General features: G+C 49.2%; 1 protein-coding gene across 2 annotated transcripts; it reads right to left on the bottom strand.

Moving 5' to 3' along the window:
* Positions 1 to 64,135: 64,135 nt before the first annotated feature.
* ESRRB (estrogen related receptor beta) lies at positions 64,136 to 231,894 on the bottom strand. 2 transcript variants are annotated; one of them, XM_054513809.2, is made up of 8 exons: positions 231,758 to 231,892; positions 134,887 to 134,965; positions 119,798 to 120,207; positions 101,086 to 101,202; positions 82,462 to 82,572; positions 81,814 to 81,975; positions 73,512 to 73,781; positions 64,136 to 67,245 (listed from the first exon to the last, which is right to left on the bottom strand). In XM_054513809.2, exons 2-8 carry the CDS (start codon positions 134,922 to 134,924, stop codon positions 67,001 to 67,003), a joined length of 1,353 nt encoding a protein of 450 aa, XP_054369784.1. In that variant the 5' UTR covers positions 134,925 to 134,965; positions 231,758 to 231,892; the 3' UTR covers positions 64,136 to 67,000. The 2 variants fall into 2 exon arrangements, with proteins under 2 accessions (XP_054369784.1, XP_045757245.1); XM_045901289.2 differs by lacking the exon at positions 134,887 to 134,965 and having other exon boundaries at positions 231,758 to 231,894.
* Between the last annotated feature and the right edge of the window lie 56,464 nt (positions 231,895 to 288,358).

The following is a 288,358-nucleotide window of genomic DNA, read 5'->3' as shown; positions in this document are numbered from 1 at the left end:
TGACTCGACCACTTTCTGGCTGTGCAACTATGGGCAAGTTACTTAACCTCTCTGGTATCAGTGGTTTGGTTTTATGATTGGGATAGAAATTGTTTCCTCATAGGACTGTTAAGAGTTAGGTAACATGTGTAACGCACAGAGTCCACTCTCTGACACATAGTAGGGATTCAATTAGTAGACATGATTATTAGTGTATGAGTGGCAGCATTATTAGGAGACCTAATGACAGTGCTTTGGAAACATCCAGGCTTGTAGTTGATATTGTAGACTCAGGAGGCACCTGTTTCTCGACCTATTACTTGCTGGGGGATTTTGTTCAAACCACATAACTTTCCCGTGCCTTGGTTTCCTATTTGCAAAAAGGAGATCACCTCATAAGACATTATACAAATTAAGGGGGGTAATGCATGTTAAGGTTAGCACATGGTGAGTGTGTAGACAAAGTAAGTTATGATTCTCTGTTAGGCATCTGGAACCCCATCTAAGTATGTGGGATTCATCATTATCACCACCCTCCCAAGCACGATGGGATGAGTGTGGCAACGTACATGAATCCCCAGGAATCTTGCTAAAATGAGTTTCCCATTTAGCAGTTCTGAGGAGTCTGAGATTTCTGCATCCCTGTCCAGCTTCTAGGAGCTGCTGCTGCTGGTCCATGGACCACACTTTGAGTAGCAAGCCATTATTTTACCTCCATAATTGATGGGCAAATGGAATTTCAAAACGGTCATGCTCCTTGCACCTCTTGACTAAGACTAAATGATAGAACTGGGATTCAAACAAAGGCATTTTGACTCCACAGGACCCTGAAGAAACCTGTTTGGGATCTGACAGGTATGAATAAATAAAAACTTGTTTGTGTTCCGAGTCACTCCTGATATACTAACCACATTTGCATGTCTGAATCCTGGCTCTCCTCTCTACCCGAGCTAACATGTGGTGAGTGCTACACATTTAAAGTGCATTTTCTCATGTGTCCTTTGCCTCAGTGGCCACCTCTGTAAAATGGGTATAATAATGGTTCTTATGTCCTAGGATTGTGTGAGGATGAAGTGAGCTCTTTCAAGCAAGGCCCTTAGAACAGGGGTCCCTATGAGTGACAATGTGGCACAGAGGTTAGGCACATGTCCTCTGGAAGTAGAAGGCCCAGCTGTGCTATTTATTAGCTGTGTGACCTCTGGCAGTTGAAGCTTGTTACTGCGTGCCTTAGTTTCCCCATCTGTAAAAGGAATGATAATAGCTGTTGCGAGGATTAAATCTCTTAGAATAGTTCTGGTGTAAGTCTTATTGTTATTAGTCTTTTTAAGAGACCTCTGAGATAGTTACTATTGTCTCACCTGTGTTACTGATGTGTAAACTGAGGCTCAGAGCTTAAGTCTGTTGCCCAAGGTCACGGAGTAAGTAGCAGGTGTGGGATGGGAAAGCGGGCATTCTGACGCCAGCTGTTTCACTCCGAGTCCGCACGGTTGGGGGTGGGGTGGGTGGAAGCTAAGAGAGGGCTTCTCCTTCCTCCTCTGCGTGGCAGGCAGAGGTGGCTCCAGCCTGTGGGAGTCCCCAGGGCACAGTGTGTGGGCAGCACCCACCACAGGAGGGGGCCTCTGGGGCAGGTTGTGTTGGCTATAGCAGTTGGTGGGAGCTCGTGGTGCAGGAAGGGTGCCGGATGCTTTGGGACGCCTGGGTGTGGTCGGCCACCAATGCCAACCTCTCTAAAGGCGGGTTCTGTGCCCACGTGGCACGCTCTCAGCCGCCACCAGGCAGTGGTGGTGAGGGTGAGTGCTTCCGTGGTCCCTGGGCTGCACCCAGCCACGGAGGCGGCCAGGCGGTGCCTGCTGGCCAGAGGGCTTGTTCATGAGACCATAAGACATATCTGCTAGGAACTCCCAGAAACCTCCAGGAGGGACTTCGGCCAATAATGGGTAGAGAGGAGAGCCAGGAAAGTACTGCTCATTGCTGGTGATGCTACTGCATTTTTATGTCCAGATTCTGAGGAAGGGAGGGAGCGGGTCTTTGCACACCCCAGTTAGGTTGTGAATTCCTGGAGGACAGGAACCATAATCCATTCATTTCTGTGTTCTCCACAAGAAGGACCACACTGTCTTACAATTAATGTGGCTCCTCTGCTTATTGAATAAATTAATCTAAAGCAAGGTATGAAAGTGCTAATGGACTGAATGTTTGTGCCCACCCTCCCCCTCCCCCCACCGATTCATACCTTGAAGCCTAATCCCCAGTGTGGTGGTATTTGGGGGTGGGGCCTGTAGGAGGTAATTAGGTTTAGATGAGGTCTTGAGGGTGGGCCCCCATGGTGGAATTATTGTCCTTATAAGGAAAGGAAGAGAGCAAAGCTCACACACTCTCCTCCATGCGTGCAAAGACACAATGAGGAGGCAGCTGCCTATGAGCTAGGAAGAGGAGGGCCCTCATCAGAACCTGAACTTGGACTTCCCGCCTCCAGAACTATGAGAAATAAATGTCTGTCATTTAAACCACTCAATCTATGGTATCTGTTCTAGCAGCCTGAGCTGACTCAGTAGAAAGGGAGAGGCCAAAGGGCTAAAATACTTTTGGACAAATCTGGCTGACACTCCAGCAGTGCGAGGCGAGAGCGTGGGGATGCTTAGGGAGCTGTGGTTGACATTCAGCCTATCAGCTCTTGACCCAAGTCCTCGCTTCCACCAAATATTTTAGTGTTTCCTTTAGCACTCTTAACATGAACTCCATAAATAACATAACCTACCTAAATGCATAATTAAAAAATAATATTGCAGGTTCTGAGCATAATATAAAGAAGAAATAAAATGAAAGTCATTTATGTAAAAAATAATGTGACTTTAGGTATAATTTAAAGAAAAAATAGAATATGAGTGATTTATAACAAAGCCATTTATATTGTGACCAGGTTCAATGACACCAGCTGACATAAAGGAAGAGTCATTTGGAGAAATCTGAGTAAGGTCTGTGGTCTAGTTAATCACATTGTGCCAGTCAGTCTTCTGATTTTGATAATGAACTATAGTTAGGTGGGATGTTTCCATTGGGGAAGCTGGGTGATGGGTCTATGGCACTTCCCTGTACTATTTTTGCAGCTTATCGTGAGTCCATAATTATGTCAAAATTTGAGCTAAAAATGTTAAAAAGAAATTGGAAGCTTGCACCTATTTGTAGATTCCCTGTGAATTTGACAGCTTCAAATACAGACAGATCCATCCTGCCAGACAAGCGGAATGCTGTGAGTGCTGTTCCCCTTCTGTGATTTCATTTTCTGAAATGGTGAGCAATTCTTGGCAAGGTCCTGAACAAAACAAAGTCCAGTTTCACCTTGATTTACAAGAGATGAATTGCTGGGAAATTTGGCGGTATTAAAACTTTGCAAAAACTTACTTTGTGTTTCCATGTAAAAAACTGTTAGGTCCAGACTCAGATCACTCAAATTAGGGTTTTCACATACATGATGATCCAGTGGAATGTCCAAAATTCACATGGGACAGGAGACCATCTTTGTTGTTCAGGGTTATGCTGTATGTTTTTGGATGCCAATGTCCCTGGACGTACACTCATAATACCAATGTGGAAAGCCGATCACTGGAAGAACCAACCCTTCCCCCTCATATGCAAAGAACCATTATCATTATCATGAACGGGCTTCCTAACATGGGGTAGAGGAAGGAGGCTCATTTAATATTAATTGTCTTGAATTTGGGCCTATAATGCCAGGCCTCCCTTGTCCCTGCCACTCCAGGAAATGACTCGCAACCCCCTCCCTGCATATGTTTCTTCAACTCTGTTTTCCTTTAGTCTGGCCCATGTCAATAACATCATCCTTCTGAAGCCAGGGAGCTGAACTCTTGGATACAGCCCCCAGCCCCCTGAGACAGCAACCATCCTCTCGCCTTGGTGCAGGAAGAGAGGAGGCCTAGCCACAGTCCCAAAGACCTTCCCCACTGTGCAGCCCAGCCCCATGCCTGACACACACCCCAGCTCTCCAGTTAGCTTTCTGGGATCTAGAAACTGGGTAGGACTTCCTGCCATCCTAATACATCCTCAAAGAAGGAACCGTCCAATCAGGCTTCACATTTTCTTACTAATAAAAGGAAAGTGCAGAGCTGGGATATGCTACCCTTGACAGAACTGATCTCAAACAAAACCAAAACTGCTTATGAGCTATGCAACTCTAAGCAAGTCTCTTAACATCTCTGAGTCTTTATGTGCTCAAATTATGTACCATCACATGAAGGAGTTTATATGAAAGAGCTCTGCAAACTGTAAAAGTTATATTAATACGATAAATATCTATCACTGTTAATTCTTATTTGCACCAGTCCAATGACCCATTTGAATATGCCAATGAAATGGGGCGCCTGGGTGACACAGTCATTAAGTGTCCGACTCTTGGTTTTGGCTCAGGTCATGATCTCAGGGTCGTGAGACTGAGCCCCGCGTTGGGCTCAGCATGGAGTCTGCTTGAGATTCTTTCCCTCCCCCTCTCCCCCTGCCCCTCTCCTCACTCTAATTTTTTCTCTCTCTAAAGTAAATAAATAAATAAAATCTTTAAATGAAAAAAATATGCCAACGAATAAAAGAGCAGTCGTTGGGAATCCACATGAATTACAGGAACACAGACAACACATGCTCTTCAAATCTGTCACCTAGACCAGGGGTTGACAAACCATGGCCTATGGCGAGAATCCGGCATGGTCCAGTCCTGGGGATGGCTTTTAACTCAGGATCTTATGAAGGCAAGAAAAGAATTATTTGAGAAAACTCGAATCTCCATGAGAAGAAACTGTGGTTAGTTTTGTTAAACGTAGAAATATGTAGTGAATTAAGAATAATATTATGGAGTCACCTCAACTCATTTGAAGTCTTGCCAACTAGCTGAATAGTCAGCCAGTCTCCCTCTTTGTCTCTGTCCCTTTCCATAGCTGCCCCTCACCTTCTCATGCAGACACCCAGGTTATGGAGAACAAAGAGGGGCCCCGTCCAAGGAACCCTCCGTGGCTCCCCCAACCCTAGGACAGCCTATGCCCTCCTCCACACTACACCTCCATAAAGAGAGAGAAAATGGACGTATTTTGAAAATAGAAAAGTTCTCTACACACGGGGGGTGGGGGGTGGGGTTGTTTTTAATTGCTTCATGGCGTTGTTGAGGACCGAGAAGTTCTTACCTGTGAAAGAGGAGATTTGGAAAGTGTTAAGCACCGATCACAGATATTATTATGAAATAATTATCCTGTTATTGTGAAAGCAGAACTGATTCTGATCACTGGCGTTTTCTCCCTGTGCACAGGCTTCTGATAATTTCTTAACCATTGACATTCCTCTCTCTGCCTGTTTCTGTCTCCCTTCTTCCTCTTGAATGCCTCGCAAGCAGGAAGATGCAATCGTCCCTGACAGCCCAGTTAGGGACACGGGACGGGTTAACCCAGCTCCGAGGCAGGCAGCGCACAGTTACCACTCCCCGCAGGGGGCTGGGAACCCCTATCTCCCTCCGGGTGTGCGCGTGTGCACTCATGTGTGCCCCCGGAGCATAGGGAGAGGATCCAGTGATATTTCACACAAATGAGAAATGTTATTCTGCAGATTAAAGCCTCGCCGAGCCTGGTTTTGTCTTTATTTATGCTTTTCCATTTCCCTCTGCACTGACATGGGTGCCCACGCCGGGGAGCACCGAAGGACGTAATTGGCGTGGTGAAGGATTGTCGCGGCAGCCCCGACGCTCCCTCGCAGGGCTCCCCCCCTCCTCTCCCCCATCTGTCACCATCTAATGTGACAAAGTTTTTATCGGGCATTGAGGCACAGGAGATTAAAAGTAAATACTGCAATCAGGAGGCAGCTGGGGAGAAAATGCAACGCATTTCACAGTAAGCTGCACAGCTCATCAGGGTAGCCTTGTGGCTCCAGGAGGCAAGAGTGGTGGTGGTGGTGGGTGGGGGATGGAGAGCTCCAGGTGGGGGTGGAAGGGGGAGACACAGGCCCCAGCAGCTGCACTTTCACAATTTGGCCAGTAATAATAAAATGAGAGCAGCCACCATATATCAAATGCCTCGTGATGATCATGTAAAGTTCGAACAGTCTCCTTCTTTAAAAGAAACTGAAGGCCAGAGGGGTTAAGAAACATGCCTCGGGTCACCCTGCTGGTGAGTGGCCAGGATCCCCTCTCTCCACCAACCCCTTCCTGCCCTCTCTTTCAATGAACAGGTATTGGAGTTTCAGTTGGCAAGATAAATTGTCGCAGGAGAAATTTGGTTTTGTTGCATCTTCATTACTATGTTGCACCAAACCATAAGCGGCCATCATTAATTCAGTCCTATATTGTTTCATTGTTCTGTTCATTTTTTTCTATTCGGTATCTCTAGCACTTGGAACATTCATTGCCTGGCATATAGTAGGTGCTCAATAAATATTTATTGAGGGATGCCTGGGTGGCTCAGTCTGTTAAGCATCTGCCTTCGGCTCAGGTCATGATCCTGGGGTCCTGGGATCGAGTCCCTCATCAGGCTCCTTGCTCAGTGAGAAGCCTGCCTCTCCCTCTGCCTGACGCTCCCCCTGCTTGTATGCTCTTTCTCTCTGACAAATAAATGAATAAAATCTTAAAGAAAATATATTTGTTCAATGGTTGAATGAATGAATGACTATTGGTCCAGTCCAATATGGTAGCTAAAGTATGGTTCATAGACCAGTAGCATTGGCATCAGCTGGGAGCTTATTAGGAATGCAGAATCTCAGGTATCACCCCAGACCTGCTGAATCAGAATGTGCATTTCAACAAGCTCCCCAGGTGATTCATATGCATACCAAAGTTTGAGAGACATTGGCATATATATAAGACCCTTTGTCTTGATGAACCAAGCTTTCTTGCTTCATCATCATGGGTGAAGGGAGGTTGAATTTCACATTTACTTCTGCGATACTGCTTTATGCCATGCATCATTAAATCCCATTGTTAAATCACCACCATTATATGATTGTTTGAGGTGGTCTGAATCAGCCATGGATGGGCACCTGCAAATCCTTTCTTTGTTTCCCTGCCCCTTTACTTTTTCTCCCCCTGCCCTCCCTACAGATCCCAGCTTTGTAGTCCTGGCCAATAATGGATCCTTGAAACCTTCAGATTGGGCACTGTCCTTGGCCATGATACTCTCTTGAAGAGTTGATCCCCTCTCATGGGGAAGAACAAAGAGAGTGAGGAAAAAAAGAGAACTCTATCCTGCCAAACTTTGAGTCAAATAAGTCTTTACTTATTGTGGTTCATTGAAAAATAGAGTCATATAGTTTGGGAAACTGAGGCCCGGGAGGGAGGAGAGGCCCCATATAAACTGATGACACCAAACACTGGGTGGTATCAGGTCCTTGATAGGAAGATGCGGTGTTGGGCTAGATAATGCCTACATGCTACAAAAACAATTTCCGTTGTTGAACCTGGGTGTTGTCTCTCCTTTTCTGCCCAGGCTTGTGGGCCCCACTGCCTTGGGGGCAAACATGCACGGCTGTGACACTAGTCTCATGCTCCAGCCTCTACCATTGCCAGCCTCTGGCTGCCAGCCTTTCGATGATGTAGGATTTAGAGCCAAAAAACATTACGTCAGCTACTCAATAGCATCCATTATTATATTACCACAAATAACTCTATCAAGTACTGTATATTTAAATGTGTTTTTCTCATTTTAGTATTTCCAAAATTAGAGTGCAACTTACAAGAGGTAAGTAACTTTGATGTATTGTTTTTATTTTTAAAAACTTGTATTGAATTGATGGTGCATGTTACAATTGATGGCATCTTGGAGTTGAGAGAATATGGCATTAAGGCTGCACTAGAATGGGACACACACAGCAAAGGTACATTTTGATAGATGGTCAGGAGCTTAGGAAATGTGGAAATGAGGATAAATTAATAAGCACTGAATAATCATAATTGATACTACTTACTGGGGTGCTTATTTTATGCCAATTATACATTTTTCTCTAATTCTTAAATAATCCCCACAAGAAGATAATGTGACTTAATCATTTTAAACATATGTAGATTATAGTCTCCAAACTGTAGTCTTTTTCTTTCATAACAGCTTTATTGAGATCTAATTCACATGCCATAAAATTCACCCTTTTGAAGAGTACAATTCAGTGGATTTTAGTATATTCACAGAGTTGTGCCTATAGTCTCTTTACCTGAATTTCTTGAGGATCTGATCTGATCTTGTCTCATATCTGCCATCATTCCTGCATGGTGGATTATTTCCACATGCGTTTTGTGATTTTGGATTGTGAGCTTATCTTTCGTGAGGCTTTATGTGTGAAAATCCTCTTTCGAGTGGATAGAGGGTATATCCCTTCAGAGGGGAACCCGACCCACAGGGTCCAGTGAGGGAATCGGTGATTCCCCTGCCTGGGCCCCCCATCCACCCCACATGGTTATTGAGGAATGCCAAAGACCACGAAGCCTTGTGCGTAAGTTCGCATTGTCAGTGGTACCGATGCCACCTCCGCACTAGGGTACAAGCTGCCCGAGAGCAGGAGTTTATCTTACTTTGTTCACCACTGTTCCTCCTATGTTTATATCAGTGCCAGCCTTGGTGGGTGTCCAATAAGTAGCTCTTAGAGGAATTAGTCATCCCCTGGGGATTAAAACAGGACATCTTTGGGGTACCATTATTCAGTCTACCTCAGAAGGGATCTTATAAATAATTATAAATAAATAATCTTTTCAGCTTTCTTAACATTATAGAAAAAGAGAAGACAGAGGTTCAAAGAGGTCTCCTGGCATGCAGCCTCATCCTCTTTCCATCCTACCTACTACCCTGGAAAGGAGGGGCAAGGCTTGGTAGGGACAGAGTCTTAGCAGGAGGAGCAGTGGGAAATGCCAGTTCACTAAGGAGTTTCCAAATAGTCCTCCATCTGTATACCAAAGCCAAGGACGGAAGGAGTGATGGTTCTGTTCAGTTTACAAATATTTATTGAATACCTCGTGTGTACTGAGTGTTGTGCTGAGCTCAGCCACGAGAGGAGTAAGACCCAACACCCACGTAGGGGAGAGGCTCCTGAAGCCGCATATTATACGTTGGAAAAGAGGCACAAGCTTTGGAATAGGACAGGCATTGAGTCTGAATCCACTTTTTCTACTTACTAGCTATATGACCCTGGGAAAATTAATCTCAATGATAATTTCCTCATTCATAAAATAGTAATTGTCATTAATTCTTTCTATTACATGGTGAGCATCAATCTGCTTTAATTATTACCTAATCCTGGAACCAGCACTTAATTGTGGGCTTTGTAACTGCCAGGCCTCCTGGGTCTCAGTTTACCTATCTTTGTAATAGGGATATCACTCCCAGCAGGAGAGATTTTAGAGACTGAAGGAACCCTTGCTAAACACTTTTATGCTCAGCTCCGGCCACTTTGGCAAGAGCCCAGGAGGAGTCTGTAAACAGCCAGGGGTTAAGTGAGCCCAGGGGCCTTCCCAGACCTCCCTGTCTGCCTCAAGGGGGAAGCAGAGGTTTCACTGTCTGTAACCCATTTGTGCCCCTGGCACCCGGACTAGAAAGACATGATCCAAGGTCGTGTCTCTTAACTGCTGCACTACTGACATTTTAAGCTAGAAAGTTCTTTGTCGTGGGTATTGTTCTAGACTTTGTACAATGTTTAGCAGTGTCTCTGGCTTCTACCCACTAGATGCCAGTAGCAACTCCCAGTTGTGACAATCAAAAAGTGTTTTCAGACATTGCCATCCTCTGGGGGACAAAATCGGTGCTGGTTGAGTTATATGGAAAAGCATTCTGTAAATCTAAATGTGTAAGGTGTCCTTCTTGTGAGGAAGTATTATTATTATATGGCCAAATGCTGACAGTATGCTACCTTTGAGGCATTGTGTGTCCATTTTAACCAGAGCCCACTGGAGACAGTCTGAGATCAAGTTTAAATGGGAAATTTTGTGAAAACCTTAGCAAACAGGCAAAGAAAGTGCTTTTGAACAGCCGGACAGCATGCTCGGTGCTGTAAGCAGGGTCTGCTATACCCCCTCCTGAGTCTCACCACTGCAGACGGGGCTGGAAGAGGCAAGAGACCCCGTTCTGGTCTCAGCTGCTTCACCATCTGCTGGGTGGCCCCAGGCAAGTCCCTCTCCTCTTGGGCCTCTGTTTCCTCACAAGATGGACTCTTGAGATCCCACAATATGTCCACCTGCTCTGACCCTCAAAATGGCCATGGATGGGGGAGTGTCCCTGCAGGCCCCTGGCAGAGTAGCTAGTCTCAAGAGTCCTTAAAGAAGTGCAAGCCCATCTGCATGATGCCTTCATCAGATATTTTTTGAGTGCCCATCTTGTATTCGGCTGGGGAGGGGCTTAGATTAGGGTGGTGGCGGTGGAGATACAACAGAGGGCAGTGGTAGGTAAAACCAACAGAATTTGGTCTAGATTGGCCATCAGTGATGTGGGAAAGGAGGTGTCCTGGCTGGGTCCTAGGCTTCCGGTTTGCGGATGGAATGGCTGCCTTGGTCTGAGATGGGGGACGTTACAGATGACCAGGTGTCTGGGGACGAGGATGGTTTCGACCGTGTTTAGTGTCTCATGCCTTCCCAACTTCCAAGTAGGGGTGTCAGATAAGGAGCCAGACACCCAACACTGGGGCGTGGAAGAGAGGCTGGGCTAGAGTTACCTGAGTAGTCAGTCTCTGACCTACGGATGCAGCTGAAGCTCAGGGTGCAGGGGAGTGGCTGGAGATGCTACAGAATGAGACACAGAGGCCTTGGGTTGGGTGGGGCCTTGCAAGAGCACCAGCAGGAGGAGGGGCTCACAGCCAGAGCCATGCCCTACCCTGCTCCACCGGATGGAGGGCTGGCTCTGAGCCGCTACTGTCCTGTCTCCTCCCCTTGACTCCCTGGTCTTACTCATCTGAAATAAGCTTCTTAGAGAAAAGGACTGGGTCTGTCTTGTGCACTCCTGAGGAGAAGGATGCTGGTGTGGCCTACCCTCTGCACCCCCTTTGTGCTCACCCTGCGGGTACTTGCTGAGGACCTGATTGGCCGAGGAAGCATGCTTGGTCGGCACTGGGTTAGGCTGGAAGTACCAGGGAACTGACTCCCCTGGGACCAACCCTTGACTCTCCCTGATGACCTTCAAAGGAATCCAACTGAGGAACCAGGTCCCCGTGGCCCACGGAGCACCTCCGCACTGGGCCCAGCAGCGGGGGCTGGGGCCAGTAGAGCAGGCCTCTTGTGTCCTTGGCAGTGGCCTGCGGGTCCACCCCCGGGATTTCGCATCCACATCCTCTTCCAGGGCCTCCCAAGCTGTGGGCAGCCCCGGCAGCCCGATCTGCGGGTTGTTTCTGTGCTAACAAGCTGGGGCGGAGCAGGTGAACGCGTGTCTGTATGCCTGACACTTGTGTGCGCGTGTGTAGGTGTTCCGCTTCCGTGTGTGCGTGCATGTACACGTACCTATGTTTTTTGCTTCCATGTGTATCTGTGTGTGCGCGGTGGTTGCTGTCATTATGCTGCTAATGGAAATACTGCCATGGATCGCGACTCTCAATTAGCTCCCGGGGCGATCGCTGTGACAGCAGTTACCGAACAGCAAGGCCTAAAGGAATGAATTAATTTGTAGTACACGGCAGTTGGAGTCACCGTGTTAGCAATGGACTCCGCAGCCAGAGACCCTGATTAGAGGAGCCGGGACCAGGGCGCACCTTGCGGGTCCCTGGGACGTGTCTTCCTCGTGGGCCTGACCTGGGAAGGGGATCAGAGGAACATCAAGGACCTTCGTTGAGCTCGGGCCCATGCAGCCTGTCAACTGTCCAGGGCTGCACTATCCGCCCTCGGCGGAGGAGGACCCCGGCTGGCACAGAGCCAGCCCAGAGGCCGGGGAGTCAGGAGCTGGCAGGGGTGGGGAGGCCTTGTTCCCTCTCTCTCTCTGCAAACAGGAATTCCTGTCCAGACTCATTTAGCTGCAGTGGGGCCGGGTCTCAAGGAGGCATTCTTCCTGGGCCTGCTCAGGGAAACCCTAGGGCACCAGGGAAGGACAGAAGCCCCCCCACTCCCTCCATAGGTTAGCGAGGATTCTTTCCTTTTTTATTTTTAATTGAGGTGAAACTCATACAACACACAATTGGCCATTTGAAAGTATGCAATCTGGTGGTGTGTAGTACAGTTATGATATTCTACAGCCACCACCTCTCTCCAGCTTCAAACCTTTCTCATCACCCCAGAAGAGCACCTCATTCCCTCTATCTACACCTTCTGGCTTTCAAAGGGAAGAAAGAGTCCAGTGCCTTACATTCAAGAATCTTCCTTAGGGCTTTTCCTCCTCATCGGGATTTGGGAATAACGATAATCTCTTATTATGTAGAATAATTGCTCTAAGTCATGTACAGTGGGCTGGGCACATTGCTAAGTATTTTTGGACACTTTATCTCATTTTCAACAACCCTGTAAAATGGGTTCTATCGTTGTCATTCCCATTTCACAGGTGGAGATACTGAGGCTATAGATGTTACCCATGCATGGTGCCCACAGTCACAAGGCTAATAAGTGGCAGAGCTGGAACTTGAACCCAGGTCTGTGGGACTCCAAGTGCTCCCCAGCTCTACATTGTGCTGCTTCTTATGTCCTGAAGACCTTTCATTTTCCACTAGGTAGTTCCGGGGACCTGCAGACACAGCCAGGCAGGCCTCACACCCTCAGTACATTGTCATTATTATCACAATCAGGTCATGGGATTTTTAAAGGAACACAGAATTCAAGACTAATGGAAGACATCTTTGACCAACAGAGTCCTGGGTGAGGAGATGAGGAAACAATTTGTTCCTTGTCACTGCCTACGTATGATGCGTATTTGTCACTATTTTTCTGCTTCTGGCTGAGATACCTGTTATTTTCTTCTCTCATTAATGTCTTCTTGTAAAGACATCGTCTCTTTGTCCATAATCTAGAGCTCTGGTGAGTTCAAGTATCCATATTGGTGACCAAGTACAAGGAGACATTGGCCATGCCCATAGATAGCACCATCCCACCATTCCCTCAGGCAGAATGCAGCTGCTGTGGGGGCCAGATAGCAGGATGGCTGTGCACACCCAGGGGCCCCCCTGACCCAGAGCAGTGTGCCTGTCCTGTGAAAGTCTTACAGAGCAGCAAGGAAAGGGTCTGCTCCAGCCCCAAAAGGGAATTAAAATATCCCTCGGCCCCATTTTCCTCAAGTTTTACTTCCTCACCTTCCTCTCATCATACCACCAAACCTCTCCAAACTTCTCCAGTAGCCTTCACCCACTACCTCGATTTCTTCCTTCCAGCCTGGCTTCCCCTCCCCTGCTCCACAGAACAGGATGCTACAGCATCAGTAAGAACATGACTACCATGTCCCAAAAACCGGACCCAGCCTCCCAGCAGCACCCACACCTGCTGGCCACTGCCTGCTCCTCATTTGTGATGCTTCTCCCCACAGGTCTCTAGGACCTTGCCCCCTTCTGGCTCTCCTCCTCCATCCCTAATCACTCATGTCTCCTGCCCCGGCTCTTCTTTCTCCTCCTGCCCCCTAAATTCAGGTACTTACCAAAGTTCATCTGTTTCCCGACCATTTCTACTTCTTCCCCTTGACGAGTTTTCTTAATCTGCTGGGGCTGAGATAACAAAGTACCGTAGACTGGGGGCTTCAACAATAAGCACTTATTTCTCACAGTTCTGGAGGCTGGAAGTTCAGGATCGAGATGCCAACAGATTCGGCATTGGGTGAGGGTTCTCTTCCTGGTTTGCAGATGGCTGCCTTCTTGTTGTGTCCTCACCTGTGCGGAGAGAGAGGGCTCATCCTCTTCTTATAAGGACACTAATCCCATCCTGGGGGCTGTACTTTCATGACCTCCTCTAACCCTAATTACCTCCCAAAGGCTCTACCTGCTCATACCATTGCTTTGGGGATTTGGGCTTCAACATTTGAATTTCGAGTGGGGGGCACAAACATTCAGTTCATAGCGTAAGTCCACTTGCTCCCATAGCTTCAAAGAGCAACTCAAAGCAGATGACTCTCTGTCCATCTCTTCCTATTTTCCTGGTTCCAGATTCACAAAATATGTGTGTTGCCACCCTACTTTTGCAAAAATCTCTCCAAGTCTAGGTTCCGTACCTTCTAATACAACCTGAACATGTAGCCAGAGTCATTGTCCCAAAGTTCAGCTCTATGTCACTTTCCTGCTCAATAGCTCTCAATGGCTTCCCTTTGCCCTTGAACAAAATTAACACTCCTTACTATGGCATTTAAGGTCCCTTGTAATCTGACCATAACTACCTTTTAAGTCTTATTTTCCATGACTTATTTGCTACAACCTTGACACGTTTAAACCTCAAACCACTTGCATATCTCACCTCTGTATGTTTATTCAATTTTTCCCCCTTCTACCTGGAATACCCTCCCAAGCTTTAAAAAAGTTAATTTTTTTTCTGATTATAAAATATATAGAAATTATAGTAAATGGCCAATAAAATATGTGGGGTCCATTAATCCAAGGCATGATATTACCCAGAAAATGCCCCCACAGCCCCATATAACCTCACTTTAGAATTCAGCCCTATGGAGAGCTTGATTTTAAAGCCCAACTTTGGCTTATGAGGTATTTCCTATTACCAGAACCATTTTTTTTCTTTAATCCTAAATACTGTTGTGGTTTTTTTTCTAAGAACAAAGACATTCTCTTACATAACTTTAGTATAATTATTAAAATTAAATAACATCATAATTATCAATTCATTTAACATTGATATGACACCAGTCTCTAATTCCCAGTTCATATTCGCATTTCATCAGTGGTCCCTTCAGTACCTTTCTAGCTATCTGTCTCCTTAGCCCAGGACCCAGGACTATAGAATTACATAGTGCATTCAACTGTCATGTTTCTTTCCCTCTCCTTTGATCTGTAACTAAAAGGCTGATCTTCTTCAGCCTCTCCTTGCATTTCTTGATCTTGACACTATTTTTTAAGAGAGTAGACCAGTTATTTTGTAGTGCCTCATTTTGGGTTTGTCTGATGTTTTTTCATGATTAGATGTAGTGGATGCATTTGGACAAGAACTTCACTGAAGTGGTACTGCCTTCTTCTAGTGTATCCACTAGGCACGTGATGTTGATTTGCCCCAATGTTAGCGATACTGACTGATCATTTGGTAAGGGGATGTCCCCCAGGTTACGCCATTGCAAAGTCACTACGATTCCCTCTGGAATGAATCAGTAATTTATGGGAAGGTGCTTTGAGGTTATGAAAATATCCTGTTCCTCCTCAAACTTTCACCAACGGGTTTTAGCATTCATTGATGGTTTCTAACTCCATCATCCCTTCCGTGGTTATTACTTGGCTTGCCATTACAGGGAAACACTTTTCTTTCTTTCTTTCTCATTTACTTGTTTATCTATTTAAATCAGTATGGGTTGGGGGATTCTTATTTTATTCATTGAGCTATGATTCATTGCTATTATTAATTTTGATGATCAGATTGTCCCAGATTTGGCCGGCCCTTCAAGATGGTTTCTGTGTCTCCATTATTCTTCGAGCACTCCTTATGGTCTGGTACAACCAGATGTTTTGGGCCCTTCTGGTACTTTCCTTGTTCCACAGCTGGAATCAGCTTTTTCTCCAAGGAGGCTTCCGGGCCCAGTTTGAGTTCACTTATCTGAAGAGCAATGGTGGACCTCAAAAGAACCACTGTCATGCATCTGTCATTGTCACCGTGGTCCAGTTGGCATGTGTTGTATTAAGCTCTCTCATGGCATTTGTGGTTTAGTAATATATAGTAATAATAATCATTTATTATCTACATTATTTTCATTTTTAACTTCTTGTGTTTACTTCCTTTGTTAAAGATTCAAACACACACACACACACACACAATGATATGAAATGTAAACCACAGACCATCATACTGCAAGAATAGACACTGAAGGATTAGCAAAGTCTTCCTCCAGAGAACCGGATGAAGAAGCAGTCTAGAGCAGGGGGTCAGCAAACTACAATGTTCTCCTGTTTTTGTAAGTAAAGTTTTATTGAATACAGCCATACTTGTCAGGTTACCTATTATCGGTGGCCGCTTTCACCCTGCTCCACGGAGTAGAGTAGTTACAACAGGCTGTGTGGCCCACAAAGCCTCAAATATTTACTATCTGGGTTTCTACAGAAAATGTTTGCCAGCCCCTCGTCTAGATGAACAGATGTTGAGAATCCAAACCAATAGGAAGAGCTAAACATTGCTGAAATAAATGAGGACCTCAATGCCTATGAATTCGGGCTCCCACATGTGAATGCTTAGAAGAGCCTTGCTTCTTCCACGGGAGACAGCTTGTGAAGTCAACATGTAAAGTGAAAATCACACACACAGTCAAACTCACCCTGGAGAGTCTCCCGAAAGTTGCCATGTTGGAGACTGATCCCCTCTTGCTCATGAAGTCCAGCACAGACACCAGCCTCTACAAATCCGCGTGGAACATTTGGACAACGCATACCCCGCAAGGTGCAGGGAGCTGCTCTCGGCAGCATCACCAGCCCTGAGCCCAGCAGGCTTGAATCTGCAGCGTAATCAGCTGCCATTCTGAAACCAAATCACATAGGGGCTGGCAGTGTTTACAGGGAATAAATGATTAAAAACCCTAGAATAGCATTCCCCAGAAGCGCTCTCATTTGGAAAATTGCAAAAGGAAATTGAAGAGAAGTGGAAAATGTTTTGCCAACATTTTAGCTAGAAAAAAAAAGCCCTCTTGAACATATGTTGAAAGAGACGTTATATTTTATATCTGTGTCTTTGCAAATTACCTCAATTATTAGTGAGCGCGATAAACACCATCTAACTATGAGTGATTAGAAAACTGATTTGAAAGACCATTCCAAATATGTTTGAAATTCCACGCCCTGATTAATACAGGGACGAGGCACTATTTCACACCCATTGGATTGGCACAATATAAGTTGGATTATGCGTGATGACCAGGATATGAGGAGTCAAGAATGCTAATCCATTGCTGGTGGGATTAAAGTTAATAAATGCCCTGAGGAGCGATTTGGGAGTGACCAGTAAAGATGAAATGTGCCCACGCAACCGGTTACCCAGCAATTTGTCTTGTGGCTAGACACCCCAGAGCAGCAGTTCTCAAAGTGGGGTCCCAGACTCCTGGGGATCCTTGAGGGGCTGCCAGGGCACCTGCAAGGTCAAAGGTATTTTCAGAACGATACTGAGACGCTATCCGTCTGTTCTGCTGTGTTGACGTTGGTACCGGGGGCCAGTTCACTTATCTGAAGAGCAAGTGTGGACCTCAAAAGAACCACTGTCATGCATCTGTCATTGTCACCGTGGTCCAGTTGGCATGTGGAAAAGCAATGGGGTACCTTACAACAAAGCAAGGCAGGGGCCCTAAACTCTACCAGCGTCCTTGTATTCCCACTGCCATGCACGTTGTAGGGAGAAGACCGGTTCTCCTGAAGAATACTCTCAATGGACAGTAAAATTTTTAAAAATCTTGACCCAGAGTCCCTGTCTTTATGATAGTCCGTGTGATGAAATGGGAATTGTGCATAAAGCCCTCCTGCCGAATGCTCAGGCACGAGGGCCTCCAGGGAACGCATGTGTGTCACTGTCTCAGCTAAAAGATGAACTGGCCACTTTATCCACAGGACATAATTCCTCCTTGAAAGAACAACCCACAAATGATGGTTATGTGGGTTTTGGGATCTCTAGCAGCTCTTTTCCCCAAACTGAAGGGAGACTGTCACATCAAGGAGAAACAACTGACAATATTTGTTGCCAATAATATTTTAACTTTCAAAAGTTAGGACACTTATGTCTGCCACTGTGAGTGGCCCAGCTGCCCACTACTCAGGCTTTTCCAAGATCAGAGGTGATATTAGTGAACAAAAAGTTTTGATGTTGTCTAATGAAGTGTACTAACACTTGGAAGAGCTCTAAGACTCGGTGAACCAATATTCTGCCAAATGGTTAGTGTAAGATGTTACAAAAATTATGAGTTAAAGATCCATTCAGGGGCGCCTGGGTGGCTCAGTTGGTTAAGCGACTGCCTTCGGCTCAGATCATGATCCTGGAGTCCCTGGATCGAGTCCCACATGGAGCTCCCTGCTCGGCGGGGAGTCTGCTTCTCCCTCTGACCCTCCTCCCTCTCATGCTCTCTGTCTCTCACTCTCTCTCTCTCAAATAAATAAATAAAATCTTTAAAAAAAAAAAAAAAGATCCATTCAAAGTACAAGAAAGATCAATGCATCTTAACATAAGAGTACAGAAAGTTCACTGATAGGGTTTGAGATTTCACATTGCAGCTGATCTTTAAGAAATAATACTTGTTGAGTTTTGGTGTATTATCAGAGAATACCCACAATTATCTGAACATTACTACCCCCTTTTCCAATTATGTGTTTATAAGAGGACGAGTTTTCCTCATAGATTTCTACCAAAACAATGTAGTGCAGCAGATGCTAAAGAGATTTGCAAAAATGAAGAACATTATTTATCTTTTTTTTTTTTTAAGATTTTATTTATTTATTTGAGAGAGAGAGAATGAGAGACAGAGAGCATGAGAAGGAGGAAGGTCAGAGGGAGAAGCAGACTCCCTGCTGAGCAGGGAGCCCGATGCGGGACTCGATCCTGGGACTCCAGGATCATGACCTGAGCCGAAGGCAGTCGCTTAACCAACTGAGCCACCCAGGCGCCCAGAACATTATTTATCTTACCATATTTATCATGGAAAACAGTATTTTTCATAAAAATATGTTATTTATATTAACATGCAATGGGTTTGTTATTATTGTTTTAAATTAATTAATAAATAATGATTTTTCAAATTCAGTTTTCATTAATAAATGGTAACTATGATACTTATTGATAGATATAATCCCCTTAAGCAAAAGGTCTTTGGGGTCCTCAGTAACTATTAAGAATATAAAGGCATTCTGAGATCAAAAAGTTTGAGAAGTGCTACCCTAGAAATCAGTCTCTTCTACAAGTACAAGGAAAAGTGTAGAAGGAAGTTCACGTGGCAATGCATGAAATAGTGGAAAACCTGGAAAGAACCGTCTTCCAGTAGGAGAATGGATAAACTGTGGCCCAGTGATATAATAGCATATGAATTAGCAGCTGAAACGAATGAATTAAATCTGTATATATAAACATGGACAAGTTCAAAAAAATCACAAGGTTTAAAAAGGGAGTTGCAAGAGACTATCAAAACACTTTGATACTATTTATATAATTTTTACTTGCAAGACAAAATTATTGGTGGAGACATATGTAGTAAATGTATTAAAAATATGGGAGGGGCGCTCCTGGGTGGCTCAGTTGGTTAAGCAGCTGACTCTTGATTTCGGCTCAGGTCATGATCTCAGGGTGGTGAGATTGAGCCCCCTGTGGGGCTCCACGCTGGGTGTGGAACCTGATTGGGATTTTCTCTCTCCCTCTCCCTCAGCCCCTCCCCACCCATGCAGGAGCTTTCTCTGTCTCTCTCTCTCAAAAAAAAAAAAAAAAAAAAAAAAGCATGGGTGGTGCACCTGACCGACTCAGGTGGTAGAGCATGTGACTCTTGATCTCAGGGTCATGAGTTCAAGCCCCATGTTGGGCATGGAGCCTACTTCAAAACAAATGCATGGGGATGATTTACATCACCTTCAAGACAGAGATTTCTCTGAGTACAAGTAAGAGAGAAAAACCTAAAAGAGTGAGGTTTATACTCTATAATGTTACAAAATTTCTTAAAAACTGAAAGTTCTAAAGCAGATGAGTTAAAGGGCATAAGAATTTGTTTATATTGTTTTCCATAATTCTCTGTATGTTTCAAATATTTTGCAATAGAAAACAAAAAAATCTTTCTTCTTTTCAATACATGATTTATTTCAGAATAGAGGTGGATAATTTTGTTCCATAAGTACCAGTTGCTCCCTGCTCACACTAAATCAGGGTTAAATGTGTACTTAAAGACTGTCAGCATAACCTGTGTTCATTCGTTCTCCGACTGGGAAGCCCTTACACCTTTGCCTGGCCATACAATTGAGGAGTAGGATGTATAGGGGAAGCTTTCACTTTCTCTGTATGGTTTTTTAAAAGATTTTATCTATTTATTTGAGAGAGAGAGTGTGTATAAGTGGGTGGAGGGAGAGGGACAAGCAGACTCCCTGCTGAGTGCAGAGCCCCATCCCAGGACCCTGAGATCATGACCTCAGCCGAAAGAAGTCAGACACTTAACCAACTGAGCCACCCAAGCACCTTGTGTGTGTGTGTATGTTTTTTAAATTAAACTCTACGCCCCAAATGGGGCTCCAACTTGTGACCCTGAAGTCAAGTCACATGCTCTACCGACTGAGCCAGCCAGGCGCCACTGTCTGTATCCTTTTAACTTTTTACTATAGTAATGTTTTATCAGGAAAAAAATTAAATTTATGTTTCCACTGGAAAACAGAAAAAAGTTATGTCTATTTTCACTTTTAAAATAGTATTGAGACCATACTCATCATTTCACTGTGGAGACTGATATTTCTCATTAGACCCTGAATGATTTTTTCTGTGTCATTAGTTAATTTTCAATATCACTATTTCCCTGGCTACTTAATATTCCACTATACAAAGTGTTGTAAGTTTTGAAAAATCGTTCTTGTGTTTTTATTCACTTTGGCTGCTTCCAGTGTTTTGCTATTATAAACAATATTATGATACATCTCGGTTGTACATAGGTCATCTTGACTTTTGATTATGAAGGAGTTAGCACTCCAAAATATGCTACTCTGGCATGTCAACTATTTTAAATTAAAGGCACATGAAAAACAGCAAATACAAGAAAAACATTCTGACTTTCCCTCTTTTCTTAAAAGCAGGAGATGTATTCCCATATGAAAGATATCTTTCTCTGACTGGGGAGCCCTTACACCTTTGCCTGGGGAGTAGAATGTATAGGGGAAGCTTTCACTTTCTCTGTATGTTTTTTTTTTTTAAGATTTTATCTATTTGAGAGAGAGAGTGTGTATGAGTGTGTGGAGGGAGAGGGACAAGCAGACTCCCCGCTGAGTGCAGAGCCCCATCCCAGGACCCTGAGATCATGACCTGAGCCGAACCAGTAGGAAGGAAACATTCTTGTTAAAATAACTCTTAGCTTTCATTCACCTGCCCACATAGTTAAGTCACTTCCACAGTCGCCTCTCTTTGTTCAACCTAATATAAAAGCAAGTAGGTTTCGCCATTTCTTGGGGCCTTCACTCCTTATGAAGGCTCCCACCTCGCGTAAAATGTGCATTAAATAACTCTGTATGCGTTTCTCCTCTTGACCTGTCTTATGTCAACTTAATTCTCAAGGCTGGCCAAAAAGAACCCAAAGTAAAGGTAACACTTGCCTGCCCCACAATTATGTCCTGAAATCTTAGCTGTGTAACTTCCCTCGGGCAAAGACTTTAGCCTTTCTGAGCCCCAGGCAGGGTTGGAATCTGTTCTAACCAGGAGCGATTTTGTCCCTCAGGGACCATCTGGCAAAGTCTGGAGACATTTTTGGCTATCACAACTGGAGGAGGGAGAGACTGCTGCAGGCACTCAGTGGGTAGAAACCAAGGATGCTGCTAAACATCCTATTATACCCAGGACAGCCCCCACGACAGAGAATTTTCAGGATCCAAAATGTCAGTAGTGGGAGATTAGAAACTCTGGAATAGAATGATCACTAATGTGGGGCGCCTGGGTGGCTCAGTCGGTTAAGCGACTGCCTTCGGCTCAGGTCATGATCCTGCAGTCCCGGGATGGAGTCCCGCATCGGGCTCCCTGCTCGGCAGGGAGTCAGCTTCTCCCTCTGACCCTCCCCCCTCTCATGCTCTCTGTCTCTTAAATAAATAAATAAATAAATAAATAAAAATAAATAAATAAATAAATAAATAAATAAATAAAAAGAAAGAATGATCACTAATGTGCCTTTGGGCCCTGAAAATTCCTGGAGACTTCTGGAGTGACTAACTGTTTGAACAGTTTTGGAGGAGGGGTCCTCACCCCACCTTGGGAGCCCATGAGGAGGATAGGCCAGAGCACAGAGGGTCTTTGTTAACCGTTCTGACTCCTCCAATGGCTAGGGATACTTGTTAACCACAGACTCTCCCAGGAGAGTCCTGCCCAGTGGGTTCAGGGCGGGGCCCAGGCAAGTGCCCAAAGTGAGTCTAATGAAAACTAAGGTGGGGGGGGGGGGGGTCTTACTAGCTCACTGTCAGAATCCCCTAGGGGCTTTCTAAGTAAGGTTGGGGGTGAGGTCCTGGAATCTGGGTAGTTTTGTTGTTTGTTGAAACTCCAAAAGTGATTCCGCCTGGGAGCCTGGGAGCCATCTGTGGGAGTTGCCTGGGCACTCATTCATTCATTCATTCATTCATTCGTTCATTTATATTCTTGGCGATAGCATTAAAGAGATGAGTTAGACACAGAGTCCACCTGCAGGGTTACTAACAACTCATTAGCGATTCAACTGCCTGTGACAAAGGTAGGAGCAAAATTCTCTGAGAGCACAGAGGAGGGAGGGACCCACTGTGCCTGAGGGCTTCGAGGAGGAGGCTGACTTCCGAAGTGGGTCTTAAAGGAGGAGACTGAACCGTAGGGAGGAAAACCTGCATTCTTGACTGCACAAAGCAGTAGAAGGAGGTCTCTTGGCAGACAGAAGAGGCAGCAGGTCCAGAAAGAGGATGGGAGGGAACTTGCCCTCCCCTGACTCAGCATTCGATACAGTTGCACGGCAGAGCTGCATTTTCAAGCATCTTTGAAACTGGGTAATGCAAGCAACATGCGTGAAGTCTCGTTTGTCCAAAATTTGAAATAATGCAGATCCTGCTTTGTATCTATTTCCATAGGAAAATTAGTCTTGAATTCTGTGAGTTTGAAATTAGGAGAGGTTTTCAGGAATGCATCTCTCATATAAAACCTGGCCTGCTTGGAAGTGAGCACCTGCTGCACGCAGCCCCCCACCCCTGCTCTGGGTTCCAGAGAAGCATAAGGCCCTGCCCCATCCTGAAGGAGCTCAGGGCCCGATGCATGTCCCCAGTCTTCCTCCCCACCCTGTGGAAACCTTTGATATGAGTCAGTTGGGGGCGGGTGGGGAAGGCAGGTGGAGGATGCTAGGAGGAGCCTGGCAAAGAGAGGCAGTCTGGGGCCAGGTGGGGACAGGATAGGATGGGTGGCTGGGGGAGCGACATGGGCATTTTCAGGAGGCCTCCAGAGCAGAGAACAGACAATGGGCGGGAGGGTTAGAGCGGCCTGCCACCGGAAGCCACAACTGTCCCTTCCCGTCCCACTGTTCTTGTCCTCGCAGCATGACTCTTGGCAGCTGAAGTCAGTATCTACTGAGAGTCTACTATGTGTTGAGCATTGCTCTATGTGCCAGGACCACATCAGGGAACGAAACAGACCAAAATTCCTGCCCTCCTGATGCCTACATTCTTGCAGGAGACAGATCACACGCAAAGTCAACAGGCAGTTTACATAGTGTAGCAGAAGGTGATAAGTCCACCGGAGGAGAGCCTAGTCTAGAGGGTGACAATGAACGTCGGTAAGTGTGCGTGCATGAGGGTGCGTGCTTAGCTGCACAAATTTTAAAAGGTTGTCAGGGAAGGCTTCTCTTTGAAATCTCACATACCTGTCTCAAGTTGTGTTTACACGTGTATGTCTGTACGAGTTTTTTCATTGCTTGTATGAGTGGGTTTTTTCCCACCGTAAACTCCTCTAGGGGCAGCGACTATCTTGTCTCTGACATTGTCCACAGGACCTAGCACAGGGTTGGGCCCTTCGTGAGTATTCAAAAATACTTTCTGGATGAGCAAATTAGAAAGAAATGAATACATAAACAAAAATGCAATGAATGAATGAAAGAAATAGGAAAAGGGTCCTGGTGTTCTGCTGTCTTGAATTTGGGCGTCTAGGCCAGATGTTAGAGAGTCTCTGCGTGCGTCGCCCCGGCCCAGCCCCGCAGAGACCCTCCCTCTGCTGGCGGGAAGAAAAGGAGGTGTCTTGGGCAGGGGGGAGCCCAGGGTGGGGTGGGGGAGGGTTGGGCTGGGCCAGAAGGTTCGGAGGGTGCGGTGGGATGGGGTGGGGTGAGGCGGAGGGGGTGGAGAGGAGACGGAAGAGCAGGAAGAACAGGAGGGGAGAAGACAAAAGATCAGTAAGGACCATCAGGAAGTGACAGCCACCAGCCGGGGAGCTGGGGAGTGCTCCTCCCTTGATTAGAATTCATGAACTCCTTTCTCACATTAAGTCTTTATATGACACCTGGCCTTTAATGCAAAGCTGGCTGCGAACATTAAAAATTAAAAGCCGAAGGTAGGCTACATCCATCTCTGATAGCGCAGCTCCCCTCCTATCTGAGGTCTGCACAAAGCTATTACACATTGATAAATTATTTTGGGTAATAGCCGAGATATTACATTGTTTCTGAGTGAAGGTAAAATCCCTCCCTGACACGGGCATTTATCAGGAGTGCCTTTCATCTTATTTATTATGGGCCAGGTGAGCATGGGACTGCGGCCAGCAAGGGTGCGGGCAGGGATGTGGGCTGGACCCCCTTTCCCTCCCCCACCCCTCCTCCCTCTCCCTCTGGCTTTCCCTCGAGGGGGGATTGGTGGGCCTGTGACAAGTTAATTATCAACTAGAGATACACACTACACCTTAAAAGGGGCAGGGGCTCCTGGGGAAGAGGGAGGCTGGGTTATTGAACAATCACGAGGTGGGGGAGGGGCTGCGGACCTACCTTGGTCCCACCTGGTGTCCGGCCCACGTCACTGGGAGGAAATCAGACCAGCCAGTGCCAGGCTCCCCAGGGCCCTCCCCACCCATTCCGACAGCAGGCAACCAATCAGAGTTGTTGCTGAGTGTTGGCTGTGGGAAGGGACGGAGGCCTGGAGGTCCTCACCTGCAGCCCGTTCCCAAAGGTTCATCCTCAGAAGCCACTGCCTCTGGCTGCGGAGTTCCCGAACTGGTAATCTCTGCTCCGCCCTTCCTTCCCCCTTTCCGACCTCCACACCCTCACCCCAGACTCCTTCGTAGTAGAGTCGTCTGTGCTAACAGTTCCAGGAAATGCGGGTTGACTGTAGGCAAGTCATTTAAACGTTCCGAGTCGCCGTGGCCTCAGCCGAAGCAGGAGTGTAACCGGACCGCTGACCTCCCGGGGTCGCCGTTATAAAGGGTCACGGCAGGGCTGGCTGGGCGTCGGTGTGGGGCCTTGTGGGTGGTGTGTGCGAGGTTGTGGGTTGACATACGTGGCGGACGCCATGCCACGCGGAGTATCAGCTGCCGATATGGGCCATTTGGTTTGGAGTACTCAGGGGTCATCCACCCACTTTCCCTTTTGGAAAAAACCTTCCTTCTAGAAATGTTTGCCAAGTGCCTTTGTCTTCCAGGCACTGTGCTAAGTGCTGACTAGACAAGAATGAACATAACAGGGGCGCCTGGGTGGCTCAGTTGGTTAAGCGACTGCCTTCGGCTCAGGTCATGATCCCGGAGTCCTGGGATCGAGCCCCGCATCGGGCTCCCGGCTTGGCAGGGAGCCTGCTTCTTCCTCTGACCCTCTCCCCTCTCACGCTGTTTCTCTCTTGCTCGATCTCTAATAAATAAATAAATAAATAAAATCTTTAAAAAAAAAAAAAAAGAATGAACATAACAGACCGAGCTCCTGCTCTTCGGCTGTTTACATCTGACAGAATTGGCCTGCTGTTCTCCAGGGGGGAAAAGCAAGTGCTCGGGATGATTTTGTCCCCAAGGGTAGGCTGGCCCGCTGGCCTTCCAGGCCTGGGTCTGTCGGCTTCATCAAGTGCGTGGCACACAATCAGTGCTCAGTGTCTTTGGAATGGACGAATGGATGGCCAAAGTGGCCAGTGCCAACCCCCGGGGGGACAGGCATAGGCTTGCTGAGTCTCACTGGGCCCAAGGTATAGTCAGCTCTGCTTTCTAGCAAACACTGCCAGCTCAGCTCAGGGCAGTGGGCCATCTCAGAGCCCCAGGCAGGCAAGACGACCTCCAGCGAGAAGGAGATCGCCCATTGTTGCCGGGTGTAAGCTAGGCACTGCAGTCCCTACTGCTGCCTATGGAGTCAGGGTGATTGTCTTCTTTCTGGAATTTCTGCCTGGTGACCAGACGTCCATGGTACCTACCACCCAGCAGGAGGGGGAGGGGAAAGTCACCCCAGGACACACACTCCCTCTGGGCCCAGCTTCCCACTCAGTCTGGGAGGTGGCCCATTGCAGAGGCCCGGTGGGTGCTGGAGGAGGCCTGGGAGGTGGCCCATTGCAGAGGCCAGGTGGGTGCCGAGGAGTAGTCTCACTCTATTAACCTGGCTGGCACCTCTCCAGTCTCTCCGGGTCCCTAGCCTGCACACTTGAACTTGGGTGGGACTATCTGACTGCTTCTCATTTTTGGCTTCAGCCTTGCTGGCTATCCTTCCAAGTCTCCCAATTCCATTCTGTGCCAACCAGGACCAGCCGCACCCCTGCACCCAGCCACACTTCCCAGAGTCCAGGAAGGATGCCTGGCCCCTGACGTTGGATGAACTTGGGCATTTCCAAGAGTGCCAGCACCTGTCTGGCTTCTTTGAGGATTTAGTTGCCAGGCTGAACCAGCTCCTTCTCAATGGGGTTTTCTTATCAGGGGAAACACGAGTCTGAACCAGGGACTCCCAGCCCCTGTTGCGAGCTGTTTTCTCTTCTTCCCCATGCGACATACTCTGTTGGTCACACAGAGTCATTGCCGCACACTGCTGAGAGTGGGTCTTATTCCACAAGTGTGACGAGGCAGAATAAAGGCTGAGATGCTGCTCTAAAAAGATGGTGTAAAGTGAAGTGAAAAGAAACGCCTTCTAAGATTAGCTCAGTGATAGAGTTCTAATAAATCATCATCACACGATTAGAAGAGCAGCTAACATCGAGTGTCCACTATGTGCCAGGCACTGTGATAAGCATTTTGTGTTCAGTCTCTCGTTTAAATCTTCATAAAAACCCAGGAAGTTGGTTACAGAGGCTCAGAGGGATCAGCAGTGAGAGGCAGAAATGGGGTCTGATCCCGAGTCTCTTAAGCATTACTCTGGGAAGGATCTTCGTGACTAGCCACTCCATCTCTTACACGAGGGAACTTTTATTTCCTTACTCTCCAGAGAGGGAAACCCATTGCCTAGAACCTGGCAGGGCAGGGACTGGATTCTGCGTACCCTAATTCCAAATCCAAAGCTTTTCTCTACTGCGCCCCCTGTTCACTAGGAATGGCTCTTCCTTCCCCTCCCCTGTCCCTCCCAGGCCGAGGGGGATCATGAAGGCAGAGAGAGAACCCAGAGCCAGGAGAGCTGGGGTTGGGATATGAACAAAATGTTGCCAAACAAACCAGCAGGCATTGCCCGGAGCCCCTGGGAGCTCCAGGAAGCTGGTTTGCGGAGCCAAAAGAGCAGCAGGACGGAGGGAGTGCACAGGGACCCGAGGGCCCAGGTAGGTCAGGCTTCAAGAAATTGGTGAAGGCGGGTGCCTGGGTGGCTCAGTTGGTTAAGCGACTGCCTTCGCTCAGGTCATGATCCTGGAGTCCCGGGATCGAGTCCCGCATCGGGCTCCCTGCTCAGCGGGGAGTCTGCTTCTCCCTCTGACCCTCCTCCCTCTCATGCTCTCTGTCTCTCATTCTCTCTCTCAAATAAATAAATAAAATCTTAAAAAAAAAAAAGAAATTGGTGAAGGCAGCGGCCATCGGGCCCATGGGTTGAGGACACTTTGGAACAGAAGCTGACAGGGCCCGGGGTTTGCTGAGGCAGGAAAGATCCCAACGGGCTTGAGTTAGAACCACCCAAGGAAAAAGGTGCCAGCGACAGGGCAAAGGCAGAGGTTTGGGGGCAGCAAGGCCCGGTGGTGAAAGGAGGCGTGTGTCCTAGTTACTACGGGAGAAAAAGCAGGGGGGCGCTTCGTCGTCGCACTGCCAGCTGGAGTCTTGCGTGCTGGGGGGCTTGGAGGGCTTCTTGGTTTCCAGGTGAGAGTTGGGAAGGAAGAAGATGTCCAGAGCATCTCAGAGGTCTTTTCTTAGCGCCAGATAAATATTTTCTCTCTGTTATTTCCCCAACTGTTGTAAATATTTAACTTGTATTGATCACATTTTTGTTAGACTTTTTTTTTTTTAATGGAAATTTATGTTGAGACTAGACCACACGGGAGCTTGAATTTTTAAGGGCTGTATTTGAAATCAAGAAAAAAAAATCGAAGAGAATAAAAGGACATAATACTACTAGAGCTCCCTCTCTGCATAATGTAAATGTAAAACTGATTTTTTTAAATGTTGCTAAGGAGGGGTGCATGGTATAGGGTATCATTTATCCTCAATTTACCTTTCATCACGCTTGCCAGGGTCCTCAAGAGTCTCTCCATCTCCAAAAGGAGTGCTACAACCTGGTAGGAAGTGCGTTCCCAATTCCCACCTTTAAGAATGCAGAGGCAGGCTTGGAGAGGGAGTTCCCTCATCACATTGGCAAACGCATTGAAGCCATTCTGGATGCATAAGCCTGCCGGTCTTGCATCCACAGTCTTCACTAATTCTGCACGTTCCTAATCTTAGCAATATTTCAAGCAGCTGGGTTTTAGGCTTGGCTCTTGAGAGTTAATGTTGCTCTGGGGGGAGGGAGGGTGTGAGGAGGGGTGATGAGTTCCTGCAAACCCAGTGCCTCTGCACCCAGAGCCTGGTACGGGGGGCAGTGGTCAGAGGGAAACAGAGGGAGAGAAAGATATCAAGTGTAGTAATCAGAATGAAAAATGGAGCCGCGGTTACTTTAAACAAGAGCTAATTCATCACAAGAACGAGTGGATAAGTAGCTGAGTTTCAGGCGTTCAGTAAGTTCCCCGTTCTGCTCCAAAAATTATTCCACCCCTGTCTGCATGCTCCCATAAATCATCCCTTCTTCACATCAGCTCCGATTACCAATTACTCCTGCCTGTAACACGCATTCCTTGCCCAACACCATCTGATGGGGCCCTGCCTTTTAATTTTACAAATGCCTTTCTTGCCCCCACTTTCTCTTTCTTCTTTCTCCTCTAGTCTCTCCCCTCCCCCAGCCTACCATTCTCTTCCCCTCTCCTCCTCTCCCTGTCCTCTGTCATCTCTTACTTGCATAAGGCCCCTTCTCCCCTCCTCCCGGGGCCCCTGCCCACCTGGCCATCTGCAGTGGTCACTTGGGAAGGGAGGGAAAGCCACCTTGGGTAACAGTGGCCCCTGGACGGCCTGGGGAAGGCGTGGGAGGGGGACATGTCGCATCCGTCCCCGGCCTGCTTCTTGGTCTGCAGACCCGGATGGCGTTTGAGTCTTTGATTCTGACAACCTGTTGGAAAGGGCTATCGATTGTCCCTACGGGCCAGCTTTACACCCCGCCACCCCCCATCCCGGCACCTGCCAGTGAGGACAATGGTCACTGTGGATATTTACCGTGATCTGTGTTGGCTGCCAGCTATGTGGGGGCACAGAGGTGAAGTCTCTGCAGGCCTCCGAAATCCCTTAGAAGAGGCTCTGCCTTCTGGCTCAGCTTCCGCTCCTAACCCAGAACGACCCAGCACTGCGATCCCCAGGCTTCACTATGACTGGGGCACTTTCTCGTTCTTTGCCACATGGACCGTGTGTTCTTAAAATCAACTGTCCATTGATTTTGAAACTTAACTTTGACCTAAGCAAAAATTCATGAACTCGTGTGTTTGAAGTGATAGGTCTATTTTCCCCAGTACCTATGAAAATAAATGCTTAGCTACTAACCAACGAACGTCGCTCTATCAAGCAGCACCTGCCCGCATACTACACATTAGAGCTTCACCCTCTCCTGTTCGCTCAGATACGTGCCGTGATGGCCGGCATGGGACCAAGACACAGAAGTCAGAGCAGCTTGGGCCTCCGAGAATGTCGCTGCCCATTTCAGGCCCACCTCCAGGGACCGAATCAGGAGGCATGGCACAGGTCCAGAAACCTGGAGTTGGAAAAGTTCCCCTGGGAGCCTTTGCCCCTGCTTTTAAGAAATACGAGTCTAGCTGTACTTCAAGCCTAATTTGCTTTGTGACCTTAGGAAAATCACTTCTTTCTCCATATCCTAATTGCTTCAGCTGGGAGAACCCTAGCTGTCCTTCCTATTGTATGGAGGTCAGAGAAGACCCCAGCTGGACAAACTAAGTCCAGGATGGATTTTGAAAGGTGCCCAGCTCTGCTCAGGTGGGATAGGGAGGCATGGCTTGCTTCCTACAGCAGCTGCAGCTGCATCAGGACCGGACCCAGCCCTGCCCGCCCTGGGCTTCTGCGTGCTGGCCTCGCATCCCCACGTGGCCATCTGTGTTCATCGGCTTTGAAAACCACGGATTCCCGCAGGCTTGAGAGCCCAAAAGTGGATTCCAAGCCAGTTTCATGGTGGTCATTTAAGTCCAATTGTGTATGGGGTATGGAGATATCGAAAACCACCCGGAAGCCCAGGCTGGGCACCAGAGTGCTGCCATACAAGGATCTAGTGAGCGACATTTAAAGAGGCACCCACTCTCAGGGGCCGGCCCTGCTCTTGCGCAAATCCAAGGTGAAGCCTTCTTTAAATGCTGTGCCCTGGTGTCTGCCTGACTTTGCAGAAGCCACAGTGTTGCTGATGTGAGTCCTTGCAAGGCAGGGTGAAGTCAGGAGAAAGGACCCATAGCGAACTGAACTATGCCAGGTGCATGTCAGAGCCTTTGGTCTCTGGGGCGGCATCATTAATTCATGTTACACCCGAGGACCTCGGGTCTTAGCGAGGTGGAAGAACCTGCCCAGTAAAAGGAGAGGAAGGAAGGAACTGATAGATCTGGAATTCGAACTCAGAACTGCCTATGTTCTTTCGACTTTCCCTTTCTCACCCCGTGTTAGTTAAAATCGAATTGATTCCACCTCACAGATGAGGCGGACAAGACCCAGACCCCTCATGTTTTCTCTGCATTTAATAATTTACCACTTTTAAATCACTCACTGCCCAATAGGGTTTTAGATCACTGGTGCTCATTTAGACCCCTCACCTCCATCCGCCCATTGAACATAACCGAGTAGGCATCCATGCAGACACAGAAAATTGTGGAAGCTTCTTTTTGGGGACCTGAGAAGCCAGTTGGGAGACAAAATTAGCTACGGCTGAGAATCTTTACATAGGGGGCATTGAGAGCAGCAAAGCCAAAAACAATAATAAAGTAGTAATAATAATAATAGCCACCATTTATTGAATAGGTACTTCCAAATGTGACCTAATCGAATCCTCACAGTTACACTATGAGCATTATTGTAACCCTGTAAGTGGGAAACTGAGCCATCCAGCAACTTGGCCACGATCCTATGGTCAGAAGTGGCAGGTGGGATGGAAAGCAGGTTTTTCCAAAGTGGCCAGTCTCCCTTGGCCACTCCATCTATCTGGTCACAGATAGGGCTCACAGACTCTTTCTTGGGCTGTTCCTTGGCATTTCCCAAGAACCCTTGTAAAACTAGACCATAGGATGTGGATACAAACTGCCAAGTGAGTCATTACAATTCATCTGTCAATTCTATCCATCTGCTGGTCACAGGAGGAAAATCACCTCTAACTACTGAAGGGAAATATTAAATAAGTGATACAAACATTGTTAATTCACTGTTTCACCCCCTGCCCTTTTATTTCATAATCAACCTTGTTGATGGAAGGCAGAATTTCTTCATGTCCCCAGTTTATTAAAGTCCGCTCTTCCTGTGTATTTGGGTTGCATGGAGCTGTGGGGGGAGAGCTCCCACCAGGGAGGGGGGACACAATAAGGGAGAGACCCAGCGTAGTCAGGTGCCCAGGAGTGTCTGCATGATTGGGTGGGGTTTGAGTGAGGCTGTCTAGAGGGGCAGTTCTCCAAGTGTGGTCCAGCAGCAGCACCTGGGAACTCATCAGATCCGTAATCCTCGGGCCCCATCCCAGACCTACTGAATTGGAAACTGGGGTGGGGCCCCTACAATTTGAGGTTTAACTGGGTTTAGTAGTTTTCAACTGTGGCTGCCCATTGGCACCACCTGGAGAGCTTTAAGAAACACCCGTGCCTACGTCTTACCCCAGGGTGTGGGATGTGGCCAGGCATTGGGAGTTTTTTTAAGTTCCCCGGGTGATTCTAGAGTGCAGCCAAGATTGAAAAGCCCTGGTTTCGCGGTCAGAGGACCCTAGACTTCACCTCGGGTTGGTGCCCCCCAGTGACAGGATATGGGGGGCTCCCATGGTCTCAAGCGTTCGAAGTTGTCACTTTGCTCTGAAATTCTTCTCAGCTTGAAGGTTTAGAGTTAAGGGACTGGGAGTAAGGAGGTAGTATGCTATCAAGAAGAGAATCTGGAATTGGAAAGACTTGGGAGCCTAATGCAAACCCTACATTCACCACTGATTAGCTATGTGACCCCTTCCAGCCTGTTTCTGATCTGCAAAATAGTGGGATTAACACCTGCTTCCAGCGCTATCGATAAAGCACCAAGGGCAGTGGCATGCCTAAAGTGCTTCCTAGCTGACTGCACCCCTGGCTGCCTCACCCCTGCTGGGGCCACTTAGCTGTGCCCTGGGCTCTGGGATCAAGACTGTGTTTGGGCAGGGCCAGTGTCAGGTGCTCACAGCTCAGATGGTCAGATGGTCAGCTGGTCAGCTGCAGCACAGCAGATAGTCCTGCTGCCAATCTGGTCCTGAGCTGGTGTTCTGGCTCCAGACACTTTCTCCCTGACCAGCTGGGGGCCACTCCAGAGCCTCCTCCATGCTGTAAGAGCTGGCTGAGCCACGAACATGCGCAGTGACTGTGAGCCCAGCTCTTTCCCGTGGCTCACAAGCCCACCTCCACCCTCTCCCGCCATTCGCCTTGGAAGTCACAGTCCGGTCCCCAGACTTCCTGGGGTTCTTGGCCCACTCCATGCTCTTCCCATCTCTATGCCTTGGTTTGGGATGTCTCAGCCACATGGTATGCCTTCCCACCCCATGCATTACTTCCTTCCTCTTCTTCCAATTGACTCCTGCCATCTTAAAGAGTCTGCTCAAACTTCACTTCCACCAGGAGGATTTCTTGACTCTTTCTTGGGCTGTTCCTTGGTATTTCCCAAAAACCCTTGTAAAACTAGACCATAGGATGTGGATACAAATTGCCAAGTCAGTCATTACAATTCATTAGAGTCGGTGAAAATTATTCTGAACCTGGCGGGTGTAAGTGAGGGCTGGGAAAGGATGGAGGTGCCGGGTCTTGGGTGATCTAGGAGGGAACTGCTCTCTCTCCAAGATGGGAGGCAAGCCAGAAATGGGCAGGCAAGCCACAGGGGACCTGCTGGTTCAGGGGGTGCTCCAGGAGGCTGAGCCCCCTCACACAGGCCCCCTGTGCTCAGGGCAGTGGAACCTGGGGGAAAGGGTCAGGCCATTGACATTTCTAAGTGCTTTTCCAAGGGAAATGTTAGGAGAGCCTTACACTCCCTGCCCCCTTCTGTCCGTTCCCATTTCCGATGTCAAGTTCAGGCTCTCATCATTCATTGAATGACCTATTTATAGCCTTTGTGAGTATCGTCTCTGTGCTGTATGAATTCACCACAAGCCTGGTTCTGTTCTATTGGCTTTACAGGTATTAATTTGTTCAATCCTTACAAACCTTTGTGCATAGGGACTGTTATTATGTCCATTTTATAGATAAGGAAACTGAGACAAAGAAAGATTAAATAACTGCCCAGGATTTCATAGCTGGGCAGATCAGAGATTCAAATTCAGACTGTCTGGCTTTGAAGCTTAGTTTTTAACCACTCTACTAAACCTCCTTCAACCATCCTTTTGTTTCTGCCAGGTGGCTCGCTTGGAATGGGCATGGTGACCAGGTTCTAAGTGATCAGGTGACCAGGTTCTACGTAATGAGGTATAAGCTACGGGATAGGGCTTTGAGGGAGACTCTTTCTATCCAGAAAGATGCCCAGCAAGACTAAATGGGAACAGAGTCAGCTAAGCACAAGCCTTTCTGCCTTTGCTCTTTTTCATTCTTTCTCCCTGGAACATGGTAGAGAATTCTGGAGGTGTGGCAGCCATTTTACAACCATGAGGATGAAAGTCACACATTAAGAGAATTATAGCCTGGGTTTTGATGATGTCCTTGGTAGTTGCACTAGCCCTGGATTACCTTCCTCTGGGCTTCTTGTTACAAGAGGAAGATAAAAGCCTTAATTGGCTGAGCAACTGCATTTTGGCTTCTGTTATATGCAGCCAAATGCTGTACCAATAAACACAGAGGATCATGCAACCTTATAGGTTCACCTTAATGGTCAGTCATAATAGTTCACTATTACCAACAGCAGTGTCCTTAAATGTGAGTGTGCAGCAGAATCACCTGGAGGGCTTATAAGAACTTGGTTGCTGGGCCCTACCCCGAGAGATTCTGATTCCATAGGACTGGCACAGGGCCTGGGAATTTGCGTTGCATTACTAAGAAGCCCCCAGGCGATGCCGGGGCTACCGGTGTGGGGACCACACTTTGAGAATCACCACCATACATAATGGGGCTTAAACTGCCACTTTAGGGCCCTTATCAATCTGACCCCAACTGCTCCTCCAGCACTGTGTCTCTGGCTCCCCGCCTCAGTCCCCAAAGTGCCCTATTCCCCAGCCACACCAGGCTGGAAAATTCCCCCAGGCACCCACACTTGCTCACCCTTCCAAGCCTTTGCCCAGGCCAGTCCCTCACCTTGCAATGCCCCTTCTTCCTGTTATTCTGCAGCCAAATGCTACTTGTCCTTGAAAGCTCAGCCTTCTTTTCTATGATCTGTTCTCCTACTTCTCCTGAGAATGAAATATTCTTTCCACCAGCACCTTGCTTTCATCTGTTCTAGCATTTCATTCATTCTGCCTGGAATCATAGGCCATTGTTTGCTCTCTGTCTCTCACCAAGAAGAGAGTTCCATGGGTTGGGGACCAGATAATAGTACTTAGCCCTGTAACCATCCCCTTTGACCTGGCTCAATACTATGAACATTGAAGTTGCTCAGGAAAATAATCAATTACATGAGAGCATTTGGTTGGAAAAGAGCCTTTCTCCAAGCATAGTTAGCGCTTACCAAGCATGGGAAATGTCCCCTGAGCACTTGCTACATGCCAGAACCTGATCTGCTTGCACTGTCTCACTGAGTCCCGCCATAAGGTGTGAGAGTAGGTTCTATCATCCTCCTTCTAGATGAGGAAACTAAGGCACAGGCAATTTAAGTAACATCATGCAACCAGGACATGGCAGAGGCAGGATCTGAACCAAAACCTGTGTGCTTAAGCAGGCATTCACCTGCCTGTCAAGTTCAGACGCCAGACCCATCAGGTCAGGGACAAAGAAGTATTGAGAAAGGTGATCCATTCCTGGATGACTAGGAGGTGAGTGACATTAATCAGGGTCCTTAAGTGGCCAAGAAATTAACTACCTATTAAAACCTGTCTTTAATAAGAAAAATAAAGTTAGGAAATGGGTGCAATTAGTAAGTCATAATAAAAAACAGGTAAAGGGTCACTTAGGAAAATTAAATGCTGGGGAGATACATAAATCAGGGGGTCCTATGGCATGCAAACCGAAAGGTCTGGACAGAATTAGCTAATGAACTTTAGGGACCCTTGACGTCTACTTTCAGAAGTGAGAGTGAACCACGGGGGGCGGCACAGAGAAGGAAAACGCGGGACTGGACTTGAAAAACAGGAAGAAAACCGATTCCAGCAATTTCCCCCCAGGGAAGCCATAAGTTCCGTTTGTAGGCAAGCCATAGAACAAATTTTATGATTAAAAATTTACGATAAATCTTATGAGTAGAAAATCCAGTAAGCGGCTGGAGGGCAACAGAGGCCTGAGCCATAAACTGAACTGGCAGGTTTACGCAGAAGTCATGCCAGGAAACCATAATGCTGTTTTATTCTAACTAATTTGTAATATTAGTGGGAAGAGGGTCCACCGAAGATTTAGTGCTTTTTGATTTTTAGAAAAGCCTTTGATTCAGTGTCTCATGAAATCTGACTGGCAAAATTAATTTAAATTGGCATGGACAGGGACCGTCTCAGGGATGGGGTTTGGCTGAAAGGCTATAAACAAAGGTGTGATGAATGGGAGTCACAAACTGGAGGGGCGAAGGGGCGGGCCCGGCTGCCACAGGCAGCCTCAGTTGAGCAGAAGCAGGTACCCCATCACACTGATGGTCTCCCTGAAGATGAGGTTAATGACTGATCAATTAAATCTGCATGTATAATTTAACCAGGGTGACACAAACGGGGTTGGCGGGGTGGAGGAAGGGAGCCCTGAGAGACACGAAAAGGACAGAATTATTTCCAGGAACGGTGTGTGCTATGTAGCAGGTACCTGAGACCTGAAGACCCAAGGTCCGCTTGGCAGGAGAAATTGAGTCCAGGTGAGTTTCTAGTAAAATCTTCAAGGGATGAGGACACACACAAGTAGTCCATGCTGGAAGGGGGTACAAGTCACAGCAAATCTGCCTGAACAATGAAGAAATGTGTCTCACATGTAGAAATTAGAGACATGGGGTTGGCTTCAGGCACAGAATGATCAGGGCTCTGCCTTAGTTTCTTTGCCATTTGCTGACTCTGCCCTCTCCCACATGTTAGTGTTGTCCTCAGGCTGGCTTTGCTCAAGATTACAAGGGGTGAGTGGCGGTTCCCAAAAAGATATGTCCCTGTCCTGGGACCTGTGAATATGATCTTATTTGGAAAAAGGGTCTTTGCAGATGTAATGAAGGTAAGGATCTTGAGATGAGATCATCCTGGTCAGTGACAACTGTCCTTAAGACAGACGGACGAGGAGAAGACAGAGGAGGAGACGACATGAGGGCAGAGGCAGACACTGGAGTCATGCAGCTGAGGGGCACCTGGAGCTGCCAGAAGCTGAAGGGGCAAGAAGGCTCTTCTCCCAGAGCCTTCGGAGATAGCATAACCCGCCAATACCTTGATTTTGGACTTCGGGCCTCGGCACTGTAAGAGAATAAGTTTCTGTTCTTTTAACCCACCTGTGGTAATGTGTCACAGAAGTTTCAGGAAATGAATACAATGTCTGCTAGGAAGCTGTGTGCTTCCTCACGCTCAGGCAGACCAGCGTTGTGTGACTCTCTGATAAGAGTGAAGGATTTACGTTCCCATAAGCCCCAAGTAAGCCTCTAGTCACATCTCATTGACTAACATTAGCCCAGCCTTGCCCCCAAATCCGTCACGAGCAAGGGGGTGGAGACCCCATTGTGTGGCTTCCACTCATCACCCGGCAGTCTGTGGTTACCCTGCAGGGAGCGGAGCCTCACAGCCTGCGTCCCCTGTGACGGTGAGGTGGGGCGGAGCCTACCAGCCTCTGTGGTAAACGTGCAATGTGAGCGAGAAAGGATCCCTTCCTCTGTATCCAGGTACCACTGAGATCCGGGGGCTGGTTGTTACTCAGGCCTCCCTGACTAATACAGAGATCACTGTGTGATCTGGAGGGATGGCAGTATTTTGACAGGAAGGTACAAGTGACAGTCCAGGCGGGCAGAACTGCATGAGCGAGAGATGTGGGGACAGCCTGTTCTGGGAAAGACGTGGCTGTGAATGAGGAGAAAATTGCTGGAAAGAAGAGCAGGGCCCGCCAGCGAGGGACAGTGGCTCTCCAGTACCATTGATATGTGAAGCAGAGGGAATACAGGGGCCCAGATAAATTTAGAAGGCTGTTGCCAAAGTCCAAGTGAGAGTGAACAGGACCTGACCCAAAGAGGGCCATGAAAATAAGCATAGTAATAGTGAAAGCTAGGATTTATTTATTTATTTATTTTTAAAAAGATTTTATTTATTTATTTGACAGAGAGACAGCAAGAGAGGGAACACAAGCAGGGGGAGTGGGAGAGGGAGAAGCAGGCTCCCCGTGGAGCAGGGAGCCCGATGCGGGACTCGATTCCAGGACCCTGGGATCATGACTTGAGCTGAAGGCAGTCGCTTAACCGACTGAGCCACCCAGGCGCCCGATAGCTAGGATTTATTAAGGCCTCATGATGGGCCAGGGACCAAGCATGCTCCTGTGGCCAGAGAGAGCCTTCTGGCAGCTGTGCACCATAGGAAGTCGCCGATGTGCTTCGAGACTGAGTGCTGAGGGAAAATGGGCAGGCCGTTGTTGCGCTTCTGCTGTAGATAGTCCCCAAGGGAAAATAAGAGGTGATTACCAAAGCAGAGGGCAGGAATGCAGGGCAGGCGTGAAGAACTGACGTCTATGGCCGCCAAGCTCCTGACAGAAAGCACCTGGACCAGACAGGGAAGCTGATTTCTGACCCCACCCCCCAAATTTGTGCATGTTTCTGGACAGAGTATCTGGAGGCTTCATTGGACACTCAAACAAGATTGGATCTTAGTTCCGGAAATATTAAGAACCATTTCTCTAAGGAATAACTGGATAAAATGGAAGGACTCATACTAATAAGGAATGATGATAGAGCCAAACACTGGTCACTAATCACTAATGGTAGAATCGCAGGCTCCACAAGAGTTGTTCACAGGGTAGAGATTCTTGGGAAGAGGGACCTTACCTGGCTTTGATATCCTACAGAGAGTCATCCTCTATGAGCAATGACATATAAGATGATGGGACCACAGCTAATAAGAAACATTGCCAACTTTAGATCTTTTAATAAATAATCTGTAAGGCAGGATGAATAAGTATCATCCCACTTTGTTTGAGGTTCAAAGTGGTCACACAGCAGAACAAGGCTCGAATCTGGCTTATTTAACTGCAGCAAGATTCCCCTGTTGTCATCCCACATGTGGCAAAAGGCTTTGGCAGGGGAGTACTGCGTGGTGGGACTTTATCCCTCCAACTCAGAGCACATTCCTTTAAGACTTTACTGTGGCCCTAAGCCTTCCCTTAAATCCAGATCCCACCCAGGGGCCGCTGTCAAAACGGTAAGGGGCAGAGTGGGAGGAAAGCATGGGGTCCCAGAAGCCAAGTTCAAAAGAACACTACTAGTAATAATGGCCAAGCAGTCACTAGGGAAACAGGACCACAAATATCTCAGTCTCTAAAAGCATCTCATTGTTGACTTGGCAGCCACTTGATAGAGCATGTCTGCCCCCTCTGTGCCCTCTTATATATGCACAAGGTAAAGGTCCCACACGTCCCAGAAAACAGGATCTTTCTGGGTCACTACACCTCTGGGCACTCATGCTGCCAAACTGTGCCTCACCCTCAAACACACCACCCAGTCAGCTCCAATCAATTCGCCAGTGTTGGTGTCCAGAGGATAGCCGCACCCAGGGGGAGAGAAAGGACTCAGAACACCTGTCCGTGCCCACGAGGGACTGTGATCTCCTTGTGTGCGTTCACAGTGACAGTGAGGTCTGGCTCGGAAGTCAGGCTATTTGAGTATGAGTCCTGGCTCTGGGACACCCAGGTTTTATGATCTTTTTTTTTTTTTTTTTTAAGATTTTTTACTTACTGGGTGCCTGGGTGGCTCAGATGGTTAAGCGTCTGCCTTCGGCTCAGGTCATGATCCCAGGGTCCTGGGATCGAGTCCTGCATCGGGCTCCCTGCTCCTTGGGAGCCTGCTTCTCCCTCTGCCTCTCTCTCTCTCTCTCTGTCTCTCATGAATAAATAAATAAAATCTTAAAAAAAAAAAAAAAAGATTTTTTACTTACTCATTTGAGAGAGGGAGAGGGAGAAGCAGGCTCCCCGCTGAGCCAGGAGCCAATGAGGGGCTTGATCCCAGGACCCCAGGATCATGACCCGAGCCGAAGGCAGACGCTTAACCATCTGAGCCACCCAGGCGCCCCCAGGTTTTATGATCTTGGACAAAACTCTTAACCTCCCTTGTGCCTTTGCTTACTCATCTGTAGAAAGCAGATAATAACAGTACCTATCCCTTGGATGGTTTTGAGAATTAAATGAATATATATAAAGTCCTTAAAACTGACGCATAGGAAGTAGTCCCTAAATGTTAGCTATGTGGATGATTAATGAGAGATTGTGTGAAAGGTGCCCAGTTCTAGAGGAGAGGCCCCTGAGACTCATTGGTTGATTGTATTCCATCAACATTTGGTGAACTGGCCGCAGTGCTGTATCATTTCATTGCAGTTTCCCTGCCCAGCTGTGGCTAAGAGATGCCAGGCTGTGGAGTGAGTGTCTTGTGTAGAGAAGTTTTAGATTTGCTTAAATTTCACTCCCAAAAGGAAAGAGGGTGGGCAGCCTCCTGTAGTTTGGCTGGGCTCATTGGACAGCAGACGACAGCCCCTACTCTTCTACCTCCAAGAACGTGTGGAGAGGAAAGTGCTCTGAGCTGAGGGCAGGACTTAGGTTAGCTATTGGTCAGGCATGTTTTGAAGTCTCCTTCCCTGAGAGTCTTGAGGATGAGCATGGAGGCCACCCATCTCCACTGGGGCCAGCCAGTTATATTTGGGGGGTCATCGCTCTTCCTATCTCTACCCATCCTTCTGAATCTTGCTTGGCCTATTTTCTTTCAGGGCAGAAGAATCTCGCTACTTTATTTGATCTTTACAATAGCCGTCCTGAGGTGGGTACTATTTTATCTCCATTCTAGAGTTGAAGAAACAGAAACACAGAGAAGTTAAGTAACTTGCCCAAAGTCACACAGCTATTAAATAGAAAAGTTAGGAAGCAAATCCAGTCTGTGCATCCAGTTCCAGAACCCATGCTCTGAACTCCTGCTAATCAGTAGCCAAAGAGAAGAATGTGATGCCCTCAGCGGCCATCCGTGATCTGCTCCTGAGCAATCAGGACCTGAGCTTCCGCTCTGAGATCCCTAACTCTTGGCTACTCTGATTCTGCCCTTTTGTGATGGCTATGATGTAGGAAGCCCCAGGAGAGCAGGAGCTCCAAGGTTCCTGAGTTTTGTTAATGGGAGAAGAGATCAAAGGAGTTCCCAAAAAGGTTCCCAGTTGGGCAACCCAGCGATGGTGGTGATGCCATGGAGGGGAGGATCAAATGCAGAAAGAGGAAGCCGGATGCAAGAAAGCAAACTTCCCACAAATTCTGTTTGCTAAAGACTGGCTCTGCTTGCACCTTCCTTCCCAGGCAGCCCCTCCCCAGCCTCCCCAGCCTCCCAGCCCCCAGCCCCTGACCAGGAGGCAGCATCACAATGGGCTGTTTTTAATCCTTGCTAGATCTCTTTTATTTTTTTCCCCCTTTGCTGGGCTTCCTGGGCTGTAATTTTTCCCTCTGTGTCATCCATCACAGACACAACGTCGCTTGTGCAAATTAAAATGCACCTCAGAATAATAAAAAAGGGGCCTTCTTCCCCCTCCTTTTCCTTCCCAGCAGCAACTTCTCAACACAAAACATTTGTCTCTGGGCAAGAGCAGGAACGTTAACCCTGCGTGTGCCGTCGCCAGGCCCATACGTTCCTTGCAGCCACGTGCAGTCCGTGATCGGGGCCAGGGAGCAGCTGGAGAAAGGCAGAGAGAGGCAGGACTTCATGGTGTGCTGATTGCGTGCCAGGCACCTTTCATACATTGCCTCGTCTATCCTCTCTACACCCTGATGGGGCAGGAACCATTAATGTCTTCATTTTACAAATGTAGAACCAAGGGTGGTTAAGTGACTTTCCCAGTCATTTGTGCCTCCCCTGGGACTGGAGCACTGCCTGACTCTAAAGTCCACACACACACACACACACACACACACACACACACTCTCTCTCTCTCTACTCTTGCTACTCAAAGTGTGGTCCCCGGACCAATAACATCATGGGCATCACCTGGGAGCTCCTTGGAAATACAGAATCTTGGGCTCCAGCTCAGACCTGCTGAATCAAATCTGCATTTTTTAATGAGAGACCCAGGTGATTCTTGAACAGAATCAAGTTTAAGAAGTGCTACTCTAAACCAGCATGCTCTATTCTTTTCCACTCCCCATTCCTACCACCTTGATGTCCTCACTTTGACACACTAAAAAAGGACCTTTTCTGGGGATGGATTGGGAACTCCTGTGGACTCATCTCCTTCTCCATGAAGCTGGGCTCCAGGAGCATCTGACCAGGCATCACAAATGTAACAGGTAAAATAAATATAATTGCACTTATTTACCTGCATTATCTCTCCAGGGTGAGCCTCCTGAGGCTGGATTTGTGCCTTATTTTGTTTTGTCTCTGCTGTTCCAGTACAGTGCCTGGCACCTAACCTGAAGGCTGACAGCCATGATGTGCCTATATCTTAATGCTCACACACACACAAACACACTCTCATACTTTTTTCCTAATTATACAAGTTATAGTAGGACATTTGCTTCTAGGAAGATGGGCTAGACATACATTTCCCTAGTACTTCCAACAATAACTAGAAATTCTGGACAGTATATATAAAACATAAAAAGATTCTGAAATGTGGAAGAAGAAGGCAGACCAGACTAGGTAGGGATGTTAAGACCCAAAGAATGACATAGTGGTGAGTTCACTGTGTTTTCTATTTGCCTCTCATCCCCCAGACTTGAAGCTGAAATGGCTGGCAACTGGAAACGCCAATGGGCATGGATTTTAAAAAGCCCAAACAAAAGCCTGCTCTTTCCAGCAAAAGGATCAGGAAAGGGGAGCCTAGCAAGACAGAAAGCTTTTAGACTATAACTACTCTATTCTAGCCAAATGCTATAGAAAAAGCTGAGGCCACGCCCCCACCCCAGCAATGAAGACCAAGTGGGGAGCCTAGATTTCTATCCCTGCCAGTTTATGACAAGGCACCCTAACCCCTCCAGCCGGGTGGTGTCAGAAAAGGCACATAGGGAGCTAGGGCTTTCATCCCCAGTTGTAATGAGACCCCTCATGCCATAGAGTCAAGGTGAAGAGCAGTAGTGAAGTACACCTACTCCTCCCAGCCAGGGAGGTATCAGTGGAGGACTGTTGGGACACCAAGCTCTCATCCCCACTCAGAAGTGATGAAGAACACCATCTTCTACCCACATCTGGCAGTGTAAGGGAGCACCCCCTCTTCCCCTGCCAGAGGAGTTTGAGAAAAAAGTAGTTAAAAGAAGTCACAAACAAGATCCAGAGTCTTATAAGACCAACAATGTCCAGGTTTCAATAAAAAGTTATCATACACGGGTGCCTGGGTGGCTTAGTTGGTTGAGCTCTCGATTTTGGCTCAGGTCATAATCTCAGAGTCCTGAGATCAAGCCCCACATTGGGCTCCACATTCAGTGTGGTGTCTGCTTGTCCCTCTTCCTCTGCTCCTCCCCACCCTCCCACCACTCACTCTCTTGCTCTCTTTCTATCTAAAATACTTTTCTTTAAAAATTTTTATTTACTGGGGCGCCTGGGTGGCTCAGTCGTTAAGCGTCTGCCTTCGGCTCAGATCTTGATCCCAGGTCCTGGGATCGAGCCCCGCATCGGGCTCCCTGCTCCACAGGAAGCCTGCTTCTCCCTCTCCCACTCCTCTGCTTGTGTTCCTGCTCTCGCTATCTCTCTCTCTGTTAAATAAATAAATAAATAAATAAAATCTTTTTAAAAAATTTATTTATTTATTTATTTGAGAGAGAGCAGGATCAGGGGAGGGTGGTTGGGAAGTGGCAGAGGGAGAGGGAGAAGCAGGCTCTCCGCTGAGCAGGGAGCCCAACATGGGACTCGATCCCAGGACCCTGGGATCATGACCTGAGTGAAGGCAGATGCTTAACCGACTGAGCCACCCAGGTGCCCCTAAAATACTTTTTTTTTTTAAAGATTTTTAAAATTTATCACACCAAGATCTAGGAAGATCTCAAACTGGATAGAAAAAGATAGTCAATAGATGCCAGCACCAAAATGACAGAGATGTTAGAATTAGCTGACAAAGATTTTAAAGGAACCATCAGGAAAAAAAAAAAGCCTCAACAAGCAACAAACCTGCTTGAAACAAATGGAAAAAAAAAAGAAAGAAAGAAAGTCTCAGCTAAGAAATAGAAAGTCTCAATAAAGTAATAGTAAAAATAACAAGGAAAAAAAGTAGAAATTTTAGAACCAAAATGTACAATAACAGCAGCAACAACAGCAAACCACTCAAGAGATGGGAAGGGACATAGCAGAATGGGGGGGACAAAAGAAAGAACGAATAAACTTGAAGATAAAACAGTGAAAATCACCCAATCTGAACAATATGCCTAAAAAAAAAGGAACAGAGCCTCAAGGACTTTGGTGACCATAACGAAAGAGCTAACGTGTGTCATCAGAGTTCTAGAAGGAGAGAAGAAGGGGGGTGGGACTGAAAAAGTACTCAAAGAAATAATGACAGAAAGCTCCCCAAATTTGGCAAAAGACATAAACCTACAGATGCAAAAGTTGACTGAACCACAAATGGGATGAACCTAAAGAAATTCACATCAATACAACATAGTCAACTTCTAAAACCTAAAGACAAAGAAAAAAACTTGCAAGCAACAATAGAGAAATGGCATCTATAGGGGAAAACCAGCTTAAATGACAGCAGATTTCTCATCAGAAACCATGGGGCCAGAGGAGATAACACAATAGTTTTCAAAGTGCCCAAAGAACCACTGACCAAGAATCCTATTTCCAGCAAAAATAAGAGGGGCAGTCAAGGCATTTGAAGATGAAGGAAAACTGAGATATCTTATTGCCATTAGACCTAACCTAAAAGAATGGCTAAGAAACGTTCTCTAAACAGAAAAGGAAAGAATAAAAGAAGGAATTCTGGAACACCATGAAGAAAAAACATGGTATGCAAAATTATGGGTAAATACCATAGACTTTATTTCTCCTCTTGGGTTTTCTAAATTATGTTTGATAGTTGAAACCAAAATTATAACATGTTCTGATGTGGCTCTAAATGTGTATAGAAAAAATATTTAAGACAATTATATAATAAATAGGGGAAGGTAAAGGAACATAAAGGGAGGTAAAGTTTCTATACCGATAAAATGATGACACCAATAAACTGTGATAAGTTATGTATATATAATATAATAACTAGAGCAACCACTAACAAAGCTATACCAAGAGATACACTAAAAAAAACTACGGATGAATAAAAAATTACAGATGAAATTCTTTTATTTATTTATTTATTTATTTATTTATTTATTTATTTATTTGACACAGAGAGAGAGAGAGAACAAGCAGGGGGAGCACCAGAGGGAGAGGGAGAAGCAGGCTCCCCACTGAGCAGGAAGCCCAACGCTGAGCTCAACCCCGAGACCCTGGGATCACGACCCAAGCCGAAGGCAGATGCCCAACCAACTGACCCACCCAGGTGCCCCTAAAAGTGAGATTCTAAAATATGTCAATAACCCAGAGGAGGGCAGGAAAAAGAGAACAGAGAAACAAAACAGAGAGAACAAACAAAACTAAAACTTAAGGCCTCAGACGTCAATAATAACATTAAATGTAAATGGCCCACAGCACCATTTAAAAGACAGAGAATAGATTTTTAAAAATGACCCAACTATCTTAGCTCAGGCTACTATAACAAAATGACACAACCCAGGCAGCTTAAACAACAGAAATTTATTTCTCACAGTTCTGGAGGTTGGAAATCCCAGATTAGGTGCCAGCATGGTCTGGTTCTGGTGACAACCCTCTTATGAGTTGCAGACAACTGACTTTTTATATTTTCACATGATAGAAACAGAGCTAGCTGGCTCTCTGGCTTCTTCTCCTAAGGATACTAATCAAATTTATGAGGCTCCACCCTCATGACCTAATCACCTCCAAAGGTGATTACCCCCTGCAAATACCAACACTCTGGGGGCATGTGGGCGGCTCAGTTGATTAAGTGTACAGCTCTTGATCTCAGCTCCAGTTTTGATCTCAGGGTCATGAGTTCAAGACCCGTGTTGGGCTCCATGCTGGACTTTGAGCCTACTTAAAAAAACCACAAAACAAAACAGACAAAGAAACAAAAAACAAATATCATTGGGAGGGGACACAAACATTCAGCCCATAACACCAACTGTGTGCTAGCTACAAGAAATTCACTTTATATAGAACAGTACAAGAAGGTTGAAAGTAAAAGGGTGAAAAAGATGTGCCTTGCAAATATTAATCTGAAGAAAACAGAAGTATCTATATTAATATCAGATAAATTAGATTTCAGAGCAAAGAAAACTACCAGACAAAAAGCGGTACATTACAAAATGACAAATGACAATCCACCAAGAAGACATGGCAATCCTCAGTGTGTACAGACCAGACAACAGAGCTGCAAAACACATAAAGCAAAATCTGACAAAAATGAGCAGAGGAATAGGGAAATTCATAATATGCTTGGAGACTTCAATACCCCTCTCTCAACAATTGACAGAACAACTATAAACAGAAATCTAAACCATCAGAATCTGATCAACATTTATAGAATACTCCACAAAGCAGAAAACACATTCTTCTCAAGTGCCCATGGAACATATACCAAGACAGATAATCCTGGACCATAAAATAAATCTCAACAAATTGACAAGAGTTGGGATCATTCAGAAGGTATCTGACAAAAATGGAATCAAGGTAGAAATCAAAACAGAAACATAACAGAAGAGTCTCCAACTAATTTGGAAACTAAACAGTACACTTCCACATAATCTATGGGTCAAAGAGGACATTTCCATGGGAAATCTTAAAAAATATATTGAACTGAATTAAAATGAAAATACAGCATATTAAAATTTGTGATTTTGTTGCTAAAGCCATGCCAACAGGGAAATGTGTAACATTAATGCTTATATTAGAAAAGAGGAAGGGGCGCCTGCGTGGCTCAGTCGTTAAGCGTCTGCCTTCGCCTCAGGTCATGATCCCAGGGTCCTGGGATCGAGCCCCACATCAGGCTCCCTGCTCGGCGGGAAGCCTGCTTCTCCCTCCCACTCCCCCTGCTTGTGTTCCCTCTCTCGCTGTCTCTCTCTCTGTTAAATAAATAAATAAAATCTTTAAAAAAGATAGAGAAGAGGAAAAGTCTTAACCATCTAACCTCCCACCTCAAGATCTTAGAAAAATAAGATCAAAATAAACCCAAAGTAAGCATAAAGAAGGAATTTAGAAAGGTAAGAACAGAAATTAGTGAAATTGAAAACAGAAAAAAAAATTAATCAATGGGAAAAAGAGCTAATTCTTTGAAAATATCAACAAAATTGACAAACATCTAGCAAGGCTGACAAAGAAAAAAAGAGAAAATGCATGTGACTAATACAGGAATGAAACAAGGAATACCACTATGGATGCTGTGGATATCAACAGAATAATTAAAGAATAGGACAAGCAATTCTATGCACATAAATTTGACAACTTAGATGAAATGAACCTGTTCCTTAAAAAACACAAACCACCACAAATCACCCAATATGAAATAATTTGAATGGCCATATACCTTTTTTTCTCTTATTTTTTATTGAAATATATTAACATACAGTGTTACATTATTTTCATGTGTACAATATAATGATTCAACGATTCTATACATTTCCTCAGTGTGCTCTTAATCCCCTTTATCTATTTCACCCATTCCTCCACCCATCTCCCTTCTGGCAACCACCAGTTTGTTCTCTGTAGTTAAGTGTCTGTTGTTTTGTCTTTTTTCCTTTGTTTGTTTTATTTCTTAAATTCCACATATGAGTGAGATCATATGGTATTTGTCTTTTTCTGTCTGACTTATTTGACTTAGCATTATACCCTCTAAGTCCATCCATGTTGTTGCAAATGACAAAATTAAAAATAGAATTATTGCATGATCCAGTAAATCTAATACTGGGGTTTTACCCAAAGAAAACAAAAATGCTTACTCAAAAAGATGTATGCATCCATATGTTTACTGCAGCATTATTTAAAATACTCAGGATATGAGTAGCCCTATAACTTTTGAGAAAATTGACACTGTAATTTAAAAACTCCCAAAACAGAACTCTCTAGGCCCAGATAGTTTCACTGGAGAATTCTACCAAATGTTTAAAGAGGAATTAGTACCAATTCTGTTGTAATCAAAACTGTGGAAATGGCAGAGGGACCAACACATAGCTCAAGAGAAAAGAACAGAAAAACCCAGAAATAGAACTCCAAACAAACATGCCCAACCTTAATTCCCCTTTGTTATGATTTCTAACATATTCTAGGCTCCAAGGATTAGGACATAGACATCTTTGAGAGGCCATTATTCCACCTGCCACAAATATATCTAAGGAAATCAAAGTTTTAAAATAAGACCAAGGAGGATGTAAGGGCCATCTGGCTGCGACATCTGTCACCCCATTGATCGCCAGGGTTGATTCGGCTGATCTGGTTGACTCGTCAGGTATCCCCTTCCTACTTCATTGCTCCATGTGCATCCCTCCTGAAGCGTGCTTGGTCGAAAAGGACAACCTTCCCCAATAGAGAGGAGGACCATCTTAGGTCAAGGGTGTATGAATGGCTGAGCTCCCCTGCTAGAATCTGCAACAGGCTCTCAAGGTCCATTTGTAGGAGAATGTAGGATAGTCAAGCTTCCAAGACTCCAGACACATCCAAATGAGGCATTGCATGTGGCAGTCTGCCTTTCTTTAAAAATAAAAATAATAAAAAAATAAGACCAAGAGAAAACAAGTGGAAGTTGTAAACATGGAAGACATAATAATTAAAGTCTCAATGAAAGGATTAAACAGCAGATTAGATACAACTGAGGAGAAAAATACTAGTAAGACAGATTCAAACATTTCCTAGAATTTAGCTCAAAAAGAAATGGAAAATATGAGAGATGTTACAGAGGCATGGAGGGCAGAGTGAGAGGGTCTAAGATAAGCCTGACTTGGAGTCAAAAAAGGAGAGAAGGGAAGGAGGAAGAAACAATGTTTGAAGAGATTATGTTTGAAGGACTTCCCAAAGCTGTTGAAAGACATCAATCCTACATACTGGAAGTCCAACAAATTCAAAGTACAATAAATTAAAAGAAATTCATACAAAATGCAGCACAATAAAATTGCAAAACATCAGCGAAAAAGATTTTTTCAAAAAGCCAGCAAGAAGACAGATCACTTACAGAAGGACAGCAACTGGGTGATGGTTCACTTACCCATAGCAATAGTGGAAGTTAGAAGACAGTGATGATACTATCTTCAATATGTCTACCTAAAATCTATACCCAGTGAAACTATCTTTTCAGATCTAAAGTTAAGTAATACATTTTCTCATGATTAAAGACTAAGTTTACCTCCAGTAAATATTTTATTAAGTGCCTGCTATAGGCTGAGCATGCTGTATGAACCATCACAGTCTTATGAGGTAAGCATCATAATTCCCATTTTATGTATGGGAAAACTGAGGCTCAGAGAAACTAAGAGACTTGCCCAGATCCCTCTGATTCCAGGGTCCATGCCCTTTACCCTATATCAAGGAGATGCATCTTAATTGATAGTGGTTTTTCCAGGATCCTATTTCAAGGCTGGATTCAGGATGCACATTTTGAAGACAAGCCTCCATATTTGAGAAGAGGTAGCTTCAAACTCCCAGATCTCAAGAGTTTACCACTTCCATCCAGCAAATCTGGATAAAACCATGCAAACAAGGGATCAGGGTTTGGGGAGGAGGAGCTTTCTACATGTGGTGATGTCCTGCACGATGCCATGGGGCCAGGGTTCTGGGAAGAGCAACCTAATCCATTCTCCTGCCTTTTCTTTCCTCCACTTTGTCCTCTTACACCCACCCTGAACTTGCAGGCCCCATGTTCTCTAGTTTGGACAATCCTTCCATGATAGTTGTCATCATTTACCCTGCATGGTTGTCATGAAAACATTAAGTGAGCAAACATACAGGGGAGCACCTCCCAATGTATACACCCCATCATTGTTATTCTCCTCCTCTCTGTTTGATGCCCATCTCCACTGGCAACATTTGATGCCATGTTCCATAACTGGTGCTAAGAATCCAGTGACAAAAATGCCAGAATGGGATGACCATTATGGTTTTACCTAGCCAACATTCTCCCAGTCCCCAGTGGAAGAAATAGTCGAGGAAAACATCATAAAGAAGCAAACATGTAGCTTTTCTGTGGGAGGAGAGAAAAAGGAGGTAGGGGGAGAGATGGGAAGAGAAATGGAAATTGCCATTATTCTTAATCATTACATGGCACATTAGAATAATATGATTATTCAGTGGCATTCTAATTAGGCTTAATGAAGAGAAATGGGTGTGAGAGAAGGCCTGGAACATACATAGTTTTATGTGGTATACGTCCCACTCCCCCCATCCCCCAGCAGGGAAGCACAAGGACCCCATATCAGGACCCAAGGACTCAGAGGCTAGAGCAAGATGCAACCTAGGCCAGCTAGTGTCCATCCATAACTTCTAGTGGGTGTGGTTGACAGGATTGGTATTCAGGGAACCATGTTCACTCAGTATGTCAAAGAATAGACAGCCTTTGGCAGGTGAGGGGTGGGGACTAGCAGAAGGACACTTTGTGAGCTCTGAGTAGTATGGACTCTTGCTATAGAAGGCAGAGATAGGTGGCACAGGTGTGATACTGTGTGAGTTGTGACTCCCTCCCCCCATATACCTATGTATAAAGGGTATCTCAGGATACATATGAGTTAGGAATGGGGCAAGGGTCACATTTAGTGGGAGGTTTCAGGATCCCCAAATAACTGGCTACAGAGAAGACAGAGGGGAAATCTACCCAGCCCTCCCTTTGCTGTCTGAGGTGTAGGGCTGGTCTGCCTTCATGATGATGAACTCACCATGGACTTTGAGGTTTTTGAGGCCATGTCTCCCAAGAGCTGTTCAGCTGGATTCCTGGTTGCTAGTATGGTGGCCTTCCTTCTTGTTTGGGGTGAAAAGGGGACTATTCAGACTGAGGGCAAACATAGGCCATGATCCAGACCAGAATGAGGACAGAAGGGTAGAATATAGTTTAGATTAGGTCTTTTGAGCCCTGCGGGCTGCATGGGTGTGCCAGTTGGGACAGCTAAAGTTATGTCGGTTAAAAAAATTCAGGAGTTTCCTATAACAAAGGCTTATTCTCATTTATCTTACATGTTATTCACAGGTCAACTGGGGACTCTACTCAGTGGTGTCATCACTCCAGGACCCCGATTGATAGAGAAGCTGCCATCTGGGTTATTGCAGGTTGTCAAAGCAGAAGGAAAGAGAACGCTAGCAATTAAATGCTTCAGCCTAGAAGTGACACATGGTAATTCTGCTCATAACTCATTGACCAGAATGATCACATGGTCCCTACCCAACCACAAGGAGGCCAGGGAGTGCAAACCTACTGTGTGCCAAGCAGGTGGGGAGTTAGAAATATATGGTGAACAGCACGAATGAGTTTAAGAGGCCCATGGTCCCAAACCCATTGCCCAGGCAGTTTCCCAGACCTGTAACTATCAGCTACTCAGTCATCAAATATTTGCTGAGAGCCTATTCTCAATCCATCACTGGGCTAGGTTCTGGGAATATAAAGGTGAATAAGTATGGCCTCTGCCTTCAAAGACCATAAGGACTTTATGTGGCAGGTAGACAGGCAAACAAACAACTGGGACCCATTATTGTAAGTGCTATAAGTAAATGCACCTGCTATGGGAACATAAGATCTACACTGAGAAGTCTGGGCTGGCTTCTTAAAGGACATGATGCTTGAGCAGATCCTGAGGATTAAGGAAGAGTGAGGCAGAAGAAGAAAGGGAAGGGCATTTCAAGCAGTGGGAATGGTATATGCAAAAGCCTAGAGGCAAGATGCTTTCAGGAAAGACTAAAATATGGCTGGCACATGGGGTATGGAATACAATCGGTGAGAGATGATGTTGGAGGGGTAAGCAGAGGCCAGGCCATGAAAGGCATTTCCTGCCTTCCTGAAGACTGTGGCCTTCACCCTGTGCGTAACAAGAAGACATCAGATGTTGAGCGGCATTTTGGACAACTCTTCGGCTGTTGTATGAAAAAAAAAATCACTTACTGGGACGAGAATAAAGTCAGGAAGAACAGTTGGGAGATGGTGGCAGATAGTAAGTCCGGTGAGTGATGTTGGTGGCCTGACCCAGGCAGTAGCAAATGAGGATGGATGGTAGCAGACAGAAGTGCGTAGCTTAAAGCTGCCTATCAAATGGATAGGATTGGTTGACCAGTTGGACAGGGTGCACCTGTTGTGAAAGAGGGGCCAGGAGTTGTGTCCTGTTTTCCTTCTCTGCAAGTCTGTTCTGTGTTGTCTGCTTTAACTGTTTTCCAGAATAAGGCAGAGCATAAAACTATTATTCAATCTGTCAGTACTTCCTATTTGCTGGCAGTGCACTAGACACAGAGGATTCGACGTGAAGGAGCCCGGCCCGTGCTTGGAGCATCTCACAGTCTTGTGATAGGATCCTCACCCAGCCATGCTGTGGGGGGACAGGGCTGGCTGGAGGCAGGAGTGGCGCCGGGGGTGCTAGACTTCCCTTGCCCAGCTGCTGTCCAAATTCATTTCTTCTAGTTCCACCTTCACAAAGTTCACCAAACCCATCTCCCCCTTATATTGTTATTTCCTGCATATCTTTATTGAAACCAACTCGCCTTTTTAGCCTTATGTATCTACTTTAGCTTCTTCCTAAGCAAAATATCTGTAGATCATATGTTTGGATACACTAGTGATATTTTATGTAATACACATTGAAATAAAATAAAACAAAAGAAATTTAAAAATAAAATTTTTTAAATGTCCAAGTGCCACCCGAAAATATCTTGCAACCACACTTTGAGAAACACTGTCCTATAAGGAAGGACCTGGATAAGTCCAAAGTTACGGGTTTTTTTTAGGCTTACTCCCTAGGTGGCCAAATGACCTCTATTCAGCATTTTTAGACTCAAGTCCTTTTGGCAAAGATGCAGTCCCTGACCTCTGCTCTTGCTCAAGCTCTTTCCAGGGGCCCAAGCTTTAGACATTCAATAGTACATGTGTTAAGGGCTTCCTGTGGCCAAGGACCACTCTATAAGCCCATGGAGGGCGCCAGTGGCTACTTCCTTGCTGACTTGTTAAGTGCTACTGGACAGTGTTTGGTCAAGGGCAGTTGTTGAGGTTTTGCACACTGTTGATTTACCCGGCCCCATGCTGAGATGGGAAGCATCATTCAGATCGCAGGGGTACCCCCGTTTGGGCATGGGCATGGAGGAATTCACTTGGTGTGAAATGCCAGGAATAACTGACATATACAGCATGTTCTTGGGGCCTCGAAGTTCTCTTCTCCAAGAGCTCCCCGATTGCTGGACATGGGCCTTTTTCTCTCAGGAGGTAGGCAATGAAGCTCAGCCAGGTTACTCCGTTTCTTTACTAAAAGCCTCCTTAGTCAGGAGGCAGCTTCACTGACAAGTTGGCCCACGTCTTCTGCAGTCACTTTCTGATCCTGGATTCAGGAGTCTAACAATATGTCGTTAAGGTCGTTGATTGCCAGCACCAGGCACTGACCCTGGAGAAAGGGGGATTTTATTAAAGCAACACTGGAGAGTTTGCAGAACTAGGGAGGAGATGGGCAATACGACTGCAGGTAGGCAGGAACCTGAGCAGACAGGTTGTTGGAAACCATAGCAGGATCCTTAGGGGGCTGCCATCATGTGACCCCATCTCAGAGTCTGATTGGCTGAGCTCAGATCGTGGCCCCACCCCTTATGGGGGGAGGACAGTATGGTTGACAGGACTCTGGAAAGGGAACAGAGAAGTGGGATGCTGTCGTCATAAAAAGAAAAAAGGAATGCTAAGTTTGAGAAAACCCAGATGTCTGCTGCTGAGTTGCACAAGGAATAACAGAATGAGAAAACTGGAAGGTAATGTAGGGCTCCCTTACTCAACCCAACAAGTTGGAGATTAGGAAATCAGACACAGAGAGGTAAAATAATTGTCTGGGGTCCCTGGTTCTTCCACGGCAAAGCTGGGCCCCAGATCCAGGCAGGCTCCCTGACTCTCAGTGCAGGGTTTCTTCTACTTCACACTCTCTGTCTGTGGACAAAGAAAGAAAATGTGTGACAGTTAAGTTGCTGGGATCGTCTCATCACTCCCAGCAGGTGTATTTCCATTTGCTTATTCTTAGAGCATCTTTACTTTAATATTTCAGTGCTCCATAAAAGAGGGCAGGACAAAGGCCCCACAACTAGAAGCCAACACCATCTAGTTGACCCCAGGCATCAAATGGTCCAGTAGGGTGACTTGAGACCACTACTGACCCAGCAAGGGGACACTGAAGAGGACAGATGGCTCAGGTTGACTTCCCTCCTTCTCACTAACCCCAGGGTACCCATTTCCCCCCCAAGTTCCAGAAGACACCCCAAGGAAGATGAATTGGGCTGTTGACTCTGAGCAGAAGGAGACCGAGAGCCTATGCCTCTTCCAAAGCAAGGCACTGCCTGGTGCCCGCGTCTTGGAATGTGCTGGTTTCATCGCTCTGACAACATGAAGGATGTTTGGTTTTGTTCCCAGTGCTGTTATCATTTATCATCCTTTTGTAAAAGCTGGCACCCTCCACCTGTCCCCTCTTCCTTCTCGCCATCTCCTAATCCCCACCTCCAATCCAACCTCCCCATCCTGCCTGTATCCCCTGCCACTGAGGGGAGCCCTCTCGTATTTCACCCTAGGGAGAATGCTCCCACATTGGTTTCCAGAAGCCCAAGAGACACCCCAATTGAATTCAACTCAAACATTTGCTGAGCAATTCCTGTGGGCAAACTACTGTGCTTTGGATGGTAAAAGACACTAACTTCAGGCACCTTGCATTCCAGTAAGGAAATAACTATGAAGGCCCTGGCAGCAAAACACAGGCATGCACGGGGAGTGAGGGAGAAGGACCACACGTCCGGAGAGCCTGGGAAAGGCGTCACCAAGAGCCTTTTAAAGAGCAGGGGCAGCTGGGTGGAAGACGGTGGAAGACAGAAGGCATGGATAAAGACTGAGTGGGGAGATCTTCAGGAAAAGATGGCTGAGAACACAAAGAAAAAGATCAAGTCACAGCCAGAAGATGAGCTGTCATAGCTGAGCTGGTTTGAAGGTGGGGGAGGAGGGGCCGGTGGAATGGGCAAGGTTGAGGAGACAAGAGAGAGGACATCATCGATGGCACAAAGACCCAAAAGGGGCTGGTGAGGCGGGCCAAGTCAGGCTGGCTACGGAGGGAAACACCTTATTTAAAGAAATAACAAAACATCTTATTTCAAGAGCAAAGGAAAGGAAGACACTGGTCTGTGATTGTGGGGGGAAAACTGGGTGATAGAAGGGAGCTGTATTGGCTCCATCTTCGAGGTGAATCAGGAAGTGATGTCACCTGCTAAAGGACAGGATTGATTTGAGACCTTAAGAATGCTGGAAATTGGAATATCCACGGAGGATAAAATAAAAATATAGGTGAGAATAGAAAATTTAAAAGTTTGAGGAATAAAAGAGCTGTTTAACATTAAGACTGCTGCAGAGATTCATTCTTGCCCCCTGGGCCTTTGCACATGCTGCTTCCTCTACTGGGAGCATGCTGCCACCCACTCTTTACATGGTTAGCATTGTCTCCTCTTTCAGATCTTGGTTTTAATGTTCCCTCCCCATCCCATTATTCTCCATCTCAGTTCCTTTTGTCCTTTCTAGTGCTCACACTTGTAATTACTTCATTAGCTGCTGCCTCTTTTTCACCCAACTAGTATGGAAGCCCCAGGGGAGCAGAGACCCTCCTGTCTGGTTTACTACTGTATCCTCAGTGTCTAGCCACGGGTCAGACACATAGCAGGAACTCAATGAATACCTGTTGAGTTCAGGAATGCATATTGAAGAACGTGTGTTGCTAGGGGAGCTAGCAGCCAGGCTGAGCAGAGCTCCCCAGGGTTGAGGGCTGTAGGCAGAAGCTAAGAAGGAGATGGGAGTGCAAGAAATTTATGGGTGGTGGGAGTTAGGAGATAATCTGTGACAGATAAAAGGAGGCAAAATCATAGCATGTGGCTCAGAAGGCAGAACTGGGATGGAGTGGGGGGGGATGCAGGGGGGTGGGGTGGGGTTATTTGGTGGGGGGAGCGGGGGCATGGGGAGCTGGGTAGAAACAAAAGAAAAGCAGAGGTAAGCTCAACCCACGAGTTAGTGATCAGATGTTTGCAGAAAATGGGATGGATTGTCCAGGAATGTAGGCTTGCCAGATTTAGCAAATGAAAATATGGGGCACCCAGTTACATTTAAATGTCAGACAAACAACAAATAATCCCATGCAATATCTGGGACATGCTTAGACTACAAGATCATTCCTTGTTTATCTGACATTCAGACGTAACTGGGCATCGTGGATTTTCTCTGGGAATCCTACCAGGACAGTACGGTTCTGTCACTGAAGGCATACAAGCCGAGTCTGGAACACCGCACGGAAGCCTCTGGTATGGTGATTGATTGAGATATCAGATGTTGAGCTTAAGTTGAAGAGCCCCACCCCACCCCCAACCAGGATTCAATTTCTGCAGTCTCTCTCCCTGGGACAGAGTGTTCAGGAAAGGGGCATCCTCTGGGCTCCCCCAGAGGACTTAATTCACTGTCTCTGAGCCTGGCAGTTCCTTGTTTAGAGCTCTGTCCTTCAGTGGCTTGCATCCCCCACCCCACATCCCGCATCCACCTCTGCATCTGCACCCATGAGCAGCTAGCCTGGGGAGGGGGTGGTGGTGCAGGGGGCCAAGCTCATTCCTACTGCTGGGCTGGGCACAGATGGGGCCCCACCGACCCACTCCCCAGGGCTTGGCTCCCTCCCCCCCACCCCTTATCAAGGGCCTCTCCTGGGTGGCGAGCTGTCACCCGCCCCTGCGCTGCCCTCTCGGCCTGCCGTCACCACACACACTCGATTAGGGGGATCCAAGTGACTTACAGGGGCTCCTCTTCCCCAGGGTCGGCATTTGCATAGGGTGATGGATGCAGAGATGTCATCTAAACACATCTGCACTTTGCATTTTAAACAAAGCAATTTCCAGAGGAAGCTGGGGGAGCCTTGTCTCCTTCCAGGAATATTTCCTCTGAGCCAAATTCTCTGGCATTTTCTACCACATCTGTCCCCAGTCCCTCTCCTCTACTGGCCTCCTGCTCACTCTCCACATCCCACCCCATCCCCAGCAGGGACCCCAGTGTGGAGCAGGGATGGGTTGCATGTCCCATCGCATGAAGAAGGACATAGGTCCCTGGCCAGGGCCAAGCAGGGATCGCGTGGCCCCCTCATCTGTGCCTGACATCGGCACCCTCTCCCAAGCCCACCCTGCAGGAGACCCGTCCCTAGAAGAGTAACCTTAGCCAGGGCCAACCACCTGCGCAACATGGTTGGAAGGACACAAAATACTCTCTCCAGACATCCATGTCCACCTCCCCCTACCAAAATGCAAGCCAGCGGTCGCCCCGAATGTCCTCAGTATTCTGTCTGGGGGCACTGGATTCCTTCTCGAAGCTCTGACCTCTGATTCCACACAGCTGAGACTTTTCCTCTTCACAAGTCTAAACCTTCCCCCTAGGGACTTTTAATGTTGATGATAAAAATGTCACCATAATATTGGTCCATAATGTTAGGCTGAATTTTTTTTTCTCTCCAAAGACAAGCAGGAAAGAATAAGGTAGGAAGTCCCTGGAATTTTGTCCCCAGTAATGTGGTCCCAGGGCCAGCAGCGTCATCCTGGCTCAGTTACTTACAAGGGGCATGACTTGGGGGAAAGTCTAATGACTAAGGGGCATAGGGCATAAGCAGGGCACAGAAGCCTGCCGAGAATGCTTGTTCATGTCCCCTCCTTCCCTTCCTATCCAGCTGCAAATATGAGGGAGCTGAGCTGGATGGGCGGCAAGCTGTCCTTGGCAGGGGTGGGGGTAGACATCTACAGCTGGGGGTGGCGTCTGTGAGGCTGGGTGCTTCCCTGCCTTGGGAGGAGAGGGCAAAAGGAATCAACACGTGTTGAGTGCCTACTGTATGTCTGCCCCTTTAGATGGTTAGTCTGAAACTCAGCATGGCAGTTAAGAGAAGGGACTTGAACTGAGCCTATACCGATCTGGATTCAAATCTGGGCTCTATGACCATAAGCAAGTTGGTTAAACTTTCTGAAGCTTTAAGCGTCCATAAAATGAAGACAGCAGCATTTATGTCACTTGGGAATGAAGAGGACAATATGAATACTTACCTGGCAGGGGAGATACCATGATCACGAAGGGGACAATATGTGTAAAGTGTCTGGGATACAGCTAACATCCCATTCATGTAGCCTGTTAGCATCGTTACAGGGTCTGATCAGCTTCACTGCACAGATGTGGAGGGAGTTGGCAGGACCAGGGCCACAGCACCAGTAAGAGCAGACCAGGGACTTCTGAGCTGAGGCCAGTTTGAATCCAAAGCTCATGCTTCGCCAGGGGGCCAATCCATTGAGGACAGAAAGCTTGACCCACTCTCAGTGGGAGAGACAGATCTGATGATGTTCCTCCCTTGCTTAAAACTCTGCCAGGGTTTCCCCTTTGTTCTGAGGTAGACAACAATGTCCTGAGCAAGGCTAACCAAGTCCCGTGCAATCTGGCCCCTCTTCTTTGCCTCTCTTCTGCCACCCACCAACCAATCAGATGGTTTTTTCTTCCGGTCTCTTGAGCAAGCCTGGAACACATCAGCCCCTCTTTCTCTTGTCTCGGCCTGGACAGCTCCCCCTCTCCCTGAAACACCCCCCGTGGCCTCCCCTAGCTCCCTCCACTTCTTCAGATCTCAGCCTCCGCCCGCTTCTGCAATATGGCTTCCTTGGCCAGCCCTCCGCCATCAAAAGGCTGCACTGGTCCCCTTGTTACCCACTCCTGCTCCCACGTGTCGCCGAAAGTCTCCTGCATAAGATACCCTTGTGAACCGCTAGTCTGAAGTTTGTCTTTTCTGCCAAAGCAGGAGCCCCCACCATGCTCCCCAGATCTCGCTCTCTGCCACGTGATGAATGAATGAGCAAAGAGAGCAGGCCAAAGTGACCAGAATCGCTCAGGAAAAATGAGGGCAGCTCACCCTGGATCGGAAAAGATTTTCCTTTCTGGGTGTTTGCTGAAAGAAGACACGTCTGCCAGCCTGTGAGCCTGGAGGTGGGTCCCCGGAAGGGCACATCCCGGTTCTGTGCAGCTCCCATGTGTGTGGCCAAGCCTGCGGGCAGGGGAAGGATAGTTCTCTGGGATTCTGGGGGCTTCTGTTCTTTGTGAGCGAAGTGAATTTGCAACAGAGGCAGAATAAAGTATGTGAGGTGGCGAGGTTTTCAGTCTTCCTCTGCTGCCCCCACCCCACACCCTCTGCGAGCGAGGAGATTTTGCTCCCTGGATCAGTTTCTGGCTCTCCTTCAGCTCACGCACAAGAGTGGAAGGAAGCTCAAGAGGCTTAGCTGGCCTAGGTAATGAAGAGCCGATGAAGGTCTGAGGAGGGGCGCCCAGGAGGCTGAGCTGGGGAAGCTGGGGGCAGTTTGGAGGTGCGCAAGAGAGATTTGCAGGAGCGGCTCTGTGTGGGGCAGGGAGATGAAGAAAAGAGGTCTCTGATGTGGTTTTGCAGTGCATTAATAATGCAACATCCCATGAACGGTGTGGACAATGCTTAGGGTAGAGATTTGGGTCACTTTGGGTTATTTTGTGGCTTGCTGGATTGTTGTTTCTTTGACAGTGACTGGCTGGGCATTGGGGCTTTGTCTAGGACTTGTGTTTAATGAGGGGTCTTGAGAATGAGCCCCGGGGGTGGAAGTGCAGTCCATTCTCAAGTCATCCTGGGCCAGCTGGGGAGCCTGGCTGGCCCCCTCCTTCACACCCTATTTTGGCCTCGCTCCAAGCTTGATTGTGGGGGCTTGTCATGTCTGCCTGTGGGAAGAGGGGACGGGAGGGTCTGGTTGTCCCTATTCTCCACAGGGGAAGTGGGAAGAGACTCTTCAGGACCCAGGTGAGAGCCCCAGGGCCTTCGCTTTGCCCTGTGACAGCTGCCGAAGGGCTCTTGGCACAGATGGGCTGGGCATTTGGCTGACAAGGGAGGGATGTCTGCAGAAGTGAGGCCAGTTTCCAGAGAAAAGGTCTCTGAAGATTCCTAACCCCATCTCTCCCCCACCTCCCAGCCCCCTGTAGAGAAGAAGGCTGGCTTCTGACCACCGGACACAGGCTCTCCTGCCCAGCCCAGGCAAGGGAGGAGAGTAACAAGAGAAAACCCACAGATGGAGCAGAATGTGGGGACAGTCATGGGTGCGAGCCATGTGGGGCTAGGAGGAGGCGGATGTGGTCACCTCTGTTCTGAGCACCCTTAAACAGGGAGCACATAGGTCTGCCAGAGGGGTCCCCCCCTTCTCCCAGATAGGAAGCCATGGGTGTTTCCCCCAACCTCAAGTTTCTGAGCAAAAGGAAACTGGTCGTGACCTGACCGCTTAAGGATGGTAGGACCCGGGCACTTCCCTCCCCTCCCCTCCCCTCCCCTGCCCTTCCCTTCCTTTGCTTGGATCTGAACAAGAGCCACTCATGGAGAGCATGGGGGTTTGCCCTGGACACATGTTTTGGGGTCAGAGCCAGACCAGGCAGGGTAGAGGTGGCATCTAGTACCAGGAAGAACTTAGTAATGAGTTGACACCCCCAAATTCTGTTCTGTGGAATCCTGAGTGTTCTTATCTTGATGATGCCCAGAATAGGTGTAGATCAGGGTGTCTCTGCCTCAGCCCTGTTGACACTGTGGGTCGGGTGAGCCTGCGTGTGGGGCCGTCCTGTGCGCTGTAGCAGCATCCCCTGGCCTTACCCACTAGATGCCAGCAACACCTCTAGCATGACAACAAAAGACATCTTTAGACATTGCCAAACATGCCCTTGGGGGCACAGTCACCCCACTTGAGAACCGCTGGTCCAAACCAAGAAAGCAGCTGTGCATCTCCCAGTCCACACCCTGCACTGTTTTCGAGAATTGAGGGCAAGGCTAGAGTCCAGGCTCAGTTCTCCCAACTGTCAAATAATGGCATAAAAAGATGATCCCTAAGCCCCTTCTGCTCCAGAAACCTGTTTCTTTCTCCTTTCTTTCTTTCTTTCTTTTCTTTCTTTCTTTCTTTCTTTCTTTCTTTCTTTCTTTCTTTCTTTCTTTCTTTCTTTCTCTTTCTTTCTTTCTTTCTCTCCTTCCTTCCTTCCTTTCGATTTTACTTATTTGACAGACAGATAGCGAGAGAGGGAACACAAGCAGGGGGAGCGGGAGAGGGAGAAGCAGGCTTCCTGCCAAGCGGGGAGCCCGATGCGGGGCTTGATCCCAGGACTGGGATCATGACCTGAGCCAAAGGCAGACACTGAGCCACCCAGGCGCCCCTGGAAACCTGTTTCTAAGATGAGTTTTACTTTACTGCTTTTGAGGCTAGAGAGCAACGGAGGGCGTTGGCTGGGTGTGAGATCCTGTCTGAACATCTGTTACCGATGAAGTTCATTCGCTGCTCCCTATTTCGCTGTCCCTGTGGCCTGCTGCCTTCCTGGCATCTCTGCCTGGACATTCAACAGCATCTCTAACTTAGCGTGGTTGATTCTGCCACCTAGCCCCCAGGCTTGCCTTCTCTGCGTCTTTCCACCTCGATGGATGGCAACCCTGGTTGCTTCAAATTAGACCCAGGACCCAAGGGCTTCTTCCTACCTGCTCTCCTCTGACTCTGGTCCAAGCCAGCCACCTCATCCGTGGTCTCCTAGCTGGTCTTCCACCCAGGTCCTCCTACAGCTTCATATCCATACGGCAAAGGCTCCTGTTGAGATGTGTGATCATGGCGCTCCTCTATGCAAAATCTTCCACTCCCACTTCCACTTCCACTTCACTCTAAGTGAAAGGCTCACTTACTATGGCCTCACGTTCCCTGCATGACTTGCCCCATTCCCCGCTTGCCTCACCCATTCCACTGCAGCCATACTTGTTTCCTTGATGTTCACTGAACACACGTGGCATACTGCTACACCAGGGCCTTTGCACGTGCCGGTCCTGCTGCTTGGAGACCTTTTTCTCCAGACACCCACGTGGCCCTCACTTTCTTCACCTTACTGTTACATGTAACATTCTCACTGAGGCTGCTCTGACCATTCCTCTTAAAATTATATCCTACCTCCCCATTCCTGACCCCCCATACCCTGCCTTTTCCCTCACAGAACTTATCTAACAAACTATGTAATTTGGTTGTTTATTGTGCTCATTGTCTCTCTCTTCCTCCCACTAGACTGTGTGCTCCATGAAAATAGAGATTGTGCTTGTTCTCTTTACTGATATAGTCTCTGTGCCCAGAACAGTGCCTGGCACAGGGCAGACCCTCAGTAGATTATTTGTTGAATGAATGAATGACCCTAAGTTGTGTTTTCCCCTTTCACTTCTTTGGTAACAAAAAGGGAAGAATATTTGGACAATGAATGAAGAGAGATAAAGAGATGAATGAGGTTTAAGTCTTTTTGAAGATGAGCTATTAGCTAGTCTGATCACAATTATTCATACAGATGAAAGTAGTAGTATAGAAAATCCTAAAATACAGATAGTCCAATAATATTTCTATTTTGGTCATATTATGGGATGTTATGGTTGACTGTCTTTCCTGATTATTTTTTCTTAAGGTGGCAGCATGACTACCCCTGTGTGTGTCTGTGTGTGTATAAGTGTGTATGCATGCACACATGTGAGGTAGTGAGGGTACATTGGGAAATTACCTAAAAATAATCCACAAACTGGGTACTTTCATTCCCACAAAACATTCCCCTAATACATTTCATGCATAAGACTTGCTAAGTATCAAGTTCAAAGACTGCTTGCTATGTGAACGTGATCTTCCAAGAGCTTCAGAAAACTTAGGAACAGCTCATTGAAAGTTGACCAGAGCCTGAACTGTCCATGTATGAGAGTTCTGTGGGCATCATGGTTGGCTGGTGTTCTAGACTTCCAACTCAACCCATTTTGTGTAACAGCTGGAGAGTCAAATGAGACAGATTAGTACCCCCTGAAGCTGGTCCCGATGATCCCTTAAGAGATAAGCAAAAGAGCCATTGGGATTCAGAATGATGCTCAGATACTTTCCATGGTTGTAGGAAGAGATGTTCTCTCTCTCCTTACAATGTGAAATAAAAAGCTGGCAGCCTTGCTACCATGAAAGAGGGTAGCTTGAGGACAAAGCAGACAGAAGAGGGCAGAATTGAGAGAACCAGAGAAGCAGAGCCATTGTGCTATTGACTTTGGGAACCTCTGGATCAAACCCTACCTGATGCTTGCCCCACTTCTGGACTTCACATAAGTCCAAGACAATAAATCCACTAGCTGATATAAATTGGGGTGTCTTTTACTTGCAATGAAAGGCATCCTGATACAGTGCTCCTCAGTTTCTTTCAGGCCATCCCCTCTGCTTCTCACTGCTCCCAAGTGTGGATGACACGTGGGTCCTTTGTGCAGTCAGCATTATGGGCATGCATACACAGATGCATTTCAGAATCCTAAGGCAGTGAACTGTTTTGGTTCACATACATGTGATGTTCCATTTTTCTGGTATAAATGAAGATAATAGAGTGCCTCACATTAATGCCAAAAGTCTAAAAAGTAGCAGGGGACTTCTCAGACCTTACCTATGTATTGTTATTTCTCAAGTTGCATTCCTGAAGCTTTGCTGCTGAACATGCTTTTAAAATGCCTACTTGAACACCCAGAGAACTCTGAGGCTGAGCTCGTTCTCCTGATGGCCAGGCCCAGGACTGGCCTGAGGCTTGAGGGCAGTGCTATCCAGGGGACAGCAAGCCCGGAAAGGTCATGTGTGAAGAAACTCTCCAACAAGCCATTCCTTATTTATTAGATGCCAGATGCATGGGACCGGGACAGAAGAATCCTAGGGCATTTGAATTACACGGGGTCGGGGTCTGGGGGAGAACACACACACAGGAAGAAATACGTACAGAGGGGGATGCAATGAGGGACTGCCATTTTAAAAAATATATACATCTTAAGAAGCCATTCCAGCCATTTAATCATTATCAGAAAATAAAACAATCTTTCTACATCGTGCTTTTCTTTGGTGCTGTTCCGTGGGCACGGGCCTCTGTGTTCTTGTCCTGTTTGTCACCGCCCCCCCCGCACCCCCCTCCGGACTTCTCCCATCTGCACAGGGGGAGGGGAGGGTCTGGAGGAGGGGAGGAAAGCCCCTGCCTGGCCTCCCCACCAATGCCCTGCTCCGGTCTTGAGATCTTCCTACTCGTTTCTTCAATCATCGCCTTGGAAATCATTGGTTTCCTCGATGCAAACACTGGGGGCCACTACCCAGGTTCACGTGCGACAAAACCAGTCTAGAAGCTATAGAAAGGGTGGGGACATGGGGACCAAACAAAACCCAGCCAATACCACCTTCTCCACGGTTGGATTTTTACATTTTATTTCTTGGTTCATTTCAATGACCTGTATCATGAGAGTACAAGTGAGAAGGGCACAATTTCCTCTTTACAGATTTTCCAGGAACAGCAGATTCGGGGTTTGTGTGTGTGTGTGCGTGTGCGAGTTCCATCCCGTTTTGGGGGCAGGGTGGGTGTCCTAAATTCTCCTCGCTTCACCATCCCCCACTAAGTCAGGGCCCCCCTCTTCCCAGGAGGCCCCAAAGCTGGCGAGGCCTCCAACCAAGAAGTTGGCCTCCATTTTTTCTTTGCACATCCAGTGGCTCCGTTCGTACACACCAGGGCCTTTCCTGGTGGCCAGGGATCCCATTGTGCCAGATCCACCTCCCACGGCCACCGGGGTTTCAGGGTACGAGCAGCATCCAGCTCCCTGGCACAGAGCCATCGGGCTCGCCGCCTCCCCCTCACTGTTAGAGGGGGGCTCGGATAGCAGGACACTTGCAGAAGCCCCGGATCCATCCACACACTATGTACGCAACACCCACCCACCCCCAACCAGTTGTACCAGCAGCTGAGATGCTTCTCCTAAAAAGGATGGGCAGCAAACGGTAGCTGCGCACGGGCCCTGGCCTCACGCTCGTGCCGGGGTGCCACCCTCAGCGCCCCCTCCTCAAGCACACAGCACAGCAGGAGGCTGGGGGGAGGCTCCCAAGGAGCAGACCCCGGCTTCTCTCACCGTGAGGGACCTCGAGTTCGGACCTTAGGGCATCGCTCCTACCAGTTGTCAGACTGGGGGCTTTGCTCGGGTCCCTCGATGCTTCGATGCCTGTGCGCCCACCCGCATCGGGACTGCCCAGAGAGCTAGGGATGAAGCATCCTGGGCAGTAATTCCAACGCAGACCGTCAGTGGCTGCGGCCTTGCATTCCCCACAGGCTAACGGGACAGCACACTTCGCTGGGCTGTGAGGCCTCTTGGAACACTTTCTATGTCGTACATGAGGACATCAGAGAGCCCCTGGGCAGCTGCTGGGTCTTGGCCAACCCTCAGGCCTGGGGTGACCTCAGCAGGTCCTAGCACAGTTCAGATGGTGGGGTCTGGGGATGGGGGGTGGGGAGAGGCAGCAAGGCGAAACCAGCATCAGCTGCTCCCATGGAAGCTACAGGGCTGTGGGAGACGGCACCTGGCCCCCGGGTACCTGGCGATGGGCAGGCCGATCCGCCCGCCTCTCCGCGTGCCAGGAGGTCGGGGTCCATGGGTGCAGATCCCCCACAAGTGTCCCAGGTAGGGCTGCTCTGATCCCCGCTTCAAAGGCAGCTGCTCGGAAGGGGCTTTCCCCAGCACGCCCGACCCCCCCTTCATCCTCGGGGGGCCCTGAGCTACCATGGGCCAACCTGTGTGTAGCAGAGGGGGCGCTAAGGGTGCCCCGAGTGGGTTATAACCGACCCTTGAGGCCGCTCACAGAAGTCTGGTGACTGTCCCCATTTGCCTGGGACTGAGGGGTTTCCCGGGACACAGCCTTTCAGCGCTAAAACCAGGAACATCCTGGGCAAACCGGGCTGGTTAGTCACCTGACACAGCAGCTAGGAAGACGGGGGCGTGGGGGGGTGGGGAGTGTCCTGCCACACAGCTGGGCCTTCTCAGTGTACTCGGGGAGATACGGGAGCTACGTCACACCTCGCCCCTCCTGTGACAGATTTGCCCAACCCTCTGGAATGCAGGGCGCGGGGTGACCTGTCTACTGCCCACAAAAGCCAGCCCCTCGGCTGGCTGGCAACTTGCGAGTGCCCCGTCTTCAGGGTTCCCCGCCTGCTTATCTCGCTTCTGAGGCTTTCTGTGCTCAGCAAAAATTGGTTCAAACCTCTCCCCATCTTGCCCCAATCCTCCCAGGACTGCCAGCCTGGAAATCAGTGCCCAGGGTGCCCTCAGAGGGGGCTAGGCCCCTAGACTCCCCAACTTCCCACAGGCCCACCTGCTCCGGACCTGCCCTGAAGGCTGACCGGGGGGGGGGGGGGAGAAGCAAGCAGAAGGGGGAGCTCTGGGGAATATTGCCTGGACCCTGCTCTTCTCCGAGCCAGCACTGTTCCCAGCTATAGACCTGAAGTCACCTTGGCTGGCTGAACCCACTGAGCTCTGAGGTAGGGGCAGGATGCAGCAGGGATCTCTTGGGAGGGGAGGGGAAAGGACGAAGACAGGTGGGCCTTGGTGCCGTGGTGACAGCAGGTGGGAGGGCACCGAGGGGTGGAGCCCAGGAAGATGCACAGGCTCTGGCAGCTGCTCTCTGGACGGTGAGTCCCTAACGGGAGCTGCATGTGCGCCAGGCTGAAAGGCTGCAGGACAGGAGCCGCCTGGACTGGGGAAGGTGTGGGGCCTCTGGAGGGGCCCCAAAGAACCTCAGAGTAGGCGGGGCCTCCGGAAGAAAGCTGGGAAGGGACAATTTCCGGTGGCACCCAGCCTGAATTGGGTGGGGTCCTGGGCGCTGAGCACTGCCCACCCAGTGCATGGGGGGGGGGATGGGGATGGGGCGGGGGTGGGGCTAGGATATGCACTGCCGTCTCTTGGGGGTTTGGAGGCAGGGGGGGGCCGCTTCCTCGATGGTCTCCAGTCTCAAGGGAGTCAGCCCTGGCCCAGACCTCAGCACTGCCCACGGAGAAGGAAAAAACATACCAAAGAAAAAGCCGGTTACAGAGGAGCCCACGCCCTGCCCTCCCCTCCCTGTTCCCCTGCCCCGCTGCACTCGGGACTCGGCCACAGCCCGGAGGCGAGCGCGCCCTTCCTCTGGGGCTGCTCATGGCCATGATACAGGGCTTGAAGGGCGAGGCTGGTGGCCGCAGACGTGTCCGCGGCGGTCAGTCGGCCGGTGTGTCTGCGGGCGGGAGTCGGTCCGGGTGCCGGGCCATCAGACCTTGGCCTCCAGCATCTCCAGGAAGAGTTTGTGCATGGGCACCTTGCCCTGCAGTTTGACGCTGTAGAAGTGCTGCACGGCCTTGGCGGCCGTCTGTCGCAGCAGGGGCAGCGTCAGCAGCAGCTTGCCCGTCCGCCGGGGCTCCTCGTGGCGCTGGCTCAGCTCGTAGTCCTGCAGCGCCTCGTGCAGCAGGTCCTGCAGCTTCTGCACCGCCTCCAGATCCTCGATGTACATGGAATCTGCGGGCACAGGGGGAGCGTTAGCGCGCGCAGCCGGCCGCCCCGGCACGGGGTGGGGGGGGCCCGCGCTGTTGCCCCCCACACCCTCACTTTACAGAGAAGGGGACGGAGGCTCGCAGAGGCTAAGCTGCCAGCCTGAGGTCACAGAGGCGCGGGACGGAGCTGAGGCTTGGAGCCGGGGAGCCATCTGGATGTCGGAAGGTCATCTCCCGGGAAACCACCGGGAGGCAGCGGCGGAGACCCTGAAGGACTCGACCGGCAGCAGACCGCAGTCCCTGCCCTGGAGGTGCCAGGTGGACAGTGGAGTTGGGGTCCTGTGTCCCTCACTTGCCAGCTGTGTGACTTTAGGCAAGTTATTTAACTTCTCTGTGCCTTATTTTTCTCATTTGGTAAATGAGATACTGGCCACACCTACCTCAAGAGGTTAAATGAGTTAGTACAGGTCAAGGACTGAAAACAGTACTTGTCCCAAAGGGAGTGCCCGGCTGGTGGCATCATGACCAGCATCGTCACTGGACTACTGTTGTTGCTGCCACCAGGCACCAGCTCGTCTCCGGGGCGGTCACTGACCTGACAGAATGCTTACACAGAATGCAAACACAAAGGGGCTGAGCTCTGTGCCCAGGTGCCCTGTGGCGGGGGGCCTGGTGGGGGCCTGAGACAGCATGGCTGGACGCATGGGCCACAGCGATGGCGGGTGCTGTTGGGAGTCCTCTAAAAATCCCGAGGAGGGCTCCGGACTCAGGCATGAATTAGGGGTTCAAATGGAAGTTACCTAAATCCAGCAGGACAGGCGGGCACCTGCTGACAGCTGGCTTACAGCGGGGGCTGAGCTGAAGCCAAGGCCGTTTCCTGGCACCCAATCCGGGGACTCAGGGAAAACAACCCGCCTTCTCCTGACATTCCTTAAAGAGCTCGAGCCACCACCCTGCACTGCAGCGCCCAATGCCTGCCTGCCAAAGGCGGGAAGGCAAGGGTGCCTTATGGGTCAAGTGAGCTGGAAGCTCTGGGCAGACTGCCAAGGAAGGCGGGGCGAGGCTGCCGAGTTCCTCAAAAGAGCAGGGCAATGCCTTTGCGTGCCGGGTTAGCTTAGGCACAAACCGCCAAGGGTCACTGTTCTAACTGGCCGACCCCAGTGACTCCTGACCTTCTGCAGCCACACTCAGCCCATGCCTCCAAGGTCCTGCCTCTTCCTCTTGGGAGAAAAGCGGAATGAGGAAGGTAAGACTCTGGAGTCTTAAGATGCTGTGTTATTTTGGCCAAGTTACTTAGGCTCTCTGAGACTGTGTCCTCATCTCTGCAACGGAGCAAATGTCTCCATGCCTCATATAGGGTAGTGGTGAGGATTGATTAAAAGAAACAGCACATTACCAGGCACTTAGTAAGCACCTGATAAATGCAGCATTACCGTCACTGTGAGGACCTAGCCTGGGGCAAATGGCTTTAGCGTGCTGGGGTGCACTGGCCCCCTACCCAAGACGCCTCCACTGTTCTGCCCCTTGTTACCAAAGCAGCGAGGACTCCTTTGCCACTAGGAGATGGAGCGTGGCTCCATTCCTACACTCTCAGCTGGTTCCAGAATGTGTACCCAAGATGTGGGTCCCTCTAAGGCTGGGACGTGGCCATCCGAACTCCCTCCCCCGCCCTCCCCAAGGAGGCCAAAATTGGCAGCTGCCTTCGACCAAAAATGAAATAAAATAACATTGCAAGATTAATTTCTTTGCAATCCATCAGCGAGTCTGTATCGATGGCATTGATAAACTGTTAATTACAAAATCAATGGCTATGAATTTTTCTGCTGTCAGGGAGCCTTGGAGATGGCTGGGACTTGGGGTGAAAGACGGCCAGCAGGCTCCTGAGGGGCTGGGGTTTGGGGACCCAGCCTGTCTCTGACGTGCTTCATGCTTCTGCTTCGCGTCAGCCCCTGGAGCCACTGGAATGGTCCCATCCCACGTGCTCAAGCTCAGCAGTGGCACCCACGGTGGCCCTGGGGGCGGCCACCGGGCCCACACCAATGATGTCCAGGCACCTGTCTCTCCTCCCGCTAACTCTGTCTGACTGGGTGACTTTCCTATCTTGCTGCACCTCCTTTCGCGGCCCCCTGGACCAACCCGATTACAAGCCAGTGCCTTCACAGCCCTAGAGCCTCTGGTCTGACCCCAACCCGCTTTTCTGGCCTTACCTGCAATAGGCCTATTCTTTCCGACTTCCTGCCCCAGGTGATCGCTCCACCCGCAGCTGGGGCCTGTGCGGCACAAACCCCGCCTCTTTGGGAACTACTCGTACCTGCGCACAGCTGCAGGATGGCCTGGGAGATGCCACGGGGGCAAGAGGGGCAGACTCGTGGCGTTTCATCTCATATGACTGCGTACTCAGGCCACGCCTGATGCTAGTGAGGCTGCCAGTGGACTCGTGTTACTAAACCACGGCCAGTCGTCAGGTGCTGTGTGTGCGTGTGTGCATGTGTGCGTACGTGTGTGTACATATCTGCACGTGTGTATGTGTGCATGAGTGTGCATAGGCATGTGTGTATTTGTGAATATGTGCATGTGTGCAAGTATGTGTATGTGTCTATACTTGTGAGCATGCATGTTTATCTGCATGCATGTCTGTGTGTGCACGCATGTCAATGTGTCTGTGAGCATGTATGTGTGCATGCACGTCTGTGTATGTGTAAGCCTGTGCATGCGTATGTGTGCATGCATGTGTGAGCGTGTGCACATGTGTATGTGTGCATGCATCTGTGTATGTGAGCCTGTGCACGTCTGTGTGCATGCATGTGAGTGTGTGCACGTGTATGTGTGCATGCATGTATGTGTGAGCGTGTGCACGTGTCTGTATGTGTGCATGCATGTCTTTGTGTGTATTCATGTGAGCACGTGCCCATGTGTCTGTGTGTACGCACATCGTGAGCATGTGCACGTGTCTATGTGTACATGTCTGTGTGAGCATGTGCACGTGTCTGTGTGCACACGTCTTTGTGTATGTGTGAGCATGTGCACGTGTCTTTGCATAAATATGTGTGTGAGCATGTTCACATGTGTCTGTATGTGTGCATGCATGTCTTTGTGGGTATGTGTGGGCACGTGTGTATGTGTGCATGCATGTGTACGTGTGAGCACATGCACGTGTCTGTGTGCATTTGTGTGTGTGTACGTGTGAGATCAGAGATCAGAGATCAGAGCAAGAGCAGCCAGCTAACCTAAAAAGCCATCTGAAAGCCGGCACAGCCTGATGTGCAGCGGTGGGGAGGAGGTGACCGCTGAGCGGCCTCCCACCTCCTCACTCTCCTCCCCCAGCATGGACCAGCTCGAGCTCTACGTCAGGTGAGAAACGGTCAGGAGAGCCTAAAATCAAGGACGTGCCCTCCAAGGCCTGGCAGCCGTGCTGGTCTCGCCGTTCCCACTCCGTGTCCTCTGCTGCCACCGTGTTCCCTCCGCCCACGCCAACTCCCAGCCCCTCTGCAGGGCTGGTCCCGGTGCTTCCCTCAGAGTCGGTGAGCACAGGCTCACGAGGGGTAAGACTGCTCTGTAGGGGAGGTGATGGGGAATTCTGTCACTACCCATTTGTCAAATCTACAGACCCACACCAACACAAGGAGTAAACCCTAATGGCAACTAGGGACTTTTGTTCGTAATAATGTATCAATATTGGCTCATTAATTGTAACAAATTACCATACCAATACAAGATATGAACAATGGGGGAAACTACAGGGAGGAGGTGGATGCAAGTGGTAGATGTGGGTGGGATGGGGGCATAGAACTGTCGCTCCATCTGCTCCATTATTCTGTAAATTTAAAACCACTTTTTAAAAAACCCAATAGGATTAGCATTCTCTCACAAAGAATACACTACCATTTTGGAATCTTAAAATGTAAATGGTCTGTATAGAAGCCTGTAAAAATTTTCATTATTATTTTGCATTTGTTTATTTTTTATTTTTTATTTTTTTTTAAGATTTTATTTATTTGACAGAGAGAGACACAGCGAGAGTGGAAACACAGGCAGGGGGAGTGGGAGAAGGAGAAGCAGGCTTCCCACGGAGCAGGGAGCCGATGTGGGGCTCGATCCCAGGACCCTGGGATCATGACCTGAGCCGAAGGCAGACGCTTAACCGACTGAGCCACCCAGGCGCCCCTGCATTTGTTTATTAATAAAAGGGAATTAAACTAAAAAAAAAAAATAATAAAAGGCTTGCCTCTCTGGATTAGATCAGGTTCTCCAAAAGCAGAGCCCAAAACCAGGGTTCAGGTGCACGGGACTTCTGGAGGATGTGCTTTCAGGAGAGAGGGAGGGAGGGAGGCAGGATACGGTGAGGGTGGGAGCAAGCAAGGTGAGGACATGGCCTTGGCTTTGGCCTGATCCATGCAAAGCTCTGATCCCACCGTGCCAGGAGCCAACCTTTGTTCCCCTGTGTGGGTCACCACTGGCTGAAGATGCCACCGTACTCAACTCTCCAGGCAAGGCAGGTGAGGGGAGGTCTTGGTGAAGGGGGCAGCTAGGAGCTCTTAGCAGCAAAACTCAGCAGCTGGGGCATGAGAGCACTAACCCAGTGAAGGGGGGCGGAGCAGGGTATCTGCAGCATCCCCTGCATTCTCTATGAAGCTACTTGTTAGGGGGACCAACTGTCTGGGTTTGCCAGGGATGGAGGTTTCCCGGGACACAGGACTTTCACTGAAAGCATAATAGTACCAAGCAAACCAGCTGGTCACCCTATGTGTACTGTCTCCACCTGGGAACTAGCTCTGGTCACCCTATGTGTACTGTCTCCACCTGGGAACTAGCTCCCACTCTTCCCTGCGCTGATAACACTTTGTTTCCTCTAATATTAATAGTAATGATGATAATTAATATTTATTGAACATTTCCTCTAGGCCAGGCACTGGGCTAAGTGCTTTATCTTCAGTCGATCATTTAATAGCAAAGTGCTTGGAGGCGGTACCGGGATGTCCCCACTTCATACCCAAGGACAGGGCTAAGGAAGGTTGCCAACTTGCCCAACGTCACACGGCTACTAAGTGTCAGAGCTGTAATTTGAACCTGGGTCCCTCTGACCCAGACTTGAGCAGACACTGCCCTATAGCAAAATGGCCTGACACTCTCTCTTTAGGATAGGGAGCCTGACTTTCTCCTGCGTTCTCCACCCCGCGCCAACTTGGCACAGTGGAGATGCTCCCTAACCGTGGAGACAGAATACATTTCAGCTCGCTCACCTGCATCGCCAATGCCCAGCCCCTCTCCCCAGAGATTCCAACCAGAAGCTGGAAGGGGCTGAAGGAATGGAGTGAAACCTTTTTATTTTTTTAATTAAAGAAATTTTTTTAAGATTTATTTATTTACTTTAGAGAGAGAGAGCTAGAGAGCAGGGGCAGGAGCAGAGGGAGGAGAGAATATCCTCGAGCAGACTTCCCACTGAGGACACAGCCAGACGCGGGGACCCTGAGATCATGACCTGAGCTGAAATCAAGAGTCGGACGCTTAACCGACTGAACCACCCAGGCGCCCCCTGAAGCCTCCTTTTTAATGACAGTCCAGACAACTCAGTTGGGCAGGTTTTTCTCTCTTGTACCTGAGCAATTTGGGAGATTCAAGGAGAGTCATAAGCTGGGGGGTGATTTTGTAATCAGAGGACTTTGGTTCGAGTCCTAGCTCTGACACCCCTTAACAGTGTCACCCTGGGCAATTTTCTTCACCTCCCCAGGCCTCAATTCCCACATCTGTAAAATGGGGTTAAAATCATGAGAACCTTGCTCATAGGATTGTGTGTAAGAATTAAGTAAGTTCATAGCTAATTTATTTAACAGGCTGAACACTTATTATGCACCGGGCATGTTGTTGAGTATAATATAATCATATATAAACAAATCCCTTCCATAGTCTGGTGGGGTAGGGACTCTTCATTGTTCCCATTCTATTGATGAGGAAAATGAGGCACAGAGGGAAGTGACTTGCCCAAGTGGTCGAAGCAGGATTTGACGCTTAGCAACTTGGCTATAGAATCTGTGTCCTTAACCAGTGTGTCGGGCTAGACATTAGAAGCCGAGTCTAGTGCCCTGCAAATCCAGGGCAGCTGCCTATTGCTGGCCTTCATCACCACCCTCTCAGCTCCACGCCAACCCCTGCCGTCTTTGGTGACTAGAAGCTCCGGCATCTTCATGCCATCCCCCCTTCATGGTGGCCCTGCTCACAGTCCCCAGAGCTGTGCTCCCTGGGCCCAACGAGACCTCTCGAAGCTCCCTCTGTGGGTCCCACACCCGTCTTTACCTGAGTTGGCCAGAGCCAGGGCCTTGAGCGTCACAAACTCCTCCTTCTCCACCTTGAGCTTCTTGTACCTGCGCACCAGCTGCAGGATGGCCCGGTAGAGCTCCAACAGCCCCGCGAGGCGGGAGTGCTCCTCGTCCATGATGTAGTCCTCGGCATACACCAACTTGTCGTCATAGGGCAGTGAGCGGTACACGATGCCCAGGATGAGGATCTCCATCCAGGCACTCTGCAGCAGGCTCATCTGGTCCCCGAGAGAGAGGTTCGAGAAGCCTGTGGGAAGAAGAGGCAAGGAGGGCAGCAGCAATCAGGTGGGCTGGCTGGAGGAGGTGGTCCTGGGCACCTCTGGATCCTGCCCCTCCCTCTGTACCGGCTGGACTCCTTGTCCTTCCCTTGGTCAATGAGTCAGACAGGGAATTCATGGGAAAGACTTACACAACAAGAGCTCAGTCAATGTTGACAGTTGTTATCACTATTACTGTTAGTTCTATGCTCTTTTTCGAATGTCTGTAGAAGTTTTTTGATTAATTAAATGCATCTGTAATTTAAGGAGTTATTAAATTCACAGTAGAATCGAAAGGTGGCAGTACAGGGTCCTCTCCCCCCAGGGGACTTTCCAGATTCCTCTCTCTGCTCAACCAGGGGAGGTTTTGGTGTTTTAAAGTGACACCTGGTCCTCAGTGCAGAGTCTCAGCTGTGTGTGTTGACCCAACGGCCCAACCAGGAAGGACTCAGCTGTTCCCAGCCAGTGATGACCCCCCACCCCGCCAGTGACCGCAGCCTGGGGCTAAGAGCTCAAGAGCCTACAGGGTCAGAGGGCACTTTCTCACAGGCAGCCTGTCCTCCTGGGGTCAGACCCCTGCTGCCCTGGCCATCACTCTCCACCTAACAATGACCCAAGCTGTCCTGCATTCTGTGAGCTTAGAATCATGGGAGTTTCCCCTTCCTTGCTAGCAAGGATGCTTACTCCAGAGCGAAAGGAGGTCAGCAAGGGGGATGGCTCCAGAATTATGTCACCGTCTTGTCCAACGTGCTCAGGAGATTGCCTGGGCCTGAATCCTGACTTCCCCTTTCCTAGCTGTAGGCTGACCATGTGAAAGCTGTGTTAACTGCCCCAAACCTCAGTGTCCTCTTCTATGAAATGGGTAGAACTGTAGCACCCACTTCAGACTCGCATTGAGGTCGAAATGAGACAATGATTGTGGAATATACACTGTGTTCACTGAGCTCGTACAATTGTTATTGATGATGAGATGAAAAGTCTTCATCTACGAAATGAGAATAGTATCTGGAATTGCATTATACCTGCACTTGACTCTAGGCACGAACAATTAACATCTTGATTTGAGAGGGAGGGTAGAGAAAAAGTAGGCAAGGGAGGAGGAGGAGGAAGAAGAGGAGTGGGAGGGGAAGTTGATTTTCAAACATCTCAGTCACTAAACACAAGGTGGTAACTTCAGCCAGAAACTCAGCGATTGGCCGCCGCACTAACCATATGCCAGACTGAAGGAAAGAACGAGCATCCACAAAGCCCTTTGCATCACGCGTCACGGGCAACTAGAAGGAGGGGATTTCTGGGGGTGAGTATGCCTATGTGGGTGGGCCTCTACTTCACTTGCTGACCTGGCACCTCACCCTGTGTGGGCACAGCGCAGATATGGGGGCTTCGAGGGTAAAAAGGTGGTGCACGGACAGCACCCAGCTCCACTCCCCACACCGTTGGCACCCAGCGAGCCTGAGCAAGGCTGATGCCTGAGATGGTCGTTATTATTACTGTTTCTGTTATTAGCATGCTGTCGGCATGACTCTCCTCTCCCTTCTGGGCATGGCTGGAGGCCTGGGGTGGTCCTGAGCTCCTAGACAGGCCCATCACTCTTGGTTTCCATGGAGTCTGTCCTACTCTCCCCTGCTCTCCCCTGAGTCTAAACCCCACTGTTCCCCTTCCAACCAGCACACGAGTGTTCAACTTCAGGGGGCACTCCAGGGTGGAAGCCCCTTCAACCAGGCGGGTCCCCCTCTGCTGGGGAGCAGCCTCTCAGTCCAGTCATCATGGTTCCTGAGTACGATCTGTACACCCCTGGCCTTGGCTCATCACCTGGCTGCCAGCATCCGCGGGTGACTGACAAACAGCTGGGCAATGACACGGACAGACAGGGGCGGGCCTGGACCAACGTGCCTCCTCGGGGAGAGGCTGTGGCACCAGGGGGCCAGGTGCGTGCGTGTTGTCTAGATCCCGGTACGCAAGGGGGTGTGTGGCAGCCTGTGGTGGCAGGGACAGCTGGGAGGTAATAAAAGGCAGATAGAATGGACATCCAATTTCCCTTATCGGGCCTCTGAGCGGGAGAGGCCTTGGGCGACATTAATTAACAGATTCCAATCAGCCGGCTCATGAGGGTGTGTGCCCACGGGGATGTGGGGGGCTGCACTGGAAGCAGACAGACCGGGAGGGAAGATGTCGGAGGCGGATGGGGCGAAATTGACAGACAATTGAATCGGAAGGTGGCAAAAGGGAGGGGAGGGTGGAGGGGGGCTTCTGGAAAGGAAGGAGGAAAGACCCCCGTGAGGCCCATCACACAGGTACCATCCCTAGAGTCAACAGCGTGCTTCTGTCTCTTCATTGGTTCCGCAAATCCTCACTGGGCACCCGCTAAGCACCAGGCACTGTGGACACAACGGCAAGCTCGACCCAGAACTGGCCCCCGTGTGCAAAAGCTCGCAGTCAAGAGGCAAAGGCACACCCCGAGCCCCGAGCTCTGCTGGGATCTCATGGTTAGGACAGTTCGGAGGGCCAGAGAGATGGAGGGGCGCTGAGAACACACCATGGGCGAACATGCCCCAAGCGGGAAAGTGCGGGAGGCTGAGCCCCGAAGGGTGAGGAGCTCCCAAGGGGCTGTTGAGGGTGCTGCCGGTGAGCACACCGGCGGGGGGGGGTTGCTGAGATGGGCTGCCCTGTGCTGCCCATCTTCCTGCCCCCGCTGCCCAGTGCCCGGCCTGGGACAAAGAAGATGCCCAGCGCATATTCCTAGCAGAGTAGAATGAACAAATGTCACTGGGCCCTGACTCCTGGGTGACAAGAAAATGAACCCACAAAGAACTCAGTGAGACCCTCTCCATCCTTTATACACAAGCTCAGATTTCACCGCCTCTGCCCCTCGTGTACAAGCCAAAAACAGGCCTGCCCTCTGGGGGAAGCGCAGAGCAGGTGGTGGGAGGAAGGGAAACGGCACCTCTGAGAGTCTGTGGCTCCCTCCAAGGTTAGACCTCCTCTGCTGGTGGACCCAGCCCTGACTTCTCTCCTCCTCCTTCAAAAGGAGCTGGAAGACGCTTTGCAAATCCAAATGTCCTCTCCAAAGGGCTGAATACTATACACAGGCTGCTTCACTTTGTGCAAGGCAGGGGAGAAATATGCACTATGGTCTCATATTTGAAAGAGCCCAAAGATTTTCTAGTACCTGAAAAAAGAAGCACTAGAAGGGAAAATGAAAAGTAACAGCTCCAGGAGAAAGGAGGGGAGGCGATGGAGGGGGTGGGGAGGGATGGAGGGGAGGGTTTTGTGGGCACATTTTTATCTAGTTTTGGCTTTTGAACCTGTCCATACTTAAGATGTTCCCAAAATAACACTAAATCAAGCATAAAACAAAAGGCTTGCTCCCTTCAACCTATCAAGTCCACCGCTAGGAATTTGTCCTGTAAACACAGAGATAAATGGGAAAGGGTGTTTGTTAGATGAGTCTGTAATGACCCCAACCAGGAAACAACCTAAATGTAACTAATGTGATACATGTAATTACTATATAAACGTAATTATTAGCTAAGTGAATGGCACATTAGAAGCCACCAGAAAGAATGAGGTAGAACTGTTTTTGTGGGTGTGGGAAGATACCCAAGAGCGTAGGAAGATGTAACTATTAAGGGCACAGACACCAGAGCCAGACTGTCTGTTGGCATCCTAGCTCTGCTGGCCACTGGCTGTGACCCTGGGTATGTCCATTTCTGTGTGACTCAGTTTCTTCGTCTGTAAAATGGGAGTAGCAACAACAATACTTTCCTCATGGGACTATGGGGATGAAATGAGTAATGTGTGGAACAACTTGGTACAGTGCCTAGCACCAGGGCATTTTTATATAACATAATTAGATGTTATATAATTAAATGAAAGGAGCAGATGTAAAGCAGTGTCAAAGAACGGTCCTATGGTGGGGGGAGAATACACACGCGTGCACATGCACACACACACACACACACGAAATTCCCAGAAAGATGTTTAAGAAATAATATCCATCTCTCTGTCACATCTGACAGCTTTACTAGAAGCACATATTCTTTTATTTAAACCCAAACGAAGGGCTGAAGCACTCCTCCCTGCCCTTCAGCCAAGCACCCTCCACCTCTGCTCTTCTCTGCTGGGCTGGGTCTCCTCCTCCATCAAGCATCCAGCAATTCTGGGCCAGGGCTTGCTGCTGAGAGAGGCCGGTGTGGCCCAGGCCCCTGGGCATCTCGCGCTGCCCCCTTGAGGTCCTGCGCTGCCCAAGCTGGCTGCCCCTGCCCATCTCCCCAGGTCTCCCACTTGGAGCTCTGCTGCCCTCCCCCCCAAAGCTGCTTTATCTGCACCAACTGATCTGATAACATTCAGGCTCGTCCCAAGCCCCCATCCCCCAGTGATCTGAGAGCATGAGCTCCTAGAATTTAAGAAAGAAAAAAAAAAAAAAAGAGCACATAATTTGTGGCAAGTGGAGTTCATAATCTGTTAATTTATTATCGTTTCTGCCGACCTGGAGGGCCATTAGCAGCGGTAATAAAGGGAGATGTAATTATAGGATCTGAGGCCACTCCAGACGCAGCTGCTGTCACTCGGCAGCTCATATTTCACTGGCCGTTGGCGTTCTCCCCGCAGCGGGGGCCAGACGGCGGCTACCTGGGAGCGGGGCCGCTAAGGAACCCTCCGTGGGAGGCGTCTGGGGGCTCCCCAGCAGAGCTGTGCACCTGTCAGCCTGGGCCACGCAGGGCCGGCAGGAGAGGGCCTGGGCTGGGGCAGCCTCCGGGCCGCCTGGGGTGGCGGGATGACCGGCTAGTAACGTCTGGAGGGTGCAGTTCTTCAAGGGATACCCACTGCCTCTTAAAGGCTGCTGCCTCTGGGGCACACGTGTCGCTCACGGGGAACATGACAGGGGAGTCTAAAGACTTGGGCTCGTCCGCTGAGCAACGCAGGACTCGGTAAATTCACTCAAGGTAAAAGCCTGCGTGCGGCGTAGGGCAACTGCGGACGGACTCGAACGAACGGCCGCTATTCTGAGTCGCCATCAGCCCCAGTTGCCCACGGAAGTCACCCGTGGGACAGTGTCCTATGTGCTCAAAAACAGGAGTCAAAGGAGCGGCTGCTGGGAAATGAGTGTGTGTTCAGATGATCCTTCCTCCTGGCCACGCTGGTCGCTCAGTGCCCGTGTGCACAGGTCAGCTTCTGGGCTCAGCCTGAAAACTTGCATTCATGACGCCCCGATGCCCTCCTGATGGCCACCGCCCATCGTCCTGAAGGCCTGGCTCAGGTTCCGCTCTCTGCCCCTGCCACCCCTGGCATCCCTCCTGCCTGGGGCCCCTGTCCCGTGGTTCTTCCTGCTGCATTCTAAGTGTGCAGGACAGGAGATGGCAAACAGGGTAGAGGTGAAGTGTGACGGGCCGTGGGGAGATAGCGTTCACGGAGGTTCCTGATACCATTCGGTCTCTTTTTGTATGTTTAAACTTTTCCATGAAAAAGTATTTTGTTTTTTTTAAAAAATTATCTATCTTATTCCCAAATGAGATCCTTGGGGCAGAAATTAATCGAATTCTTTATATCAGCCCCAACTCCTAACAAGAGACCTTACATATAGTTAATGCTCAATAAATGCATGCAAAGGCAAGTAATGAAGGGCCCTCTGTGCCAGGCTCCGAACAGATACTGACAGGCTAGTCCATACTGAGCCATGGGATACGGCTTCCTGTGCTTCAGTGGGCTGGGCGCTAACCTGAGCCGCCTTAAGGAGCGAGTCCCTCTGTGGTCCAGGGCAGGATGGGAAGGAGCTGTCAGCAGTCCCGGGGGGACCCTGGCTTGTACCTACCCTGCTAAACCTGCTCTTTCTGGCTCGCTCTCTCCCCCTCTCTCTAAGGACTAGTGAGCAGGTCTGCAGGTGAGTTTTCTGTCTAATCTGAGATGGAATTAACTCGATTAGTTTCAATGTATCAGGCACTTGATATGTCATCGCCCCTAATATGAGGTTTACATACAGTGGCAGGAGACTCTTAATTAATTTTACCTTAAACACTAGAAGGTCAGGCCCAAATAATCCAGCATGCAAATTTATGCAAAATAGGCAAATTAGTGTTTCAGACAGACAAATGAGCCCCTATGTTTATTTTATTTTTTAATCAAAAAGAATTCAGCTTTGGACAAGGAAAAATGAAGATGGGCAAGGAGGCTTTTCATACTATTAGCAAAGACAATGACACGGTCCCAGTCCCGCCACTTATCAAGCACCCACTGTGTGCAGGGGCTGGACTGAGTCTGCCGTACCCTCTATTACGGGTTCACAGGCTAGGACACTAAAGCTCAGGAAAATGAGATCCCCTGCAAGGCCCTTAAGGACAGAGCTGGGATCAGAGCTCAGGTCGGCCTGAATCCGAAGTCTGTGCCCCTAACAACCACCCTGCTCTGCCCACTGCCCTCTTGGCGGGCACTGATGGGAGACGGAGCTGGGGGGCAGGAAGACGTGGGAGAAGAGTGGGTGAAAGGGAGACAGCGCCTCCTGGTTCCACGCCTCCCCTCAGAGGGGGACTGGTGGCAGAAGGAAGCAGTGACCTGGGGGGCCGCCAGGAGCCACTGCTGAGCCATTGCTGGGCTGCAGGGAGGAGGAGCGCGTGATGCTGGGGAGGGGCAGGGGGAGCTGTACCAGATCTGGCCCTGGGTTAGTGGAGCAATCCAGGCTGAGGTGTCTTAAGCAGTGGCTTGACCCCACATCTGTGCTGAATCAGCACAGGCCAGATTCAAAACTACTGAGTGTGTCATCCAAGAGGCTGAGCTCCTTAGTAAGGGCGCTCCAGCTCAGATCCCCCGTGAGCCCACCCTGAGTCAGAATACCAGCGGCCACCAGGGAGTCCCTACGGAAAGAATTCTATGTGTCCTCCCAGCTAAGTGACACCAACATCACCTCCTGAGCCCTGGTCTGCAGGAAGACTCCCTCCTGGAGGCTGTGCACACATGTCTTAGATGAGGACATCCTGACTCACCCCAATCAACTGCAGGCCTTGCCATCTAAAGTCTAGGACACCTTTACTACATTCCCATGCATGCTGTATTCATTTCTCAGAGCTGGCGACAAACACAAGAAGGATCTGTAGGCAGGAAGATAAACTGCCCCATGGCACAGAGCTAGTAAGAATCCAAGTCCACGGTGGGTCATTGCCAGAGGAAACCAGGATGTCCCCACCACACCACAAGACAAGCTGTTAGAACCGAACGAGGAATAAACCACACGGGCTTTGGAAAACTCCCCAACATGTGTGTAATGCAACATATGTGGGTATCGGTGTCTACAAAAATAAAACTAAAAATCAGCTTCCACCGTTTATCCAGAAGGAGGAAGCTGAAGACAGGTTTGGGCCACATGCGGTGAATGAAGTCCGTATCACCTGAAGCGTATTTATTACACGTACTCTCTGTGCCGCCCTCACGATCAGGCATGTGGCAACAGTGAGTCTGCAACAAACACTCGCATCCTCCGTACAGCACACTCATCCTTGCAGTTCTCTTCCTCATCGAAGCCCACGCAGGGAGCACTGCTGTTATTCCCTATTCACGGGGGGCTCGCCCGCTCAGGGTGACACCGCTAGTAAGATGCAGACCCAGAACTTGAATCCCAGTCCCATTCCCCAGCCCGTGTCCTTAACCACTCCAGTCCACTGGCCTCTCAAGGAAGCAAGAGACTCCATTCTCTCCTGCATTGTTTCCTAGTGCATTTCCAGTAAGATCTACGAGAAAACCCTTCTTTGGCCTTCAAGGAGTCAAAAAAACTTGCTCTTTGAATCTTAACCTAGCGTAGATGCAATCATCACCCCTCTACAATGATAACTGGTTCTGAAGAGCTGCTAGAGGTTCAAGAGCATTACTGGACCTTCCCACACCTGCTCACCTCCAATCCCGCAAGGAGAGAAAAGGAGCCCAGAAGAAAACATGGCTCCTGGGTCCCCAGCTCCCAGGCGTCAGGACCATGGCCGTGGGGACAGCGGCTGAGCATCCCTGGCTCCACCCTCCTCCTGGCCCTACTCGACTCACCTGGGATGTGCTTGGCCCAGCCGATGATGACCACGAGCTCCCTGTCTGCCAGGTCACAGAGAGTGGTCAGGGCCTTGATGTCACCCTCGGGCATGCCAGGGGGAGGCATGGCATACAGCTTGTCCGGCTCGGCCACCAGCAGGTAGGAGACAATCTTGGTCACTGCCAATGACCAGAGGAGGTATGTAAATGCTGGGGAAAAGAGGAAGGGGCCAGGGTGCAGCCTGGGATGGCTCAGGAAGAAAATCTGGGTTCTGGGGAGTCCCAGTAGGTCATCTCCCCTCCCTCTCTGACTCCACAACCTGCTGGCAGTGGTGATTTGGGCTCTTGACAAATATCCTTCCAAGGGAAGCTGCTGGTGAGTTCTCTCGAGAGGACCCTGCTTTGAGTGGGAGGTGAGGGGGGCATGTTCTGGATGCTGGGGTTCATGCCTTCGTAGGTTCATGCTTCACTTGGAATCATATCCCACATGGAAAGGCCTTCTAAATGAAGCCGGAAGCACCCAACACCAAGCCAAGCACTGAGGCCACCTCCCCAGGATGCACACTATCCCAGACCCAGCAGTGGGAAGGTGGCACTGCCCCCAAGGATGCCAGACGTTCCAGGCACGGATGCGGACAGAGGGGCACGGGCTACCCTGGCACTTACATGGCTTCTTAGCGGGTGGAGAAATCTGTAAGCTCAGGTACGGGCTGCTCTCAGAGTCCAGCCGTCGTTTGTATTTCTGGCGGCCTCCACGCACTCGGTCAAGGCGCACACCTATGGGGGAGGGAAGGGGAAAGGTGTCAGGCTGTCCAACATCAGGGGTGTTTGCACTAGTTCTGGCATTTTAACACTGGCTTTGGCCCCGCGACTCAATGCCTTTCCAGGTGCCCCGGGGCCAGCCTCAGGCCAGGGAGTCGGACAATCCTCACTCAACTGTCTTAATGGCAACAGCCCACCCCAGCTGCCCTGGGCCAGGCCCCGCCTCTGGGCTCAGCATCCTCCTGAAATCTATCCCGAGCAAGCTTCAGCTCTTGAGTCTTTCTGTCTCCAAAGGGAAAATACAACAGAAGCTCTCCTCTAGGTGTTGGGGAAGGAAGACTCCTTATTGTAGATCTGCTGGGAACCCAGGGAGTGTTGAGTCTCTGCCTCTAGCAGGCACCTCGAAAAGAATGAAAACAAGAATTTTCAAACTTTTTACATAAGCAGCATCCGGATGGAGGTTCATGACAAATGGCAATTTCTGGATCCCACCTTCCAAGACTGTAGGATGACATTCTACAGTCTGTCTTCTAGAACAGAGGGAGGGTGAGGATTGGTCAGGGCGGCAGGAGTACCCTCAGAAGCAGAGGTGTGGTCAGCCCTGGGCCAGACGCTCCTGGATGGGGATGCAGGTGAGGTGGTCCTGGCCACACCTGGAAAACGAATACCTCAGAGTCTCCCAGTAGCAGGTGCAAAAGCAGGTGTGGCCACGCCACACTAACATCCCTCCCCAGGAGTGAGGCCCTCTCCTAGAGAGATCTGCTATTTCCCTGGGTCTATATGGCCTTCCAGAAACCCACCCCACCCCTCAGCTCCTGCTGTCTAGACAGACATGTTGGTACCATCTGACACGCCTAACCAGCCTGCAGGGTAGACAGGACCTCAAATGGGCTCATCTAAGGGCACACAAGCGCAGACTGGCTACCAATCTATGTGGCCTGGCCTGAGAGACTGGTGGGACCCAACAAATTAGCTCCAAGGTATGAACGAGCACAGGAAGCTCCCAGGTATGAACGAGCACAGGAAGCTCCCAGGTATGAATGAGCACAGGAGGCTCCCAGGTATGAACGAGCACAGGAAGTAGAGAAGCTGGTCCCTTTTCCTTACCATGAAACAGGCCTTGACTGAAACATAAAAAGTCAGACACAGAGCCGGAGTCCTGAGAGGAGACCTCCAAGGTGACAGGCCCAGTTCAACGGCCTCTTCCTTTCCCCAAAGGTCAACACATCACCCTCACGGAGCCCCAGCAGTGATCTTCATCAGGGCCCCATCCGGCACTTTCCCCCCCACACCTCCTCCTGCCTGTCCTCCCAGCGGGGTGGGGGCGGCCACTGGTCCTGTGCTCCTGTCGGTTCGGGCCCTTCTTGCTCGGGAGAGGCAGGAGGAAGGCAGGAGTAACGGTAACTCAATGGCACGAGGACTTGGATCTCATTCATGCCAGGGGTGATTTTCTGGCTGTTTCTTAGAATGTACAGCTAGTCCATTCAGTCCCTGGGACCAGAGAGGAGTCCCCTAGAGCAATGAGGGCCACTGAAAGTAAAATCACGTTGTCTACTGAATGGGAGGGACCAGCCCTTCAACTGCCAATTGCCCTAAAGGAACTTGGGGTGAGGAGTGCCTCCAGTTAAGGGCTCAGGCCACCTCCTCCTCCAGGGCCACCAAGCCAGATGGCCCAAGGGGACGGTCTCTTTGAGGCCAGTCACTGCTCAGCATTTCTGTCAACAGTGTCCCTTTTTACCCCCCAGACCGACACTCCTATACTTGATGCCGGACATGGCTGCAGGGAACATTTTGGGGGCAAGTCAACCCTGCATCCCACCCCTGCTTCCTGTGTAAGTAACTCCCCTATTGCGAGTCCTCTCAGAGGAGGCCTGTGCCCACCCCCGCTCTGGATATCCAAGTGGGGCAGGTCCTCCTGCTCGCCCCGGTCTGGAGGTCGAAGCATGGTCTGGTGGTAACACAGGCCCAGTCGACGGGAGGCTTTGATCAAATGCCACGTGGTCAGGGCAGCAGGGGTGTGGGCAACCCCTGGCCTACCACTCATCTCCTGCACCTGGACTTCCCCGGGCCTCCCTTGGCCCTTGTCTGGCTTCTCAGTGTGTTCCTGGAGCCTCCTGAGAAGCTTCCAGTGAACTCCCCTTCTGCTCTGAGGGGCGGAAGGGATTGCAACGGACCACACCCGCACCTGGGTTCTCCAGGACCAGGCATGGGGAAGAAAACCAGTAACAAGTGTGTTCCTGAGTAGGTGAGCAGGCTCTTGCTGTCGGCCACTGAGGCTCAGCCTCACCGAGGACCCCAGGAGACAGGGTAGGACACGCCCCAGTGATCCCCTGCTGCAGATGAGGGCCTCGGGGCATTTCCCACCTCTCCGGGCGGGGCCCGGCCACGCAGGCTCTGGTGCCCCGAGAAAGCCTGGGGCAGAGCGGCACCTCACAAGGTAGCACTTCGTCAGCATGCATGTGACAGAGTGCTGAGTGAATGCAGGCGGGACACCGGCTGGCTGCCACCCTCCTTCTCAAAGGGTGGTCCACGGCTAGGCATCATCTGGAAGCGTGTCTGAAATGCAAAAATCTCAGGCTGCCCCTAGGAATCCGAATCAGCATGCTGACAAGGTGACTCAAGGCACGGAGGCACGTTGAGAGTTTGGGAAAGGCTGCACTTCAGCATCCGAGCGGACCCGCTGTGCCTCGGACCTTGAAGGGGACAGCGGAGGCCTATCCCACGCAGGACCTAAACCCACGTGCTGGTAGGACTTCGGCTCCCACCCTCCACCCCTCCTGGCCCCTCAGTGAGGGCAGAAGGAGCAGGCCCTCCAAGGCAGGAAGGACGGCTCCTCCCTTGAAGGTTTTTGGGGCAAAGTTCCCTGTTTTCCTGACCCCCTCCTATGACCGCGCTACAAAGCAGCTCACCCCTGCCTGCGACACTGGAGGTGAGCCAAACCCTCTACCAAGCTCTGCTTTTTCTTGAAAAGCTGCTAAGACTAAAAGCGAAAATGCCGAGCTTCATTCACACAGGACGATGAGGACGCCCATTTCCTGTGCACCTACTATGCGCCAGGATCTGACTGGAGTCCAGGATGAGCCCCTCCCCCACTTCTCGGACTTTCTCTCCCGGAAGCCAGTCTCAAGAGCTCACCCCTCCACCCGGCCTGCCTGACCACAGGAGTGGGAACTGCTCAACAAAACAAAGAAAGAGGCAGGCGTCCCTTAGCAAGGCAAGGAGATGGGCACTTGCCACTTCGGTCACTACTTCCATCTGGAATGTTCTCTGTCCTGACGCAGGGCCTGGCCCTTAGTGGGTGTTCAAGAAAGTCTTGATGCATATAGGAACGGATGAGTCTCCTGCCCCTAGACCCCCAGGAGGGCTGGATGCTTCTTCCAGGACTCCAACAGCCCCCTGGCTTCCCCTACTGACCAGGCACCCCTGGCGCCAGCGGCTGTTCTCTGTCCCATTCCAGGGTCTTCATGGCGCCCAACGCCCAGCAGATGCTTAGAAAGCCGGGGCTGTTACTAACGTCATCCCCATTATTACTACTACTCTTCCCGACACTATGTACATGTCTCTGTTAAGTCACAGTAAGAACAATCAGGAGGCGGTGCCTGCCTGGGTGGCTCAGTTGGTTAAGCGTCTGCCTTCAGCTCAGGTCATGATCCCAGGGTCCTGGGATCGAGCCCCAAATCGGGCTCCCTGCTCAGCGGGGAGTCTGCTTCTCCCTCTCCCTCTGCTCATGTTCACTCCCCCAAATAAATAAATAAAACCTTAAAAGAAAAAAAGAACAACCATGAGAACAGCCTAATTCATGGAGGACTTTGTCTCTGTGTTGCCCTTTTTCATCTATAGCATATAAAGCCGGCACAATTATCCCCATTTTATAAATAAGAACCACTGAGGCTTGGGCGATTGAGTAATTTGCCTAATAAAGGAGCCAGTACCCACACTCTTTGCTACTCCGGGGTACTGCCCCCCAGGGCCCTGAGGGTGTAATCTTTCCTCTAAATTTTCTCCTTCAGATCTTCACAGCAGGATGGTCAATGGCTCCAATCAATACATGCACTCATCAATTATCAACTTACTCTGTTTTCTTAAGAAAAGTAGCCCATTGGGTTTGATTATGCCCAAAATGATGCCTGACGTGAGCCAGGCTTGTCTCCTGGCTTCCTGCCTGCCTTCCTGCCTGCCTTCCCAGGTCTCACCCCAGCTACAAGCCCATAAGGGCTCCAGCCCATGGGATCCAACGGGCAAGGTCCCATGCCCCTCTTGGCCCTTATGGCCCACGCGGCCTTGGCCCAGTTGGCTCTCATAGCCTCAGTCTCATCATCAGGTACGGGGGAGGGGGCAATCGTAACACTAACACTGTTCACTGAATATGGCTTTTGTGACAATCGTGGGAAAATGCTTGGTAAATTGAGTAAAACGATGTACTGGTTCAAATGCAGCCTTCACACTTAGGAAACAAAAGAATCTTAGGGTCTGGCTGGTCCTTTCCCCAGCCTCCAGAAATCCACTCCCTTAGGACAGCGCATATCCCTCATGAAGGTTTCCCCTTGTATTGAGCTAAATTCAGTCTCTAGATCACTTTCTATCCTCCATCCCATCCAACGAGACTACCCCCTTTCACAAGACAACCTTTTATGGACTTGAACATCCTTGGGTACCCTCCTTCTCTAGCCAAGCACTCTTTATTTTCTGTATCTGTATATACTTTCAGGTCAGTCACCTCCCTGCCTTCTACACATTTGTCTTTATCGATGTGGTCTGCTCCGAACTGAGCATGGTCAGCATCTCAAGGGCAGAGACAGTGGACAGAGGTCTGAACTCCTCCGCGCTCTGCCTGAACAGACATTGGTCAACTATGTTTATACTTACTATCTGCCAATGTGTTCTTGTATTTTCTAGAGCACCCCGCTCACAATTTTAGTAAACAAGATAATGGCATGGACTGGGTTCTCATCCTGAGCACTGCAGCAAAATGCTGGATCACAAATCGTTTAAAAATAAATCACCGAAGGGCGCCTGGGTGGCTCAGTTGGTTAGGCGACTGCCTTCGGCTCAGGTCATGATCCTGGAGTCCCGGGATCGAGTCCCGCATCGGGCTCCCTGCTCGGCAGGGAGTCTGCTTCTCCCTCTGACTCTCCCCCCTCTCATGCTCTCTCTATCTCATTGTCTCTCTCAAATAAATAAATTTAAAAAAAATCTTTAAAAAAAAATAAAAAATAAAAAAAAAAAAAAATAAATCACCGAATTCTAATGGTTGGGTCTGGCAGACATTATTAGTTGTCTACTCAATTGTCTTTCCATTCCCTGTCTTTCATGCTAAGGGAAGCTGGATTCTGTTTGTAGAGGCAACGTGTCCTAGCCAGTCCTACCAATCCTGGTCCCTCCCTATTTCCCAGTTTCCGTGATAGCAAGAGCTGGTCCTATGACCTGGTTCTGGCCAATGGACTATAACGGGAAGTCCACGGTGGGGCGCTTCTGGGAATGGTTTTGCTTTTCTGATACAAGGGACAGACATGTTTGGTGCAGCCCTGCCTTTCTTCTGCCCTGACCTGGAAGGTGACGGTCAGAGCTATGGCAACCACCCTGCAACCATGCGGCAGCCAAGCAAGGACCCCAAAGAACACCAAAGAAAGACAAAAAGATACTAAGTCCTTGATGCTATGGCTGAGAAGCCTATAAAATGCCAGCAATCTCCCATCTCCAGAGTCCTTGGTAGGTGGGGAAATCAATCTCATTTATTGATGCCTAAGCCACTAACAGTCAAGTTCTCTGTAACTTGCAGCAGAAAGCAATTTTCACTGATAAAATGGGCAATTACTTTCTAAATTAGGATGCTTAAGTCTTACAAACACCCAGTGGTGGGGGAAAAACAGAGAAGGCAACTTGAACTTGAAATGAGAGTTACCTTATTGTTTACATTCTTATAGTTTAGCAAAATATCTAAAAAGTAGGCTCAGGGAGCATATTAAAATACTACTTAACTTGTAATTACTGTCTGGGATTATAAGACTGTATCATCTCATTGATATACTTTCTGGATTTAAAAAAGCATTAATAATACTTACATGCAAAGTGTTCCAGATCTCTAATACTGTAATAAATACATAGCCTTTGTTTTAACCACTGTTCAATATTGTTAATCCCCGAACATGTGCAGGCCAAAATTTAAGTATTCATAAATTTTCTAAGAATACAAAAAGATTGATAATCACTGGAATCCATGTTCCTATGCAGACTGAGTCCTGTAGTTGAGCCCAGGACTGGAGAGGGAGCTGTCCTCCTGGGCCAACACGGTAACACCCCTAAATTTTGTAGACACGAGGGTAAGAAGTTCACATCTACTGACCAGTTGTTACTCGGTGCTGGCCTCTGCTCTAAGAATTGTTAAGTATGTTATTTCACTTAGGGATTCCGACAACCCTATGAGGGAGATTCTATTAGCCCATTTTATGGATGGAGAAACTGAGGCTAAGAGAGGATGAGTAACTCACCAAGACCACAGAGGTAGGAAGGCAGTCTGACTTTGACCTCTGAGAACAGCTACAGTTCTGTCCTGCTTACTGGGCCAATTCCTGCCAGGCAGGCGTTCTTAAGGGCTCCTCACTGTTGCTAGTTCTGGGGTGCATCACCGCTCCTGACTGGTTCCCTCCATCCTGCCCACCCCTCTGTAAATAGTTCCTTCATTACATCCTCTTTGGTGACCCTGGGAGGGGACATCTGTTCCTTCCCAGCCCTGACCAAGACAGTGGGGAGGTGAGATGTGCTTGGTCACCCTTTCGAGGAATAGGGGGAAAGGCAGTGAGAATAGGAAGAGTAGCCAAGTCCACGCTGAGATGCTCCATCACAAGGCCTGGAAAGCAAAGACCCAGGGCCCTCCTGGCTGTGGCTTGCTAGGCTTGCCTGGTGACTATGTTTGTTTTTGATTATGTTTATTTTGAGGGTAGCAACTGTGCAGACGCCCAGAGAGGTCTGTGCCTCCAAAGCAGAAGAAAGAAGCACTAGCCTCAGGGTCAGACCTGGATGTAATCCCTGACTCTACCTCTTAGCACCTGAGTTACCTTGAGCAAGTTTCCTCACCTTTCTGTGCCTCGATTTCTGCACCTGTACGAAATAATAGTATGTACCTTGTAGGATCGTTGTGAGGACTGAATGAGTTAGTACGTGTAAAGCACTTGAAATCCTGTGAATGGCACCTGGTAAGTGATCAGTAAGTGTCAGTTAATATTATTATTTTTATTAAAAATCCTGTTCTCTATTTCGACTATCACTATCAGCATCGTGATATTGTGCTCAGTTTTGCAAGATGCTACTATTGGGAGAAACGGGGTAAAGGGCACATGGAATCCCTGTGTATTATTTCTTACAACTACATGTGAATCTCCACTTACCTCAAAAATAAAAAGATTAATTAACAAGACTGTTAGCTGCTTGTGGAAATATAAAATGGTACAGCTGTTCTAGAAAGCACCTTGGCAATTCCTCAAAAAGTGAAACAAGATTATCATCCATATCATACATATCGTATGGCCCAGCCATTTCCTTCCTGGGTACGTCCCCAAAGGAACTGAAATCAGGAACTCTAACAGGTATTTGAATCTCAATGTTCACGGCAGTTAATACTCCCAAGAGTCACAAGGTGGAAGCAACCTAACTGTCTCTTGGCAGAAGACTGGATAAACAAAATGTGGTGTATCCATACAATGGAGTATTTTTTTTTTTTTAAAGATTTTATTTATTTATTTGAGACAGAGAGAATGAGAGAGACAGAGAGCACATGAGATGGGGGAGGGTCAGAGGGAGAAGCAGACTCCCCGCCGAGCAGGGAGCCCGATGCGGGACTCGATCCTGGGACTCCAGGATCATGACCTGAGCCGAAGGCAGTCGCTTAACCAACTGAGCCACCCAGGTGCCCCCATACAATGGAGTATTATCCAGCCATAAAAAGGGATGCTGTTCTGACCTGCCACAGCATGGATGAACCTTGAGAACATTACGCTCAATGAAAGAAGCCAGACATGAAGGGAGAGATGTAGGATTCCACTTGTAAGAAATACCTAGAGTAGACAAGAGGGCAGATTGGAGGTTACCAGGGGTAGTGGGGCAGGGAGAATGGGCATCACTGCTTCATGAGTACAGGGTTTCTGACTGGGATGAGAAAAATGTTTGGGAACTAGAATCACTGTCAATGTGCTTAGCACCGCTCAATTGTACACTTAAAGATGACTTCAAAATGGCAGACTTTGTTATCTATATTTTGTCACAATTAAAAATCCTTCACCTTCCTCAAGCTCGTGGAATTAAGTAACATAAAATGTGTGAAAGCAGCCAAGTGCTTGGTACACACTAGGCACTTAATAGTCCTTTCTTTCCTTCCATCTGCCCATGGAAGATGGTAGGGTCTGGCAGGAACTGACAGCCTCCTCCTTGGGAAGAGAGAGAAACACACCCCCTTAGTTGTAACTACATGAGTTAAGATACCTGGGGGAAAAAAACCAACAAAACAAACAAACCAAAAAAACCCTTAAGGAAGTAAGGTTCAGAGAGGTTGAGTATTGTGCCCAGGAGCACACAGCTCCAGCACAGCTTCCCTCTGGAATACACCCACAGGGTGGAGTGCTGCCTCCGTCTGACCCAGGACAGAGGCTCTGGCTTGGCTTCAGCTGTAGGCCCCCGACCCCCACCAGGCTCCTCCCCGGGCTAGCGCCCCTCCACAGTGGCCCATCCCACCTCCCAACTCAGGGCACAGGAAACATTCAAGAAGCTGCAGGGCCACTCTGGGGCAGAAAATCCTTGGAAGGAGAGGGTGCCAGCCTCCCCCAACCTCTTGATCCCATCTGCGCTCATCTGCGGACCTCTCCAACCCCCTGCAGGTCCGTCCGTGTCCAGAGGTGGTGGCTGCCTCGTCCTGGATCAGATGTCCACTTGCTGACTTGATAAGAGCAGGCTCCTGACTTTTTTCTTAATGGAAGTAAAATAATTCCTGCTTTCCTCCACCTCCCTCCTTTCTTCTCATTTTCCCTCCCTAAGCTGGACAAGATCCCAGGCTTTTGGAAGTAAAAATAGCCAAGAGTGCAGGGGCACAGCCACCAGGGGGGCAGTTCAAGTTTCCTTCTTATCTCCCCGGGCACTAAAAATAACCAGTGAGAGCTCTGAGGAGCATGGCCCTGCACCTGGCCCAGAGCCTGGCCCAGACGCTGCTCCTGTCACATTTCTCTTCCCACAGGAAACGTTCAGACCAGGCTGGAGAGGGGAAGGCCTCTGAGCCTGTGCGCTCCCCCCACCCCCACCCCCATACACACACCCCGCCCCAGGCCGCCTCTGCAGAGCTGCCGTCCGCGTCTAAAGGCAGGATCTCTCCTGACATTGCAAAGTGTTCCTGGTCAGGACCTTTCTCTTCGCCTGACCCACAAATCCCACCCTCTATTCAATGTCTTGGTTTATAAATGATGTAAGCAGGTTCACGTTTGTGCAATGCTTCACAGTTTACGAAGCTATTTCCATATCTCATTAATTCTGCATAACAATATTGAGGGAAGGAGAATCCATGATTATTGTTATTCCCATGTGAAAACTGAAGCTCAGAAAGGACTGGTAACTGGCTCAGGGACACACAGCCAGGAAATATCAGAGGGAGGATCTGAACCTTGACCTCCAAGTCCTATTTCCTTGGCTTTGAACTGGAGACAACCAGACTGTGGGATCATTGGGATGCCATGGAAAGCCTCTGAATGATACAGACTCTGAGTACTTACCCCTTGAGGTTCTGAGTCAGAAGGTCTCGGGGGGATGTCCAGGAATGGATAATTTTTCAATGTTCCTCTAGCGATTCTGATAACTTGCCAGGTCTGGGGAGCACTGTTCTAAACCTGTTTTATTCAGTACTGTATCTGACCAGTCTTCTTCCTTGGGGACTTAGGGTTGACTCTGCCTATAAGTTCTACCAAATTACAGCTGACTCATCTCTATGAAGAGGAAACCACCCAGAAGGTGATGTGGGTACCCACAGGCTGCGGGTCATGAGGGCATGCTGATGGGTGCCCCAGCACAGCAGAATGCCCTCAGCACTTATCTACACCCCTGCACATGCGGGGCTTCCTTTAATACCTGTCCTGCAGTGGGTTCTGCGTGACAGGTATGCTCACCTTGCTGCCTAGGACAGGATGGCTATCTGGGGCTGCCTCTTACCCTGGTGCCCTATCATAATGGTGAAGAGAGAGTCTCAGTCTCATGCCTGATTCACAAGAAGTCAAGGGAGCCTCGTAGGTGGATAAACCCACATGCTACCTAATATCCTGGGGCTTATACCAATGGCTCCTGGATGGGTATGATGGTCCTGAATGAGGAGCCCTTGGCCACTCATCTATTAAATTATCCATCAGCTGCTCTCTTCTCTAGACCCTTCTCACTCAGGCCATCATATGCCCAAGGGCATTTCAGCAAGCCTGGGTTGTCACTGCATTCCCAGCTGCCAAGAAGACTCCACTGTGCATGCAACAGGGCAAAGCTATTTAGACCAGTCTCCCCTTCCTTTCCCTTACTCTTTTCTCCCCTTTGAGTAAAAGGTACAGGATTTGCTACTTGGCCAAGCTATCTACACTGAGTTGGAATGGGCTTCTTAAAAGGAATTCTCACACAACCAAGGAGACTAGCTACCACTCAGCTCAGTTATTTACTAGCAGCGCGGCCTCGGGCAAATTAAACTCATCATACCAGGCACGGCCAATAGCTGTCAGCTGTGCCAATGCCTTCCACTTCCTAGTCTGTGGCAGACATTGCTAATCGCTCACAGCACTCTTGCCTACCAATCCCAATTGTGTGTACGTCTTTGGATCGTGCATCTAGGCAGTCACTCCCCACCCCACAACTGACAGTGCAACTAAAGGCAATTTACCATCCAGGAGCCTGAATTATTTCTCAGGTTCTATCTCTAAAACTCTGGTTCTGTAATCACAGGCCTTAATCTGACTTCAGGAACCTCTTAGGTGGGCTTCAGGGGTTCTGTGAAGCTCCTAAAATTGTCTGCAAAATTTTATGTTCAAGTCTTTGTGTGTGTTTTATGGCAGAATTTTCACTGGATTTTCGAAGGAATTCATGAATCTCTAAATCAGTAACAATTGGTTTAGAGGCTGTCACCGTAAAAAGCAGGCAAACAAACAAATGAATAAATAATTTCAAGTTGGGAGAAGTTCAACAAGGACGTAAACAAAAGGATATGATAAGAAAGCAAGTGGGAAGAGAGGCCTTCTGAGATGGCACTTAAGTTTGGGCTGCAAGGATGAGGAGCCAGCCATGGGGCGGGCATTCCAGGCAGGGGAACAGCCCAAAAGCTCGTAGGGTGGGAAAGAGTCTGTCATGCTTGAGGATCAAAAGTAAACCAGCAGGGCTGGAGCAGAGTAAGCAGGAGTGAGGGGCCAGGAGAGAAATGAGACCAGACGACACTGAAAAGGGAGGAGGGGTTAGATCACCCAGGGTCTTGAAGGCCAGAGTAAAAAAAATAAAGTAGAAAAACAGGGAAAAGGCTCAGGCAAGCAAGCACCTCACAGAAAAGGAATCCCAAGTGGCTAGTACGCATATGAAATATGCTTATCTGATAAGGGAGAGAGTACATATCAAAGTGATAGTAGGACATCACCTTACGCACACTAGCAAAAATTTAAAAAGTGTTGGTGGAGGATATGGAGCAACCAGAACGTCTAAACACGAGCAGTAAGTCAGTACAACCGAATCAAGAATAATTTCATATCATCCGATAAAGCTGGAGATGCACATACCTGGCACTTCTACCCCCCAGACCTGAAATCCCTTACGCACGAACACCAGGACACCAGGCGCATGAGACACGGCTCCCTCAGCAGCAGAGAGGGAAATCAAACTCCCCTAAACTCATCCAATGATCCTACGGTGCAGGAGTTTGCAAACTAAGGTCTTTGGGCTAAACCCAGTGCTTTGCCTGTTCATCAGAACACAGCTCTGTTCATTCATTTCTACATCATCTGTGGCTGCTTTCAGTCGGGGAACAAGGGCGGAGTTCCGAAGCTGCCACAGGGGCCTTCCGGCTAACAAAGCCTAAAATATTTATTCTCTGGCTGCCTCCTGCTATATAGCAATGCAAATGAATGGATTACAGCCCCACGTAACAAGAGCATTCGTCTCAGAAATACCATCTAAAATAACTGCGATGAAGAATATGAATAGTGGGGCGCCTGGGTGGCTCAGTTGGTTAAGCGACTGCCTTCAGCTCAGGTCATGATCCTGGAGTCCCGGGATCGAGTCCCGCATCGGGCTCCTTGCTCGGCAGGGAGTCTGCTTCTCCCTCTGACCCTCCCCCTCTCATGCTCTCTCATTCTCACTCTCAAATAAATAAATAAAATCTTAAAAAAAAAAAAAAAGAATATGAATAGTATAATGTCATTTAAAACAAACAACCCCCGCCCAAAAAATACCCATAGAGATATAAACATGATAAAACTATTTTAAAAAGCAAAGGAAAAACAATAAAGTTACCTCTAAGGGTAATGAAAATGGGAAAGGGCACAAAGGGAAACCTGAAGAGTCAGGGTAAATTTTTTTTCTCCCATTGGATGGAAGGTATCCGTATTCTTCATACTTTACATATATTTTTGGCATGTATCAGTGATGGCCCACTAAAATACGTTATTCCCCTTTTCCAAACCAAAAGAGTTTTAGCTGGACACATGGCATCCCACCCAGCTAAAGACTACAATTCCCAGACTTCCTTGCAGAGGTGTGGCCATTTGACCAGGTTCCACCAACGGGCTGTGAGTGGAAGAAACCCGCGCCAGTTCTGGGTCCCATCCTTCCAATGAGCTGGCGAGGCTATGCTTCCTTCTGGCTGCCTGAAAGACGGTGATATAGTAAATGCTATCAACTCTTTGGGGAAGTTTTGTTGGAAAGGGGAGCAGGGTGAGGTAGCAGGAGCTGGATGAAGGTGAAGGGTTAAAATACAGTTGTGGGGGGTTTTTACATTTTAATTTTGTTTTTATAAGGGGAGAATAAAAGTGTGTTTGTGTGCTGATGAAAATGATCCAGTAGTGAGCAAGGGTCTGACGATGCTGGAAGAAGAAATGACTGAAGTCCTTGATGAAGAAAGAGAGAGAGTCAGAGCATAGGCAGGGAGACCGGCTTTTGACAGGAGCAGCGATATCTGTAAGAGGCGTAAAGACAGGAAACAACAGGTAGGTTTGTGGATTCAATGGCAGGTGGGTAAGGAACTCCCCCACTTGACTGTTTCTATTTTTTCCAAGAAAATGTAAAGCAAGGTCATTGGCCAAGGATGGGGGAAGAGAGGCCATGGGAGATTCAAAACTCCCTCCTGGATCATGGAAGAAAATCAGTTCATAACATGATGAATATCCATCTCCAATCAAGGACTGACATTCTACTTTGTGGTACAACTCCGGGGCTTTCCCTGAAGAGTCGGGAGCAAGATGAAAATGACTACGATTAGGATTCCCATTTTACAGAGGAGGAAAAGGAGGCTGACGGAGATTTAAGTAAAGCACCAGGACGGCTGATTAGTGGCCACACTGGGGTTTCGCTGGGTCTGTATGATCGCCGAACCTGTTATTTCATGCTTTGGCACACCCAAAGTCCTGCATGAACAGTAATAAGGATTCGGCACAGACAAGATCATCCCCTATGGCTTCATTCAGTTAACATCTCCCCAACCAAAGGTCATGAGGTCATTGTGCCTGAATGGCCCAGAGGCTGAGGCCACGTGGGAAGATCTCGTGAGCTGTCAGACTTTGAGTGTGTACTCGCACACGTGCATGTGTGTGCGTCGATGCGCACGTGTGTGAGATGGAAAATGGTGGTGGGGGGGGATACAACTATACATCAGGGTTCTTGGGCTCTAGTTCAAAACTATTCTCTGAAGTGCCGGAGAGCTGGTTTGTTTCAGAACACTAATGCATTTTGGAAAAGAAAAAAGAACTTTTAAAGACAAGTCATCTCTCATCCTCTTTCTTCACTCAGAGGGCCAGAAAAGTGGTGTTTCTGGCAGGGGCTAGAGGCGGAATACTCTATAAATACAAAGCCATTAAATCCCATGCAGCAGGAACCTGATCGGAGCCTCCTTTTAATTTCCTGACATGAGCTGGCCACTAACCCAATTACCCAGAATCCCCGCAGGAGCCCTCCCCGCCCGCCCAACAAGCACAAAGACAGTGAGAGCATATTGCATGGATGTCAGCCCAGCTTTCACTGAAATCAAATATCTTTTAGAAAACACTTGGGGAAAGGCGGGCAGGGGCCGAGGTATGGAGGAAAAGGAGCGGGACAGGGAGGCTGCCGGCCTGAGGCAGGTGAAGTGAGGTGAGGAGAAGGTGAAGTTCGCAGGACGAGCCTTCAAGGGAGAGCTGCTGAAAGCCCAGAGCTGTACTGTAGTGTGAGGGCTTCCTGAGAAAGGTAGCAAATGGTTTTCCAGGTTCTTCCACTGGGAGGCTGTCAGGCCACACCTTAGCCAGGCTGGGAAGTCCGCCTCTCAGGGGAGAGCATCTCCAGGGTTGTCCTAAAGGAGACGCTCATCCTGACTTTCGACCCCAGACGGGGCCAGCCTAAGAAGGATACCTCCTCTGAGATTCCCACCACGGAGTCCAGGAGGAAAATCAGGGCAGCCAGGATGCCCCGCCTAACACAACCGATGGGCTGCTAGAAAAGCTCAGCGCAAAGGAGACTGCCATTGAATTGAATACTAGAGTAACAGGCCCAGAGAGGTGACATCGTAAAGCAGTGCCACGGTGGATTTCACCAAGGAGCTGTTCCCCCTGGGCCCCACCGTGACCTGCTGATGCAGGGCGGACTTCAACCCCCCGCTCCACAGGTGAAGACGTGGAGGCCCGAGAGCGTGAGAACTAACATGCACGGCGAGGTCCCCTCAGAGCCAGGAGGAGGCCGCAGGCACCCACTCCCAACCTAGTGTGGATTTTGTATTCAAGGTTTTATGAAGAGAAAAATCACTTTTTTTTCCCCTCTGAAAATACAGACTTTCACACAGTGGGTTTGCCTGAAGTGAGACAAACCTGTGGGCATTGCCTACATTGCTCAGTCGAGGATTCCAGAGCCTATGGCAGCCTCACAGCAGAGGCTGAGCCAAAAGAAGCCACACGACCAGACATCTCCCTCCCCGCTCCGCAGTTGCTGGGCCCCCCAAGTCATGAAGCAGTCTCTCAGGCTGTTGTACTTGAGAAAAGAAAAACTGGAAAAGACCTCCAGAGCTGCTGGGCAGAAGGCAGATGTGTAGGTGGGATGGGGAGGAAGGGGAGCGGGCATCCCCATCCTTTCCCCAGCCTCCGGCCACCCCCGCACCCCTGCACGGGGCCCCAGACCCCAGTCCCCGGTTCCTCCATGCGAGAGGCCCACTGTGGAAGCTTAAGGAGAAGGAGCAGCTCCCGGGAAGGCTGGAGTCTGCCTTTCAGAGTCAGGTCTGTGTGAGGGAAGGAGAGGGAGGCAGGGAGCCCGTGCTGGTCCCAGGGGCCTGGGCTCCTGCTCACAAAGTGGTGGGGGGACAACCAAACAAAAGCAGGAGTCAGGGCAGCTTCCAAGAGCCCCTGCCTGGCAGGAACCCAGGCTCCTCAATGAGGCAAGCTCCTCCTAAGGGGGCTGGTCCCCGTGGAGCTTCTGATCGCAGGATCCCGCCAAGGCTCAGCGCTGCCGGGGGTTGGGGGGGTGGACAGAAACTAAATGGAGGCACTGGGCTTTGCCCAGACTCGGGTGCCTTTGTGTCATCCTGCCCCCTCTGGATTTGGAACTGCCAGAACTGGGGCAGGGTGAGGACGGGGAGGGTTCTGGTGACTGCCCCCTCCTCCTCCAGGCAGAGCTCCAGAAAGGGTGTCTCCAGGCTGGGGCCATGCCCCTGGCTGCCACTGAAGAGAGAGGCCATCCTGCACCCTTTCTTGCATCCAAGTCCTGGGCCAACCACAGGGCTTTTTAGAGCAGAGGGAGGCCAAGGTTGGGGCCCCACCGTGCACGTCTTCCCTGAGGCAGAGCTTCTCTCAGGCCCACATGCCCCCAGCACCCCCACACTGTAGTCTGGGGACACACAGCATCTACTTCGCTTCTCTGAAGCGGTCCGCCGGGTACCTGAGCTGTCTTTGCCACCAGCGTGCACCTGGCCACACACTTCTCTGCCATCAGTGGGTCCCCCTTGTCATTCCCCCGTTCTGGAGGGCCACTAGGAGGCACTCCCACTCTCTTCCCAGTACTGGGTAGTCCCTGAGGAGAGTCTTCTTCAAACAGCGTCCTTAGAGACCGGCGGGGATTCCAAGTGGTAGTCCTCCTCTTGCCTCATCTCTCCTCTCTCCCCTGCTCTCCAGCTCACAATCCTGGGCTGAGGGTGGGGTGGCCTGTGGTTGGGGCAGACACAACACAGGGCATGGAGAAGCTCCAGGCTCTGGGTCCAGCTCCCCACAAACTGGCAGGTGGCTGGGGGTGGGAGAGACCTCAAGCCCCAACCTCTCTGCAGGACTCAATTCTGCCATCCTTAAAATCCAGGAGCACTGGTAGCACGGCAGCTCCCCTCTGCCCTAAGTTCCTCAGTTGCTGTGAAGTAAGCAAAGAGAGGCCAAACTACAACCTACAACCAGGAAAGGCCACTGGGCGGCTGACCCCCAGCCTGACCCGGCGCCCTCACACCCAGCTTCCCAGAACAAGGTGGCAGCCCTCGTCCTCAGGACTTAGGAGCGAGGAGCCTCTCGCTCGAAGACCTAGACACTGTTAGGTTGGTGTCCAGCAGCACATAGAGGAGGAAGTCAAGAGGCCAGCACCAAAGCAGACTGCTGAGGGCCTTTATGCCTCAGTTTCCTCCCCTGTGAACCCCAGGATGCTCTGGAGGAGCAGAACAAGCCTGGTGTAGGAGTCAGGGGACCCAGTTCAGCCACTAGGTGGGTCACACCCTACACCAGGGTAAGACCAAAATTGTGTAGAATCAAAATGAACTAACTCACAACCTTTTAGCAGGTCTACGACAGCCCATCTTTAATCTAGAAACAGGACTGTTCTTCAGCTGACCGTCCCCCCCCCCCCCCCCCATAGAGCAGCTCACACATTTCTAACAGCTGAGTGGCTTCCCCATCTCCAAGGCGGTAAATGAAGCGGCTAACGAGAAATGCAGTTGAAAGGCCAACATGCTATGTGGATATGGGGGTAGTTGAGGAACTGCTTCAGGAGCTTCTGTTTTAGAGGTGCACACGCTGGGCTGGGCTGAAGGGGGGTGCCTGAGATAGAAACTGGGGGAGGGGGTCTCTGATTTCCACAATAAGGTCCAGGTTGTCCTACCAACAAAGCATCTAAAATTCGTGCCTTCTTCCCCTGGAGGGGATGGGAGGACAATGGGAAGAGTGCCCTGGCCCTCAAAGGCTGGGCTGGGCTTCCAGAAGCCCCCTCTCAGTGAGGGACTATGTTCTAGACTCGCCTGCCCCTTCCCTTTCTCTCCCAGCCTCTCCCCATCATGCGATCATCAGTACACACTTTTCCTGCCTCCTTCCACTTCTGGAAGGATCCCAGGGTCCAGAATCATAAAAGCTGATATGTAAGAACCTCCACCAGCTCCCTCTAAAGCTGGGTTAGGGGAGAAATACACACACACACAAACACCCCATCCCCCAAAATGGTCCTGAACAAGGGTCATCCATCTGAGCGGATCAACAGGGAAGGTGACGAAGAGGAGCCCCAGAGCAGTGCTGTCCAAATAATGAGAGCCGCATGTCATTTTAAATTTGCGAGTAGCCACTTTAAAAAAGGTAAAAAGCGGGCAATATTCACGTCACATTATGTTTTGTTTCACCCAATATATCCAAAATATTATCACCCCAACATGCACTCAGTTTTTTAAAAATAATTACTACACTATTTCGTAACTCTACTTTTTATCATCCTGGTAAGTCTGGTAAGTCTTCGGAGCCCATGGCCTGCCAGGCCAGCCGGCTCAGCTACAGAGGAGGAGACGGGGAAGTAAGAGGATGAGGTGGCGGGGAACGTGGCGGTGGAGGGGGACCTCCACAAGGTGACAGCGGTGTCCTGCCCACGTGCAGGAGAGCACAGCGGCCCTGCTCAGGTGAAGAGGACCTGATGTGTCATTCTGGGCTTTAACGTCTCTGCTCTTTGTGCGCCCACACTCAGGGCCCCGCCATGCGGGACGGCAGCATCTCAAGCCTACCCCTTCCAGGGTGAACGAGGGGCTCGCCCCAAGAGGAGGTCCTTCCCCAGAGGGCCAAGCCAGCTTTCTAGGGCCCAGGTGGGGTTTCCCGAAGGATCCAGAATGGGGAACTTCCAACACCTGCCTTCCTGATGCCCCACGTCTGCCTTAGGAGTGGAGCTCCGAGGCCGCTGTAAACCTGTGTGCAGGGTGGTGTGTGGGAGACGAAAGGTGGACGCACCCCAGGGAGCAGGGTCCTCCCCTGGGATGCAGGAGGAGACGTCCAGGGTCTGCACTGGCCCGGGGACAGGAACACAGGGGCCTGAGACCCCCGGTGGCCTTGGCGAGAGCACAGCGTGGGTGCGCGGGCCTCTTACCTTCCTTCAGCATCCCCACTTTGAGGCATTTCATGAAGCGGCAGGCCTGGCAGGACTTGCGCCTCCGTTTCGTGATCTCACACTCGTTGGTGGCCGGGCAGCTGTACTCGATGTTCCCTGCAACCAGATACACACAGGGTTACGGTGCGTCAAGGGCCCCCACCGCCAACCGAAGGCCACACCTACAAGTGCCCCTCTTCCCGAGGTCCCCATAGGGCAGTGGCTCTCAGAGTAGGTGCTCTGCGGTGCTTGTCAAATCTTTCCAACGCTCTTCAATACAGAGCTCCCAGTCCCGGAGGTCTGCGTGGGCCAGGCAGCCACAACCTGGAAGAAGGGTCACCCCCAGCTCTGAAGGCACCACTGAGCTGGCATTTTATCCCAGAGAACACCCCCTTGCGCTGACCAGAATGTAGGTGCAGACCACGAGACCCTGTGCCCTCCAGCCCGGGGCCCCAAATCATGGAAAAAGCCTCTCTGCAGCTCTGGGCCCACAGGGCCCAGGCCTCTCAGCCTGCTGACCGTGAGGAAATCACTTTCCTCTCACTGAGTCTCGGTTTCCTCCTCTGCAAGCCGTGTGGTATCTCCAAAATGAAAGATTAGCAAGATCATGGTTATAAAATTGCTTTAACAACTGTAAAACACTGGGTCGCCTGGCTGGCTCAGATGGTGGAGCATGGGAACTCTTGATCTCAGGGTAGTGAGTTCAGGCCCCACGCTGGATGTAGAGCTTACTTAAAAAAAAAAAAAAAAAAAATTGTAAAGCATTATTCCACACTGAGCTGGTGATTATATAACCACAGTTCATTACTACAGAGGGTGTTTGTGATCATTTTCTGTCTCGCCCTTTTAATGAATTATAATAACGGCTACCATGAACCTGACCCATGCTCCCACTGTTTACATGCTCAATCTCCAGCCACACCGAGATCAGCCCCTGCCATGCAGAAGCCTTGCAGGAAAAGCTGGTTGAATGAGTCACCTGCTGAATCCTCATAGCAATCCCATGAAGTAGGTACTGATCCCCATTTTACAGGAGAGGCTGTGGCTGCTAATAGAGACAGAGCCTCTGTCCTTTGTACTCTTACCTGTCTACAAGAACTTAACAAATATGCATTGTGCAGCTATAAATGCGAAGAGAAAAGCAATGGGAAGGAAAGGGGGCGCAAAGGGGTGGGGGGGGAAGACAACTGGAAGGTAAAATGCAAGACAGCAAGCAACCCCAGTGCTGTTTTGTTTTTTATTTGGTCTTCCCGGCCCCGGTCCCAACTCTGTGAGGTCCTCCAGAGCCTGTGGTTTTCAGAGAACAGACACTGAACTAAAGCAAACCTCCTGTTCCCACCCCATCCAGATGCCCGCCTGCTGAGGGAACATGGTGAAGTGATGCCCAGAAGGCTGCCTGCCTGCCTGCCACATCCCCCGCTCCTGAGGCCCCCGGGACACTCCTTTGAAGCAGGGGTGCTGTCTGGCCCATCTCACCCAGCAAGGACACTGCCGCACACAGAGCAGTCTTGGAAAGGACACTCACAGCCTGAGACAGGGCTTGAAAGGGCGGTTCCAGGCCTGCCCAGCCTCTGAATCCCGCCCACCCCTCCCCCGGCCCCAACCCCATCCACTTTAGCAGTTCCAACGGTTACTTTTACCCTGCACCTGCTCAGAGGTGGGCCCACCAATGCCCCATTTCACAGACCCAGAAACTGAGACTAAGGGCGCTGAAATGAGTTACTAAAGGCCACACAGAGTCCCTGTGCCACCCCTGCACCCCACGAGAAGCTTGGGGAGACCAGAGAGGCCCCTCCCTGCTGTGAACCCAGTAGCTGAGGTGGTCTGGAGGAAGTCAGGGAGGGGACTGCTCTCCAGCATCCCTGTGCCTCAGCCTCCCCATGTGGCATATGGAAAACACTGACTGTTGGATTTTCTGAGAGCCAGCAGGAACCAACTTCTACCCCTGACAAAGTGCTCTGAAGTAATAAAATTATTGAACCCCAAATGCAAGGTGAGTGCTCACAAGAACTTAGTAGCCTTAGCCCCCTTTTGTATTGGTGAGGAAGCGGCTGATTTGCCTGGGGCACCTTAGATCTCCATCTGTCTCCCCCCCACTGGCCTCACCTTATCACCTTTCTGCCACCCACTTCCTGTGGGGGAGGGGAGTCTAGAAGTCAGCCTTTGCACCGGAGGGTGGGGGAGGTCAGGAAGGGGAAGGGATAAAGATTCTGCGTGCCCCTCCCCTTTTATCCAATGCTATGCCCATCCCTGTCTTAGTTTGCTCTGGCTTGTGTGACTTCTGGCAAATAATTTCAATATTCCCATAAGCGCGGTAAATTGAAAAGATGAACAGGAAGAAAACACAGATATAAACTAACTCATCCAAGTCTATCCTGGCTTGGAAGGAAAGCTCTGCAGAATTTGGTCCCGGCCGCCTTCCCACCCCACTCGTCTCTCTTCAGCCTTGACATCCCTATTGCTCTGCACAACGATCAGTTCCTGGAACTCAGTGATAACCGAGGCTTCCGGGCCTTTGTTCCAGTGCTGCCTAGAACACTCCCCGTGAGCTCTCTCCGCCACCTCACCTGGCCGGCCTACACCTCCAGGGCCCACTTAAGATGCTGCTGCTTCTCCTCCCCGTGTGACGCCAGGTGCCCCCCACACAGCAGGTGCTCCATCCACACGGACGAGGGCTCCTCATGAAGCAGCCACGGCTCTGCTTTTCCTATACGGCCTCCTTCCTTTCCCCAACAACTCTGGAAGTGAACACCTTCTTTTCTGCACCTTAGCGCTGAGAGAGGTGAGCGGAGTCCAGGATGAGGCAGAGCAAGGACTTGAACCCAGACGGTGTGGCTCGAGTCTCGCCCTGAACCACGGGGCAGTGAGTGAGCTCGCGGGGCCCGTCGCGACGCCGCATTCACCTGGCAAGGTAACTCACGCTGCCTTGGGAGGCCACTCGCGTGCTGCCGGCTCTTCACCTCCACTGGTCTCGGCTGCACAAGCAAGCAGCCTGACATCCCTTGGAGGAGGATGGGTCCCAGGTTTTGCAGGGCTGTTGCTCGAGCAGGGGGTCAATAACTGTCTGTCGATTCGGCACCGGTGCTCTCCCAGGACAAGAGGACTGAGCGTTAACAACAAGAACCTGAGCAACGTCTTGACCCCGTGTGTGTGTGTGTGTGTGTGTGTGAGAGAGAGAGAGAGAGAGAAAATTCTTATTTTATTTATTTATTTTTGTTCCTTTCAATTTGTTTTATGGCCCCAGCGGCTGGCTGCCAGCAAAGCCAGGCTGGTGGCCTTGCCTTGTCATTTCTGTAAGTGCCTCCTCAATAAAGTGATGAGATTAATTCATCAGAATTCCTGTGGTCTCCGGAGGGCAGCTAGGAGAGCTGGGAGCAGGGAGGGGCGTCTGTGGAACACGCACACACACCACCACCAGCAGCAGCTGAAGTGTGGCAGGTCTGGAGGTGGGCTCTCATGGGACGAGGACACAGCCAATGGCTAGCATAAATTCGGAGTTCTAACACGGGAGTGTGCCCAGGATAGACAGAGGCAGACACTACGTCAGGCAAGTCACGGAACTTCCCTGGGCCCATTTTCTCATCTGTAAAATGGGCACAGCACATTCCCCTCTTCTAAAGTTGTGTGCTACAGGGACAGAAAGCACGTAAAGGGCTTAGTGAGGTAAACGTGTGGGCAAGCAAGGAATCAAGGCTACTGTGCTTATTTTCACACCCAGGAACGGCTGCCAGAGTAAATGCACCAGGAGACTCTGGGGTAAGTCTTTTCTAGGTGTCAGACGTGAGGCCAGCCACCGCTTCTGACAATGAAGAACCTCAAGTCCGGTGGTGACCTCAGAGCGCCTGCACCTGTGGTGTGGGGGGGAGGCAGGAACGCCCGGAGCCCGACCTGCACTTCCGTGTGACCTCTGACCTCAAGGCAGAGGGGAAATCCCCACCATCAGCTCTCTTTGATCCTGTGCCCCAGAAGGAAACCCCAAGGGCATCCCCATCAGCTGTCCCTGAACAGCTGCAGGCAGTGGGCCGTCCTCTTGCGGGACTCGGGTGGTGCGCAGAGCTCACACAGAGGGCTCCCGGGAGGATGCCTGTCTCTGAGGCTGTGGCTAATGTCAGATAGGTCACTGCTGTGGAAGGGCTGGGATGGTAGTCACCTGGTTCCCGTCCCCTGTTTATCTCACTTCTGGGGGACACAGACTTTTTCTTCTCTGTCCTCAACTCTGCACCCTTCCCTCCTCCTTCAACTGCTAGCTGGATGATCTCATTCCTACCATGGGCTCCCACTATCACATACTTGGTGAGGATCAGCAGCAAAAGACCCTGCCAGTATCCATCTGCCTGCTGGATATTTCCACGCGGAAGTCCCTCACACTTCAACTGAACCCATCCTCACCCAGTCTGCTCTTCTCACTGTGTCCCTTCGGTCAGAAACGAGGTGGCATCCTGGATTCTTCCCTCTCCTTAGGTCCTAAGGTCCTTCTCATCCTACTCGGTTCGTATTTCATCCCTCCTTCCCCTCTGGCCACAGCGAGTCCTCATACTCATCACCTCTCGCCTCACGTCTGTCTCTCCAGGTCCCATTCCAGTTTATCCCCACACGGCCCCCGGAGCGATGTTAATAACCTTCCTGTGCAAAACTCCTCCATCACGGCATGCTGAGTGGCAGCACGGGAGTGAGAACTATCGCAGAAGAATGAACGAAGTGAAAAGCAAAGTAGCCAGGGGCGCCTAGTTGAGTTGGTTGAGTGTCCAACTCTTGATTTCGGTTTGGGTTGTGATCTTGGGGTTATGCAGTTGAGCCCTGAGTCAGGCTCTGTGCTGAGCATGGAGCCTGCTTGAGATTCTCTGTCTCTCCCTCTCTACCCCTCACCCCCCCATGCACTCTCTCTTTCTAAAAACAAAACAAACCACCAAACAACCAAACAAAAAAACCGAAGTAGCCGAAGAGGGGGCTCTAGATGACAAGCCATTTATACCACAGAACCTCAGAAAGCCTCAGGCTTGAAGACTGAGGATACAGCAGAAGATGTAACGGAGTGTGGGCCGGAAACAGGGGAATTTGCTGCTAATCTGTATTTAGGGAGTACTTAGCTACTACTTCATGTGGCCACCAAAGAGTCCTCCACAACCCACCTAAGAGAAGCCAGCTTAATCTCTGGAGAATATGAGCGAGTCAAGTTCTGGACTTAAGGACCCAGGCTCTCCTGTGGGCAGAAGGGAAGCTAAAGCTGAAAACAGGATGACTAACAGTGAGACCACCCAGCGGTGCCCCAGGCCCGCTCCCAAAATTCTAGCAGTCTGTACACTCCACCCCTCACCCAAAGATAGGAATTTATAGGGTTCTTCTCTGGGAGATAGCACAGCATCAGAGAGAAGACCAGCAGATAAAGATAAACCAAGGGAATGCTCTTTCTATGCTTTTTATCCCTATTTGCATTTCAGCCAGCCAGCCAAGGATTACCAATACATTCATAAAAAAAGCCTTCAATATGAAAGACTAACCAAAACAAATAAATGAGGGGAAAATATGTGGGCAGAAACCAGGACAAGCAGGAAGTAGAAACAGGCTCGCAAAGCAATAATCAGCATACTATCAACTTGAGAAGAAAAAAACCCACTGTATTCATGAAACAAGAACAGCGTGCAATAAAAAGTAAAGAAAAAAAAAAAAGAAGTGTATAAAATGGAGCTTATAGAAATTAAAAATATGAAAGCCACAAAAGGTTCAGAAGAGCTGAGGAGCTACAGACCAAAAATCCAAGCAATGGACAACAGGCTAGAAAAGATGTAAGAATTAGACAGTTGATCCTAGAAGCTCAGTATCCAATCATCAGAACTTTTAAGAGAGAAAAGCATGAAGATGAAGAGGAAGTCATCACAAAGGCAGAAATCAAAGAAGAGAGGGAGGGGGAGGGTGGTGGAAATTTCTAAGACCTGAAGAATTTGAGTTTCCAGATAAAAAGTAAAAGCCCAGAAGAATGAATGAAAAAAGATCTGGATAAAATTATGGAGGTGGAGAACAAATTAGTAGCTGCCAAGGGTCAGGGAGGGGAGAGGGAGGGAGGTGGTTATAGCTCTTCTCTATCTGATTTTCTCTATCTGATGGTAGTGATGGTCACAGGAGTCCATGGAGTGATAAAATTGCAGAGAATTGCAAAGAACTAACACACACACACTGTGTGTACAACTGGTAAAATCTGAATAAGATGTTATCTTCGGGGGAAACTGGGTGAAAGGTATATGGGATCTCTTCGGGTTATTTCTTAAAACTGCATGTGACCCTTCAATTATCTCAAAACAAAAATGCGAAAATAAATAAATAAATAGTAAAAAGACCTACAACACACAACACAGACTTTTATCATAAAATTTCAATCTGAGAGAACAAAGAAAGGAGAGTCTAAAATTTTTCAGGGAGAGTAAAAAAACAAGTCAAAAACGGAAGATGGAGAGTAAGATCAGTCACCGTATCTGAAACCACAAGGGAAAAAAGCTCAAAAGAAACACACAAACACACACCCCTTTTGTGCACTGCCACTTTTTTTCTTCTTAGCACTCATCACCTGACTTCATATTTATTCATCTTCTTATCTGCTTTGTTCACTGAAGTTTCCTCAGCACCCAGAACCATGTGTGCAAGAGTGAGGTCTCAATACACAGTCTCTAAAGGATGCCTTGAACTTTCTGAGGGCAGCACCAGAAACTAAGAAAAGCAGCCACGGTGTCATCTGGGGGAAAATTACTTCCAGCCAGTATTTTCTACCAAGCCAAGATATACATCTCATGTGTGGGTTGGAGGCATGAGTAAAGACACTTCCACACTTCCAAGGCATCGACAATTTTACCTCCCCTGTGCCTTTCCAGCATGTGCTCTGCACAGAATAGAGGAAGCAAAAAGAGGAAGAGGCAGGATCCAGGAAACAGGGTATACAACCCAGGAGAAGAGTCAAGGACAAATGGAGAAGGAATTAGCAGTCAGCAAAGAGATTTAACCAAAAATTGTGATGCAACCATATTCAGACAATGGAAAGATGGGAAATGTGTGTGTGTGGTTGGGATGGGTTGTATAACTGGAACTAATTCTTCATTGTCCATAACACAAAGTCAAGAAATGCCAAAATTGCCAACTCAGTAAACATAGCTGTAAAATCCAATTAGTAACTACAATGATAAATGCTAGAAGAAATTTTTTCTTAAAAGGCTAACTCTGGGGGCGCCTGGGTGGCTCAGTTGGTTAAGCAGCTGCCTTCAGCTCAGGTCATGATCCCAGGGTCCTGGGATCGAGCCCCACGTCGGGTTCCCTGCTCATCGGGAAGCCTGCTTCTCTCTCTCCCCCTGACTGCCACTCTGCCTACTGGTGCTCTTTATCTCTCTGTCAAATAAATAAAAAAAACCTTAAAAAAAAAAAAAGGCTAACTCTGGATCATGAGGGGAGGAAAGAGGATGTGAAGGGCCAGGGACTATGGGACTATTACTTTTCATTATGAGACTTACACTTCTATTATACTTTTTAAAACTGTACGCACACATTATTTTCATAAAAGTTACAAATTAAGAATTAAGCTCAAGAAATTGTCCAACCCCTCCTTAGTATGTAAAGAATGAAATCTAACCTCCAAGGCAAAGCCTACCCAACTCTTTATGATCTCCACTTCTGACCTGTCCATTCTAACCTCCCCAACCTGGGCCCTCAGTCTGTAGGCTCCGCAAAACCCCGTGGAACCTCCGAGCCCTTTCCTACCTGCCTCTACCTGAAACCCCTCCTGGCAAACTCTCCCACAACCTTGGATCTCCACTCGTGAGACCATCTTCCCTTTTGTCCCGGGTAGGTGTACAAGATCCTTCCTGTTTGCCCCCCACCCAGGCTGCATCCACCACCCTCCACTTGAAGCAACCAGCTGAGTGTTTCAGAATCGGGATTTTGCATGTTGTCTTCCTTCTAGGCTATGTGTTTATGGATACAGGTTGTTGGGTCTTTCATTTTTGTATCTCAAGTACAGTGCCTGGCTCCTGAAAACATATGTTGATCAAAGCAAATAAGCTGAGGGGGACGCCTGGGTGGCTCAGTCCGTTAAGCATCTGCCTTTGGCTCAGGTCATAATCCCAGGGTCCTGGGATCAAGCCCCCCCATCGGGTTCCCCGTTCAGCAGGGAGCCTGCTTCTGCCTCTGCCCCTCCCCCTGCTCATGCACTCTCTCTATTTAAAAAAAAAAAAAAGAAAATCTTAAGAAAAAAAAAACTGAAAGCCAAGAACCTCCACCTAGAAAACCTTAGAATTCGGGCGCCTGGGTGGCTCAGTTGGTTGAGCGACTGCCTTCGGCTCAGGTCATGATCCTGGAGTCCCGGGATCGAGTCCCGCATCGGGCTCCCTGCTCGGCAGGGAGTCTGCTTCTCCCTCTGACCCTCCCCCCTCTCATGCTCTATCTCATTCTCTCTCTCAAATAAATAAATAAAATCTTTAAAAAAAAAAAAAAAAGAAAACCTTAGAATTCAGCAGTGATCTGTCAGTTGTCAAATGCAATCGCCTCCTCCAGGACCGCCCCCCACCCCCCTGAATCCTTCCCGGAACAGAGGACACCTAGCTCTTAAAACTCCTCTGTTAGATCTCATCTCCCCTCCCTCTGCAGGAACTCTTGCTCCGATCACTCCTCTGATCACTCCTCTGCTCATCACATTGACTCTACAGTGCTTTTGATGGTAAGATTGCACCATTATTTTATGTAGCGTCATGAAAAAAAGGAAATCTGTCCATCAAACTGGCTGTGTTCCCTTGCCCCAAGCATTTTCACTTTTTTTTTCTTATTAAAGATCTCTTTGAGCTTTACTGGGATAGAGATTTGATCATACAGTATTCCTGTGCATACATGGAAGAGAAAATAAAGAAAAACAAATTGAAGGTATCGCTAGAAACTTCTCCGAGTGGGAGAAGTTTCCCTGAATCATTTTTGATCAAAGTCATTGTTTTGGTGTTTTTCCACAGAATCATCCTCTCTGCTAATAAGGGAGCCACTGTCCATTGTCGTGGGGGCGGGGGTGCCTCCCAGGTCACTGGCCCCTTTTTGCAAGTTATTTATTTATTTATTTATTTATAAGATTTTATTTATTTATTTGACAGAGACACAGCTAGAGAGGAAACACAAGCAGGGGTAGCGGGAGAGGGAGAAGCAGGCTTCCCGCTGAGCAGGGAGCCCGATGTGGGACTCGATCCCAGGACCCTGGGATCATGACCTGAGCCAAAGGCAGACGCTTAATGACCGAGTCACCCAGGCGCCCCCCTTTCTGCAAGTTCTGATGTGCGTGGGAGGCAGGGGCAACCGCCTGAGTGACCAGCACGCAGCCCCATCCGGAGAAGCTCCAGTGGGAAACGTGCGTGTTGCAACGGAGGCAAGATGGGACTTCCCAGTCTCCTTCCAAGGCTCGCTCTTCCCTTCTTAGGGCTGCCCCCCACCCTTGGCCCCTCGCCTTCAGAAGAGCTTTCTCTAGAATAAGCTCTCCTGGAGGGCATATTACATCAGATGGCTGGGCCCTGCCCCCCAGTCTCAGATTAGAGGCCTGGGTGGGGCTGGAAATGTGCATTTCCAACAAGCTCCCAGGTGCTTCTGGTCTGGGGACCACCCTTTTGAGAACCATGGCCTGGAAGATCTCATTAGACCCCAAACCCCACTCAGATTCCACTCTTGAGCTCTAGGCCCCGTTTTCCAACTCGCCAGGGTTAAGACCTGTGAACTGATCAACTCAACAGTCCCAAACTTTGTCCATGACCCCGACCCCTTGCTCCCAGCTGGCCCTTCTCCACCAGGAAAATTCATCTAGGTCTCCTCGCCCTCAATAACCTCACCATCCCCCTAGCAGCCTAAAATTGAAACCTAAGGGTCCATCTCAATCCAGCCACTGTTTTTTTTTTTTAATTTTATTATGTTAATCACCATACATTACATCATTAGTTTTTGATGTAGTGTTCCATGATTCATTGTCTGCGTATAAGACCCAGTGCTCCATTCAATACGTGCTCTCTTTAATACCGATCACTAGGCTAACCCATCCCCCCAACCCCTCCCCTCTAGAACCCTGTTTCTGAGTCCATAGTCTCTCATGGTTCGTCTCCCCCTCCGAATTCCCCCCCTTCATTTTACCCTCCCTACTATCTTCTTCTCTTTTTTTTTAACATATAATGTATTACTTGTTTCAGGGGTACAGGTCTGTGATTCATCAGTCTTACACAATTCACAGCCCTCACCATAGCACATACCCTCCCCAATGTCTGTCACCCAGCCACCCCACAGCCACTGTTCTTCTTATACTGAATCTACTTCCAAAAGTTTCTCCGGCCTAACCTCTCCTTTTAACCCTCCTGCCCCTGCTGGCTGGAAGGCCTCCAGCTGGACGATTACCCAGATCTCTTCCCTGGACTATGAAAACCGCCTCCTGACCAGCCTGCCTGCCCCTAGACTCTCCCACTTCCAGGCCATCTTCCCTGAATTATCTTGCCAGAATTACCTCGATAAACGGAGATTGGATTAATCCCCTGCTCAAAAGTCCCTTCAATGGCTTCCTCAAAACAAAATGTCTTTACGGGTTATCATATACCAGGCACTAAGCTGAAAACTTGACACGCAGGTCTCATTAGATTTCTGCAATCTGCAAGAACATTCCAGCGGCAGAAACTCTTTATCAGCCCCTTTAGTCCTGTTTCCTTGACAGGGAAATGAAGGCCCAGAGAAACTAAGTAATTTGACCAAGCTGACCAAGAAAGGAGTTGTTGAGTTGGGATTCTAAGCCTTTCCCTGTCTGTCCTCTGCCACTGAGCTCCACTTCCCTAAGCCTCCCTGGGCCCCACTCCTGCTGTCTTTCTGCCAGGCATGTTCACCTTTCACTCCTGCTTGCATGGCCTTCCAGACGCCGTTCCTGCCCTGACTGGGCTGTCTCACCTGACTTGCACCCTGGCTGTGTCTCTAAAAAGAGGAACTGTGATTTGTTTTTCCTCTCATTGCCCCAGTGCCCTGCAGACCACACACCGTCTGCAGGTTTAATGGACTCTGTGTACAGATGAGGAAACTGAGACCAGAGGACCCAATCCCTGCCCAAGATCAGCCGGCTGGTCAGGGGCAGGGCTGGGACAGCAACCCGCTCCTGACTCCTACTCACTGCTGGCTCTGTCTCTGCAGCCCCCTTGTCTCGTGTCCCCTGGGATGCCCAGTCTCATTCTCCAGGACAAAAGGCCTGGAGGTGGTCCAAGGCAGGATAACCCATCAATCATCTCCCTGCCCCCTTCCTGGGGGAGTTTCCTTCCAAGCCTGCATCTGGGCCCCCGGTGAACAGAAGCAGTGCCTGCCAGAGCTTTCTTCCTTGCTCTCCTCATCTTAAGTCACAGACCCAGGAGCTACTCCAAGGGCCTCCAGGTGACCTGCTAAGTTGGCCACACGCCCTGGGGACGTAGGAAGGGGTACAGGGTGGCTTTACCCTTCCCACAGCAATGTGTTCATTTACTCATCAACAGCTTCCACTCCACCTAGAAGAAAGTTCAAGTGCAGCACTGCCCATGGCCCCCACCCTCCAGGGCCTTCCCCAGCCTTCCCAGCCCCACCTCCTTCCCTCCCACCAGCCACCCTGGCCCTCTTTCTTTCCTGAGACACATCACTGTTTCCTCTGTCTGGAGGGCTGGCCCCAGGATTCTTCCATGTCCTTTGCCTCACCTTGGAAGTCATCATCTCAGCATGGCCTTCCCAAATCCTCTGTCTAAATCTGACCCCTCTGCCCATGCACAGCACTTGTCTCACTGCATCTTTACGTGCTATCACGTTGACTGCCTTCCCCCCAGCTGGCAACCCCACAGGCTCAGGGCCCTCGCTCCACCCTCAGCTCCCAGCACAGTGGTTGGGACTCAGTAAATACTCAACACAGAACTGAGTAACTGCTTCATAAGCTCAGTGTAAGGCAGGCGTGTTCCCACCGCCACCCCCCAACAAACATCGTCCTTTAGAAAAGAAATTGCTTAATATCCGAGCCTTTGTGACATCTAACAGAGGTGCTATGGCCATCACTTTATTTTGACCAACCATGATGACGGAAGCCCCACGGCCCCAAGGAGACTTCAATCAGTGCTAGTCATCCCACTGAATCAGTAACAAGGGGGTAAAGAAATGTCACATAAATGTGGTTATTCCCGGGATAAGGACCTCACGATTACAAATGCTGAGTACCAAGAGCCGTCAGAACACCTAATACATCGTGGAAATCAGGATTGTAAATCGACACAAAAAAGAGCTGTCCTAATGGTCTGGGAACTGGACTTAGAGCTCAAAGTGAAATTTTTAGGGACAGCAGCACGTATCTACTCATAAAATTTCAAGTAAGATGGAAGGAAAGACAGTGTGCTCTGAAAAACTGTGTTAAATGACTCAAGAAGTGGCCCCTAGAAAAGGCAAAGGCGCTTTAGTCAAAGGTCCACGTGAGAGGTTTGATAAAACCTTGCTTCACAAAATGTGAGAAGGAAAAGTTTTTCAAAAAAATAGTGTTTTACATAATGTGATTTGAAATATGCAAGTATAACTAAAATTAACGCATTGTTTTAAGTAGACATTTGACTAGTTTATCTAGATCCCTGCAAGTTCACGTATGCAAATTGGCCAGACTTCTCTGGTTTGTCCTCACTGGGAAAAGGTGGGATCACTGTGGGGATTACCTTCTATGCAGACATACTGAGAACTTCCCAGGCACCAGGCACTGTTGGAGGATGTGGGGTTCAGCAAAAATCAAAGTAAATGCAACCCTATTCCTTAGGAGCTTACAATCTTCCTAGGGTACCAGTCAAGTCCTGGCAAAACCCATGCTGTGTGCTAAGTGTTGTAGATGGGGGCGGGGGGTGCAGGTTAACAGGAGCGCCCAGGAAGGGTACCCCCTAGGCCAACTGACAGGAGGAAGTGGGAGAAGACTTCCAGGACGAAATGCCAGCTAACTGGAGACCTAATAGACCAAAGTAGGGGCTAGAGGTTGGGGGAGGCAGAATAAAGGGAAGAATATGTGCAAAGTCTAGAAATTGATGGTGTGCAAGCAGTTTGGGTAACTGGAAAATAGAGCAATCAGGCCGGCCCACAGCCTGTAGGGAGATTGGCAGGGGATGAGGCTACCAGGTCAGCATGGGGCAATCCCAGAGGACATCCTCAGTCACGTCTGGAGCTTCCATTTACCCACACGCAAGACAGAAGAGGGCCATGTTTAGATGTGTGTTCAGAATGGTCTCCCTAGCAGCACTAAAGAAAGCAGACTGGGAAGGGCTGAGCCTGGCAGCCGGGAGACCGGACTAGAAGCTACTGTGGCCGGTGGTCAGCGGCCGCCTGGAATGGGCCAGGGCAAATGGAGAGAAGCATCAGGGCAAGGGACATGAAGGAAGGAGACTGCACAGAACATGGCTGTTGGGACGTTGGTTTGGGATGGGGGGCAGGGTAAGACCCACTTCTGGCCTGCACACCGGGGGAGCGACGACTGGAGCATAAGGGGAACCATTTGATTGCGAAGACACAGCTTCTGTTTAGGACTTGTTGCATTTGGGGCGCTTCTGGGACACCCAAGTGGAGATGTTCTTGAGGTGTCAAAGGCATTGGAGTGGGGCAGGAAGGTTGATGTACGAGCTCTGGAAATAGGACTCATCCGGACTCCAGAGGCAACTGGACCACGGGGCAGGACATCCTGGGCCCATACGGTGGGTCAAGAACTGAGACAAGGATGATAAGGGGGGGCTGGAAGCTGAAGGGCGAGGGGATGTGGATGTTTTTGTTTTCTTTTCTTCGTTTTAGACTGGAGATACTAGAGGTATTTAAATGCAGATGGAAGGAAGGAGACTAGAAAGTGAGAAGATAAAAGAGAAGAGATAGTGGGTAGGAGAGTCTCTAGGAAGTGGGGAGGCGGTAGGCCTCAAAGCCTGGGAAGAGCGGAGCCCGGGGTGGGAGACCTCTCCTAGCTGTCGGCGGCAGCAGGCAGCAATGTATAGATCAGTGACCGAAGGCACCACAGATGCAGGGGGGGCGGAGAATGGGTAGGTCCGGTGGCATCTTCTATCTTCTAGTTTCTTGGTGGGACAGGAGGCAAGGTGATGGTCAAGGTTTGGGGATCCAGCTTGGAAAAGTCCCCCAGGTGGCTCCCCCAAAGGCCACCTCATTACTTTGATACCCATTAACAGAGGTTTTCATTACCATGAAGTCAGTATCATCGTCCAGAAAGGGGCTCCAATCTCTCAGGGTCAGACTCCCATCGCCCAAATTCCGAAACCCGATGTGTAAGCCCAGGGACGCACATTCAAGTACAAAGAGAAACTGGTGTGCCTAACCAGCAAGTTCGTTCCAAGCAGAAGACATACAGGGGAACTAGATCATAATCAAAAAGATGTTAATCACATCAATGGAACGTTTAATGACATCAGTGTGTCCCCAGGCTGACTCCCGGTTCCTAGGAGTGGTGCCTTGGCCAAAGTCTGCCTTTTTTTTTTTTTCTATGCCTCTGGGGCTGACCAATCCTCTTTGATGAGCACATTTTTTTCTTTAGATATGCTAGTAAATTCAATTAGGTTGAGGGTTATCTCCTTTGCCATGGAGCCACGGTGTCCCTTCAGGAAGGTGCTTCTTTTGTGGCTAAGTTCATCTGTTCAGGGTGTCATGATCACCTCCAGCACCGACAACAAACGCGCTTAGCCTAGAAGAGGGCAGGCGATGGGCTATGGCACTACTCCGGGTTGACTCTAAGCTCCCTGAGGGCAGAGGGACTGGCCTACCTTGTTCAGTGCTGTCTGTCATGCAGGGGAGTGCAAACTGTTTCTATAAATGGCCAGACAGTACATGTTCTGGGTTTTGCAGCGAAAAGGTCTCCGTGGAAACTAGTCAATTCTGCTGTCCATGTGCCTAAGCTGCTAGACTACGTAAACTAATAGGTGGGGCAGTGTCCCAATCCAGCTTGACTGGCAAAAGCAGGCTTCAGCCTGGAGGCTGTGCTTAGCCCATCTCTCCAGCACACCCCCCCTCCCCGTGCTAGCACCGAGCACAGCCAAGCACCAGTAAGTATTTAAAGAAAAGAAATGGTTGGGGCGCCTGGCTGGCTCAGTCAGTGGAACATTTTCACTCTTGACCTCTGGGCTGTGGGTTCGAACCGCACTCTGGGTGTAAAGATTACTTAAAAATAAAGTCTAAGAAAGAAACAAAGAAAAGGAAGAAATGGGTATCTGTTTTTTCCTTAAGTCTACCATGACATCCTTTTTTTTTTTCTAAGATTTTACTTATCTATTTGAGAGAGAGAGAGCACAAGCAGCGGAGAGGGGCAGAGGGAGAGGGAGAAGTAGGCTCCCCACTGAGCGGGGAGCCCAACAGGGGGCCCGAACCCAGGACCCTGGGATCATGACCCGAACTGAAGGCAGTCACTTAACCGACTAAGCCACCCAGGCGCCCCTATGACATCCTTGTTTCTATAAACTTCTTCCCATATTGGTATAACCACTGAAGTGAGAGACTGCAATGATCTGAGGAGGGAGGTGAAAGATGAGCGAGCACGAGTTTCAGAGCTTTCCAAGCATTCACATAAATTCATGAATGCATCATTCTGTGATGGAAGGCCCTCCGTCCAAGTGATCAGACTTAAAAAAAAAAAAATGGCTTGAATATCCTTCTTAAATTGGGTAGATGCTTAGGGGCCCATAAACTGGTTTGGAGCCTAAGGCCAGGCCTACAGCCTCACATGCTTCAAGCCTTAAGACTCCAGCGTCTTGAAAGCAGGTGCCGTTTCTCTCTCTCCTGCTTCCACCCTGTACCTCACTCAGAGCACGCACACGGTTCCCACCTGTCTCTGAGGTCATTCAATAGGTCACGTTCTCCTCTTTATCCTTTAACTATGCTTCCAAATTTTCTACAGCCATCAGGCCCAGAAACAACAAAGTCAAAATCAATGTTAGACCAAAACCAAAGAGTTCATAAAAATCACCAGAGCAAGCCATCAGCTTTAGAGAGTGTGCTTTTTCCCTGTTCTAGACAGAAACCTCTTCCTGCTTCTAAACAAGACCCAGGACTTGTGACAAAAGAGGCAAGAGCAGTTCAGTCCTGATGGCACTAAATGCTATTTGTCCTCTGAGTTCTAGGAAAAGATCATTATCCTCTTCGTGGAACAAATAATTAAAGACTATTTACAAATCGTTCATCACGTGGGCTCTTGACGTGCTGAGGACATTCGCAGCACCCAGGCCTCTGCTGGGTCTACACCAGCCTCTACTTTCGAAAAATGTGATCCAGAACCCCTCTAGCTCAGAGCAATATGGAGTGAAGAAAATGGGACTGTCCCCTAAAAAGCCATTTTTCAAAAACTGGTCTCGAAGAATCTAAAATAATGGCAACCTTACCAAGACCACCTCCGTAACTTAATTTGGTTTAAACATCTCCTGTTTATTTGTCAGATATCCAATGATACTGACTGGCTATGAGCCCAGAGGTTTTCAACCCTGGTGGAGGCAGGAGACTTAGAATGACCACACAGTGCTTTTCAAATACAGAGATTCCCGAGCCTGCTCCCAGACTCAGGGGTATGAAGCTGGCAGGATCCGGGATGTGTTCATTCACCAGGCTGGAGGCTAGCATAGGGCCTGATGTGAACACACTCAGTATTTGCTGAAAGCACTATGTGTCATGGCTCCTTCTGGGGAAGGTACAAGGAATCCCAGAGTTTGGAGTTTTAGGAAAATGTACTTTTTACTGCTTTACTCTTTTGTACTGGCTGAATTTTTACCTTTTTTTTTTTGAGGGTTCATTTAAAAAATATTAGCTGTAACTAAAATAGCTAAAATAATTTAAACCCTAAGTCAAAATAATTACACCGTTTTACTTAAATGTATGTCATTACAAAAGCCAGCTCGGTAAGATAAATTATGTGTCTATTGTCTTAGTAATATGTCCTAGGTGGTATCGTGAAAGTGAAAATAATACTTGGAAGCATTTATTTAGCACTTACAAGGTGCCAGGCAATATTCAAAGTGCTTTATACATACTAATTCACTTACTCTTCTTTTAACAGCTCTATGTGAGGAAGGAATGACAACATCTCACCTTACTGAGGACAGAAGCCCAGGGAGAAACTGAGGCAGCATGCCCCGGGGCATTCAGCTATAAGGTAACGGATGGAGCGGTCTGACCCAGGGACCCAGGTGGATAGTCACTACACCACAACATCTCAACTAATAGGTAGAACTGGAAACATGGCCAATCCTAAGGCCCTCAACTGATTTAATAAATACATCATCACAAGAAATTTAAACAAATATTTGTTGAATGAATAAACTGCAAGTCATCCCAGGAAAGCTCAACCTGACTCTTTCAAAAGTGAAATGGGGAAGGGGGGAGAGAGGACACCCTCAGGACAGCCAGGCAGGGCCAGAGCCAGGACAGGTGCCCCCTGGGTTTTGTTCAGTCTGGTTACGAATTCTGTCCCAGGAAAACTGCATCAGCTCGTCTCAGATACGTGCAGCAGGAAGGCTTTTGTCTATCCAGCGACAGCACCTAGAACAAGGGCTGGAGCTTAGTAGATGCTCAACAGAAACTTAACTGAATGAATGGCGCAAGTGCTCTACCCATGGCCTGCTGCATTGAGTCTTGCCTACCCAGCGCCAGGCTGTTCCTCTGGGTTGGCCCCTGTGCCGTGAACTTGATACAGCTCTGTGAAGGTGGACCCACCACTATCCCCCATTTCCCTTGGGGTGGTTTTACAAAGGGCACCCACCAGGGCTCCTGCACACCTTCCTAGGACTAAATCACTCACGTACCCCCAGAGAGGCAGCCACCCTCATGGCCATGGGAACAGGATTCAGCGGATACGCAGATGCACTGGAAAAAGCCCTTGAAGACAGGCCACGTTGGGATCAGACAGGGTGAGTGGGTTTCCCTTGCTCTGTTGGCCTCTTGCCCAATTAAGAAAATTGTGTTTCACTTGTGTAATTTAAAAAGATCAAAACAGGGGCCCCTGGGAGGCTCCATCAGTTAAGCGATGGCCTCTCGATTTCTGCTCAGGTCGTGATCTCAGGCATGATCATGAGATCGAGCCCCACATCCGGCTCTGCGCTCAGTGGGGGAATCGGCTTGAGATTCTCCCTCTCCCTCCGCCCTTCCACACACACACACGCACACACACACCAAAAAAAGAAAATGATCAAAACGCAACGAGGGGGCGCCTGGGTGGCTCAGTTGGTTAAGCGACTGCCTTCGGCTCAGGTCATGATCCTGGAGTCCCGGGATCGAGTCCCGCATCGGGCTCCCTGCTCAGCAAGGAGTCTGCTTCTCCCTCTGACCCTCCTCCCTCTCATGCTCTCTGTCTCTCATTCTCTCTCTCTCAAATAAATAAAATCTTAAAAAAAACACGCAACGAGGAACAACCCTTTCTATTGCAAGGCGTCTGCAACTGCAGGGCAAAGAACACAGGTTTCTCCCCCCAGATCAAATTTTAGGGACCCGCTCTTGGGAGTGCTCCCCCTACCGGCGAGGAGCACACGCGTGCGGAGGCATCTGCGTGGATTTTCTTGGGGCGCCACGTGGGCGTGTCTGCCGTTCCCACGACAGTCCTGGAGTTTATTATACAGAGTCTCGCCCGGAATCCCGAAGGGGAAACCCCAGGAACCGCTGCCGTCGCGGGGCCCGGCCCGACCTGGCAACTGGCGGGCACGGCCCGGTTTCCCGCCGCCCCCGCGCTGCCCGCACGCACCTTGGATGGTCCTCTTGAAGAAGGCCTTGCAGGCCTCGCAGGAGGCCACGCCGTAGTGGTAGCCAGAGGCAACGTCGCCACACACGAGGCACAGGCGCTTGGGGATGGCGTTGAGCATGTACTCGCACTTGATGGCCGAGTCCTCCATGAGGCCGCCCGCACAGTCCTCGTAGCTCTTGCGGCACGGGGTGCCCCCCAGCGCGGCGCCCGCGAACATGGGCGGCGAGTCCAGACCGTTGGCGTGGGCGCCCAGGGCCAGGCCGAAGCCGCCGCTGGCGTCGGACGAGCCGCTGGGGCTGTGGTGGCTGAGGGCGTCGATGCCCGAGGAGGGGCTGGACGGCTCCGTCTTGATGAAGGAGCCGCAGCTGGAGCCCAGGTGCCGGTCGTCCGCGGACATTCTGTTCAGCAGCCTGCGGACACAGAGCGCGGGCAGGTCAGCTCGGCCGAGGGTGCGGTGGGTGTGACACCCGCCCCGGGAATTAGCTCTGGGCTCCGGGCACCAAGTGGGCGGGGTGGCTGGGAGGGGCTCGATGCTAAGGCGTTGGCGAGATAAAATGCTGGCCCAGAAGGTCAACTGGCCAGGACGCCGCACAGCCCAGAGCAAGTTTCTGGCATCAACCCCCAGAACCTTCTGAGTCCTCAAAGAAAAAAAAAAAGAAAAAACCATGTTTGATCAATAAACTTCAGATCAGGCACCCCAGCTCTCTGCACATTGCTGGCAGGAGGGTGGCAGAAAGTGGTAACAATTCAGACGGAAGAGTTGGCCGACCTTCCTGCACGACAAGACCACATGGTGGCTACAGGTAAAGTCTGGGTGTGCCGGGCCCCGGACCGGATAACCCATTTCACCCAGGCCCACTGGGGCTTCTGGTAAGCCCAAGCTTGGAGCTTTCCCCATGGGCCACCATTACCGAGACTGGGCCTCGAGATGACAAGCAAGGCACCTGGCCAGGGCAAGAGGCAGGGCTGGTGACAAAAGGCTGCCCCCTGGGGTTTGCCTCTGGCCCAGGGCACATTTGGAAGGTGGCTCTAGGCCCCCTCCCTCCTGTCCCTTCTTTGTCCTCAGCAGGCTGCCTTCCCAGTCCCACCTGGCCCCAGACACTGTGTCTCCGTGAGGCAGCATGAGGGGGCCTTCGAACCCCAGCTCTGTGCATCCCCGGCGACTTCTTAACCCTGTATTTCAAGTTCTCGGTGTCCCTGCCTCAACCCCAGAGTCAAGGGAGCACTACCAACGTGACCAGATCACTGTGAAGGGTCAAATGTTTCCCAAAATGGAAGTCCCTCCTCCCATGCCAGGTGGGTGAGAAGGCAGGCAAAGTGTGACTCTCCCATAGGGTCCCAGGACAAGGGGAGGAGCCTCTCTCCAAAGGGGCAAGAAAAGCGCACGGCAGGGTGATGAAGGCGGACGTCTAGGGAAACCCAGCCCCGGCCCACTCAAGACCTCTGGGGCCAGCCAGGATCTGGAATCAGGAGGCTGGGTCGGGGTCCACAGGTCCCTGACCTGGCCTGGCTGTGTGGAGATATGGAGGAGCCCAGGGCTTATGTCCACGGAGCAAGTGAAAGGAAAGAGAGAAAGTTCCTGGAGAACGAAAAGGGCTGACTGGTCACCGGTACAGCTTAGCGGAAAGATGGCTAGAGCTGGGAGGGAGGGTCTCAGTGCTGGAGGGTCCATTGGTTAACAGCCACGGTCCTACCTCCAATAATGCTCAGAGGGAGCCCCTGCTTCCTGAGCAGTCCACGGAGGAAGGGACTGGTCACCACCCAGGGAAGAGGTTGCTTTGCCGCCTCCACAAAGCCCACCCCCACCCCACCAAATGCAATCTCATGATGGGGAGGGTCCTTTGCCATCCCTGGTGCCACTAATGATTTCATGGTTAGTCCACCTCCTGAGGGGTTGTCCCATCCATCTACATTCGAACACGTCCAGAGACAGGGAACTCACTGCCCCACAGGCAGTTCTAATCAGAACCTGGGATCTGCAGATGCAAAGATAAAAGATTACATATCAGGCTCCTACTCCCAAGTTTATCTACTGGAATGTAGCGTTTGAAGATAGAGGCTCTCAGGTGTCTTCTGTTCCAAACCAAATGTTCCCAAGTCCTCTGAGACCCCTCTCCTGCAAGCCCCATGTTTCCCTTACATCAGCAGAGGGAGCCCCAGTCGAGGGTCTCCTCTGGGTCCTTTTACAGCTCTGGCTGGTGCCCTGTCACCCTCCTGGGTTCCACATGGCCACCTGCCTCCCCTCCATCCACCAGCAGGTCCCTGGTATGTCCGCAGGCAGTGCCATCAGCCTGGCGGGGCATAATCCGGACAGAAAAGCTGCCTGAGTGGGCACAAGTGCACTTCTGCGTGACCTCCCCACAGCATCCCTACACAGGGCAGGCAGGGAGAGCCGACCAGGGGCCCTTCTATCTGGAATCCCCCGCTGCTCATTGCTTTAGGCTCTGCAGGTCACAGGAACACCCAGGCCCACTGTGACAAGCCCTGCTGGGGAGACAGCTCTCAGACCCCAGCCCTCCATCCCCACACCTCCACCAACTCGCGATTTCGGGAGAAACACCTGATATAAGCAGTGATTCTGGCAACTACAGTAGTCCCCCCACCCCCTCCTCTGTGGTTGTAGTTACCCGTGGGATCATCAGGTCAGTAGTAGCCTAACACTAGATCACAATGCCTATGTCATTCACCTCACTTGGCCTCCTCACATAGGCCTTTTATCATCTCATGTTCAGAGACTCCAGGGCTGAAGGAAGCAAACTTGATCCTGGCCTCTGAGTTGCATGGAAATCCAGCCACTAATTTATTGCCTGCATCCCAGCTGTGTGTGTGTGGCGGGGGGAGGGGCTGCTGAGGATTTCATTCCTGCAGCTTTCTCTTTCCCATGACCATTATTTTGCCACCCCACCCCCACCACCGGATGTCTTTTCTAGGGCGAGTCAACACCTATTTCAGGCACCTACTATGTGCCAAGTGCTGGCCAGAGAATGGGACGGGTTATAACAAGCACAGCCCATGATCTCAAGAAGCTCGTTCTCAAACACAAGTGTGCAGAGCACCAGAAAGTGTGTGCAGAACACCAGAAAGGGCCAGGGGGTCTTCTAGGCTCATAGGGGCTCCCCAGCCGCGCCCCACTGGTCTTGCTGCATTCATTCACTGGCTCATTCATTTGCATCTGCAGACTGAATGAAGACCTTCCTCCAGGGGGCACAGCTTCTTTTCCGTGTTTGAGAGTTCCTTCCAGACTCTTCTGCCTGTTTTTTCAAGCTCAGGAGCTGCCTGTCTGCCCCTCTGCTCCGGAGGCTGGGCTAGACTAGTTAGCGGCCATCCGTCAGAGGCAGTCACATGTTGGACGCCTTCTTTTGTACCATCTTGTTGCGTGCTCATGACCCGTCTGACATTATTATTCCCACTTTACAGAAGAGAAGAGCTGGAACTTGAAGCTTGTCCCAGGGCATGAGAGACAGAAGCTGGGATCCAAACCAGTCCCATCTGACTGCAGATCCAAGCCCCTAGTTCTGCAGTGCTCTGCCTCCCTCAATATCAGGCCTCCGGAAGAGCTGCCTCCAGCAGAGGCCTCAAGCTTGCAGCCCTCCAAAGCCCTGGACCTTCCTCACTGTCATTTCTTCACCTGTAGTGTGAGAGTTGAGAACTCCCTGGGGGCACAGAGACCCTCTGGGCTGCCTGGTCCTTGATGCACCAGGCAAGGGACAAAAAGTTGCTAGAGATGCCAGACTCTCCAGGAAAATCCTGTCTCCATCTGTCCTGACCTCTGGCACATCATTCATTCATTCTAAAGCAAAACGTAAAGGAAGGACGGGGAAAGAAGTCCAGGAAGTGGGCAGAGGAGAACTGGCCAGAGGAGCTGAAGAAAATAAAGAGAGCATGTGTCTTGGAAATGCAATGAGGAGGGAGTGGTGGCAGGTGACAGGTGGTTACAAGGTCAGGGGAAGTCAGATGTGGCAAGTGTCCACTACAGTGAGCAATCAGGTGGCTGGTGACTTCACCAGAGGAGTGACAAGGCATGGTGGGGATGGAGGAGACAGTTCTTTGAAGAAGTTCAGCTGCAAAGGGCAGAGAAGGCTGTGAGGGTGGGGTTCCTCCTGGTACACCTTCAGGCAGGACCATCCACTTGAACTTGGGGATTATGGAGGCAGAGAAGGAATGTTTGGTTATTATTGTCGGTAACTGTTGGTTTCTTTGATGAGGACGGCGTGTGTTAAGAATGGAGGGAATTTGGGGCCTTGGCTGGCTCAGTTGGTAGAGCATGCAACTCTTGATCTTGGGGTTGTAAGTTCAAGCCCCACGCTAGGTGTAGAGGTTACTTAAAAATAAAATTTTAAAAAGGAAGAATGGAAGGAATTTAAGGCATTTAAAAATTATGGAATCCACACTTTGCAGTAGGCCCTGGGTGATCCTGATCCTACCTACTGACTCGGTATAATTACCCATCACCCCCCCACTTCTCTCCCCAAAGTAGAAAATGAATTATATGGTGACTACGTTCAATGCTAATGGTAAAGACCAAATCAAGATGGAGAGACTGAAGGTATAAAAGGTAAAAAATGTCAACTTTTCCCAAATTCTAGTCCAACCTTCACCAGAGTTTGCTGAGGTGCTTGTTGAGCGGTTGGTGGCCTGGGCCTGACCCCACCTCCATCATAACCTGAACCTGCATCTCTGCAAGTGGGGCCCAGGAGTCTGCATTTTCTGGCGGCTTTGCTTTAGCAACCCAGGTGTGACTCTTAGGGGCATCATGTTTGTGTAGCATGGGAATGACACAGCCAGAGGGTTGACGGGAATCTGGAATGCAGGAAGAGAAATGAGCTGAAGCAATAAGAGGGAGGGAGGTGCGTGGGTGGCAGAGGAGAGGGCTGAGACCCCTCACCTCCCCACCCCTTCCACTCAGTCCATGAAGCCAGAGGCACAGGGAGTGAAGGCTGAGGGCAGAAAGTCCAAGCAAAGGAAGGAAGCTTGCAATAGAAGCTGTGGAGGGAGGAGAGAGCAGAAATCGGGGCATACGGGCTTACCAGGCCGCTGCGGAATGTCTTCATTCCGCAGGGCCAGCAACGCAGAGGAGCCCTGTGTCCTCCAGCAGCTTAGATCTGGGTTCCTCAACCTCGGCCCTACTAACATTTGGGGCAGGGTAGTTTTCACTGTGGGGCCATCCTGTGCACTGCAGGATGTTTCGGAGCATCCCTGGCCCCCACCCACTAGAGGCCAATAGCAGCCCCCTCCCTGCCCCAGAGAGCACAACCCAAACCTCCAGACAGGGCTGGGAAAATCCCCCCCAGATGAGAATCACTGACAGAGATGGAAGAGGGAAGAGGGAGAACAGGGGGGTCCAGGAGCAGAGGGTTGGGCCAATGAACGGTGCAGGTCTCGGACAGAGGGGGTCATAGCAGAAAGGGTAGAAGTGGGAGGAAATGGTGGGGGGAAGGGCCAGGAGCATGTTGGTTTCTGGGGGTGTAGGCTGAGGTAGAGCAAAGGAAGGAGCGAGAAAGCTGGGGGATTGGAGATGGGGTCAGGGAAGATGTCAGAGGTGAAGCCTGGATGCCGAGGCCCTGGAGGATGTGGCCACGGGGTGGGTGCCCAGATGGCGTGCAGGGAGGGCACAGCCTCAGGATGAGGGGAGGTGGCTGACATTTCACTCTGGGGAGGAGGGAGTCACATCGAGTCCATCATCTGTGGTTGGCTGGGACCCAGTTCCCAACCGGGTCGATGACTATTGACTTCATGGGAGGGGACAGAGGCCCCAACTAAGCAGGCTTCGAAAGAGCAGTGGCCAGTTGTCGAAGGCCCTCGAGGCATCACTGCCCCTGTGATCCATGGGTAACAGAAGCACAGCCAGAGACGCCCTCAATTTCACCACCATCTGATTAGGCCTGGCCTCCCTCCCGCCCCAGCCAGCTCTCCGCCTCTGGCCCTCTTAGCACTCAGTGTGGCACCCTGTGCCCCAGAGTGGCCTGGCCTCCAGGGGTGCCTGAGCTCACCTTGGGGTGGGGGTGGGGGGGCTCTGCTGGACAACGAAGTGGGTTGAAGGTTTTCCTCATACACCGACCAACAGAATCTTGGAGATTCTGAATGAAACCCAAACTGTTGAGCTATTTTGCCAGCCACAGATCTGTAGAGGAGGAGAAATTCCAGTGTCCCGGCAAGAGACAACTGTAATCTTTTAAGCTGGACTCCCAGGGATCTGGCCCCCTCACGATGGCCTGCTGGTGGGCAGGCAGCTGGAGGGAAGCTTCTGGAGGAACAGAAGCTCTCGGAGGCAAGGGGTCTGGATGGGCCTGGCTGGCCTCAGGTCTGGCCTGCTTTCCTCTGTGGGATAGAGCCCACCCCACCACACATAACAAGCCAGTGGCATGCCAGAGGGGCTGTCCTCCCAGCCCTCCCTTGGTTCTGTGCTGAGGCCACCCGTGGAAGAGCAAGAACAGCAGCTCTGTCACTTAAGGGTTATAAGCCTGCACTCTGGCAGCAGATGAGCCGGTTCTGCCACATACTAGCTGTTGACTTTGAGGTCACTCTCTCTCAGCCTCAGAGTGCCCATCTGTAAAATGGGCTCAGTCACAGCACCTCCTTCACAGGGCTGTTCTGCGTGAGCATAAATGATTAGAGGCAAAACGTGTAGCCCAAGCTGGTGCCGAGCAGGCACTCCATGGACGTTGGTTGCTGTTGTCATTCTCCCAGGAAACCCCTTCCAGAAAATTCAGCCTCTGGCCACCTGTGGTTCAACCCAGCAAAGCTCTTCCCTCAACCACGTCCCCAGATATAGACCGGAGGACGATTCCATAAGGAACTTGCCATTTACCAGGAGGGAAATTGGTTGGTTAGGCAAATTAAGAGGATAAATAAGCCTGAAACGGGAATCCACTATACAGAAGAAAAATGGTTTCTGAACACTTGAGAGACTCTTATGTACATTTCCATAATTAATTCGTTAACCAGGGGCCACCCGACCTATTCATTATAACAGACCCTCAGACCCTCCAGCAAGGCTTTATTTGTCATGAACCAGCCCCTCAAGGAACCTGAAAGTAGCACAGCTAAACTTCCTTTAAAATTTTTAAAGACTGCAGGGGCGCCTGGGTGGCTCAGTCGTTGGGCGTCTCTGCCTTCGGCTCAGGCCCTGATCTCACAGCCCGCGTCGGGCTCCCTGCTCGGCAGGATGCCTGCTTCTCCCTCTCCCACTCCCCCTGCTTGTGTTCCCTCTCTCGCTGTGTCTCTCTGTCAAATAAATAAATAAATAAAAATCATTGGAAAAAAAACTAAATAAATAAAAATTTTAAAGAATGCAGAGGAGCCTTTAACAGGGGGACAGGATGGGGAGGACCGCATGGCTGAATGTGAATAACCATCCCAGCTTCCTGTTGGGATATGGACTCGTGGGCACTTAGTACATGGGAGGAAGGGAGAGAAGGAGGGAGGGAGGAAGGAAAGAAGGAAGGAAGGAAGGAAAGAAGGCAGGAAGGAAGGAAGAAAGGAAAGAAAGAAAGAAGGAAGGAAGGAAGGAGGAAAAGAAGGAAGGAAAGAAGGAAGGAAGGGTGAGGTGGCTAATGGTGAGAAGTATTAGGAACCAAGGACTCTAATTAATCCAATTCTGTACATGCAAGATCCAATAATTATATATATATGTAATTATATATGTTTTTATATTATATATATTTATATTTTATAATTACATGTTTTTCCTTAAACTTCCTTTATTTCTTAAATTCAAATTGATTTCCCCCGAGTCGTCTGAATCACCTCTTTTAATAAATGGTGTTTTTATCGCTCCTGTGCGACTGAAATCTGGCATATGTGTATCTCTCCACAACAGACCCGTTTTCCTAAACAGCCTCACTAGCACAGTGGGGGTCCGTGGACTGAAAGTTCCCAGAGATTCTGCTGCCCACCCCGGTGACCTGCAGATGAGGAACTGAAGGCCTGAGAAGCGGGGACTCGCTCAAAGTTACTAACCAGAGAGCCAGGCTGGCTGGGGGGCTGCTCGGGGTCGAAAGACACAGTGGCCCGCCTGCCACCCTCCCTCTGCCACCACACTACCACAGTTCCGCTCTGGTGGCGTCTGGATTTTATCTGGATTTTAACTCCCCAGGAATACTTGGCTAACACCCCGCGGGGCCCCCTCCGGGACCCAGGACCGCAAGACGACCCAAGAGCAAACTGGCTTTGGCGAGAGCCTGCCTCCCCCCGAGTGCTGAAGCTATGGCAAAAATCTGTAATTAAGCATCTTGTCTTGGAAAGATTAGTCAAAACCGGGCTGGTCCCGGACAACTGATTGAAATCTCGTTCCACACAAATTACGGCGTGGAAAATAATGACGGGTAATTAGTGCCTTTCAATCGGAGCTTTTTATCCACGATTTTCCAGGCTGCATCCATCATAATGAGAAAAGAGATGCTCTGCTGAAGCAGGGGGGAGGCAAGTGGACGTGGAGCCGCTGTCCTGGGGCAGCTAGGAGGGTCTGTCCACTGGCCGAGCTCCAGCCCACAGTGGACAAGCAGCTCATAGTGCGGCTCTGAGCATATTAGACGCAGGGGCCCCTCTGGAGGGACCGATTCCAAACATCAGCCTTCACCGCAGTCCTCTTAGTGGAGTGCCCCCCCAAGCAGGACCCAGAGGTGGCTCCTACTTGGGCCCTCTTAGCCAACGCTGGGCTCTGAACACCACAAAAGGGAGTGTCTGGAGGAAGGAGAGCATCACGAATTCAGAGTATGCTCCCAACCACACCACAAGCATCCTTCCTTTCATTAGCTACTGGAGATCTGACATCTGTGAACTTATCTGAACTCTTCTTGAATCTGGTTGTATTTTCACCCTCCGTCAAGCCACGATGTGGTATAAACCTCCCACCTCCTATAACTGAACACATCTGGCAATTTCCAGATGCCACTTAAGCCTCACAGTAGCCACGGTACTGGGCCATGGAGCTTAGTGGTTGGAGCTGGGTTGCCTGAGTTTGAATTCCAGCTCGGTCCCTTCCGAGGTATCGAACCCTTCTGCGCTTCAGTTTCTTCATCTAAAAAATGGGGATGATAATTATCGTATTCATGTCATAGGGTGATCTCGAGGATTAGCAAGTTAATACGGAAAAGAGCTTAGAACAGTGCCTGGCAGGCTCCTGGGTGGCTCAGTAGGTTATGCGTCTGCCTTCAGCTCAGGTCATGATCCCAGAGTCCCAGGATTGGGTCCCATATAGGGCTCCCTGCTCAGCGGAGAGTCTGCTTCTCCCTCTGTCCCTCACCCCACTCTCATGCTCTCTCTCTCACTGTTTCTCTCTCAAATAAATAAATAAAAATCTTTAAAAAAAAGAACAGTGCCTGGCACACAGTACATGCTCAATAAATAATTGCTAGCCGAAGTTACAGCACCCCTTTTTTGGTAATGAGATGGCTTCCACTCCGAGTCCTTTAAACATTCAATCCCACCACAAGCAAGACTGCTTACTCTCTCCTCCTCCCAGCATTCATCCATCTGGGCACCTGCCTATCCACCACTTAATCATGCATTTGCATGCTTCTCTGTGTGTGGGAACTTCCACCCAGAAAGTCCCTTTTCAGGCGAAGGGGCTCCGTATTCAGGCACTACCAGAACCAGCTATCTGAACTAACTGGCTTCTTTCCTGGGAGCTGACACCTCACTCCCACATTCTCCATCTCTTACTGGCATGAACGTGAGCGAGCGTGCCCACACACGGAGCTCCCACATTCTTACAGACCTTTACCCCGCTGGCCCAGCTGATTGACCCAGGGGGTGTGCATCTGACCCGAGCTGGGCCGAGTCTCTCCCATGAGATGTGTGCCGTCCAAGCCGCCTCTGAAGGGACAGAAGCAGTGCGAAATGGACAGCTCGAGAGTGAGCAAGGTCACACTTCGCACCAAAGTGCAGCGAGGGAGCAGAAAATCGAAGCGGGCAGCCGAGAAGGGTGCTGGCTAGGGGCAGAGTCCTGGGAGTCCTCTTTGCTGTTGGTAGCTGCTCAAAAACCCAGCAGCACCTCTGCCCAGGTGAGGGAGCACAGTCTGATTCCCTGACACAATGGCTCACACCTGGGGCATTCTGATACTTAACCAAAAGAGCAATTCACATACCATCTCATCCATTCACCTACTCCTTTGCTGTCACTCCATTACTACTCCTTGGAGATCTACTGGGTGCCAGCCACTATCCTAGCCCTGGGGATGGATTAGTGCACAAGGTGGACAGGTTCCTGCCCTCAACGAGTGACAATACCATACTTCATTGACCTTGAGCTACACCATCTTTTCATATTTCAACGTCTTGGCAATCAGAATGCATCTTGAATCGATGGAATGCTATAGTTTAATTTGATTAGTGGTTCCAAGAATAATGGTGCCTTTAACAATAGATGATGACATGGATTCAATGGAATATGATAAATAAGCGTAGCTGAGACTGCTATGAGTTCACCAAAAGCAATTTCATTTCTTCCTAAACGTCAGAGAGACTACATTTCCCAGCCTCCTTTTCGGTGAGCTGCGGCCATCAACTAAGTCCTGGCGAATGGCATGTGGGCAAAATGATGTTAGCCACTTCCCCAACTGGCCCATCAAAATCTCCCATGGTACTCCCCGCCCTGCACCCCCTGCTCTGTCGTCCCCCATCGGTGGCCACACAGGATCCAGGCAGAGGGCCCAGGAGGGGGTCCCAGGGCCCCGGGGGATGGCGGAGCCACAAACTGGAAGGAGCCAGGGCCCATGAATAACCTCATGAAATGCTTGCTACCTGTCAAATGCCCTCCCCAAAATGTCACATGCGCAAGCTGGAAACTTCTGCTGTGTTAAGCCACTGAAACACTGGGGTTGTACATAATAATAGCTAGTGTTAGCAACCCTAACTAATACAGTAAGGAAACAACCAAAATAGTACACATTCAGGTAGTGATCGGGGCAGGGGAAGGGGACAGATGGTAAGACGAGGGCAGTGCCAGGTAGCGCGGCCAAAGAAGGCTTCTCAGAGGAGGTGACATTTAAGCAGAGCCTGCAGAAAGAGAGGGAGGGAGGCACTCGGGGAAAGCGCTGTGTGGGAGGCGGCGGCGGCGGTGGGGGAGGCAGGCAGGGCCCTCTTCCAGCCAGACACATTCGGAGCAGGCCAGGACCTCAAAGGGCCTCTGATCTGTCCCTGGCTGCCTGCCTTCACTAAAGACCCCAGGGATGAGGAGATCCCTAGTTCAGGAGGCAGCTATCTCATCCTCCCACCACTCGGGAGTGTATTTTAAAAAAAATTATTTGTCAAGAGCCAAAATATTTCTTCTCTCTGGCTTCTTCTTCCAGTTATAGTTCATGCAACTCTCTCAGGACCTACAGAACAAGTCTGACCCCCTCTTCCATACGACAGCCCCCTGGATTGTTGACGGCGGCTTCCTGCTCCCTGGGAAGCCCTGTCCTTATGAGGCTCAGCCTCCCCTAGTCCTGGAATCACTCCTGCTCACTTTGTCCTCCTTGGAGAGTAATTCCTCTGCTCTGTTTACTCCTCACAAAGAGGAACATCAGAACGGAGCCCAGCCTTCCAGGTACATTCTGATAGGCACAGAGTAGAGCAGTACTGACACCCTTCTCATCTTAGACACTATACCTCTGTTGATGCAACCTAGGACTGAATGAACATGCAAGGTGCGTGGCTCACACTGCTGACCTCCCCTCTGCTCCTTGTGCAATCACACACCTGGGTCTGGTTTGTGCGTACCGTTGCTGGGCCTAAGTCCCACTTCCCCACGTGTGTTCCTGCGGGGCAGTGTGCCGACCCAGTGAGGGGGACAACGCTTCCTTCCACCACCTGGCCAAGGCAGTGGGCCTTCCCATGTGGCCTTGGGCACAGCGGGGATGACACAGGAGACTTGGGGCTCCCCGCACCCTTTCCTCTTCCAGACTCAATTTTTCAGTCTCTGTGCTAAGGAGCAGATGACAAAGAAACGTCTTAACTCAGCCGGACAGGCGGGGGCCTGGCACTGAAGCCAACTGGGAACCTGCTTCTGACCTCTGTAATGCGGACGACAGTGCGCACCTGCCAAGGGCTTACTCCGTGCTGGGCACGGGACCGCATGCATTACGCCCCTTGCAACAACCTACTGAGGTAGGTACTATCGTTTTCCCCATTTTGCAGAGGGGCTGACTATCTTGGCAGGGGTCACAGGGCCAGAAAGTGCTGGAGTGAGTTACAAAGCAAAAGGGAGTAAGTAAGTCACAATACTCCTCTGCTCAAAACAGCCAGGGCTTCCCATCCCACTGCCAGGAAAGCAGGAGTCCTCACCCCAGCAGCTCAGAAGGCCCCCAGGGTCCGACCCCACCACCAAAGATGCTGTCCCCTGCCCGCTCTGCCCCGTGCCCACTCTGGGCCAGCCACACTGGCCTCCTGGCTGTCTCTTGACAACACCACTGTGCTCCCACCGCATGGCCTCTGACCCTTGTTCTTCCTTTCCTGCTGTTCCCTCTGTCTAGAACACTCCAGGCACAAGGCTCCATAAACACTGGTTGAGTGAACAAATGAACGAGGTCTGAGAGTTGGGTGGGGTAGGAGTCCCCAAGCCCAGCACCCTCTCAGGGTGGGACAGTCCCGGGCCTGAGCCACAGGACAGGAATCCAGCTAGTGCTGTGAGAGCAGAGCCCAGACAGCCAGGTCCAACAATCCCCAGTGAAAGGAGCTAAAGGGTCAACCTTGCCCTCAGTGCCCATCGAACTCCGCTAATCCCGGTTTAAAGGCTTTACGAATGATGTATGGATTTTTCTTACTTTGTGTGTGTTTTTTTTAAGTACCCAAAATCATGTGATGTGTTTAGAAGGAACAGCTAACATCTCAGACCCACTAATTGAGAAATCTGGTTTCAAAATATTAAAATACATATATATATATATATATATATATATCAATGTCAGGGGCACCTGGGTGGCTCAGTCGTTAAGCGTCTGCCTTCGGCTCAGGTCATGATCCCACGGTCCTGGGATCGAGTCCCGAGTCGGGCTCCCTGCCTGGCGGGGAGTCTACTTCTCCCTCTCCCTCCCCACCGCTTGTGTTCCCTCTCTCGCTGTGTCTCTCTCTGTCAAATAAATAAATAAAATCTTTAAAACAAAACAAAACAAAAATCAATGTCATGTATGAAAACCTGTAAGAAGGAGGGTTGGCAAAAGCTTGCCTTGACTTCAGAGCCAGAACCCTGATTCTGTACAAGAGCGAAGGGTTCACGGCCACACCCCAACCTCATACAGTAAGTGCTCAATAAACACAAGCTACTGCTATGATTCCTCGGCTCTTCTGGGTACGGGTCCTTCCAGGCCCAGCAAGAGCGGGGGGGGGGGGTGTCTGACAACGTGGGTCTCAGACTTCTCTTCTAGGAACTGGATATATAAGAAGAAAATGAGGAAAGGGGAAAGCAGAGGCGGGGGTGGTCACTCGCAGGCTCCTTAGCCCTCCCATCATCTGAGCAGATGGGGGTCCGGGGTGGACTCACCAGGCTTGCCCTTGGAACCCCTGTCACTTATCACACAGGACTTCTCCAGATGGGGCAGTTTGACTATTGATCTGATAAATAAACAGCCTGCTGGCTCGATCAAAATGTTATTTTGCATTTCAATCACTGCTCACTAATGCAACCTTCATCCCCCCAAGATGCTGCCGGCAATGACACGAGCCCTGCCACTGGCTTGAGAGGTGGAGCGCCCCCCGCCAGCACCAGACGGGATTGGTGGGGCTCTCGGTCAGGCCTGGGGAACACAGCTGCTCTTGGGGAGGGGAGGGGGGAGGAGGAGAAGAAAGGTCCTCGTGAGTGGAGATTGGAGGGGCAGGGTCTGCTGGCAGGCGGGCCAGACCAGGACACAGCTAGCCTAGCCAGCTTCCCCCCCACCCCCGGACCTCTGACTCAGGCCTCGGCGCCCCCACTGTTTTAATGAATGCATTACACTTGTCTGCACTTCAGCTGCCACACTGGTTAACTGTGTCCAACAAAACTACTCTCTTCTCTTGGGTTGTTGTAAAGACTCAGTGAGAAAACAGACATGGAAGCCCCTTGGAGAAAAACACAAAAGGACAGTAATGCTGCTGTATGATTTAGTGGAATCCAAACACTGAATTTCCTTTCTAGCTAAGCACTTACAACATGCAAAGCGGTTTGCACACAGAAGCTTATTTAATCCTCACAGTAGCTCTGGAGTTTTAGTCCCATTTTACAGATGGGAAAATCCATCGAGGCACACAGATGTTGAGGCACACAGCTTCTATGTCCCGCTGAAGGGTCGTGCCTTGATCTCTAATCCATCCCCACACACGTCTGGGAATTCAGCCACTCCGGGCACCCCCACCCCTACAAAGATCAAGGCCGGCCACCAGGACCAGCAGGTGAATACAGCCTGCTCCAGAAGACACTCGGCTGTTCAGAAATCTGAACACCTGGCCGTGACTGGGTGACGGGGGACAGGCGGGAGAGATGTCACTTAGAAGCAGCAGAATTACCAGGGCCACGTCATCTGTGTGCAGAGCTGGGCATGGGGGGCTGTGAGCCTTGAATGTAGAAAGTTCAAAGTGGATGGGATGGGAACCCCCCATATCAAAGAAATGGCAGCTACAAGCCCGGGGGGTGCCCCTTTGGAAAGGACTACCCACCCCTCCAACCTCTGTGTGCCTTGGTGGAATTAAGAGTAAATTTTGGTTTTTTGGCCTAGGTGCCAAAATTGCTTTCTATTTTTTTTTCCTTATCTCTCTCTCTCTCTCACACACACACACACACACACATGCACGCACACAAATACGCCTCTCAAGGGTAGAATTGCATTTTTATAGTTTACATTTCTGGGTTTGTTTTTGTTTTTGTTTTTAAATAAACCGCACAAGGGTCTTCTGAGTTCTTACTATGTCTGGTAGAAAAAATCCAGTGACTAACTGGTCTGGCTTCTGCCCCAGCTCTGAGGCTGTGTGTCCCTGAGACAGTTACTTGCCTTCTCTGGGCTCAGTCATTCTATTTCCCTTCCAGGGAAATGGAGACAGCTTTAGCCATCTGCCAGAGAGGCCTGAGGACATATGATACAGGGGGTGACACAGGGGCCCTGTGGAAGAAAGCTGGACTAACTGGTCCTGAGATTTACCTGGGAAGCAGGACGCCAGTCACGAGCTTTTGGCTCATGCTGGTTTCACAGGTAACTCAAGGGTTAAAAATGAAATCACCTAAAGAAAAAAAGAAATGCACATTACAAAATGAAACACTGCCTATAATACAATGGCCTGAGATCAATATGACATGTAAAGACTGGGAATCCATAACTCTCCAGTCCCCCGCCCTGATGCGTCTGCCGAGCCAAATGCCAGTCCTCCGGCCCCCAAAGACAGAACCCCTCCAGCCCAGGATCCCAAGAGCAGGGCTTCTCCACGCACACCCGCTGACAGCTGCCTGCCCAGCCGCTGGCCGGCTCAGCCAGGCTACACTGGGAGGAGCATCAAATATTGGCCCTCCCAAGTCCACGTTCAAGTCTCTCCTCTGCCCCTTCCTTCCTCCATGACCTTCAGCAGGTTCCTGATGACCTTCTGAGCCTCAGTTTCTGCATCTCGAAAGCAGGGAAAACCCATCTTTGCTGCCTCATGGAGTTATGATAAGGATCAAATTAAGATATTACTTTCAAAACCTTTGCAAAGTGTCAGCCTCCTGCAAAGTTGTCACACCCTGTGGCATTTCACAACTGGCTCCTGGAGAGGAAGTGACCAAGGTCTTCTGGACAATCAGTCCCACCAGGTGCCCACCCACTAATGAAACTGAAACTGAAACCCAGCTGACGAGGACTTTACTCGTCTACCCAGTTAACCTTCATCAGGCCCCTGGCAGTAAGTATTCTCATCCCTCCTGTAAGGGCAGGTTTCCTTGTTAAATGTTGCTTCATGGGTCGGGGTCAGAGGTGATGATCCCAGGCCCCTCGGACTCCTGAGTTCTGAGCTTGATCTCCACATGTCACGGCCTCTCAACATCAGGATTCCAAATGGAAACAGAAAGTTTAAAAATACAAAGGCAGAATATCTGACCAGCATGCGTCCAAACTGTCAAGGTCACGAAAACTAAGGAAGGTCTGACACACGGTCACAGACCAGGGGAGATTAAAGACACAGGACAACCAAATGCAGTGCAAATGCAAATGCAGAGGACTGTGGGCTGGATCCTGGAAGAGAGAGAGGGCATCAGTGGGAAAGGGACTCAAATCTGGATAAAATACAGAGTGTAGTTAACGGGCACGTAGCAATGTCAGTCTCTTCATTGGGACAGATGCACCAGGGTAATGTAAGCGATGAGCGAGCAGCAAAACCACAGGAGTACGCAGAGGAACTCGCTGCACTAGCTCTGGGAGTTTTCTGTAAATGCCAAATTAGTCTAATAAGAAGTTTTTAAAAATTGATAAAAACTGTAAAAGCGCCAACTCTGCCTCTTGAAGAGAAGGTGAAAGGCCATGCATGCCGACCTGTTTTCAGGAGGCATCTACCTCCCGACCCCTGGCTCCCTGCCTCACGGCCAGAAGCCTCTGAACAAGCCTGGCTCTTCCTTAGCTCTGCTCCTCCACGCACGCGAGTCCACCGCCTGGAACACCTTGTCCTCTCTCCAGTCAGAGGTCACAGTGTGGCCTTGTGGGCCGAGAGCCACACAAATGATCAAACACTGAACCAGTTACCTCATTCCTACCGATTTAGACTCCGATCATTCGTCAGATGCCAAAAGTCACATGCCTGAAATGTGACCTGTAGTATTTACTTCCAACACACACACACAAACACACACACACACGTGCGCACACACGTGCATACACATACAAACCCCACTGGAAACAGCTTCAATATTGGTAAATAATGCCACATCCACTGGGCTAAATTGCAGAGCTGTTGATACAAGAGGAATTGGAAGACAATGGCAGAACATGTTGAGAATAAAATCCAGGCCCAACTCTGGTCTGCGAAGCCCCCCTTGAGCTAGCCCTGGCTCCCTTCCAACTCCACCTTCCACTCTTCTCCCCTCGTTCCAGCCCCATGGACCTCCTTCTCTTCCCCAAATACTCCAAGGGCATTACTACCTCAGGGCCTTTGTACAAGCTACCCATGTAGGCAATATAAAAAGGGTATACATGGAAAATAATGTGCAAAAATGAAAAGGGAGAAGTGCTATTTGGGAAAATTAGCTCAACTTTTTTTTAACCTTTCTCAAATTACTGAATATTGTAACATGGTGTGAAACTGTATGAAGAGGATATGTCTATCCTCTTTGATGTCATTCATACTCATTTCAATGTCTACTTCTCCCACTCTCTTGCTGTGCGATTTCAGGTGAGCCACTTAGCGTCTCTGAGCTTCAGCAGTTTCATCTGTAAAACTGTTATCACATTCCCTTATTCAGAGGGCTGGTATGAAGATTAAAGAGAAAAGGAGAAGAAAGTGTTCAGCACAGTACTTGACACACAGGGGCCCTCCATAAAGGTCCCTTCCTCGAACTGATCTATTCAGTTTTGTTTTTTATGATTTGTTTTTGTTTTGGACTGAACCCACATGTCAACCCTCTACGACTTTCCAGAGTCAGGGACTCCCTTCTGAAACCCTGCTCAACGTAGGACACAGTTATAAACACTAGGCTTGCTGCTTGTTGGGCTTCCCCCCTTAGATCCTAGAAGGCAGGACCCTCGCCTTGCTCACATCTGGATCCCACAATACCTGGCTTAGGGCTGGGTCTAGAGGGGGCTCTCAGTGATGCTGAATACATGAATTAATGAGTCACAGACCGGGGATGAGCAGGGAGCTTAGACGTAGAGTTTTCACAGAATTTTAGGGTGGGAAGGGATCAGAAGGCTCATTTCAGTTCAATCCCCTTTTTATAGATGAAAAACCTCAGGCTCAGAGAGGGTAAGGAACGCACCCCAGGTCACTTAGCCAGACAAGGTCAGGTGCTTGGCTCCCAGCCCACCAAGCCATGCCACTGCAACTCTGAGCAGAAGCCCTGAAAGGGGCTGAGCCCTGGACCCCAGCAGTCAGCCCTGGTCCTCTCTGGGGTAAAATACAGGCTGGGGGAGGAGAGGGTTACAGAGTATCTCCTTCCAGTCAGTGATTGTGCTAATCAATCAACTCAATTAAATCTAGAATGGTTAAAAAAAAAGTAATAAACAAAAACAGCAGCAGAATGTAATGATTAATAATCAAGTAAAATTGGATTATTTCTGTGCTGAGTGGTTGGGGTGGGTAGGGAAGTGAGAAAGTTCACAGGAGTGAGGAAAAAGTGAAACAGCAAGCTCAGCAACCTGGGGATACTGGGGGCCTGGGGAAGGATCCGGAGGGGCAGAATTCCAGGGCCTGATACGAAAACCCACCGTCAAACACGGAGCTACGTCCAGGCACTAAGTGCAGCACACATATTGACTTGCTTCCTGTTCGCAGCAACCCTAAGAGGTTAGAACCGCGACGATCCCATTTTACAGATGGGGAAACTGAGGGGCAAAGGAATTTTGGTCACACAGCTGGGGTAGAGCCAGTATTTATTTGGACTCCTGTTGTCTAACACCCTGAAGGACGAGCGATATGCTTCCCGGGGTGGGCATGACAGGGGCTTTATGTGCCTGGGGATGAAGCACATTTACCTCATATATATATATATATTTTTTTTTTTTTTAAATTTTTTTCAGTAATCTCTGCCCCATACATGGGGCTCCAGCTCATGACCTTGAGATCAAGAGTCACATGCTCTAGCGACTAAGCCAGGCAGGCGCCCGCCCCCCCTCATTTGCCTCATATAAAAAGTAGTTGCTACTTGTTTATTTGATTTCCTTTACCACACATTTACTGAGCGGAACACAACAGGGATTCTGCCCCTAAGCTCGGAAGCTCATGGCAGACACAAACAAGTGAACGATGGCAATAACGTGTTCACAAGTGTGATGACAGAGTCACACACTCACATTCAGGGAACTCTCCGAAGCAGAGAGAAGGGGTGTCTAGCTCTCTTTAAGGAAGGAGGGTCCGGGAAGGCTTCCTGGGGGAGGCGCCATCTAGGCGGTTTTGAAGGGCAAGTGAGGTGTTAGCCAGGCCAGTAGGGGAGCAGGTGTGGAATGGCTTCCCAGGCAGCACAGGGCCAGCACGTCCAAGTCACAGAGGTGGGAAGCTGCAGTGCATATCCAGGGAAGAACACCTGGGGAGTCAGGGACAGAGGTGTGTGGCACGGGGCGGGGCCAGGGAGGCCGCAGGTGAGGGCAGAGCAGGAGATCCGGATGGAGAGGTGGGCAGGCGCCAGTTCCAGTCCTGGGTGCTACCTGAAGGGGTTTGGGCGCTGGAACGTCTGCAGGGCTGGCTCGCAGCAATCCTGGAGCGTCTGCGGGGCTCGCCGCATCACACCCCACGCCCTGCGGTGCTGGTCTGCGCCCCCCCCCCCCCCACGCACAAAGGCCATGCCGGTGGAGCGGCCACCTGGGATCTGCAGGGCAGCTGGTTACACACCGCCTTCGGGGTCCCCGCCGTCAACGGGGCGGCGGGCTGAGCAGGGCAGCCGCCTCTCCCTTTCTCCAACAAGGAAACGGAGACTCCGAGAGGTAAAATGCCCATCCCACAGCTGGCTTAGAACTCAGGCCTTCTGCTTCCTAGTCCTGTCCCCTCCCCCCTGCCCCCATTGCACCCTTTCTTTGCAGTATGAATGCATTAGCAAAGCTGGCTATTTAAAGGAACCCCGCACTAATCCTTGTGTAAACAGAAAATCTTTAAGCAAATCTAATAATCGCTGTTAATCCAGCTGTTACATAATTCTGGGCTTTACAGCACAGCACTGGGGCTAAGGTATTGTGGTCCCTACACAACCTTCCTTGTGGGGAGAGGTTGGGGTTGGGGTAAGGAGCTGGTGAAAGCCCACAGGGGGAGGGGCAGAGGTTGTCAGGAGCAGGTGGGGCATGCTACCTTCATGGGTAGGAGCCACTGAAAGGAGAAGTGGGGCTGGAAGGTCTCAGGTAAGCAGTGCATGCATTCCCACAGCCCTGCAAATGAGCCACAGCCCCATGTTTCCAGCAGAGCTGGTGGTGGGGGTATGGGCTGCTTGGTGTTGGGGAGAGGTGAATGGGAAGTAGAGGAGGGGGCTTGAGGACACATCAGTCAGCTTGTTCCACATCTTCTAAATACCAAGCAACAAAAAAGGAAGATAGCTCCACTTTTCAAAAGGGGAAACGGAGGTAGTGGGGAGTATAAAGTCAGTAAGTCTATTCCTTTATCCCATCAGCACTCCCCAATCCCCCCACCCCAGATAGCTTACAGGGCAACTGATCCCCCTATTCTGGGTCAGTCTCCTTATCTGATTATTAGCCTCTTGCTGGCAGGGTCCATGGCCTATATTTGCCTCTGTGCCCCAGCAAAAGTGCCAAATAAATAGCACATGCTCGATAAATGCGTTGAGCGGGGAATAAAACGGGTTCACTTCACAGAAATTAGATTGAGAAGAGGGATAAGAGAGAACCAAGATCTTGATTTAAAGCTGATAAAGGGAAAGGAAGAAAACTGGGAAATCACATTTATCAGGCATCTCTTGTATGCCTGGCATTATACTAATTCTATTTAAAACAACACTATTTTAAATAATATTAGATATTAAATAATAGTATAATTAGAACACTATTCTTATATTCTGGCTAGCGTAACTTGCACAGAAGGGATGAGTAATGTATTAAAGTTTCTCTAGCTAGCAATACTAATAATTGCTAATATATAATTGTACCAATGCCATGCCTTCATATCATTCAGATCTCCCAAGATACTTATGAGGTTGGTACTGTTATTATCTGTCACGAAGCTGGACACTGACCCTAGAAGTGATGCCACACTTTCTTTGTAGGATGCACAATTGGCACGTACACACACACACACACACACGCACACACACACAGTGCCTGGTAGGGAAGGGGGCAGAAAGAGCCTGGCTGCAAGATCCCACTAAAAAAAGGAAGGATTCACTCAGCTCACTCTCCTGAAGGGCTGTCGAATTGAAGGAGACTCTAACAAAGATGCCCTTGGAAATTTGCCTCCTGCTTTGAGTATGCCTGGGAACAAGTGGACAAAATGACAGCACATGAGTGGACCCAAGAAGGGAGTTGGATACGTAAAAATCCAAGCGCCTCGTGTTTAGCTTTGAGCAGCCCCTTCTCTTTTCAAGAAGTGCACATGATTCCATGGAAAGACGCCAGGATTTAAAGCCGGACCATTGACATTTTAGATCCTGGCCCTACCACCCATCAAATGGCATTTAATCAATCTTAGCCTCAAGTTCTCCATCTGCAAAATGGGACACCTAGGCTTCCCTTGCAGGTTTCTTGGAGGGATTAAGAAAGCTATGCATGGGAATGGAAAATCTGCAAAAAGATACAAGATTGACAGAAAACTTGGTAACGGTGTTTACTTTGGGGAGACTATAGGGAACCAAGGGTTAGGGGAGAAAGAGTAACACACCAGTCATTACCTATATTCCCATACTATTGGACTTTTTTATTACACATGTGAATATTTCTTTTTAAAAAGACTGAAAAATGAAAAATATACATACATACGGACTCAACAAATGGCAAGCAATACAATAACAAGGCCCCTTAAAAGTCTGTTTCATTCTCCTGGACTGGGTAGAACCGTCAGAAATGCACACCCTTGGTAATCACAGGTACAGTTTGCACCCAGGTCTTACGCAGAGAGACCCCATTCTTATTCCCTCAGCCTTCCCACCATCTTCCTGCCCCATCCCCCAAAAACTCTCTTCCCAAAGGAGCCCCTCAGCTTGTTTGGCTAATGTATTCGCAAACCAAATTAGGGGCCCTGGCTCCCAGGGAGGTCCCCCAGCCAGTTGCTAGATGCAGGGAATTAGATACCATCTAGTGCTCAAATCCGATTAGGTCCCACCCCCAGCCCCCACCCCACATGCAAAAGCCCACTTTCTAATCAATTTTACAAAGGGCCCTCTGCAGATATACACTAATGGTATTGAGCTGAGATCTTTAAACCAAGTCTGCAAGAAGTCTGCAGAGATAAAACGTACAGACTGTATGAAGGCGGACGCCTGTCGCCAGGGTGTCCTTCCCCGGCAAGGGAGAAAGGGCTGGGGGTGCAGGGGAAGGGTCCATTAGGGACAGATGCCGTCCCTACTCCAGGAACAGCAGCCTCAACTTCTTCCTCCTTTCAGACTGAACCCCCACCCCAACACTTTCCCCTAAGGTTCCTTGTCATTCCACCTTTCCACACTAAAGGCCCAATAAGTGAGCCGGGGACTGGTGTGTTCTTTCTCCTCTAGTCCTTGGTTCCCTAGACAGCCTCCCCAAAGGCAACCACTGTTACCAGGTTTTTCGGGAATCCTGTGACCTTTTCACAGACTTTCCATGGGCATTCATGCCTAATTTTCTTAATCCCTCCAAGAAATCTACAAGAGAAGCCCAAGTGTTGTATTTTACAGATGAAGAAATCCAGGTTCCCGTTGTTGGTTAAGTGACAGCTGGTGAGTGGTTTAACACGTGGCCCTGCCCCTTACTACCTGCACGGCCTGGGGCATTGACTTAGTCTCTGGGCCTCAGGCTATGCAACTGAGAAATGGGAGTGGTAGCAACAGGACCCATCTCAAAGGGTTAAGGAGAAGATGTGTGGAAAAAGCTTACCTTTGCCTGCTTGGCAGGAATGGCTCAATGAAAGTTATCTTTTACTTCTCTTCTCTACGCCACTCCCATCAAATTTCTTGTCACTCCCCAAATATCTTATGACTTCCACACCTTTTATCTGGAATGCCTCTTCCCTCTTCCTTCTTTTTTTTTTTTTTAAGATTTTATTTATTTATTTGAGAGAGAGAGCACATGAGAGGGGGGAGAGTCAGAGGGAGAAGCAGACTCCCTGCTGAGCTCGATCCAGGGACTCCAGGATCATGACCTGAGCCGAAGGCAGACCCTTAACGACTGAGCCACCCAGGTGCCCCACCCCCCCTTCCTTCTTGAAGAATCCTTCCCTGGTGTGTTTCTCATTCTCTCCTCCACGCTCTCCCAGCACCTTGCTCACTCAAGATTTACTGAGATTTACCGAGTGCCTGCGGTCTACTGGGGGGGCTGCTTATTGCCCTATATACATCTTGTGCCTTGGGGCTTATTTTGTCAAGTTCCTTGAGGACAGGGGCTGTCTTACTAATCTCTGTGTCCACACAGAAAATGCCTGATACATTTTTGTGGAATGAACAAAAGAATGAATCTGTGAGTAGGGCCAGATGACCGGAGGCCACGACAGGCCTGGATTTTTGCACTTTTGGGGGGCCAAGGCCTGATGGCCCCTCCGACCTGCCTGGTGACTCAGGGATCCCCCCAGCCTTATACCTTGTCTTCATAGATTGCTGGGGCATAGGTGGCCTGCATGCTGTGTACCGCCTGCGTGTCTGTCAGAGAGACAGAGCCAGGACCCACCGTCTGGCGTCAATGGTCGCCCATCCAAGGCTGCACCAGAGAGATTCACAGGCCACTTGGCCCACGAGGATCAGGCTGGAAGAACCACTCCTCCTCTGGGGAAGCAGCAGATGGCTGCCTTCACCCACACATCTCACTAGCTTTGGGCTGCTGAGCCCCCGATGCCAGCATCTCTGTGCCCTATGTCACGATCACCAGGCAGTCACCTCGTACCCGTGACCTCCTGGAGGCACCCACATGCCCCAGGTGCCCACCCAGATCGTGTCTCTAGCTGCAAAATGAAGCCAAATTCATAGCTTGTTCTCCAGGAAGGCTTCTTCTAGTATAGTCCGGGGACCAGCAGGATCAGTTTCACCCAGAAGGTGTGTGATGCTCAGACCCTCGGGCTCTGCCCCAGACCCATGGAAGCAGAATCTCTGGATGCGAGGCTTCAATCCGTCCCTTAACGAGCTTTCCAAGTGACTGTTACCAAGATGCAAGTTTGAGAACCAGTGTTCTGTGAGCCACGTGGTGAGCACCTAGCCAGCCAATAGAAAACGTGTTCTGAGTCCTGGGGCCACTGGCACGTTAGTCTATCATGTGAACGGGGCATCTCCTCTCGCCTGATTCTCCCAACGGCCACCGGAGGCAGCGGGACCAAGATTCATTCACTGGCTCATTTCATGGAGTCAACAGTTCTTTACTGTGTAAAGTTGGCCACCAGATACTGTTCTAGGTGCTGGAGTCGCTGCTGTGAACAAAATACAATCCATGCCCTCAGGAAGAGGGTCCAGATGGACCACATGCAAGTGAACAAACTAATAGATGACAGAGGGTACTCCCTACCCCATTGTCTTTAGTATTAATGGCTTCTTTTTTTTTTTTTTTGATTTTTTATTTATTTATTTGACAGAGAGAGAGACAGCGAGAGAGGGAACACAAGCAGGGGGAGTGGGAGAGGGAGAAGCAGGCCTCCCGCCGAGCCGGGAGCCCGACGCGGGACTCGATCCCGGGACTCCAGGATCATGACCCGAGCTGAAGGCAGTCGCTTAACCAACTGAGCCACCCAGGCGCCCCGTATTAATGGCTTCTTAACACTACATGTATTAGAGAAGCTTGGAGTGCCATTGTAACTAACATGCCCTTTGAGAAAAGAGGGGGTCTGAATGGGTCTATGGAGAGTTAGGGGACAGGCACCCCAGGCAACAGAACAAGGTTCAAAGCCCTTTTACAGATTAGGTTAACTAAGTATCAGAGCGGAGTCCAGGACCTAGCCCTGACTCCTAGCCACAGCCTCCACCACCCCAACTGGTTCTCAGACGCTCTTAACCTCTCCGGGCCAACAGCGTCTTCTCCACCTCTCTCCCCTGCTCCATCCCTCCCCTGTAACCCCCCAGGGCTGGAACAGGGTTGGTGTGTCCACTCAGCTCTATATCCACAGAGCCTCTGGGCCAGTGAATTTTTACCTTCACATGGATGAAATATGCAAAAAAAAAAAAAAAAAAAAAAGATTAATCCCCAAATACGTGAAGGAAAAAATGCAAAATCAAAAAAACTTTAATGTTTAAATAAATGTCCACAAAGTGTAACATGACATCAGCTTGTTTTATTAATGGTATATTCGTAAACACTTTGTCACATCTGACAATAATTGGTAGGTTAGATTTTCTTAATTAGAAGTTGGCCTGATGATGCCCAAGAAATCAGAACCTATTTTAAATTCAATGAGTTATTGTATCCAACAAATTCCAAATTAATTTTTAATGCTTCCAAATAACTTTTGCAATAAAAATTATATTAACGAGGCCTTTAAAGATGTACGCTATGCTACGGGTTTGTGAGGATCTTCGGACAGCCTTGGCGGGGAGTGTGCGTGGCTCTGGGCTAAACCATGAGGCAGCCCGCACGGACAATGGCTGCAAACCAGGCTCCGCGCCCAGTGCTCCGGGGTCAGTGCTCCTGGAGTTTGGGCAGGGAGCGGCACTGCAGCCCAAGGGCCAGCGCCGTGGACTGGCCAGGCCCAGCAACAGGTAGACCGTGAGGCTGGCCACAGTCAGCCCCTACAGAGGCCCCGGGCAGCTGCTCTCTCAGGCAGGCAACAGGCACAGGGTAGAATAAGATGCCCGCCAAAGGGCAGGGCTGGGCTTGAGCGCAGGAGAGGGAAAATCAGAGTGTGGGGGGCTGGCACCTGCCGTGGCCCCACCGTGACACTGTGAAGCCGGAGAGAAGGCGTGGCACAGGAAAGGAGCTCAGTCCTAAGGGCGGTTTACCGACCTGACCCCAGCAGGAGCTGGAAGATTCCAGGCTTTGTCCATGGCCCTCCCTGATTGGTTTGCAGAGGTTCCCGGACGTCCCACCCCCACCCCCGGTTCATGGGGAGAGACTCCAGGCACATTCTACCCTCTTGCGATACTGCCCATGCATTGCTATCCAAGGCGAAGCTCTCACAGTACCTCACGCGGATACCTAGAAGGCAGTCCATCCCACCCTCTGGGCACTGGGCCGTCTTCAAAAAAATAATCATATTCAAAAAATGTTAGTCTGATTACCACACTTCATTTATCATTTCTGGGTTAGTTACCAGCGAGGCCAACAAACTAGCTCTTACGCTTGATTCCAAATGACTTCTGTCTCTTAGAAAAAAAAGTCAGAATCATCATTAAGGATATTCAAGAGGCTGGGCTGGACCCACAGATGACGCTGAGCACCAGGGTGTGGAGGGGATACTAAGTGAGCAGGGGAGGGAGGAAAAGGGGCAGGGGGGAGGAGGGGAGGGGATGGGGAGAGGAAGAGGAAAGGAGAGGGAGGAGAAAGAGGAGGGGGAGGGGAGGAGAAGAGGGGAGAGGGGAGGGGTAGAGGGAAAACTGGAGGAGGGGGTAGGGGAAAGGAAGGAGGAGAGAAGAGCAGGGGAAGTGGGGAGAAGGGGTAGGAGGGAGGGGGAAAGGATGGAAGCTGGGGTAGCTAAAGGGCAGTTTCCAGAGGGGCTGTACTGAAGGAGTGCAGTTTATATAAAGGTGTAAATTTCAGGGTACTTACTAAAAGACCACACCTAGCAGTCTATCCGTTCATTCAGTCATTCATAATATTTATTGGGTATTGCAATGTTCTGGACACTGTCTGGCTTTAAAAATAAGGTCTCTGACCTCAGGTAGCTTTAATTTTAGTGGGAGGGACCAATGATTAACAAGGAGATTATATTACACTATGTTATACTACATTATATTACATTACAATGTAATTATAGTATAAATAGTTCAAAAGCACTGTGCGAGGCAGGAATACATTCATGTGTGACACGTCTGCACATCCACACATATGCAGCACGCTGCTCCCGGGTCCTTGTTTCTGTGGCAGGGTAAGGGCCCTGAGGGGCACTGGCTGCTGCAGACAGACCCAGCCACACACACGCACAGCCACAGACCACTCGTCCTCTATGCAACACTCTCATGCAAAACAGGATGCAGCAACTTCACTCACTTAGCAGGCAGGTGTCCGGCCAGATATTTGAGAGCACCCAGACTCGTCCAAGTCCTGCCAATTTCAGGACCAGAAGACCTGCTCCAAATTAGCACTGTCTTACAGCCTGTTACGGCCTCCACCTGCCTGGACATCTCACGGATCACCACGGGGGCACCGGGCCGTTCATGTCCTGAGTGAAGCTGAACAGGGTCTGTCTGTCTGTCCCTAGCAAGGGGACAACGGCCCAGGATATTCTAAGCCAGTGTTCTTCTGTCTTTCCCTCTGAAATGCGAACACATTTTACAAACACAAAGCCTCTCTTCCCTGACTGGCATTATGTGTCCCCCCCTTTCCCAAACACCTCCACTTGTCCCTTCTACCATCCAAAGGAATCTTACCAGTTCAGATAAACTGCTCAATTTCAAACTGGGCCTGGTGAGGACTCCATTTCCTGGGCTCCTCAGGGTCTCCCGGCCATACTGTGGGAATTGGTATGGCCACCGTAAAGGGCACGGTACTGGAGTACACAGGCCTGGGTTCAAATCCTGGCTTCCCACTTGCTAGAAAGTCACAGAAACTCTCTGTGCCTATTTCTCTCTCTGTAAAATGAGATACCAGTTCCTAATGCAAAGGGTGGCTGGAAAGATTCAGTAAGATCATGTATATGAATCACTTAGCCCCGTGCCAGACAGCACTGAGGAAGCACCCAATAGGGCAGCCTCATTAAGAACTCTCAGAAAGTTCTCTCTTGCATCCTTTCACTTTTGGACGCAGTCAGACCATGACAGTGCATGGCAATTTCAAAATGCACCAGAGCCTCAATCGTGGGCAGGCCACCTTCTTTGCAACCAGTGTGGCCCAGCAGAGATGAGGGAGGCCAGACGACCCAGAAACCAAAATCAAGTATTTGCAGGGATGGAGGCTATGACAGAGGAAGTTCCGAGGACCAGTGATGTCTCACTTGATGTCTCCAGGGCACTGTTATCCAGTGTATCATCCATGGAATCCAGTTCCATGGGATCGTAACAGGTATCTTGCCCCTTCACTACACCCTCTCCACAAAAAAATTAAAAAAAAAAGTACCATTGCCAAATCAATAAGGAAAGCACTTGGGTGAGCCAGTCAAATAGGTTTCTTACTGCAGACCTTCTCAGAATCTTTTAACACACTAGCATGCACTGGAAGGTCTAAGATAGGGCTATCGTGTACAGAATTCCCCAAATTCGTTGGATTGCTGTGATCGTTTTTATTTATTTGACAGAGAGAGAGACAGCGAGAACAGGAACACAAGCAGGGGGAGTGGGAAAGGGAGAGGCAGGCCTCCTGCTGAGCAGGGAGCCTGATGCGGGGCTCGATCCCAGGATGCTGGGATCATGACCTGAGCTGAGGACAGAAGCTTAACGACTGAGCCACCCAGGCGCCCCTGTGATGGTTAATTCTATGTGTCAGGTTGACTGGGCCAGGAGGTGTCCTGATATTTAGTCAAACATTGTTCTGGCTGCTTCTGTGAGCGTGTTTCTGGATGACATGAAATTGGTCAACTTGGAGAAAGCAGACCGCTCTCCCAAATGTGGGTGGGCCTCACCTAACCTGTTGAAAGCCTACATAGAACAATAAGGCCAACTCCGTCCCAAGTAAGAGAGAATTTCTCCTGCCTGACTACCTGCAACTTGGGACATTGGCTTTTTCCTGCCTTCGGACTCAAACGGAAACACCACGTCTTCTGGGGTCTCAAGCCGGCTGGCCTGGGACCTGGTGCTACGCCAGTGATTCGCCTGGGTCTCAGGCCTTGGACTTGCTGACTCACCCTGCAGATCTTGGACTTGTCAGCATCCATAATTGCATGAGCTGATTCCTCAAAAATCTCCCTCTCCCTCCCTCGGTATACATATAGACACACACACACACACACGCACAATCTATTTGCTGTTTCTCTGGAACCCTGACAAATTAACCACAGAAACCTCTCCCCCGCCGCTCCCCCCAGAACACCTTGCAGTCCCTAAGTTCCACGAAGGCCCAAGGGACACTACGATTGAGGGTGAGCATCCAAGAGGGCTGCAGGCCTCTGCCCCCACCCGCTGCCCAGAAAATGGGGCTACCCCCAGCCTACACCCCAAGGTGCTCTCTGAAGTAATATATCACTAGGTGTCCCCATTCCTCATGGTCTCTTAATCTGAAATCTTCCAGGCTGAAAAGACCAGAATGGGGATTAAGAAGGCATGCCCTTTCATGAATGAAATTCCCAGTCTGTCTGAGATTTTCCTTTCTCCTTCCCTTCTGCTTTGACACGAGCAGATTAGTGCTTTTCTGCTCTCTGTCCTCCCCCGTGAGTATCTGGGGTTGTGAAGGCCTCAACAACAGCCCAGACCTGAACTGCAGTTACCATAAAGGGGATCAAGGAGCCTTTCTTCCCAGACAGGCAGCCAGCAGCTTCCAGCAGGAGGCCGGACCTGAATCCGGGGAGGGTGAGGACGGCCTCTCTATGGTACTTGGCCACAGCGGTGAAGAAATGAACGCCCTCTCTGCGACTTTGAATTAGCTGCCCTGTGAAGAGCCTGAAGAGTGGAGCTTCCTGGAGGAGGGGATTCTGGATGGACTGAGCCCCATCTTGTGGGAGCCTCCCCCTCGTGGGACAGTCGGTGGGAACGCTGGCTTCCCGCCTCGGCACTTTCTGTCCCCGGGTTCCCTACAGAGCCTGTGGCCCAGCTCGGGGACACCTGGGTTCTGGGTTCTAGGCCAGTGGTCTCCCATCTTTCAACTTCACAGGATAAACCCCATTCCATGCAATACCACTGGATTTGGGAACAAACACAAGCTTGACTATTTTATCAAGTAAGAACATTAAAGGGGGAAAAAAAAAAAGAATCTAGTATAACGATCATTTCACAGAAGAAAAGTCACGTTAACACCCCAAAAGAGGAAGGCCATAATCTCAGAATGAAGGGCGGAGTCCTTCTGGAAGGCTCCCAGTGTTGCTCTCACTTTTGAGAGATTTTGTTCCCATCTCTCCCAGCCTTCAGACCAGCATCGAGGTCCTTTGGCCCCTGTTGGGCGTTCTCTGCCCCCGGGTGCCACCTGTCTCCCCACACTGTGTTCTTCGCTTGCTGTTTTTTTATTCAAAACTTCAAAATCTCTACCTTTCCTGGAACAGTTTCTCCAAAAGTTTTGCCAGAAGCAGAATGCCAGGGGAAATAAGTGCCCACATTTAGGGTTCCCGTGCCCAGGCTGATTCTCAAGAGCAAATAGCGTACCAGGGATTGGGAGGGGTGTGTGTCCCTCTTCCTTTTTGTCTCCAGCTAGATTCTCGAAACCTCTGGCTCCTTTGGCGGCCCTTGGCCAAAGCAGCAGCGCGGGTTGTGCTGGGTAATCTGCAGGTTTGGCTGGTAAGACAAGAAAGTTATAGGTATCTTGCTGGGCCGGTACTTACTCTGCACTGAGCAGGGACTGAGCCTGACCCGTGGCCGCCACAATTACCCACACTCCCCGGGATACCTGCACGAGCTCCCACCAAGTTTGCTCCACGATGCGGTGGCAGCTGGTCAGGCGCAGTGGAGTGTGACCGGGACGTCGGGAGGCCCATTGTGACCAACTGATATTTATATACCCCGGTGAGTGCTGTCCCCTTCAGCATGGTCACCTTGGGCACCTCTCCCCCGTTCCCGGGGACGCTGTCTTTGGTCAAAGCATTTTGGAGTTCCTCTGGGGACCTGCTTTCGAGCCAGATTATGTGAGAAATAGAGTCACGTCCTCACTTTTCTTTGTAATCAAAAATCGCTTTGCTCAGCTCCATCACCCAACTAATTCCCTACACTTGTCTCCAAATGACCTTGGCGGCATTAAAATTAAATCCACCCTCCAAGAAAGAAGATTGGCCACCGCGAGCACATTAGGAGGTGAGGCAGACTCTGAGGGCCTACTGAGGAGGAGTGAGGGATGGAGGTCCTGTTAGGACAGGCCTCCCGGGAGTCACATCTCACCTTTGTGGGAGACCTGAGTTCACCTAATCCTCACAGGTACCCAATGAGACGGGGTGCTATTATCCCCATTATGCAGATGAGAAAATGGAGGCTCAGGTGCTAAGTGACATGCCTAAGGTCACAGATCAACCAAAGGGGCCATGCGAGGGCCTCAGACTCCACGGTACAGAGCTTCCTGCTGGATGGGTCAAAGCACCCCCACTGTTCAAATAAAGACATGGCCACTGATTTAAAAAAACAACCAGCCAGCCAACCAATCATCCGGCCTCCTCCCCCAGCACACCACTTCCTCCCAAATGATCAGCTGCTGCTGTTTGGGCCCCTCTGGAAAGAAGGCAGACTGAAGGGGGGCTGGAGCCGGACACGCATGGAGGGGCCTGGCGCCAGCTTGCATCTCCAACTTCTGACTGCAACAAGACACTCTGGGGCCGTAGGCTCCCCATTTGGAAAATGCGGATTAGAAGAATCCCTAACCCGCAATACACCTGAGTCCTTTCTGTTTGCCCCCTCCATCCCCTCAAAACAGCAGAAGCTGGACTGTATAAAAGGCAGGCTGGCAGTGGGGAGACTGTGTGAGCCCGATTTGATTCTGACTCCACAGTCCGCTAGCTGAGCAACCAGCCACATGCCTCTCTGCCTCCGCATTTATACAAAGAGGTGAAGAGCTGCCACCTCCGAGGGGGGCCACAAGGACTCTGTGAGGACGCGTATCTGGCTCCTGGAAAGGCTACCTCTGAATGAGAAGCTGGCACTACCATTCCCTGCCCCGGATGAATGCCCCTTTCCTGCCTTGGGCGGGGGTCCTGAGAGCCCTCCCACGAGATCTGCCAAGGCAGTAAGCAGCAAAGCAGAGAACCCAGTTTCTTGACTGCCTTTGAACTCTGATGGGCATCAACAGTGGCAAAAAGAACCAAACAATTTCCAACAAAGAGAGGAAAGAATACAGGGGGGACCGTTTATCATCCACGGGTGTGTCCAGCAGAGTGGACTCTGGAGGTGGGATCTGGGTTCAAATTCCGGCTTTGCCTTTTATTAGCTCTGTGACTTTGGGAGTGCCACTCGGCAGCTCTGAACCCGTCTTTTCGTCTTTAAAATGAGGAAAATTGTATCTACTTACATCATAGTACAGTTGAGATTCAAAGACAAAAAATAGGTAGAAGCGTGCAGTGCAGAGCCTGGAACATAGTAGGCACGCGGATATGAGTTAGCTGTTTGGGTTAGTGAGCCAATCTTCCGACAAGTGCCAGCTAGCTCCGAGGCCCCGTCGGAAAGATCAGAAGGGAAAAGTGAGGCCATGCCCAATGCAGCCCCACGCAGGCCTACTCTCTGCCCCCCCCCCATAGGAAACGCAGGGGCTCATTCCAAAGGAGCAAAGTGTACAACAGAGAGCTCAATCCCCTGCCTAATGCTGTATCCTCTAAAACATTCCAAACAGGCCCCCTTTCCACTTACATACCTCTAGTGATGGACTACTCACTGCTCAGAATGTGGTCCACTTCTAAGTACCAATCTCCAGGTTATCAAAGATGCTCTCTTTTGCACAAAATGACTTTAGCCCAAATAACTCTATTTAGGAATTACTCTAAAGCCAGCAACCTCTGTCTTTTTAAAGAAAATATGGATCTGAGACTAAAGCCAAGGTTCCTAGGGCCAAGGTCAAACTCTACACATTTGCTAACACCCCAGATAGGGGACCTGGCACTTTAGCTGTTTTGTGCGGGTCCAGTCAGACCACAGGGAAGTAAATGCAGAGCTGGGAGCGCCAGGAAGTTCTGCTGCCTGGCCCTGCCTGGGGGTACAGGCCTGCCTTGTGGGGTGAATAGCCCTCTGGGAGGTCCTGGGTCACCCTCTGCAAGCCCTCTCCCCTGGCATCCGTTGGACTAGAAGGTACCAGGCTCCACAGGCAGCCTCTGGAGTCTTGAGTTTACCTGTGACCTTGAATCTAAAGGCCCTGCCAAAGGAATAACAATGAGAAATGTCACCAGGCATACACAGCTCTCTTTGATGTGTCCCGACCTGGGGAATTGGTGTCAGAAGACACACAGAAAAGCCAGATGGTATTTTCCAGGGTCATGGTCGACCATGGAGAGAAGCTCAGGGCCCCTTTCATGTCCTTTTCTGAGTCAGTCGGTGCTAGGGCAGCTGGGGTGGGAGGACGAGCCGCCGCAGAGCCCCAAGATTAATGGCTCCCGAGGCAGAGAATGAGCCGCCCACTGGCCCAGTCACGATCCCCCAGTGACTCCCCCGGCCTGGCTCTGTGAGGCGTGAAGTGTAGAAGGAATGTGGTGAGCGGCCGACCCTTGCCAAGCTCTGCCAAGTCCAGGTTGTCTCTGCGGCTGCTTCTAACAGAGGCACCTTACGGCCTGGCGTGGTGAGCAGCGCACTTCAGGGGACAAGGGGAAGCAGGTGCGCAGGGAGCTGGGGAAAGGCCAACCCAGGGTTCTGGAAGTTCGTCTGTCCTGAGCGCTGGCTTCCAAGTTTGTAGAAGGACCCTCTTCTATGTCGAAGTTTTTCTTAGGAGGGTTTGTTAGTCTGCTTGCACGCTTTGTCATCCTTAACTTTCAAATTAAAACTGTTTTCATCACAGGATACCTACTCGCATACAAGCCAAAGGGCAAAGTCAAAAGTAAAAATCTCTCCCTGTTCCAGGATTCTCAAGCAGATTCCCCAGGGGTCACTCAAATGACAGCTTTTTCTGTCTCCTTCCAGAAATTTCCAAAGCATATGCCCAGCATTTGGAATTCAGAAAACCATTCATGTGATTTTACTACACAGTTGGCCCTTGAACAACGTGGGTTTGAATTGTGTGTCCACTTACATACGGATCTTTTCAATAAATTTGGTCCAATACTGTAAATGTATTTTCCTTGGCATTTTCTTTTTTTTTTTTAAAGATTTTATTTATTTATTTGATAGAGACAGATAGTGACAGAGATATCGAGAGAGAGCACAAGCAGGGGGAGAGGCAAAGGGAGAGGGAGAAGCAGGCTCCCTATGGAGCAGGGAGCCCAACATGGGGCTCGATCCCAGGACCCTGGGATCATGACCTGAGCCGAAGGCAGACACTTAACCGACTGAGCCACCCAGGCACCCCTCCTTGGGATTTTAATAACATTTTCTTTTCTCTGCTTACTTTATTGTAAGAAAGTAGTCTATAATACATAAAACATAAAATATGTGTTAGCTGACAGTTCATATTGTCAGTAAGGCTTCCTGTCAAGTGCAGGCTATTAGTAGTTAAGTTTAGGGGGAGTCAGGAGTTACACGCGGATCTTCTACTGCACAGGGTGCCCTGACCCCGAGGCTGTTCACGCACCACCTTTTCCCACTTAATTCTCTGCTGCCTTCATTTCCTATCAGTTCTTATGGGTCTGGGAGGGCTTCTTTTTAATACCAAAACGTTGGTTGATTCCCCCGTATCATAATCTTAATCCCTTTATTCTTCATTAATTGAAAAATACATAATAAACTCACAACTCAGCAATACCTTTAAAGAAATTTGCATGTTTCCCTTCAATGACCGCAGCAACTTTTACAGAGAATACTTGGGGCAAATCCTGACAATACCCTCGGGTGAGCATTTTACAAGCATTATTTTGTCCAAATCTTCCCACAACCCCATGAGGGAAGGATTAATATTCCATTCTTCAGATGAGTCCAGCCACGGCACAGGAAGGTTAGGTGACTCACCCAAGGCTACACAGCAAGGGGGTGGGAAGGGCTGGGTGAATTCAGGCCTGTAGGACATCAAAGGCCCGCCCTGTCCACCACACCACGCGGGACTCGTCTATCCCTACGTGTCCACCTGGGGTGAGGCATGACGCAGGAGACTCCCTCGCTTTCCTCCAGGGAGGCCTTCTCTAGCCTTGCCCGCCTGGTCAGCTGTTTATAGACACAGAGTATTGCCAGACCCCGACGACCACCTCAGATCAGGGATGGCCAGTTAGGTGTTGACCTTGGGCATGAGCTGAAGTCCCTGGGATGCTGCCCGGAAGGGCCACACGGTTGGCATCCTCTTTTCATCCAGCCATGGGGTGAGGCCAACGTGAGCCAGAGGATGTGGTCTTTACTATCACGCGGCTCCCATCTCCCATCCACTCCTCCACACCCCCACTGGAAGAGGAGCTCCTTACCATGTGCGGTCACCAAGCACAGAGAACAGCCTAGAGATGGCCCAGCGAGGGAGGTGTGAAGGGGGCTGCAGGCCTGCGTCAGGGGACAGATGGCAGAGGAACCAGGCAGAGGAGGAGGCCAACTTGCCCGGAATGACCTGGTCATCCTTCGTCCTACCAGTTTCTGTCTACTGAAACTCTTTCAGTTCCTTGATTTTTTTTTTTAAACTCACAATTGTCTGCATCCATCTGTCCAGCCCTCCTCTGCTTCTGTTTCCTCCCATCTCGTCACCCGGCCTGGGGCAGGCACACGGCATGACAGTGGAACGGGGAGTCGGGGATCTGTACGACGTAACCCTGAGACACACAGTTCAATTCCTCATGACCACAGGGCCAGGGAGGCCCTTACGAACCTGAGGGTCAAGGAGAACGTCCATCCAGAGAGCCAGGCAGTGCAGGACCAAGTGCTGGGCGGGGGGCAGGGCATGGTGCGCCGAGAGGCTGGGGCCTGGGCTTGGTTCTACACACGCACTGCGAGACCGCAGACAAGGCCTCATCACTCAGGGCTTCACTTCACTATCTGGAAAATGAGGGCTTAGGTGCCAGTGCGCCCCTCGGGTCTTCCCCAGCCCCTCCTCCCCCCCCCCCCCCCGTTCTGCCTCCGCCCTCCGGGAAGGAGGAAGTCTCACATCCCAGCCATGCAGGACACTCAGCGGTTCCCGGGGCTGAGTCTTTAGAACGCAAGGCCCCAAAAGAGAGGACGGAAAGGTGCGGGTAGCCGGAAGCAGCAGCGTGCAGGTGCCTGGTGCAGAGCCAGCATCTAGTAGATGTTACCAATTACTACCGGTATCACTGGCGGGGGAGCGGCATACAGGGTGAAACAGGCCGGGGTGACAGGGGCAGAAACACAGGGCAAGGAAGAAAGTATGATGGAGGATGAGAAAAGAGGTGTAGAATCTGAGAGAAACGGGTTTGGCCTGGCGTAGCCAAGCCTACCTGTCACGGGCATGATCTCTGGCCTCACCTGCGTGGCCGGGAGTGGAGATTACCGCATAAACCAGAACCTAAAGTGTCCCCCCCACGACGACTGCATGTATGGATCCCTTCCTGAGCCTACCTGGGCGCCCTGAGGTTCTCCTGCCCTTTGTGGAGAGGGTTCTGATTCAGATCCTACAGGTACGTGGGCACCTGCTACTGACCCAGCCCCTGCTCAGAAACCCCATAGCCTCACCCACACCCAGATGCCCACACCCAGCCACACCCCCAGCACAGGAACCGTCCAGGGGACCCACCTCCTGGCCTGACCTCCACTCCCCGCTGTGGGAATGGCTGGGCTGCCAGGGATCCCTAGTTTCTTGGACTGCCTCTCACCCCAGGGCACTTTTTTCTTTGCAATAAAGGCATTGCATACAATGTCTAGATGTCATAAAATGTAAAATTTTAAAAATGCATGTTAAGACCAAAAAAAAAAGGGGGGGGGGAGAGAGAGAGGGAGAGAGAGATCCATTGCCAGACCACAAGTACCTATTTTTATTACTATTACCATAGGAAAGTAGCTGGAAAGTCTGAGGAGGTTGTGAGGGGTGGGGGAGGGGCGAGCCAGGCCGAAGGCCACAGGCACAAGGGGATGTCTACTGGAGCCAAGTGGGAGGCACTTTCCACGGTGACGACAACCTTTTTGCTGACGACTGCCTGACCCTAGGGAGGGCAGGGCAGGTCCCCTACTGTTGCCCCAAGTCAAGCCTACAGGGTCTCCTCCTGGGACCGCTCTGCTGGTCAGGTGTGGAGCTGGGGGACTCAGGCTATGCAAAGGAGATGGAACCCCCAATCCAGGCCTGCTAGATAGCGGCCACGGTGCCACCCAGACCAAAGCAGGCCTCTGTCTGCCCTGTGCCCTGAAGACCACATGCAGGAAACTGGCCTCTGGTGCTTCCCTGTCCCACAGACCCACACAGAGGCCCTCCGCAGAGCTGACCACAGGCCCCAAGTTCCAGCTCAAACACACTGACCACTCTCAAGCAGCTCCTCTCCACAAAGGCCAATGCCGTCCAGGGCAGCTGACCTGGGCAGCAGTGAGGGGGTGGGCCTGTACTTGGCTCTTCCTCTTTCCTTCCTGGCAAGGGGCGGGGCCCTTCCCTCAGCCCAGCACAGACATGGACACTTCCAGATGCCCTGCCCTTTGCACAGCAGTCCTGGAAGGAGGACCTGGTGGCAGCTTCATGGGCCACATGCCCTACTCAGGGGCTGTGCTCCCCCCTCCTGAGCCCAGGGTCAGCTGAGAGGTTCGGCTGGGAACCACATCAGTGTGCCAAGAAAAGTGTCAGAAGAGTTGGTCCTGAACCACAGGGATCTGTGAGAGAAACAGATGTTCTCCAGGCCCCTGGCATTCTGGTCTCTTCAAGCAGACCCGGATTTGCATCCTGGCTCTTTAAGTAGATCCACTGTGTTGCCCTGGGAAGTCACTCAGCCCTTCTGGACGCCAGGCTCTTCCTCCACAAAGGACTAGGACCCCTACTTAAGTGTTACTGAAAAGATAAAGTGATCATGCCTGGAGTTCCCAATCAAATGCTAACACAGTAGCTCCCTCCCCGTCCAGTGCCTGCCAAGTTGCTAAACTCCCTCCCCCTCCAACTTGTTAAGCTCCAGCACAGCTCAGAATCTACTCTTGGAGTCCAGCGGGCATGTGACACTTTCCCTCTGACGTGGCCCTGCAGGCCAGGGCCCTCGGCTTGCCCACCTCCACACCCACACACATCTGGCACATTAAGTCTGGGAGCACAGGGTCCCCGCATGTCTCTGCTCCCTTGGGCATGCTGAATTAGGAGCAGCAGGAAGAGCGGGGTCTGGGTGCCCCTTCCTGCCTCACCCTGCTGAGAGCTGTGGGGGATGCACTGGGAAGTGCAGTTAAACAGAACAGAAAGCTTTCTGAAGAGTTAGCAAGCTCTAAATTCAGCCTGCAGGGATGGTGCCAGGCAGACAGAAACACAGTGGCCTTTAGAGAACCAGGGCACACGTTAGCCTGGGGGGCTGCTCCTGGTGTGAGTCAGGGCCTGAGACTCCTCATCCCCCTTAGGCCATGAACCCCTTGGATACTCACTCCCTTTCCTCCCTGCCACGTGTGTCTTGGCATGAATTAGAAAAACTAGGTTCAAAAAAAAAAAAAGAAAAAGAAAAACTAGGTTCAGACCTCACCTACCCCTCAACCAGACACTCTTGGTCAGTGAACAACCTGTACAACTGCACAGGTGGCCCACCAGCAGTTCAGCCAATGCACAAATTTTCTCAAGCTTTTACCTCCCATTTACTCCCATTAGCGTGACCCTGTGCTGCAGATTCACAAATGAACCAGAGCCAGGCCCTTGAGCGGCTCAAGATAAACGGACAACTCTCACAGAGATGGGATGGAGGGTTTAATTCTCAAGGCTGTGTCCTTCTTGGCAAGGCCATTTCCAAGGGTGTTTCTCTATAGACCAGGGATTCAAAGAATGAAATGAGCCCCCAGTGATGAGACAAGCCTTCTAGTCTGCAGAGCTGCGCAGACCTCGCCATCACCTGGTGTCTGCAGGCTTGCAGTTCACTTGCCATTGAGAGTGGGCCGGGCTGGCCCAGGAGCTGCGTGTCACTGAGTCACCAAGGTGGGCTTCCTGATGCCAGAGGTCTGAGCCTGAAGCCATTTCCAGGTAACTGCCAGGGCAAAGACCTCCTCCAGGACCTGGAGTTGGCTGGGGCCTGAGGAACCTGCAAGGAGGAGCCTAGGACAGCCCTCCTACACCCTCTCCCGGACCTCTGATTTTGGGAGCCGCAGACTCGATGTCCTTAACTTCCCACTTTGCTGTGGCGTCCCCAGAAAGGGCAGCACAGCTGGTGGCACTGCAGCTCCAGCTGTTTCCAACGTGTGCTCCGACTTGGGAATGGTCTGGGATAGCCCCTCAGCTCCCAGAGCCAGAGCGGCCCGTGCGCATGGCCGCAGTCCCCAGCATTTCCAGGGAGCGGCCCGTGGGCATGGCCGCAGTCCCCACCCAGCATTTCTAGGGAGAGGACCTGCCCCTCCCATGGTCGTAGGGACCTGCTGCAGCCACCTGCAGAGCCCCCTTCCCCCTGAAGCCTGGCTCTTCTCGACACCTGCTCCATCTCCCTCCTGACCTCGCCTGTGCCCGCCTCCTGTGTCGGCCATGCGGACAGCTGCTGTGGACCCAGTTCCTCACAGGGCCTGGGGCCCAAATCTCTCTTGGCTGCAGGCTTGAGCAGACCTCTCCGTCAGGGCCTTTCCCCACGGAAAGAAAACCAGTGTTCTCTGCTTCCTCCTTTAGCTCCGACAGTCAAATCCCATGGGTAGGGGGCCGGTCGGGAAAAGCAATACCCTAACCCTCCAGGCACAAAGCTCCCATTCCGCTATGAAGATTCTGTTTCAACAGACTTTGGATAGGGCTATGCCTGCAACAGTTTGGGAGAAATACTGAAAAGAGCCAAAACGTGTACCAGTCTCTGCTCTCAGCAGTTTATGTCGGTCAATTTTTCATCTTTATAGCAGCCCAACAAGGGGATCGCTGCCCACGAGGACTCTGAGGCACAGAGACAAGGTCACTTATCCAGGGGCCCAGAGCGGAGAGGTCCTGCAGCTAAGCAGGGGTGTAGGGGTGAATGTCTACCTACTGGCTGGAAGGAGGGACGGCTTCGTAGCATCTGCCCATTCCCATGGTGTAGATACTCCCCTCACAGCTGTGAGCGACCCATGTGGCATCCTTGACATGGCGCGACTGGGAAGACACAGATCTCCACTGTGCAGATACGTTAGATGCAAATTTACTTCAAAACCATAAAGGGAACATTCGCGAAATATTAGGGAGTAATGAGTTTTGAGTACTTACTACCTTTGTCTTTACTACAATGTATTTTGTTGCAAGTTTATATAATTTCATTTTTAGTAATAGTTGTATTTAACAATCAGCTCACAGAATTCCTGTCAACGTAATGATCAACTCGCCCAAGCCACTGGCTCTCCCAGGACAGTTGAGCTGGTTCCAGCACCCCCACTGGGGCCAGGATTTAGACTCAGTCTGTAGTCAGAGCTTTTCCTCCTAACCACTATATATTCTGCCCCCGAAAAGGACATGGATGCTCGTCCAGCCAGCCAGATCTGCCCCGGTGATCAACATGGCCACAGATCCGCAGAACCAGGCCCCGCCTGGCCACTTTTCCCAGGGCCTTCTACCTGCCCTTCATGCCCCAGAATTCCTCTTTATCCACCTCCAATCTCCCTAGGTTAGCACCACCGACATGCATCAAGCACCTACTCCATACCAGGTGCTTATAGGCACTGGGGACACAGAGATGAGCTTATACTCCTGGGGCTCATGATCTAGTGGGGAAAGAGAAGCATGCATTCAAATCCAAAAGATTACAACCCAGTCAAGGACACGGGCCAGTCTGCAGCTGCAAGGAGAGAGATGAACTCCCCCAGGAGGGGTCAGGGTTGGCCCCAGCAGAGGGGAATAGATGAGTAGGGCTGATAAACAGAAGTCTGCCAAGCAGACTAGGGGCTGGAAGGTAAGCAACAGTACGAATAGGAAAGAACAGATTGAGGTGTTATTTAGGTAAAATCTGTACACCTGAGGCGGGCGTTGGACAATAAGGAGAGAGGGCAGAACTGAAGCTATATATTCCTTATCTTGGCTGAGGGTCCGTGCGTCAAGAAAGGGAGAGAGATAAGAAGAACATGGGGAGAAGCAGGTTTGAGTGCGACGCTGGAATGCTCTTTTGCAGGGGCTGGTGTGCAGTACCCCCTGGAGCCCAAGTCAGACCCGAGAGTCTGTCACTGAGATTCAGACTAGGGATCGGAGAGCCGGTGGGGACAGAACAAGGGGATGGCACGAGATAGGAGAAAACACAGGCAGAGAAGAGAGGATTTGGCAGCAAAATGCATTACATACGACACACTTAGAGGGAGGCACAAGGTGGGGTCTCAGACCATCCGGGGTCTCTGGGGGGCGGCCAAGGGATGGAGGATGACGTCAGGAGGACCACAAGCTTCTTTCTCCAGCCTTTCCCTGTGCCAGGCTGAGGAGGAAGAGGGATCTAATCCCCTGGGGCAATTCTTCCATTTGCCTTTTTAGGAACAAGACATGGGGGCCAATTTTCACCTTCTACCTCCACCCTAAACTTTACCTATGTGTGCGGCCCACCTGGATAAGAAGGGGTGCCCTCAAAGCTGGAGTTAGAAAGCAGAAATCCTAGACACACATAGTGGTGAGGAGTGCAGGCACGCAGCCAGGTTGCCCCTGAGCAAATCCCAGCTTTGCCAGCTGTGTAACCTGGGGCAAGTGACCTAACATCTCTGTTCCTCAGTTTCCCTACCAGTGAAATGGGGATGGCAATGGGATCTCCTTCAAGGGGGGGTTGTGAGGAAGTAGTAAGTGAATACATCAAATGCTCTTAGGACAAGGCCTGGCACATAGTAAGTGCTCAATAAATTACAATGACTGCTACTAATACTATTACTACAATTGCCCACCTCTGATCTGACAGTTTAGTTGTGGCTCCCTTGTCTCCCCCAAAACTTTTCTTCTAGCAAACCCTAAAATGAGCCTCAGGGAGTTCAGTGTCTTGGAGAAGAGAATCTGAATGTAAGTATCAGGCTCTGAAAAAAGTGCTGGCCCCGTTGCCTCTGCATATCCAGCAGCTGGAGGGCTTTCCTCAGACTGAATGAGACCTGAGCCTTTTCCAGCCTGTTTGGAAGTCAGACAAGCCACCGAGGGAGTGAGTGTGTCGTGCATGTGTGTGTGTGCAAGTGTGCGTGTGTGTATATGTGTGCACGTGTTGGGGGGGCATACCACACTAGGAGGCAGCTGCAGTGCTAAAGAGCACGGAGCGTGGCTCCGAAAAGCGGTACCAAAACCAGAGCTGCTTCCTGAAGCCGGAGTCAGGGGCTCACTCCTCCAGGAGTTTCTGCAGGCTCACCTGCTGGGGTCCTCCACACTCCTTCCCACCCCGGGGAAGGCTCTGTAGTGGGACTGTCATCCATGAGGTGCAGTGCCACCGAGGGCCTGTAGGGGGCTCTAGAACTCTTCCATTTCCCATACTCCGGGCTGCGAGGGTGCCGCTTAAAACAATGGTTGTGTTTACCCAGGCTCTGTGACCGTGCTGCTCCGACATGGAAAAGAAGCTGGGGTTCGTTGGTCCCCCCATTGGTGAGCCCCAGTTCATCCATGTTTCCAGTTGGCTGTTTCAAGTGCAACCCCTTGTCCTCCCTACTCCACCACCTGACACTGATTTCGGTGGTTTCTTTCCCCCAGCGCCTCCTAGAGGATGCCTCCAAAGGGTCAGCCTCCTGCCCTTGTGTGGGAAGGCAGGGAGAGACTGCAGCTTTTGGCTTCCCTGGTGCAGCAAGCGTAGATTCCAGTTGCCAGGATCTCAGGTTCTAGCAGTCCAGCCCCTCAACCTGCCTGTCAGGGAAACACGAAAAGGCAGGTTTCCAAAGACTCTGCTTACCCTGTTCCTCCCTAAAGCAAAATTCAGTAGCTCTGGGTGCTTAAAGTTAGGAGACCTCATTCCGCCGATTTACTTACCTGATTGCAACTCTCTCAAGATAGCCAGATGACGGAAATCAGTTGTACCCACTAACTTCTTTTTTTCTTTCTTTTTTTTTTTTAAGATTTTATTTATTTATTTGAGACAGAGAGAATGAGAGACAGAGAGCATGAGAGGGGGGAGGGTCAGAGGGAGAAGCAGACTCCCCGCCGAGCAGGGAGCCCGATGCGGGACTCGATCCCGGGACTCCAGGATCATGACCTGAGCCGAAGGCAGTCGCTTAACCAACTGAGCCACCCAGGCGCCCTGTACCCACTAACTTCTAAGGATGTGGCCAACTTAACAAGTTAATATGGGCAAAAAGTTAAAGATAGTCATTTAAAAAACAATTTGAAAAAACTAAACACATAATTATTTTCTTGGGCTTTGTCAAAAGCAGACAAAAAATAAGGGAGATGTGTTTCTTAATCAGACCAATTTAAGGAAAACACCCATGGGTGGGGTTGCCAGATATAGCAAATACTGCAGAGGCCATACTTACACTAAAAAATTATGTTTGTTTATCTAAAATCCAAATTTAACTGGGTGTCCTGTATTGTATTGGGCAACTCTACCCACAGGTCGGAGGATACAGAGATTCATTCAGAGAATATTTCCTATTCATCATCCCAGTCCCATATCATAATTCCTTCTCTAATCCCCTGTGTTACATATGGAAACCCAAGCCACACTGATCGCATTAAAGGAAGTAATCAGTTCAAGCACCTCAATCTCACTGCTGAGGAGGACTATCATTGTGAGGTTATGTCAAAGGAATGAAAAGTAACTTCCGAAAGATGACATCAAAAAATTAATAGGAACATGGAACATTTAATGTACACCCCCTACCTTTCCAACACTTGTGAATTACCTCTGTTTAATCTTCACAACAACCCTGGGAGGTAGATACTATTAATGGAAACTGAAAAGAGTATCTACAAGTCTGATTTCTGTAGTTCTTACAAAGGCATGTAAATTTCTGGTCAATTACTTCCCAGGGAGAGGAAGGGGAGGGAAACCAAGAAGGACTCCATTGCATTAACAAACCGATTTATTCATAATGCAGTGCCCCTCTGTTGCTATTTGGTTACGTGCCACTTACACAGGGAACTGTCTTAATTTCAATGAATTATCACGGGTTTGGGGTATGGGACTGTGGGAGAGAAGTGGGTGGGAAACCCGTAATAGTCTTCAGCAAGTTGGCCTTACAACTGAGAAAGATGTGCTACACCTCAGGATAATAAATAGCTCATTTGCTGTGAAGAAAGGCACGCTCAAGCTACTCCGAACACTCGGTGACAATGACACGCAGATTCCCAATGTTCTCTATGAGAAAAAACACCCTTTCTCCTAATCCTTCTTAAACTCAACAAGACTGATTGGTTTTTATTATTCATGAATTAATTTTTTACTCAGAGTCCAACAAGGGAATTGAAGCTATAACGTTTCTCACCGATTGAGGGGAAAAGGCAGCTCCTGACCTGAGCGGCATAGCCAGACTCTTGCTGGGATTCCTTGGGGGTAGGATGTTTTGTTTGTTAAATCAGTTAATAATCAATTAATAACCCAAAGCCCAGAGCTTTGGGTTTGTTTTGTTTTTGGAGAAAAAAAAATTGAGTAAGAACACGAGTGAGAATATTAAAGTAAAAAAAAAAAAAAAAAAACACAAAACGGAGCCAGCCGTGGGACCCTGGTTTATTAGACACTCCCTGTTATAATAGGCTGGTGTATTAGGCTGCCTCCTATTTCCAAGGCACACATACCAAAAAAAAAAAAAAAAAAAAGGAATGAGAGGACATAACAAAGGCAGAACCTATTTCAAAAGTAACACACACATGAGCAGGGTGTGCAGATGAGCCGGTCCGGGTCTGGGAGTTAGCATGAGGAGTCACAAGAGGGGTCATAGGGATCCAGCAGGTCAGCTCCCTGGTGCCCTCCCTCTAATCTCTGCCTCCAGAGGGCAGGTCGAGGCGCCCACGAGCAGGGAAAGCCAGCCTCGGAGAAGCTGAATGGCCACAAAGGCGATCAAGGGTGGAGAGGTGACTCTGCCTCTCTCCACACAGTTCTTTTCCCATTTATTTGCATGCGCCAAGTTGGTGTAACCCCCCTTATCCTCTGTGTGCCTTTGGTCTAAAAGCTCCCCTTGGGTCGCTGCCAGAAGAACTGAGGAAGGCGGGGGGACCGAGAGGCAGAGCATGGCATGGACCTCAGAAACTCGTGGCAGTGGGGTCAGACCAGACACAGCATCCCTTACAAGAAACATTTCTCCCTTCCTAGTTCAAAGGCAACACGCCCAGCATTTCTCAGGGGGGCCATGTGCCTAACACCGTATTCTCCTCTACCCGTCTGCTCATATTTCAGAGACCAGGCAGTTTTAGCTCCTGAATGAATGTAGACATGCGAACCTGAAGCCTTTGCATATTTTTGTTTGCAGCAAAACATTTATGTTCGGCGGCAAGACATAGCAACCCTCACCCGGTTACTATGAGAAAACCGGTTATGAGAATTGCTTTGCGCTTTGGGGGAAGAAAAAGCTGCAAGCTGTTATTACCGTTGTCATAATTATTGCAACCATCGCATTATTGCTATTATTTCTGTAAAAGCAGTGTTCTTTCTGGCAAAGCTTGTTAGCTTGACTGCTTAGGTAGACAATGTCAACACACCCAAGAGACAGATGACAAAGAGTGAGGTGAAAAGGAAGGGATAAATGCCGCACTCTGCATGTGTGCTGAGGGGATGTTTCACCATCAAAAGGGAATGTTTTCTGCTGATCGATTACGGAGGCAAAAACAAAAGCATACGCCAGCTCATTCACTCTGCATCACTAAGATCCCAAACTCGGGCTCAAAGCGCTAGGCGGTAAGATGAGATGAGAGATATAAAAATTAGTTTTGAATAAAGTTTAGGGAGCTTCCTGATACCCTCACCCATAGCTCCAGTCCCTACCGCCTTGTTCGTCAGGCAACGTCTTTTACCCTTCTTGCTGTCTCCCCCAAAACATGGGAGCAGGCAACGGACAGTGGAGGAAGGTATTGATGGCCGAATCAGAGCAGGGTGGACACCAGGCGTTCCGCTTCGGGACTTCCCCAGACTAATCACATTCAGCACCTCAAAATGGCACGAACGTGTCCACACGTTCACGCAGGTAGACAGACAGACACACAGATCCCACACTCCTTCCTCCGAAACACATACAATCACAGAGGGATAAAAGGACAAGGGCAGCCTAGAGCAAACTGGAATGAAAATAGAGGAAAAAATAAGTAAAGACAAAGGAAAAGGTAACACTGTGTATGAGAGATCTCATCTAAAACATCAGCTTTCGCATCCTCCACCCTGCCCTACGGTGCTGTGCTGTATTTGTTCTTTGCCCTTCGGAAGCCAAGAACACAGGAAAAGACCTGCGAGGCTCAAAAACCCCTTTTCCAGGTACCTTTTTAGAACTACAAACCCGGTGAAAATACCCAAAACGTAAATCTAAATAAATATAATAAAATGTTAAAAATTAACAAGAAGACAAAAAAATAATTTATGAATTTAAGGTAATTTAAGCAATTAAAAAAAAAAAAAGAGCCAAGTTAAAATAACACTTAGTGTAGAAAAGCTTGACTGTAATTGGGCACCTCACAGTCGTGCAATTTTAAACGCAGAGGGTTTCAGTAAACTCCGACAGCCAGGCGCATGCGGCCAACTGCGGCCGTCATTGGCACGAGAGGACCCTGATATAGTTTTAAATGAAAATTGATCACATTTGAAACCAGAAGATAAAAACAAAACCTTGTCGGAGTTTGTTTAACTGCCTTTTGACCTCTGGATGAAATGACATTGAAAATAAAATAACATTATCCAGAAAACCATTCCCAGAAAAGGCTCAATCCGGGGGACGCTGAATGACAATATTGAATAGAATATTTTAAAGTCCTAAGGAACAGAAGAGAGAGATTTGGGGGGCCGCGGGGCAGGAAGGAACTTCTTTGGGACTAAAATGTGTATAGTTCAAAAGCAGAGCAAAATGAGGATTAAAAAAATTATGGTTCTAACCCCCCAGGAAAACTTTTGTTTGGGGTTCATTTTAATTCAAGCACATATAACTCTGAATTTAAGACATTTAGCCAATAGATTTTTTTTCACCTTGTCCAATTCCATATTGAAAGTCCCACGGGCAGATTAACAGGTATGATTTTCCTCGATTTAGGAAAACATTTGACTAAACTGTCCATGGCTATATCCAGGAAGAGAAGAAGTTGGGAATCTGGAACACAACTGCCCAAATGCCCCTTCGAGTGTGGCCGTCCGTTATTCCAGAGAAGGACAGCACTGCCTTCTCACCCTGTCTGGGGTCTGCCCACCTTACCCGGGCCACAAAACTGAAGAGAGGCTCTGAAGAAAGAGTGAACTCCTCCAGCTGCAGGGACAGCCAGCCCTTGGGTCCTATGGCGTTCCCTTTCGCTCCATGGAAAAACCCCAAGGCTTGGCAGGCCCCACTGGAATGTAGCCACAGCCTGACCTCAGCCCAGGCAAGGGGTAGGGCAGGCAGCAGGGGCTGTGTGTCGAGGGCAGAGCCCCTCGCCCCCTGCTACTCCCATCTTCAAGGGGAATTCCACCGTAACACACGCTCCCACTGGTACACGTAGCGGGAGCTCTTCCAGGAATGCACCCAGCCTTGATATTTCGGGGTTCAGAGACATCTTCTACAGGAGGGGCATTAACAGCAACAGGGAAAGGCCTGAGCCTCCCGTATGCCATTGCTTATAAATAAAGGTGCTGTTTAGATCCTTTCTATTCTAATCCTGAGCAGTACAGAAAGGCGCTCTAGATGGGCAGGTACCAAAAAAAAAAAAAAAAAAAAAAAAGACCATGCGGCTCTGTGCTTCTCTTCTCGTCTGGTTTTCCAAGGACCCTTGTCAGATGGTTGGTTGGGGGTCTCTGGGCCATATTAAAACCCATACCTTTCCCTATGGCCTGCCTGCCCGCATATCCTGGGTGGGCCAGGCCGTGGCTGCCCAGTGCTGGTGGAATACCCAGCAGAACTGGAGAGCCACCAGGCATTCACCTCCCCACTGCCCACGGAGCTCCAGGACCACTCGCTGAGAGTCAGGATAGGTCCCCTCTGGAGCCCGGCTTTCTCCCACAAGGCCCCCAGAGCCACTGACCAGCATGGACCCAAAGTCTTCTGAGCACATCCTTCTAGCATGGCCAGGAAAGTAAGGGAGAGAGTGTTCCAGAGCTACATGCCACACAGGGTCACGCCTGTCACAAGAGGCAAGGATCACTTGCCCAGCGGCCTAGGGAGGAAGTAACCCAACTATGGACCTCTCCCGGTCACTGCCCTGACATCCCCTCTGAGGAAGGGGTCCGGCTCTGCCACCAGTTACCCAGGATGCTCTGCCATTATCAGTGAAAGGTCAGCAGCCTCACCAGAAGCAGGGGACAGGCTGGCCGGGTGAGGGTTAATCTGCCCGGCCAGCCATCACAGGGGTCACCGTGATGTGCAGAGAAGTTGAGCATCCCAGTCCCCTAGAGCTGGTCTGCTAATTACATTTGCAATTATAAACACCACAGCCTCCCTGCACAGGGACCAGGCCACACCAACCGTGGGGCCACCAGGATGGAATCCCCCCCCACACCCCAGGCCACCCCAGCCACTCCAGGGGACACTAGGACCAGCAGAAGCCTATGGGCCCCTCCTCCGAGGAATGGCCATGAATATGACAGCTCTCTGGAGGTATGGGGCCACAGGAACCGGGAAAGGGAGACTCACGAGAGTCCAGGCCCAGTCAGGGGTCACCAGCACTTGCGGGACTAAAAAGACCTTTGATTATCCCTAGAAATCAGCGAATGGCCTCAAGGGCAAGCAGGCATTGGGATGTACGCTCAGATTTGTCTGGTCTCAGCCATCCCCAAGTCGCACCTTGAGGGCTTCCTGGCGCGGTGTGTTGCCTCTCCACTCAAAGCCCCCTCGTGGGCCCGCACACCCTCTAGGAAAGACAGTGGCTGCGGAGGACATCAGAGGTTGAGCACTCAAGCCGTGCAGGGTTCTCCCCCGAGTTCAGTCAAGAGCCACCAAGCCCCCAGACAGGCTTCCAGCAGAGCTGAGTTGTTCTGACAGATTCTGCCCCGGCGCCCCCCACCCCCGCCCCCAGAGAGTGTTCGGAGGGTCTCACTTGGGGAGGGATGGACAGAGGCCGACGATGATGGCCGGTCTGTGTGGGAAGGCATCAGCATGGGGTGTTGGACATCACTTTGAAGGAGTAGATTATGGTCTAAAGCATGCTATTCCTGCCCCTTAAATTCGAACCACAAATAATTTCAGTCATGTTGAGGAAGCCACTTCAGGCATCTGGGAAGACAAGTTCTAGAGAAGGGCACTGCAGAACTGCGTCAAGAGCATCCTGTGTCTTGTGGAACTGCTTGACTGTCTTCTGAATTCTCTCTTCTGAGGTGGCTGGTTCACACAGCGAACTCCCCAGCTCACCCCAACGCACACACCCTTCCTCTGGCCCGCTACACTCCCGCAGATCTCTCCAGGGCCACGCACTCCAAAGAAACAAGGCATTTTGCAGAGGACCAAAGAAGGAGACAAACTTTTCCCCTGAGTTTAGGTTGCCTTTAAAAAAAAAAATTTGGCCAAATGTCCAGTTATCAAGAACACAAATCAAACATGCTGGACAAAGTTATAGGCCCCCTGAGGGAGAGCCGGAGGCACCCTGAGAAGGCAGGGTTGGGCCATGAAATCTCTATCACGGCCACCTCCCTGGAAGCACTTTCCCCAAAAGTCCCTTCTGTCCCTCCTCTCTCAGACTAAATGAAATATTTATTGATTACTCCAAATCAATAGAATGAAAAGGTTCCTGTTTGGTGGGCCAGGTTGTTTCTTTATATATATATATTCTTTTAAGAAATATGTTTTCATGGCTCCTAATTATTGGTAAAATAGAGGACTGTTTCTAAAACAGAGTTGGGGAAATCATAAGATCCAAGAGGAAATTTCCAGTTGATGTCAGGATCTTCACTGAGCTGGAAAGGGCCTTCCCTGGGACTGGGGCCCTCCACACTGACCTGCTTCCTCCTAGCTCATTGCCCGAGGAAGAAGAGCACAAGTCCAACCTCCCATCACCCCATCCTCTTCCAGGGCAGCCCACACCTCCAGAAGGGTGGCAGGCGCATTAAGGTTTATTTCCTAGAGCCCCTCCCTTGGAAAACCAAGACTAATGTCCTCATTCTGATTTATTTTTAAATGTACCATTAAAAATTAATTTCCCCTTTGTTTTTCTCTGGGTCACTGATTCTGAATTACCATGTGGCATTTCTTCCTACGTGTGAACCCACATATTTTAGCTTCAGGACAGTTTGTTCTTTGTTTCTTTAACAACAGCAAAGTGGTCATCGGATGGTAGGTGAGGCAGCTCCCCCCCCACACCCCTCTCCACCCCTCTTCCCCACCCCCCCTGCTCCCTTGGTTGAGGGTCGCCAGCCGGTCGGGTCAGGGACACATTTGTACACAGGCACATGCAGGCCCGCACACTCACTCCTACCCTGGCTGATTATATATGTACATAAAATATTGATTAGAAATGGTAATGGAGTCACCTACAGGATTGGCTACAGGAAAATGAAAATGAAGGAGAGAAAGGTATGAAGGTATGATGTATCTGTGTGCGTGTGTGTGCGTGCGTGTGTGCGCGCGCGTGTGTTAATTTCTCACCTGGGAAAGTGAGAATAACCTAAAGCATTAAAAAATGCTCTCTGTATGTTAGCAAGTCAGAGGCGCCTGGAGAGTTCTTTCTGACTGAACTGTGGTCCCTGTGCCCTTGGGTTTTCTCAAGTCGGGGAATGTCGACCAAGCCACATGGGTGGAAACTGTTTGTACATAGCACACAAACCCACTCACGTATTATGCTCCCCGAGAAACATCAGCACTATGGGTAATGGATGGATTCATCCCTACTGTCCTTCCAACAAACCAAAGAATGCAGCCCCCCATTTTGATACTTTGCTACCTACCAATGGCTTTAAAGCCACTTGTCATGAAGCCCGGGGGGCTGAGGTCAGAAAGATGCCTCCCCCCACTCCAGCCTCTGATCTCCATGAGCTCGTCCTTGCAAATTCCATGCCCCTGCACCACAGCAGATGCAAACCCTCGCCCGCCCGGAGGCGCACATCTCTACATGGGACCAGCTCCCCCAACGCTAGGGGCTGCCACTGCCGAGCAGGTCCTGCCTGGGTTTTGAGAAATGGTATCTCGAGGGGGATGTTTAGTTCCTCAGGGGAGTTGGCAGGTATATATCTGGCTTTTTCTGTGCCCCTCGGAGTGAGAAGTAAATTCTTCGCAAAGAAACCGGGGAGGGTAGAGAATCCAAACCACTGTCAGGCTTACTCCATAAATGATTTCCACTTCAGACCCTTCCCAGACACCCAGAACCTCGACTCCCTCTTCCCCTTTCGCTGCTTCCCTGACATTCCCTCTTTACCCATATTCCTCCTCAAACTCAAGTCAGGGTGGCCATCACCTCGATGGATTACTCGGCTGCTAAATCCTCCATCTCTCCTTGCTTTTCTGGTCAACATAATCAAAGGATGTACTTCCCCCATACGAATTTTCATATTTATTGGCTGTGACTTGAGCCAGGGACAAATACATAGATATTTCAAGCTCAGCTAAAGAAGTCACCTCTGAAGAGAAGGAGACTAAATAATTTAAATATCCAATATTTGTCGTACTTGGTAATTACTACCCCATCCCCACCCCCACCAGCCACACAGGCTGGGATCAGTGTAACCTTTAAAGAGAAGGAAAAGACACTTTTCTTCGGGCTGATGGCAATCTGAATCCATTATAATTAAAGATTCCCCTTATCGCCCATCCCAACTCATCTCCTTCTTCCCATACTCTGTTGGCATCTAAAGGACCCTCTGCCCCGCGGAAATCCTAAAACTAGAACCAAAAAGGTCAGCGCGGAGACTGGGACAGTCTGGTCATCGACAGGAGACGCTGCTGTGAAGTTGCCTCCTCTCTCACGCGTGGTCCACCGGGGTGGAGGCAGTCTGTGCAGCGAGGAGGGGTTTAAGCACACTTCCTGGAACCCCACATTATCCAGAGTATTTATTTCAGGGATGTCGTGGTTCCTTGGGGTTGGGGGGGGTGGAGTACAAAAATGAAAGGATGATGGAGCCAGCACTGACTTTGGTAGTTTAGTTTGCTTCAGGAAAAAAAAAAAAAAAAAGAGGAAGAAGAGCACGAAGTTAAGCAGGTCCGGGAGAACCTAGAGTTTCCATTTTATTATTCTTTTAAGCCTTCCGAGGGACCAGTCCGCGCGCGCCCGCACGCAGACGCCGGGACACCAGCCCCGAGCGCGGCGGGACGCGGCGCGCCGGAGGGGAAACCGGGGCGGGTCACCGAGCAGGTGGGGCGACGTGCGCGGAGGGCCCTTGGAGGGAAACCGCGGCTGGCCAGAGCAGGACCCCGGAGAACCCGGAGCTGGACACGCCATTCGGAGGATCGGTTCTCCACTTTCCCACTCTGCGCGCCCGGTGCGCCGCCCAAGCCCCGAACCGGCGGTGCCTGGGAGTCGGGTCCCGCAGCCCCCGCCGCCGCCCACGCCGCTCGGACAACCCCAGGTTCCCGCGAGGCGAGCGCGAAGGTGCCCCGGGGCACGGAAATCGCGCCCGTCAGTTCCGCCGCACGCAGCAGCCCCGAAGCCGCGAACCAACTTTGCCTCCGCCGCAGCGCCGGACCAGCTATCCCCACCCCTGGCGGGATGCGGGCTCCCCTCGCAGGGCGTGCGGGGCGCAGTGCGCCCCGGGCCGCGTCGCCCGCACCGCTGGGGCGCCCCGGGTCCGCCGCGCCCCGTGCGCGCCCTCGGGGCGCCCCACCGGGACCGCGAGGCGAGGCAGCGCTGGCCGCCTGCAGTTTCCGAACCCGCGCGGCACGTTCGATTTCGCCCCCTTGCCGGGATCATGTGTGGTCTCCAGTATGGAAATAAATATTAAAGTCAAAGGGCCCCCGGGGAGGCCTTCTCGGACGGGACAGGACCTCCTTGCGCCATTCCCGCACCTGTTCTGGGCTAGCTCCTCCCTATTCCACAGAAACTCAAATATTTTCTCGCCGCGGGGGTAGATCAGAGAGAAAGGGTGAACGAGAAGACGCCGCCCTTACCTAAAAGTGAGGGTTTGTAAAAGGGGGTGCGGGAAAAGTTAGAGGAGGGTTTACACCCCCCCCAGAAGGAAACCCCGAAGTGTGCGGCTTTGCCCCTCCGACGTCCCCCAAGCGCCCCCAGGGTTCCTGCCACTTCAAAAATGCCTAGAAGGAGAACTGCGACACCCAGGACGGAGACAGCCGGACAGGCAGAAGGGCAGACCGACCGACCGACCGACCGAGAAACAGAGCACCTACTGGTTGTGGTAGCCGAGGGGGTCCGGGATGCAGAGTTCTGACACGTCCATCAGTGCCGTTTTAGCATTCCCAGTTGGTAGAGAAAGGCGGCGGGGAAATCACGCGGAAGAGCGAGTGAAGGGCACAGGCGAGGTGCGAGTCCGGGCAGGGGCACAGTGAGCGGGAGAAGGCAGAGTGGGAGGAAGCGCCGTGGCGGGGCGAGAGGGAGGCAGAGAGCCGTGCGCGCACAGCCCAGCGCTCCCACTCATGCACACACTCCAGCGGGCAGAGGGGATGGGGAGCCGTGGAGGAGGCTCGGGCGCCAGGCACTTGGAGCCCACTAACCCTACTGTAGCTTTAAGGCTGGGAGACTGATGTATGGTTTGGCTCCTATTGGCTATCTCTCAGGGGCTGGACTTAAAGTGACAGAATCGAGCCGGGGTGGGGGGAGGGGGGTGAGCCGGAGAGACTTCAATGGAATCCGACGCTCAGGCGAGGTCCCCACCTCCTGAGGAGTAAGAGCACCGAGCTGTAAGCCGCAAGTCCTGTCCTCTGGCCATTAAAGAAAAAAAAAATTGTCCAACTGGCTAGTGGGACTGGGGGGTTGACAGATGTGCTGTTTACATACCCCCCCCCCCCACCCGCATCCTGTCCTTTAACTGGCAGGCCCAACAAACTCACCTCTCAGCCTTTTAGAATGGGTTTGTTTTACAAATTGAAATGAGTCACATTGCTCCACTCTCACATCCAGTGGAGGCCAGGGCCTTGGAAATTCACAGCCTCAAGGCCTGTGTTGGGGGCACAAAAGTGCGAAGGGTCAGGTGGGCAGGTGAGGTGCAGCCAGAGAGAGCAGGAGAGAAGCAGATTCCCTTCCCGTGCCATCACCTGGGCCCGTTGGTTCTGACCCGCTCTCCTAGGGCTAGATGCAGGGTGTGCATCTAAAAAATGCTCTCTAGATGTATAAAATGATGCTCTTCATTGGCAACGTTCAGAAATGTACCGAGGACACAAACATGAGCAAATAAATCCCTGTCTGCTTAGGAAAATACAATTGTGGCTAAAACAACCAACTTGAGTATACACACCTGAATCCCCAGCTACGAACACACGTGCGTCCCTGTCTGCTGCTCCCTCCATGAACCCGAATATTATGGGCTGCCACTGTACCAAAACAAGCTATAAGTTATGCCCCAATCCTTCTTCTGGGGCTTTTCATCTTTTGAGATGTGCCAGCCACAGAGATAATAATTTGATGGTTCAGATGAGTGTGGGGAGGGGATAGGTACAGAATTATTTAAAAGGGGGGGGGGCAGAAAAAGCCCTCCGGAGAGACCACCACCTTATTCTCCGATAGTCTACGGAAGACAATGAGCAGTAGGGGGAAGACATAATTTTATCATCAAAATAAGGTCTAAATGGAGTGTAACTGCAGGCAATATTCAAGCACTTCAGGAATAAAAGCAGGGAGGTTGGTGAGAAACCCCAGGAGGGGCTGGGGAACGGGCAGCAGGACCACAGATGATCCTTGACTTGGATAAATGTAAGCGCGTGCAGGCTGGGAAACAGAGCTGAGATTTTTCATATGTGCTAAAGTGGAGGAACGCATGGGATTCTCCGGGCTCAGGGCTCAGGCAGGCATCTCACAGAGAGATGGATGAAGATGTCTGCTCTGGCAGCAGAACCCCCAGCAGCCCCAGATTTTTTTTTTTTTTTTTTTTTAAATCACATAGGTACTTGGTTGTATTAGAGGCGGAAACAGGGTGTGGAGACTCTTTCCTTAACCATGGCCTCTACACAACCACCACCCCCTGCCAAGACCTCAGTGACTGGTTTCTCCGCATCCTGTCCAGCCCCCTGAAACTCCCTTCTCCAAGCGCCCAGAAGCGCCGGAGTGCTTTGGAAAATGCATACCATGTGTGCCCTTGTGTCAGTGGGGAAAGAGGTCCCCAAGGAAGGCCTCACAGGACAGACTCCTGTGTGTCCCTCTGCACCCTCCTCAGCCCGTGCCATACCACCCTCAGTCTCTGTACCTGCTGCCTAGAACGCCCGCCTTCTGGACGGCACCAGAACCTTCTGCTATTCCGGCTGCAATTATATATGTATTGGTACGAGTAATACCCACCCCTCACTAGATTATAAGCCCTATGAGGGTAGGGACCATGTCTGTTTTTGTTTCCCAGAGATTCCCCAGTGCTCAATGGCGCCTGATACAGAGCAGTTGCTTGATAAATATTTTGTTGAATGAATAGAGGTGTGGCCACGTGGGGTGGGGTGGTAGGGCCTGCTTTGGGACAGGCTGGCTGCCCCAGAAGGGGGTAGGTGGCATGGGGTCAGTGGCTCCTTGCTTTGGGTGGGTGCACCATTTTTAACTGGAGACAGAACACGCTTGATAGAACAGGAAAAGAAAGACAACTTCACAGCCCTGGGGCAGTGGATTCAAAGCCACTGGGGGCAAATGAGGGAAAATAAGAGGTTTTGTTGGTTAAAAAGCTAGGCTACTGCCCACCCACAATCACTGCCTGTACCCACGGCAGGAGGAGGAAGGTAACTGAGCGGCTCTCTGGGGGCTAGCTGATTGCCCTCCAGGGAGGGAATGAGATCCTTGAGACCTGCTTCCTTCCTCTCCGCTGGGCTTGTCCAGCCTCCTCACATACAGCTGTGGGGCAGAGTTCTTTCTCTTTCCCTCCCTGGCAAGACAGCCTGTAGACCCTGCCAGAGGGGAGAAGGGGGCTGACCAGCAAGGGGACCCTGGTGACCTGACCCAGCTTGGCGGGGCCAGGTTTTCCTCTGGTTCTCCAGGCAAAACCCCGGTGGGGGGGGGGGGTCCCATACCGTTCCTGGGACCAATCTTTTCCCACTCTGTCCTCACTCAGCTCACAGAGGATGGGGTTCCCTCCCAAAGCCAGGGGCGACCCCCATACCTCTAGCTCAAGAGATGGCAGTGCCATCTGGAGAGTGCTGAAGACGACTCTGTGTGACCTCACCCAGATCTCGCTTCTCCAGAACACAAAGGTGGGGAGGGGGGGGTTGGGGGGCGGAGGTGGAATGAGTGGGCGGGGCTCCTGGGTTCCTTCAACCCTGAAATTCATTCAGTTATTTCATGGCTCACCCAGAGCAGGTGCTGTTTGTAATCCCCCCCACCCAGCCCTGAGCTCTATGCCACCCACCCCCCACCCCCATCACTATCTTGTGTCCCAATACTGGCAGCCCCACATGGCCACGTCAGCCAAAGGGGACTGGGACAAAAGGCATTAGACACAGTCATTGTGGATGGTGTAAGGGGACAGCAGCTCCCTTCGTTCTTGGGACAAACTCCTTTAAATGAATAGTTATTACATTTACAGAACCTTAGAGCTGGGAGGGGCTTGGAGAATCATCTAGAACCATCATCAGACTTCACAAATAAGGAAACTTATAAATTTCCCTGTGTGGAGAAGTGACCTACACAAGGTCACACGGTGAAGAATGGGCAAAGCATGCCCATTCTTTCTACTCACTCGACTCCTAAACCTTTGTACACGTGTCTCTTCGCTTTCCCTCCCTATTCCTCCCCCGAGTTCAAGCTCTGTGCTAAGGAATATGAAGCCAGACCAGAACAGTGCTGTTGGCAACACCCTCCACACACACTTGCACCTGGTGGGGACCAGGCTGCTGAGTCCACACCCTTCCCCACACGGTTTCCTGGGAGACAAAAGGAAGCACTGATTGCTGGGCACCCATTTGCTGTCCTGCTGTCCTGCCACGAGAAATGCTTCATTCAGCTGGTAGGTAAGGAGGAAAACATACCCAGACACAGCCTGGCCCACTCTGTTCCTCAAACCTGTGTTTCCCCAGCTACAAAAAAGTACCAAGTGTGTCGTGGATGGCTGAACACGGATCCACACGGACCAGCCACTCTTTCCCATCCCAGTCTGGCTAAGGCCTTAAAATGGGCTGTCCCATGGGGTCCCGGGTACCTGCATCTGGACCTCGAGGGCCACCCAAGTGGCCTTGCTGCGATCTCCGCAGCTGACCCCCACACAACACACCTTGCCACAGGCCTGGTGAAAGTCTCCACCTTTAGCAGAACCTAGGCTTGGTGGGGACCTTCCCTCTCTTGTGGCAGCCTCCCCTGACACCAGTCATTTCTACACACACAGGCAGTGGCAAGCAGTGTCTCCTCGATTCTCGAATCCCTTCCCTGTGCTGTGCTCCTCTGGGCCCATAACCAGCGGAGGCTTTTCCCATCTTTTAGGCAGGGTCGCTCAGCGTGGGCCCCGGCGGAGCAGAGGACCTGATGGCTTCATCACTAAAAGATAAGAACCAACAAGAATTTTTGGAGAGTCGGCCACACGTTTGCAGGGAACGTGGAACACTGATTGTTGGATGACGCCGCCCCTGTCCTTCACCCTCATCTTCCCCGAACCCACGTTCCCAGGGGAGGTGATGCCTTGGGAAACACACAAGTGCGTCGCCACCTCTTACCACCGGCACGGGAAAGAGAAGATATCTCCGTGGAAATGTCTGAGTCACAATCCAAGCTTGTTTCCGATCCACCCCAGAGTCGGGGCTGGGGGAGGCGAGTCCAGGAAGTGCATCCATTGACTGTCCACAATGACTAAGGTGGGCCTGGCCTAGACAGTAAGCCTAACCTGTGCGTCGCTGGGGACACTACTGATCAGGCCAGTGTCCCATGGACTCCTGGCCAGGGAAAGTGTCCCCAGCCACACACCTCTTTGGACCCCCTATCTTCTCACATGCTTGAATTTGGGGTGTGGGGTTATATTCCTGAGTGGTGGTCAGCAGACTGTCAGCCCATTGGCTGGCGCATGTCCCAAGGATCATAATTAACTGATAACGCTAATACAATGTGAGTTTGTGCTCCCATAATAGTCTCCTGCTGACAGATAAATGCTGCGGGAACATGATGGCTTTTCCTGAAGCTGTAATGGCCCATTATTGGGGCAAGAAGCCTCGTGTATATGAGCACTACCACCATGACACCAAAGATAAAGGATGAAGGAGATGTCTTGAGTGAGTAAATGCCTGGGTTTCCTCCCACCACCACCATCCATTTTATGATCAGAAATCCCTACTGGGGGTCCTGGAATAGCTTCCAGATATTTCGAAGCTCCTGTATTCATTTTTTTTTTTCTGAGCCTCAAGATCCCATTCTCACCAACACAGCTGAATAGTATATTAAAGTTCTCTGTCTACCCAAAAAGATTCCTTCTTCCTGCAGGTCCCATGCAAGATGGCGACTGCAGCAAACAGGCAAGTTGGGAAGATGAGAAAGGTGGGATAGGTCTCTCCAAAGAAATGAAGATCTTTTTCCCTCCTGATCGACAGGAAACTAGGAACACATCAGGAATGTAATAGCTTTGTCCCCTGCCAAATTTCTGGGGGGAGGGGGAAGAGGAGGTGGAGAAGGAGGGGTGGGGGGGAGAATATACCTTGATAGTACCTGGGACCTAAGAGGCATTGAATAACTAGCTATTGATTGAATGAGTGATCTAATTAAATATTTTCCTTTACAGTGCATGTGGGGGTTTTTTTCCTTATAACAAAGAACTTTGACCTTATTTTCGTCTGTGTCACATATTAATTTATCATCCAATTTCTTGTGACTCTTGCATCAATGTAAGTGTAAACAGAGTTGATTTCGAATAGTAAGACACACAGTTTGTTTCTAGGGTCTCATCATTGGGAAAAGGACACCTTCTGTGGCTATTGATAGTTTTAACTGCAAAACCTCATGGTCAACACGGGCCACATAAAGCATGAACAGTTTGCTTTGCAACTCACAAATTATGCTTCCATGTACATTCCTATTCTCAAGAATAATTAGAGAAATCATAAGATACACGAAACTTTTGGAAAATTAATCCTAAAGTACCATGCACATGTCAAGGGTTATTATTAAGTGGGAACAAAGAAACATGTTGGCTAAGCTTGTCTCCCCAGCATTAATGACACCAAACTCGAAACTGGGAACATTCAAATGTGTTTTCATTTCCTAATGGCTCAATTAGGGTGGAGCTTCTGATTTCATTACTTTTTCAGAATAAAATGCATTTTATTTTTGCTCTAATAAAATGCTCTATGGAGAGGGGAAAAAACAGCAAATGCTTTTAGGTTTGAGAAAAAAATCAAATGTACATGGTTTATAAACTGTGAAGTGCTCTCCCTATATAAAACATGATTGAGATGATAGCTTTTACCTGTATTCTTATATGAGGAAAGTGCTGGCCGACCACCACCTTCAAATGTATATTGTAATGAAACCAGCCCCATTGGTGAACTCCTCACAACTCTGAACGGCGTAATTACAAACGGGTCAGTACCAATTCCAGGTGAAGCCTCGAGCTTTGTAGCAGAACCATCTTGGACGTCTTTATTCTTCATCAACAGTTGGGAATGCGAAACTTCGGTAGAATCCCTGACTTAGGAGGGTTTGCCTCCCCAAGAAGGACAAGACAAGGCAAGAAGGGAAACTGCAGAAGAACCAGATAGAGTTTACAGGGGTGGGTAAAAGGCAGTCAATGATACAAGATTGAATATGGATAAACACCAGTAACACACTTGTCAGCAGTGACCCTAGAGTGAGCTGGCCCTCAGGAGAGCCGGCGGGAGGGCATCAATGCAGAGAGACATCTGGGGTCAGAACAGATAGCACATTAAGCATGGGCCTCCAGCTCAATGGCATGACAAACACTGCTTTGGGGTAATTCTACAAAACCCAGCCGAGCAAGGAGCAGCAATAATTCCTTTTTACTCTCCCTTGCTAAAAGCACAGATGGAATTTTATGCTCAGCCCTGAGGGACTTGCTTCGAAGGCAGACTGGAAAGGTGATAGGGAGAGGACTTGGAGAGGGTTGGAGAAGTTGTCAAAGGCCTCCTGCAGGTCTCTGAGCCCCACCAGGAGAGGGATGAGGGTGGGATGAGGAGGTAGGGGTTGTCCCTGTGTGCAGGACAAAGGCATGGGTCCAGGCATCCTCTCTCTCTCTCTCTCACTCACTCTCTCGGTAGGGCTGTCTCCATTCCCTCTGACTACCTCCCTTTCTCTCTCTTGGTCAGCATCCCACTCAGGCCGTCCCCCCTCTACTTCCAGTGTGTGAGACCTGGCTCACTAAGGGGCCACATAATGCACCCCGAAGTGTAGGAGGGGAGCTGTCCGAATTCCTCCCTTTTCTGCCCTCTGTGCGCTGTTTCACAGCATCATTTCTTTGTATAAACCTTCTAGAAAAGACACACATGCCAAGCAACCAGCTAAGTCTCTTTGAGGCTGAGTAGGAAATGGCAGCCACCATAGCAGACTGGGTGTCTCACGGCTTGGCATCTGTCCCCACCTCAGTTCCCCCTTCTATTATCTCTGGGCTTACACCTCCAAATAAAGTGTCAGCAGTTTAATGCTTGCCTCAGGCTCTGTTTTCCAGGGGACTGGCGCTAAGATAAAGACAGTCAGCAAATGGTTTAGGGCCACCAACTTTCTTTCAGTTTACACTATCTCATTATCTACTACCCCTTTCCTTGGTTAGAGGAGACGGAGCATAATGAGCACAATGAGCACAATGATGGATGGATTATTATGGCTCATCCCTACACGAGTTACAGACTCTCCAGTTTAGAAAGGCCCACGTGGACTCGGCCCCACCCACCCACCCACTCACCATCCACTCAGATTCTATGGTTCTGAGTCAGTTGCCAAAATGTTCAGATCAATGGTGTCACCCGGAGCTAACCAACCCTTCCCCTTCCCCATTCACCTTTCTTTCTTTTCCTTCCATATCCAGGAGGCCCGGTACCTATGGTGCTCTCTCTTCCCCTGGTTTCCTTCATCCTGAGCTCAGCCACTTCCTCGGGTGACCATCGTCACCTCACGCACACCCCTAACTTTAACGTTCGGCTTCGAGCACCAGGAGAGTCCAGTGGCATGCCTGGAGCAGGGCGGTGGCAACAGGCCTCCTTGGACGCAAACAATAAGAGGGTCATCGTCTATACAGACATAAAAACAACACTAAAGCTGATGAAAAGCTACTTTGTGTCATCACCTTACTCCAGCAAGTCAAAATAATGTCAGTGATAGAATACTTCTCCCCAAGAAAAGTTCTTGTTCTGAGTTGTGATTGCTGTTGAATTTTCCTAATGCAGGTCAATTCCAAATTAGCATGTTTTCCTTACCTATTCTTTAATGCAAATTGCATTCCATGTGGAACTTGGGGGGGGTGGGGGGGTCCTCAAGAGTAGATTCCTAGCGTCCCCGAATTGTTCCTGCTCATGTAAGGGGCAGTGTGTCTGAGTGTCTGTGGTCTATGTAGATCCTGTGTTCAATGGGTGGATTTATTTTTATTTTTTTATTTTAAAGAGTTTTACTTATTTATTTGACACAGAGGGGGAGAGAGAGAGAGAGAGAGAGAGAGAGTGCACGTGCCCAAGCAGGGGGAAGCAGAGGGAGAGGGAGAAGCAGGCGCCCAGCTGAGCAGGGAGCCCGACCTGGGGCTTGATCCCAAGACTCCAGGATCATGACCTGAGCCAAAGGCAGACACTTAACCACTGAGCCACCCAGGCGCCTCTCGGTGGGTGGATTTAAAAGAAACAATGACAGCACAGAGATTCTACAGACAGAGAAGACACCTGAGGTGCTTCAGTCTTGTTCTTCTGTGACCACTTGTTTTCATTTGCATTTAAAATTTAAAGCAGGGCGCCTGGGTGGCTCAGTCGTTAAGCATCTGCCTTCGGTTCAGGTCATGGTCCCAGGGTCCTGGGATCGAGTCCCACATCGGGCTCCCTGCTCAGTGGGAAGCCTGCTTCTCCCTCTCCCACTCCCCCTGCTTCTGTTCCTGCTCTCGCTATCTCTCTCTCTGTCAAATAAATAAATAAAATCTTTAAAAAAATAATAATAAAATAAAATAAAATAAAATAAAATTTAAAGCAGTGTAAGGGCAGCACTAGGAGCTGTGATATTTGTTAGTTCAGTAATAGTCACTGCCTGAAAAGTTCCACTGGGTTTGTACCATATCTTTAATGTAGAAATTTATTCTTTGTTCTGGAGTGTTATGGTTTGTTTTTAAGTTAACAAATTGGGAAAATAATGCTGACAGTTACTTCACAATTATACTAAGTCTAATTTTGTTGCACAGAGAACAGTGGGTCCAGGTGTCAAATATTCAAGGTCTGCCCACCCTCCCTCCTTTTGCCCGATTGTTCCTTGTCTCAGCCCATCCCCAGTTGGGCTAGCTGTCCTGAGACGAATGTCCACATTTCCTTAAGACAGTTTTAAGGGACCCCCTTCGCCAAACAGATCAGCAACAAACATCCCTGAGCCCCGAAATCCCCTCAGCATCTTCACCATGGCCCCATTCACTCTATTCTCCTCCAGTTGAAGAATTCTGCCTTTTACCAAATCCCAGCAATGAAGACAAAATCTCTTTATTTCTTATTCATTATTCCATGGTTGATCCTCTGTTTTGGTCCGTTACCGGTATTGTAACATTCTCATTTTCTCCCTCCTCTTCCTTGATCGTTGGAGACCTCCAGCTCTAGTATGAGTCTCCAGACTCAATGACCAGGGCTGGAGAGGGTGGTGGGGACGTGCATTTACTGAGCACCCACTCTGTGCTGGGCACTCGGCACTGTCCTGCCACTTAGCCCTCACATGGGGTCATCAAGCCCACCCACACCCATGGTGCGTATCATCCCTCTCATTTTATCTATTGAAGAGAAAACGGAAGTTCTGAGAGTAAGTGTGAAAGGCCAGAAGACAATTTGAGATTAGAACCCAATTCTGGCTCACCACAAAACCTGTGCTCTCTGTCTATTCCATGTCACCTTAATGGAGTCCATGCCAATCCTGAATCCTACGACAAAAGAAGAGGCTTTCGTGGGCTAGCCTGAGACCCTAAGTGCAATGGGTAACTGGGAAAATAGGTGCTTAGGTCTGATCAACTGATTTGTAAGAGGACTTCAGGAACATAGCCTCTGGGAAGTCAGTATGGGCCAACCTATCCCCATGTTCGTGAATTTAGCCAAGACATGTAGAAGTTCTTTCAAATCAGAATGACTGTGTTCTCAGTACTGGAGGGAGAAAATGTGAGGAGAGTAACATTGGGGAAGAAACCAACAGATTTTATGGAATGATGCCAAAGGGTACATTTTAACTTTCTATGACTTGGGAGACGGTGAAGGGCAGCCGGAAGAAGGAGGAGGTGATGAAAAGGAAGACAATCTGCTGCCAAGCAAAATTTCCTCATTAGGGCCAATTTGCTTGGTTGGAGCAGGTTCAAATGGGCAGCAATTTTGAAACCAGCTGGATGTGCTTCAGTGATTTCTGCAGACACACCCAAGAAATTTGAGGGTCCCCTTTGGAGGTGGAATAAACTCCCTACTAAACTAAGGAAATCTAGTTACCTCTTATTCCTCATATTCCTTCCCCTCCCCGTTCCTGGTGGTTTGAAAGGCCATGGCAAGATTGAATAGTTGGTTTTGTTTCCCTGTTTCTTCCAACATCAACAAATGCACACTTCCTTTTATTCCTCGGATCCTGACTAACCTAGCCATTCAACCAAGGAGACTCATTTCTTGCCCTAGTATCAAAGGATGGGCCAGAGCGTGGGTCTTTCCAGAGACTGTTCCTTAACAACACTTCAGTGACAGCCAACTGGCTGGTCCACCGGAGAGACTCATCCACAAGCAAGAATATTTTTTACATATGGGATCACAAAAGCATCATTTATTTTTATTTTTATTTTTTTAAGATTGTATTTATTTACTTGAGAGAGAGCGAGAGAGAGAGAGTACGAGAGAGCACAGAGGCAGAGGGAGAAGCAGACTCACTAAAGAGCAGGGAGCCCGATGCGGGGCTCAATCCCAGGACCCTGGGATCATTACCTGAGCTGAAGACAAATGCTTAACCGACTGAGCCACCCGGGTGCCCCCCAAAGCATCATTTTAAAGCAATGGTTTTCAAGCTTTACAAAAAGAGCCCCAAAGAGTCTTTCTTCCGGTGGAACTGTACATAGAACTTTGTTATATGAAACAGCAAAAGAGTAGCTTTTCTGGTTTAGGCAAGCGGGGCCTTCACCCCCACCGCAGGAAATCCACAAGCCACCTCTATAGAATCCCTAGTTCTCCCTGGAGCACATTTTGAAAATCAGAAGGATAGCTCTAAAACCAGTGTTCTATAAACAGCATCAACTCAATCAACGCGACCAGTCCTCCACGATTAAGAAATGGGAATAATACGTACACTTCTGAGGGTTGTCTGGGCAACACCTATTTGGAGTCCCCGGGGCCATGTTGGAAGAAGCCATGTTTAAAAAGTAGCAACCGGCCCAAACACTCCTGCTTTTTGCATCCCTGTCCTTTGCGATTCAGATTGAGGCCAACCCCGTTTAGGCGGCTGGCCTTGTGGCACACTGGTGAGCGAGGACCAAACTCGTCATCACACGCAGGGAGTGCTGCATGGGGTTCTCAGCATCAGGATGTACACTGGTGGATTTCCTGTCAAGTATGAAGATGGTTACTAGGAATCTTAATATTGGCAAAGTACTTTTTCTCATGTAGTACTTAATGATATCAAATAGTGTTAATGTCACTTTCATTCACTTGCATGGGACATGCTTGCTTGAGTGGGATCATAAGGGGTGAATCAAGACACAAACTAACGCTTTGTGAATTACAAGGCACAGTCCGTGTGCTGATGGGAGAGTGTCTCCAGGTAAATGTGTCTTGTCACCAGTACCTGGGGGAAGCAGCTGAGAGGCACTGGCAGAATAAAGGCAAGCAGACGAGCTCAAATCCTCACTCTGCACGTCATTAGCTTGATGACTCTGGGACATGTTTCCTCCCTATCCAGGCTTCCTGAAATCTCTACAATGGTTTGTTGCAGGGTAATGTGCATACAGTACTGTGTATGGTGCCTGGCACATGGGATCTGCTTCCACTCCATCCTTTCGCCAACGGAGGTCCTGACCTCAACTTTGGAAAGGGGAAGGCTGCCTCTTGCTGTGATCTTCCCTTCCTATCCATCGTCCACATTATGCTCAGCGCCCCCCCCCCCCGGGGGGGGGGGGTAGAGTACAACTAGGCACCAGCCAGTGGCTGACTTTGTTCACTGTGACAGCCCATGTATGTCCTATTTGCCTGCTCCCGCTCTATCCCATCTTATTTCCAACTCTGCGAGGATGTGGAGAAGCACCTTCTCAGCGATAATTACAGAGTAGCTCCTTAGGGCCCAGCCACCCTCTGCCTACCTCACCATCAACTCCCCAGCCTCATAACCCAAGTGCTGAATGCCTGGCCCATCACGGTGAGCTGCAGATGCTTGCGCGAGACTAGGTGATGGCCACACAGTCAGGACCACCCATTAGAGATGCCCTTGGGAGTGCCTTGAGCCTTTGTTATGAGTCAAACATGGAATCTCAGGCTGACCTAACAGCTCACTGGGATCTGAGTTCTTCAACAAGGCTTAGGAGAATTGCCATTCCTGCAGCCCCAGGCTTATCCCATGTTGGAAATCCTCCCTTTTCCTACACTCCTGTTAATAACAGCAGGTGTTGCCCCGACAACCCTCAGAAGTGTGCATATTACTCTTATTTCTTAATTTTAGAATTAGAGTCATTGATATGTAAATATCCAAACACTGGCCATTTCTTCCCCCAAAGAACCTTTTGGAGGTAATGGAGAGACAAGGGTTATTTAATCTCCCACAGCTGAGCTCACCTCACCTCACTGCTGTGGCAGAGAGGAAGCTGAATACTTTGAGGTCCCCTTTACCCCCCAGCCTCCTATCTCTGGGGACCTTTCAGTGCAGCCATGTTGAATGGCATCAGACAACAGCCCAGGCAGAGAGGCATATGACCCCTGAGTCCCCCTGTCCGGCCACTGGGCAGCCAAGTCACCTGGGATGTGTTGGGACCATCTCTGATGTAGGAAGGTACAGTGGAATGAAAAACAAATGTGTCCTTTTATGATTCTATGACCAACAGGGTGAGAGAGCTCCCTGTCCGAGGTCTGCAGGAGCCAGCCAGGTGGCAGCCTCTCAGACAGGGCGGAAGCTCTATGTGTGTAAGTTGCCTCGCCATTTCAAAGCCCTTGCTGGATATTGTCTCATGGATCTTGTCAGCTCACCATCAGAGGCAGAATAGTACCTTCCATCCGGCAAGGGGAAAATAAATAAAGTCAGTCCACCCTCTGTGTGACACTCCTGGGTCCTTTGTTAGTGGGGGTTTTGTGGAATGAAAAGATAGTGAAGATTAATTGCATGTCCTTGGAGTTTGAGATGGAAGAGCCCAAAAGGTAGGCAGGGGCACAGGTGTAGGCGTGGGCAATAGCACATCTTTATAATCTGCTGAGTCTTGTTATACTCAGTGCCCACTAACACAGGAGACCCCCTGATAAAGCAGTAGGTTTGCTGAGGTGCCTCTAAAACAGCCATATGGGCTCAAGACAAAGGGAGACTTTCAATCCCGGGCCCCCAATTCCGTCTCTGCCCAGGAGAAAGGAAGAGTTGTTAATCCCACGGGGATGGGTTGGTGCCCAGGATGTGCTCGGGCCACACTCTCCTGAAGGCAGGGTCGCTCCCTGTTCAGGCTTTCCACGCCTGCCCCAGACTCTCTCTTGCCCTCTATCAAGCCTCTTCAGAGCTTCTGGACTCCTACAGGCAGAGCCGTTCTCCCTCTTTATCCTTCCAGTTCCTCTGTCTGCAGCTGAGCAGGTGAGGGTCTGCTGCAAAGCCCAGCGCGCATCTTGGAGTCACTGGGAGGGGGCAGGGAGCAGGAGCGCAGAGCAAGCATGCACAGGGGGAAACCCAGTGGTACCCACGGGGGCCCTGCCAAGGTCCACAAGCTTCTCCATGTGCCGCCCTCGCACACCAGCCCAAACACAGAGCACAGCAACGGGACAGTGTCACAGGGACCGTGCAACAGGGCACTCTCGGCCTGCTGTGCTTCCCCAAGGAAGGGGGCAAGAGCCCCGCTGGCATGGGGGGCTTTCCCACCCAGAGGCCTCGAGCCAGGGCAGCAGCACCTAGCCCCTCCCCCTGCCCTGGGGCCACGTGAAGGGCACCTTTTGCCTCTTTGTTTTTCTTTTGCTGTTCTGTCGCTTGTAGAAAGTCAGAAAATAAGGAGCAGTGGAGTTCTGATGGTCTCGGATCGGGCCACAGCTGGGGATAAGATCTGCAGCCAAGCAAGCCTTTGGGGCTTCTGCGTCTGTGGGACGCATGTCTTGCAGGCCCCGGGGGCTTGGCTAATGCAGCCCATGTTACCTTGCTTCCTGGCTCTCTTCCCACACATTGCCTTCCTCCTCCTCCCCACTCATGCCTACCTTCCCCTGGCCTCCCTCCTCCCCGTCCCTTCCCAGGAAAATCATCCTTTCCCTGCTCTGGTGCTCGCAGCCCTGGACTCCCGCCTCCCTTGGCCGCTTCCATGGGTGGTTCCAGGCTCTGGACCCGGCCTTCCATGCTGACTCCTCCAGGTATGAGCTACTCAATTCTCTGAGTCTCTGGGCCACGGGGATAATGATGGTACTGACCCTCGGGTGTGGGGGGGGGTGGTTCTGGGGACGAACTAGACACGGTGTATAAAGCTCTCCGGATAGTGCCTGGCCCAGAGTCCATCGCTCAATGCTTACTGTGTCTTCACCCTGAAAAAAGCACTCGCTTGTGTTTTAAAGGTACAATGCCAGAGTTTTACTGTGTACGTTCCCCATGCTAGAGTAATTTTGCCTCTGTGTCCCTTTTCACACCTGGCGACACCAATACCAGCCTCGGCGACAGTGTTTGGAGGGTATCAGCAGGGCCGGGCTAAATCAATCCATTCCGCCCAGAGCAGAGTGTCAGACCATCATGGGCACTGACATCTTCTTGGATGATAGAATTGTTATTATCAAGACCTAGCACCTGTTTTGGTTTTGCAGAAGGAAGAATATGCCTCGCTATTCATCAGCAATGGTCCTACCCTATCATCGTGCATGGGATTCTAGGGGGTGATTTCAGAGCAGTGATTCTCAAAGGGGGTTCCACTGACCAACAGGATTGGTATCGCCTGGGAATTTGTTGAAAATGCTAAGTCTTGGGCCCACCTCAGACCTGGGTGGGGCCCGGCACTCTGTATTTTAACAAGTGGTCAAGTCATCCAGAAGATTCGGATGCACGCACTGCTTTGGAAACCACTGCTTTAATGGTTTCCCGAATATTAAGTATTATAAGCTCTTAAGTCTATCTTCTTGCAGACTATGTCTCTAGCTTCAAACAAGCCCAGACGAAAGGACTTTTGAAAACAGTCATGACTAATTTTTAATAAGAATACATTTTAGGGGCAAAAAACCTTTACTGATCATACAGTCTGCAGTTCACAGTGTGTCTCATTGAACACGAGTTGATCACCTTTCTGTTTTTAAGATCTCATTTTTTTCTTTTATTTTTCAACTTTCAATTGAAGTATACTCACAGAAGTGTTCACATATCTAAGGGTACATTTCACTGAATTTTCATAAGATGAACATGTCTACGTACCCAGCACCCAGATCAAGTCAATGAACGCTGCTGGCAATCCAATGTCCCCCGTCTGGTCACTATCCCTGCCCCCCAAGCATTTATTTTTCTTAATTGTAGGAATATTTTAAACGAGGAAAATTAACTCAAAGAAGGAATCCCTAATCACCTCACACTGAAATTATTTTAATTGGGCTCATTCCCTTCCGCACATATATTTTATGTAGGTTTGGACACATGTATGCATTATGTAGTTATAATGAACGCAGTTTCCCTGTGGGTAATACTCTTCATAAGCATCATTGAAAATGACCCCGCATCACACCCCTGCACCAAAGCCCCCACTTGTTTCGCTCTGCCCCCATATTTAGGCTGCTTCTCATTTTCCACTTTTGCAGCAAACCTCTCTGGACCTCATGCTTCCTTCTTCTTCTCTGGAATGATCTCCTTAGAATCAGCTCCAGAAGTGAAATTACTGAGTAAAAGGCCCTTCACAGTTTATCAGATCTCTTTATTTTTGACACTGTTTTTTAAAAACGCATATCCCATCACATTTTGGTAATATTTTGTGCATTTCTGAGCTCTTCCCAGCATCTTAGAATTCTGGAATCCCATCCTCCCGTGAACTCAGAAAAATACTGTTGTCCACTTTGGGCCTGGGTGGAGAATGTTAGTAAGTTAGCTTGGCCAGGAGCCAGGCATTGGGACAACCTTCCCCTGGGGCGGGGGTGGTTTGAGGAGAGTGTAAACCTTCCCTGGGGATCCCCAGAAGAAGCTCTCAGTGGCCAGCCAAAGGTTCAACAAAGCCCTTTTCTGTCCTCTGAAGAGGCAGAAATCGTGGAGGAGGGGCACAGTGAGGGAGCATAAAGGTGGACAAGACAGCAAGAGCGAGTTCAAATCCACAGAAAGAGTCCAGCTGCCTAGAGCAGTCACGAGGCCGTGCGCTGATGGGGCAGGACGGGAGTGGCTGTTTATCCATGTGCTGCTCATTCTCCATCCCCAGGGGACTTTCCTTTTCCCCTCAAAAGCTGGGCAGTGCCCAGAGGGTAGGACGAGTCTGCAGCCGGCACAGAACTGGGAGGTCCAGGGTGGGAGCACTCACCTGGGGCCACATGAGACTGGCAGGCCCACTTGGACACAGGCCAGAAAAGCAGGCTGGGGTTAGAGAAAATCAGGCTGTGGGGTGTACATGAAAATGTGTTTCTGTCATCCTGGAGACAGTATAGCCATGGTAGGGGGCACGGCTTCCAGAGCTAGTTTCTCTCAGGTTTCTGATCTGTAAAACGTGGGAAATACTGTACCTAGCTCATAGGATTATTGTGCAGGTGAAGTGAGCTAATACGAGACAACTCTTAGAAAATCATATTCGATAAACCTACCCCTGCACACACTGTGGGAACCAGTGCTTTGGCTTGAAGACGCAGCCAGGTGGAGAAAGGGTAATGCCCTGTGCCATCGCTCACAAACACAGCAAGTGCCAGGGTCAGAAATCCTGGCCCTGTCCCCAACACCCCCACCCATCCATTCATCTGTCGCCTATGGAGAAGGTGGGAAGGGCTCTGGAACAGATCAGGTCAATGACGGCCGCGCCCACAACGTCTACTGCCAGCTCCTAGGGCCCCGGTGGGCACTGGGGGACACGCCAAGACCCTACCTACACTTCGCTGGAGCCTACCGAGGCTCCTGCCCTTCCCTGCCCGTCCCCGGAGATGGGGAAGAGGCATACAGAGGAGAGGGCATTGGACCTCTGAACACCAGTCCCCTGGGTCTGGGGAGGAGGGAGAGAGTACACGTGCTACTCACCGTGGGTCATCCCCGGTCAGAGCGGGAGGTCGGGGGCTGAGGCCGCCTGTGTTGACAGGGAAGATGCAGAACTAACCCTGAGTACTTGCTTCCTGGGTGCTGGACCCTGTGCTAGGTACTCTGACGTAGTCTCACACATGTGGCTATGTTATCCCCATTTCACGGAGGAGGACACTGAGGCTCTGCGAAGCTAAGCAACTTGCCCCCTCTGGAGCATCTATGAGTGCTCAGCATTGTGCTGGCCACTGACGGGGAGGCAGACAGAACAGAAGACCTGATCCTTCTCCTTAAGAAGAGCTCACTACGGCAGGAGAAATGCCTGCCGAGCTCCAAGCTGACACAGACGCGAGCGCCCAGTGAGCTAGCTGGTTGGGGTGCAGTGGGGTGGACCAGAAGGGAAGTGGGAGGCTCCGATGGGAGGGACTGTGAAGGCTGGGAGCCGCCGGGTCGGGGTTGGGAGCGAGGCAAGCAAGCGAGAAGGGGTGAGGGCATGCCAGGCCCTTCACAGGCACCCACTCTGCCTCCTGGCCCCCAGCTGCCCCTGGGGAGCCGCACCTCCGTGCCCAGGAGGGTCTCTACTGCCTCAGACAGCAAAGAAGGCTTCCCGGAAAGGAGACACATCCAGAGGGAAGATGTGCCCCCACGAGGAGGTCTTTCAAGGGGAGACCCTGCAGAATAAAACAAATATTGATTTCAAATTCTCTCCCCCGTGGCCTCTGCAGATAAAGCCCAGGATCTCCCTGCACAGACACCCCTACACTTCCGTCCCCGTGACCCACGCCACAGGTCCTTGTGGGGCGTCCCTCACAAGTCTCTGGCCTGAGTAGCCGAGCACAGAACAAGGCACCTTGTGAGAACATCTCCTGTTTAAACAGTTCATTCTGTGGAGTGGGCGGAACCCCTCACCCCTGTGACCTCCGCATTCCCATCTCTAAGATGGGACTGATGTGCTTTTCCTCCCCACTTCAGAGGGCAATGTGGAGCTATGTCCCTGGGAAAAGGCTGCGGCTGCTGGAGCCTGGCTCCACCCAGTGAGCACCTGCTGTGCTAGACAGTGGGGGAGCAAAGAGAGCTAGCCAAGGGCCCCCAGCTGTCAGCAGATCCACAGTCTCGTACCAGAGGCTAGCAAAGTACCACGGGTGACAGGTACACGGAGAGATGGGGTGGGAGCGGGGGTCCTGGAGGCCACAGAGAGGCAGGGAAGAACTCACAGAAGAGCTTGCCAAGCAGACGTTCTGGGCATGAGGAAGGGCACTCTAGATGGGGAGATCCGGGGACACATATACAAGGGCAGGTGAGCTGGGCCAACTAACTGCACAGAATTCAGCCGGGGCTCAGGAGGCCAGGGGGTAGTGACATCAGCTTGGAGGCAGACTGGCCCACTCTGAGTGACCTTGCCCAAGTCACTAACCTCTCTGAGCCTTGGTTCCCTCCTAGGTGCTACTGCCCTTCTGGGTCCTACCACCGTTGGAGCAGGAGGTACACCCATCCAGCACTTAGAACAGCATCTGGCAAGGGCTTAGCACTAAATACCGTTGGAGATGCTGCTGCTGAAGATGCCAGAACAGGTCCTCGCAGCCACAGACACAGCCAGAACGCTCCTCCTCAAGCTTCCGGGTTGGAAATAGCTGGGGAGCCCAAGATACACGGTGTGAACCTTCAAACAGGCAAATTTCAGATACTAGGCCCTTTCAGCTGCCCAGACGGCTTCAGCATCATGCTAAGGAAAAAAGTAGCGGGGTGGGGGCTGTGAAAGAGCCTGATGAGCCCTGTTCCCCCCTTGCAGCCGGCACCTGGGGCGCAGACCCTGGCATCCCCGATGAGGGGCTGTGCTCTGTCCTCCTGCTCTCTCTGGGACAGCGGCACGCTCGCGAGGAAGCCCGCAGAGAAAGACAGCTTCTCCCATAGACCGCACGCACGGAGAAGGACCACAGACAAGGGCGCCTCGGAAGGGACGCGTCGAGGCCGCGGGACTGCGCACGGGGCGACCCTCGCGGCCGGCCTGACAGCAGCGGGGGGGCTCCCCGGCGCAGCCGCGTCTCGGCCGAGCGCCACCAGAGGGCGCGCTGGATCTCGGAGTGCGCGGAGCTCCGCCGGGCGCGGGCGCGGGTTGCCGGGGGCGGGTGGGCAGGTGCATGGCCAGGTGCGCGCCGGGCGCCAGGGAGAGAAGAGCGAGAGCCTGCGTTCCCGGAGTCTGCCCACAACACGAGAGGTAGGTTTTCCAATGATCCAGCTCCGAGCAATCAGGGCAGAGGACTCAACAGTGATCCTAATAATAGTAAACTTACCTATTTGTCACCATGAGCCACACACCGTAGGTCAATCCTTGCCACAAGGCCACCAGGTAGATGCTATTATTGCTGCACTTTACAGTCGGAGAAACTGAGCCTCAGTGTGCCAGAGGCCACACAGCTGGCAAGAGCCCAAGCTGGGATTTGAACCCCTAGGGAGTGGCTCCAGAACCTGTGCCCTTATCCAGCTCTCTATGATAATCCCTCTCCAGTGATCCATTCTCTTCCTTCCACCCGAGGGTTAATCATTTCTCACTAGCGGATCCCTGGTTAAAGCAGCTCAACCCTCCCCTGCAGAAGTGTGTAGCTACATTTCCACTCAGCAGGTTGGCATCGCTCCAGCTGTAAAATTCAAAGACCAAACCACAGCCTCCAACAGATTCTCACTTAATCAGCATTTATTCAATACCTACTATGTGCCAGGAACTGAGTTGATGCGTTTACATAGTTTCTCACGCAATACTCCCAATAAGTGCTCATTCCTCTTTCCATTTTACGTATGAGGAAACAAAGTCAGGGAGGTAAGTGATTTTCCTTGGGTTAAAACCCAACAGCTTCTGGAGCTCCCACCACCAAACCCATTCATTCATTCATTCATTCATTCATTCATTCATTCATTCAGCAAACCTTTGTGCCAGACACTGTTTAGATGCTGTGGATTCAACAGTTGACAGGACAGCCAAAACCCTTTCTGTCTCGGAGCTTACGTTCCTCATTAGTTAGAGGGAGGGCCCTGCTGGCATGAACCCAATTCCTGTTTCTGGATGGCTTATGAGAAGAGACCATGTGTACTGAACAGAAAGGAAAATCAGTTTTTTGCATATGGTTCCGTACATGAGATAACATTCCTGTCCTTCACCTGCAAGATAAGATACTGATAGTCGTTACTGGTAGAACTGTGTCCCCTAAAATTTGTGAAGTTTTAGCCCCTAGTACCTGTGAATGTGACCTCATTTGGAAATATGGTCTTTGAAGATGTAATCAAGTTAAGATGAGGTCATACTGGAGCAGGGTGGGCCATAATCCAATAGGGCTAGCATCCTTATAAGAACAGAACACACACACGCACGCACACGTGCGTGTAGAGAACATCATGGGACGATGGAAGCAGAAGTTGAAGAGCTGCATCTGTGAGCCAAGGAACCCTAGGATTGCCAGCCCCCATCAGAAGCTAGGGAGAAGCAAGGAAGGATTTTCCCCTACAGTTTTCAGAGAAAGCATGATCCTGCTGACAGCTTGATTTCAGACTTCCAGGCTCCAGAACTTGGAGACAATAAGTTTCTGTCATTTTAGCCACCCAATGTGTGGTACTTTGTTAGAGCTGCCCTAGGAAACTACTATAATGGGGTGTTAACTTTGATTTTTTTCTCATTAATGGGGATGAACCTGACCTGCCCACCCACTGTTTCTCTCACCCCATGCCCGTAATGCTCACAGTCAGGGGGATTGCCATGGCCATGCCCTAGTACAAAGCTCGCCGGCCACAGTGGCATCCATCCCAAGCCTGCGGTCTCAGCATCGCTGTCCTCTACATGTCTGAACTAGCCCATGGTTCCTAGGCAGGATGACAAAGGAGCATCTAGTTGGCAGAGGCAGGGCAGACGGCAGGCAGGTGTGCCCAGGCCCCCGCACCTCACCTGCCAGTTTCCCTCTGCCAGCCTCACTCAGCATTGCCAAAGCCCCACGTCGCCGATGTGCTGCTCATGGGTTCCTGGAGGAGGAGGGCAGAGGGAGAGGCAGCATCATGCTGGCCCCTCCAGCTGTGTCCAGGTGACCCACCACCATGGCAAACGGAGGGCATCAGCCCCATGGGGAGTCATGCATGTGTGGCCTGGTCCTCTCACTCAACAGTTACCCCACGAAGTACCCTGACATACCTGTCATCGTGCCTGGTTCATGTGAGGGCTCCTGGTTCTGGGAGGCAAAATACTGACTCACTTGGCTCAGGATATTCTAGTTGGAAAACGCACCAAGTGTCAAATCTGAAAACTCCACAATGACCCAGGCCTTCACTGCAGAGCTGTGGACATATATGACTGGTGGCTTCTACTGTCCTGGGAGCTTGGGGTCCCTGCAGTGCTCACTCTGAATAACCTGGGCAGGCTGGCAAGCCTCTCCCTGACCCCTTCAGCTAGCTCACTGGAACTCTTCCAGGCATCCAGGCTTTCGTATGCAGATCCCCCGTCTCTCTAGGAAGACAGCAAAGCTTGCCAGGGCAGGGGCTATTCTGAATGAGCCCCCCGTCTAGCACAGAGCCTTCCACACAACCAAAAGGAGCTGGGCATGTGGTCTGCCCTCCCCACGGCCTCAGCTGGCTTGAGGGAGGACAGGTTTCCGGAGAAGCAGAGCTTCCATCTGGATTGTCCAGCCCGGTTTATGAAGGAGGGAAAGAAGCAGAGATTCCGTTTAGATGTCCCGTCTGGGACTGGAGACTACTCTCGAACAGAAATCTCTTTTGGAGTGGACATTGCAGAAAGCGGAGCAGGTTGGCAGGTGGCAGTGAGGGTGTGTGCAGGAAGAAGAGAAATCTCCAATATCATTCACTAAGAGATTTGTCTTCCCCTGAACAGGCGCCTGGAAATGCAGAGAAGGGAAGGGTGCAAGAGAGAGGAGGACTGCTCTCACTAAGTTTCCCTGGTTTTCATTAGACCTGCCCCAGGTGCATGGGTGCCCACTCCCCCCTCCCTCCTTCTCTGCCTTTTTTCTCCATTCTCTCATCATTTAACAAATCTTTAATGAGCAAGGGACCGGCAGGGAGAGAACACACCAAAGTTCTGCCTTTGTGGACTTACGTTCCAGTAGACCCATTTCTCTCTTTCCTGTTAACAACTCATTTCTTTCTAACTCATTTCTTTCTTCTCTTGCCACCTGCCCAGCTATTGATAGCTAAGATAAACCCAACGGGGGAGTCTAAATCTCAGTCATTCATTCAAAGCTGTCAGTTAAGTGCCTACAATGTGCTGGGCACCATTCTAGGCTCTGGGCATTTGGGGCACCCCTCATGAGGGTGTGCCTTCCTGGGTGAATAGCAGTCTAAGAGACTTACCCCTGGCTACCAGACCAGTCCATTTCACTGGGCACAGAGAAGTCATAGAAAACTTTTGATTGCTTGTGAATACTGTATACAGAATCCAAAGGAAAATGGAAATAGCCCTTATGAAGCCAAAGCATTAAGCTAGTTTGGAGAGCCACCTCCCTCCTTGTTTCCACCTCCCCACCTAGACCCAGACCACCCCTCTCCTGACCATGCCCCTCCCCCCCCGGGCCCTTTGCAGCCCAGCAGACCCCAGCCAGAAGCCCTGGCCCGCCCTGGACCCCTTTCGTAATGGAAGTCATCTCCAGCTAGACTCCAGCTGCCAGCCAGCCCTTGCACTTTAATTAACTCAGCCCGGATGCGCTGACTCACTCGTGGGCTCCATGACCCGCCTGGTCGCAGAGGACACCTCCTCAGACACAATTACATTTGAGGACGAAGCATTTCCTCTGGGCACAGAACAAGCTAGTGAAAGCTTTTCTGGGGGAGCGGGGAGGGGCCCTATTTGGAGATGACTCATGGAACAGGCCTTAAGGTTGGTGGTTCCCCAAGGGCAGGTGCCGTTCACTCAACACTTATCTGCCCGTGGGCCTTATTACCCTATGGAAGTCTCTCTTCTTGGGGGAAGGAAGAAAATGTGTCTACCTCCCAGAGAAAAGGGGCCTAATATGCACGTCACCATGGGGCACATCAGGCCCTGGCAGACGCACCCATGCTTAGAATCCCCGAAGCTCTGGGTGGAACCCAAAGCTCTACGATCAATTACACACATGGGTTTAACACACTCCCTGTGCCTGTCAAGACACAGAAGAAATGAAATATGACCCTTTATCATAGACTTGGGGGAGGACTCAGAGACCCCAAGCCCCACAATGTCTCTGTGAGACAGGTGTTCTTAGGCCCATTTTATGGATCAGGAAATCACAGCGACCTGCTTTCTCAGGAACCACACTGCCTTCAAGAAGGAAATTAGTCAAAAGTGATTCTGAGGTCTCACACAGGTACCTCGGGAACAGCCGAGAAAAGACTAAAGCCTCAGTGCCCTTTCCTGACTTGCATTTTGAAGACGCACAGAGAGGAAAGTAAGAAATCAGCCTGCGGTGGTTGTAACACAGCAGCGTCGGGTGGGAAAGGGCCGGCTGCCTGCCGAGTCCCGCCCCCGGGAAGGCTCACAGCAGCGGGGCAGGGGCGTCACCCTCCCTTGGGCTGGGTCCAGCCCTGAACCCATGGGGAAAAGGTCATTGGTGTTTCCTCTTCTGGGAGGCAGCATCTCCGTTTAAATTGAAGCAAAGGAATTTGCATTTTCATGATGATTTTCCTAGGTCTGTGCCACCTTGAAGTGACTGTTATTAAGGAAACTGGACAAGAGAGGTTCAATGGGAAACGTGGCACATACTTAGTTTAAAATGTACCCAGACACTTTTCTTATGAAGCTGGTAGGGACATATCCATCCAACCATCCATCCATCCATCCATCCATCCATCCATCCATCCATCCATCCAGATACTTCCTGCCCAATTATCAGGTGTAGGGAGAACAGTGAGCTGGACGCACATGGCACATACCCTCAGCAGCTCACAGTCTGGTGCTAGAAGTGCGTGCTAGAAGTGATAAAGATGCTCTATACAAAAAGGCAAACGTCTCATAAGCTCCACCCCTGACCCCCCCCGGCCCTGAGCAACGGGATAAGGGTTTAAGCTCCACAAGGAGAATCAACGTCCATCTGAGCAGCCCCTACATAGATAGGCAGGAGAGAGAAGGAAGGGGCTGCTGCCTTGGCAGCGGGGCTGGTTGGTGGCTTAGTGTGGGGAAGAGGCTCCTTCCGAATTGTCTGCCTTGGAGTCCTTGACCTCAAAGTGGGCCTAATGGAGATACCCTGGACCTTAGGGCCAGAGAGAGCTGGATTTGAGTCTGGGCTCCATCACTCCATAGCTGTGCAACTTTGAACAAATTACTTAATCCCTCTGAGCCTGGAATTCTTTACATGCAAAATGGAGCCATACCCACCCGGAAGAGTCACTGGACAGACTGGTGAGCTAGCTCAGTATCTCCGGTCGGCCCCACTCAGGCAGTGGCCCTCAGCAACATGGGGCTAGCTCATGGCGGCTAGCCTTCCGCACCATGCTGGGTGCTCCCAAGAGTTCTCAGCTAATTCTCCCACTGCCGCCCCCCACTCCCTTGATCTTCATCCTCCCCTCACACATGCGCGCGCGCGTGCGCACACACACACACGTGTGCACTCATGAATGAATGCTGTCATTACTTCATTCTACAGATGAGGAAGCTCAGATAGGGAACACATAGCCAGCCCAGGGTGACACAGGTATCGAGAGACCTTACTGGGATTTGAGCCGCATCTCTCTGGCCCCCGAGCCCATGCACAATATTCATCTTTCCTCACTGCCTACGTGCATAGGCACAGGCTGGTCGAGGGGCTGGACTCCCCCTTAAGTCCACAGACAGTAACCCTAAGTGGGATGCAGAAAAATGAAGCCTCAGCGAAGCCATCTCCCTACTGGGGTGGGGGTGGGGGTGGGGGGGCAACAGCCCAGACGACCAGGCCTCTTGCTGGCTGCGGAGGCCAGGGCTGGGGAGGAAGGGCTGTGGGGAGCCGCGCCCCGTGCTCCCCCCGAGCAGGGCTGGCTCTGTGGGCCGTGTTTGCACTAGCGTGTGCCCACGCACGAGTGTGTCAGACGCCGTTATTCACAGCCTCTGGCCAACAGTAAATAAGACAGTGGGACTTGATTCATGAGGTCTGACAGGAAATCTATAGCATGTGGTGTCTATAATCCGCACGCTACGACGTGGCAAAATGAAAGGACAACAGTCCAATTACGGAATCCTGGTTGATCCTGGGCATACTCCTCGGACTTCGCGGGGCCCGGGCTCGCTCAGCCCGGCTGGACACAGCCCGTCGGGAGCAGCGAGGGCAGACGCCCCCAGGCCCGCGCGCACAGGGGGACCCCAGAGGCGGCAGCCCAGGCGGAGGTGTGTGGGCCCAGCTGGCCGCCTGGGCACCGGCAAGCTCACCCAGCCCCAGCCCCCTGGGCATCTGGAGGCCTGGTGCCAGCCAAAAGCAGCCTGTAGGCCCCCATCCTCTCTGTCTCCTGGTTTAGAAGCCGGGAAACTAAGTGTGCTACCCTGGCCTCTCAAGGGCTGGCCTTGGAGGTGTTTGGAGAAGGCCCGGGTCTGGGCAGCTCAGTGGCTGAGGGGGTGCTCGCTTTTCCACTAGGGCACCTCGTTTCCCACCAGCTATACCAGCAGCCGATGTAGCAGCTTTCCTTCACCTTAAGGGCAGCGATTCCGTCCTCTGATCCCCAGTAACGGCCCTGACAGTGAAGGGGATTAAATACTCTTCCCGCTAAAATTCATTCCCACCCTGTGAATGTGACCTTCTTTAGGAACACGGCCATTGCAGATGTAACCACGTTAAGGTGAGGTCATCCTGGATTCAGTGGGCGCTGGTGTCCTTAGGAGAGGAGGGAAACTTGGACACAGAGACAGAGACACACGGAGAAGAAGGGCACGTGAACACACAGGCAGAGACGGGAGGGGCGCATCCATGAGCCGAGGGATGCCCAGGCTTTCCGGCAGCCACGGGAAGCTAAGAGAAGAGGCACGGAACTGCTCCTTCCTTAAAGCCTTCAGAGGGAGCACGGCCCTGCCAGGCAGCTTGATTTTGGACTCTGGCCTCCGGAATTGTGGGAGAATAAATTTCTGATGTTTCGAGCCACCCAATTTGTGGTTATCTGTCACAGTGGCCCCAGGAACTGACAACGACAAGTAACTTGCACACAGTAAGCACCTCGTCAAAAGAAAGTGTGCAGAGCGCGGGGAAGGTCTGTGTTGAGGTCTTGGCTCTACCATCTAACCGGGTCTCCCTGGCCCTACTCCAGTTGCCCTACAGTGCCTTCTCTACATGGCAGCCGGAGCAACTCTTTCCAAGCATAAATCTAACAGCGATAGAGAACGCTTCGAGCACATGATCTGTGCCAGGCATGGTTCCAGCCCTTCATAAGAATTAAACTGATTTCCTCACAACAGCTCTCTGAGGCAGGTCCCATTACTAATCCCATTTCACAGACGAGGAGACCAAGCCCAGAGAAGTTATGAAACACATCCAAAGTCACACAGCTCATACGTAGTGCAGGCACCATTGAAATCCAGGCAGCCTAATTCAAGGATCCATGTTCTCACCCACTACACTTGCCATCACCTCCTATTTCAAATCATCCAATGCCTTTGCACTGCTAAAAATTCCGTAGCACGACCGATGAGGTTTTGCCTGATCTGTCTCTGACCTAACCTCTGACCTACCTCTCTAAACTCCTTAGGACATGGCTATAAATTCTTTTTTTTTTTTTTTTAAGATTTATTTACTTATTTGACAGAGAGAGAGAGAGAGAGCTCGCACAAGCAGGGGGAGTTGCAGGGAGAGGGAGGGGCAGACTCCCTGCTGAGCAGGGAGCCCGATGTGGGGCTTGATCCCAGGACCCTGGGATCATGACCTGAACTGACAGCAGATGCTTAACTGATTAAGCCACCCAGACGCCCCTACAAATTCTTTACTGCTCTTGCTGTTTTGAAATGGAGCCTAATTCCTGTCCCCTAGTGACCAGCTTAAATCCATAGAGGCAGAAGTGATGAGGCATGATTTCCAAGGCCAGACCAGAAGAAGCCATGCAGCTTGGAACATTCACCCTGGGAGCCCACGCACGCTGCCGTGAGGAAGCCCAGGCCCACTTGGAGAGGAATGAGGCCCGTGGCTGCCAGCCCCCTCACCCGAGCTCCCAGTTACACCAGTACCACCTGCCAGACGTGGGAGTGAGCCACCGACTCCCGCTCCACCCCAGCCTGATGCTTCCTGAGCAGAGACGGACCACCCTCCCCAAGCTCCACCCACATTCCAGATTTGTGAGCAAAATTAATGATGTTTGTTGCTTTAGGACACAAGTTTTGGGCAGGTGTGGTTCCAGAGGGCTCAAACCCAGATGAGCTGGCCTCAGATCCCATGCCCTTGAACACTGCAAAATGCCCTCAACTCCCCTACTCAAAACCACGCAAAGACTTTGCACTGTGTTTAGAATCGACTATAACTTACAAGGCCCTGCCTGATCTGTCTGTCCAACTTCTTGCAGACCACCTTTCCTTGGGACCACCCTCCCCCTCACTGGGCTCACTCACTTCTGTTCCTCGAATATTCTAAAGACCCCCAGCTTTGCACTTGTCCTTCCCCCCACCTGAGCTGCTCTTGGCATGACTGAGTCATTCTTACACTTCAGGCCTGAGGCCAGAAAGTTCTGAGAGGCCTTCCCTAAGCACCTCATCTAGACGATTGCCCCTTCGCCTCCACCCTCACCCCCCTCGCCACCACCCTTCGTCGCTGCTTATTCCACTCTGTAATGATCTCATCCTGTTTACTTGGTTCCTGCCCATCTCCCTACTAGCACATAAGTGCCTCAAGAGTAGGACTTGGCTGGGCATTTGCTGCTGTGATCCCAGGATGTGGCACCATGCCTGGCAAGGGGTAAGTGCTTGACAAGTATTCCTTTCGATGAATGAACGAACGAACAAACAAACGAATGAGTGAATGAATGGAAAATCCAAGCAGTTACTACTTAATCGAGTTTTTACTCTGTGCCGGGAAACACACTTAGTGATGACCATCCAACAACTCTGTGGCATAAACGTCACTATTGCTATTTTAAAGATGAGAAAATCAAAGCTCAAGTGGCCCGAATGCAAACCAGAACTCTGGCTCCATAGCCCATGTTCTTACCCGTCCCCCTCCCATTCCCCCCCCCCCCCAAGCCTCTTCACTTGCCTCGGTTTCCAAATCTGGATGAATGGGGTTGATCTTACCACCTACCTCTCAGGGGGGTTGGTGCCCAGGGAAGAATGCAAGCCACCTTACATGTCAGGTGAAGAAGCACCTTTACTGGGATCAGCAGCATCTCCCTGGAAAGGTCCTGGATCTCAGGGGGTTTGGCCTGCAGCCTTGTTTAGTGCTCTCACCAAGTTCCCTGCTAACCCCCCACCTTTGCTCATCATATTCCTTCTTTCCTGCTAGAATGCCACCTCTTCTGTAAGGTATGCGATCTAGAGAGGCAGAGGAGAGAAGGTAGCTCACATCTACACCACGGTGCCCACTCCCTCCTGGGAGCTCTCATTACGCCACCCAGTGAGCCCCTCATTGTTCTCTCATGGGGTCTTGTGTGTTAGCTCTTTCCCCCCACCCACATCCCAATGTCTCTAAGGTGAGGCTGTTCCCCAACCTTCTGTGCACCCCCATCGCCACTTCTACCTACCTGTCCTCCCATGTCCTGACCAGCCTGGCATTGTGAAACTCCACCCTGGCGTCTCCGTCAGCCCAAGTCCAGGGTAGACCAGGCCGATGGCCTTGGAGGCACTCCCAGGGACACCGTAACTCTTGCTTCCCAGAGTACTGCCTTCCCCTACCCTTCTCTGACAGTGTGCTGTCCTTTTGGAGAAATGTGGCTGTAGGCTTATCAAAGTTTCTCACAAGAATTCTCATCCAGGGACGTTCTCGGCTACCCCCCTAGCCTATGCTGCCCAATCTCATTCTGTTTTGAGTGTCCTCACTTTCCTAAGTAGTTTAAAGAATACCAACTTAACCACTAGAAGTAGGTTCATATTATAGCTCCGGGAGATGGTGGGCAAGTTGGTTTATCTCTCTGAGCAGGGATTACGATCTCTGTCTAGCAAGGCTGTTTTGACAGATTCAATGATTCATGAAGAACTAGCACTTAGCCTTTGTTTCCCCACTCCACCCCTGGGACACCCTCGGGACCCATTCCTTCCTGGGACTTGGCCTGAGACCCTAGAGGCCAGAAGCATTTAAAGCCTTCAAGCCAGGGTGCCTGGGTGACACAGTCGGTTAGGGATCCGACTCCTGGTTTGGGCTCAGGTCATGATCTCAGGATGGTGACACTGAGCCCCGCGTTGGGCTCCGTGCTCAGCGGGGAGTCTGCTTAGGACTCTCCCTCTCCCTCTGCCCCTCTGGTCTCTCTCTCTCAAATAAATAAATAAATAAATCTTTGAAAAAAATAATAATAAAGCCTTCAAGCCAAGTCTGTCCCTCAAAAGAAATGCTGGGCCCCGGAGCCTGGGACCAAGGGCTCTGATGGTGTCAGAAGAGCCAGGAGGCTTTAGGGGACAGGAGGCCATGGGGAACCGGTGATTGGAGGTATGCTTCTGAGGGATCTCTGCAGGAGGTCAGAGTGTGGTGGCTGGGGAGGGGACAGCTGGACGCAAGGCCCTCCACCTGAGAACCGGTGAGCAAAGAGTTGGGAAGGTGTCCAGACAGGGTTAGCATCGTGCAGCCTTCTCTGGGAGAAAGGGCAGGTCCCAGGATCGGGGAGGGTAGAGCCCAGGGGCAGGAGAGCCAATCCCTGGAGAAAGAGAGAGGGAAAATCGCACGTGCAGGAGGCTGGAGCACGCGCGTTAGAGCTGCGTCCGGGGCAGCACCGTCTTGCTTAATCCACTGGGCAGTCACCTGGGAGCAGGTGCTTTGTGTGCCCCGAAGTGTGCCGGCCCTGAGAGGGAGGATGATCACACCCCTTCTGCCCGTGAGGAAACTGAGGCTCAGAGAGAGTAAATGACTCAACTCATTGGGTTCATAACTGAGCACAATCATTCCAGTTCAGGCCCCTGCCTCCATCCGTGCTCTCTCCGTCACCTCTCAGCCTGCAGATGTCTGCCGAGTCAGAGCTGGTCAACTGAGGCTCTGTGCCTCATTGCCACCCCCGGACCCACTGTCCCTGATGACTGGTCCACACTGCTGAGCGGAAAACTCACTCCAGAAAGGCAGGAGCCTTTGTCTTTAGCCTTTGATGATGTAAACGGTCCCCTAAATCCCTGAATAAAACTGTTCACCAGACAGGATGGAGGGAAAGGCAGGGAAGGAGAATATACATTCTCTTCATTTCAATTCATGGCTACAGCGATCCTATGAGTAGGTGTGACTATCCCCATTTACCAGGGAAGGCAACTGAGCCCAGAGAGGTTAAGCCACTTGTCCAAGGTCACACAAACGGGTGGATGTGGAACAAAGCCATAGGATTCAAACTTAGAACTTCCTTGCTCTTACTACTGTGTCATTCAAAACACTGAGCAAAACTGAAATTCAGAGCTAAAGAAAAGAAAAAAAGAAGTGCACGTGAGAAGCACAGGAACTAGGGGCAGGGGATCCTCACATCTGTCCATCTACTGACCTGGCCATTCTCCACTCTGCATCCCTGCAATCACTCTGAGGGCTCTTATCTGGGGCCTCATCCCCTGCCCCTGGCTATGGGAACCAGAGCCATTCCTTCCAGGTTGCTTAGGAAGGACGCACTCCCTGGGTGAATGGCCCCTCTCTGGGCCCTGCTGTCCTTTCTCTGCCTCCTAGGCTCCCCACCCTACCCCCCAATTGTTATCTGTCAGTACACAGTAATTAGAGATGCGGCAAGCTTGATAAAGATTGCCGCCTGCCCCAAGATGGAACTGCCCTCTCGGACGTGTCTAATTAAAGTCCTGATTGATAAGATGAAGAAATCCCACCCGGATGCATGTGTGCGGCCTCTCCCCTCCTCTGTGCTCTCAGCCTCTTCATTACAGCAGCGAGGGAGCGAGATATAAAGGACCCCAGGAAATGCTCCTACAAACCAATCAATACGTCCTTTTGTGCGACGTGATGGGGCATGCGGCGTAGCCTTTTGAACCCTTCCTGGGGCCATGGAGGCGGCCTGAGCAGCTGGAAGAACCCCTGGCCTCAGGCTGGCCGGGCTGGGGGCTGCTTCTCTGCTCCAGCCCGGGTGGGCCCAGGGGATGGTGGGCGGAGGAGCCAGACGGGCCAGATTCTCCGGCCCAGCCTGCTTTCTCCATGCGTTGAATGGTAGACTCCCAGGACACCTTGACCAGGGGGGTCTGTCTGGACACTGCACACCACACATCCTTCAGCAGCCTAAAGCTGGGTGGGCATGAACGTGTCCATTTGACACGGAGCCCAGAAGCCACATGTGCCCCCCCACAAGGTGCAAGTGGAAGGGGGAGAGGAGAGAGAAGTACGCATCACCCATGCCAGGCGCTTTGCTAAGTGCTTTACTCAGCTCATTACATCCTCACAACAGATCCTAAGGGGTGGTGCTGTTATCCCCATTTCAGAGATAGGGAAACTGAGGCGTAGGGAAGTTAGGTCACTTGTCCAAGGGCACAGAGCTGCAACCTGCAGTTTGATGTCAGAGTCCACACAGAAACTTGTGATGCTGCAGAGTGGAGGTGGGCGACTGTACCTGCTAGACAGTGCCATCCTCGGATATGTGTATGTTACTTAAAAGAATTCTTCAGGGCCTAGAAACATACATAATAAATCCCTGATACTTGGCTCTGCGGAGGGGAGAGGAATAATGCAACTGGGGGATGGGCACAAAGGAGTTTCTAACTTGCCGGCAATATTAATTCTGTTATTAAAACATGAAACATATGTAACAACATGTTATCAATTGTCAATTCGGGGTGGTAGATACATACTATTTTCTGTAGTTTTTTTCTTAAAAATACTCTTTTCTTAAAAAAAACACAAACCTATTCCCCAAAGGAAAACAAAATAGTCTAGGTTCTTTTCTCCCCACATAGGGAAGAATATGTGTGTGTGTTTTTTTTATTATGTTATGTTAATCACCATACATTACATCATTAGTTTTTGATGTAGTGTTCCATGATTCATTGTTTGCATATAACACCCAGTGCTCCATTCAATACGTGCCCTCTTTAATACCCATCACCAGGCTAACCCATCCCCCCACCCCCTTCCCCTCTAAAACCCTATTTGTTTCTCAGAGTCCATAGTCTCTCATGGTTCGTCTCCCCCTCTGATTTCCCCCCATCATTCTTCCCCTCCTGCTGTCTTTTTTTTTTTTTTTAACATACATTGTATTATTTGTTTCAGAGGTACAGATCTGTGATTCAACAGTCTTGCACAATTCACAGTGCTCACCATAGCACATACCCTCCCCAGTGTCTATCACCCAGCTACCCCATCCCTCTCACCCCCATCACTCCAGCAACCTTCAGTTAGAATACGTGTGTTCTTATAAATACCCTGCGAGTCCCTTCCGGGCTCTGCCAAGGACAGGCAGTCTGAGGCTGAGATACGCCCTCTGGCTAGGAGAGCACGCAGGTACCTGTACAGAGCCATCACCAACAGCTGTGGCCATGCCTCCTCCCCGCTCTGGCGGCCGGCAGGGCAGGTGCAAAGTCGTCAGCCGGGAGCAGAGAGGCTGGGCAGTGGGCCGTCCGCCCGTCCAGCGCCGCCCTCCTCCCGTCCAGCGCCGCCACCCGCCCGTCCAGCGCCGCCCTCCTCCCGTCCAGCGCCGCCCTCCTCCCGTCCAGCGCCGCCCTCCTCCCGTCCAGCGCCGCCACCCGCCCGTCCAGCGCCGCCCTCCTCCCGTCCAGCGCCGCCCTCCGCCCGTCCAACACTGCCGTCCGCCAGCAGCCAGGGTGCTCTGTGCCGCCCTCCCTGCGCCAGAGTCAGGACCCGGCCTTGATGGAATGACACACTGCTGTACAGGCTAATAAATAGAAGTAATTTGATTAGTTTTCTCTAACTGGCGATAAGATCCTGACAAACCCTTTTTAATGCGTTTCTGGAGCAGGATGAAATTGTTTCATTCGGAGAGTAGGTCCCCCCGGGAGTCGCCTTGAAGCTCCTTTAGTGAGAGGTAAAAATATGCCAATCATTAATGAGGGGAGAATTACGGAGACTTTAATACAATCAGAAAGAGGAGCCCTCAGGCAGCTCGGGAATAACCTGCCCTTAAATCGGAGAGAGGCGGCTGGAGGCAGGAAGGAGGAGACAACAGAAGCCCAGAAAGCAGAAGCCTCAGGCTCCAGGGCAAAATAGCCTGATCCCTGTGGCTCGTGTCCCCAGGAGACCCTAAGTGCCCGTAGAGACTCCCATCAAGGCTGTGTTCACCGACCCACCTCGGAACGACGACCAGGATCTCCTAAGTTCCTAGAAAAGTCAGGGATTGACTGAGGCCTCCTTCCTCAAGAAGCAGCTATGGGCACAAGAGCTTTGGAAAGTCCTTTTCTGGGGCAAAGAGAAAGGTCATTTCCATTGTAAAGGATTCTAGGTGATGGGGTTTCAGCCAGATGAAACACCAAGCATCTGACCCCCACCCCACCCCACACTCATTGCCTATTCCCTAGAAAGTTCCCGCAGAACCAAGGCAAGTGAGAGTGAGAGGAGGCCGGGGGTGTAAGTGGACAAGGCTTTTTCTGGGAACTCCCTTGGTGACGAGGCAGGGCTTGGAAAGAGCACGAACATCTACCACTGAACGTGCTCTCTCCCTGCCGGATAGCTTCCATAAACCCTTCGGATAGATCCTGAGCCAAACAGGGCAGCTGAGGGAGACTGACTCTGTGATGGAAGTCCTCTGCCTCCACTGAGTTTGATGCCAGTGTCTTCCTCTCTCACTGGGGCGGGAAGCCTCAGCCCCAGCAGAGTCTGGGCCACTGTGGGTGATTTCTGTTTCTCTCTGGCACCTGGGGTCAGTGACATCAGAGGGTGTCCACCTTTAGACATTCACTGTCTCACTGTGTCTTCCTTCTATGCTTCTCATTTGTTCCCACCAGCTACTGGCCTCCTTGCCATGCCTTGGACACACTGGGCCCGTTTCTACCTCAGGACCTTTGCACTTGCTGTGTAGGCCCTATGCCTGAAAGGCTCTTCTCCAGGCCTTTGCAGGGCTCTCCTCCTCACCTCCTTCAGGTCTTTACTCAGCTACAGTGAGGCTCCCCTGCTCCCTGTTCTTAGTGTTCCATGACACTTACTCTACCTCATATACAAAATGCACTGATAATCCTAGGTTTGCTTTCGTCTTGTTTATATCCGCCTGCCACCCCCCCAACACACAATGAACGTAAGATCCAGGAGGGCAGGAACTTTTGTCTATCTTGTCCACTGTTGAATCCCCCAACACCCAGAACACGTTAGTACATACGTTGGAATGAATGCTAGAGTGAGGAGAGCCCTGGGGGCCGACTCACCTCGTGGGGCAGGTGTCCCTACTCCCAGCCCTGCCCTGGGTGACCGGGTACTGCTGCCTGCCACCTCAGGGGGAAGACAATGGACAGGCGGTGGGGGGGGGGGGGCGCATGGTGGAGTAGATGGCATCGAACCAGAAGGGCAGGAAGCCGTCGGCCCCAGAGAGCCCAGGAAGAAGGGTCCCTGCCGGGAGGCAGTTGCACACTCAGGAACTTAGGGGCCACTCCTGGGCCTTTCTGCCATCTTCACGTGAGACCAGCTATCTGGTGCTCAAGAAGGCAGCCTGGGGCCGTGGATAGCCTGGGCCAGGAAAGCCCCTCCTCAGTCAGGACTTGGTTTTGAGATCCTGGACCAGTCCATTCCCATCTCTGGCCTTGGCTGCTTGGGCTGAAACATGAGAGGGATGCAGAAGAGGGACCCTGAGGACCCCCCACCCCAGCACTGCCCTTCCATGATTTCCTGGACAGTGTGGTGCAGAGCCTAGATGTCCTCAGCAGCGGCTCCCTGTCACCTAAAAGGCAGCGAGTTTCTGTAAATGGGGTGAAAATAGGTCTTTCTGACCTGTTTTCTCCATGATAGGAGGCAGCTACAGAATGACACAGTGGGGTTTAGAGCCAGACTGCTTGGGTTTATATCCCGGTTCTGCTCATTACTTGCTGTGCAACCTCAGGCAAGTGACTTATCCTCTCTGCACCTGCTTCTCCTCTTTGGCAAAATAGATTAAATCGTAGCACCTGTTCCATGGGGTTGTTGTGAAGATTCGAGGTTGTATTCCCTGTGTTACCTGTATTGGCCAAGTGTTTAGCACCTGACACATAACGAGCACCTGATAAAAGTTGGTGTTGCTACACCTAATTTATTACACCTGAGATCAGAGCTAACCGGATCAGGACGGGGACTTCCTGGTGGGAAATAGGTAAAAGCCCGACCTAGGAACCAGCCTCACAAACATAAAGCAAGGGGGAAGAAAGTAGCACAGTCAGAGAATGAGCCACCTGAGAACAACCAGCCAGCAAGCATTTATTGAGCGCCTGCTGTGTATAAGACCCAAGGGAGGATGTAAGAAGGAGCAGGGGGCACCTGTTGGTTTGTTTCATCTTCTCCACCTAAGTGTAAAGTCTGTGAAGGTGGAGACTATCATCTTCACCACTGTGGCTGCAGGACCTAGTACAGCGCCTGGCATGGACGAAGTCCTTCATAAATATTAGTGGAAGAAACCGCATGACGCATTGACGTGTATTGGTCCCTATGCTCCTATAGCTTTGTGACGCCCCCCACTACAGTGCTTTCTATACAGTGTAGACGTGTGTAGGTTGTTTGCCTTGCCCACTGTACTGAGCCAGCAGACACAGCCCCACATACATACTGCGTGCTCAGAGATTGGAAGCGTGGACAAGGCGATGGTCAGAGGGCAGCAGAAGCTCTAAGAGGGTGGTGCAGACATGGGGACTGTGGTGGGAAAGGAGACAGACTGGTTGCTGGAGGTTGCCGTTGTGGCCAGGTCGTCAGGGAAGGCTCACGGAGATGGACCGAAGGAGAGCATTCCAGATCGACTCCGTGCCAAGCTAGTCACCAGAGAGGATGGGCCCGGACCCAGCAGCCCACAGAGTTCCACAGAGAGCCAGCTGGGAACGAAGGTGCTGCTTCCATCAGGAGGAGCCAGATAATTACCCGCAACCAGCAAGGTGAGGTCAGCTCAGAAGGTACCTGGCCGGCTCTGGGGCACCCAACCCCAAGCCCCACAGAGGCTCAGAAGAAAGAAGAATGACCCCAGGCCTGGGAGGATGGACAGGTAGAATTCTCTGCAACCTCCATATCCACATGGCCCCTCGTCACCCCCAGGGTTCCTCGTCCCTGCTGTGGATCAGCCAGAACCTTCAGGGAGGTGGTCAAGTCTCTGCTACCCCCACCTTTCCAGTTCTGGCCCTTGGGCCCCCGAGTGTTTCTGGCTCCCCCGACTGGGTAGCTAGCTCCCTTTTGGAAGAGAGCCATAGCTCAAAGAGAATGACTTGCTTGGCATGGCAAGGCCAGAGGCTGGGCCCCTGGTTCGACCCTCTCTGAAGGTGGGCACCAGAATGAGGAATGTCTTGAGGGCTGGGAAGCCAGCTCCCCCTCCCCCCAAGCAGACCCTTCAGGGGGGCCAGGCGGCAGGGGTTGCCTTGCTGTAAATGACTCCCTTTGTCATTCTGTTTTGTTATGATTAAAAATGTATGTCGCAGGCGAGGCCCTGGAGTGGAACCCGGTTGAAAATTGAATCATTAATATTCCCCCTCCAGCTGATGCCCCGGCCTCTCAGTAGGCTGTGAGGGGGAGGAATGCAACAGTTCTGGAGTCAGAGCAAGATGGAGAAGACTGAGAGGTGCTCCAGGCCCCCCACTCAGGGCTCACACCCCATCCCTTGAGATGGCAACAGGTATCAGACAAAGTCTCGGACCCTAGAAATTTCTCTCCGGTTTCTCAGGCTCTGCTCTTGGAGCTGAAAAGGAAACCTTTTCAAGTCCTGGGTGTGATGGGCACCACCCTGCAGGCCTCCCCTGCGTCCCCCCACCGCCCCTGCTCCAGTGCCCCGCCCCAAACACTCCTGCTCTTCCTTCTGCTCTCTGTTGTCTGCCTTGATGCTCTGCCTCCAGAGATTTATTATTCTTATTTTTCTAATTCTTATTAATAGCTGACATTTAAATAGCACTTTCTGCCTGCCAGGCACTATTTTAGCTCTTTATGTTCATGAGTTTATTTAATTCTCATAGCAGCTCTCTAAGGGGCAGGTTCTATTACCACCCTATTGTGCAGATCAAGAAACCAAGGCACAGAGTGGTTCAGCAACTTGCCCAATGTCACACAGCAAGTGGTGATGCCCTTAACTTCTACACTGTGCTGTCAGAGACAGGGGCCACTAGCCACATGTAGCCACTGAGCACTTGGAATGCAGCTAGTCCAAGTTGAAAAGTGCTGAGTGTAAAACAGACACCAGAGCTCAGAGATTTAGCACAAGAAAAAGAACGTAAAATATCTAGGAATAATTTTTTATATTGAGTCCTTGTTAAAATAATATTTTGATACACTGGGTTAAATTAAATATACTATTAAAATTAGTTTTACCTGTTTCTTTTGACTTCTTAAAAATATAGCTACTAGAAAATTTTAAAATTACCCAAGTGGTTCCCATTTGCGGCTTGCATTATATTTCCCCTGGGCAGCATTCCTCTGCCCCTATGGATCCTAAGTTGGCTCTCTCCCAGTCATTTGGGCTGAAGCTTACATGTCACCTCCTCAGAGTGGCCTTCTCCATCCCCCGAGAGAAGGGGATCCCCAAAACTTCCCCTCATTCACTTGTTAGAATTGGATTCTGCTCAGCATATGGTAAGATGCTTCATAAATAACTGCTGAAAGGCTGTTGTAGAATGATCTGTAAATCAGGGGTGGGCGAAGACGAAGCCTGACTTTTGGGTTTTCTAGACTCTGAAGCTCCTGTGAGAGGCAGGGATCAAAGCCCGAGGAAACGTCCTTTGAGAGAGCTCGGGGCTGGGCACCGGGCCTCCCAAACTGTTCTGTGGCCAGACCAAGTCCAGGGCCGGGAGGACCCCCCCAGTCAGCACAGCCACCCCCTCCCCCCACGACTCACAGGTGTGGGGTCCAGGAAACAGCCCCAGGGCCTCCCCACCGGAAACACACAGACGGGTGGGGGGAGTGGGGCTGGGCCTCAGCCTCCGGGTCAGTGTAGAGATCTCCAAGTTAGCCCCGGACTAGAGGATGGGCTGCAGCAAGCAAAACCCTTCCTGCCACGGCCCCTCCCAGCGTTCTTCCACCTGAGAACCTGAGAGCATCCAAGTTCAGCCTCCCTGAGGCTGAATACCCTCTCCTGGTCCCCTCACACCCCCTGTCCCCATTCCCGAGTCTTTCAGAGCAGGAACTGGCCCAGCAGGAGCCCTCACTACCATCCAGGACTGTGCTGTGCACTTCACATGTGTTAGCTCATGTGTGGTAGGGACTCATCACCCCCATTTCACAGAGGAGGAAACTGAGGCACAAAGTGATGAATTAGCTGGTGGAGTCAGGATTCGATCACAGGTCTTCTGATTCTAGAGTCCCCGATCCTAACCACTGTGCACTAAGGCCCCAGGGAAATGTTCAGAGCTCAGAGCCAGGCTGTGAGGAGTCAGGCAAGTGCTGGTCAGTAATCCATTGCTACTGTCCCATGGCAAGTGCTACGGGCAGGGACTGGAGATTGCCGCTGCAGGTGGAGAGGGAGGAGTCTGGGGAACTTTCCCTCTGGTCCCCTGGAAGGTCCCTGCTCTGGTCTAGGCCTTTTCTTTTAAGTAAACTACACCCAACACGGGGCTCGAGTTCATGACCCCAAGATCAAGAGTCCCAGGCTCCCCTGAGCTGGCCAGGCACCCCCGGTCCAGACCTTTTCTCAACAAGTACTGCTGCCATGGAAAGCCCAGGCAGGGTTTACCCTAATGCCTTCCCTCCGGGGCCGAGCAAGGCCAATCACGGGCTCTCTGGCAGGGGCTGTGTTGCTATTGACTTGCGGGCACAAGAAATAAAAACTGAACCCTCAGCCTGCCAGTCAGTCCATGGGCTGGCCTCACCCTCCATTCCCAAATCTCCCCTGAGTCCTCGGCACGCTCCCCACTCATACCCGCTTCCCAAGACTTGCCTCCTTCCACCCCCAATCCCAGGATTCACCCTCTGCCTTTGCCCCTGCTGCGCCCCCTCCAGGTCACCCTCCCTTCCCACCTCTGTACCTGCATTTCATTTTTGGATAGAGGCTCAGCTGGAATCCCAAAGCCTCCCCAAAGCCACCTGAGGACGCAGCCCACAGCTGCCACGCAGGGTCTCTCCAAACTTTCACTCACAAGGCCCTGCTCACTGTGAGAGAAATGGTTCAGGGAGAGTGCGCCAGGACGGGGTGAGAGGGCAATTGGGCCAGCAGCACCTCAGCCTCGTCTGAGGGACACGCTCAGCCACCTCTGTAGTCCCTGCAGACTTGGAGGGGTCTTTGGCAGGTCTCCCACATCATTCTGCCAACAGAAGTATAGCGCAGACCCTTGAAGCGTTCTCACTGGTGTGACCTTCTGCCACTGTGCCCAGGCAGGATGACAGTCAAGGTCTAGGAGTTGACAGGACTTGAGCCCTTGGTAGGATAGAGGGCTGGCTCCTCAGACCCCACTGCACAGCCCTGACCCTGACTTCTTCCAGATCTCAGCTCCTCAGGCCCTGAGGGTAACTGAGCATACACTTCCCAGAGCCCAGAGCCCCCTCCAGAACCCAGGGCTCCTCCCCGCACCATGGAAATTCTGGAAATTCTGGAAGACTCCTTGCCACTCGGTGGCTGCCGCAGAGGACTGGCAAGCCCCGGCACTCCCCTGCGGCGGGAAGTGGGGACAGAGCGTCGGCGAGAAGGGGAGCCAGCCAGTGCCCGTTCATTCGCTCCTCTGTTTCCTACCCCTTTGCCCCAGACCCTCACCCTGCCCCCCTCAGCCACTCGGTCCCCTCCCCCCTCCCCTCCTCCCCTCCCCCACCCCCACCTCCCCAAGGACAAGCAAAGTTATTACAATAATGAATTAGCCAGCCCGCTTACTGCCGCCACTGGCGAAGACAATTATCCCCCCGCACATCCCTAGCCGCTGCTGGCTCCCTCATAAAGACAGGCTTTTGGGGCCGCTTTGTGCTTTGATTGGAAATGAAGAGATTGCTAATTAGGGAACACCTGCTGGGACCCGGGCTGGCAGGAACAACGGCAGGACGGACGGAGTGGCCATTTAAGGCGGGGCTGCGTGCCCGGGAGTGCGCCCTGGTCGGTACTGGTGAGGCTGGGTGGGGGCAGGCCAGGGGAAGGAAGGAGAGCCAGCGCCACATGGGCACCCCGGTGATTTAATCCAAGGCTCTGTCACCCCCACCTAGCAGCCGTAAACAAAACCCAGACATTTTATGGAGCTTTTCACCTTTTAAAGGATGCTAATTTGTTTATGGGTGGCTATAATTCTGCTTGTGTTTGCATAGGTCAGTGCCCGGCTTGTGGTGAGCGGGGCATCTGTGCTGTTTCCAGCTGGGCCAGCCAGTGTCGGGGTGCACAGAGCCTCCAGCTCCCTGCAGAGGACCGCGATAGGGAACTGGCATGCAGAAGTTACCTGCCAGCACCTGGACCAGCTGGTGGCAGCGACGGTCACGGACATGAGGTCAAAGGGGAATTAAACCTGGGGTTGACTTGATTATTTATTCTTGGGCCAGAACCAAGACCCCCTCGTCCCCACTCCTTCCTGGGCCCTGGGAAAACCAGTTTGTTGGTGGCCCCTTTCCCAGAATGAAAATCTAATTTCACACTAGAGTTAGTGGGGCGTGGTGGCCAAGAAGATACCCAACTGCTTTCTCCTAAATACCATAAAGTACTGGCTGTTGAGCCCGTACCTCACTGTCCTATCCCCAGCCTCTGCTGAGTGCTCAGCTCTCTTGACGACCTGGCTTTTTAGCCACTGTTCCCTTTCTGAACTGGATTCAAAGTGTATTGAGCAACTATTGTGTGCACTGAGGATTACACACACATGCACACAGGAACACGCACACACATGCACACAAGTTCTTTAGGGCATTCTTTTGAATATTTGCAACACAATTCCTGGCTCAAGAGATCTCAGTCCTGGTAGGAAGACACATATGTGACTATGACTTGGGGGCCACTGTGCAAGGGGGCTCAGAGTCCATCAGTAGACCAGGGCGGGCGAGATGACTTCTACAAGAGCAGGTACAGTGAAGATGGCTCTGAGAAGCAGATGACCTAAGCAGAGTCATAAAGGCATCTGTGTGAGCCAGGACACAGGAGTGCCACCCAGCCTGGCCCTTGTTCAGGAAAATAGCGTGTTTCGGCATGGCTGGAGCCTGGGACTCAAGGACAGTGAAGGGCAGGAAAGAGGTAGAGGTGGGCACGGCACGTAGGACATGTGCTGGGGGCCGGTGGGAGGAGCGGTAGTCTTGGACCACGTACATGATTTTTAAGGTTGCCTGCTGCACCTGTGTACGGATTAGGGGCATCCCCCAGAGTCACCCAGAAGAGAGCGGTCCTGGAGCCTGACTCGAGGGGTTTATGTGGCCTCCCAACCAGCCCACCTCACTCCTGGGCCAATTCCAGTTGCTTCCTCTCTCCTCCATATTCTACACTTTGGGTTTCTAAAACACATGAGTGCATTTGCCCACAGAATGAAACATTTGCTAAAAGGCAAGAAAAGCACCCCTCTGACCCCTCAGTTCACTCCAGGCGGTGAGGATCCTGACAGAGTCCTGTATCGGCATGAGCAGTGGACCGAGAGTGCTCTGCCCACTGGCCTCTGTTTTTCCACCTACAGAATGGAGAAGTGCTCCTTACTTGTTTGGGGGTCTCCTGCAGCTTTGAAACTCCGTAATTCTCCTGAGCATTGCACAGTTTTGAGATGCAGTGCAAGAACCATTAAAAGCATAGGTATTACCAGAAATAAACCCTCACACATATGGTCAAATGATTTTTGACAAGGGTGTTGAGACCATTCAATAAGGAATGTACAGTCTTTTCAACAAATGGTGTTGGGAAAACTGGATATCCATATGCAGCAAAATGAAGCTGGACCCTTAACCTAGCACCATACAAAAAATTAACTCAAAATGTGCCAAGTCCTAAATGTAAGAGCCCAAACAACAAAACTCCTAGAAGAAAGCATAGGGCAAAGCTTCATGACACTGGATTCGGCAGTGACCTCTTTCCTGTAACACAAAAGGCACGGACACCAAGAGAAAAAAAAGACCCTTTGGACTTCATAAAAACTGTGTACCAAAGGATAGCATTGACAGAGTGCAAGGCAACCTACAGAATGAAAATATTTGCAAATCATACCTCTGATAAGAGATTAATATCTAGAATATAGAGAAAACTCCTAAAACTCAAGAGCCTCAAAAACCAAACAACCTGATTATAAAGTGGACAAAGGATTTGAAATGACATTTCTCCAAAGAAGATAAATGAATGGTCAATAAGCACGTGGAAAGAAGCGCAACATCATTGATCATCAGGGAAATACAAATCAAAGCCACCGTGAGATGCCGCCTCACACCAGCGGGATGGCCACTATCAAAACACCAGAAAAAAACAAGGATCGGCGACGATGTGGAGAAACTGGACCCTCGTGCACGCCGGGGGGGGGATATAATATGGGGCAGCCACCGTGGAAACCAGTATGATGGCTCCTCGAAAAATTAGGGATAGATTTGACATATAATCCAGGAATTCCACTGTGGGTATGTGCCCCAAAAGAATTGAGAGCAGAGTCTTGAAGAGATATTTGTGCACCCATTTCATAGCAGCATTATTCAAAAAGCTAAAATGTGGCAGCAACCCAATCGTTCGTTGGCAGATGAACAGCTAAGCAGAATGAGGTATTATGCCCACAATGGAATATTATGCAGCCTTACAAGGGAAAGAAACTCTGACCCCTGCTACAACATGGATGAACCCTGAGGACATTACGCTCAGTGAAATAAGCCAGTTACAAAAAGGCAAACCCTGTAGGATTTCACTCATCTGAGGGACTTAGAGCAGTCTAATGCATAGAGGCAGGAAGTCGGATGGTGGTTGTCGGAGGCTGGGGGAAGGCAGGATGGCAAGTTAGTGTCTAAGGCAGACAGAGTTTCAGTTTTACAAGATGAGAAGAATCCTGGCAATGGATGCTGATGATAATTGCACAACAATACAAATGAACTTAGCATCACTGAGCTGTGCACTTAAAAATGGTTAGTATGGTAAATTTTATGTTATGTGTATTTTACCACAATAAAAAAACCCGGCAAGCAAAACAAAACAACATAAGCTGTCAACCACTTAATTTTAAAAAATTCTTTAAGTTTTTGAATATATATTTGTGGTTCAAATATTAAAATGTAAATAAAAGTATGTTTAAAAAAAAAAGGACGTATGTTAGAGAGAGACCAGGCTCAAATCCCCTGCAGCCACTCAGCAGCTGTGTGGCCTAGGGCAAATCATTTAACTCCTCTGCCCTCATCTTTCTCGTCTGTAAAATGGGGAATCACAGCATCTATTTCCTATGGTTGCTGAGTATGAGAAGGAACGGCGGGGGGTAGGACACCAAACATGGTGTGTGCTCCATCATGGGGCTGCCTCCCCTTCTCCCTCTTCCTCCCCATCCCTCTCCCTCTCCCCACCCCCTTCCCCGTGCCCCTTCCTCCTCCCTCCTCCCCCCTCCTCCCCCCTCCTCCCCCCTCCTCCCCCCTCATCATACGCGGTATACTCTTCCATAGAGTCAGGGTAGAAAACTCATACCTTGCTTAGTGTCAGTTATCTTTTCGCTACAATTTAACAAGTGTCTCTCTTTTCAGAGCCACCTGCATGATTTTCCCCCTTGCCTCATGTGAAACCAGATAGCTTTCAAGGAGTTTCCAGACCTGTCAAGGAGAAATGGAAAAGCTGGCAAAGCCCCACCCCCACTTGGGGTCCCTGCCTCTGGTGGGACAAGCAGGCGGCCACGGATGCAAGAGACACGGGGCCTCTTGGTTGAAAATCCTTTGCCAACCGCTGGCACAGGCCAGGCAATGTGAGCCTCTGGTATTGAAGGACAGTGGGCCCTCTGCCTGGCAGCCGGGCTGGCCCCTGAGAGAGACAGAAACACAAGCCCCCGAGGGGCTGAAGGCACAGCTGCGAGGTCATCCAGCCCAGGCCTGGGCTCCCCTGGCCCAGGCAGCTGCCAAAAGCTGGGGACGGGGTCCTGCTGGCGGCTGGGCTGGTGCCGGGCCCAGGCACGGCAGCTCCAGCAGATGGTGGCCTGGGCACCCCAGAGCCTCCCTCTACCCAGGGAAACAAACATGCCAGACCCTGGGAAAAGCTGTTGGCAGGAAGGTGCTTTCTTCCCCACTCTGTGCAGCCCACAGCCAGAGAAGGAAGCAGCGTGGCTTTTCCAAAGTGTCCTGGGGTCCTGAATGCAGAGGAGGAGTGGACAATTGCGTGGCACCGAACGTCTTCCAGAGCAAACCTCATTCCCACCCTCTTCCCACGGCGACCATCAAATTCTTGAGTCAGCAGTGTTTTGAATTAGACTAAATATTGTCACCATCGGAACCCCACCCCCCCAGAGTTTGTGTCCCTAAAAACTCTATGGCACCCCTTGTCCCGGAGTTTTAGCCACCTTGTCACAAGGACAGCAGAGTTCCTGAGCCCAGCCCCGAGCTTGTGCTGCCTCTGGATGTGAGCATCTCTTCTGCCCACTAGAGAAAACCCAGTGCCAAGTGGCAGATTCGCGTCCCAGGACCATAAAGTGGGTAAGTAGCAGACCAGAATCTGAACCTGAACTAGTCCAAGGTCAGAACGTGTGCCCTCCCTTATGCTGGCATCAGGCCACAAGGTCCCTGTGTGCAGGTGCAAGTTCCTTCAGCACGGGGACAGCAGGGTGCCTCGAAGTCACTTTTCAGTTAGTTTTGACAGTGCAGAGCATGGATCGGGCCTCGGGGGACAGCCCTGTGGGTGTGTGAGGCGGTGCTGAGCCACTGGCCCAGCAGGCACAGGCGACCGCACGTTCCCACGGAGTCAGCGAGGGGCGCTGCACATGCAGGATGGGGCGCGTTACTCAGGCTGTATAATATGAGGGCAGCCCTGGGGAGGAGGTATCTTACAATAACAGAGAGAGGACGTGGTTTGGTGTGGGGCTGGGGCAGGGAGCCTGATGGCTGTGCCTTACTGGTGGGTGGGTGCCAGGAGGGGATTCAGGAGGGTGAGGAGCCTACTCTGGGAGAAGCATCAAGCCCTCAGTGACAGGGATGAAGGTGGCAACCTGGACTCGCCACACCAGCATGCCCTCTGGCACCCAACCCCAGTGTTCCCAGAATTTAGTACCCAAGCCCTACTGGTTTTGTGCTAAGATGACATGGAGTTATAGAGGCAACCAGGCTTGAGTTCAAAATTCATCTGTACCATTTTGTAGGCATGCAGTGCCCCCAGGCAGGCTGATGTGGGAGCCTCTGTTCCTTCAGCTATAAATCGGAGATACCAAGCCCCTCAGGGTTTGCTGCAGACCTCTGATGCAATAATGCAGTCTCTGGACATTGGCATCTTGAAGATGTCACCTGCCATCTTCAGCACCCAGGGTCCTGGTACTTTATAATGGCTCTTCCCTGGGCTTATCTCAGGAAAGAGAGTGATGGAACTCATCATCAAATTCCAGAGTGGCTCACATGGAGATGGAATGAGAGAGAAGCCCACACCAGGACCCTGCCTCATATAATCTCTGTGTTGTAGGTGTTGGTAGTGTTCTGCTTGGGTCCCTTTGCCACTGGTGTACCCGTCTCCAGCTCTGAAGGGCTGCAGCCTTCTCCTGAGAAATTTCCTTGAGCAGTGGGAACCCCCTTGATCCAGTAGAGCTTGGGAGGTTACTCTCTCCCCTTACGGCAGTTCACAGCCAATGGCTGATTGATATGGGGGTAGAGCTGGCCAGTATGCTTGTCCCACATCAATATGGGACAACTCTGTGGCGGCCTTTATGCTCCAGAGCTCCCTGAGGAAACCCCTGTCCTTCCTTAGCCCCCTCCCCGACCCTATCTCTCTTCCCTTGCTGTCGTCAGGAGGCAGACTGCAGGCTGTGAGGGCCCCTTAAGAGCCAGGGAAGCCAGAGAAGAGGCAGAAACCTGATGAACCTGTACCCAGGGAAGGTCACGGACAGGAAGATGACAAACACTCTGTCCCAAACAGTGAGTGTATGCTGGACTCCATCCAAGGTGGGGAAATATTATAACTGTCCTCAGGGATGTGATTAGCATCCCAAGAGCCCAGATGGGTGGATTGAGAGGAGACAAAGGTCACAGGAGATTGGGCAAGGAGTCCAGCCATCGCAGACCCTGGCATTGGCAAGAGATGCCTCCTTCCTCGCCTTGCTCCCTCAATGAGAAAACCGTGCGGCGGATTATGGTTGGTGGGGAAAGACAAAATAGGAAACAAAGGGCACGAGAGCACTGCTCCGGGCTGACTGAAGGGAGGATCAGACATCAGAAGAGGGAACGGGAAGGAGCAGCCATCATAAAGCAGGAGAAAACAGGGACGTGCTTTCTGAAAGAGGACCCTGCACCCTGGGAGCTCTTAAAGTCTACCCATTTTAGCCACAGTTTGGGTCTCCATTTTACTAATATGGTTGCCAGCTCCTCTGGAGAGAATTTTAACCATTTATTTAGGAGGCGCAAGACCATTAGCCGTGGCAAAGGAGAGGTGAGGATGATTAAGAGAGGTGGAAATGTGAGTGTGTGGTGAAACTTACGAGGATGCAGGGACCTGGCCAATGAAAGCGAGAGCTTACAGGAGCTGTCCTATGGTCTGTGAAAGGGGGAGAGTGTTGGGCCAAGTTCAATGTTTATGTAAATGATACCAAAGAGCGTGCTGATGTAGTTTTTACTGGTTACCTTCTTGCACTTAGCTCTGTAGTATATTGTGGAAGATGATGTCAGACCACACTACCTACCACCTGGGTGACCTTCAGCAAGGTCCATAACCTCTGTGTCTGTTTCCTTTTCTGTAAAATGGGAATAATAATAGTAATAATAATATATCTTTCGGTCATTGGATCGAAGGATCAGTGAAGGTAAACTGTGTAAAGTTGCCAGCACATAACACAACCTCAATACATGCCTCTTTCCTTTTCCCACACTCAGAAGAGTAGGAGTCACAGAGGTAGGACACATGGTAATGTTCAGAAACTAGGCAAGCACTAAGCAACAATATAAAATGCAACAGTAAAGAAATGTCCCAAGGAGGGACAAGGTGATTAACATAACAATAAAAAAATTAAAAAAAAATAAAATAAAAACTTTGGATAAAAAAAATTGCAAGCAAAACATGTTTTGTATTTACATCATGGAATATGATTTAACAATAAAAAGGAATGAAGTACTGAAAAACAAAGAAGCAATGTCTTGAGGAAATGTCATGCTTAGGTATCATCAGGTAATGGTACAGTTAACGTGCATTGAGATTATTGTCGGGGGAGAAAAGTGGAATCTTTCACAATAGAGTGCAAAAGAGAGATACTGAAGAATTTTTAAGGCTTTCAATTCCTAACATGGTTCATCCGCAGTGTGAAAGGTGCTGGTTGAAGGAAATAGGAGGTTTCAGGTGGCAGAGAACAAAGCATGTCCCCAGGCTCAGTATGGAAATGACAGAGACCCAAGACCACCTGAGCTGTGAAAGTCCAATTGTAAGAGCTCTTCTTCTGGGAAATTTTGATGGAGGGCTAGGAAAGGCCCGGGATCAAGGGTCCAACATATAAAGGAATCCCTTTCTAAGTTTATGAAATGGCAAAGACAGAAGTGAGAAGTGGCACAAGGGATCAATCGAAGTATAGGTAAGGACTTACGGGAGAATAGTCTAGAAATAAGTTAGATGCAGTAAAAAGAATGGTCACACAGCAATTAATGATAAAAATCAAGGCCATTTAGTAAAAAATAAGAAAAAAATCTTTACAGGGAAGCACATAGGGACCCAGAAAATAGATAAGGACACTTTGTGCTCTGAGGTCTCTTTATTTAGCAAGACTCCAAATGTAATATTTTTAAATTAATAGAATATGATGGAGAGAGGGGGGAAGAGAACAGAAACAGACAGTAGAATGGTCAAATAGAGAAGTAGATGTGGCAGTTGGGAAATAATGTCCTTCCTAAAAGATATTTTCAGTGGGCTGGTTTTAGGCAGCTCAATCTACATATTGCAAAAAGATTTCCCAACTCACACCATGGAGGCAAGAACCACCAGTGAGGGGGACACAGAGGGGAGACGCTGGAGCCATAAAGGATAATCAGCCAGGTCAGCAGCATTTCTGAAAGAGCCAAGTCGATACTGGGTTGGGGGGTGGGGGCTGGCATTTACTCATGTCCTTTATTTCATTAGAACACTCAAAGGCATGCTGAGGGACTCATGCTGAGGACTGCACTGAGGAGTGGGACCACCAATCCCTGCCCAGAGTGCCTTAATTCTGGAGGGGAAACCGCCCTGCAAACAGTTGTGATACAAGACGATCATGGCCCGGGTGGGGTGCAAGAGAAGTTCAGCACCCAGAAAATGTCAGCTAGTCTACCCATTCCTTTTATAGGTAAAGAAACAGACGCAGAGAGAGAGATCAAGTGACTTGTACAAAGTTACCAGGCAGTGTGAGAGCTAGGACTAGAACGGGGGCCTTCTGGAAGTTCGTCTAAAGGCTTGCTCAATATGCTGCCATAAAAATCAGTTGTGTTTCCATAAACAGTTTGGTAGCCTCCACAACAGTGTCCAACTACCTCAGTAGAGTGTCATATTTCAAGGTAATATTTCTGATATTTTTAGCAAATAGATTCCACAGGTTTCATTATAATGCACCCACTTTCCTTCCCTCTGCCCCCATCCCCCATCTTCACTGATGAGGCAAATTCACCCCCAAAAATAAATGGGGAAAGAAGGCAAGAGAGGAACCTCAGGAAGCCAAAGCAAGCACGTGCACTTGGCAAATGGGGATAGAGAATATACTCTAATAGGCATGTGCCCCTCCTCTCCTGGAGCTGGTGTTTCTCATTCTCATGCATGTCTATGTCCGACCCCTAGGCCATGCAGAGCATCTCTGCATGTTTTAAAACTTTATATAAATGCTACAGTCCTGTCTCTAGAATCTTTCTGAATGCCCTTCCCTTATCAATGCTGCTGACTGTCCAAATCCACCAAGACTGCTCATTAGATAAACAGTTGCTTCTGTTTGAAGCTTCTATCACTGCGCACAGAAATCTGGGTGAAAATTCTGCATGAGAAAGATGCTACCACCATATTTCAGTTGCCCAAGAGTAAAGCCTGAACTTACAGGGACTAATATCCATCTCATGACCTTTTCCCCTGGGCTAAAAAGTGGTGCTTGGTTCCCACTGGTTTCCAAAGGAGCAACAGCAGATGGGCATCTGAAGGCAGAATTAACACAAGAGTCATTACATGAGGGTGTTCTCAGTTGAGTGCCCTAGAGTAAGTAGTAATTACATGTTCCTTCAAGATTACTCTCAGCCCGAGATGGGGAAAGAAGAGAGTCATGGATGGCTGACCACAGTACCCTTAATGTAGACACGTGTGCGCAAAAACACAAGCTGTTCAAAGGCCAGATTCAGAATTTTCCCCTAAGAGTGTGATGTCACTTCTATAAGTCCCTTGAAATACACAAATCAGACCGCTTTGGAGACATCAGAAATGGTCCTTACCTACTCGCATTCTTCTTTCCTTGAGGAGTATCCCCTAAAGATGCACCATCAAATACGTGGAAAACAAGCCATCCTTGTTTAGCCACACTGTGTATGAGGAGGAGGAATTCACCCCATGCAGAAACTACACTTCAGTGACTTCACAACCCTTACGGACACACGTGACCATCGAAACCATTTCCAACTTTCACGCCTGGACAATGGGAGGCTATGGAGAACAGATCTCCATGGGGGCTGGGAGGCTTGGCCAGATCTCCCCAGACCCAGGCAAGCGCTGGGAGTATGCTCACTTGGCTCTGGGATATGGAAGGAAGTGTGGGGAATTGTGGAGGACCGAGGCACGTCTCCAAACCACCCCTAGAGGAGCACTTCCTGCCTGCTCTATCTGTAAGCCGTCTAGGGGAGTAATGTAGGGACTTCGAAATTTCCCTCCTCTTGGCCTTTTTGGCATGCAGCCCTAGAAAATGATTACCATGGCCAAAATGCTATCATCATTGTCATCAACAACAACAACAAGGGATCTGATTGCTTATCAGCCAGGAACCACTGCTCTGAGGGCCTCTGTGTGCGTCTTCTTTAATCTTCACGACGACTCCACGGGGAAGGTGCTCTCATCATGCCCATTATACAGATGAAGAAGTCAGGTGTGGAGTGGAGAGGCTGGGGAACTTGCTCAAGGTCACAGCCAGTACAGGGTAGACGTGAGTCTGGCGTGGCTCTGAAGCCCGTGTAGTCACCGCCCCCAACCACTTTGTGGAGATCACCTCAGGGGAGCACGCTAAGACTGGTGAGCCTTCCCATTTCAAAGGAAAGTTTGTGCTCTGATTCTTATTTTAGCTTCACGCCAGTCTCGTGAGGCACTCAAGCAGGTTTCTGCCCCCTTTTCCGTGGGTGAAGAAGGGAAGGCAGGAAGGGGTTAGGTACTTGCTGAGGTCACCCTGACTGGGAACCGTCTTCCAAATCCCAAGCGTGCTCCTCTCTTGGCTGCCCAAGGACTTTGAGCAAATCCTGAGGAGCCTCAGGCGCCCTGGTGCTGGGGCTTCTCCAGAACTGTGGAAGCCTAGACACAACTTCTGGGGTGGAGGATTGTGGGGGCAGAATGTGAGGACCACAGAGGCGTGAAACAAGAGTGTCTACATATTAAAAACAAAATTGGGGCGCCTGGGTGGCTCAGTCGTTAAGCGTCTGCCTTCGGCCCCGATCATGATTCCAGGGTCCTGGGATTGAGCCCCGCATGGGGCTCTCTGCTCCATGGGAAGCCTGCTTCTCCCTCTCCCACTCCCCCTGCTTGTGTTCCCTCTCTCGCTGTGTCTCTCTCTGTCAAATACATAAATAAAATCTTTAAAAAAAACAAAATTAAAAACGCAGAGTTTGTCAAGTGTCGTGGAGCAAGTGGGCCTGACCAGTTTTTCCACTCACTGCCCAGATGTACTTACAGACGGGGGGGGGGGGGGGGGGGGGGGGGAGGGAGGGGCTGCTGAGGAGAAAGAACAAACTGAGGAAAATGATAGAGAATAGGAACTGAGTGAGGATGGTCAAGGCATGAAGCCAGAGAAAAGCCATGGGCCCACGGCCTTGCAGTAAAGGGACACAGCAGGCTGACCTGTGGTTATCGGTTCAGTTAGGAGCACAACAAGTCGGCTCCATCACGAACAACAGTTTTAAATGTCAACTTTTAGAGTGAGAGAGCCTAAGAGACCTCCTCCAATCCACCATTTTATGATCAGGGAACTGAGGCCCTGAGAGCATGTGCACCTTCATTATCACTGGTCTGAGGTGGGAACTGGGCTGGGCCTACCTGGCCCCTGCCTCTGTCCATGGCACCTGTCTGCCCCTCTGCCCTCAGAAGCTGCAGATGCAAGCAGCCCTCAACATTCAACCTCCTGCCAACTTTTTATTTCAAAATAATTCTCGATTTGCAAGGAGCTGCCCTCCCCAGCTGACGTGTGCACACGCAAAGTCTTAATATAACTGCAGACATACATGGGGTGATAGGTCAGTTCTGGGGCTGACTTAGGAGCAAACAATCGATGACATTTCTTTCTCAGATCTTATCCTACCCCATCACTGCCATGAACCCTAACACACACACACACACACACACACACAGCCTAATCAGCAATAATTTCACTCCTGAATATTGCTGGAAAGATCACTAAGCCAAGCTAATCAATTGTCTCAGCCAGCCCCCAGCCCCCAGCAGATGCCTAGACTTTTCATTGCTATCATTTAACCCTTAGCAGCCTGAGTTTTTATCCACTGCCTTCCAAAAGAGGCAGAAATACTCTTCTGGGAAGAATCCTGTGCCTAAGATGATGTTCCTCTCTTGCCACCTTTCCAAAGCCTTGTCTGTGCTAATGGGAGCAGACACTCTGGAACACTTCAGAAGGAAGGTCTCCGTCTTCTGTGTGCCACATGGGACCAACGTGGCTATAGCAGGAAGAGAACGAGGGCCCCACTGAGTGTGAGCAGCCAGAAGAGGTAGGTAAGTACGGCCTAGAAAGGGCAGAGGACAGGGCATGACAAACGAGGGAAACAGTCACAGGAGAGATACCAGTTTAGCAATTCCACCTGACTTCGGCTTAGACAAAGCTTCTTTACAGACAGAATAAAATTCCTAGGAAGGTTTGTGCACATCTAAATAAAAGACACACCTCTTTTTTTTTTTTTTTTTTTGGTCTGGCCAGAGGGACATGAAAGCAGGGGGGACAGAGGGGAAGAGGGGCTGGGGCAAGGACCACGATCCATGGGTCACAGGCAAATGTAGTTACGGCGGTTGGACGTTCACAACTTCCAATCACTCCTCCCACAATGAAGGGATCAGAGGTGCCCCCTCGAGAGAAGCAACTCCATGCAACTCACTTTGCATGTGTTGATGGAACACACACTATGTGCCAGGCACTGTTCTAGGCACTGGGGAATTTCAAAGATGCATAGTGAGGAGGCAAAGGGGTTGCAGTGAGGATTGCAGGGTTTAGTAGTGGTACCCCCACTTCGAGGAGGGAGAGCAGAGAGGGGGGCAGTTAGAACAACATGGGCACTCTGTCAGTCTGGGTGGACCCGGGATTCACACTGGGGATCCCTGTTTCAATTAGGAAATACATGGCTTAGCAGTGGGGAAAGAAAAGGAGAAGGGCTCATTGCCTCACAGCATAGGAAGTCCCGACACAGAGAAACAGAGGAGTGTTGAGGGCACTGGGACCGGTGGCATCCATGAGAAGACATCTCTTCAGGACCCACTTGGCTCTGCGATTCACTTGTCAAGAGATCGTGTTGCGAGAGAGGAGGACAGAGCAGGAACCAGCTGCCCCGAGAACACAGTCCTGCTGGCTGCACAGCCAGGACCGGCCTGGCCTGCTCTGTGGTAGAACCCACACTGCCCTCTGCGAACGCAGGGTGGAGGGGGTGCAGGGGTGACCTGGGGACTTAAGCACAAAACTGCCTGTCAGAAGGTGAGCCAGAGCCAAGAGAGCTGAGCAAACTCTGTTTCTTCTCACTTAGGACTGCTCTCCAAAGCCCGGTCCCCATCCTCTACTTTCCCACAGTTTGAAAAGCCCTAAGTTCTTGCGGCGCCTGGGTGGCTCAGTTGGTTAAGCGACTGCCTTCGGCTCAGGTCATGATCCTGGAGTCCCGGGATCGAGTCCCGCATTGGGCTCCCTGCTCAGCGGGGAGTCTGCTTCTCCCTCTGACCCTCCTCCCTCTCATGCTGTCTCTCATTCTCTCTCTCTCAAATAAATAGATAAATAAATAAATCTAAAATAAATAAATAAATAAATAAATAAAAATAAAAGCCCTAAGTTCTTTTCAGATTGGGGGTGGTAGGGGTGGGGGTTCCTGATAGGCCTTGATCCCCTGTTTCCTAATGGGATAGTTCATTGGCGGATGAGGCTGGAAGTCTTGCTGACCCAGGATTCTGCTCGCCAACATTCAGGAAAATAGCCTGTTACAAACTGAATGTTTGCATTCCCTCAAAATTCCCATGTTGAAGCTCTGATGTCTAATGTGATGGTATTAGGAGGTAATTAGGTTTAGATGAGGTCATGAGGGTGGAGCCCCCATGATGGGATTCATGTACTAAGAAGAGGAAGAGTCCAGCGCACTTGTAGTCTCCTCCATTTGAAGATGAATGAGAAATGCAGCCATTGGCACATAATGAGGGTCCTCCCTGAACCTGACAGTGCCAGCACCTTGATCTTGGACTTCCAGGCTCCAGAACTGTGAGAAATACACTTCTGTCGTTTAAGCCCCCTGGCTATGGTACTTTGTCATAGAACCCAAGCTGATGAAGACATGGCTCCTTAGTGGGAGGTGTGGAAGCCTGTCTTTAGTGGTCTGACAACCCTGTGAGGTCAGCTCTGTAATGATGCCCAGTTAGCAGATGGGAAAACTAAGGCCTAAAGGGATTAATTAACTCAAGTCCTGGAGCTGAGAAGAGGTGGTGCCAAGGTTCAAAGCCTGGTTGCCTGCTCAAAGTGTGTGCTCTTGACCACAGCTCGGTGCCATGCACGAGAGGCACGTGGTAGGGAAGGGGCAGGAACCATCAGTGAGGAGCTGCACTACAAAAGGGAATGGAACATTGTCCCTGCCTTTGGGGAGTGTCTGGTCCAACGACAGAGACCGGAGACCCACAAGAATCACACCCTAGGGACGAATGCAGTACTGGAGGGAGATCTGTGGGGGGCTCTGAGAAGATGGGGATGCCAACCACATAAGGAAGGCTTCAGAGCAAAGCTGATGTAGTAGATGTGCTATAAATGCCATCTTTTTTTTTTTTTTTAAGATTTTATTTATTTATTTGGCAGAGAGAGAGAGCAGGAGTACAAGCAGGTGGAATGGCAGGCAGAGGGGGAGGGAGAAGCAGGCTTCCCGCTGAGCAGGGAGCCTGATGTGGGGCTCGATCCCAGAGCCCTGGGATCATGACCTGAGTTGAAGGCAGATGCTTAACGACTGAGCCACCCAGGCGTCCCTATAAATGCCATCTTAACACAAGGAAAGGCAAGTGCAAGAGGACTCACAGGCCACTGAACATGAAGCATTACGAGAAAGAAGAGTGCCCAGGGAAAAGGGGAAAACAAAAAGCCAGAGGTCTCCACTGATAGAAAGTTGGCTGTCTGGAGACTGCTGATCTCAAGAAGCAGGAAAATTGGCCCAAGTGAAAGGACTAGAAACTGCTCCCTTGGTTGGTGGCAGAAAAGAAAGGCAAGGGTCCACAGAGCATTCAGAATCCTCCTGTATGAGGGATTCCTGCCTTTGCTTCCCAAGTAGGAGACCACACTCCAGGAGAGCCAGGGCCCATTCGGGCAGCCATCTGGCTCTGACTTTCCCCTCTCCTCCACTGTACCCCAGAGAACGAGGGTAGAGAGCGGCCAGAATGTGTGTGGAGGACTTAGACTCCTGACCTCAGCTTTGCCTTGACATTGTTCGACCTTGGCCAGGTTGCTCCTTGCCTCCTCTGGCTGAAGATCAGGGAGCCCTCGACCTGCTTTCTCCTGGGCACAGTGAACCAGATGGGCGTTGAGGTCCTCGTGCAGAGAGCAGGGCAGGGGGACCAGGGACTTGGACCCCATCACACAGCAAAGGGGAGAAGAGGGGTTGGTGGAGCTGTGAATTTGCTCCAGAAGGGGAGACAGCCCACAGCATTTCAGCCACAGGCCCGAAGTGGGGGAGAGGATTCCACCAGGCAGCAGGGGAACTCTCCAGTTGCTGGAAAATTGAGCCATACTCCTGTCTCCATGTTCTCACCTCCGGACTTGAGGAGGAGAATTGATTTGGGGCGCTGCAGGCACACATCCCCTCCAGACCCTGGTGAACGGAGGATCCACGTCCGCTGTGCTGCTAGGGACTTTTTTTTCTGAACACATCAGCTGACTCTGGCTTCAGAGCTCCTGCCACAGTTTCCATTCCCGCTTTGTGGACTGACTCCCTGCTCTCTCTCCTCATCTTCCACTCTGCTGAAGTTGTACAGCAGCCTGAAAATGCTGATGGCTTAACTGGTTTAATTTTTTTCCCCAGCAGCCCTGAGGGGTTTTAACTCTTTCCTCCTGCAGAAACCTTGCTTTTGGAGTTGAATGTTTAAACTCTCACTGGGAGACTCATAAATATTCGGAGTCACTCTCTCCCTCTCTGTTTGATTAGGAAATGAGCCTTTAACTCAATGTAATCCCCAAGCCATTAACAAAAAAGCCCTCAACAGCTCCACTATTAGAATTTCACTCTTAACCCGCTGAGGATTGAATTAGATTAACATAACTACCCACAATCTGAGTTTATTTTCTGTGCCAGATAGAAATGTGTTTTTCAGGGATGGCGAGAAGGGGGAGGAAAGGGAGCAGGGAGGGAGGGAGAGAGAGAGAGAGAACAAGCAGGAGGGTAATGAAATGTAAAAATAGAGATAAGAAAAAGATGGACAGATACACTGTAGAAATGAAGGGATGGTGAGAAAGAGCGGTGCGTGGTCTTTGGCTTAAAAATCCTGCCAGCAGCCATCTTTTACTTACGGGATATTTGGAGAGGCCTCAGCTATGTGAAATTGTTTGAATTAGGGGAGCGCTTTCCAGGTATTTGCGATTCCTTCTTCCTGGAGATTGATGGTCCTGCACCTGAGCCTGCTGTATTCCAAAGCACCTGCTCATTGGCCCCACTGTCCCCAGTTTGGGAGAGGAGGTCGGGCTGGGTTTCTATGTGCTCAAGGCGGGGGAGGGGACACATAAAACAACAGTGCGTGCACAAAGGCGACTGCGCGTTTACATCCAGAGAAATAAAACAACGACAAAGATGGAATGGGTTAGATTTTGCAGACATGAAGTCACAGACAGCCCCGTGACCAATTGCATTTAAGAAATCAGTGTGTAAAAATGAGTTTGACGGGAGGTCCGTCCACATAAAATTAATCGTTATTGAAGCAGAAACTAAGTAATCAGAGGCTGCCTTAGGCAAATGCACTGAAGTTTTACCCAACTGCATCTCCAGAACTAAGCCCAAAGGGAAAAGCCATATCCTGAACTTGAGGGTGAAAGCTAGGCCCTCCATCACACTGCCAAACAAAGCCTCCATCCCCCCTAAAGGCATCCACAAGTAGCCAAAGGAAGGAGTGGTTCTTGCCTAAATGTTCCAACAAACATTCTCCTCTCCACCGCTCCTGCTAATGAGAACAGAGCACTTGTTCAGAAATGCAGGACTCTCCTACTGCATGTAATCCTGGGCCAGCAGGGTCGGGCTGCACGTTGAGGAGGGAGGGGATGGTTTGCTCTTGCATTAAAAGATTAAAAAATGTCACACTTTCTCTAAAAAGCCTTTGCGATCTGAGAGTCCTCGGCTAGAAGTTCAGTTGTGCAAACAGCTGACTGCTGTGATCTCTGAATGCAAGGTCTCAATCGCTTGATTGACTTGAAGCCTTAATTAACAATCACCCGCCAAATCTCACTTCGGCATTATTGTGGGGAACCTCAGCAGGATATGTTTATCAAAATGGAGGCCTTGGAATACAGAAAAGTCATCATGCTACACGTAGAGTATGTTCAACTCCTGTTTATTTTTTTCTTGATTCCTGGGCTTTACCTTCCACACTAAGCTTTAAATAGTGACAAGCCCCCTCCCCCCATCTTAAGCCAAACTCCTTATTCTCAATTTTCCCACCAGTACATGTGGTCTTACTACCTGAACACGTGACATTGTCCTTCTAAATTTCTGATTCCTTCCTGATCCCCATTTCCCCCTTCAAAATAATAAATGAATGGATTACAGACAGTAATAACCCTAAATAAAACACAGAGGAGAGTAAAGAACCAAAAGAAGAAGTTTCCAAAAGGTCCGAAGTAAAACGAGATCAAATTGGCTCTCTAAACATATGTGTGTTCATATTATTTAACTTTCACCAAGTTAAATTTGTTTTGTTTTTAATCAAAAATAATCCAGACCCATCTGTCTTGTTTAATCTTTTAAAGTGTTGGAAAGATTATTTTTGCTGTTGTTGTTGGGGTATTGTTCTCCCAAACAAATCGAGAAGTAGTCCTTAGCAATATAGTATATAGGTAACCACTATATTAATAAGTAGAAACCCAGGCATTATCAGACCACTCATTTTAAAGGTTGAATATCATATACATTAAACGTCATCACATTTTTTGCCCCCAATTTACGGCTACTATTCCTTTGTAAACAATATATAGCAAACCTCCCCACGTGCAGGATTTTTAGGTAATACTCTGCATTATCCAAAAGCTAAAGTCCCAAATCTTCCACAGGAAGCTTGTGGTGTGTGGGCCCTGGGGACACCCGACAGCCTCTGGGGACTGTCACCTCTGGGAGCCACTGGTGTGCTCAGAGAGCTTGCACCCCGATTGCCTGAAACCAGCAGCGCTTTGACAAGCATCGTATTAAGTTTCTCCCTTTCAGGGAAGGATGCGGAGCACCCCGCACCAGCAGCCCGCCACGCACCTGGCTTCAGTCTTTTCGGAGACGCTTCCTCCCCGCCCCCACGAAGTTCCCCTTTCAGGATCAAGAAAATACACCAAATGTGTGAGCCAACAAAAGCCTGTAAGGCAAGACAAATCATGAGCTCTCCTCTGGACTCCTCCAAGCAAACTCACTCCGTGGAGCAAAAAAGAAAAAAAAGAAAGAAGAAAGAAAGAAAGGTAAAAGTCCTTTTCCTTGGAGGTGCTCTAGAAAAGCTGGTCACTGGGACTGCTCTGAGTCCCCCTGAACCTGCCGGGAGCCCCCCATCATCACCTGCCCTGGGTGACCTGGGTTTTCCCTCCGTAACCTTCCCGGCTCACCCAACAGCCTGGAGCTGCCAGCAAATAAAAGTTTTCACGCCGGGAGACATAACCACCCCGCGGAGCCGCATGTAAACTTTCCCTTGCCCTTCTGATTTACTTACTTTTTCTCGGCGAAAACAAATAAAAATAAAAGGGCACCTAGGGATTCCGAATGCGTTTGGGTAGCAGTCCCACCCAGCCATTCCCAGTCCCTCTGACCTTCCCGTGACAGTCCGAGAAAGGCAACAGTTCCCGCCCCACCCCCTCCAGCCACGCAGAGATGCTTTCCAGCGCCGAAAACCAGAATGAAAGAACAGGCACGGGGAGATATTTTTATCCATAAAAAGAGAGGGAGAGGGAGAGGGAGAAGGAGCGAGAGAAGGGGGCTGTGTAGGGAAAAGGACAGGACGGTGCGGGGCAGCGCTGGGGCGGAGAGAAGGGAGAAGTTGCGGTACTTACATGCTTGGGGCCGGCCGAGGACAGGGGCTGGCGGGGGACAGGCTGCCCCTCAGGTGTTTCCACTTGCTGATGACTCGGTGTTCAGCTCCTCCGGCACCAGCTGACAGTCCCCTGTCTGTGTCTCTTTGTGACTAAGGACACAGTACTCCCAACCTATAAATAGATCCCGACTCCGTGATTGATATAACAGGCAGCTGACAAAAAAAAAAAAAAAAAAAAAATCCCACAACCATAACCAGGTCTTAAACAAAACAGCAAAAAGCTCTGGGCGTTCAGCTCCGCCGAGCCCCATGCAGACTCCGCAGCCACTGAAGGGCACAGGAAAGCGGGGAAGGAAAATATACAGTAAAAGGGAGGCGGAAATGGGGGAGGACACCCAACGGGGAAAGTGTGAAAGTTACTTCTCTGGGGGGTGGAGCAGTCCTTTGGGGTCCCGGGGGAGCTGAGGGATGATGGACGGCAGGGAGAGCAAGGGGGGGAGCCGGGTGGCACACGGGGAAGGAGAGGCCCCATCCTGAGCCCGAGGCCCTGTCAGGGCCCGAGTCAAAGTCCTGACTTGGGAGCTTTCGTCAGTGCAAGTGCTTTCCATGAAAGTTTCCTTCCTGCGGCCAGATCAGGAGGAAGGGAGGGAACAGATAGAGTTTTCCTAGCTCAGGGGCCAGACTGGCTTCTTGGGGGACCTGCAGTAGGCCCCCCGGGGGGTGAGGGACGATGTGCAGGTGAGGGGCTGGGACAGAGTCAGGAGTCGCTTGTGCCTGGTGGGCAGGGCCCAGTGGGCCAAGTCGCAGCACATAATGGGTTTTTAAAAGGCCAAGGAACGACATTCCTGACAGAAGAATTGCCCAAGGTTGAAAGGCCTTGGGGGGCATTGGTGTCTGCTTTTTCCAGAAAGATTTCCTAGGAGAACACATTGAAAAAAGTTTCTCCTTGGGGAAATGAGCCCCACTCTTTGAAATACGGAAGGGTCTCTTAAGAAACAAAGTTCTGTCAGAGTCCTGTAAAGGTGGGGTGGCCTCTCAGGGGCAGGCCAGCCCACCTCTGGGAGCCGGGGCCACGGGGCAAAGTTTCCAGAAGACAGAGTCATGGTGACAGAAGTGGGGGCTGTCCAACAATGAACCAGGTGAGCTCCCGATCACCCGACGGACTTCCATCCTGCCACGTGTAGACCCACTAGCTTTGGTCACACGAGGGTCATCTGTCTGGATGATCTGCTTACTCGGGCACACTGATGTAGGTGAAATCTCAGGTGAGGTTCCCCCTTCTAGAGGGGTCATGGGACAAGCCCTTTGCTGGTGTGGTGAGGAATAGACATTTCCTGATCCCCATTTTTTGGAAAATAAAGTTGAATTTCCTCTTAATGTCAGATCTGATCCTTGATCCTCTCCAAGTTAACAGAAACTGAGGACGGGCAGTAGCCAAGCTGTTGAAGTCAAAGCCTATTTAATACGTAGGACCTCAAACATGCCCATGAGGGGCCTGCCATTGGAAGACAAGCTCCAAGGGAAAAGACCATGTGTTTGTCTTATTCACCGTTAGTCCCCAAGGGCTGCCATGGTGCCTGACACATAGTAAGGCCTTCCTGAGTACGAACTGACTGACTTATTGAATGACTGACTGACTGACTGACTGAATGAATGAATGAATGAGTGCATGAATGTGTGATGCCTAAGACACCCACTTGAGTACTTTGGACTAGGACACTCACTCCTAGCATGTCTGTTTTATGACGGTATCCCTAGGAAGGTAGAGAACTGGGGCTGGGGCTTCGGGTTCCGGAGGAATCCCAGGCCATGACTGGGGTGGCAACTGCTTCAGTGCACAGTCACCACCAGGCTCCTTGTTAGGGGAAAACCTTTCACTTCTGAGGTGAACTGGGGACTTCCCTCCATTATTTGCTTTCTCCTCAAATTCTCCAGCTGACCCTCCCTGACTTCTGGCAGAAACCACACATGGCTGTGGCCTCTCCTAGAGGCGCGGCGTCTAGTCTGCCGCGAGCCGTCAGCGAATGGGTTGAATCAAGCCACTTCTCCTGGAAGGCACCCTCCTTAGAAAGCGAGGTGGAGCCTCAGTGTTGACTGTTTCCCTCCAGGCCGATCTCTGAATTACTGCAGGGGTTCAGTCACAATTCTTTCAACTGAACGAAGCCTTGGTGTCTGCTCCCTGGAAGTGGCCCTGGGAGTCTGCGGGGGACCAGCTGATAGCCAGTGCGCATCCCTCGGATCACACAGGCCTCCCTTGAAATGCTGGTCATCATCTTGGGAGAACACAGCCCTTTGTTTTCGGGAGCTTCCAGGGCCAGACCCCCTGGGCCACTGGGAGCACGGGGGTACATAGGCACATTTCCCTGGCAGTTAAAGCACAGACTTCGGACCGGGACTCCCTGGGTTGGAATCCTGCCCCTTCCACTGATTATTAGGAAACGAGTAAAATCCCTTCACTTCTCTATGCTGCACTTTGCCCAGTTACAATGTGGAGATTCTAAGGGTCTACCTCCTAAGATTGTCAGGAGGATAAAATGACTCCATTTTGTAAAGCAATGCTCAGAACAGTGCCTGGCACTGGAGAGTTCTAATAAATGCTCCAGGTAGCATCACCAGCCCCCGTGCGTGCCCCTACACTCATTCCGAGGTGTGCCACCCCCTCCCCCACCACCGCCCACCTTAGCCACATTACTGGAGCTTGCTTTGGTTCTTCCCCCAAAGCTAGAGCCTCCTGGCCTTAAGATTCGATGACTCTTTGTGAGCACCCACTCTGGGCCAGGCGCTTCACACGGTTTCCTAGTTACAGCAGTACCGTCCACCCATGGGGAGGATTCTCATTCCTCTGTGTTAGTTTGCTAGGACTGCCATAACTAAGTACCAAGAACTGGGTGGCTGAGAACAACAGAAGTTTACTTTCTCTCACTTCCAGAAGCTAGAAGCCCAAGACGTGGGCAGGGTTCGTTCCATCTGAGGGAATGAGGGAGACTCTGTTCCAGGCTGCTCTCCTAGTTTTGGGTGAGTTTTCTCCTAGTTTCGGCTTATGGGGGCGTCACCCCAATCTGTGCCCTTCAACTTTACGTGGCATTCGCCCTGTGTGTATCTTTGTGTCCACATTTCAGTCTTACTGGATTAGGGCTGATACCCTAATGTCCTCTTTTTAAGTTGATCATCTGCAAAGACCCTATTTCCAAGTAAGTTCACATTCACAGGCACTGGGGGTTAGGATTTTGATATCTTTTGGTGGGGGGACGGGTACACAAGTCACCCATGACACTCCTTCTACAGAGGAGGCAACGGAAAGTTCAGGAGGTCTCGCACTCCGTCTGAGACACAGCTGAGTGAGTGTCGCACGGGAAAGAAGGCCTGGGTAGGTGAAGCCCTGACAGTCCCCTCCCTGCCATAGGGACACTGGCTCCTGCGCAGATGTGGTACCACCCGCCTCCACTGGGCTTGTGGCAGTCATTAGTTCCGCATAGCAAGGTGACTTTACACTGTTTACAAGGGCCCCTGAAGGTGTAGCCGTCCCTGCCCCCACCAGCTTATCAACGCATTTACCTTTCAGAGTTCCCTACCAGACTGCAACCAGGAGGGGTGGGCAGGGACCCGCACACAGCCCAGGAAGGGCCTGCATTCGTTTTATCTGGAAAGAAGAATCTATCTGCTTGGGCAGAGAACGAAACACAACACATCGGTGCCGCTAGGCCATTAGTCATCTCCTGCCAGGACTCGGGAGACCTGAGAGTGGCCATCGTGGGCTCTGGCTCCACACACAAGGAGCAGCTGGAGTCAGGGACACCCCTGGCTCTTCCCTCTGGAGGGCATTCTATAGGGATTGGGGAGGGGGGGTAACACAGCTCAAAGGTGGTGACATCTCGCTTGGGAAGAGGAAGTGGGAGACATAGCCCAACCCCATCCTAGGTGGTTGGGCCCAAAGGCAGGTGTCCCCACTGAAGCAAACACCACCCTCCCCCCAACCAGGCACGCACTGGGACTGCCAGCTCCCGCAGAGTGACAAATGCGCAACGCACCCCTACTCGCACCCCCACGGGGGGAGGAGACTATACTCTTCTTAGACGAAGGAAGGGTGCCAGAACAGGGGAATAACAGGAGGCCTCAGGTGGGGCCAAGTCAACAAATCAAAAGCCCCAGACCGCCAAGCCTGATTTCTTCCATCCCTTTACCCCAGAGACCCCACCTACTGCTCAACCAGCCTACACAGGGCCTCATAAACCAACTGTCCCTACTAGCTGCACCCCTAGTTCTCCTGCCTGGCCGCTCTCTCACCTACTTTCTACTCATTCTCCATGGTCCAGCTTGAGCGTGATGCCCTTCCCCTGTGTTCCCGGCCCACAGCGGCCCTGACTGCAGGGCTCCCCTGCTGCCCACAGAACAGCTCATCTGAGCCACCTACAATGTCCCCTTTTGCCTCGAGTCGTGTGCCCACTTCTCTTGCATGTTTGCCTCATGCCACAACGAGGCAGTCACAATGGAGGTAAGTCCCATTGTACTGAGCACCCACCATGTGCCGGAGTTTCTGTAAGGTCCCTGATCTACATTGCCTTATTTAATCCTTACAACTACCCTCACGGCCAAGGATTCTTCTTCCCCGTTCATCATCCAGGAAGCCGGCAGTCAGAGAGGCGAAATGACTTGCCCAAGACTGGGCAGTGGGATAGCAGTGGAGTCAGGATTTGGACCCACATCTGCCTGAGTTGAAAGGCTGTGCTCTTACTCGCTATTTAACCATCTCTTCTCTGACACCACCCCCAACCCTCATGGCTCTCTAGGTTTCATGCCATAAAACCCAATGCCTTGCTCTAGCTTATATTTAAGAAATCTGCTCTAGCCTATATTCCTGGTCACCCCCTCACCATTCCCTGCCATGTGGAGCCTTTTCCTTGGCAACACTGCAATCTCTTTCATATCCCTGCCACACCATTTGGACATCATGACCCAATTCCATTGTCATCTGCCCCAAAGCCTTTCCCTACTTCGGCCACACCTTCCCCCGTGCTCTTCAGGACACTCTGCAATGGCACCTGCCACACAGTACTATGAATGTTGGCTCACATAGCAGTCTCTATCCCTGAGATGTTGCTCCTGGAGGATGAGGACGGGCTTTTTTCATGTTTTTGTGACCCTCCATCCCACTACCAACCGATGCCTGTCCTGGCACGTATTAGGTGACCGTAAGTGTGCATCAATGAATGACTGAAAGCTAACAAATTAGGAAATCTAAAGTGAGAGCGTGAAGAGTGAGGTAAGGGATGAGTATAGGATGACTGAGAAGCAGTCCAGAGGGCTGCTGGTTAAGAAGACTGTGCACCATACAACTCCAGAAGGCACGGTTCATGTGGCGGTCCCCAGGACCTCCCTAGAACCATGCAGATGACAATCGTGTGGGCGTATGAAGGCAAAGGCCCTCTTCCGGCCATTTACTATGAGCTGGAAGGGACTTGGGAGAAGGGGACATGGATGAGAAGTATGGAAGAGGTGCTTAAGTAAGTACATTGGGCACATATTTTCAGTTGTCTACCCTACAGTCTTTCCGCACTGCATTTCCTGGGCCGGTCACAAGCTGTAGAGGCTGAAAACGCCCACTTGTCTCCCAGCCTTCTTTACAGCTAGAGGCTGCCATGTGTCCCGGGCAGACAGTGAGACTTAAGGGGCAGTCTGTCGGGAGAGAAGGGTATTTGGGCAAGGTTGTCCTCCATGACACAGAGAGAGAGATGTGCGGAAAGAGCTGCAGAAACCACATGGTAACTATGAGAAAAGAAGTGTGGAGGAGAAAAGCCAGCATGCAGAGGATGGCGGAGCACCAGAAGGGAAGAGGCATGGGTCCCTGATGGCATTGGTGGGCTGCTGAAGTAAAACCAACCCTGCAACCGCATACGTCTTGTATTAGGGGATGATGCGGGTGTTTATTGCTTAAATCACTATTAGTTACGTTTCCATTACTAACACCCCAAGGCATGCTAACTCACGTATTCGAGGGTGGGTTCGTGCCAAATATGGTGATGCAAGCTGGGAGCCAGCCAACTAATGTAAATCCATAGGAAAGCCCTGAGACCTCACAGGTTAAGAATGTCTAAATGCAAACATTGGTAGAATAATGTCAGTGGTGTGAACTCTCGTTCATATTTTTGGTTATTCCATTTCTCCTTCTTACATATGGTAAGTTGGCAGTACCTCCCCTTAGCTGTAATCCAAGCCCTGACCCCCATCAAAAAGAGTTTTAGTCTTTGGGACAGGAAAAAAAAAATCCCCTGCAGATTTTTGTAGCACTTTACAAAGTGATTTTCCATTGGTTAAGTCACAATAGCCCCAAACAGACGGGACAGGGGTCAAGAAACCAGCCAAGGAGTAGGTGACAACAACAGAGATCACCCTCTTTCTCTAATCAGTTGAGCCGCGTGAGTGAGTTTCTTAGAGCGCTCCTTGTGCACCTGAGCACTTACTATGGGCCCTGTTCTAAACTTTCTGTATGTGTTAAGTAATCCAATGTTCACAGCAACCCTATGAAGTGGAGATTACATTTCTCATCCCTGTTCTACAGATACAGAAACTGAGGCAGAGGGAGGTCCTATGATATTCCCCCCTTGAAAGAGGCAGAGCTGGGATATGAACCAAGTCAGTCCCACTCCAGACCTACACGCCCCCCAACGATGATGCACAAAGATGGTGGCAACTCTCTCCTAAAAGAAAAGAAAGTGGTTCGATGTTTAGTAATCCGTGTTCCTCCAGGAAGAACCTAGAACTTTGGGAGGAGCTAAGCAGCCCTGCATCTTGGCTGGCCTTTATAGAAGGGTTCTGCAGTCCTTCTGTTGGATAACTCCACGATCTAAACTTTTCTAATTGGGCTTTCCTCCCAGGGCTAACACCCACAGGGTGGGGGTGGGGGGTGGGGTCGCCGTCAACGCCATGAGGACTACATAAGGTTTACTTAATAAATAATCTGGAACTCCATAATCTTTCCCCATAGATTGCTTGGTATTTGCCTTCAGTAGATTTAGGAGTAATTAAATTACTGCGCAACCAGCCTGCAAGTCTTAGGAAAAGACACGAAGTAAAGTAAAGCCTTACTGATTCAGACAGATAGGGGGAGGGGTGGGAGAAAACCAGAGAGAACTGTGGCTTTCCTTTCAGAAGACCCACATTTTTTACATTTCTAGTACTTATAGTAAATCACACTAAACATTAATAGCAGCCAAATGGAGTTCTTGCTGAGTTTGTGTGAATGAATAAATAAAACTAATTTTAATTAGCACATTCCTTGTATACAAATATCTTCTATTAATACTCTTTTGAGAGCTTGTTGTTTGAAGGTTAAACATTATTCATTCGTCCAACAAGCATCATGGAGAATCATTATTGAGAATCTACAATATGCTGCTGTGTGCTCTGTGCTAGAAGCTAAGGATAAAGAGATAAACAAGAATCAGAGGATGCCTTGGAAGAATCTATATATGCAAACAAAGTATGAATATGCTAAGGTTTATTAGAAATATATAAGCAATGTACTGAGCCGAGCCACCACAATCAGGAACAACTGACTCTCTCTAAGAGGTAAAGGAAAGCTTCACTGGGAAGGTGATATTTAAGCTGGGTTTTGAAGGGTGAGTAAGAGTCTGACTGGAAGAGAAAAGGTGAAGGCAAGGATGGCCACAAGACAAGGGCCATGGGGTCCCTTGATGATGCTCCAAAGTGGCTACTCATCATTCATATGAGCTATGGCTCATGTGTTACAAGCTATGAATTGTTGGAGTAGAAGTTTTCAATTAGATGATTTCATGCAGAAAACATTTTTAATACAGAAAAGTAAGTGCAAAAGGTAATAAATACCCATGTACTTGCCACCAAAACAAACAAATGGCAACTTTATGTCATTAGCTATAGATTTTTTTTTTTTTTTTAAGAAACAAAATTTTGCATCAGGACATTGACACTGTTCATCACATGATCTGTCACCTCCTCTGATGGTGCTTTCCCTGGATGCCCTTTCCAGAGCAGATCCCTCTCCTTTCCTTTCTGTCAGGGGCCTCTGATTATTTCCCTTATAGAATCTTCCACAATTTGAGGTCACCTTGCTGATTTGTTGATTCATCCCCCACTGTAACATCATCTCTGTAAAAGAGATACCTGGGATGTCTTAATTATCATGGACCCCTCTGTCCCCGACATATATGAGGTGCCCAATACGTATTTGTAGAAGAACTGGGGGACGCAGAAGTGGGGAAGGGAAAGAGGGAGAGCTTATAGGTTAGTATGAACTTTTCTAAGGAAATGAAAATAGTCTTCAACTGAAGGGATCTCAATAGAGGAAGGGACAGCGATTTGGTTTAATTCCGTAAATACTCTCTGAGCATCTCCAAAGTATGAGACTCTGCAGGAGGCACAGGACAAGTCCAGCCCCCGGGGATCTTACTCTCAAGGAATACCCCGTGCTACTAAGAGCTGGCCCTGGGGTGAGGGCAGTTTGGGGCGTGTCCCGGGGATTGGGGAGGTCTAGCCTTGGTCAGGCCCCTGGGGCGAGAGACAAGGTTGTCAAAGCCCCTGTGAGTCAAAGTGGAACAGAGGTGGCTAAGCTGGTGACAGGTCCGCAGTGGGACTGGAACTGTAACCAAGGAGACCAAGCAAGGTGAAAGTGTTACGGGCAAATAAAAGAAATTGACATTCAGGAAAGGTGACAAGTTACACATTAAACCATGGAATGGGAGAGGGCCAAACCTCCCCCACAGCATATCCTCAAAGACCTGCCTTTGTGCTCAGCATGTAGAAGAAAGTCTCTCCCTTTCGGACATTATTAACATTTCCCTTCCTGGTACTACTGGGGATGAGCCTTTGGGCAGGGATGTGAGGACTTGGTAGCAAGTGACTTAGAAAGAGGAGCCAACCCTGGCTTATCATCCTGACTAACTGCCCTTCCCTGCCAAGCCCACCGATACCATTCACTGAGCAAATGTTTATTGAGCAGCTACTATAAGCCAGGCATTGGGCTAAGGACCAGGGATACGGAGATGAACAAGCCCTCCTAAGAAGGCAAACACAGAAAGGCAAAATATAATACAACAAAGCAGAGACAGGACCAACCACCTTGGATGCTCACCACCTCGGAGGACTCCAGTGAAGTTGTGGAAAGAGAGTTTATGAGGAGATGGGCTATTTGAGCCAGGCTTTGAAGCCTGAAGAGGAGGTCGCAGGCAGAGAGGCAGGCAAGAGTTGTTTTCCAGGTAGACAAACAAAAAGCATAAGAGGCCCTGGCAAGCCTGGAGAAGGGGGGAGGGAGAAGGAAGCAGTGGCAGGAGCTAGTCTCTGTGCCTAAAATGTTAGACCTTGCCTGGCAGGCTCCTCCTTGACATTCAGACCTTAGCTTCATGGTCACCTCCTCTGAGAGGCCTTCCCTGGACACCTATCGGTCACAGTGTCTGTAACTTACCTTAAAAGACCCCAGCATGTAAGTGTGATATTACATGTGTGTGGCTTGGTTAAGCCATAAGCCAGGGGCTGCTAGCATTTCAGTCAAGGATCCACAGCGCAGGGTGAAGCTTGGTAATTAGCCAGGAGGCCCGTGTCTGGGAGCGTCTGGTATTTGTGTCTAGATCAGTGAACAACACTTGGCTAAGTAGCCTAGCAAATGGATTTCTGAGTGGATTTTTACTGGTAAATTAGAGGTGAGTTCTGTGAAGTTTTCAAGATCTATGTGAGATGATGCTGTGTGGGTGCCCCACCCCAAGACCCCTCTGCCCACCTGGGTTCAACTGCTTCTGAGATGGTCAGTATCCAACAGCTTGGCCACCTCCCACCTCAAGCATCCATCTTTTCTTTCTTTCTGCCTGACTCTTTTCTCTGCCACCACTGGAGCTTGCTCTGCTAAAAACAGGTCTAACCAGGAGAGCTAATTCCCCCAGGGCAATCTTCAACTGAGAGGAGATAGGAGTCACTGGACAAATACCCCAGTCTCCCAGTCCTTTGGTGGAAAGATTCCGCAGTTTGCTTCACATGGTGTCTCAGAGGGTCCCCGGATGCCTTAAGGCACAGCCACTTACAGTAATAACTCTCCTTAGCAAACTTTTTGATGTCTCCCTTTGTTGTCTTTTTTATTTCCTATTTCATTTTTCCTACTCCCTCACTTGTACTTCCTGAAATCATCCCTGAAATAACATAGTGATACCCATGGTGTTGTCTCAGGGTGTGCTTATGGGGGATCCCAAGGTAAGACAATAGATGGGCCAGCTAAAATGTGTTGGGAACACTCTCCCACCCTTTGTATGCACAGAGTATAAGAAACCAATGGAGTCCATAAGCTTTACCCACCGGTGTCGCTCTAAGCCAATTCCCAAGTGGTGCTATCACTAGCCAGCTGTAAATTCTGGAAGATTCTGGTTTCTGGTGGGCTATTAGGATAGTAAGAATCCTGCCTCTGGAATCTTGGTGTTTGTTGGAGCACTTAAAAGGACAGAGAGCTGGGATTTCCTTGAGCCTACAGAACAAGTGTATGAACTGGTTTTGTGCTTGCCTCTTGGAGAAGTTAAATTGATGAATATCTCTATGAGGGCATAATTTACTCTGCAATTGCATCTCTTATAACATCATTGTGAAATCACGGCAGGTAGCTAACACTCATCCTCTTCAAACTTCTTTAGCATTCCCATTGTCAACCAGAAAGAGCCTAAGGGTTGTCATTGACCAAATTGGCTATTCCAGTTTACAATACTACCTAAAGTAGCCTTCCACTAGCATTCATATAATCTTACTTTAATCCCCAAATGGGATTATTCTTTTTTTTTAAGATTTTATTTATTTATTTGACAGAGAGAGAGACAGCAAGAGAGGGAACACAAGCAGGGGGAGTGGGAGAGGGAGAAGCAGGCTTCCCGCCGAGCAGGGAGCCCGATGCGGGGCTCGATCCCAGGACCCTGGGTTCATGACCTGAGCCGAAGGCAGATGCCTAACGACTGAGCCATGCAGGCGCCCTAAAAAATATTCTTTTTATTTATCTATCTCCATATCCTCTCCAACCCCATCCCTTACTGAAAGGTAAGCTCCATATCCTGTTTATCTCTGTCTCCCCCAGCACACACAAAAATGCCTAGCACTTAGTAGTACAACAATGCCTGGCTCAACAAATGTTCTGTTAAATGTTGAAGAGTGACAGCAGGTACAACTAAGGACAAATAATGGGGAAACTTATAGTCTCAAGCAGGGAGCTCATACATTACCCTTTGAGCCTGTCTGTGATTCTTAGGCTGTCGAGGTCACGGACACGTCTGAGAATCTGAACAAAGCTATGAGCCACTGCCTTCTCCAGAAAAAAATCCACACGTAATGATACACATAAAATTATACCTGTGATTCCAGGGAATGTATAGACTCCAGTTTCAAAATTCCTGCTTCTAGACATATGCAAGACAGAAAAAGCTTTCAAACACATATGTGACAAATCCAGCTTTGTGTTTTAAGATGATAACTCTCATGGTCATACAATGATGGAGGAGGAGGGAGCAGGAGGCCAGGAGACCAGTAGAAGGCCTTGAAGTAGGCCGAGAGCAAGAGGATGTGGGTGTAGATTTAGGCAGTGCTAAGCAAATGGAGAGAGATGGGTATTTGGGGGAAGCATTTCTAAAATAGCAACTGTAAGATCTGATTATTGACCAGTTGATGGAGGTGAGAAAGGGAGAAGAGGCAAGGTAGCTGTGAGAGTTCTGGCCTGGGACCCTAGTAGATGATGACAACCTGAATCATGGCAGAGATGGTGCGTTCCTCCTTGTGGTGAGGCCAAAGTGATAGCCTGACCTTCAAGGCTGGGTCCTAACCATAGACTTTGGTCTGCCCTTGGGCTGCACTGCAGTTGAAACAGCCTGACCCAAAGGGCATGGGCAGGAGAGAAGAAACCTGCTTCCTCTGTTTCTGAAAGTGCCACTTGCCCTCCTTTTGCTGAATCTTTGTTGGAGGAGTCAATTTTCTAGTATGGAAATGCATTTGAAGTCTACAATGAACAGGTCAGAAACCTTAGCCTCTTCTTGGACATCTGTGGCCTAAAGCAGTCTTTGGCTCACACTGACCGCAGAGCTATCGTTGAGCTGTGGGTGCAACTCTGAGGCAGCCCCGCGTGTGCACTGGGTCCCAGTCCCTCTCACCCGTGCAAACGTTGCTCCTGTAATTCTGCCCCTTCTCCTCCCACATCATCGATTTTTGCCCTCCACTGGACTATTTCAGCCAACATAGCAAACATGCTATTGTTTTTCCAATTTGAAAATATTCTCTCTGATCTCTCTTCCCAATGCAGCTTCTGCCCCTCTTTGTCCTGCCTTATTGCAATGTTCCTTGAAAGAGTTGCCTATACTTACTGTCTGTAATTTCTCTTTTGCTCATCTCTCTTGAACCCATATATAACAGACTTTCCTTCCTATTATGACACCAAAAGACCCTTATCATAATCACCGGTGGCCTCTACATCACTAATGCCACCAGTCAGTTGCCCATCATTGTGTAATTGGGCCTCTCTGCAACACACTTGATGTAGTTGTTCACTCCCTCCTGGACAGCACTCACTTCTCATTTTCCTGCTACATCTCTGGATGCTCCTTCTTAGTCTCCTTTGCTGGTTTCCCCACATTTCCTGGACTTCTAAATGTTGGGGAAGCCTGAAGATCAGTCCTGGTCCTCACCTTTTTTCTACCTATATCTCCCCTGAAGATATCCTCAGGTCTCATAGCTTTAAATACTTGCTATGTGCTGATGCTTCCTAAATTTACACTTCCAGCCCAGCCCTCTCCCTTGAATTTCATATTTTTATTTCTAATCATCTGATTCTGCTTGAGTAGCTACTAAACATTTCCAATTATCATGTTCAAAGTTGAGCTTCTAAAATCCCCTTCCTGCCTTTTTCATTCTTCCAACTGCTCAGGTCAAAAACCTTAGAGTCTCCTTGAGTTCCTCTTTCTCACCCCATATCTGGTCCTTTAGGCTCCATCTTAGCACTTCCTCTTTTACACGTTGATCCTTTCCTACCTAGATCATTGCCTTCTAACAAGTCTCCTTGCTTCTTCCACTGCCGTTCTTCTATCTATTCACCATATAGTAACTAGAGTGAACTTGGTAAATCCTAAGTCAGTCATGTCACTCTTATGTTTTAAGCCCTCCTACGGCTTCCCATCTTACTCAGAGTAAAAGCTAAAGTCCTTACAATGACCTCCGACGCCCTTCACAAATTGCCCCCAGTTTCCTCTCTGACTTCATCCTCTCCTACCCTCCGATCACTCACCTGCTCCAGTGCACTGGCCTCCTTCTTCTTCCTTAAACATACTGGGTGTGCCCCTGCCTCATGACTTTGCATTTACTGTTCCACCCACCTAGAATGCTCTTCCTCTGGATATCTGCATGACCTGCTCTCTCAACTCCTTCATATCTTTATGAATATGTCACCTTCCCATTGAGACTTTAGCTGAATATCTTATATAAAATTATAACTCTCTCCCCTAAACATTCTCTAGTCCTTTCTCCACGTATTTTCCCTATCACTTTTCATTATTAAACAGACTATATGTTTTACTTAATCATTTTGCCAATTTTCTATCTTTCCCACCAAAATATAAGCATCACAAGTACAGTGATTTTTGCTCTCTGCTTACTGCTGTATCTCCAGTGCCAAGACAGTGCCTGAAATTATAAGTGGAACCTCAATAAATATTGTTCAGAAAATGTTTACATTCTAGTTCTAGATCAGAGCCTATATGACAGTTCTAGGGATTATAAAAAGAATATTTGCTACATTCTGCTTCTCTCTACAGTGAAGTGGCTTGTATCTGACCAATGTACCCACAAAACCAAAGAGAAAATCTGGATAAAATACAAAATTCTGTTTGAGGGCACTAGAGAGTTTTCAAAATAGCCAGACATTGAGAGGATGCCTTGAAAACATCTTGACCTCCCCGTTAGAAATTTTGGAGGGCTATCCTCTAAGAACATCAGGAAGAGATCAAGACTTAAAAAGTCTCAGGCTGAATTAATAAGATTGATAAACCCCTGGCCAGACTTATCAAAAAGAAAAGAGAAATGACCCAAATCAACAAAATCATGAATGAAAGAGGAGAGATCACAACCAACACCAAAGAAATACAAACAATTCTAAGAACATATTATGAGCAACTCTATGCCAGCAAATTCGATAACCTGGAAGAAATGGATGCATTCCTAGAGATGTATCAACTACCAAAACTGAACCAGGAAGAAACAGAAAACCTGAACAGACCTATAACCACTAAGGAAATTGAAGCAGTCATCAAAAATCTCCCAAAAAACAAAAGCCCAGGGCCAGATGGCTTCCCAGGGGAATTCTACCAGACATTTAAAGAAGAATTAATATGTATTCTTCTGAAACTGTTCCAAAAAATAGAAATGGAAGAAAAACTTCCAAACTCATTTTATGAGGCCACCATTACCTTGATCCCCAAACCAGACAAAGACCCCATCAAGAAGGAGAATTACAGACCAATATCCCTGATGAACATGGATGCAAAAATTCTCACTAAAATACTAGCCAATAGGATCCAACAGTACATTAAAAGGATTATTCACCACGACCAAGTGGGATTTATCCCTGGGCTGCAAGGTTGGTTCAACATCCGCAAATCAATCAACATGATACATTAACAAAAGAAAGAACAAGAATCATATGATCCTCTCAATAGATGCAGAAAAAGCATTTGACAAAGTACAGCATCCTTTCTTGATCAAAACTCTTCAGAGTATAGGCATAGAGGGTACATACCTCAATATCATAAAAGCCATCTATGAAAAACCTACAGCGAATATCATTCTCAATGGGGAAAAACTGAGAGCTTTCCCCCTAAGGTCAGGAACATGGCAGGGATGTCCACTATCACCACTGCTATTCAACATAGTACTAGAAGTCCTAGCCACAGCAATCAGACAACAAAAAGAAATCAAAGGCATCCAAATTGGCAAAGAAGAAGTCAAACTCTCACTCTTTGCAGATGATATGATACTTTATGTGGAAAACCCCAAAGACTCCACCCCAAAACTGCTAGAACTCATACAGGAATTCAGTCAAGTGGCAGGATATAAAATCAATGCACAGAAGTCAGTGGCATTCCTATACACCAACAACAAGACAGAAGAAAGAGAAATTAAGGAGTCGATCCCATTTACAATTGCACCCAAAACCGTAAGATACCTAGGAATAAATCTAACCAAAGAGGCAAAGGATCTGTACTCAGAAAACTATAAAATACTCATGAAAGAAATTGAGGAAGACACAAAGAAATGGAAAAATGTTCCATGCTCATGGATTGGAAGAACAAATATTGTGAAGATGTCAATGCTACCTAGAGCAATCTACACATTCAATGCAATCCCCATCAAAATACCATCCACTTTTTTCAAAGAAATGGAACAAATAATCCTAAAATTTGTATGGAACCAGAAAAGACCCCGCATAGCCAGAGGAATGTTGAAAAAGAAAAGCAAAGCTGGCGGCATCACAATTCCGGACTTCCAGCTCTATTACAAAGCTGTCATCATCAAGACAGTAGGGTACTGGCACAAAAACAGACATAGATCAATGGAACAGAATAGAGAGCCCAGAAATGGACCCTCAACTCTATGGTCAACTCATCTTTGACAAAGCAGGAAAGAATGTCCAATGGAAACAAGACAGTCTCTTCAACAAATGGTGTTGGGAAAATTGGACAGCCACATGCAGAAGAATGAAACTGGACCATTTCCTTACACCACACACAAAAATAGACTCCAAATGGTTGAAAGACCTCAATGTGAGACAGGAGTCCATCAAAATCCTAAAGGAGAACACAGGCAGCAACCTCTTCGACCTCAGCTGCAGCAACTTCTTCCTAGAAACATCGCCAAAGGCAAGGGAAGCAAGAGCAAAAATGAACTATTGGGACTTCATCAAGATAAAAAGCTTTTGCAAAGCAAAGGAAACAGTCAACAAAACCAAAAGACAACCGGCAGAATGGGAGAAGATATTTGCAAATGACATATCAGATAAAGGGCTAGTATCCAAAATCTATAAAGAACTTATCAAACTCAACACCCAAAGAACAAAGAATCCAATCAAGAAATGGGCAGAAGACATGAACAGACATTTTTCCAAAGAAGACATCCAAATGGCCAACAGACACATGAAAAAGTGCTCAATATTGCTCAGCATCAGGGAAATCCAAATCAAAACCTCAATGAGATACCACCTCACACTAGTCAAAATGGCTAAAATTAACAAGTCAGGAAATGACAGATGTTGGCGGGGATGCGGAGAAAGGGGAACCCTCCTATACTGTTGGTGGGAATGCAAGCTGGTACAGCCACTCTGGAAAACAGTATGGAGGTTCCTTAAAAAGTTGAAAATAGAGCTACCCTATGGCCCAGCAATTGCACTACTGGGTATTTACCCCAAAGATACAAAAGTAGGGATCCGAAAGGGTACGTGCACCCCGATGTTTATAGCAGCAATGTCCACAATAGCCAAACTGTGGAAAGAGCCAAAATGTCCATCGACAGATGAATGGATAAAGAAGATGTGGTATATATATACAATGGAATATTATGCAGCCATCAAAAGGAATGAGATCTTGCCATTTGCAATGATGTGGATGGAACTGGAGGGTATTTTGCTGAGCGAAATAAGTCAAACAGAGAAAGATATGTATCATATGACCTCACTGATATGAGGAATTCTTAATCTCAGGAAACAAACTGAGGGTTGCTGGAGTGGGGGGTGGGGTGGGAGGGATGGGGTGACTGGGTGATAGACACTGGGGAGGGTATGTGCTCTGGTAAGCGCTGTGAATTGTGCAAGATTGTTGAATCTCAGATCTGTACCTCTGAAACAAATAATGCAATATATGTTAAGAAAAAAAAAAAAAGAAGAAGCTAGCAGGAGGGGAAGAATGAAGGGGGGGAAATCGGAGGGGTAGATGAACCATGAGAGACGATGGACTCTGAAAAACAAACTGAGGGTTCTAGAGGGGAGGAGGGTGGGAGGATGGGTTAGTCTGGTGATGGGTATTGAGGAGGGCACGTTCTGCATGGAGCACTGGGTGTTATGCACAAACAATGAATCATGGAACACTACATCTAAAACTAATGATGTAATGTATGGGGATTTACATAACAATAAAAAAATTTATTAAAAAAAAAAAAGTCTCAGGCTAGCTTTGAGTAATGTTAGTCCCTAATTGGATTGAGGTGATCTGCCCTGCCCTTACTGCCTCCTAGAGAATAGACTAAAACCTTTCTGCAGGAAGGCAACTTTTTCCAGAGCCTCTATGATTGTTCTTACACAAATCTGGTACTGAATAAAATTTCCTGACACACAAAGGAAGAGGACAAAGACCATAGAAACACATCCACAGATGAGCCAGATATTAGCATTATTAGACATGGACTTTAAAAGAAATGTGATAAAAATGTTCAAATAAATAATTGTCAAGATGGAGAATTTCATCTGAGAATTGGAATGTATTAATAACATTGACGATTCTACCACTGAAAAAATAATGTCCAATAAAAACTCAATAATACATAGATTTAACAGCATAATGGATGAAAATGAGGAGAGGATTATTTTACTGGAAGATAGGTTAGTAGAAAAAAAATCAGACTGAAACACAGAATAAAAAAAAAAAAGGCAAAGAGTCATGAGTATGGTGAAAAGTTCTGGGACTTGTAGTCCCAGAAGTTGAGGAGGGAATTATTTGAAGAAATAAAGACCTAGAATTTTCAAAATTGATGAATATCAAACCAAGTATTCAAGAAGCACTACAAACTCCAAGCAGGATAAATACAAATGAAACCACACCCAAGCACATTCTATGCAAACTTCTGAAAATTAAAAACAAAGAGAACACCTTAAAAGCAGCCAGAGTAAAAACAGACATTACACTTCAAAGAGCAACAATAACTCTGACAGCTGACTTCTTAACGTAAATGGTAGAAGCAAGAAGACAAGAAATGTCATCTTTAAAGTGTTTAGAGAATATAACAACCAACCTAGGATACTCATTGAAAATATACTTCAAGGTGAAGGCAGAATAAAGATGTTTTTAGGAAAATAAGTATTTCATTGCAATCAGACCCCCAGTAAAATACTTCAGGCAGCTCAAAAAGAAGGCAAAAATTCCCATATATAAACATGGAAATGAAGGAAAGAATTATGGAAAAAGGAAAGGGTATATATGTGGATAAATCTTAAAAAACTGACTATAAAAAACAACAGTTATGATAGAACAAGCAAACAAAAAATCAATGAGAATACAGAAGCTTTGCCAACATGATTAACAAAATTGAACTAATTGACATACATTGGACATTTTATCCAACAACTTCAGAATATACCGTTTTCTAAAGTACACATGAAATGTCTACAAAATTGACCATATGCTAAGTTATAAAATCAACTCACAACAAATTCTAAAAGACTAAAATAAATCAGACTATTTTCTTTGATCACAGTGTAAGCCAGAAATCAATAACACAAATATAACTAGATAACCCCCACATGTTTAGAAATCAAGTACATTAAGTAAAACACTACTAAACAACCAATAAGTGAAAGAAGAAACTGCAATGGAAATTAGAAAATATTGATAATTAAATGATAATAAAATGTGGTAAATCAAAAATTATAAGGTGAATTTAAAACTGTTTAGAAGAAAATGTGTACCCCTAATTGTATATATTATAAACAAGAAAGGCTGAAAGCAAAAGAACTAGGAATTCATCTCAAGATTTTAAAAATCAAGAGTGAATTAAGTCCTAACAAAGTAGAGGAATGAAATAATGGAGATGAGAGTAGAAATTTTTTAAATAGGAAATAAATGTGGATAAGAGAAAATCAACAAAGCCAAAAATTGGTTTTCAGAAAAGACTAATAAATTGATAAATCCTTAGCAAGATTTGTCCCATCCCCTGCAAATATATATATATATATTTGTCCTGTCCCCCCAAATATATACATATATTTCAGGAATAAAATGAGGAACACCATTATAAATCCTACAGACTTTAAAAAGAAGAGGGAAGATTATAATAACTTTGTGCTGATATATTAGAAAATTTAAATGAAAGGACAGATTCCTTTAAAAGTAAAACTTAAAACTCAACAAAAAAATGGAAAATCTGAATAATTCTCTTTATGTATTAAGGAATTTATATCTGTAATTTCCAGGCCCAAATGGCTTCATTGTTGAATGCTATCAAAGATTTAAGGAAGAAAAAACCCCAGGGGCACCTGGGTAGCTCAGTCGGTTGAGCCTCTGCCTTGGGCTCAGGTCATGATCCCAAAGTCCTGGGATTGAGCCCCATGTCAGGCTCTCTGCTCTGTGGGAGCCTGTTTCTCCCTCTCCCTGCCACTCCCCCTGCTTGGGCTCTTTCTCTCTCTCTGTCAAATAAATAAATAAAATCTTAAAAAAAAAACAAAAACCCTTAAAGAAATAAAACACCAATCTTACCTAAACTCTTCCAGGGAATAGGAAAAGAGGAAATACTGCCCAACTTGTTATGTGGGGGGAAACATAATTTAGCGAGCATAATCAGATACAAAATATAATAAGGAAATTACAAAAAAGAAAAATACAGGCTCATCTCCCTCAAAAATATAGATGCAAAAAAAAATTTAAATAAAATACTTGCCAATTGAACCCAGAACTATATAAAAAGGAAAACACATCACAACTTGTTAGGATTATTACAGGAAAGCAAGGTTATTTTAACATTCAAAAATCAATGTAATTCACTATATTTGCAGAACAAAAGAGAGGAAACATATGGTCATGTTAACAGAGGCTGAAAAATCAAATTTATCCCATGATTTAAAAAAAAACGACCTCTTAACACACTAAGAATAAATGGGAACTTCCTTATACTTTAAAAATGGGTATCTGCAGGGGTGCCTGGGTGGCTCAGTCAGTTAAGTGTCTGACTCTTGGTTTTGGCTCAGGTCAGAGATCTCATGGGTCATGAGATGAAGCCCCACATTGGACTCTGTGCTTGGTGGGGAGTCTGAAGATTCTTTCCCTCTGCTCCTTCCCCCACTTGCATGTGTGCACTCTCTTTGTCTCTCAAATAAATAAATATTTAAAAATAAAATAAAACTGAGTATCTGCAAAAAATCTTACAAAAAAATCCTTATATTTAATCGTATATTATTGAAAACCTTCCTTCAATACAGAGGAAGAGGAAGAGGGAAATTGGAGATGAAACAAGGCTATCCACTAAAATTACTTCTGTTGAATATTGTACTGGCGTACTGTTCAGAGTAGTAAGGCATGGAAAAGAAATAGAAAATATAAGAATTAAAAATGAAATAAAATTGTCACTTTTGGCAGGCAACGTCTAAGTAGAAAATACAAAACATACACACATATAAACTATTAGAACTAATAAGTGAATTTAGTAAGATCTCTGGATCAATACACAAGCCAAATGTACCTCTCTATATTAGAACTAAACAATTAAAAAATGTACTTTTAAAAAAGATACCATTTACCACTTACAAAATAGCATTTTAAAAATCACATTCCTAAAAATAAATATAACAAAAGATGTGAAAACAATTTTACATAGAAAATTACAATAAGTTATTGAGAGAAAATAAAATCCAAATAAATGGAGGTATATACAATGTTTATGAATTATAAGAGTTGATATTGTGCGGCACCTGGGTGGCTCTGATGGTTAAGTGTCTGCCTTCAGCTCAGGTCATGATTCCAGGGTCCTGGGATTGAGCCCCACATTGGGCTCCTGGCTCAGCGGGGAGCCTGCTTCTCCCTCTTTGTCTGCCTCTCCCCTGCTCATGCTCTCTCTTTCTCTCTGTAGCTCTGTGTCTCAAATGAATAAATAAAATCTTAAAAAAAAAAAAACTATTAAAAAAAATGGCTCTTTCCGTCTCCGGCTGCCGTAGTGAGAGGAGCTGCTGCCATGTCCGCCCATGACAGAGAGAGAGAGAGAGAGAGAAAGAAAGAACATGAGTGGGGGGAGGGGCAGAGGGAGAGGGACAAGTAGATTCCTCACTGAGGGCAGAGCCCAATGTGAGACTCAATCCCAGGACCCTGAGATCATGACCTGAGCTGAAGTCAGACACTTAACTGACTGAGCCACCCAGATGTGCCTCCAAAGAAATTTTAAAATACTTTGAATGAAATGAAAATGAAGACACAACTTATCATAATTTGTGGGATAGAGTGAAAGCGGAGCTCAGAAGGAAATAGCACTGAATGCGCATATTAGAAAAAAAGAAACATATAAAATCAATAATCTAAGTTTTCACTTTAGGAATAAAGCTTTTCCCAGAAAACAGGGGAATATCTTTATAACCTTGGAGTAGGCAACATGTAAGGTAACATCTTCACAGGTTCCAGGATTAGGATGTGGACATCTTGGCGAGGCCATTATTCAACCCTCACCATAGTGTCTTTCAATGAACAAAAGTTTTTGTCTGTAATAGGGTTCTCCAGAGAGACAGAACCAATAGGAGATATATCTACATCTTTATGGAAAGAGATTTTTAATAAGGAATTGGTTGTGAGATTGACTTATGGAAGATGACAAGTCCCAAGATCTGCAGGGTGAGTTGGCCAGCTGGAGATCCAGAAGAGCCAGGGGTATAGTTCCAGTCTGAAAGCTGGCAGGCTTGAGACTCAGGAAGAGCTGAGGTTTCAATTCAAGTCTGAAGGCAAGAAAAAGCCAACGTCCCAGTGCAGAGGCAATCAAGCAGGAGGAATCCCTTCTTTCTCAAGGGACCATCAGGCTTTTTGTTCTATTCAGGCCTTCAACTGATTGGATGAGGCCCACCCATATTGGGGGGAGCTATCTGCTTTATGCAATCTATCTGATTTAAATGTTAATCTCATCCAGAAACCCCCTCATAGAAATGTGCAGAATAATGTTTGGCCAAATTTCTGGGCACCCCATGGTCCAGTCAAGTTCACACATAAGATTAATCATCAGAGGTCTACAGTCCATTTTGAGTTAATTTCTGTGTATGATGTGGGGTAAGAAGAATTGAGTTTTTAGTGTTTTGGTTTTTTTTTTTTCTTTCCAAATGGATATCCAGCCATTCTAGCACCATTTGTTGAAAATACTCTCCTTTTCCCATTGAAAAACTTGGCACCTTGGTAGAAAAATCAGCTGACTATATATGTCTATGGGTCTACATATGAACTCTCCATTCTATTTCATTCATCAGTATGCCTATTCTTATGCCAGTATTTTATGCTGTAGCTTTTAAGACTTGAAAGATGGTAGCATAACTCTTCCAACTTTGTTCTTTTTCAAAATTGTTTTGGTTTATTATGAGGCTTTGCATTTTCATATAAGTTTTAGAATAAATTATCAATTTTGATTTTAAGTAAGACTACTGATATTTTGATTGGAATTTCATTAACTCTATAGATTGATCTGGGGGAAAACTGGCATCTTTGAGTTCTTCTTTATGGTAACATCCTGTTAATCTTAGGATCCTTGTTGTTGATGATATTTATAACAAATGATCAAAAAGAAAAAATAGCTATATTTATTGAACTCAGGCTTGTACAGATATTTTCTCTATATAATTTCACTTAACAATCCCAGAAATCCTATGAGACAGGTGTTATGACTCTCATTTTTTAACTTTATAGTTGAGAACCGAGATTCTGAGAGGTAAAGAAACTGGCCTGAAGTTACAATATTATCAAGTGGCAGAGTTAGGATATGAACCCACAACTTCTTGCCTCCAAAATCCATCCCTTTGCTTCAAAAACACTAAGGCTATTTTACATTATATTCCTCATTCCCTGCCACGTCCTGCCCTGACTTCAACTCCCACCTAACTGACTCCCTAATTAACATTTACTGAGTCCCTACAATGTGTGCCTGGTGCTGGGCTAGGTGATTTACGCACAGTATCTCATCTACTCCCTCAAAGAGATACACAGTCGTACATCTCCCTATGTTCACTTGCATGGAAATATGTACCTTTTCCACAGGAGTCCCCATGACAAGGTGAGGTTCTGCCCACCATCCACAGTGCCCTGAAGGCAGAGACCAGCTAAGAGGGAGCAGCTGGACAGATCTACCTCCCCCACAGCAAGCCCCAGGCCTCTGGTGTTTCAGGAGCTTCTCACTCAGCTCACCTGTCTGCTTGCTCATGGTAGAAGGGGTTACAGATTTCCATCTCAGGGCATATGATTTGATCCTTTTCTCAGACTCTCGACAAATAAGCAAACTTGCATAAACCAGCCAAGATGAATCGCAGAGGACCCATCTCTAAACATGGGAAACCAGCACTGCTATTTTTAGGTAACCCACTTGCTCTGCTATCTCACCGCTCTGTGGATAGATTCCTTCTGCTTGCACAGGACTCGCTTGGAGGAAGCAGGTTTCTGGTACACTCTTTCCTTCCCAGCCACTCTGGTGTGTCTCCCCATACCACCCTGCGGCATCCCCATGCCCAGGCCCTCAGGTCTCGGCCTGGTTCTCGAAAGTGTGAGATGGAAAGCAGATCACCTCCGATCTCCATTTGTAGCAGGAGCAACACCTTCTGTAGTCTTCACTGTGTTTAATGTCAAAAGGGAAACTGGATTCATGCAGGGTAAAATGGCATCATGGAGGGGGGGCACTATCATCTTTCTGCCATACTTGGCAGGGAATACTGGGGTGTCTGGTGCACTACTAAAAATTACGGAAACATTTAGAGGCAGGCTGGATGCCAGCCAGATAGAGCTGTTCAGGCACTTACTCCCTCATTCAGCAGATATTCATGGAATATTCATCATTAGGTCCCTGATACGCTATGAAGTGCAGGCGACACAAAGATGAGTAACACAGAGTCCTTGGCCTCAAGAAACTCACAAGCTAGTACACAAGCTACAAATAACTACTTTAACAGCAGGAGGAACAACAACAAAGAGCTTTGAGGAAAGAAACAACAGTGAAGAACAGGCCTCAGCAGGCAGGAGGCTTACCCAGAGCAGTGGGGCACCCTGTGGTCCAACTCTGCCTACTAGGAAGGGGTGGAGGGAGGGTGGTGGATCTGCCCAGGAGAAGGCATGGCCGTGGGCCCTTTCTCGCAGCTGCTGATTCACTGCCCTGTCTCTAATGAAGACAGACGTAAGGAAGAGGGCAAACTCCACACAGGCACAATGTAGATGGCTTGGTGGTGTCGCCACTGGAATGGGTTGTCCAACCCTCATTTGCAGTCTCTAAGGGAACTAGGTGACGTCCTCAGTCTCAGATCTCAGGAAAAATGGTGGTACCCCTCCTGCAGAATAGTTCAAGTTCCTGCATGTGACATACTGAAGAATATGCCTTGAGAACTTCAGGGCAGAATTAGGGAACTTAGGCAAAGGAACACAAAAGAAGACAATATATATTGTCCAATGTGCATTATCCATTGAGCAGTGGTCAAGGGCAGGCAGGACTGGAGTCAGGCTAATCTTGGGTTCAAAACTCAGCTTTACCACTTTTTATTTGCTGTGTAACTATGGGCAAGTTATTAAACCCTCTGGGCCCTAATCTTCTCATCTATAAAAAAGGGCTAAAATACCTTCCCCAAAGTTATGAGAATCAATGAGGCAAATGTATGTTAATCTCCTCATCCCCTTCTCACTCTTGTGCAGTGAATGAATGTGTGGAGTGTCACTGACAGGTAGGAAACATTCAAAAAGTGGCTCTTGTCATTAATACCACCACCCAAAGTCCTACCCCACCGACACCAGTCCCGCCCAGGGCTTACCTGTGACTAGCCACACTGTGCATGTTTTCAGAGCAGTGGTAGACAGCCATGGAAAACAAGCACTAAGCGCAGGTCTCGGCCATAGGCTATCTGCTAATCAGCACGTTGCTCCTCTTGTGTCCTCTCCCCCTTGGACTCTGGACCCAGGTCTCCTTCTGAATTCCAGCCAACGATTTTCTACAATGAGCAGGAAGGATCTTGGCCTGTACCTCTCTCTCCATCTCTGTTCCTCTCCCCTCCTCCCTGCTTTATTTTGGCCCAGGAACGTGTCCCCAGCATGTCAACAGCAGTGGGAAGTAACCTAATTAGTAGTTATTTGATAGACTGCCCACCCTCATGTCCCACTGGCAATCCAGCAGCCTTTTTCTGCAGACAGGAAAATATTTCCTTGCTAATTAATCTGAGCACAGGGATTTGAGCTTGGACCAAGGCAGGGAAATCCATCTCCACAAGTCTTGTTCAATTGCATCTGTTTCCCTGCAATCATTTCCTTCCCCCTGACTCCCCCTGCTCCAACCCACCCCTCTTGCATCTCATCTTCTACCTTTATTAAGGCTGGTTACCCTGATGACTTTCTCGCATGCCCCTGGTGGCCCCTCTCATGAAGAGGCTGTTCTCTGAGGACGTGCTTTGGGTTGATTTTCCTCCAGCACCAGGTGCTGCCCAGCGATAGGCGAGTTGACGCCCCTAAGCTCAGGGTGGAAGAGACACCAGTGGCCCTGTCTGTTCTGCTCCCAGGACCCATCAGAATAGCACACACCTCACTGCAGTGCCCCCTGCCCCCCAAACCACACTCCCAAACAAATACAGACATCTCACTGTCGTTTTAAATAAGGTTCAGCTTCTGTCCCTGGGCCCTGCCCTGGTCCTCTGTAGAATTGTCTATTTGCATCCAAAGAGGTTCCTAAGAAAGGGGCAACCACACACATCATTTCACACGTGTTTTCTCCCTAGTAGCTTCTGCCCTGTCTGCTGATTTCTCCAGAATGCACACTGGACAAGGGCAGTGGGAAGGGGGACTTGGTGTCGATGGGTGTCTGTGAAGGGAGGGAGGGTCATCTACAATGAGCTGGTGATGAATTCATTTCTGTTGGATAAGCTTGGGATCAATGGAAAGAAAGCTGTCTTTGCCCAATATTGACTTATCAGACAAACACAAAGATTTCATGTGTGTGTGTGTGTGTTGTAATGTAGCAGATGACCAATTGTTTTTGTCTGCTCAGCATACCCTTTTCCTGGTAACTTCACTCCAGTTTTGCACTGGAGAGCTGTCCCACGCCCATTTCTTGTGGCCTTGGGACAGTCAGTAACAAGACTTAAGCTAGGCCAACAGGATGCTCTCTCCGTGGTGCTGAGTCTTGAACCAGGTGCCCCAAAGGCTAGCGGCCCTAGCTCTTGGCCTCTCTGAGGCTTGGCCCTTCCTGCAAGCTCCTCCATCCTTCCAGTACATTCCAGTTTTGCTTAGGTTTGTTTGGTCAGTTTCTATGGTTTGCAACCAGACAACTATGGAGATGATGACTACAAAACCTGGACAGTCTAAACCTCCCTTCCCCCTCTTATTTCCTAACAGCAGGTTGGTGGGAATGTTCTTTATTCAGAGGTTGGGTGATTTTAGAAGGAAATTATGAAATAGGAGGCTGAAGGTTAACATTCCTCTTCCCTTGTCGTGTCCCTGAGTCTCTTTCTTCTCAGACTGTTTCTCAGAAACTTTCTCCACCTCCCTTGGGAACCATAGCCCACACAGGAGAGGCTCTCTCTCCTGGCTCCAACCTTCCTGTCCCTGTGCAATGTCCCCTGGGTCTGAGCCTGTCGTTCTGGAGTAGTAGACCAAACCCTGACAAGATGGTCAGGATGGACTTGAATCCACCTAAGTGCAATCCACCCAAACTGGGAGGACAAAGGGACTCTGGGCCCTGTGGTGGATGCAGGTGCCTCTGGGTAAAACCCCTCTTCAGTAGCTAAATCAGCATAAGCTACAGGAAAGGTGGATGCTTCATCTACTGGCCCGTTAAAGTAGACACATACATAGTTCCCCCAAAAGATGAATTTGGGGGGATAACACAGTCTAAACCCAACTCGAAAAGAGCAATGTTTTCTCAGTTATGAAGGCATCTTTCCCTTCCTTCAGATGGTGCTTCCTAGTATCTGAACGAAGTATTTTTTCTCCTTCTTGCTCCATGTGGGTCCCACCTATCAAGCAAATGCACTATCCTAGCCTTCACATTGGTTTTCCTTGTTCTCAAGGATGAGTTCCAGACTAAATTCTAAAGGTTCCACAGTCTCCCTCTGGGAGACTTTGCCAATTCTTCCAGAGCTGAAAGAAGAATTCATTAAAAGGGAAGAATAATTTCATAATAACAAATTTATGTTATCCCTACTTCCAGGAGAGAGACTGCAGAATTTCACTATTTAAAGAGCACGCTATTTAATCCAGATTAGTTCCTCTTATTTCCAGTGTTAGTGAGCTAAAATCTGGATCACTTTCCTGTTGTGGACAAAGTCCTGCCAACTCTCGAGGCAGGGCCATCTTCTATATCATATGAGGCTTCCTTGACTTGGAAGCATTTCCTGAGGACACCATCAGAGATTATTTTCACCTGCTCAGGGCCCACGACTCCCCTGATGACATTGCCTTCCCTGGCTACCAGCTACTTAAAGAATAAAGCTCCTCTAGACCTAAAGAACACGTAGTTCCCATTGTTCTCTTGGACAGGGACTCCTAAAGGGGAAGAGACCTTTTCCAGGGGGTGTTTGCAAATCTCTTTTCTCCAAGTCATTATTTTAATCTCTGTTTCAATCTATGTCTGAGGTGACATGAGAAAGCCGTGTAAACTCACTTGATGACCTAAGAACCTGAGTGGCTCACCCCTCGGGTGCCATGTAGCAAAGAGGTCAAGGGCACATGCTCCAGAGTCTAGCCGCCTAGGTCCAAATCCTGGCTCAGCTATTACTTGCTCATGGGTTAGCTATTGCTGTATAACCAATAATCCCCACACTCAGCACTTCAAACAACACTTATTATCTCACAGTTGCATGGGTCTGGGACCCACCCAGCCAGGTCCTCTGGCTCAGCATCACTCAAATGGCTACAGGCAAGGTGTCCAAGCAGCTGTAGCAGTCATCTCGAGTCTCCACTGGGGGTGAGTCACCTCCCAACTCACATCGTTTTTGGCAGGTTTCAGTCCCTTGTGGGCTGTTGGCCAGAGGCCACCCTAAGTCCCTGAGGCTTCTCCACTGGGCAACTCACCATGGGGCAGCTTGCTTCATCAGAGCAAGTGACCCAAGAAGAGTTGGGAAGAGAGGGGATGGAGGGAGGGAGCATGACAAAGGCCACAGTCTTCTGTGACCGAATTTCTAAAGCGTCATCCCCTCACTCTTTTCATATTCTGTTCATCAGAAGCAAGTCACTAGACCCAGCCCACGCCCAAGGATGCCCAGGGGTATGAACGCCGGAGGTAGAGATCAGTGCGGGCATCTTAGAGGCTGCCTACCCAACCTGTCATTTGACTTTGGCAAATTACCCAACCTCTCAGGGCTTCAGTCTCTCCATCTGTAAAATGTCGATAATTAATAGCTCCTAGCCTCCGGAGATATTGTGTGGATGAAGTATATGAATGCAGGTAAAGAACTCAGAATAGTGTCTGGGAAGAGTATGTGCTCAATACATGCCAGCAGCAGGAGGACGGGGCAAGTAACAGAACGGGTTTGAGATCCTAGTGTGCACCCAACAAACTAGGCTCCTACCTGTTCTGCTGCAGCTGCAGATGACCTTCCAGTAGCCACAGAGTGGGAGGTGGGTGGGTGCGGTTGATAGGTCATAAGGATGAGGATGTTGGGACGGTGTGTGGGGGGGTAGGTAAAAGGGGGAGGAACCTGGCAAGCTGGGCTATTCCTGGAGCCCAGATCTTTGCCTCCTACATGGGCCCAGTGTTCAGGTTTATCTTACCAGCGGCATCTATGTATTGTGAGCCTTTCCTAGGTACTAGGAACTGTGAGAAGTGCCCTGCAGGCACCATCTCATTTAATCTTCATGACATCCCTGTCAAGCAGGTACTATTACTACCCTCAATTTGTAGACCATGTATACTCCTGTGGGGAGGATTGTAAATTAGGGATTTAGAGATTGAACATGGAAGCTCAGAGAGGTTAAGAAACTTGCCTGGGGTTGCACAGCTCTGAAGTGGCACAGTGAGGAGTCAAATTGAGGTCCGTCTGGCTCAAAGCCTGTATCCACTGCAAGGACAGGCAGGGGCCAGAAGAGAACAGAGAACACACTCACAGCATCTCCATTCTCTCCTGCTTTGAATCCCATGGCCTGGCCTCCTCAGTGTGACAAGCAGGTTCTCTGGCCTCTCTGGATCTGCACATGCTCTATCCAGCCTCCTCTCTTCCACCCCTGCAACCCAAATATAGCCCTTACTAGGGTCGAGCTCCAGATAACCTGCCTCAGCCCCCTCAACCCCTCATACCACCTGTCTTAACAGCAATCTCAGCGTCACTATGAAAACCCTATTCTGCTCCTTTAGATTTCTTGCGGTGGGCACAATCTGACTCCACACGCTTTCCAAAGTCACCTTTCTTCTCCACCCTCACATTAAACCTTTCTTGAGATTATATTCATCTATCTTGAGCTCATGAGCTGCCCTTGCTGACCCCTAATCCTTTGAACATCACTGAGACCTTCCCTCCCACCGACCACTAGGTCTAGACCCCTTAGCACACACACCCCCACAACACACCAACAGGATGCTGGGTGCCCTGACAAGTGGCCCTCCTGGAGGAGAGGAGAATTTTCTCTGCCCCATCACCAAGATGGAAGAGAAGGCCAAAGGCCCAGAGGAGGGACAAGAGAATGATGGAGACCTCGGTATAGACAGGAGGGGAGAGACTGTGCTCCAGGGGGGCTATAAATTCCCTTCTAATTCCAAATAATTCCGATTACACGGATGAGTAGTTTTCAATCAGGAAGATAATCTCAGAGATAGATGGCGGGATAATTGTTCGTAGCGCCGACGTAAATATTGTGTCGTTTCTATTAATCTCCGCGAATCGGCTGTCAGAGGTGTCACTCATTTATCACAACAAATTAAAAATAAAATTTTAAGAGAGAAAGTCACACCTGGGGGTGGGGTGGAAGAGGCTGGAGTCGCTTCGGGAACTGTGAATAAGAGGGGGAGGTGTAGCCAGCAAGCTGTTGCCGGAAATAAATTTGGCTTCCCTATTTAATATATTTATTTATGAAAGCAAATGGTAACAAGGGCTGTAGATCTCTATTAACCTCCCTATAGGGTGTGCACATATGTGAGCATGGGCGTGCATGCACATGCACCAGGGGCGGGAGGGGGGGGAAGAGGGCGTCCTGTTAACACCGCCCTGAAGTGAGACCAGTCTTCAGACCCATCTGGACCAGAGCATGTACATCCTAGACGCAGGTCACCTGAGTTCTGCACACCTTGGCCTCACCTAGCCAATAAGGGGCGGTGGGACAGGGGGAGATCTGGGCAGATCTGACCCCCACTCATAGCAGAGATCAACATGGAGAGAAGCAGTAACTGGCCCACGGTGGTGTTCCTGAAATTGGCTAGGGATGTTCTGCAATGCTGTGGTCTTGCAGGGTTACTCAGAGACCCAGAGGCATAAATCCAGAGTAAAGACTCTTTGGAGATATACCCAAGAGGTAAGAGCTCATTCTTTTGTTCCTCTCTTATTTAGATTCCTCGAAGTATGGGGTCCCTCCTGAGAAGGCACACTATTCCCAGAACCTTCCCCTCTCCACCATACCCCCTCCATGCCTAAACATCATGGCTGCAGATATATTTAGACACCAGTGGAATTTTGCCCCTGCAATGAGGCATAGTCTCCAGCATCATCATGAAATGATCAGCTCTATTCTTCATATATGTACTTATTTATAATGATTATACACCCACCTGTACTTCCAAAATGGATTTGAGAACATTTACCAAAATGCATACAATGCCAGTGTGTAAGTTCCTTGGGAGCAAGTCCACAGGCCCAACACCAAGCCTATTGTCTGGCACACAAAATGCATTCAGTATACCCATGTTTGTTGAATTACTGAGTCAGGAGATGAGCAGATGGAAAGCAGGGTGAAATTAACATAAAGAGGCAGAGTAAAGTCTGGAATAAATTCAGTGCCCAGAAATATATACCAGAATATCACACACAACTGTTTGAGCTGGGTAGAAAATTTGGAGTTAAGTTTCCTAGAGACTAAGCAAAGAAGGGAAGTCCCTTCATTACAAAATTCACAGTGCTCCTAAGATAGTGTTCCTCAGCTGTTCAATAGAAGCACAACAAAGGTTTGAAAGGAATTTCTCCTGAGGCCCATCAAGAGGGCACTGAGCAATAAAGGAACCATCAAGCTCGTGTGGGTCTTTTCTCTTGGTGTCGTGGGTTCCCTCAGAGGGAACGCTTCCACTCTCTAGCTCGGGTTGTATGAAATCTGACTGCTGGAGACCTGGGGGCCAAATGGGGAAGGGGCAGAGGGGATTAACTGTCAGTGTGCACATCTGCCCCAATCCTCCTGCTGTCCACACCTGGGCTCCCTGCTCCAGACACGTGAGTTCAGAGCCTTTCTGGCTCAGCTTCCCTAGAAAATAAATCCCTCTTCTCTCTCTGGGGTGGGGGAGAGAAATCCTTTGTCTAACCAGTCCTCTGTTTTTAGTACCATCTATCTTCTCATTTTCAAAATACCTGGTGCCTCTAACACTTAAAGCTCTTCTGGGGCTCTGCGTAAGCTGTCCCTGGGTTCCCCTCTTGAACCTGCCTCGACCACCACTCTGGGTTCCCTGAAGTGGTCAGTAGCCACTGTTCATTTGTTTTCCCACTTCCAATATTTAATTACTAGCATGTCCTCCTCATTCTCGTTATCCTTATGGACCCATGCCTCTTGAAAATCTATTTACTGCCCATTTAGCTGGGTTTGGGGAAGGAATGGTAATAAAGGTATGTTTCTGTTTGCTATACTTAATCCTGGGTCTCAACAGCCTTCTTATAATAAATATGCTTGTGTTTTTCCTACAGCCAATGTGACAGACAGAGCTGTGCATTCGCCAGCCTGACTTCTCTTCTTAGGCACTCACGGAGACTAGACCTCCCAGTCCCCCTTGTCGTTTGGGATCAAGTGGCTGAATTTTCAGGAATGGGGATGTAAGGTCAGTGAAATTCTGCTCACTTGTTCCCTTCCTCCCGGCCCCTTCATCCTCAAGAAGGAAAGAAGTCAGAGATAGCTGGGGGGCCAGGCAGAAGCAGCCAGGATCCCCGAGCCTGTTTTGGAGGGGAACCACCTGACCCACATCAGACTGTGAGGTAAACACAAAGTCAAGCTTTACCGTGTTAAACTCCTAAGAATTTAGGGTTTATTTGTTGTTGCATCATGGCCTGGGATATCCTGACTAATACAACTGCTTTTTATAGCATATGGTAGTGAAAGCCACGGGCATATCCCCAAGAGATGGTTGTACTGGGGAGGGGGGTGTGCGAAGCCATCCAGTCCAAGTACACAGTTCTTGGGTAGTTCTGGCTTGACCCAGGGGTGCAGTGTGGAATATCTGGAGAAACTATCAGACTATAAATGCTCCAAACAGTTCTCCATGAGACTTATGTTTTGAAATAAAAATTCTCATAGGAATTGGCCAGTTAAATCTTTGAGGTTATATTCCTTATCAAGAATTTGTAATACAGATATTGTGCTTCTAGTTAAGTGTTGAAACATATTATGCTTTGAAAATGAGCCAGACGGGAGGTGGGATTAACATCCTCTTATGAAAGTGGAGTTGCTAAACCAGTACTCATGCTTGAACAGAAGGCCAGCTTTGGGGCTTTTGGAAAACAACAGACTAAGGGAACCCATCAGACAGAGCCAAAGTGTTCTTCACACGACAGTTTTAGCATTCCTCCAAGACCTGCACAGGGAGGGAGAGCCCCAAGATGGATGGTCACACTGGACATCTGTGTTTTATCTGTCCATCGGCTATTCCTGCTTCCTCTGGCAAGAATCACTTAAGCTGCTTCTGAGGACCCCCTCCCCTCTTGCTACCAGTGTGGGTTATGTGGGCGCTGACCCTGCCTACCCACGGACATATGACCCAGGTCTGGCCAATCAGCATGGCAGGTTCTCTAGACAGTGGTTGGTTCAGGATGAGCATGAGATCTCCGTACACTTGAGGAGAGTAAACCCTGGGGATTTTGCTGAAACCATTGGGAAAGAACTGTTGTTTCCCTGGGGTTGTTAAGCTGAATGAACATGAGCCTGGGGTTGCTGAAAACCCTATTGTCATCACTAGGTGAGCAGTTTTCTGGGACTGAAACTAACCCAGAGGAAAAGAGGGCCAAGAGAGAGAGGGGTCAGAATCACCGCACTTGAGACCCTAGATTCAGACAAACTTAAAGCCCTTTCTATCTCTAGATCTGTGTGTCTTGCCTTCCTTCCTTCTTTTCTTTTCCTTTCTTTTTGCCTTGGCCACTCTGGGTTGTGTTTTTGCACTTGCAGTGAGAAGGGTCTTGACCCAGGAAGATTTTTCAGCCATCCGTGGCTCCTAGTAAACTCCAAAGACATTCCTGGATTCATAAATAAAGATGAAGAACTGGCATAGGAAGGAGCACTAGACACCACTTGAACCCCAAAGATTGCCCTCACTATCCCTTCAGTGTAATTCACTCCCCTTGCTATTAATATTAATAGAAGGCCTGCATCTCCGTTATGCTTCTGGCTGGGGTGAGTTTGTTTTTGTTTTTAGCCAGACTCCTTGGCGTTCAGAGAAACATTCAGAAATGTATATGGAGGCAGACCATTACCAAAAAATCTGTGTGGTACAGGGAGAGGCCACATCTCACAAACCCTTAAACCCTGTAATTTCACTGCTATCCATGAGTCTTGGTATCTGTCTCTTTTTATAAGTCAAATCACTTCTTTAGGGGCACCTGGGTGGCTCAGTCATTAAGCATCTGCCTTTGGCTCAGGTCATGATCCCAGGGTCCTGGGATCAAGCCCCGCATCGGGCTCCCTGCTCAGCGGGAAGCCTGCTTCTCCCTCTCCCGCTCCCCCTGCTTGTGTTCCTTCTCTCGCTGTGTCTCTCTCTGTCAAATAAATAAATAAAAATCTTAAAAAAAAAAAAGTCAAATCACTTCTTTAAAAAAACAAAAACAGAAGTTGGAGCAAGAGCTGCTCTTATTTATTGAGTGCTCACTATGAATCAGGCCCTTAACTTGCACAATGGGCCTGTGAAGTAGATCTCATTATACCAATTTTACGGATGGGGATACTCTGTAGTGAAGTAACTTGCCCCAGGTCTGTAGCTAGTGAGTGGCATAATTAGGATTTTAAAAGCTGTTTCTGAAGTATAATTTACATATCGTAAGATTTACCCATTTTAAATGTACAATCCAGTGATTTCTAGTAAGTTACAAGTTGTGCAACTCTCCCCACCTAGTTTTAGAACATTTCCACCCCCCTAAAAAGATCACCTTTGTGCCCATTTGCAGTCACTCCCTGTCCCAGCCCTTACGCTTTATCCCCAGCCCCAGGCAACCACTCATGTGCTTTCTGTATCTAGAGATTTGCCTTTTCTGGACCTTTGATATAAATGGAATCACACAGCATGTGAACTTTTGCGTTCTGGCTTCTTTTGCTTAGCAGAAAGGCTGTCCATGTTGTAGCATGCATCAGCACTTTGTTCCTGTTTATGGTTGAATCGTAGTCTACTGTATGAATCTATCAGATTGTATGTATCCATTCATCAGTTGATGGACTTTCGGATTATGACTGCTCTTGGGCTGTTATGAATGATGCTTTTAAGGATACTTGCATACGTGTCCTTGTGTGGACAAATGTTTTCATTTCTCTGGGGTAGATCGATACCTAGGAGTGAAACTGCTGGATTTTATTTTGCACTTGAGTCTAGGTCTGTCTTACCCCAAAGCTTTAACTTACTACCCTATGCTCATTTTGTTCTTCCCTTAAAATCAGTCTCTGGCAACTCAAACCCTTAACCAGGACATTCCCCTCCACTTATCACCCTTCTCCTATGCAGAGAAATCTGATTTCCACTGGGTGAGACACTGAGAAGGCGTGCTCTGATGAGAGCTGCGTGGAAGAAAGCCCCCTCTTCAAAAGCATGGGCAGAGGGAAGTGCTGTGGCTGACCCCAGCTGCGACCCCAGCCGCCTTCATCCTCAAGGGCAGAGGGCTGTATCACACCCCTGGGATGTTTCAGCACAGCTGCCTTTGTCCTCAGGCCACACCTGACCTCCGTCCCTGGTCAGCAGGCAGAGTGATGACCAGGTCCTCTCTCCACCTGCTTCTTCCATGCCTTCCAAATGGAAGTGACACTTGGAGCCTGGGGAGTGGGGTGAGGGTGGAGGGAGGAATGGAGGGCTGACAGACACCTGCTGTCAAGGACTGTCAGAACACTACTGATAATAGCTTTGCTCCCCCCTCCCCCACCCCGGGTCAGGTTCAGGATTAACACTGCTGCTTTCTGCATGTGGTGACCAGCTCTCAATGGAGTCTTTGAAGAGCAGCCCAGTGTTTGTCATCGTGGTGTCTGGCCTGCCGGGATGACCCAGGGGCCGTAAGCATGGGGATATGTGGGAGAGAACAGCATGGATGTTGGGTGGCGGAGGCTACAGAAGAGAATGCTTTGTCTTCCCCACTAGACTGTAAGTTTCTTGAGAACAAAGATTGCTTGCCATACCCATGGTAAGTGGCATATAGCGGGTGCTCAGCAAGTATTTGTGGGATGAAGGAATGGGTGAAGGAATGAATGATTATTTGGATAGCTTCCGCAGAAGCAAGTTCCTGGAAGTTCAACAGCGGAGGCAGTTACTAACCAAATAATCACCGTCACTCTCCAGCTGGTTGGGGGTGTCCCAGCCCTGGACGGGGTGTCTCTTCAGAACACACAAGATATGGGAGGCATGGGGTGGAAGGATAAGCCACTTCTGTTTACAGCCTCTATGATGAAAGTAAGAGTGCAGCCTGCGGCATCATCAAAATCCAGGCCTCTCTGTGGCACTTCCGGGGCTGTTTGCTTAGAGAAAAGAGCCTTGGGGGCTTGAGTACCTATCGGCTCTCACCCTTCCTCCCTCCCCCATCTTCCATCTCTCCTTGACAAGCAGCAGCTGGGCCTTCCAGGTAGGAGAGGCCATCAGTGGTGGGGAGGGCTCCATGCTCTCTCCCGCCACCAGGGGAGATCTGCCTTGAAAACCTGTGTCGAGGGCCACTAGGATATGTTAATGACCATGAAAAGTCATCAAAAGGCAGAGGTGATGAAGGTGTCTTCTCTTCTGGCTGATGTGGCAGTTTAGAATATCCTTTCCTCCCACTATTTCCAGATCTAAACCGTGGAGCAGTGTTCTAAGACTTCCTTCAGAATTTCTAGTCACATATCACTCCACATAAATCAGACCATTCCGCAATTTACATGGCTTCTCTGAGCCTCAGTTTCCTTATATGTATAATGGGAATAATAATACTACTTATTATTCCCAGTTGTGGAGAGGGTAAACAAGCTGACATGGGTGAAGTGCCAGGCACAATGGCCAACTATTATTAGCCTCTTCTTTTCCCCTGCTCCACAAGGCTGGCTTTCTTTCTCTAGAAACTGAGACCATGAAGCTCACCCTACCCTTATCCTCCTACCCCACCACATTGTCACCCCAGCATAGAATGTATAATACATTCTCCTTGGCATCTGTGCCCCTCCAAAAACTTAGTCATCTTGCAAACTTCTAGATGCAAGACTCCACCCTGTCCCATGATTAATATCAGGTGGCTTGCAACGGTGATGCTCATGACTCCTTGAGGCTAAAGCTGTAAATCAAAGCCTCAACTCTCCCCAAGAGCATCCTCCTATCAGCCTTGATCACCACCATGATCATTACTATTTTCACAGCTTCTCAGGCACATTTCTCTCTGCTATGCTAACAGTCATTAATGTGAGGAATAAATCTTCTAGAAGTCAGCAGGCAGCTCTCCAAGAACTCAAACGGTATCTTTTCAGGTGATTCTGCCTTTAAAAAAAAAATAACAATGAATGAAGAATATGTTTTCCAAAAATGAAAGTGGAAAGGCTGAGGCTTTGTGTCCTGCTCTGTCTGAGGGTCATTATCCCTCTATCAACTTAAGAGAACGCTTGGCTTAATGGGATCCTGCATTTTTAAGGCTTAGTTTACCAAGTGATGATGACTTCTGGCAATAAATCAGAACATCTTTCATTCCTCAAAATATACCTAAGTAGTGGATTCATCATTTTGTTGGCTGTCCAGCATATAATCCCCCTACCTGTTACCATCCCAGTGTGGAAAGTCCCCATTGGGTACCTTCTTGGGAGCATCTGCCCATCATTTACAGGGAATTCCCCATGGGGTACCTTCTTAGGAAAGAGAGCCCCTGCCCATCACAATGGAGAATCCCCCATAGGGTGACATCTTGGGGGTAGGGAGCACCTATGGGGATTTCCCAGGGGGTGATATCTTCAGGGTAGTGGGTGCTTGCCCATTATTAAGGAAGCTGGAGTTCAATTCTGACTCTTTCAGTCCATCTCCAACAGTGGGCAAGAATGTGAGTCTGAACTGGCCAATCAGATACGCTTTCCCGGAGCAAGTAAGACAAAGATGTAGGACAGCTGGAGGCCACATTTATCTCAGCAAAAACACTGCAGGGCACAGACCAGCCGGTTCCTGCTTAGGTGGCTCTGGTTGAAGTTCCTGCTGTTCAATCCTCGAAACAGCCCCCTGCCCCTGGTTCCTGATATTCCCAAGCCTGGCTCTCCCCTCTCCTAATAAATTTGTGAGCCCTCAGTGTCCCTTTAGAAACTTCCCCTTTATCTGTAAGAGAGCCAGAGCCAATTTCTATTGCTTGCAACCAAGAATCCTGCCTGATACAATTTGCATTATAATAGCTACCATGTATTTAGTGCTTTCTGAATGTGGAACATTGTACATCTCGTGGTAGGACTACAACTGCCTTTGTATGAATGACAAGGAGACATCCTATGTGGGCTGGAAAAAGTTGAAAAACGTTCCCCCTCTGGCAGATAAATTGTAAAAGATGCCTCTTCCTCTCTGCTGACACAGCTGCACATGGAAGCCACGGGGCTCAGCAGCAGAGCATGTGGGGGTTCCTTCGGGCAAGAGCAACCTCCACAAGGTGCACCTGGCAGCGTTGATGCAATTCCTGTAACTACTCTTCAGAACAGGTGTTTTCCACTGTTCCTAGGAAACCAAGGCCCAGAGACATTAAGTAACTTACTCATTTTGCTCAGCTAGCGAATAGCAGAGCCAGAAGACAGACCAAATCTGCCTGACTCCAGAACTTTCCAATGACACAGCGCTGCCTTCCTATGGCAAGAATAGCCGACACATGGAGATGGGCCTAGCTACTGGGGTTAAAGAACCAAGAATGGACAGAGAGTGAAGCCAAGGAAAGATGATTTTAGGGTGAGAGCAGGCCCTTCCAGTCAGTGGCACCTGCTGACCAGAGTCCACGGGCATTTGTTCAAGGCTGTCTGATCAGCATGGGAGTGGGGGTTGGTCATAAATACACTGTACCTACTGAAGTTCATCGGATAAGACAGCAAAGCCATGAGCACATGAGATTCCATCTCCCTGCTGCTTCTCTTTCCAATATAAGCTAGAGTAAAGAAAGGTACATAAAATACAACTTCCCTATGACCCAGCAATTCTACTCTTAGATTACCCAAGAGAAATAAAAATGTATGTCTATAAAAATATTTCAACATAAATGTTCATAGCAGTTTTATTCATCATAACCCCAAACCAAAAACAACCCAGATATCTACCAACTAAAATTGGATAAACAAATTATGGTATATCCATACCGTGGAATTTTATTTGGCAAACAAAAGGAACATAACATAATAAAATTAAATTAAAAAAAAAAAGCAAAAACAAGAAACAAAAGGAACAAGCTACTGATATGGGCAACAAGTTGGATGAACCCCATAAACATGAGGTGAGAGATAGCAGCCAGATACTAGAGACTACATACGGTGTGATTCCATGTAAGTGAAATCCAAGACCAGGCCAGACTAACGTATGGTGAAGGAAGTCAGAACACTGGTTGTCTATGGTGGGGTGGGGCCAGGGGACTGACTGGAAAGGGGGACAAGAGAACTTTCTGGGGTGATGGAAATATTCCATACCTTGTTCGGGGTGGCAATTTCATAGGTGTACCCCTTGTCATAATCCGTGGAACTGAACTGATCTGTGCATTTTATCATGTGTGCATTATAACTGAATTGTTATTTTTGGTGTCAGTTTAAAAAAAAAGAAGTCCAGGAGCTGCTCTTCTCTGGGGCTTAGAATGCCACGTGTCTCCCCTCCCCCACAGGTGTGGCCGACCTACAGGTGATACCTGGCACTCCCCAGACCTGCTCTCCACCCTCAGGCAAGTCCAGTTATCCTGAGCCTCCAGCCTCATCACCCTGAATGATCCAATTATCTCGCAGGCTTCTAGTGGGAAAGAGAAGGACTACAGAAACCTCTCGACATCCAAAGGAGCTCCTCGGCTTCGGTTACAGTTGTTCCATGGAGGCTGCCCATCCATCTGGACTGTGCCAGCAGACACCGCCTCAGAGGGTGAGGCCACAGCTCGGCTCTTCTGGTCCAGGGCGGCTCTTGAGGGAAAAAGACCCATTTGTCTCGGCCTAAACTGAAGAAGGCAGCTGAAATTCCAACCGCCCGCAGGGAAGCACTTGATGAAGTATTTGGAATTTAAGGGGGTGGGGGGCCCCCTCTCTCCTGAGAGGCCTTGTCTTGTGAAGAAAGAACACATGCTTTGAGGCCGAGGCGCGGGCTCAGATGTCAGCTATGCCACTTACCAGGAGTGTGGCTGGGAGCAGGTGACAGCCTCTCTGAGCTGGGAATGATGCCCGCTTCGACTCCTACCTATGAAGTCCCTACCCACCCTCACCCTGAGCTAACACATGCTAACACATGGTCCCCAGGCTGCTAGTTCCAGGAAGGCAGAGACCACATCTGCTCTCTTTACCCACTATTTTCAGTAAACACATAACACAGACCAGGGCACGTAGTGAGTGTTCAGTACATATTTGTGAATGAACAAATTCATAATCACAAGAAAGATGGTTTGAAACTTACTCTCCCCAGAACCAGGAATGTGATAAAACATGGTATGTAGCTATATATTGCTAAAGATAGGAGATGTTTCTGCACAAAGATATGTTCATAGACATTATCATTACAGTGAAACCCACAGAATTTTATTTCCAATTGGGATCCAGCCACAAGCTAGCATCTGGCAAAAGCATTATTTTTCATTCAAACAACCTGCAGCTCTAAGTGGCATGTACCCATAACAGAGCATATGCCTTTTTACTTTTATTATTATTATTATTTAAAGATTTTATTTATTTATTCATGAGAGACAGAGAGAGAGAGGCAGAGGGAGAAGCAGGCTCCCCGCAGAGTGGGGAGCCCAATGCGGGACTCGATCCCAGGACCCTGGGATCATGACCTGAGCCGAAGGCAGACGCTTAACCAACTGAGCCACCCAGGCGTCCCTGCCTTTTTACTTTTAAAAGCTCAATAAATAATTTGTGATATCTTTAATGGAGATGAAATTAAATTAATACTATCAGCTTTTATTTTTTATGCAGTGCACATTTTCAACAATTATTTTAAAATAGCTCAAGGTCTGTAAAATCCAGTGCTTTGAAATGGTCTGGGGTTTCAGGGTTAATTTCCATACTAATTTAAGCTATAAACATGATTAGGAAGTAGATCTACTGCCAAATCTATATATAAATGTATTCTGAAATCAAAAGTGCATTTGGGATTATCAGTGGATATAGATTTCCATGGCAAAGGAGCCCTCAGTTGATGGGGGGAGTGTAAAATTGTTCTGTTTTACTGGCTAAATTTTTCTGGAGGTCAGCTTTTGAAGTTTCATGCCACTCCATTCATCTGTACCTCCCCTTTCTTAAAATCATTCCCTATGACTCACTTCTTCTGAGAAGCCTATTCTAAGCCTTCTTTAAGGAAAGCAAACTCAGATGTAATCCTGCCTGCCTGCCCACGAGCCCTTTCCCAAAGAACACTGAAACTTTGAGTTGAGTTTGTGGGAACATTCTGAACAAGGAGCCAGCTCACCTCTGCTCAGGGTCTTTGCTCTGGGCTGAGCAGCCCCCTGTCCACCCAGGCTTCTCAGCCTTGAGTCAGTAATGCCTGATATTTTTATTTCTGAGTGTATAGAGTGGCACACTGTCCTGAGAAATTTTGGAAGATTGTTTCTGCTCTAAAACACCAACCTCTTCCTCTCCCTATCTTACACATACAGAAACTGAAGCCCAGAGCGCTCAATAACTTGCCCAAGGTCACACAACAGCTAAGTGGCAGAGAGCCAAGCAGACCACCTCTAGGCTGGTATCTCACCCCATTCCACTGCAATGAACTGTGCGATCTCTGAATTTCATGTTCTTGGGTTTGGAATTCTGGAAAGGTGTCTGCAAAGAAGAACAAAGGGAAAGACCTGAAGGAGCCAGGCAGACCCACCCTTACTTACTCATAAGCAGAACTCAAGTCTTAGAGGGGAGAAATGGGAGAGGGGAGAAAAAGCAGGGGAGTCTTCCAGAAGAGCCACATGTGTCCAGGCAAAGCCATAGGAAGAAAAATTGTACCTGTTCCATCCACCAACTTGCTATTTGTATGTCCTTCCCAGTTTACTCCTCCCCATTCCCCACACTCTCTCACTCCAGAATTCCCTGTTCACACACCCTTGGTACTCAGCCCTGAGCCTTACCTGCCCCCACCTCAGACCCTGAGGCTTAACACAATTTGCAGCATGTCCAATATGCAACCAATTATAATCAACCTCTGGCCTCTATCATCTATTGAGCTCCTATGATTTCTTATAGCTGGGCCAGTTGTTGATGAAGCTAGAAGCTAAATCCCTGCCTAGAAGTTGAAGGAGATGGTTATAGTAGGGGAAAGGATGTGGGTTTTGGAGTCACGCAGATTGGTACTTAAATCTAGCTCTCAATATACCAGCTATTTGATTGATTTATCCTCCCTGAGCCCCCATTTCTAAATTATGAAATGAGAATCACAAAACCTACTTCTCAGGGTTAATGTGTGGATCAAAATAAGATGAATAGGAAAGCAGCTGGAATGGATATTTATTTTCCATGCTCTGCATGCTGTTCCCCTTCTTCTATAACAATGCCTTGGTTTTTCTTTAGGGAACCACCGTCCCCACTCTTAGTCTATATGATTTGATTGAGCTGATTCTACCTCTTGTCTAGAATGGGCAGTGAGGGAGGTGGTGTTATAGGCCAAAATCCAGCTAATTAGAATTTCAGTGATTGGTTCAGTTATACACACATGACTGAGTCTGGGCCAATGAGAATTGGCCCCAGGAGTTTTCCCAGGACCACTGGGATAGAAGCTTTCTTTTTCCTAGAGTTGATGAGTTGGTATAATAACAAGCCAAGGACTATGGCAGCCATCTTACCACAAGTGAAGGGAAGCCTATTTAGAATGATTTCAACACAGAAAAAATGGAGATGAGTAAGGGAGAGCACAAGGTTCTGGACAACATAGGATAGGATCCAGCTCTAACAATTTAATCAACCTCAACTTTTCAGATACTGAAGATGATAAATTCTCTCTTTGGCTTTATCCACTGTGAGTTGGCTCCTGTTACAGACTGAAATGTGTCTCTCCCAAATTCACATGTTGAAGCCCTAATCCCCAGTACCTGAGAATATGACTGGATTTAGAGATAAGGACTTTTAAAGAGGTAATAAAGTTAAAATGGAGCCATTAGGGTGGACCCCAATCCAATATGATTGGTATCCTCATAAGAGAAAATTGGACATACAGAGACACCACAGGCACACAGAAAGGAAAGGCCATGTGAGAACACAGAGTGAAGATGATCATCTGCACGTCAAGGAGAAGGCGCCAGAAGAACCAAACCTGACACCTTGACCTAAGGCTTCTAGCCTCCAGAACCATAAGAAAATAAATTTCTGTTGTTTAAGCCACCAGTCTGTGGTATTTTATTATGGCAGCTGTGATAGTTAATTTTATGTGTCAACTTGACTGGCCTATGGGATGCCCAGATAGTTGGTAAAATATAATTTCTGGGTGTGTCCTTGAGGGTGTTTCTGGAACAGGTTAGCATTCAATTCTGTGGGCTGAGTCAAGAGATCTGCCCTCACTGGTATGGGCAGCACATTCCAATATGTTGGGAAACCTGAATGAAACAAAAAGGCAAAGGAAGGCGAATTCTCTCTGTCTTCTTGAACTGGAATGTCCATCATTTTCTGCCCTCAGACATCAGAGCTCCTGGTTTTCAGGACGTCCATCTCTAGGGTTTTGACTTAGGCCTGGGAGTTACACCATCAGCTCCCCTGTTTCTCAGGCCCATGGACTTGGACTGAATTATACCACAAGCTTCCCTCGTTCTCCAGCTTGCATGTGGCAGACTGTGGGACTTCTCAGCCTCCATAGCAATGTGAACCAATTCCTGTAATAAATCTCTTTATCTATCTATCTATCTATCTATCTATCTATCTATCTATCTATCTATCATCTATCATCTATCTATCCTATTGGTTCTATTTCTCTGGAGAACCCTGGTTAATATAGTAGCTCTAGCAAAATAATATAGTTACCAGAAGAATCTTGACTAATACAGCTTTCCTTTCTTGCAGTCTATGAAGAGAACCATAAATAGCAACCTTTTAATACTGGATATGAATATGCCAGGAGTTTCAGAGATAGGAGAGAATAGGGAGCTAAAGTAGTCAGAAAGGACTTGAGGAGGAAAAAGATAAAACCTGGGTTGGATTTTAGAGAATCACTAGAATAAATAGAAGAAAAGATAAAAGCATTTAAGTAGAAGGAACAACTCAGCTGGGAATGAGCATTTTATGTACGGGAAATAAAATAATTCAACAAACTAACCAGGGAATGATTGGGAGAGAAAAGGAAGACTGGGTATTTAGGGGTTAGAGTATGGAGGGTCTTAAAGTCCAAACTGAGGAGTTTGGAATATATGCTGAAAATGACAGAGTTCATTGTTGGTCTTGGGGTAGAGAGGTGACAGCTTGAAGGTGGTGTTTGAGGAAGCTTAGCTGCCTGTGGAAACAGGGGAGACCAGAGTCAGGGAACCCACCTCTGAAATATGGATCCCTGCCAGAATCTCACAGGGAGATGAAGAGAGGGGGAGGCAACCAACCAATTTGTCTGAGACAAAGTCTAGTTCCAGGCAAAGGAAAAGTCTCCATGGGTGGTGGGGAGGCTGATGGAAGGCTTTGGGGTTAGATCTGGTGGAAGCTTCAGTTTGCTAATGCTTCCTGCATTTCCCCTGTAAGCCTCTGCCTCCTGCCAGAGACACAGCTGGATGCCACTGTCACCGCTAAGGGCATCCAGCTAACCCACCCCATCATTTCTGCCCCACCCCTGATGCCAATTTCTGTCAGAGCTTCCCAGCTCCATTAACCCCTATGGCCTCTTTGAATATGCCTAATGGAGACACTGAGGTCTTGCTACCCCAAAAAAACCACCCACATGTCCAAAACACCCTCCAAATCCAACCTCCATCTTCGGAGAAGAGTGAAGTCGCCCTCCTCCGACCACCTTCTGCAATGGTAAATCCACAGAAACCAGCACCAGAGGCCCTCTCATCCAACGAGTATTTATTGAGCATCTATAATGTGCCAAGCACTGTGTTTGGGGACACAAAGGTAGGATTTAAATAAGATCTAGGTGGGAGTTCCTTTGCTGAATATAAGACTTAGTATGAAGCTACGGTAATTAAGACAGTACGGTATTGGCACAAGTATAGGAAAATGGACCTTTGGAACAAAATAGAGCCCATAAACAGAACACATATAGGGTCACTTGATTTACAACAAAAGTGACACCGAAAAGCAGTGGGGAAAGGATGGTTGTTTGAATAAATGGTACTGAGCCAATTCAATATCAATAAAGAAAAGAAAAAGAAAGACAACCCCTATCTCATACCATACACAAAAATTGATTCCAAGTAGACTACAGCTCTATAAAGAAAACAGAACAATAAAGCTTCTAGAGGATAATAAGACAAAAAGCACTACTCACAAAGGAAGAGATCAATATATTTAACTTTGCTAAAATTAAGAACCTCAGTCCATCAAAAGACACCATCAAGAGAGTGAAAAGCAAGCAACGGATTAAGAGAAGATTATGTGCCAAACGTATAACCAGCATAAGACTTGTATTCAGAATATATAACTCCCTCAAATCAGTTTTTTTTTTTAAAGGCAAACATGAAAAAGAAAAATGGGTAAGAGGTTTGAACAGGCAATTCAAAAAGAGGATTTGAAAGAGCCAATAAACATATGAAAATGTCCATCACATTACAAATCAGGAAGATGGAAATTAAGGTCAGAATGAGTTACCACTATCTACTTTAAAAACCTGACATCCTTAGTGCTAAGGAGGCATGATGCAATAGGGACTCTCATATGCTGCGGAGGAAGGGAAATTTGTAAAACAATAGTGAACCTAGAGGTACGCTTTGACTCAGAAAGTCCACTCTTCGATCTACATCCAAGAGAAATATGTGCACAGGAACACCAAAAGACATGGTGTTTCATAACACCCCAAGGCTAGAAACCACCCCAATGTCCCTCAACAGTAGACCCAATAAATCAAATGTGATATGTTCCTACAATGTAACACTATACCGAAATGAAAACAAATGAATTCCAGCTACACGGGACAAAATCAAGTTGAGCAAAAGAGGCCAGACACAAAAGAGAATTTGCATTATGGCCCCATTTAGCTCTCCTTCAGAAACAGACAAAACTAAGTGTGATGCCAGAGAGCAGGGGAGCTGTTACTTGGGGGGAAAGTGGAGGTGTAACAAGACGGGGGCTGGGGGGATTTTCTGGGCTGCTGGTAATATATAGGCAGTGAATACAAGAGATGTTTGTTTCACAGCAATTTAGTTTTATGCAATTTTCTGTATATGGGCTTTACAACATAAAATATTTTTGCTTTGCTTTACAATATAAAATATTTTTTTTAAAAAAAGGTTGATGCTCATACCACCAACCAACTCACAGTCAAGTTGGGGAAGCAGGAACACACAGGTGCTTATGACACAACAAGACAAATGTGATGGCGAGTCAGACTGCCTGGCTTCCCCTCCCAGCACCTCCCAATGCCTAGCCATGCGATGACAGGTTCCTTCAACTCTGTCATAAAATGGAATGATAACCATACTTGCCCCACGGTGGTGTTGCGAGAACTAGACGAGTCAATAGAGGTAATAAGACTAGGCTATCCCTGGGGGCGCCTGGATGGCTCAGTCGTTAAGCGTCTGCCTTCGGCTCAGGTCATGATCCCAGGGTCCTGGGATCGAGCCCCACATCGGGCTCCCTGCTCCGCAGGAAGCCTGCTTCTCCCTCTCCCACTCCCCCTGCTTGTGTTCCCTCTCTCGCTGTGTCTATCTCTGTCAAATGAATAAATAAAATCTTAAAAAAAAAAAAAGACTAGGCTATCCCTGATATAAAGTCATCGATCACTACTTTGTCACCTATTACCGTTCCACAGCTACTGGTACAACGGGGCTTGGGGGGCGGGCACACAATCCATACAAGGAGCAGTAGTTTCCTGCATCTGTTCTGCCTGCTCGTGACCACTCTCCAGCCAGCTAATGTAGCCAGAAAGGTGGAAGAGGAAGGCACTGGCTGATTCTCCTCTCCCCTTCCCTCTCCACAGTGTCCTGGAATCAGCCACAACAATCAATTCTCAACCTCACTTTGCTAAGAATCAGGCAAAGAAGCACTACAGCTACTGTAATGCCCGAGTGATCATGTCAGTGCCCTGTACACAGTAGGTGCTCAATAAAGTGTTCATTGAACGGCTGTAAAATAAGGGGGTGGGGGTAAATGAGAAAGTGGGGGAGCAGAACAAACTGAAAAGCAGGTAGGAAACCCATGGGCACCAACAACTGTGATGAGAAACTGAGGTACCAGTTGTCCTTTGGCTGTCCCCCCTTTCTCTTCCCTTTGGCCCGAATCTTTGTTCCCCCCGTCCCTCATCCTGCTCAGACCTGCTGCTCACCCAGACTAGAGGTCACGCTGTGATCTGCTGAGCCACCTACTGCTCAGATGGCAATGTGAGGGAGTTGCTATTTATCTTTGTTACTGCTGCAAGTGTCCGAGAAAAAACAGCTTCAAAGATCACGTCTGTTGGGATAACCTATTGATTTGTGTCACGTTTCTCCCAATCCCCATTTTATTGTTGTTCAAGACGGGGTCAGGGTAGGTCAAAAATAACTCTTTCCAAAGGAGGTAGCAGACTGAGGAATTCTAACAGGAATTCTAAATTCTCTAAAAGGTGTGGGCTGGGGAAGTAATGGAAGACTGAGGTAGCCCAACACCAAATTGGAGACTTTGGGGAGGGAGGGTCAGGATGACGTCTGTGACATACAAGCTTAGGGAGACAAGAAAAAATTAACTAGGAAGATAAAATGGATTACAATTCAGGATTGACACCCAGCACAAGCTAATGGAAGATTTGTTTTTAATTAACATAATGTATTATTTTTTTCAGGGGTACAGGTCTGTGATTCATCAGTCAACAGACATTTCTGCAAAGAAGACATCCAAATGGCCAACAGACACATGAAAAAGTGCTTATGGAAGATTTTTAAAAATTAGTTTTTCATACTGGCCAGACCAATTTGCTGAATACAGTTTAAGTGTTAGCCAGCTATTCTATGATCAGTGAAAGGGAAGGCATTTCATATATATGAAGACCAGATCATCCACCAAATACTTCATCTACTGCAGGGGTCAGCAAACTGTGACCAAATCCAACCACTGGCTGTTTCTGTAAATAAAGTTTTACCGGAACATTCATGTATTGTCTATGACTGTTTTGCTACAGTGGTAGAGTTGAGTAGAGGCCTCAGAGATCGTGTGGCCTGCAAAGCTGTACTTACTATCTGGCCTAAGGCAGAAAAAGTTTCTAGGATCTTAGTTAATTCTCACATCTCCATTTTATATAAGTAAACTTTAATTCTTAAGGGTTGAATAACTTCCTCAGGATTAGATTTAAAAATGGTGCTGGTTGGGATGCCTGGGTGGCTCAGGTGTTAAGCATCTGTCTTCAGCTCAGGTCACGATCCCAGGGTCCTGGGATCGAGTTCGGCATCGGGCTCCTTGCTCAGCGAGGAGCCTGCTTCTCCCTCTGCCTTACACTCCCCCTGCTTGTGCTCTCTCTCCCTCTCTCTCTGACAAATAAAATCTTTAGGAAAAAAAATGGTGCTGGGATTTGAATACAAGTCTGCTTGATGCACAAAATCTTCCCCTTGACGTGTGTGCGGAGAAGGAGAAGATACTACGTTCACTCTGAATAATGCCATCTGCATAAGTCAAATAGCTAATTAAATCATATGTCTATACAAGTTAAATTTGGCCCAAGGATTGTTCAAACCCCACTGTGTCACCAGAATGTCATTAGTTGAGAAGCTGTTGAGGTTAAGGAAGATACCATCTTAGGTTCAGAAACCTTTGGATTATACTGAGATTTCAGGGTGATGGCTCTTGTCATTGAGTTAACTTTTGGTCCATATCATCTTCATAGCTTCAACTACCTCCTTCGTCTTGACCAAGACTGACAAGTTGGATGGGGAATAAATATGAACCCTTTCTTACAGGGCGCTCCATAGAGGCATGAGAAAGCAGGGACAAGCATAACCAGTAGTGGTTGAGGGGTAGAACCCACGTGTTCTATGCTTTGTGTTTCATGTCACTCCTTTCCTTGGAAGCAGAGTCATCCCCTCAGACACTTGGCATAGCTAACGCAATACTCAGGATGAGGGAGGTGGCAAAACTAAAAATATTCAGAATGTGGTCCTTTCCAAAGAATCTCTGTTTCTCTCAGATCACTGGATAACTGATAGGAACAGGTAACTGATAACTCAGAGGGAAAAAAAAAAAAAAACACCTCATTGTGGTCAGAACAGAATGAAGATATACACTACTATTTGATTTCGGGAAGAAATAATTGCTAAGTAGGGGACGGAGAGAAATATAAAGGGATTTACAAAGGCGATGACATTACATCAGCATGTTGAGAGAGATTGCTTAAGGATAACTAGGAAAGGAGCAACCCACAGAATGTAATTTTTGAATAGCTCCTGGTTCCAAAGAATTCCACTGTAAGTCTCTGGTCCCAGGTGCTCTGTGGGTCTGTTATTTTAGAGCCATATGTACAATGCTTCAAGTAGCATGGTCATGGAGCTTGCAAAAAATGGTGCTTAGGAATTGCAGAAGGATCGCAAAGGTCAGGAGAGAACAACCGTGGGGGTATTTCATTGGATGGTGTGGAATAATATCCATCATTGCAACTCCCCATCACCGCCGACCCTAATTCTGAAGCAAAATACCTTTAGGAATGTGACTCTGTTCAGAGTCAACCTGGCGTCCCCAAGAGACACTAACCTTACCTATTTTGGGAGTCAGGATGTCCTCAGGGTAAGCCAGCCCTCTCTCAGCTCCCCCAGACATCCTCATTCTCCTCCCACAATCCGATCCCTTCCCTGGATGATCCTGGAAGCTAGTTTGAGGGCACGGACCACGGGACCTGGTGCACACCTGCTCTTGCCACAAACTGCCCTACGCAGGATTGCTTGCTTGGACAGCAGCCGTGGCACCCCTGCCCTATTGAGACCCTGGGAAAGTTTAGCTATAGTGAGGGGAAAACAGGAAGATCCAGGCATGGGCAACACCCATGAAACTGACAAACACAAAGGAAAGACACAGGGATGGGACAGTGAAACCACTGCTGAAAAATCTCAATTTATTTTGTTTCTTCAAACTTCCCCCTTAATACTAAAAGTCAAATGAGAAGAAACAAGCCAAATACACAATAAAAATGGAAAATGATACGCGTCTTTAATATCAAACCAAATCCTGTTTTCCCTCCTCAGCAAGGCAACCCTTCCCAATAGAAGAAATTAAACCCTCTTGGTCTTTAAATGCTGCTGGGGGTGTGCATGTTCAGGTCAGAAGCAGCTTGGTCTCAGGCAGAGGCATCTCAGGAGTTAACCAGGGGTATTTATTTACAGGTTAAAGAGGCAAGCTCCAGAGCTTGCGCTGTGCCGAGGAGACGCCGAGCGTGAGCTAACAAGACGCTCTCTCTAGTGGCATTCTGGGCGATTACTCCCGAGCACCCAGCCATACCAAAATCAATAAACAATTTCAGCGCAGCCCAGGGAACTTTGCCACACTTAATAAAAGTCTCCAGCTGCAGTTATGGCTTCATTTCACCTTAACGTCTTCTTTAACTGTCCCTTCTTTTCAAGATCAATTAGAGGTACATGCAAAGAGAATAAAGAAATACGCACGTGCAGATGCACGCACTAACACATACGCCATAAGCAAACAAGGTCAAGACTAGTTATGTGTGCAGTTGGGCTCTCTCCTCCCCACTCACAATTTCTACTTTAAGATGACCAACAGTGAAGAAGTTTGGGGATAGGGCTGGGAGAAGGGAATTGGATTTAAGGGAGAAAGGAGAAGGAGGGAGGTGACGGATTGACCCCATACTTACTGAGTCCATATAACTAATCCCAACATAAAAGGCACTCCTACTCCGTTTAAATCTTTTTTTCCTCCGAAAATCACCCACAATATTTTTTTTCACTGCTTCCATACTCCCCAGAACATCCATTTAAGAATGATAGAAAAAAAGAGGGAAATGAGGCCAAAATGTGTTAATGTTATTGTAGTGCCTTGAATTGAAGAGTTGGGAGATATTGCCTGGGGTAGGGAGGCTGGGGGCGGGGGGGGAAGAAGAGGTTCAATCTGTTAGCTAAAATGATGCCTGTTGTTGAATTGTTTGTGTGTTTGTCTCACGTATGTTAAAAGGGCCACCCTAACATTGACTCTGGAACCAGGACTAGAGCTTGCTTAACTGACCAGTCATATCAGCCATTTTCCAGACTTGGTTGGATATGTGACAAAACTAAATGAGGATCTGTTTAATTTTTTAAGAATGGTTCTAGTGTGTTTTACATTCTATACATCTGAAAGTTCATTATATATGCACATCTCTATGTGCACAAACCCTTTCCTCTCACTTTAGAAAATTACTGGACTCTAAGTTGAACTGCTCACCCTTTTAGGAAGTCAATAACACTAATTAATTCATCATCTTTCTTGGATTATTTGCCACTGAAGTGTGGTTAGAAACAAGTAGAAAGCTCTATCTGCAAGGAGCATGAAGATAAAGACCTTCCATGAAACAAACACACTTTATAAAAACAAGAGGAGTCACTCGGATGACGGGAACAGATGGTATTAGGACATTTGGGGTGAATATAGGAACAGTGACACTCCCTCCCCCTCTTTCCCTTTCTCCAACTATAACCAACTCTGAGCAGTGAGCTCTAAGAATCCAAGAAGAGGGCCATCTTCCTTCAGGTACAAAAGTCCCTTTGGAGGAGGAGACAGCGGCTTTGATTGCTTATCCCATGATCTCTCTTTTCCCCAGACTGCAAAGGCACCCTGGCCATTGGGTGTGTGACATTACGCACAGTAAGGAGAAGGCTTTTACCAAGAACCCTTAGTCCCAAGGTTCTTCCTGCCTAAAGTGTGTCAGTACATTGGTGCTTGTTCTCTGAGCTAGTCCTTCTCCAGTTTTCTGAGGACTTGAACCCATCACTGAGGCAGCTATATCCTCTACTCAATTCTCTGTCTTCCTTCTCCAAATCCAAACACTCTCATTCCCACCAGTCATTCCCAGTAGACTCTCATATTCACCAAGTGTATCTTTCAATCGAGCTTTGGGTGACCCCAAACAGTTAGGAGAGTAGAAGATATTAGAGCAGTAATGATAGCCAAGTTCACATTTCCCCCTGCCAGTATAGAAAGTGACTCTGTTTAAAAGTTCCATTCATAGGGCAGAAAGAATAATTGCACGGTATTTGGCAACTTCTAATGCCGCTACCACAGGTTGGAATGCTAAAAATTGGTGTTTGGTAGAACATTCTTTAGCAGTTTAGAGTAAAGAATAAAGACATATCAACCACAGAAATAAAGCGGACTTTCTAAATTTGTCTACTTTTGATCCAAGACCAAACTAGATATGTCAATTATGATCCATGCACTAGGCATTTCCTCAGGTCCTGGTGGCCTTTTATTGCTTACGGGGCATGACAGGTTCATGACACCTAGTTAACACACTGGGCAGGAAATCCTAAACCTACTGGTAGCTAACATAGGATAAACCACAGGTATACCTACCTCTCTAAAACTCAGTCAATAAACACATTTGTAAAAATATTCCACAAAATGAAGACTGATCTGCAGGTTCCAGTGGAAAAACCCAACTACAAAGGTGCGTGTTCTTGTGCCTTCCTCCGGCCTCCACCCTATTTAATATTTTCATGGTGAGCACAGAGGGGAGGCTCATGTCTAATTCTGTCTTTTGATGCCCGGCAGGAGCTCAGGATGTGCAACTATCTTTATAAGCAACCTTCACAAGCACACTTGTTTAAAAAATAATCAACTGGGACTCTGGTTAGAGTAATGCTTAGCTATTGAGGACTAAAGAAAGGCAAAGTGGAGATTAATACAAAATATATTAAGTAGCTAAAATAAAGAGGCAGTTGGACAGCTGGCTATCTGAAGACCACCTTTATTGTGAGAAGTGCATACGATTTGTAGGACAACACACCTTCAAGTGATGATTCAAATGGCATAAATCACCAAATTCACAAATGACAGGATCTGATCTTTGTATGTTTTCTGATCTCTGTATGGTTCTATATATCACACAGGGCTTTGAAATATATATTTGGAACCAAGCAACATACACAGAAACTGACTTCAGCTATAAATCAATTCCTGGCTTACTGATTACTTTTTAAGGAAATTATCTGACAGGGGTATATATAAGCTGTAGGAGGTGATTGAAAATCTTTCTGTAGTAAAAAAGAAGACATGATAAAACAATGTATTGACCTGGCCTTTTCCAACCTCGGCCACCTCCAACACCCACACCTAGCCCCCACTGCAACATCCTTGGTACTTGATCCTCTCAACCAAACTCATTAACTACTAATACTCCCGGGTCTGCATAGCCATGACCAGAGCTACACTCTGTGGTTGCTCCTTCGGGGTATGTCTTTAACTCTTACCATACCACACAAGTCCTGCAGGAAGATTTAAACATCCACACAAAGAGGAGTAGGACTTCTATTCCTATTTACTAAGTAGTACAGGACTCTGCTTCTTAGCAACTATAGTTCCACTCTTGGGCCAAGAACTAGCATGAGTCCTTTCTTGGTTCTTCAAGGCAAATGATGAGCAACTACAAAGAATTTTTTCATATGACAAGTGTTGAAAACGCTGACCAACTCAACACTGATGACTGATGGCACCCTGATAATAAATCGTCCTTTCCCAAAGCTGTGGGAATCTTGACTCTGTGCATGCGTGTTCAGGAGTTACCCTGCAATGTGGCCAAGGACTGTGCAGACACCAGATAGCTTAGCACTTCTAGGCCCTGGACTAGAAGTCCCCAGTGAACCCTGGGAATGTGCTAATGGAAGCTTATGAATATGAAATTTCAGTAATCCTTAATAACCTTCTTAGGACCAAATCAAGACTGAAACAAACTGTAGTACACATTTTAGTGAGTACTCCTGTGATTAAAAAAAAAACCAATTTTTTTTCCCTGTGGTGCCTGGCTGCCTCCGTTTCAGTGGAGCTTTGCGACTCTTCATCTCAGGGTTGTGAGTTCAAGCCCCACGCTCAGTGTGGAGCCTACCGAGCATTAGTAGGTTAACTAATTAATCAGTTAGTTAATTCGTTTTAACTTAATTAGTTTAACTTAGTTAATTAGTTTTAAATTAATTAAATTAGTTAATTAATTTAAAAAATGAAACACCAAACAAACAAAAATAAATTCCCCAACACTGTAATGTTTCCCTTTACAGAAATTCTGAAATTTGTTTCTAGTTTGGGGAGACAGTTCACAGAAGAGCAGCATTAATATCACTTTGCAAACCAATTTCTTTCTAAAGTTTGAATGAGGAAAAGCATTCAGGAAAAGGTAGTTTGTTGAAAACAGAAATGATTCTAAGAAAATCAATACCACATCTAAGAGCCTTGGCCTGGCAGCTTTTACTGGACTGTTCTCACATAAAAATTTGTTTTTCTTCTCCAATCATCCTAACCTGGCTCATCTTCCCCCATTCCAGCACTATGGAAGAAAGAAAGCCCTTTCTTTATTAAGGACTCTTCCTTACAAAGGCCTGCTTCCATTTTGTCGACTACCACGAGAAAGAATTCTAGAACTTCCAGAATTCAGACCAAGGGCAACTGAACTACACCTATGGATGAATCCATTGTTGACCCAAATTCCAAATGGGAGTGGGGATCTCCAGCCACTCCCAGCTGACCTCATACCCTTTGTGACCCCAGCATAGCAGGTTTGACAGCTGGCTTGCTAAGGTAGGCTTGCTGTATTTAATTCCATTACATACAGTACAGAGATATATAAGTACACACACATATGTGTATATGTGTATGTATATACATATAATTATATAATGACTATTTGTTAAGTACCCATTATGTGCAAAGTAGGAGAGGACAGGGACAAGAGAGTATACAAGAGAATATGAGCATAAGAGTGGGGATACAAAGACGAATTTAAAAGACAACAGCTGTGGGGCTGGCTGGCTCAGTTGGAGGAGCCTGCAACTCTTGATCTCGGGGTTGTAAGTTCGAGCCCCACACTGGGTGTAGAGATTACTTAAAAATAAATAAATAAAACTTAAAAAAAAAAGACAACAGCTGAAAAACGATTTGGCAATATATATATCAAAATTGAGTACATACCCTCCGCTATGACCCATCACTCCAACCCCTAGGTATATGTACATATATTCACTAAAAGAATGTACGAAAATGTTCAAGTAGCTACACTGTTTGTAATAGCCACAAACTGTACACAACCTAGATGTCCATCAACAGTATAATGAACATATTAATTGTGGGCTATTATATAATAGAATATATATCTCAGTGGTGAACAACTGATACATACAACAAACTGGATGAATCTCACAGACATAATAATAAGCAAAAGAAGCCAGACTAAAAGAGTATGTGCTATGTTTCCATTTGCACAAAGTTTAAAAACAGGCAAAACTCTTTCATGTTGTCAGAAATAAGGACAGTGGTTACCCTGGGAGGAAGGGATGAGGGATTAAATTGGAGCAGGCACAAGAATGGTTTCCGGGGTGCTGATGATGTACCGTTTCTTTTCTTTTCTTTTTTTTTTTTTTTGTGGTTTTATACCTTTATTTGACAATCAGCGATTAGTTCTCATGCACATTAACTGTCTGTAGATTTTTGAAGGTGGTGACAGGTACATAGGTAACCAGTGTGTAGAGCTTGTTTGGTGAATCTTCATCTTCGTTACATTTTCTGGACAACCGCACGTGGATACGGTATGGAACATTCCTTATTCCTTTGGCCCAGACAGCTTTTACGAGCCTGGTGTCAATGCGCACATCTGGAGTTCCCATCTCCAATGTACCGTTTCTTGATCTGGATGCTGGTTATTCAGAGGTGCTACTTTGTGAACATTCATTAAGCTAGAACTTGGACTTCATGTATTTTTATTAAAAAGATTTTATGTTTTTACTTTTTAAAATAAAAATAGTATACATCTATGATGTACAACATGATGTTTGATGTGCATATCCATAGTGAAATGATTACTAGCTAAGCTAATCAACATATTCATCTCCTCACAGTTACCATTTTTTAATGTGTGGTGAAAGCATCTGAAATTTATTGTCTTAGCAAATTTCCAGTATATAATACAGTATTATTAAGTATAGTCATCATGCTGTACACTAGATCTTTTTTTTTTTTAAAGATTTTATTTATTTATTCATGAGAGACAGAGAGAGAGAGAGAAAGACAGAGGCAGAGGGAGAAGCAGGCTCCCCGCGGAGCAGGGAGCCCGATGCGGGACTCGATCCCAGGATCCTGGGATCGTGACCTGAGCCGAAGGCAGACGCTTAACCGACTGAGCCACCCAGGCGTCCCTGTACACTAGATCTCTAAACTTATTCATCTTTTATAACTGAAGCTTTGTATCCTTTGATCAATATCTCTCCCTTTCCCCCATCTTCCCACTCCGGATAACTATGGTTCTACTCTCTACCTCAATATATTTGAACTAAAAGATTTCACTTAGAAGTGAGATCATGAGGCATTTGTCTTTCCGTGTCTGGCTTATTTCACTTAGCATAATGTCCTTCAGTTTCATATATGTCGTTGCAAATGTTGCAAAAGAAAAATCTTCTTTTTAAGGCTGCATAATATTCCATCGTGTGTGTGTGTGTGTGTGTGATAATTTCTTTATCTACTCAACTGGTGATGAACACTTAGGTTGTTTCCATATCTTGGCTATTGTGAATAATGCTGCAATAAACATGGGGGGTGCAGATATCTCTCCAAGGTACCGATTTCATTTGCTTTTGGTACATGCCCTAAAGAGGGACTGCTGATCATATTGTAGTTCCATTTTAAATTTTTGAGGAATCTCCATAGAGTTTTCAATAATGGCTGTACTAATTTACATTCCCACCAACAGTGCACAAGCGTTCCCTTTTCTCCACATCTGCACCAGTACTTACTATCTTTTTTTTTCATAACAGCCTTCCTAACAGATGTGAGGTGATATTTCATTGTGTTTTTTATTCAAATTTCCCTGATGATCAGTGATGTTAAGAATCTTTTCAAATGTCTGTTGGCCATTTGCATGT

Source organism: Mirounga angustirostris, unplaced genomic scaffold (assembly GCF_029215605.1).
Source record: "Mirounga angustirostris isolate CCGP_5_RB_7025 unplaced genomic scaffold, mMirAng1.0.hap1 SCAF_9, whole genome shotgun sequence".
NCBI lineage: Eukaryota > Metazoa > Chordata > Mammalia > Carnivora > Phocidae > Mirounga > Mirounga angustirostris.
Note: the sequence above shows the minus strand (reverse complement) of the source record. Positions and strands in the feature narration are given on the sequence as shown.

Coding starts and splice junctions, on each gene's coding strand:
- ESRRB (XM_054513809.2), bottom strand. CDS start 134,924: ATGAGCCAAAAGCTCGTGACTGGCGTCCTGCTTCCCAG. Junction 120,208..134,886: donor ACTGGCGTCCTGCTTCCCAG/GTAAATCTCAGG, acceptor CTGTGTCCGCAG/GCTGCTGAACAGAATGTCCG. Junction 81,976..82,461: donor TCCACCCGCTAAGAAGCCAT/GTAAGTGCCAGG, acceptor GGTCATTGGCAG/TGACCAAGATTGTCTCCTAC.